This window comes from Narcine bancroftii, chromosome 5, assembly GCF_036971445.1.
Source record: "Narcine bancroftii isolate sNarBan1 chromosome 5, sNarBan1.hap1, whole genome shotgun sequence".
Lineage (NCBI taxonomy): Eukaryota > Metazoa > Chordata > Chondrichthyes > Torpediniformes > Narcinidae > Narcine > Narcine bancroftii.
Genome location: NC_091473.1, coordinates 142254273 through 142542630, shown reverse-complemented (window position 1 = coordinate 142542630; position 288358 = coordinate 142254273). Strand labels below are relative to the sequence as shown.

At 43.2% G+C, this 288358-nt stretch overlaps 2 protein-coding genes across 2 annotated transcripts; both read left to right on the top strand.

The window, feature by feature from the left end:
• Window positions 1–94026: 94026 nt before the first annotated feature.
• On the top strand, window positions 94027–151473 carry LOC138765344 (calcium-activated chloride channel regulator 1-like). The gene is made up of 15 exons (XM_069942386.1): window positions 94027–94155; window positions 96147–96272; window positions 110712–110852; window positions 111779–111929; window positions 116144–116249; window positions 117574–117739; window positions 122107–122328; window positions 124041–124265; window positions 124351–124528; window positions 129480–129586; window positions 129680–129901; window positions 130196–130466; window positions 140257–140424; window positions 142995–143228; window positions 147072–151473. Exons 1-15 carry the CDS (start codon window positions 94027–94029, stop codon window positions 147617–147619), a joined length of 2994 nt encoding a protein of 997 aa, XP_069798487.1. The 3' UTR covers window positions 147620–151473.
• Window positions 151474–167169: 15696 nt separating this feature from the next.
• LOC138765343 (calcium-activated chloride channel regulator 1-like) lies at window positions 167170–244690 on the top strand. Its single transcript, XM_069942385.1, has 17 exons — window positions 167170–167250; window positions 169646–169879; window positions 169964–170069; window positions 172795–172883; window positions 173071–173214; window positions 178668–178818; window positions 194370–194478; window positions 197449–197614; window positions 207233–207454; window positions 213097–213321; window positions 218075–218252; window positions 219486–219592; window positions 219686–219907; window positions 229593–229854; window positions 231523–231690; window positions 243256–243483; window positions 244278–244690. The coding sequence occupies exons 1-17, from the start codon at window positions 167170–167172 to the stop codon at window positions 244688–244690; spliced, it is 3105 nt and encodes a 1034-aa protein (XP_069798486.1).
• The last annotated feature ends 43668 nt before the right edge of the window (window positions 244691–288358 follow it).

Sequence of the window (288358 nt, the reverse complement as noted above, 5' to 3'; positions counted from 1 at the left end):
CAATTAACACCTTTTGTTGGTCTGGATTCCTTCCCCATTGTTTGAATTCTGAGACTTTCTGATATATCTGCCTTTTCTGAATTTTTCTTCTGAATTTTCCTTGAGGATGGGCTCAGACCTTAAACATCTGCAATATATCTTTATCTCCTTTTTAAAATATCTTCATTGAGTTTAATAAATAAAACATATGAACGTATTCATCCAATACAAGGGATGAAATATAAGAAAAGACAGATAATTGGTACTCAAATAATACCTTAACATACATGGTACAAATTATGTGTACCATCTTAATCAAACCCATTTTCAAAAGAAAAAAGAGAGAAAAAAAGAACCCCACCCCCATCCAATTAATCAAACTCTTCCCTCTAAACAAGGTTAACTTTCATATCTAAATATACAGAGGAAATGAAGGATGATATTTGGACAACATTTACAGGTAAATTGATGCAATTCTTTCTGTACATTTACTGCACCATTCCTTCAATATATCCCTGACAATACTAACTATCTGAATACAGCAACCCCCCCCCCCCCCCCCCCCCCCCAGTATCTGGCAGCAATGGGGATTGGTTCATGCCAGTTAAGTGAGTTTTCCAGTTGCTTGAGGTTGCATGTTGTGTGATTGGTGAGCTGCCCGCTGGGAGGTGGGGGGACACAATTTTAAACTTTTGTACTTTTTACCTATTTTTTGCCAGTTGCTTGAATCCCAGGTCACAGGGATTTAACTGCACAAAGTCATAACGAGATTGAGGTGGAGAATGGTGCATAGAACAAGATGGGGTAACAGATTTTTAAGTCAGATTACAGACTCCCCGACGCTTGTCATTTCTGCGGCCGGGAGGAGATGGGGCACCATGTATATACATGGAGTGTGAGAGGTTGAATATCTGATGGGGCCTGCTCCTCAAGATTTGGCTACACTTCAGTCCCACGCTCCTGATCTTCGATCACCAGGTGAGGAAGGTGGGAGGGAGGGGGTGGATCCCTCAGAGGATCTCCTGATCATTTTGCTCCAGAACCTGGTCAAGGAGGTCCATTCATGATCCAGGCAGTGGGCAGTCGAGGATTTAGCCTGGGAGACTGCGCCTAGAATATTGTGTTTCACCATATAGAGTGCTACAGTTAGCTAGCCATTAGTGCAATGCTGTAACAGCACCAGTGATGGGGACCTGGATTTGAATCCAGCACTTACCTGTATGGGGTTGGTACATTCTCCCAGTGACCGGGGGCTCCAGTTTCCTCCCACTGTTCAAAACATACCAGGGTTGTAAGTCAATTGGGTGTAATTGGGAATCACAAGCTCGTTGGCCGAAATGTTCTGTTACCATACTGTATGTCTAAATCTAAATTTAAAAATATAAAATATGATAGGAAAGTTATAATTAAGTGAGAGAAGGTGATGAAAAAATTCACAGGAATGTTTGCTAGCTCAGGGGACTGGAATTGTACGTTGTCTACCCTGGAGCAAAGGATGCTGAGGGGTGATCTTTTGAGGGTTTGTAAAATAATGAGGGACATAGTTCAAGTTTATTTATTTATAATTGTACAAGTACAATTGGATGAAAAATTGTCACAGTCTGTGTCACAGGATAGGGGTGTCCCATGAGTAAGGGCATGAGAGAGGAAAAGAGTTGAAGGGGACCTGGGGTACTTGATCTTCACACAGAGGGTGGCGGGTATATGGAACGAGCTTCCGGAGGAAGTGATAAAATTATAACACTGCTAAGGCATTTGAACAGGTTTGGAGAAGAAAGGGTATGGGCCAAATGGGACTCGCTTAGGAAGCATCAAAGTTGGCCTGGTTGTTGAGCCAAAAGGCCTGTTTCCATGTCTATGTAAAGGGGACAGATATCATGGATGATACAGAGTGAGGGAGATACAGTGAAACACCTGGTATCGATATTCAACCAACCTGCAACCTCAGGCAACCTGCAGCGACATGCCAGTCCATAATTCACAAAAGACTGAAGTTGTGAAACTGATTGGATTTTATTAACTATAGACTGGAACAGCCCTTAAGCTCATTGATTGACCAAGGCAGAGTGAAATGGGGAGCTTGCAAAGGGCTCTGGGTAGGATTGGGCTCGGGAGGTGTGTCCAGTCGGCAGCAGCCAATCAGAGCACTACAGTGGTTTTCTACATTCACCCCTCCTTTTTAAGAAGAGTCCTGCGGGGTGAGAAAAAAAAGATGAGACAAATATATACATTTTACAGATTAAGTCCCCCAGGGAGTGGGGGGGGGGGTTCCTCCTTTGCCACATGGTTGGGAGGCTGGCGTAGCATCCTGAGCAGGTCATGGCCTGTCATCACCAGTTACAGTTTGTCGAGGTGGGGGGGTGGGAATGGGGAACAAGTGAAGGGGTAAGGGAGCGTAGTGCTAATAATGCATCTTGGGTGAAAGAAGTAGGCAAAGGTGGAGAGAGTGGTCAGTCACAGGCTCACAGACCCATAATGTCGCAGCAGAGAGAGGGAGTGTGTTGGTGGTCACTGGTGACCGGGAAGGCCCCCAATGGTGCCAGATCCCGGATCGAGACTGTGTCCTTGCACTCATCAGGGAAAGCAATGTAGGGATACTGGGGGTTATCATGGAGGAGATGGACCCTCTCAACCAGTGGATCAGTCTTAGATTGTCTGATGTGGTTCTGAAGCAGAACCGGTCCTGGGGGGTAAGCCAGGCGGGCAGTGTAGTCCCTGATGCAGTCTTCCTAGGGAAAGCAAACATCTGTTCGTGAGGAGTGCACAATATTCATGACGATTGAATATTCTCCATATTTTATATTTTATATTCATAAAAGTGACTGGACAGATTGAAGTGCGTCTGGGAAGACTTCTTGCCATCGAGGGACGGTGATGCCCCATGAGGATGGTCTTCCATACTATGGCGTTCTCCCTTTCAACTTACCCATTACCCCTTGGATTGTAGCTGGTGGTCCTGCTCATGGCGATGCCCCTGGCCAGCAAGTACTGCAGCTCATCGCTCATGAATGCGGTCCCCAGTCACTGTGGACGAAGCCAGGGTACCCAAAGAGCATGAAGATATTGCGGAGGCTGGGGGATGGTGAAGGAGAAATGGGAGTATTCATCAATAATTATAAGGAAGTACACATTCCAGTTGGAGAAAGGGAGGGGCCCCTTGAAATCAATGCTTAGGTGCTCAAAGGGTTGGGTAGCATTGATCACATGCACCTTGTCGGGTCAGTAGAATTGCCGTTTGCATTTAGCGCAGACCTGACAGTTTTTAGTCATGGTCTGGACTTCCTCAGCAGAGTACAGTAGGTTCCAAGCTTTGATAAAATGGAAAAACCCAGTCACTCCAGGGTGACAAAGGTTAGTATGGAGGGTCTGCAGTCTGTCCATTTGGGGCTCGTTACATTTGTCAGGCCGGTAGAGGATGTCGTAGTTGTAAGTGAGCGGTTCGATTTTCCATCTGAGGATCTTATTGTTCTTGATTTTGACTCTCTGCCTATTATTAAACATGAATGCGACAGCTCACTGATCCGTGAGGAAAATGAATAGTTTTCTGGCGTGCTGCCTCCATGATGGCCTGGGCCTCCTTCTCAGTGGAGGAGTGGCAAATTTCAGGAGGGTTCATGAGAGAAAGTTGCTAGGTCTGCCTGCTTGGTTGAACGTGGCAGGCAGGGCAAAGTCGGACACATCGCTCTCCACTTGTCATGGTGTGGACTCCTCTGTGGCAAACATGGTTGTCTTGTTGATGTCGTCCCTGTATGGTCACTGCCGGCAGGGGAAACTTGATGGCTTTGACCAATGGGCAAATCTTGTTCGCGTAGTTGGAGACCCTTTGAGTGTAATATTAGAAGAACCTGAGGCATCTCTTCAGTGCTTTGAAGTTATGTGGGAGAGGTAGCTCCAGCAACGGATGCGCACAGTCATGGTCAGAGCCAGTGATGCTGTTCTCGATCACGCAGCCAAGGACAGCTGGTCATGCTGTTCACAACACATATTTGTCCTTGTTGTAAGTAAGATTCAGGCATTTTGCTGCCTGGAGGAATTTATGGAGATTTGCACTGTGATCTTGCAGGTCATGGCCTTAGATATCTAGATATGGGAAGGTGACCTTCAGATTCTATGCAGTCCATCTCCTGCTGGAAGACAGAGACCCTGTTGATGACGCTGTGAGGTGGAGGGAATGGGCGCATCAAATTTCATGGTAACTTTCTGAAGTTGGCATTGCAAGTCCAGTCCCAGTAGCAAGGGGGCACAGAGTTGTAGCATGACGAGTAGTCTGAAATGTTTGTAAACTCTGCCTCCAATGGTCAGGGTAACTATGCAGGAGCTATGGATAGCTACCATGTGTATTTGGGTGTGAAAGATATCTTGTGCTTGGCGGGCCATACTTTAAGGGATAGGTGCTTTGCAGTATTGAGGTGAATAAAACCCGCTTTCGAATAAACAGTTGGTGGACCTCCATCAAGAACCTGGCGAGTTCACGTGGTGCCTCATGGTTCAGGGTGATGGAGGCAAGTATAGATCGCTGTCCGAGTTCAGTGGTGCTGATGATCCCAAGATGGTTGCCCTCAACCCTCAACTGGCCACCCTTGCCGTTCCTCATGGTGTCGTATGCCTGAGAAGATGGCGTTGGCTGTGTGGTCCAAGATGGCATACCCCATGACTCGCACAAAGTGTGGCTGGTTCATAGAGGAGATGGCACCAATCATCCTACATGCGACGCAACTAGTTTTCACATATGGTCTGGACTGGCAAACCTTGGCATAATGTCCCTTTATCCTGCACCTAGCTCCTTGTCAGGACAGTGTTTCCTCGGGTGCTTACCCTGCCCACAGAAGTAGCAATTGGGGAGATCACCAGCACGGTGGTTGAGGTCAGGTCACCAGAGGAGTGGGACGGTGTGAGTGACCAGTCGTTCACAATGTGGAAGGATTCCCCCGTCCAGGACAGCGACCAAGAGTAATTATCTGGGTTTTAGAGGGCTACCTCCAGAGTTTCTGTCAGCGCAACCATCCACTGTAGATCAAGTACCTTTTGTTCCAGTAGTCTCTGTCTTATGTATCCGGAATAGATACCAGCCACGTAAGCGTCTGGGATGAGGTCCTCAGCATTCTGGGTGCCGACACAGCCTTACCGTCATCTGCTCTGCATAGGTTCTGGAGGCCTCGGTGCTTGAGTCAACAGGTCACTACTTTCTGCTGGCCAGGAGGTACCTGGCTTAGACCTCATTTACTTTCTTGCAATACTGGGCCTTCAGAATCTCCAAGGCTGCTGGGTATGAGCAGGTGTCGCCGATCATCGTGAATATTTGGGGTCCAACTCGTGAGAAGAATAATCTCAGTCAGTTAGCATCCATGGTGGTAATGTCTGCAGCGGCCACCAGGAAGTCTTCAAAACAGCATAGCCAGATTTTGAGCATGTTTGGGGCATCCAGCGATGAGGGTCAATGTTGAGCTTCTCAGGTTTCAGGTACTGTTACAAGCTTTATTGAAAAATTATATTTAATAAAATTGATGCACCATCAATAATCACAAAAAATTGAAGTTGTGAAACTGATAGGCTTTTATTAACTATTGACTGGAACATCCATCAACCTCATTAACTGATCAAGGTAGAGTGGAATGGGGAGCATGCAAAGGGTTATGGGTAGGATTGGTCTCGAGAGGTGTGTCCAGCTGGCAAAAGCCAATCATAGCATAACTGTAGTTTACCACATGTAGCCTCAAGTAACCGGCAAAAAAAAATCAAGGGAAAATAATTAAAAATATAAGAATAAAATAACAGGTAAGAAAATGCACACGTTAAAAATGATAAAAATTAAACATTCTCTGAAATAACACATAAACCCTTGGTGAAGCTGGGAGCAAATATTCAGACAAGAGAGGGTCTTGGTTGTGCTTTGCTCATAGAAACTGTTTGAATAAAGTTGTGTGAGATGGCAATGGTGTCACCCAAGATGAAGAGCTGGTTGATGCCGCTCGCTGTTCCATTAACTCTCTTAAAGTGTTTCCTTATCCCTGGATTGTAAGAGTTGCCCTGGTCAGAGGCACTTTTTTTTCTGTAAGGTTGGGGTGGATGTTGGAGGGGAGGGTTAATTATCTATAATATTATTGTTCATCTTTTTGGGGAGCTCTGTGGAGAAGGAGGAAGATACAAATGCAGCAACGGTTTAATGTTTTCAAAGAATGTGACAGAAAATAAAGTAAAATGCATTAAAATTCAGATATTCATACAAGTGAATTTGTTCAGTGTACATATAATATTGTAATTTTGTCTTTTAAATAGTTTATTCTTAATGCAGGTATATCAGTGTTAAGCAACCGGAAAATATATAGATAGGTGGGGGGTTTTACTGTGTTTCTGACTGTGAGGAGTAAGAAAAGGACCAGCAGAGGGGAGCAGATACAATGTGTCTGTCTGTCAGTGAACCAGACCAGCAGAGTGGGACGGATGCAATGTTTTTGACAGTCAGTGAAACAGACCAGCAGAGGGGTGCGGATACAATGTGTCAACTGTCAGTGAACCAGAGCAGCGGAGGTGGGCGGAAACTATGTGTCTGTCTGTCAGTGAAACAGACCAGCAGAGTGGGACGGATGCAATGTTTTTGACAGTCAGTGAAACAGACCAGCAGAGGGGTGCGGATACAATGTGTCTACTGTCAGTGAACCAGAGCAGCGGAGGTGGGCGGAAACTATGTGTCTGTCTGTCAGTGAAACAGACCAGCAGAGTGGGACGGATGCAATGTTTTTGACAGTCAGTGAAACAGACCAGCAGAGGGGTGCGGATACAATGTGTCTACTGTCAGTGAACCAGAGCAGCGGAGGTGGGCGGAAACTATGTGTCTGTCTGTCAGTGAAACAGACCAGCAGAGTGGGACGGATGCAATGTTTTTGACAGTCAGTGAAACAGACCAGCAGAGGGGTGCGGATACAATGTGTCTACTGTCAGTGAACCAGAGCAGCGGAGGTGGGCGGAAACTATGTGTCTGTCTGTCAGTGAAACAGACCAGCAGAGTGGGACGGATGCAATGTTTTTGACAGTCAGTGAAACAGACCAGCAGAGGGGTGCGGATACAATGTGTCTACTGTCAGTGAACCAGAGCAGCGGAGGTGGGCGGAAACTATGTGTCTGTCTGTCAGTGAAACAGACCAGCAGAGTGGGACGGATGCAATGTTTTTGACAGTCAGTGAAACAGACCAGCAGAGGGGTGCGGATACAATGTGTCTACTGTCAGTGAACCAGAGCAGCGGAGGTGGGCGGAAACTATGTGTCTGTCTGTCAGTGAAACAGACCAGCAGAGTGGGGCGGATACAATGTGTCTAACTATCAGTGAAACAGACCAACAGAGGGGTGCGGATACTATGTGTCTGTCTGTCAGTGAAACAGACCAACAGAGTGGGACAGATGCAATGTTTTTGACAGTCAGTGAAACAGACCAGCAGAGGGGTGCGGATACAATGTGTCTACTGTCAGTGAACCAGAGCAGCGGAGGTGGGCGGAAACAATGTGTCTAACTATCAATGAAACAGACCAACAGAGGGGTGCGGATAGTATGTGTCTGTCTGTCAGTGAAACAGACCAGCAGAGTGGGGCGGATACAATGTTTTTGACAGTCAGTGAAACAAACCAGCAGAGGGGTGCGGATACAATGTGTCTGACTCTGGGTCAAACAGACCAGCAAAGGGGTGCTGATACAATGTGTCTGACTATGTGTGTAACAGACTACCAGAGGGGGGCTGATACAATATAACCATATAACCACTTACAGCACAGAACAGGCCAGTTCGGCCCTACTAGTCCATGCCGTAACAAATCCCCACCCTCCTAGTCCCACTGACCAGCACCCGGTCCATACCCCTCCAGTCCTCTCCTCTCCATGTAACTATCCAGTCTTTCATTAAATGTAACCAATGATCCCGCCTCCACTACATCTGCCGGAAGCTCATTCCACATCCCTACCACCCTTTGCGTAAAGAAATTTCCCCTCATGTTCCCCTTATAATTTTCCCCCTTCAATCTTAAACCATGCCCTCTAGTTTGAATCTCCCCCTTTCTTAATTGAAAAAGCCTATCCACATTTACTCTGTCTGTCCCTTTTAAAATCTTAAACACCTCAATCAAGTCCCCCCTCAATCTTCTACGCTCCAGAGAAAAAAGCCCCAGTCTGCACAACCTTTCCCTGTAACTCAGACCCTGAAATCCTGTCAACATTCTCGTGAACCTTCTCTGTACTCTCTCTATTTTGTTTATATCTTTCCTATAATTTGGTGACCAAAACTGTACACATTACTCCAAATATGGCCTCACCAATGCCTTGTACAATTTCATCATAACCTCCCTACTCTTGAATTCAATACTCCGATTTATGAAGGCCAACATTCCAAATGCCTTCTTCACCACACCATCTACTTGAGTATCAGCCTTGAGGGTACTATTTAACATAACTCCTAAATCCCTTTGTTGCTCTGTACCTCTCAATAGCCTACCATTTAATGCATATGACCTATTTAGATTTGCCTTTCCAAAATGTTTCACCTCACACTTATCTGTATTAAATTCCATCAGCCATTTCTCAGCCCACACCTCCAGCCTTCCTAAATCACATTTTAATCTACGGTAATCTTCCTCACTGTCCACAACACCACCAATCTTTGTATCATCCGCAAACTTGCTTATCCAATTCTCCACCCCTACTTCCATATCGTTAATATATATAACAAACAATAGTAGACCCAGGACCGGACTCCAATTGGCAAACAATTTTCTACCACTACTCTCTGACACTTCCCATCCAACTATTGCTGAATCCATTTCACTACCTGCTTATTTATACCTAATGCCTCCACCTTTTTTCCTAACCTCCTGTGGGGAACTTTGTCAAAAGCTTTACTAAAGTCCAAATAGACCACATCCACAGCTTTCCCTTCATCAACCTTTTTTGTAACCCCCTCGAAAAACTCAATCAGGTTTGTCAAGCATGATCTACCCCTGACAAAACCATGCTGATTACTCCCTATCAATCCCCGTACCTCCAAATATTTGTAAATACCATCCATCAGAACACTTTCCATCAACTTATCCACCACAGATATCAGACTCATGGGCCCATAATCCCCAGGTTTACATTTGGACCCTTTCTTAAACAGCGGAACCACATGCGCCACCTTCCAATCCTTTGGCACTACCCCGGTGACCAGTGACATCCTAAATATCTCTGTTAATGGCCCCACTATCTGTCCACTAGCCTCCCTGAGTGTCCTTGGGAATATTTTGTCCAGTCCCGGAGATTTATCCACCTTTAATTTTTTTCAACACAGCCATCACTACCTCCTCGGTTATCCTTATATGCTTCATGAGCTCCCCGCTATTTTTCATTACTTCAACTGGTTCAATATTTTTTTCCCTAGTGAATACCGAGGCAAAGAAATCATTCAAAATTTCCCCCATTTCCTCTGACTTCTCACTCAGCCTACCCTCGCTATCTACAAGGGCTCCAATTTTATCCCTCACTAATCTTTTACTTTTAATGTACCTATAGCAACCCTTTGGATTTATTTTTACTCTGTCTGCCAAAGCCTCTTCGTGCCTTTTTTTGGCCTTTTTAATTTCTTTCTTAAGATTCCTTCTACACTCCTTGTAGTCCTCCTTCAAACTCTCAGCTCCCTGCTCTTTATACCTCTTGTACACCTCCCTTTTTCTCCTAACCAAATTTCCAATATTCTTCGAAAACCAAGCCTCGCTATGACTTCCAGCCTTTCTTTTGATCCTCACTGGGACATATCTACTCTATACCCTCAAAATTTATTTTTTGAATATCCTCCATTTTTCATTTACACCCTCACCTGAAAATATCCTGTCCCACTCAATACTCCCCAAATCCCCTCTTATTCCTTCGAAATTTGCTCTTCTCCAATCCAGAACCTCAACTTTAGGCCCCTCCTTGCTCCTCCCTAAAACTACCTTAAAACTAACAGAATTATGATCACTAGACCCAATTGGATCTCCAACATTAATGTCTGATACCTGACCTAGCTCATTCTCTAACAGGAGATCCAGTATTACACTGTCCCGAGTCGGTTCTTCTACTAATTGGTTACAATGTGTCTGATTGTCAGTGAAACAGACCAGCAGAGGGGTGCAGATACAATGTTTCTACTGTCAGTGAAACAGACCAGCAGATTGGGACGGATACAAAGTGTCTGACTGTCAGTGAAACAGACCAATAGAGTGGGGTGGATACAATGTGTCTTTCTGTCAGTGAAACAGACCAGCAGAGGGTAGTGGATACAATATGATTGACTGTCAGTGAAACAGACCAGTAGAGGGGTGCAGATACAATGTTTCTGACTGTCAGTCAAACAGACCACCAGCGTTGGGTGGATACAATGTGTCTGACTGTCAGTGAAACAGACCTGCAGAGTGGAGCGGTTACAATGTGTCTGTCTGTCAGTGAAACAGACCAGCAGAGGTGGGTGGAAACTATGTGTCTGACTGTCAGTGAAGGAGAACTGCAGAGTGCGGCCGATACAATATGTCTGACTGTCAGTGATACAGACCAGCAGAGGTGTGCGGCTACAATGAGTCTACTGTCAGTGAAACAGATCAGAGGAGGTGTGTGGAAACAATGTGTCTGACTGTCAGTGAAACAGACCAGACAAGGGGTGTGGATACAATGTGTCTTTCTGTCAGTGAAACAGACCAGCAGAGGAGGTCAGGTACAACGTGTCTGACTGTCAGAGAAACTGGCCAGCAGAGGGGAGCGGATACAAAATGATTGACTGTCAGTGAAACAGACCAGCAGAGTGGGGCAGATACAATGTGTCTGTCTGTCTCTCAGTGAAACAGACCAACAGAGGGGTGTGGATACAATGTATCTTTCTGTCAGTGAAACAGACCAGCAGAGGGGGTCGGATGCAATGTGTCTGACTGTCAGAGAAACCAACCAGCAGAGGGCAGCAGATTCAAAATGATTGACTGTCAGTGAAACAGACCAGCAGAGTTGAGCGGATACAATGTTTCTACTGTCAGTGAAACAGACCTACAGAGGGGTGCGGATACAATGTGTCTGCCTGTCAGTGAAACAGACCAGCAGAGGGGGTCTGATACAATGTGTCTGACTGTCAGTGAAACAGACCAGCAGAGTGGGGCGGATACAAGGTGTCTGACTTTAAGTGAAACAGACCAGCAGAGGGGTCTGAATACAATGTATCTGATTGTGAGTGAAACAGACCAGTCCGAGAGGTGTGGATACAATTTGTCTGACTGTCACTGAAACTGACCAGCAGAGGGGGGCAGATACAATGAGTCTGACTCTGGGTAAAACAGACCAGCAGCAGGGGACAGATAAAGTGTGTCTGACTGTGGGTCTAACAGACCAGCAAAGGGGTGCTGACACAATGTGTTTGAATGTCAGTGAAACAGACCAACGGAGGGATGCGGATACTATGTGTCTGACTGTCAGTGAAACAGAGCAGCAGAGGTGGGCGCAAACTATGTGTCTGGCTGTCAGTGAAACACACCAGCAGATTGGGATGGATACAATGTTCCTGACTGTCCATCAAACAGACCACCAGCTTTGGGTGGATATAATGTGTCAGACTGTCAGTGAAACAGACCAGCCAAGAGGTGTGGATACAATGTGTCAGACTATCAGTGAAACAGAGCAGCAGAGTAAGGTGGATACAATGTTTCTGACTGTCAGAGAAACAGAGCAGCAGAGGTGTGCGGATACAATGAGTCTACTGTCAGTGAAACAGATCAGAGGAGGTGTGTGGAAACAATGTGTCTGACTGTCAGTGAAACAGACCAGCAGATTGGGGCAGATACAATGTGTCAGACTGTCAGTGATACAGACCAGCAGAGGTGTGCGGATACTATGAGTCTACTGTCAGTGAAACAGATCAGAGGAGGTGTGTGGAAACAATGTGTCTGACTGTCAGTGAAGCAGTCCAGCAGAGCGGGGCAGATACAATGTGTCTGACTGTCAGTGAAACCGGCCAGCAGAGGACAGCGGATACAATATGATTGACTGTCAGTGAAACAGACCTGCAGAGTGGAGCAGTTACAATATGTCTGTCCGTCAGTGAAACAGACCAACAGATTGGGATGGATACAATGTTTTTGAATGTCAGTGAAACAGAGCAGCAGAGGTGGGTGGAAACTGTGTCTGACTGTCAGTGAAATCAACCAGCAGAAGGGAGTGTATACAATGTGTCTGACTGTCAGTGAAGGAGACCTGCAGAGCGTGGCCGATACAATGTGTCTGACTGTCAGTGAAACAGACCAGTAGAGGTGGGTGGAAACTATGTGTCTGACTGTCAGTGAAACAGACCAGCAGAAGGAGGTGTATACAATGTGTCTGACTGTCAGTGAAGGTGACCTGCAGAGCGTGGCCGATACAATGTGACTGACTGTCAGTGAAACAGACCAGCAGGGTGGGGCAGATACAATGTGTCTGACTGTCAGTGAAACAGACCAGCAGAGGGGGTCGGATACAACGTGTCTGACTGTCAGAGAAACCGGCCAGCAGAGGGCAGCGTATACAATACGATTGACTGTCAGTGAAACAGACCAGCAGAGATGGGCAGATACAATGTGTCTGTCTGTCAGTGAAACAGAGCAGCAGAGGTGGATGGAAACTATGTGTCTGGCTGTCAGTGAAACAGACCTCCAGAGTGGAGCAGTTACAATGTGTCTGTCCGTCAGTGAAACAGACCATCAGATTTGATTTAAACTAATTTGGCAGGGGGAAGGGAACAGGACTGATAGGGAAGCAGATAGGAGAGTGAATATAGGGGTGTTTCCGTTAGACGGCGAAACAATAAGGAAAAAGGGAACTAAAAAGAATCGGAGAGTAGGGGCAAGTGCATCGAGAACAAAGGTGGAGGGAGAAAGGAGATATGGTATCAAGGTATTGTGTATGAATGCATGGAGTATAAGGAATAAAATGGATGAGCTTGAGGCACAAATGGCAATGGGAGGTTATGATATTGTCGGAGTAACGGAGACATGGCTGCGGGAAGGGCAGGATTGGGAAATAAATGTTCCAGGGTATATGTCCTATAGAAAAGACAGAAAGTTAGGAAGAGGAGGTGGGATAGCTCTGTTGGTAAGAAATGAAATTCAGGCGTTTGAAAGGAAAGACATTGAAACAGGTGGGGTAGAGTCTGTTTGGATAGAATTAAGAAATTGTAAAGGCATGAGGACCATAATGGAGGTCATTTACAGGCCTCCGAAAAGTAGCTTAGATATCAGTAGAAGTACAAATCAGGAATTAAGAGTGGCATGGTCAAAGTGGTAGCAATACAGTAGTTATGGGGGACTTTAACATGAAGGTGGACTGGGATAATCAGACAGGGGCAGGAGCATAAGAGACTGAGTTTATTGAATGTCTACGAGATACTTTCTTGGAGCAGCTAGTGGAGGAACCTACCGGGGGAAGTCGATTCTGGACTTGATGCTGTGCAGTGACGCAGAGTTAATAAGTGACCTCGATGTAGGGGAGCCATTAGGGAATAGTGACCATGGTATGGTTGCTTTTGAGCTGCAATTAGAAAGGGAAAAAGAAAGGAAGTCAGAAGCATCTGTACTGCAGTTAAATAAAGGGGATTATGCAGCTATGAGGGAGGAGCTAGCCAAAATAAAATGGAAAGATACACTAGCTGGGAGGACAACTGGGGAAAAATGGCAGGTATTTTTGGACATTTTTCACAGGTTTCAGGACAAATTTATTCCAAAGTGGAGGAAAGTCTCTAGGAGATGCAAGTGGCAGCCGTGGCTAACTAATGAAATCAAGTGTAATATCAAATCCAAAGGGAGTAAGTATAGGATAGCGAAGCGGAGTGGGAAGTTAGAGGATTGGGAAACCTTCAAAGAGCATCAGAGGGTAACTAAGAAAGTCATAAGAGAGGGGAAAATGAAGTACGAGAGGAAATTAGCAAATAATATAATGGAGGATAGCAAAAGCTTTTTTAAATATGTGAAGAGGAAGAAATTGGTTTGGTCCAAAATTGGTCCATTAAGAATGGAAAAGGGTGAAATTATTACCGGAAACAAGGAGATGGCTGAGGAATTTAACAAATACTTTGCAACTGTCTTCACCAAGGAGGATATAGGTTATGGTCAGTTAGGGGGTAATGGTCATGCGGTGTCAAGAGACTTGGGGAACTTTCCTGGGGAAGTAGGGGATCTAATGGATATCCGGATCCAGAAACAGGAGGTTGTGAGTAAATTGTTGGGACTGAGGGCTGATAAATCCCCAGGGCCTGATGGGCTGCATCCCAGGGTGCTTAAAGAAGTTGCTATGGAAATTGTGGAAGCACTGGTTGACATTTTCCAAAGTTCCATAGATTCGGGGGATGTCCCTGAGGATTGGAGAGTGGCTGATACGGTGCCAATTTTTAAGAAGGGAGGGAGGGAGAAAACGGGAAATTATAGACCGGTCAGCCTGACGTCAGTGGTGGGGAAGATATTGGAATCTATCATAAAAGGAGTAATAGCGGAACACTTAGGCAGAAATAATAATATAAGGGCTAGTCAACATGGATTCCTTAAGGGTAAGTCATGCTTGGCTAACCTTCTGGAATTTTTCGAGGATGTGACAAAGAGGGTGGACTTGGGAGAGCCTGTGGATGTGGTGTATTTGGACTTCTAGAAGGCCTTTGATAAGGTACCGCACGGGAGACTAGTGGGCAAGATCAGGGAGCATGGTATTGGAGGTAAGGTGCTGACATGGATAGGAAATTGGTTAAGAAATAGGAAACAAAGGGTTGGGGTAAGCGGGTCTTTTTCAGGATGGCAGGATGTGATGAGTGGAGTGCCGCAGGGATCGGTATTGGGTCCTCAGTTGTTTGTAATTTATGTAAATGATTTGGATGAGGGGATTATTAATAACTTGAGCAAATTTGCAGATGACATGAAACTGGGTGGCGGTGTGGGGTGTGAGGAGGATGTCAGGAAAATGCAGAGGGACTTGGACAGGTTGGGGAAGTGGGCTGTTGAATGGAAGATGACGTTCAATGTGAGCAAATGTGTGGTTATCCATTTTGGGGCAATAATAGGAAAGCTGAGCATTTATTTAAATGGAGACAAGCTAGGGAGTAGGGAGGTGCAAATGGATCTGGGTGTACTTGTTCACCGGTCACTGAAGACTAGCATGCAGGTTCAGAAAGCTGTGAAGAAGGCTAATAGCATGTTGGCTTTCATAAAGAGGGGATTGGAGTATAGGAATAGAGACGTCCTTCTGCAGTTGTACAGGGCCCTGGTGAGACCCCACCTGGAGTATTGCATCCAGTTTTGGTGTCCAATTTTGAGGAAGGACATACTAGCTATAGAGGGTGTGCAGCGCAGATTTATAAGGTTAGTTCCAGGGATGGCGGGGTTGACTTATGCTGAAAGGCTAGACAAACTGGACTTGTATCCGATGGAGTTTAGAAGGATGAGGAGGGACATGATTGAGGTATACAAAATTATCAAGGGGATAGACAGGGTGAAGTCGGATTACTTGTTCCCAATGATGGGGGAGACGAGGACTAGAGGGCATAGTTTAAGAATACTGGGTAGGCCCTTTAGGACGGAGATGAGAAAACATTTTTTTACCCAGAGAAGTGTGAATCTGTGGAATGCTCTGCCACAGAGGGTAGTAGAGGCAGATTCGCTGATTATGTTCAAAAGAGAGTTAGATAAGACTCTAGTGGGCAAAGGAGTTAAGGGTTATGGGGATAAGGCTGGAAAGGGGTACTGATGGTAGTGATCAGCCATGATCTAAAATGGCGGTGCTGGCTCGACGGGCTGAAGGGCCTACTCCAGCTCCTATTGTCTATTGTCTATTGTCTATTGGGATGGATACAATATTTCTGACTGTCAGTCAAACAGACCAGCCGAGAGGTGTGGATACCATGTGTCAGACTATCAGTGAAACAGACAAGCAGGGGGGTGGCAGATGCAATGTGTCTGTCAGTGAAACAGACCAACAGAGGGTTGCAGATAGAATGTGTCTTCTTCTTTGGCTTGGCTTCGCGGACGAAGATTTATGGAGGGGGTAAATGTCCACGTCAGCTGCAGGCTCGTTTGTGGCTGACAAGTCCGATGCGGGACAGGCAGACATGGTTGCAATGGTTGGAGGGGAAAATTGGTTGGTTGGGGTTGGGTGTTGGGTTTTTCCTCCTTTGTCTTTTGTCAGTGACATGGGCTCTGCGGTCTTCTTCAAAGGAGGTTGCTGCCCGCCGAACTGTGAGGCGCCAAGATGCACGGTTTGAGGCGATATCAGCCCACTGGCGGTGGTCAATGTGGCAGGCACCAAGAGATTTCTTTAGGCAGTCCTTGTACCTCTTCTTTGGTGCACCTTTGTCACGGTGGCCAGTGGAGAGCATATAACACGATATTGGGAAGGCGATGGTCCTCCATTCTGGAGACGTGACCCACCCAGCGCAGCTGGATCTTCAGCAGCGTGGACTCGATGCTGTCGGCCTCTGCCATCTCGAGTACTTCGACGTTAGGGATGAAAGCGCTCCAATGAATATTGAGGATGGAGACAATGCTGGTGGAAGCGTTGTAGGAGCTGTAGGTGATGCCGGTAGAGGACCCATGATTCGGAGCTGAACAGGAGTGTGGATATGACAATGGCTCTATATACACTTATCTTTGTGAGGTTTTTCAGTTGGTTGTTTTTCCAGACTCTTTTGTGTAGTCTTCCAAAGGCGCTATTTGCCTTGGCGAGTCTGTTGTCTATCTCGTTGTCGATCCTTGCATCTGATGAAAAGGTGCAGCCGAGATAGGTAAACTGGTTGACCGTTTTGAGTTTTGTGTGCCCGATGGAGATGTGGGGGGGCTGGTAGTCATGGTGGGGAGCTGGCTGATGGAGGACCTCAGTTTTCTTCAGGCTGACTTCCAGTCCAAACATTTTGGCAGTTTCCGCAAAACAGGACGTCAAGCACTGAAGAGCTGGCTCTGAATGGGCAACTAAAGCAGCATCGTCTGCAAAGAGTAGTTCACAGACAAGTTTCTCTTGTGTCTTGGTGTGAGCTTGCAGGCGCCTCAGATTGAAGAGACTGCCATCCGTGCGGTACATGATGTAAACAGCGTCTTCATTGTTGAGGTCTTTCATGGCTTGGTTCAGCATCATGCTGAAGAAGATTGAAAAGAGGGTTGGTGCGAGAACATAGCCTTGCTTCACGCCATTGTTAATGGAGAAGGGTTCAGAGAGCTCATTGCTGTATCTGTCCCGACCTTGTTGGTTTTCATGCAGTTGGATAACCATGTTGAGGAACTTTGGGGGGCATCCGATGCGCTCTAGTATTTGCCAAAGCCCTTTCCTGCTCACGGTGTCGAAAGCTTTGGTGAGGTCAACAAAGGTGATGTAGAGTCCTTTGTTTTGTTCTCTACAATTTTCTTGGAGCTGTCTGAGGGCAAAGACCATGTCAGTAGTTCCTCTGTTTGCACGAAAGCCGCACTGTGATTCTGGGAGAATATTCTCGGCGACACTAGGTATTATTCTATTTAGGAGAATCCTAGCGAAGATTTTGCCTGCAATGGAGAGCAGCGTGATTCCCCTGTAGTTTGAGCAGTCTGATTTCTCGCCTTTGTTTTTGTACAGGGTGATGATGATGGCATCACGAAGGTCCTGAGGCAGTTTTCCTTGGTCCCAACAAAGCTTGAAAAACTCATGCAGTTTGACATGCAGAGTTTTGCCGCCAGCCTTCCAGACCTCTGGGGGGGATTCCATCCATACCTGCTGCTTTGCCACTTTTCAGTTGTTCAATTGCCTTATATGTCTCATCCTGGGTGAGGACCTCATCCAGCTCTAGCCTTAGGGGCTGTTGAGGGAGCTGGAGCAGGGCGGAATCTTGGACTGAGCGGTTGGCACTGAAAAGAGATTGGAAGTGTTCTGACCATCGGTTGAGGATGGAGATCTTGTCGCTGAGGAGGACTTTGCCGTCTGAGCTGTGCAGCGGGCTTTGGACGGGGTGAGGGGCCGTACACAGCCTTTAGAGCCTCGTAGAAACTCCTGAAGTCACCAATGTCCGCGCTGAGCTGGGTTCGCTTGGCGAGGCTAGTCCACCACTCATTTTGGATCTCCCGGAGATTGCGCTGAAGATGGCTGCATGCGCGACGGAAGGCTTGTTTCTTCTCTGGACAGGACGGCTTTGTAAGGTGAGCCTGATGGGCAGCTTGCTTCTTTGCCAGCAGCTCCTGGATTTCCTGGCTGTTATCGTCGAACCAGTCCTTGTTTTTCCTGGAGGAGAAGCCCAGTACCTCTTCGGGGGATTGCAGTATGGTAGTCTTCAGCTGATCCCAGAGGGTTTCAGGGGACGAGTCCGTGAGGCAGATTGCATCGTCGATCTTTGCTTTGAGGTTTGCCTGGAAGTTTCCTCTCACTTCGCCTGACTGCAGGTTTCCAACATTGAACCTCTTTCTGGGGGCTTTACTGTTCCTGGGCTTTGGCTTGAAGTGAAGATTGAGCTTGCAGCGAACCAGCCGGTGGTCAGTGTGACATTCCGCGCTGGGCATGACCCTGGTGTGGAGCACATCTCGTTTGTGTCTTTCTCGCACCAGGACGTAGTCCAGGAGGTGCCAGTGTTTGGATCGGGGATGCATCCAGGTGGTCTTAAGGCTGTCCCTCTGCTGAAAAAGGGTGTTTGTAATGACAAGCCGCTGTTCTGCACAGAGCTCCAACAGGAGGCGCCCGTTGTCGTTGCACTTGCCGACAACATGCTTGCCCAGGAGTCCTGGCCAGGTTTCTGAGTCTTTGCCGACGCGAGCGTTGATGTCGCCAAGGATGACAACCTTGTCAGCTGTAGGGGTACATTGAATGAGGTTGCACAGGTCAGTGTAGAACTTGTCCTTTTCTGCTGGTTCCGCCTGGAGGGTTGGAGCATAGACACTGATGAGGGTGATGTGACGCTTGTTTTGAAGGGGGAGTCGCATGGACATGATCCGGTCCGAGTGGCCTGTCGGAAGGTTTTCGAGTTTGGAGGCAATGGAGTTCTTGACCATGAAGCCTACACCAGATAGGCGTCGTTCATCCAAAGGCTTGCCAGACCAGTAGAGTGTGTAGCCCACGCCGCATCTTGGAGGCTGCCTACATCTGCCAGGTGGACTTCACTGAGAGCGGCTATGTCGATGTCAAGTCTGAGGAGTTCATGTGCAATGAGGGCAGACCGACGTTCAGGTTGGTGGCTGTCAGCCTTGTCTAGCATGGTTCTGATATTCCAGCATGCTAGCTTGAGTTTGTGAGCATCTTTTGAGGGGGAGGACGTGGAGGGGGAGAACGTGGAGGGGAGGATGTGGAGGGGGAGGATGTGGACCTGTCCTTGGGCCTGCGCAAAGGAGCTTTTAGGTGGAGTGCAGTGTGCGCAGTACTGGCCCCACCCTTTACACCCATGGTTCGTGTGCTGTGGCCAAGCAAGCTGGGACGTGGCAGCGAGGTCCGGGCAGAGGGTAGGCGGCGGCGGCCCCGATCCGGGCAGGAGCAAGGGGGAGGCGGTGGCCCCGGCCTCGGTCGAGTGAGGCAGGCGGAGGCCCCGGTCCGGGCAGAGAGGGGGAGGCTGCGGCCCCAGTCCGGGCACAGGGAGAGCAGCGGCGGCCCCGGCGCCAGTCCGGGCAGAGGGTAGGCGTCGGCGGCCCCGATTCAGGCAGGAGCAAGGGGGAGGCGGCTGCCCCGGCCTCGGTCGAACGAGGCAGGCGGAGGCCCCGGTCCGGGCAGAAAGGTGGAGGCGGCGGCCCCAGTCCTGGCACAGGGAGAGCAGCGCCGGCCCTGGCCCCGGTCTGGGCAGAGGGTAGGCGGCGGCGGCCCCGATCCGGGCAGGAGCAAGGGGGAGGCGGTGGCCCCGGCCTCGGTCGAGTGAGGCAGGCGGAGGCCCCGGTCCGGGCAGAAAGTTGGAGGCGGCGGCCCCAGTCCGGGCACAGGGAGAGCAGCGGCGGCCCCGGCCCCGGTCCGGGCAGTATTGACCGACCTAAGAGGTGAGGCAGGCCCCTCCAGCCCGGGTAAGAAACATGCATAGGAGAAGGCCACTCTGATATAAAATCTACGACCCAAGGACCTAGAATGTGTCTTACTGTCAGTGAAACTGACCAGCAGAGGGGGGCAGATAAAATGTGTCTGACTGTCAGTGATACAGACCAGCAGAGGTGTGCGGATACAATGTGTCTGTCTGTCAGTGAACCAGAGCAGCAGAGGTGGGCGGAAACTATGTGTCTGGCTGTCAGTGAAACAGACCTGCAGAGTGGAGCAGTTACAATATGTCTGTCCGTCCGTGAAACAGACCAGCTGATTGGGACCGATACAATGTTTCTAACTGTCAGTCAAACAGACCACCAGCGTTGGGTGGATATAATGTGTCAGACTTTCAGTGAAACAGACAAGCAGAGGGGGGCTGATACAATGTGTCTTACTGTCAGTGAAACCGACCAGCAGAGTGGGGAGGATACAATGTGTCTTACGGTCAGTGAAACAGACCAGCCAAGGGGGACAGATACAGTGTGTCTGTTGTCAGTGAAACAGACCAACAGAGGGTTGCGGATAGAATGTGTCTACTGTCAGTGAAACAGAGCAGCAAAGGTGGGCGAAAACTATGTGTCTGACTGTCAGTGAAACAGACCAGCAGAGGGGGACAGATAAAGTGTTTCTGTCTGTCAGTGAAACAGACCAGCAGAGGGTGGCAGATACAATGTGTTGGTCTGTCAGTGAAACAGACCAGCAGATTGGGGCGTATACAATGTGTCTAACTGTCAGTGAAACAGACCAGCAGAGTGGTGTGGATACAATGTGTCTGACTGTGAGTGAAACAGTCCAGCAGAGGGGGACAGATACAATGTGTCTGACTGTGGGTGAAACAGACCAGCAAAGGGGACCAGATACAATGTGTACAACTGTGGGTATAGCAGACCAGCAGAGGGTGTTGGATACAATGTGTCTGACTGTGTGTCAAACAGTCCACCAGAGGGGGGCAGATAAAATGTGTCTGACTGTGGGTCAAGCTGACCAGCAGAGGGTGTGGCGGATAAAATGTGGCTGACTGTGGGAGAATCATACCAGCATAGGGGGCAGATACAATCCATCTGACTGTTGGTCAAACAGACCAGCAGAGGGGAATAGATACAATGTGTCTGACTGTCAGTGAAACAGACCTGTAGAGTGGAGCGGTAACAATATGTCTGTCCGTCAGTGAAACAGACCAGCAGATTGGGATGGATACAATGTTTTTGAATGTCAGTGAAACTGAGCAGCAGAGGTGGGTGGAAACTATGTGTCTGACAGTCAGTGAAAAAGACCAGCAGAGTGGGGTGGATACAATATGTCTACTGTCAGTGAAGGAGACCTGCAGAGCATGGCAGATACAATGTGTCTGACTGTGGGTGAAACTGACCAGCAGAGGGGAGCGGATACAATGTGTCTGACTGTCAGTGAAACAGACCTATAGAGTGGAGCGGTTACAATATGTCTGTCCATCAGTGAAACAGACCAGCAGATTGGGATGGATTCAATGTTTTTGAATGTCAGTGAAACAGAGCAGCAGAGGTGGGTGGAAACTATGTGTCTGACAGTCAGTGAAAAAGACCAGCAGAGTGGGGTGGATACAATATGTCTACTGTCAGTGAAGGAGACCTGCAGAGCATGGCAGATACAATGTGTCTGACTGTGGGTGAAACAGACCAGCAGAGGGGGGCGGATACAATGTGTCTGACAGTGGGTGAAACAGACCGGCAGAGGGTGGGGTCGGGTGGGGGGGGGGGTGGGTGGTGGGGGATACAATGTGATTGAAACAAAGAAGAAATTCTGGAAGAACTCAGAATCAGATCCAGAATTTATTGTCACATGTCATGAAATTTGATGTTTTGAGGCCGTATCACATTTGTTCATTCATTTTACACCATCATACTACATCACCATCTATCTTTGAGGATAGAGGCTGCTTTCTTAACACATCTCCTTGTCTAGATGTCCTCGATGGAGTGAAGTCTGGTACCTGTGATGTTGCAGGCCAAGTTAACAACCCTCTGCAGTTTATTCTTGTCTTGTGAGTTGGCACCTCCATACCAGGCTCTAAACTCTGACAGATATGAGGCATCTGTGGAAAGTGGAACCGTTCATGTTCAGATTTAAGTCGGAGTAGACTTAACATACAACCCTGAGATCCTTTTCCCTGTGGCCCAGGCCAAATGTCTATTTATTGGTAGCAAAACAGAACTCAGGTAAAAGATATGTATGCAAAAGAGAGAAATGTAAACAAAGAATGAAATGTCAACAAACTGACTGTGGAAAAAAAATTCAGTAATAAAGTGCAAAGAATCCTTCAGTGAGCCTCTGCTTGAATGTGTTGTTTAGGATTCTGATGGTGGAGGTTGAGCAACTGTTTCTGAACCTGTCAGAATGTGTCTTGTGGCACCTCTACCTCTTTCCTTATGGCAGCAGTGAGAACAGAGCATATCCCAAGTGGTGTGGATCCTTGACGATTGCTGCTGCTCTTTGACGGCAGAGTTCCAAGTAGATTTTATCAGTGGTGTAGAGAAATTTGCTCGTAATGTCCTGGGCTTTGTCCACTACCATTATGCTCAGAGATATTAGTGTTCCCGTACCTGCCTGTGATGCAGCCGATCAGCACACTTTCCACCACACCCCTGTAGAAGCTTGCCAAACTTTACAATGTCATACCAAGCTTCCTCAAACTCCTGAGGAATTAGAGGTGCTGGCGTGCTCTCTTCACACTGACATTGGTGTGTTGGGTCCAGGAAAGGTCTTCCAAGATAGTGACTCCCAGGAGTTTAAATTTGCCTGCCCTCTCCATCACTGATCACTGGATCATACACATATGCTATTCCCTTCCTGAAGATGGGAGAGAAAAGGTTAAAAGGGACATGGGCTGCTTGATCTTACACTTAGAGGGTGGCAGTAATATGGAACGACCTTCTAGAGGAAATGGTAAAATTGCAACATCGCTGAGGGATTTGGATAAGTACGGAGAGGAAAGGTTATGGGCCAAAGGCAGGCAAATGGGACTCACTCAGGAAATATCACAGATGGTTCGGATGTTGGGGTGAAGGGCCTCTTTCCATGTGATACAACTCAGTGAGTATGTGAAGGAGACAGATGCCATGTGGGTGATACAGAGAAGAATCGCAGAGCAAGGCAGACACAGTGTGTCTGACTGTGAGTGTAGAGACCAGTAGAGGGAAGCAGATACAATGTGTCTAAATTCAAAACTGGTCATGTAATAAAATGTGATGTTACATGAAATTTCTTTTTGTCTACCAGAAGGCCAACAAAGATTTGCCATCAACAAGAAATTGCCCACCACCCCTTACATCACAGAAAGAAGCAAAAGAGAAGAGTCTCTTCAGAGTCACTCAGTGTCCGTGGATTCACCTCCAGCACCCTCTGCAGCCGCACGAATACCAGTCCAAACCAAGCCTGAGCTCCAGATCCAAATCTCTGACATGATTAGGAAGCCTTCAATGTCCTTGCCACTCCTTTACAACATGGTTCCGATACCTGGTACCTCTTCAGCCAGTCTTGAGCCAGTCTCCAGCAGTCTGCAGCCTGGTGTGAGCCCCTTGACTGCACTCGCCGGCAGCCTGTGTGGGTTCCTTGCCTCGAGCCATGAACAACCCTCTCTCTGCCTGTGTGTTCATTAGCCTCAAAGCTTCTCTTTGATCCACTGCCATGGTTACCATCCCGTGGGTTTTCTCACCTTCTGTTTCTAAAATGGCAGGGGGTGGGTGTAGTCTCCCTGTTTTATGGTGCCCTGCACCAGTCCTCTGCTTCCCTGTTGTCTGAAACCCTTCATGGCTGTGGCCGAACATGGAACCATAGAACATTACGGCACAGAAACAGGCCCTTCAGCCCTTCTAATCTGTGGCAAACTTTTCTTTGCCTTGTCCCACAGACCTGCACTCAGTCCATGGCCCTCTATACCTCTCCCATCCACATACCTGCCCAAATTCTTCTAAATTGTTAAAATTGAGCCTGCATTCACCACTTCAGCTGGCAGCTTGTTCCACACCCGCACCGTTCTCTGTGTGAAGTTCCCTGTAAACTTTTCCCCTTTCACCTTTAGCCCATGTTTTTACCTACCCTCAGTGGAAAAAGCCTACTGTAGCGGCTATTACATTTTCTCTGTCGATACCCCTCAAATCTATCAAATCTCCCACTCATTCTTCTACGCTCCAGGAAAAATTTCCTAACCTGTTTATACTTTCCCTGTAACTCGGTTCCTGATGGACACGGCCATCTTGGGCCCTGACCCCACGGTCACAGGATTTTAAAATAAACCCCCATCAGTTCATTCCAAAGGCCATTTAAAGCCCACAGGGAGCCGTTGGCAGTTGGGCTGAGTGGCAAAACCCTGCGGAGGAGCAGTGCATCTCTCCTCCCTGCTCTCCCCAGGTCCAGGCCAGTGGCAGTACTGTCATCACAGCACTGAGGGAGCAGATGCAAGGTGATTGAAACAAAAAAAAACAAATGCGGGAAGAACTCTGTCGGTCTCACAGCATCTGTGGAAAGAGAAACCAGTCAACATTTTGGGACAGGGAAGCTTCCTCAGAACCGGGGGAGCGGGTGGAGAGCTGACGTTTTCCTGTAAAACTCCCAAAATGTAAACCCTCCCCTCCTCCCCCAGGTCCGAGGAAGGGTTCTGTGCCTGGTTTCTGTTTCTTCAGATGTTGAATTCTTCCAGTATTTCTCTTTACTGTACAAATTTCGGCATCTGGGGTTTTATTTGTTTTCCATGGAAATAATGGAGCAGGCTGAGGCAGGTACCAATGTGCCAGTCGAAAAATAAGCACGATTGCTGCCAATAAGCAAATGCTGGAAACTCATCAAGACAGGGAACACCCGTGGAAAGGGAAACAGAGTCAATGTTTCAGGCTGGTAAATTTCCAACATCAGTTGTGTTGAAAGGCTAACTGTTTTCGTCCTCCACAGATGCTGCCCAACCTGTGACATTTTTCTGGCACTTTCAGGTTGACCAAGGAACACCAGCAGAAGGAGGTGGAGCTGGAGTGATTGATAGAGGTGGTTTAGGAGGAGACTTGTATTTGGTAAGTTTAACTTCAAGTTTATTTGTCACATTAGTGAGTGAGGAGGGGTTCTTTTTAAGCAGTTTAACAAGTTAAATCTAACATTCAAACAGCTGTAAAAAGTAGAACACAAATTACAGAGGATAGTTTAGCCACTAACGAGGGCAACAGTGTGATAGCAGTGTTGCAGGGTTCATTCAGGAGCCTGATAGCTGCAGGGAAGAAGCTGCCTCTAAGCCTGCTGGTGCACAGCCTTCTCGCCGATGGGAGGAGGGAGAAGAGTGTTTGTCCAGGGTGTGATGGTTGTCTTTCCTAGGCAGAGGGTGATGTAGATGGAGGGGTGTGAAGTTTACCTTATGCGCTCAGTTACATTCACCACTTGGTGCATCTTCTTCCGAGCTTGAGCAGCTCAGCTCCTGTCCCAAACTGTGGTGCAGCCATAGAAATTGTCGGGGGGGGGGGCATGTTTGACTTAGTCTTCTAACAAAGTAGAGGTGCTGGTGCGCCAATCGAGGGAAAGGTTGGGTCGAAGCACGGCAATGACATCTACCCTGGAGTCACTTCCATGATGGAGTTCAAAATAATGTGAGACCAAATGGCTTAAGCTGGCAGAGTCAACAACTTACAGGGCAAAGCAGCAGAGGGTGTCATGGTGGGGGGGGGGGGGAGCACCAGGTGGAAGAAGGCTGACCCAGGCAGTGCCTCACAACACAGGGCAGTAGAGAGTACCTGTGGCACGTGTTAGCAATAGGAACTAACTAATGGCACCTTGTGGCACTAGGTGGAACGAAGCACTGTCCAGTAGTACTAGGTGGCAGTGAGCACCGACCAGTGGCACTGAGTCATACTAACCACTGTTCAGCAGCCCTGAATGATACTGAGCACCATCCAGTCACACTGGGTGCCACTGAGCACTGTCCAGTCACATTGCATGGTACTGATCACTGTCAAGTGGCACTGGGTGGTATTTGGTAATATCTGATGGCGGTCGGTGGTACTGATCACCGTCCAATTGTAATGCGTCGTGATGGAAGATCAAATGCTGTTTTTAGAGCTTCACTGGGGTCAAGGCCAGAATGGGAATGGGGCAGATAATTAAAGGAGCAAGCAACTGGAGTCTCAGGATCGTCCTTGCAGACAGAATGTAGGAGTTCTACGAGGGAGTCAGCCTCAGCCAAGCCGCATTTGCTTTCTCCAGTTTGGAGTGTGAATGTTGTTCTGGAGAAGGGGAAGTGAGATGATGCTTTAGTTGGGGGGACTGTTTGGAGTACTGGGTGCTTGGAGGGAAGAGTGAAAAGTGTGAGTGCTGCAGTGCCCATTGTGGTGCAGGTCAGCACCATATGAGTTCATGGAGAACTGAAATGCACTGGAATGGTTACTTTGGTTGTTGGAACTCAGGTTTCAGATTTTATACATTCTGGTGACTGCCTGCGCCTGTCCATTCTCCTGCACTGGTTACTGCAGGGGGCAACCCATTGTACCTTCAGGGAGGTAACCTGGGAGACTGGCTCCTCCTACTCCCTGACAATCACCGGCCCACATAAAACCTCATGACGCCCCTTGGGCAGGAGTAAGAGCTCACGCAGCCAGACGGGATATAGAACCTTGTATGCAAGTTTTAAGCTAATTAAAGCCTGTGGTGCAGCCCTCATTGTTTGTGCTTGTTCGTTCGCACAGCAGCGCATCACATCCATGAGATCACATACAACCCTGAGATTCTTTTTTCTGCAGGCAAGGCTGAATGACCACTAATTGGTAATGCAAAAAAAGCTGTACACAGTGTATACATGCATACAAATAAACAGATAATGAATGTCCACAAACTGCAATACAGAGAGAATTTAAAAAATGAACAAAGTGCACAAGTAAGAGTCTGTAAATGAGTCTCTGATTAAGTTTGTTGTTGAGGGGTCTGATAGTGAATGGGTAGCGGCTGTTCCTGAACCTGGCGGTGTGAGTCTTGTGGCACCTAAACCAGCACCAAGAACAGAGCATGTAGTGGGTGGTGTGGATCCTTGATGATTGCTGCAGCTCTCCGATGGCACGCCCCCTGTTCTCAATAGTGAGGAGGGTTTTGCCTGTAACATCCTGGGCTGCGTCCACTAGATTCAGAATCAGAATTTAATGTCACGAACAAGTCACAAAATTTGTTTTGTGGCGGTATCATAATGCAAACCTTCGTATAAACCACCTTACAAAATATAAATAAAAATAGTGCAAAAAAGTCAAAGTGAGGCCGTGTCTTTGGTTCATTGGCCATTCAGGAATCTGATGGCAGCGGGGAAGAAGCTGTCCTTGTTTCATTCAGTCCTCATCTTTAGGCTCCTGTAGTAGAGTGGAGGGCATGGCCTGGGTGGTGGGGGTCCTTGAGGATGAAGGCTGCTTTCTAAAAGAGATGCCTCTTATAGATGTCCTGTGATGTCACAGGCAGAGTTAACAACCCTCAGAGGTTTTTTCTTGTCTTGAGCGTTGGCACCTCTGTACCAGACAGTGATGGAACCAGCCAAAATGCTCCCCAGGGTCCACCTGTAGAGGTCTTCAGTAACATACCAAATCTCCTCAAGCACCTCACATAACTCAACAGGTTGGGCATTTCCACAGACCCACAAAGACAGATGACATTTTGGGTCAATACCCTGCAATCGTTTAGTGCGATGCTATTACAATGTCTGCGGTCCAGGGAGAAATCTGAGTTTGTACGTTCTCTCCGTGTCCAGCATGGGTTTTTCCCGGGCGCTCCAATTTCCTCCCACCTTCCAAAACATACAGGGTTGGTGGGTTAATTGGGCAGCCACGGGTTTCAATGACACGAATCGGCTTCTACAGTGTTGTAAATAGATTTAAATTTAAAGCCCATTTTGAGTCCAAAGCCTTATAAATTTTTGATCCCTTACCCATCACTCAGTCTCAGGTCAGACCATGTTTTATTACGATTTGTAGAGGGGAAACTCACCAAAATTCCTGGCTACCCTGTCAGCTCAGTCCTCAATGTTGTAAAGCAGAATGCTGAGGGAGCAATGAACAAAGCATTAAAATAATCCTATCCTGGACCCCCAAATCCTCATCATTAGTATAAGAAGGTGCACCTACAATTCCGAAGGAGTTGGAGGAGGGCAAGGCTACCGGCCCCCAATTTGATAACATTTTGCAGGAGCGCAATTGAGAATGTCCTGACCAGCTGCGTCAAAGTGTGGGACGATATTGGACCGGAAGTCAATGCAGAGAATCATCAAAACAGCCCAGGAGAGGACTGGGTCTCCCTTTCCGGGAATGTTTCTTAAATAGGGATCAAAGAATAATTGACCCTTTCCTTCCAGCACATGGTATTTTTGACCCACTACCATCAAGAAGGAGGTAGAGGAGCATCAAAATCAGGTCTTCCGGGCTGGGCAGTAGCTTCTTTCTCCAGGCTGTGAGATTGATGAACAGATTCCGATTTATTTTAAATCTCTTTGTATCTTTGTGATTATTATGTACTGTGTATTTATTTGCACCAAAAGCTGGAGAAATGCTGTTTCATCTGCCTGTATATTTACAATGATGAACTTTGGAAAAAATGACGGGGCTGCCAGACCTGCTGTAGCGGCAGCACTGTCGATGGTGTGGATCCGTGGGGAGCGAGGGAGCAGAGATGCAGCACTCCATCAGGGTCCAGCCGCCCAGTCGACTGCCGTCGGCTTCGCACAGTCTTTGGACAGCCCGTTGAGGGAGCTTATGGTGATTTTAGTTGAAATCACCTAGCATGGGTCTGCACCCAAGATGGCAGCACCTATTAGTCGGCGGCAGCCATGAGGGGGAAATAGCGAACTGGAGCAGGGCACCAGAGGATGGGAAGATCACGCTCTGTCTGAGAAGGAGAAGCAGAGGGGACGACCCATGGGGACGGTGAACACAGTGGAGCACCAAAGAGGGGGCTCTGCAGCTGAGGGACCAATGCATGCAATAGGCTGCTGGCGACTCAAGGCGAGGAACCCACGGAAGCTGCTGGAGACTGGCTTGATCTGGCCAGAGGGGTACCAGGAATCGGAACCGGGAAGCGAGGTGGTGCCAAGGGTGCTGATGGGTTCCTGACCGTGTCGGAGGTTCGGATCTGGAGCGCGGGTTGCCAATGGTTAGGACTGGACTCTGGGTGCCCTGGCTCCCTACCACACCTCAAAGACACACGGGGTGAGTAGGCCAATTGTGGTTGATCATTACATGACAATAAAAGGAACCTTGACCTTGATCATCCAAGGTGACAGAGAAAACCTAAATTAATTAATTTTGAAGCCTGATGATCTTGCATCTTGTGCGGGTTGGGGAGGCAAATCTACGGACACTCAGCAACTCTGGGGTGGGGGGGAGGTGAGACTCTCTATTGCGTTTCTCTCTCTGACTGTGTCTGTCTTTAAGAGGCGTTTAGGCAATTCCTGCGGTGGTGAATCTGTCTGCCTTGCAGCAGGCAAAAAGAAATTTCATGTAATACGACACTGTTTTATTACTGTGATAATAAATTGAATCTTGAATTTGAACTTGCCTCTCTTCACTGATGTTTTCTATCTAATCTGCCTGGTCGATCAGCATCTTCTGCTTTTAGAACAGGAGGAACACCAGGCAGAGCCGCACGCTGGCAAACTCACTGAAATCTCTGTTAAATACATGACTGTGAGAGGAAAGAGGGTAGATGACAGAGATTATGGAGTTTGTTCAAAGGTTGTAGGACATCCTTGATACTACTTCAGATTCCAAGCAGAGACAATAAATGGATTCAGCCTGCAGCATTCTGTAAGCCAGTTTGAAAAGATTTATTTTTGCATGTGGATTTACTGATGAGTGCATTCTTTTTGCTATTCTGCAAATTATCAGCAGGTTTCCCATCATTCTTTTAACAATTATCATCCATCATTTGTTTTGGATGGGCAGAGAGAGCTGCAAAGCTAGAAGCATATGTCTGAGAAGTAAAATCTGGGAGGAAATTAAACCGCAGCCCATCTCAACCGGCAGAAATAATGTGACAGATGTAGAGGGAAGAGAATTACTTGCAAGGACATAAATCATCAAGTCGGGATGAAATCAGTTGTTCAGCCACAGTAGGGCAGGAAATAACATTGAGCTTGATTTGTATTTTCCAATCCTCCCTGACCATAAGAGCAGAAGCAATAGGAGTCTCCATCTACTTCTGCCTCAGAATGAGGGGACTGAGCCTCAAGTTTGAGGTGAGTAGATTTAGGATGGAACCACTACTCCCAGAGACTGGTGAATCTTGGAATTCTCTGCTCAATAAGGCTGCCTTATTTAAAAAGCAGATAGATGGATCACTGCAAAGTAGGGACATTTAGGATGTTGGGGAAAAGACAGGTAGGTAGAGTTGAGTCCATAGCCAGATCAGCCTTGATCTTATGTAATGGCGGAACAGGCTCGACGGGTGAGATGCCCGACCCCTACTCCAATTTCTTATGCCCTTGTCCCAAAGTTCATTTTTCAGTAGATATCCTAGCCTTATAAGAATGCCTCCCAAAATATATCACTGCACATTTCTTCAGGATTATCTTCTCCTTCCTATTTATCAGCCCTTCTTTTCAGTTGATCAATATTAGTTCATACGCTACTGGTTTCCAATGTCAGAAGTCTCATGTCATTTGTGAATTTACCAATCACGTGCTTTCTAATCGGATCTCCATCATTTTATAAAGATGCACACACACACATGGGCACATGTGTGTGCTCACACATACTGCACACATACGCAGTTCAACAAGTGCACACATTGCACACACGCACAATCACGTGCACACACGTGTGCGAGATCACACACACATGTACAAAAATGCACGCAGACCCACACACACACACACACACACACACACACACACACACACACACACACACACACACACACACACACACACACACACACACACACACACACACACACACAGTAAGGGTCCTGGCACCATCTCCCTATTTATTAAAGGTCAATTTCTGATGCAAGTTTATAATAAAACCTGATTCTAAATGCTAACTGAATGATACCCTCCAGAACTGCTGCTCCAACACTAACTACTTCCTGAAATATCCTGTGTGCAGGCATTAAAAGCTTTTTCCTGTTGACCTTGACCATGTGGCTTCTGAGCGAAGAGGTCGGGATTTATGAAGAGTTGCCAAGCCAAGTGTTTGGAAATCAATGAATCATTTATTCTTTCTGCCATGTCACCAAAGCTTCAACTTTAGTCAGCCACTTTTAGACAGATTCCCACCCTTCAACTGCCTGAAAAGATTAATCAATTTGAATTTATAATTTACTGCAAATGGATTGTAAATCCAAGATCATTCACTGTGAATTTCAGTTGCAGTTAGGGAAGTGGAGGAAGGAAAAGATGATATGAAAATTGCATAGATGGGTTGTACATGTTGGAAATGTTCTCGGGTGCATCTACTTCAATGCAAGTAGTATTGTAGAAAAGGCAGATGAGCTTAGAGCATGTGGAATTATGATATTGTGGCCATTAGTGAAACTTGGTTGCAGGAGGTCTGGCAGCTCAATGTTCTGGGCTTCCTTTGCTTTAGATGGGATAGAATGGGGGGAGGGGGATAAAGGAGGATGAGTGGCATTGCTCATCAGGGTAAATATCACAGCTGCGCTCAGGCAGGAAAGATGAGAGGGCTCGTCTACTGAGATTAAATGGGTGGAGCTGATGAATGGGAAATGTATGAACATGTAGCGTTAGCACTAAGCAAGCGTAGAGAAAAATGACACACACACCAAAACCTTGAAGTCAGGACTGGTTTATTGCACTGGCCATCCTGTTTATATGTGCTGACGTCAGGGCCCCACATCATCGGATCCCTGTCTTCCTGCAGTGCGGGAGGCCACCTGGGACAATGCCTGGTGTCACCTTCAGGTCTGCGCGGTGGCCGTATTCATTGGCCATTTTGTGGGCTGGTCCATTTCGCCGTGCGTGGGCCGCTACATGACCCCCACCCCCCCCACCCCTAGAACCGGCGATTGGGCAGTCTACCTTTGCATTGGAGGGGAGGAGTGGAGATCGGCTGGTCGCAGTCCAGGTATGCTGGTTTCAGGCGGTCGATGGTAAAGGTTTTCTCCTTACTGCCAAAGTTTAGGACAAAAGTGTTCCTGATGACCCTGTAGGACCCCTTGTAGGGTCATTGTAGAGGTGACCGTTGTTTACCCCTTTGCATGAACACATGCTGAGAAGTATTTAAGTCCCTGGGGATGTTGTGTTTGGGTTGGCCATGTGGTGAGGGTTGCAGCAGAACCAGCGACCCCAGTTTACGCCGTAAGTTCTCAAGGGCGGCAGTGAGGTCTCCAGGCATTTGTCGTGGGCTAGGAACTCCCTTGGAATGATTAAGGGTGCACCATAGACCATCTCCACCTCTGAGTCATTGAAATCTTATTTGGCGCGCTGCAAATCCCCAGCAGGACCTAAGGCAGTTCATACACCCAGTTGGGATACTTGAACCGGGCCATCAAGGCTGCCTTCGCCTTCCCTAAATAAAGTCAATTTGAAGATATAATAACAGATGCATTTGTTGTTAAGAAATTTATTACTAACATGTATATAAAATTACAAGAGTCTGTAAAGAAAAAAAATTATATAAATCAAAAATCCAATGGGAGAAAGATTTAAATATAAATATAAATTTAAATATACAAATTCAGGAGGAGATTTGGTCAAAATTATGTTATGAAAGTGTTACGAATACAGTAAATGTTAGATATCAAATGGTTCAATATAATTTTCTTCATCAATTATATTATACTCCTAATTATTCAAATAAGTGTTTTAGATAAGCACAAGAAATAAGGACTTTTATTGCATTCAATGTGCTCTTGTGAAAAAGTGGAAAGTTTTGGAATGAACTGAGTTTATTATTGGGGCAAATTATGAAGATAAAAATACCAAAGTATCCAAGGATATTTTTACTTGGAGATATTTATGAAAAGGATATAAAATTGAAATTGGACAAATACCAAGAAAAATTTTTAAGTTTTTCAGTTGCAACTGCAAAGAAATGTCTAGCGATAATTATGGAAAGATGATTGAGAAGTGTTATTAAGTAGATGGTATAATGAGATGCAAAATTGTAGACCTTTGGAAAAAATTACATATAGTTTAAGGAATCAAGTTGAAAATTTTAATAGTATTTGGAAACTATATATGGATTTTATGGCTAATTTTCCATCCACCTCTTCTATCTTATTCACTCCTCTTAATTAGTAATTTTTAATAACAATTAATGATTGTCTCTGGTAATATTATTGTAGATTAAATGGGAGGTGATTCTTTTCTTACTTTTGGGTGGGAGGGGGATGGGGAGAAACTATATACAACTATTTTTTGTTGTATCATTTTGGTTATGGATATTTGATTAATGTTTTATTCATTTTTCCCTGTAACGATACAAACAATTAAATATTTTTTTTATTAAAAGGCTGCCTGTGAAACCACTCCACTAACCCATTGGCCTGAGGGTGATACACTGTGGTGTGCTGGAGCTGTGTCCCCAGGAAGTTAGCTAGCACAGCCCAGAGCCCAAATGTAAATTGTGCACCCCCTGGGACCATGAATCTGGACACCCATGTGTCGCTGAGTGCCCTGGTGCATGATTCTGTGGTGGTATTAGCCAGTGGGACTGCTTCACACCACCTTGTGGAGTGGTCAACAATGGTCAATAGGAAGCTGGGAGCAGCCCCACTATGTCAATATATAGGTGGCTGAACCTATGCTATGCTGGTTCAAAGGTCTGTGTGAGCGCCCTTGTGTGAGTCTGCACTTTTGAGGACTGGCAGTTCATGCAGGTTTTGGCCCACTGGCTGACCTGTGTACGGAGGCCATGCCAGACAAACCTGCTAGCCACCATCTTGACCATGGCCCAGAATGCAGGATGCACCCGATGCACCAGGTTGCACATGGTGTCAAAAACCTGGTGCCTCCATGCGGCTGGGACGATGGGCCAAAGGCTGCCAGTAGAAACGTCAAACAGCAGTGTCAGGTTACCTGGACCGACAGGGACGCCCTCCACCCTAAGATCAGAGATGGCCCTCCTATACTTAGGGTCCTTCTGCTGCACTTTGGTCGACTCCCTGGGACTGGGTACATACTGACTCGATTGCGGGGCTTGACAGAGCGTCGCCTATCACATTGCTTTTCTCTGCGATGTGCTGTATATCCGTGGTATGTTCAGACACATAGGACAAGTGTCTCTGTTGTCAGGCCGTCCACAGGTCCAATACCTTATGGAAGGCGAAGCTCAGCGGCTTGTGGTCAGTGAAGACCTTGAATAGCTGACCTTCCAAAAAGTAACGGAAATGTCTTACCACCAGGTACAGCGCCGATAGCTCTCGGTCGAAAGCGCTGCATTTGAGCTCGGGGTTGGGGGGGCGGCGGAGGTGACTTTTGAAAAAGGACAGGTGTTGCCACTAGCCTTCAATAAGCTGCCCCAGTACACCCACTACCGCTGTACCGGAGGCATCGACTGTCAGGGTGGAAGGTACCTCTGAACTGGGGAGTACCAGGAGGGTGGCATTGGAGAAAGGCCAATTTTGAGGAAATGAGAAAGGATCTAGAATGCATGGATTTCGAGTTTTTTTCGGGCAAGGATGTGTGAGGTAAGTGGAGGAACTTCGAAGGTGAAATTTTGAGAGTACAAAGTTTGTATCTTCCTGTCAGGATTAAAGGCAAAGTTAGAAGACATAGACAACCTTAGTTTTCAAGGGATATTGAGAGTCTGGTTTGGAAGACGTGAAAGGTGTATAGCAGGAGTAGGCAACATGGAGCAAATGAGGAACTTGATGAGTATAAAAATGCAAGAAAATCCTCAAGAAATAAATCAGGAGGCTAATATAAGACATGGGGTTGCTTTGGCCGACAATGTGAAGGAAGAACCTAAGGGTTTCTTTGGGTATATTAAGAGGAAAGGGATAGTAAGGAACAAAATTGGTTCTCTTGAAGATCTGAGTGGTCGGCTTTGAATGGAGCTAAAAGAGATGGGTTTTTTTCATCAGTATTCACTCAGGAAATGGGCACAGAGACGTGGGAAGTAAGGAAAACAAGCAGTGAGGTCATGGAGCCGATACAGATTAAAGAGGAAGAAATGCTTGCTGTCTTAAAGCAAATAAGGGTGGATAAATCACCAAGGCCTGATAATATATTCCCTCAGACCTTGACAGAGGCTAGTGTGGAAATTGCACAGGTTCTGGCAGAAATATTTAAAATATTCTTAGCCACAGGTATGTTGCCAGAGGATTGTGCTCTTGTTTAAAAAAGACTCATAGGGTAACCCTGGAGATAAGAGGATGGTTTATCCTGATGTCAGTTGTAGGTAAATTATTGGAAAGTGTTCTAAGAGATCAGATATACAATTATTTGGATAGCCATGGACTAACTAGCAATAGTGTGACAGAGTATATAGATATATGTATAGATATGTTTTTGGGAGATAAATTGGGAAAGGTTTGTTAGAGTAGGTTACATACAAACACTTTAAAATAGATCTTATTTAAAATACTAGAGCTCTGCCCTGGTAAATGTATCAGCTCCAGAGCTTTTGCAAGAGCTTAGAAGAGTGCTAAAGAGATGTCACTAATGGGTTGTTGTTTACAAAAGGCAACAGATGAAAGAACTTGTCGGAGCCGCTGCTGTCTGGAAGAGAACTTGCTGTTTTGAGAGGATCATGTGGTTTTGAAAGCAGAGGAAGTCAAACAGGCTTTCTCTCAGAGAGAGTCAGAAAAAGAGAGAGAGACACACACACAGAGATCACTTGATAGTGTTATAGCCAGCAGAAGTAGCTGGGACTGGAACAGGAGAAGCTGGCAAGCTTATGGAAAGCCCAGTTGTAAGACGGCTTGGTCAAGCCCTTGTGGTTCATGCAAAAGGAGAGGACTGGCTGTCTAATGTTTCACTTGGAATAAGAGAAACAAAAAAGGAATTCTGTTGTGACCTGAAAGAAAGGTTATCATCTGGAGAACCCTGAAGGGGCAAGTTTCTCAGCAGGACCTGAAGTGGCTGATTAAAAAGGAACAACAAATCTCTCTGTGAAAACAGACAAGAACCTTCCTGAGCAGTAACCATTTACCTTTCAAGCACCAAAACCTGGTGAACTTTGTAAATGTTAAATTCTGTGCACAGTATAAGAATTGCCTGCAACCAGTGAAATTGGAGGAATGAGAAGTGAGATTGGACTGTGAACCAAAGAACTTTTCTGAATTTACACACACATTGCATACATGTGCGCTTAGAATTAGAAGGGGGTTAAGTCAGGTTGGTTAAGTTAATAGTGATAAATTAAAGTGTGATTCTGTTTTCATGTTTAAAGATAATTAAAAGCAACTTTTGTTTAAGTAACTATTTGTTTTGGTAAATATCTATTGCTGCTGGATTTTGGGGTCCTCCGGGCTCGTAACAATAGTTAACATGGATTTGTGGATGGTAGGTGATGTTAAACCTATCTTATAGTTTTTCAAGTAGATTACCAGGAAAGTTGGCAAAGGAGCAGCTGTCATGTTGTCTATGTGGACTTTAGTAAGGCGTTTGACAAAGTCCCACATGAGAGGTTACTCAGAAAGGTTCAAACGCTAGGTATTCATGGTAAAGTAGTGAACTGGTTTTGACAATGGCTGGATGGAAGAAGCCAGGGAGTACTGGTGGATGATTGCTTCTCAGACTGGAGGCCTGTGACTAGTGGTGTGCCTCAGAGATCGGCACTAGGTTCATTGTTGTTTGTCATCTGTATCAATGATCTGGATGATAATGTGGTAAATCGGATCAGCAAGTTTTCAGATGACACTAAGATTGGAGCCGTTGTGGACAGTGAAGAAGGTTTTCAAAGCTTCCAGAGGGATCTGGACCAGCTGGAAAAATGGGCTGAAAAATGGTGATGAAATTTAATGTGGACAAGTGTGTTGTGTTGCATTTTGGAAGGACAAACCAAGAAAGGAAAATACATGGTAACTGGTTGGGCACTGAGGAGTGCAGTAGGGCAGAAGGATCTGGGAATACAGATACATAATTCCTTGAAAGGGGTGTCACAGGGGGATAGGGTTATAAAGAGAGCTTTTGGCCTTTAAAAATCAAAGTATTGAGCACAGGAGTTGCGATGTTATGATAAAATTGTATAAGTCATGGGTGAGACCAAATTTGGAGCATTGCGAGCAGTTTTGGTCACCTAACTACAGGAATGATATCAATAAAATAGAAAGAGTGCAGAGAAAATTTACGAGGATGTTGCCCAGACTTCAGGAACCAAGTTACAGGGTTAGGACTTTATTTCCTGGAGCGTAGAAGAATGAGGGGGAGATTTGATAGAGGTATTTAAAATTATGAAGGGGATGGACAGAGTAAATGTAGGTAGGCTTTTTCCACTGAGGGTAGTTGAGATACAAACCAGAGGACATGGGTTAAGGGGTGAAAGGGGAAAAGTTTAGGGGGAACATGAGGGGAAACTTCTCATACAGAGTGGTGGGAGTGTGGAACAAGCTGCCAGGTGACATGGTGAATAAACATTCAAGAAAAATTTGACAGGTGGGAGAGGCATGGAGGGCTATGGACTGGGTGCAGGAGAATGGGAATGGGCAAAAAAAAATGTTTTGGCCTAAACGAGAAAGCCCAAAGGGACCTCTTTCTATGCTGTAATGTTCTATGGTTTTCTGGATGTTGGTTTAGCAGAATTTATGTAACTTTCCTCAAGTTAGTTTCATTAAGGCCCAAAGATCCCTTCCAATGCATTAAGTAATGCAAACACCCCTCTTGTCAGTATTTATAGCCTGAGTGCATAAGCCTAATAGCCTGAGGGCGTAAGCCTAATAGCCTGAGGGCGTAAGCCTAATAGTCTGAGGGCGTAAGTATAATAATCTGAATACACCTGAGATTGTCTGATCTTGGAAGCTAACCAGGCTCAGGCCTGGTCAGTACTTGGAGGGGAGACCGCCTTGGGAACACCAGGTGCTGTAGGTTTCTGGGAGGAGCACTGGACAAAGTGGAGACTCTCCAGCTGCCTTACTGTATATAAAAGTTAAAGAATTCCATGTATGTTACATTTTAAATGTAGTATTAAGTGACAATAATGGAACCTTTAACCTTTTAACCTTTAAACTTTAATTTGTGCATTCAGTAAGGACCTCCAAAGACATATGGGGTTAATAGGTTAATTGGCCATGCCCCCAAATACCATTTGGGGGCATGGCGCTATGAGTTGGAAAGGCCTGTTACCGTGCTGTATCTCTAAATTACATATCTTTAAAAATTAAATTAAATATTTGTTAACATTACAAACAAATTAAAACTCAATGTTCAGAGAATTTGTTTTGAAACAGTACCCTAACCCCACTGTGGTGAAACCATTTGTGTATGTAAACACCTTGACCTTATATGGTTGACCCTGCTCTCACTGGCCGGATCGTGACTCCTCCCCTTTATTCCCCCATAAATGCTGTCATGCCACAACCCTTCTCCCAGTTCGAGCCTGGGTCAGTGTCAGCCAGCAACTCATGAGATGCTGTCCATCTCTAGCTAATAAAAGCCTTACATTCCAGTCTTTTGGTTAATTGGCTAGATTTTTGCTTCCTTGGAACATGGACAAGCATCTGAAATTGGATCGCCCGGAAATCAACCGGAGAGAACACGAAGCCAGCGACAAATTTGCTCTCTGGCATCACTGCTTTGAAAGACTCCTCTCAGACTCTGCAGACATGATCCAGGATGACGAAGACAAGCTCCATCTACTGCTCTCATACATCGGGCACCTGGCCTACCAGATGGTCCAGGACTACCAAATGTATGGAGACCACACAGACATCCTAAAAGACCAGTACAAGGTACAGGTGAATGAAGTCTATGCGTGGCATGTGCTCCACTCGCGCAGGCAGCGACCCGGGGAAACATTCAATGACTTTGTCAGGGCCCTGCAGGAGCTTGTAAGGGATTGTAACTGCCAAGCTGTGAGTATAGGACAGCATGAACAGCTACTGATGAGAGACGCCTGTGTAGCGGGTGCCCGCTCCGACTAGGTGAGGCAAAGGCTTCTCAAACAGAAACAACTGAGCCTACCTCAAACCATCGAGTTGGCGAATACCCCAGAAGGGGACATTCACAACGCTGAATCATTCTCCAGTGAGCACGCAGCCACCTCTTGGGGAAAACGGGCACCACCATCTTGGGAGACAGGATCACAAACCCCCTCCCTTTCCGACCAGACTTCTGCTGCCATCAACGCCCTTCCGACGTGTTATTTCTGAGGAAACGCTGCCCTACACCAACTGCCAGAGAAAGGGACACTTTGCAAAGGTCTGTAAGTCATAGTAAAGCCCCAAGCCCAGCAGTGCTGCGTGTGAAAGGGGACTGCCACTTCAGGGGAACGGGGACGCATGCACAACCATGCTACAGAGACCACCAACTGTCTTGACATCACTTCTGCCTTCTCCCTCATCACTTCCAGTGATGACGTCGATGCCGTTTTCCCCTTCTTTTCCAACGAGCGACGACGGGGCCACGTGCAAGCCATCATGACTGCCATCTCATGACTGCCAGCTGACACTGGCATCAATAACGCTGGACCAACGCTGACCGCATCAACTCTCCAGGGCCATTATTAGAGTGCAGGTAAACTGCCACCCCAGCACATGCCTATTTGACAGTGGAAGCACTGAGAGCTTCATCCGTCCTAACACAGTACAGCAATACTCCTTGGAGGTGCAGCCCACAAAAATCTGTGTGTCCCTAGCCTCCCAAAGGTTCGTGGGAGCTGCACAGTAACCTTGATGGTCCAAGGCACAGTATACACTGACTTTACGCTCCTTGTACTGCCACAACTCTGTGCACTATCTTCTTGGGGTTGGACTTCCAATGTAATTTAAAGAGCATCACCACGGAGTATGATGCCCCCCCCCCTCCCTATGGACTGTAATGAGCAATTTGTGAACCACCCGCCATCCCTTTCCCACGTGGTCAATCAACAGCCCCAATCCAGATCACTGCCCCTGACTTGTGGCCTCTCCATGGATTTCCTCCTGCCACTGTTCGCTAATCTCACCCCTGACTCTAAGCCCGTCGCCACTAAAAGTATAGCACCGAGGACAGGGCGTTCATTAAGTCAGAGGTGAGATGCCTCCTCACTGAGGGGCTGAGAGATCAAAGCACAAGTCCCTGGAGAGTAAGGAGAAACTCCCAGACCATCAACAGGTTCATCCGGCTAGACGCCTACCCCTTACCTCGCATCACCGACATAATCAATCAGATCACACAATACAATATATTCTCGACCATTGACCTTAAGTTGGCATACCACCAGCTCCGCATTTGCCCTGAGGACTGCCAGTGCACTGCCTTCAAGGCGGATGGCCGACGGTACCATTTCCTTAGAGTCCCTTTTGCGGTCATGAATGGATTGTCTGTCTTTCATAGGAAGATGGATCGGATGGTGGAAGAACGCAGGTTGCAGGCCACTTTCCCATACCTTGACAACATTATTATCTGTGGCCATGACCAGCAGGACCATGACAGGAACCTCCAGAAATTTCTCCACACCACAAAACACCTTAACTTTGTGTCTTCAGCACACATCGCCTGACTATACTAGGCTGCTTTATGGAGATTGGAGAAACTCAGCAGGTCACGTAGCAGGGTAACCAACCTTTTGGCTTTGGAAAAGGAAAGGGAAGGGGGAGGAGCGCAGGCCAACAGGTATCGGGATACAGGTGGGAGGGTTGAAGAGGAAAAAGCTGAAGTGATAGGAGAGGGAGGGGCTCTGATAGAAGAAAAGAGATGGGGAGCTGCAGAGAGACTCGGGAGAGGAGTTTAATGGAAATTGGAGAATTCAATGTAGGTACTTGGGAGTCACCATCTCGGAGGATCTTTCCTGGACCCAACACACAAATGCCATCGTGAATAAACTTCCTTAGGAGTTTGCGAAGGTTTGGTCTGATACCAGAAACCCTGGAAAATTTCTTCAGAGGTCTGGTGGAAAGTGTACTGACCGGTTGCATCACAGCCTGGTGATACTGCCGGGCCCACAGGAGAAAGGAATCTCAGGGTTGTAATGTGATGTACTCTAACAATAAATCTGAAATCTGATGCTCCCTGTTTGGAGAGTGCCCAGATGGCATATAAGGTGTGGTTCCTCCAGTTTGCTGGTAGCCAATGCGTGAGGCCACGGACGGACATGTCGGTGTGGGAATGGTGTGTGGAATTAAAATGGTTGTTCACTGGGAGGCCACACCCACTGCTCAGTTTCTTCGACCCTGCAAAATCTTTCCTTTTTACATAGAGATCCAGCTGCTTCCTTCATACTTTTGGCCAGAAGGATAAGGTACGTTTCCTAGTTTAAAAGAAATTAAGGTTAAATTTTTACAGCAATTTTACTGATGGCCATATTCTGTTACAGTATGGATTCCTGAATTAGTTACAGAAATTTCATTCCTCTCCTAGTCTACCAGATTATCAAGGAAGACATAACAACCGACTTTGAATCTGAATACAGTAAAATTCCCATTATCTGAAATTCATGAAACCAGCAGCCTCAAACAACTGGCAAAAAAAATCACAGAAAGTAAATAAGTAAAGATACAAATGTTTAAAATTGGCATCAGTAACGGTCAATCACACAACATATAATCTCAAGACACAGGCAATTTTGTTTATCCGGTATCTATCAATCCCCATGGGGGCCAGATATCAGATATTAAAGAAACAAAATACACCTTTAAATGCTAAATGCAGCTTGAGGATTTACTTTTGGTTTTTGTCTATTGCCAAAGTTGCAAATGTTACACTCCAGCTTATCCAAGATCAGTCTTCAATTCGTCTGATGAAGTCGTAAAAACTGGTCCTGTCATGAGTGACAAATAAAAATTGTCCATTACTGTCAAACTGCATTTAATGTAACTGTTCCTGAAAGAAGAGTTCAGCTGTGTTTACTGGAATGGAGAACAAGTGAACATGGTTCATACCGAGTAATCTATGACTGAGATATTCATAAATAGAATTCTATGCTCCATTCATTAACTTTAAACCAAAAAAGCCTGAAGGCAGATTCTTCCTTTGGCACCCCTTAAAGCTGCAACACTTAATTAGTGTTCCTACTCAGTTCTATCTTGCAGTGTTTGGTTAAACAAGTACATCTACAGATGCTGGGGTCAAGTGCAAAGATTTCAGATTAATTGTCAGAGAACATACATGACATCACGTATAACTCTGAGATTCTTTTTTTCCTGTGGGCCAGGAAGAATTACCACTGTTTAGTAATGCAAAAAAAACCCCCACTGTACATAGTGTACACATGTAAATAAATAAATGTAAACATTCTGACTGTGCAATACAGAGAGGAGAAAAAACAAACAATAAAGTGCACAAGTCAAAGTCATTAAATGAGCCCCTGATTGAGTTTGTCATTGAGGAGTCTGTTGGTGGAGGGGGAGCAGCTGTTCCTGAACCTGGTGATGCGAGTCTTGTGGCATCTAGACTTCTTTCCTGATGGCAACAGTGAGAACAGAGCGTGTGCTGGGTGGTGTGGGTCTTTGATGATCGCTGCTGCCCTCCGACAGCAGCGTTCATTGTGGATGTTCTCAATGGTGGGACAGAGTAGACTGAGTAAAAATAAATCCAAAGGGTTTCAATAGGTACATTAAAAGTAAAAGATTAGTGAGGAATAAAATTGGACCCCTTGTAGATAGCGAGGGTAGGCTGAGTGAGAACATAACATAACATAACATAACATAACAATTACAGCACGGAAACAGGCCATTAGGCCCTTCTAGTCCGCACCGAACCAAACACCCCTTTCTAGTCCCACCTCCCTGCACAATGCCCATAACCCTCCATCTTCTTCTCATCCATATACCTGTCCAACCTTTTCTTAAATAATACAATTGACTCCGCCGCCACTATTTCTCCCGGAAGCTCATTCCACACGGCTACCACTCTCTGAGTAAAGAAGTTCCCCCTCATGTTACCTCTAAACCTCTGCCCCTTAATTCTTAACTCATGTCCTCTTGTTTTAATCTTTCCTCCTCTTAATGGAAATAGTCTATCCACATCCATTCTGTCTATCCCTTTCATAATCTTAAATACTTCTATCAAATCCCCTCTCAACCTTCTACGCTCCAAAGAATAAAGACCCAATCTGTCCAATCTCTCCCCATACTCCAGATGCTTAAACCCAGGCAACATTCTGGTAAACCTTCTCTGCACTCTCTCCACTCTGTTTATATCCTTCCTATAATTAGGCGACCAGAACCGCACACAGAACTCCAAATTAGGCCGCACCAACGTCTTATACAATCTCAACATATCCTCCCAACTCCTATATTCCATGCAATGATTGATAAAGGCCAGCATACTAAAAGCCTTCTTCACCACCCTATTCACGTGAGTTTCTACCTTCAGGGAACGATGTACCGTTACTCCTAAATCTTTCTGCTCTTCTGTATTCCTCAATGCTCTCCCATTTACCACATATGTCCTATTCTGATTCTTCTTACCAAAATGAAGCACCTCACACTTATCAGCATTAAATTCCATCTGCCATTTTTCAGCCCACTTTTCTAAGCAGCCCAAATCCCTCTGCAATCCTTGAAAGCCTTCTTCATTATCCACTATTCCACCTATCTTAGTATTGTCTGCATATTTACTAATCCAATTCACCACCCCAGCATCTAGATCATTAATGTATATAACGAACAACAATGGGCCCAATACAGATCCTTGAGGCACACCACTGGTCACCGGCCTCCAACCTGACAGACAATTATCCACTACCACTCTCTGGCCTCTCCCTTTCAGCCAATGTTCAATCCATTTGACTATCTTAAAATTTATACCTAAAGACTGCACCTTCCTAACTAACCTTCCATGTGGTACCTTATCGAAGGCCTTACTGAAGTCCATATAGACAACATCCACTGCGCTACCCTCATCCACATTCCTAGCCACCTCTTCAAAAAATTCAATCAGATTGGTCAAACATGACCTTCCTCCCACAAATCCATGTTGAGTGCTCCTGATCAGACCCTGTCTATCCAGATGTTTATAAGTACTATCTCTAAGAATTTTCTCCATTAATTTACCTACCACAGACGTCAAACTTACAGGCCGATAGTTGCCAGGCTTCCTCCTTGAACCCTTTTTAAATAACGGAACCACATGCGCAATGTGCCAATCCTCCGGCACTATCCCCATATCTAATGACATTTGGAAAATTACCGCCAGAGCCTCTGCTATTTCCTCCTTCACTTCTCTCATGTCCTGGGGAAGATCCCGTCTGGTCCCGGAGACTTATCCACCTTTATATTCTTCAAAAGCCTTAAAACTACACCTTTTGTAATCTCAATATTCCCCATATTTACCCAATTTGCTTTTTTTATCCCACATCTCCCAATATCCTTCTCCTTAGTGAATACCGAAGAAAAGAAACTGTTCAATATCTCCCCCATTTCTCTAGGCTCCACACACAGTTTTCCACTCTGATTTTCTAAGGGACCAATTTTGTCTCTAGCTTTCCTCTTACCATTAACATATTTGTAGAACTCTTTTGGATTAGTTTTCACCCTGCTTGCCATAGTTTTCTCGTACCTTTCTCGAAGACAGAGGAAATTTTGAATGATTTCTTTGCCTTGGTATTCACTAGGCGGAGGTAATGAAGCTTATAAAGATAACCGAGGAGGTAGTGATGGCTGTGTTGAAAAAGATAAAGGTGGATAAATCTCCGGGACCGGACAAAATATTCCCAAGGACACTCAGGGAGGCTTGTGGACAGATAGTGGGGCCATTAACAGAGATATTTAGGATGTCACTGGCCACGGGGGTAGTGCCAAAGGATTGGAGGGTGGCGCATGTGGTTCCTCTGTTTAAGAAAGGATCTAAATGTAAACCTGGGAATCATAGGTCCGTGAGTCTGACGTCTGTGGTGGGTAAGTTGATGGAAAGTGTTCTGAGGGATGGTATTTACAAATATTTGGAGGTACAGGGACTGATAGGGAGTAGTCAGCATGGTTTTTTCAGGGGTAGATCATGCTTGACAAACCTGATTGAGTTTTTCGAGGGGGTTACAAAAAAGGTTGATGAAGGGAAAACTGTGGATGTTGTCTATTTAGACTTGAGTAAAGCTTTTGACAAAGTTCCCCACAGGAGGTCAGGAAAAAAAGGTAGAGGCATTAGGTATAAATGAGGAGGTAGTGAAATGGATTCAGCAATGGTTGGCTGGGAGGTGTCAGAGAGTAGTGGTAGAAAATTGTTTGTCCAATTGGAGGCTGGTGACTAGTGGAGTTCCTCAGGGATCGGTCCTGGGTCCACTATTGTTTGTTATATATATTAACGATGTGGAAGTAGGGGTGAGAATTGGATAAGCAAGTTTGCGGATGATACAAAGATTGGTGGTGTTGTGGACAGTGAGGAAGATTACCGTAGATTAAAAGGTGATTTAGGAAGGCTGGAGGTGTGGGCTGAGAAATGACTGATGAAATTTAATACAGATAAATGTGAGGTGTTACATTTTGGAAAGGCAAATCTAGATAGGTCATATGCATTAAATGGTAGGCTATTGAGATGTGCAGAGCAACAAGGGGATTTAGGAGTTGTGGTAAATAGTACCCTCAGGCTGATACTCAGGTAGATGGTGTGGTGAAGAAGGCATTTGGAATGTTGACCTTCATAAATCGGAGTATTGAATTCAAGAGTAGGGAGGTTATGATGAAATTGTACAAGGCATTGGTGAGGCCAAATTTGGAGTACTGTGTACAGTTTTGGTCACCAAATTATAGGAAAGATATAAACAAAATAGAGAGAGTGCAGAGAAGGTTCACAAGAATGTTGACGGGATTTCAAGGTTTGAGTTACAGGGAAAGGTTGTGCAGACTAGGGCTTTTTTCTCTGGAGCATAGAAGATTGAGGGGGGACTTGATAGAGGTGTTTAAGATTTTAAAAGGGACAGACAGAGTAAACGTGGATAGGCTTTTTCAATTAAGAGTGGGGGAGATTCAAACTAGAGGGCATGGTTTAAGATTGAAGGGGGAAAATTATAAGGGGAACATGAGGGGAAATTTCTTTACGCAAAGGGTGGTAGGGATGTGGAATGAGCTTCCGGCAGACATGGTTGATGCGGGATCATTGGTTACATTTAAGGAAAGACTGGATAGTTACATGGATAGGAGAGGACTGGAGGGGTATGGACCTGGTGCTGGTCAGTGGGACTAAGAGGGTGGGGATTTGTTACGGCATGGGGCCGAACTGGCCTGTTCTGTGCTGTAAGTGGTTATATGGTTATAAGGGGTGTGCTTGTGATGTTCTGGGCTGTGCCCACTACCTTTTGGAGGGCTTTATACTCAGGGGTATTGGTGACCCCATACCAGACTGTGAAGTGGCCAGTCAGCACACTTTCCGCCACACCTCTGTAGAAATTTGCCAGGGTTTCTGATATCACGCCAAACCTCCGCAAACTCCTGTGGAAGTAGAGGCGCTGACGTGGTATCTTCACGACGCCTTTAGTGCGTTGGGTCCAGGAAAGATCCTCCCATGAACTTATGAGAGCTACAATATATGAACGTGCTGGAGAAACTCAGCATGTAACACAAGTTACCTTTCAAGGTATTGGCTGAATTTCTCACAGCGTTGTTTCTGGTTCAATTCATTAACAGGAGCAAAGCTTTTTTATATTAAAAAAAATGCAGAGATACCTTTTTATGACTGTATTGTTCAATGATAAAGAGATTTATTATGGTTTGACACGCAACCAGCATTAATATTCTTCTGTTCTAATTCACTTTTTATTTTTATCTGTCTATCTACGAGCTATTGGAATATACACTTGCATGCAGGCGCCTCCATTTACCAGCACATCATTCACAACAGCCGTCATAAAGCCTCAATAATGTGCTTTAAAAGAATGCTGTTTCTTAGAAGCACATTATTGAGACTTTATGAATAGAACTGCCATTCTTGATGCCTCCCTACTTGATCATGTGATCAAATCACAGGATATAGTTTTATACTTTCAATAAGCATCGACATTCAGTCTTTCCTCATGCACAGACAATACCCCCCCATCTTTCTGTTTGTTGAACGAGGAAGCTTCGAACTGCATGTCGGGCTGGCTTCTGAGGTTTAGATCGTTTCAAATCGACATGTAATTCCTTACATAGATCCAGGCAATGCCTTCCTAAATAGCCAGTTTTGGCTTAATATTTTTAATGATCTGAGTTTCATATTGCTTGACAAATTCATCCTATTGTTTAATTTTGGTTTTTGAGGTGTTGCAGTTCTACTGATGTTATCGCTGATCTCAGAATCAGAATTTATTGTCATAAATTTCATCGCTCAGCGGCGGCAGAGTGCAAACATTTATATAAACCACCTTTACAAAATAATTTAAGTTAGTGCTCGAAAAAGTCATAGTGAAGCAGTGTCTGTGTTCATTCTGGAATCTGATGGCCGCGGGGAAGAAGCCGTCCTTGTGCCGCTGAGGGCCCGTCTTTAGGCTCCTGTACCTTTAACCCGATGGTCGCGGAGTGAGGAGGGCGTGGCCTGGCTGCTGGGGGGTTTTGAGGATAGAGGCTGCTTTTTTGAGACACCACCTCATGTAGACGTCCTCAATGGAGTGGAGTCTGGTGCCTGTGATGCCGCAGGTCTAGTTAAGAACCCTCTGGATTTTATTCTTGTCCTGGGTGTTCACGGCTCCATATCAGCCAGAATGCTCTCCGTGGTCCACCTGTCGAAGTATTTGAGAGTCTTTAGTGACATAACGAATCTCCTCAGACTCCTCACAAAATATAGCAGCTATCAAGCCTTCTTCATGACAATCCCATCTAAAGCTGTTAATTAAATCTCTGAAGAACAACATCACAGCATTATTTTAGGTTTGTGGCTCCACATGGACTTTGCGACAGTTCCTCATTCACAGCAATCAGTTTTGGGACTTGTGTGTGCTCCAAGCCATTAGCTGAAGGAAAACCATGGACTGACTGATTTAAATTCCTGACCATCTTCCCATAATTTACCTACTTCTGATGCCAGGCTCACTGGCCTCTAATTTCTAGGGTTACTTTTGGAGCCATTTTTAAACAATGGAACAATGTGAGGCACCCTCCAATCCTTTGGCATCAAAGCCATGGCAAATAATATTTCTGCCAGAGCCCCTGAAATTTCCACTCTAGCCTCCCTCAAGGTTCGAGAGAATATCTTGTCAGGTCCTGGGGATTTATCCACCCTTATTTGGTTTAAGACAGCAAGCACTTCCTCCTCTTTAATCTGTATCGGTTCCATAACCTCACTGCTTGTTTCCTTACTTCCCATGACTCTGTTCCCATTTCTTTAGTGAATACTGGTGGAAAAATCCATTTAAGATCTCCCCCATCTCTTTTGGCTCCATACAAAGCCGACCACTCTGATCTTCGAGGGGACCAATTTTGTCCCTTACTATCCATTTCCTCTTAATATACCCGTAGAAACCCTTAGGATTTTCCTTTACATTGTCTGACAAAGCAACCTCATGTCTTCTTTTAGCTTCTTGATTTATTTCTTGAGGTTTTTCTTCTATTTTTTTAATACTCCTCAAGTACCTAATTTGCTCCATGTTGCTATACACTTTTCACGTCTTTCGAACCAGATCACCACTATCCCTTTGTTAGAAACAGAATTACCTTTAAAGAAATTGCTCGAGACAAAAATTGAGAACAAAGAACATTTATTTTACAACAATGCAAAGTTGGGTGCTTCCCCTTACCCTGGGAATACACACATACACTGGGGCTCACCCAACCTTTATACAGTTTATCTCAGTATAGGAATAACCCCCCCCCCCTTACATTCTTCTGCCTCCTGCTGGAGAGGTTTGGCATTAGGCAATCCTGCCTGCCTACGTGCTGTTTCTGTGCACTTGGAGGACCAGGGGGTATCCTGTCGGTGTCTTCTCATGTTATTATCCCCATTGTCCTTCTTCATAACCTTGCCCTTGTCCCCATTCACACCTTTCCAACTCTCAGAGCTACAGTCCCTTCATATAATTCTTCTCTTTGGCTTGGCTTCGCGGACGAAGATTTATGGAGGGGGTAAAAAGTCCACGTCAGCTGCAGGCTCGTTTGTGGCTGACAAGTCCGATGCGGGACAGGCAGACACGATTGCAGCGGTTGCAGGGGAAAATTGGTTGGTTGGGGTTGGGTGTTGGGTTTTTCCTCCTTTGCCTTTTGTCAGTGAGGTGGGCTCTGCGGTCTTCTTCAAAGGAGGTTGCTGCCCGCCAAACTGTGAGGCACCAAGATGCACGGTTTGAGGCGTTATCAGCCCACTGGCAGTGGTCAATGTGGCAGGCACCAAGAGATTTCTTTAGGCAGTCCTTCATATGCAGAGTTCGCTAATCCTGTCTAGGGTTTACTAATTAAATATGCATAACTTGATAAATCTGTGTATGGCTTACTAATTATATATGTAGAACTGGCTAATACTGTCTAAGGTTTTCTAATTATTTATGCAAGCCTTGCTAATTCTATCTGGGGCTTGGAGACCCTTATCTCGTTCAGACTAACTCTACTTCTATCATCAATTGTCTGTCCTTATCTCCTTCAGTTAGTGACTTGCTGATTCTCTAGGAGAATCTTGGCGCCTCACAGTTTGGCGGGCAGCAACCTCCTTTGAAGAAGACCGCAGAGCCCACCTCACTGACAAAAGGCAAAGGAGGAAAAACCCAACACCCAACCCCAACCCACTAATTTTCCCCTGCAACCACTGCAACCGTGTCTGCCTGTCCCGCATCGGACTTGTCAGCCACAAACGAGCCTGCAGCTGACGTGGACATTTACCCCCTCCTTAAATCTTCGTCCGCGAAGCCAAGCCAAAGAAAGAAAAGAAGAAGAAGGAAATTCTTATCTTACTCAGACAGTGTCATCTTCCTGCCTTCTAATATCCATGTCTCATGTTGTTTGCACTGGCTTCATTCATTTACTTATGTATCAATTTTATTTTCTTCATTTCTTCATGTTCATATTGCAATATCAGTTTTTCTCATCTCTCACACCTTGAAAGCTAAGATTCCCTATGCCTGTTAAACTTGCCTTTAATATGACAGGAACATACAAACTCTATACTCTCAAAATTTCACCTTTGAAAGTTCTCCACTTATCTCGCACATCCTTGCCCGAAAACAACATCCCAATCCATGCATTCTAGATCCTTTCTCATTTCCTCAAACTTTCCCTTTCTCCCATTTAGAATCTTAACCCGACGCCTAGACATATCCTTCTCCATAATTGACTTGAAACTAATGGCATTATGATCACTGGACCAAAAATGTTCCCTTACATATACTTGTCTCCTGTCCTTTCTTGTTCTCTAATAGGAGATCCAGTATTGCATCCTCTCTAGTTGGTACCTCTATATATTGATTTAGAAAACTTTCCTGGACACATTTGATAAACTCCAAGTCATCCAACCCTTTTACTGTTTGGGAGTCCCAGTCAATATTTGTGGAAAATTAAAATCAAAGCCTAATGTTTCCTGCAGATGTCTGCTACCTTGCTACAGATTTGCTCCTCCAATTCTCGTTGACGATTGGGCAGTCTACAATACAACCCATTGAGAGTGGACATACCTTTCCCGTTTCTCACTTTCACCCATATAGCCTCAGTAGATGAACCCTCTGGTCTGTCTTGCCTGAGCACAGCACAGCTGTGATATTTTCCCCATATGAGCAATGCCTGTCACCCCCTTTCGTTCCCCCCCTCCACATTCTATTGTGTCTAAAGCAATGGAAGTCCAGAACATTAAGCTGCCCCTACTGCCCATGTTTCACTAATGGCCACAATATCATAATTCTAACTGCTAATCCACACTCTCTAAGCTTATCTGCCTTTCCTACAATACTCCTTGCATTGTAATAGATGCATCTGAGAACATTTCCACCACATACAACCCGTTGCATGTCATTTTCACATCATCTTTTCCCTCCTCCACTCCTCAATCTGCTCTGGCCCTCTGGCCCTCCCCTGAAAATCTAATTTAAAACCACCAGAGCAGCACCTGCAAACCTTCCCTCTCCAATTCAGATGCAATCTTCCCTGGAAGAGAGCCCAATGATCCAGGAACCTGAAGCCCTGTCCCTCCTGCACCAGGTCTTTAGCCACATGTTCAGTTGCATTATCCTCCTACTTCTAATCTCACTCACATGAGGCAAGGGGAGCAATCCTGAGATCACAACCCTGGAGGTCCTTTCGTTAAACCTAGCGCCTCACTCCCTGAACTCTCCTTGCAGGATCTCCTCACCCTTCCTACCCACATCAGTGGTCCCTCTATGGACCACGACATCTGGCTGTTCACCCTCCCACCTGAGAATGCCATGAACCCGATCTGAGATATCTCAGACCCTGGTACTACGGAGGCAATGTGCCATCCAGGATAGTTGATTTCTTCCACAGAACTTCTTATCTGTCCATCAATTGTGGAACCCCCTATCACTACAGCTCGCCTCTTCTCCTCCCTTCCTTTCTTAGCCACATGAACAGACTCCGTGCCAGGGACCTAATCGCCATGGCTTATCCCTGATAGGTCATTCCACCCAAATAGTTGCCAAAATGGTATAGAGTTCCACGTGGGATATGTTCTAAGACCCCTAGTGGATACCTGAAACCACGGATAGTACGAGGGTATACACACTGCTTAAAGTCCACGATACGTTCTGTGAAATTGGGCGTTGTGTGAACAACCATATATAATTACCAAAGCCATATGGGATACTGTAGTGTACCTGTAAACCTTTTGTTTGTAAATAGGGATCAGGGCGGGGACCGACACAGGGCAGTGGGGAGAGAGCGGAGCAGTGGGATTAGAGTGGGGACTGACACAGGGTTGTGGGATCAGTGTGGGGACTGATGTGGGGCTGTGGGGAGAGAGAAAGGCAGTGGGGTCAGTGTGGGGACCGTCATAGGGCTGTGGGGAGAGCGCGGGGCAATGGTATTAGTTGGGACTGATACAGGATTATGGGGAGAGAGTAGTGCATTCGGATCAGTTTCAGACCATGGTTGATCTTGGCTAACTGAAACAGCAGAAATTGAAACTACATATGGGATGGGGGGGGGTATCCATTATACTTATTATTGAGGGGAACAGCCACAGGGGTGCCATACATTGCATGTCTCTTCCCTTTCCCTCTTCTGACTGTTATCACCTAGCCTCTTCCTACCTCCTAGGTGTCCCAGTAACTCCTGTCTATCACCCTTTCTGCCTCCCGAATGATCCGGAGTTCATCCAACTCCAGCTCCATTTCCTTAACTCAGTTTGTCAGGAGCTGCAGTTGGATGAATTTCTCACAGATTAAGTTGTCAGGGATACTGCCGGCTTCTCTGTGTGGAGGAAATTTTATGATTTGAAGCTTCACAATTTGCTTTTATTACTTAGTCTCTTACAACATTATAGCTGACACACAACTTTACAGTCTTCCCTGAACAAATGGCTAGTTGTTGTTTGCTCCTCCTTCGGTCCTCTGTGAATCTAGAAGATGGATGAGCTAAGCAGGAAGCACTGAATTTTTCTCACAAATTTCCCTTTGGTTCTTTCTGTTTTGATAAGCTTTAACAACCTTCAAGTTGATGGATTTCTGACACAATTTGTAAAGAGCTTTGTTTTTTCAGTTGCAAATGTTCCTGTTATCACATATATTCCGATTATAAATGTACAAGTTTCTTCAAGCTAGGCAGGGACTTGTATCTTTGCTTTTAGCAGATACTGGTCTCTCCCTGGTACCATGCTTTTAAAATAAAAGCATCCTAAGCAGTAATTCCTCTGTGCTTAAGTTTCTTTTCCACAACACTTGGCCTAGTCCAATATATGAGTTCCTTCACCCCACACATGTTAGACCCCACAGCCAACCTCAGAGAGTTGCTGAAAGAGGATGTGGAGTTTCAGTTGTCAGCATTGCATCAGCAAAATTTTGACAAGCTTAAGGAAGTGGTCTGCAGAGAAGTAAAACTGAGCTACTATGACAGAACAAAAACTGTCATATTACAAGTAGATGCTTCTATCAGAGGCCTTGGGGCAGCACTGGTGCAGGAAGAGCCTTTGGCTCAAAAGACCTGACAACAGCAGAGACCCAATATGTCAATATTGAAAGGGAGCCGTTGGCAGTCATATATGGATTCAAAAATTTCCACAAATTCCTCTATGGGAGACAGTTTGTGGTAGAGATGATCATCGGCTGCTGGAACACATCCAGAAAAAGAACCTAAGCAAGCCACCAGCCAGACTACAGAGGCTACTCCTCTGGCTCCAATGTTACGACTTTACCTTGAAGTACAGGCCAGGGAAGGAAATGGTGCTTGCTGATGCTTTGTCACGTCTTTCCCCAAATGAAAAATACGAAATTAAAGACCTCGTCACCTCGTCAGTGTGACCAGTAACAAACTAAACCAGATTAAAGAAGAAACCACAAAGAATGAGATGCTGCAGCTGCTTCTCCCAACAGGTGATACAGGGATGGCCAGAAAGGATAAAACAGGTACAGCCTATAATATGCCAGTATTGGTCTATCAGGGATGACATATCCCTGGAGAATGGGGTACTGCTGGCAGGGTCTTGGCTGATAATACCAGAGACAATGCAAAAAGAAATTCTCCAGAAAATACACCAAGGCAACATGGGAATGGAGAAATACAAACTTAGAGCAAAGTCAGCAATGTACTGGATAAGCACGTACAAGGACATCGAAAACATGGTGGCTACATGTCTGGCATGCCAGAAATACACAACAAAAAGAAGAGATGATACCCGCGGAAATATCCGCCAGGCCATGGCACACAGTGGGAGCAGACCTGTTCACAGAAAACCAAGAATGGTATCTGATTGTGTCCTGCTACTACTCCAAATTTCCCTTCATCAGGAAAGTGAAGGACCTGAAAGCATCAACCATCACTGTGGTCTTCACAGAACAGGGGAGACCTGAACAAGTGATTTGTGACAATGGGACCCAATTCACATCGCATGAATTCAGAGAAATAGCTGCAGAATATGGGTCACCATCATGACTTCATCACCACATTACCCCAAAGGCCATGGATTCACTGAGAGGCATGTACAGACAATGAAGCACACTCTCACAAAGTGTCAAGACACAAAGGAAGATCCCTATCTTGCCCTCTGTCACTGCGAGCCACGCCTTTGAGAGCCGACATGAAATTCATGGCAGAGCTTCTGAATGGCAGGAAGTACAAGACAACCCTGCCAAGCAAAATCCATCCACCAGACGACCAAGAGGAAACAAGAAGAAAGTTGACTAACGTATAAGAGGAAAGTCGTCAACATTATAATAAACATGCACAAACACATCCAGAACTCTTCCGAGGGCAGCATGTGCATGTTCAAGAGCCAGTGATAAAACCCTGGAGTCCAGCAAAGATTGTTAGAGAAGCTGAGATGCCAAGTTCAAACATCATTGAGACAGAATCTGGTAGGCAGCTGAGTTGAAACAGGACCCACATTTGCCCAACACCAGATCTGACACGGAAAGCACCAGAAGCACCAGCAGTTTCTAAAAATTCAACAACTTGTGAAGGAATGAGAGTAGAAACCTCAACCAACAACACCATAACAAATGAACAGCAGGCAACAAGAGAACCGAGGCAAACAACACCACCATCCACAACCGTATCAACACCATCAAAGCAAACAGACACAAGGTCTACGAGGTGGAGAAGCAACATCCTACCTCCAGTGTGATTCTGCTAAAAATAATATAGAATTGCAATTGGGTAATTAGAATAATTAATTCTTAATGGCAAGTGCAGGTAAAGAAGCAGTAACAATTTATTTGTAAGAAATTTAAAATCTCAATAAATCTTTTAATTTTTAATATTTTTTTTTAAAAAGGAGGGATACAGAGGAAACTTGGGACTATTTTATGTTGGAACATGAACACTGAAAGACTGTGAGAGCCTCATCACACTTGAGTGGTGAGCATGCTAGTCCGACAGTTACTGATGTGAGTAAAGATTTGTACTGTTTCACTTGCATGCCTTCTTCGTGTTTACTAAGGCTTCCAATGGTACAACGTATGTAATGGTATGGATTGTATATGCTAATTGGCTTGGGCTGGCCCACCCCCTGATGACACTGGTGGAGGAGCACAAGCTGAAGGCGACCTTCCCATATCTCGATAACGTCACCATCTGCGGCCACAACCAGCAGGACCACGACGCGAACCTCACGTACGGCCAAGTCTCTCAACTTGACTTACAATAAGGACAAGTGTGACCCTTCTCGGTTGTGTCATGGCACCTGGTGTCATTGCCCCAGACCCCGACCGCATGCGACTCCTTATGGAACTCCTAGTCCTAAACACCCTAAAAGCACTAAAAAAATGCCTGGGGCTGTTTTCCTACTATGCACAATGGGTGCCCAATTACCTTGATAAAGCCCACCCCCTGATTAAGTCCACAACTTTCCCGTTATCGGCGGAAGCCCAAGCTACATTCTTCCAGATCTGAGGAGATATTGAAAAGACCATGATGCATGTTGTGGACGAGTCCAACCCCTTCCAGGTGGAGAGCGATGCTTCTGATTTCACTCTCGCCGCCACTCTTAACCAAGCAGGCAGACCAGTAGCGTTGTTCTCCCTCACCCTGCACGGTCCTGAAGTACGTCACTCCTCGGCCGAGAACGAGGCCCATGCAATCGTTAAGGTGGTGCGCCACTGGTGACATTACCTGGCCGGTAAACGTTTTACCTTGCTGACAGACCAGAGAGCTGTGGCCTTCATGTTTAATGCTAAACAGCGAGGTAAAATCAAGAATGACAAGATTCTTAGGTGGAGGATCGAGCTCTCCGCCTATAATTACGGCATCTTGTACCAAACAGGTAAACTCAACGATCCCCCAGATGCCCTATCCCAGGGGATGTGCGCCAGTGCGCATCTTGACGGTCTCCAGAACCTGCCACCCCGGAGTCACAAGGTTGTACCACTTTGTCAAGACTTGGAACCTCCTGTACTCCGTTGAGGATGTCCGGTCCACGAACACGCACTGCCAGATCTGTGTTGAATGTAAGCCGCAGTTCTACCGGCCAAGAAGGCATACCTCATCAAGGCCACATGCCCCTTTGAATGGCTCAGTGTCGATTTCAAGGGCCCCCTACCCACTACAAATAGGAACACCTACCTCCTGACGGTGGTGGATGAGTTCTCCAGGTTCCCCTTTGCTATTCCCTGCCTGGATATGACCTCGGCAACAGTAATCAAGGTACTGTGCAGTATCTTCACCTTGTTCGGGTACCCCGACTACATCCATAGTGACCGAGGGACCTCGTTCATGAGTGAGGAGCTGCGGGGGGGCGTGACAAGATGGCGTAGAGTTTAGACGTGCAATCTCGACCACTCTGACCAGACTTTTACCCATTTTTTAACGCTTTGTTTTCAAATTTAAACTTTTAAAATTTTATTTTAAAGTATTAAATAATTATTATGGCCACTAATGGTAAAAAGAGTAAACCTCAAGTTCAGAAGAAGTTACATTTTCGAAGTGCTGAAAATTTGGGGCCTAGACGACCTGATACAGCCCCAGGCTCAATCTCTTCATTGTCTAAATCCCAAAGATTGCCTGTGGGAGCTGAAAAAAAATCTACTACTCACCAAATGAAGGATGGCACTGGAATTACCCGTTCTCCGGCAGAAGGTGCGTGTTCCCAAGAAGTGGACCCTGATTTAGAGACCAGCGGCGACCCCCTGAGGAAGTCGGGGTGCCGTCGCTGGGAGTCCAGACCCGCAGTAAAACTTTTAAAATGCCTTCTGTTGAGTTGCAGCAGGAGCTGCAGTTACCTGGTTCTGCCACTACGTCAGAGAGAGCAGAGCTGAGCCTTACTGAATCACAGTGTATGCAATTGAATGCAATTATTCAAGCTGTTATAAAACCTTTGTTGACAACTCAAATGAATGAAATGGCTCAAATGAATGCTGGTATAAATTCAGAATTAAATATGGTTAAGACACGTGTAGATGCATCTTATGAAAAATTTTTAAAAATTCAGACTGCTTTTTTGGACTGTAAACAACAAGTGACTTCTAACACAGAAAAAGTGTTGAAGGTGGCAAAATCAGTCATAGAATTAGGAGAACATGAGAAAGAGCTAGAGAGGAAAATAGATTATTTGGAAAATCAAAGCAGAAGGAATAATATTAAAATTGTTGGTTTGCCAGAAGGTATAGAAGGACAAGATCCTCTTCGTTTTTTTAAAGACTGGATTCCACAAATATTAGTGCAAGAATTTTTCTCTGGGGTATTGGTACTGGAAAGAGCCCATAGAGCTTTAAGAAGAACACCCTCAGCTGGTCAACCACTAAGACCGGTAATAATTCGATGTTTGAGTTATTTGGACATAGAAGCAATACTTCGACTTGCAGTACAAAATGCGAGACAATGACAAACCCCATTATTGATTCAGAATAGCAGAGTTTTTTTTATCCTGATTTGAGTCAAAATGTCATTCAACGTCAACGTCGATTCAATCCAGTTAAAGAAGTTTTGTGGCGTAAAGGTTATAAGTCTACTTTTCGTTACCCTGCAGTGTTGAAGGTGTTTTATGGAGACTATCAATTTCGGTTTTTTGAAACTGATCTTGAAGCAATGATTTTTGCTGATTCGTTGTCAGATATAAGAGGACAAAGACGTAGTCCACCATTATCTCCTAATGAAAAATCTGGTTGTTCTGGAAACAGAAGAAATGGCAGAAATGGGAAAAATGGGAATGGAAAGAGTCTACTTCCTTCTGAAATGGGATCTTCAAGATTGGAATCTTCTGGATGAAAAGAAGAATTTTCTTATTTTTTTCCTTTTGTTATTATGATATTTTGATGTTATTGACTGTTTGGCTGGGGATGGAGAGATTTGCACTAAGTTCTTTACTAGTCATCAACCACTGGTGGGTGACCCACACCCAATTTTTGTTTAGGGGATACTACCTTTTGGTAGTTTTTTTTGGGGGGGGTGGAATTTTCTTTTTTTTCTTTTTTATCTATCTATTTATTTATTAGTTTTTAATTTGTGATTTTTTTTAATTGGAGGGCCTATATACGTTGATTTGAGTTTTTATATAAAGATATTATTGGTATTTAGTAATAATAGTAGATATGTCAAAGTTGAGGTTTTCTACTTTTAATGTTCGAGGATTAAATAGTACGATTAAGCGTAAGCGAGTCTTGGCGTATATTAAGAAAATGAAAATTGATATTGCTTTTTTATAAGAAACACATTTGAATGTGAAGGAAAGTGAGAAATTAAAAAGGGATTGGGTTGGGCATGTGTATTCTTCTTCATTTAATTCTAGAGCTAAAAGTGTAGCAATTTTGGTACATAAAAATTTATCTTTTGAATTACAATAAATGGAGGAAAAGGCAGGATGTATTCATAAATTGAATTGTAAGATTTTTAGTGAATTTTGGACTTTACTTAACAGTTATGCTCCAAATGCAGATGATGAAGTATTTATTAACGTTTGGGTCAGGCTAATGATAATATTTTAGTTGGTGGTGATTTTAATTGTGTTTTGGAACCCTTATATAAATCTCCGAAGAAAGTTAAAAAATCCAAGATGGCAATTCAGGTTCAAATATTGATGAAAGATCTTAATTTTATAGATATTTGGAGACGTCTTAATCTGACAGAGAAAGATTTTTCCTTTTATTCATCTAGACATGAATTGTTTTTAAGGATTGACTTCTTTTTAGTATCAGCACATTTACAAGGGAAAATACAACAAGCGAATATAAAAGTAGGGTGATTTCAGATCATTCATATTTTACTTATGAAACTTCTGAGAAAATCCAAGGGGCCTATCGTTGGAGATTTAATACAATATTGTTAAAAAAATATGGAATTTATTGATTTTTTGAAAAAAACAAATTAATTTTTTTTGAAAGAAAATTATAATTCTGTTCAAAGTAAGTTTGTAGTATGGGACGCTATGAAACCTATTTGAGAGGACAAATAATTAGTTATACTTCTAAAATAAAAAAATCGATTAAATCAGAGTCTTGAATTAGAGAAACAGATCGATGAATTAGAAAAGGAATTTCAGAAAGATGCTACAGAAGATCAGAAAATAGAATTATCTAGGCTGAAATTGAAATATAATACTTTGCAATCTTATCAATTTGAATGTGTGATTATGAATGGGGAGAGAAAGCACATAAGGTATTGGTGTGGCAATTAAAGAAAGAACAGATATCGAGGACTATTAATGCTGTTAGATGGAATTCTCTTATTACATAAATCTTATGAGATTAATGATGAATTTTATAAAAAGTTATATACATCTGAAGGAAAACAGGAAACTGGATCGATTGATCTTTTTTTTATCACAGCTGAATTTATCGATATTAGAGGGTGAAGATATACAGGAGTTAGAAGAACCATTTACTGATTGGGAAATTAAAATGGCTATGTTGGAAATGCCGAATGATAAATCGCCTGGCAATGATGGATTCTCGGTTGAATTTTATAAAATTTTTTATGATGATTTCTCTACAGTGTTTGGGAATATATTATGTCAAGTTGGAGAACATTATGATTTACCGGAGTCTTGTTCTAGTGCTTTAATTACAGTAATTACTAAAAAAGATAGAGATCCTTTGAAAGTATCTTCATATAGACCAATTTCATTATGAAATGTAGATTATAAAATAATAGCTAAAATATTAGCGAATAGATTGGCTAAATTTCTACCAAAGTTGATTCATATTGATCAAACAGGTTTTATAAAGAATAGATATGCTTCAGATAACATTTTGCAAGTGATTAGTTTGATTAATAGATTTCGACAATCTTTAGATCATCTGATGATGATATCCTTAGATGCAGAAAAAACATTTGATAGAGTTGAATCGAATTTTTTCATTAAATTTATGGAGAAATTTAAGTTTGATCCTTCTTTTATTAGTTGGATTAGGGCTCTATATAGTAAACCAGTAGCTAGAGTACTGATGAATGTTTTGATTTTGGAATCTTTTAAGTTAACTCGATCAACTCGTCAGGTTGTCCTTTATCACCAGCTTTGTTTGCGTTAGTAATCGAACCTTTAGCACAGTTGATAAGACAAAATACACAGATACAAGGTATGAAAGTTTTAGATGAGGATTATAAATTTAATTTATTTGATGATGATGTATTGGTGTATTTAACAAATCCAGCTCAGTCACTTTTGAATTTGAAGGAATGTTTAATACAATATGGATGTCTTTCTGGATATAAAGTTAATTGGGAAAAAAGTGAAATATTACCGGTAAGTGAAGGAGATTATTCAGTTTATAAGAATATTATTAATTTGAAGTGGACTGACTGATTTAAATATCTGGGTATAATTTTGAATGTTAATTATCAATCTTTATATAAATTAAATTATGCTCCATTAATAAAAAAAAATCAAAACTGATTTGATTAAATGGAAAGATTTACCTATTAATTTAATGGAAAGGATAAATACAATTAAGATGAATATCTTTCCGCGTATACAATATCTGTTTCAATCTATTCCGTATTTACTTGATAAATTTTTTTTTCGAGATTTGAATAAAATGGTAAGGGAATTTTTATGGAGGGGTAAATTTTTGAGAGTAGCTTTGAATTAATTAACTTGGAAATATGAGTTAGGGGGATTACGTTTACCACATTTTCAAAATTATTATGAGGCAGCCCAACTTAAATTTATTAGCTCATTGATGGATTTGGTACGGCCTCCTAGTTGGGCTAAAATTGAGATGGCAAGTATTTCTGAATTTGAAATACATCAATTTTTGTTTAGGTGAAATATGAATTTGTTACAACAATATAATGTGCCTATATTAAAACATTTAATGAAGTTATGGATAATAAAAAATAAAATGATAGGCTCTAGGGATAAATTATTGTATAATAATCAACTTATTTATTTTTCAATACATAATCAAAGTTTATTGCATTGGAGATTTAAAGGTGTGAAAAATTTGGGAGATTGTTTTAAAGAGGGTGTTTTTTTATCTTTTAATCAGATGAGGGAAGATTTTGGTATTGATAAGAACCCTTTATTTCTATATTATCAAATTCGATCTTTGGTAAGATGTATGTTTAGTAGAGAAATGATTTTACCTAAAATGACTAAATTTGAGACTTTTCTTATGAAGTTACCAGAGAGGGGTTATATTTCATCTATGTAACAAATATTACAGGATAGTATGGATAAAAAGGGTTGGGATAGATCTAAAATTAAATGGGAAGAGGATATTGGTTTTATTTTTTCTGAGGATGATTGGTTAGATATCTGTTATGATAGTGAAACTAGTTTGATAAATGTACGTTATGCAATGATTAATTACAATTTCTTACATCAATTATATTTGATACCTGAAAAATTTTAAAAAAATATGGTTTTAATGAATCAGACTTGTGTTTTAGATGTGGTGATACGATTGGAACTTTTTTTCATGCCGTTTGGTCATGTATACATATACAATCTTTTTGGAAGAAAATTCAATCATTTTTAGAATACCTGTATAAGATTAAAATAGTTTTAGATCCAACAGTATTTTTATTGGGTAGTTTGCAACATCTGAAAGGTTTGGGATTAGATAAATTCCAGCTTGCTTTTGTCTATTTAGCTTTATCCGTAACGAAAAAATGTATTGCTAGTATGTGGAAAGATTCAAATATGATTTATATTAATAGATGGCATAATGAGATGAAATATTGTTTAATAATGAAAAAAATTACATATGTTTCGCATGATAATTATAATTTTTTTTATTAATAAGTGGCTGTTATACTCAGAATATTTACATTTCAATTTATATTGATTAGATTTTAATATGTATATTTAATTTTTTAAATATTCTTTCTTTTTTCTTTTTTTTATGGCTCTCCTTAGGAGAGTTGGCTGAAGGGGGGGGTTCTTTTCTTTTTTTTTCTATATATAAAAAAATGTTTTTTCCCAATCGGGAGACTATGACTGTTTTAAAGGATATATTATATTCAAAATTCCCTCCAAAAGGTGTGATATCTAAATTATATAATATAATTACAAAAATAAATTCTGGGACTTTTGAAAAGTTTAAAAATGATTGGGAAAGAGAACTCAACCTTCATATTTCTAATGAAAATTGGAATAAAATTCTGCGACTGGTAAACTCTTCTTCTCTATGTACAAAACATTCACTAATACAGTTTAAAGTTGTTCATAGAGCTCATATGTCTAAAGATAAACTCCATCGCTTTTATTCTCATATCGATCCTATATGTGATAAATGTCAATTGGAAATAGCTTCCCTTACACATATGTTTTGGTCCTGTTCCTCTTTACAGAATTATTGGAAGGAAATTTTTTCCATTATATCTACTGTTTTGAATATTGATTTACAACCACATCCCATTACTGCAATTTTTGGATTACCTATGATAGATTTGACTTATTTATCTCTTCCTGCGGATTGTATGATTGCTTTTCTTACACTAATGGCTAGAAGATCTATACTATTAAATTGGAAAGAGGTAAATCCTCCCACTGTTTTCCAATGGTTTACCCAAACTATACTATGTTTAAATTTAGAGAAAATTAGAAACTCTGTCTATGAATCCCCTTCTAAGTTTGAGTTAACCTGGCGACCATTTATTCAATATTTTCATTTGTGGTGAGTTGATCTGGCTCTGTTTTCTTTCTATGATTATGTATGATAATTGGGCTGTAAGATGAGATCGGAGTGATCGGCGTGGTTTAGCTATATCTGTAGGTTTTTTTTTTAAGTTTTTTTTAATTCAGATTTGTTTTTTCTTCTTTTTTGGGTTTTTTTTCTCTCTTTTTCATATATTGTTATTAATTATATCTTTTTTTTAGAGATAGTTCACACCCTAAACTGATTTAAAAAAATTTTTTATGATATATTTTTATTCTGTAATATTATTGTTTAATATCTCTGTATTAATTCATTACTTACTATGTATTTTTTTTATATCTCTTTGAACTAACTGTATGTATTTATAAATTATAATAATAATAAAAAGATTGAAAAAGAAAGACAAAGGGAGTTTTTCTGTACCTGCTCAACGAGTTATGGCCTTCTCTACATTGGTGGCTAGAAGAGCCATCTTATTCAAATGGAAAGACTCTAGATCTCCAACAGTATTTCAATGGTTCTCTCACATTTTGTCCTGCTTAAGTTTAGAAAAAATTAGATATCATGTATTTGATTCATCGGTGAAATTTGAAGATACATCTTATTTCATCTTATTTTCATTTGATGTAAATATTTTTAATGGGATTAGATGTACTCACTCTTCCAGATGAGATATAGTCTTAAGTTTGTTTTTTGATTCACGGTATGAATCAAAGGCTACAAAATATATGTAACCCTCAGGATAAGCTGCTCAGATGTTTCCTTTTTGGTTTTTTTTTAAATAGAATAGGTTAAATGGGGGGGATTTATCTGTGTGTGTATGTATGTGTGTGTGTATTTTTGATGTCTTTCCTGCCTTCCTGAAGTGCAGTGGAGGGGGGAACCGAGTTTATACTGTTGGCATTTTTATACATATGTGATATTGTATTTTCAGTTTTGTACCTTTATTCATTGTACTGTATTTATTATAAAAACTAATAAAAAAAGATTTTAAAAAAAATGTTCATGTTTAATTGCTGCATATGTCATATATTATTTGTTTATTGAACGAATAAATAAAGTTTAAAAAAAAATGAGTGAGCAGCTGTGAGAGTACTTCCTGGCCAGAGGCATAGCCACCAGCAGGATCACCAGCTATAACCCCAGGGGTTATATACCCAACACCCAACCCCCAACCAACCAATTTTCCCCTGCAACCGCTGCAACCGTGTCTGCCTGTCCCGCATCGGACTTGTCAGCCACAAACGAGCCTGCAGCTGACGTGGACATTTACCCCCTCCATAAATCTTCGTCCGCGAAGCCAAGCCAAAGAAGAATGGCCAGGTGGAAAGGGAGAATGCCACCATCTGGAAGATAGTGCTCCTGGCCCTTAGGTCCAAAAACATGCCGGTTTCCCGTTGGCAGGACATTTTGCCCGAAGCCCTTCACACTATCCGATCGCTCCTGTGCACCACAACTAACACCACCCCGCATGAACATTTGTTTGCTTTCCCTAGGAGCTTGGTGAATGGTGCCTTCATTCCTCCTTGGTTGGCAACCCCGGAGACACATGAGGGCCCATAAGACGAATCCACTAGTGGAAGCGGTACACCTCATACACGCCAATCCATAATATGCGTTTGTGAGGTATCCCGATGGCCACGAGGACACTGCCTATCCAAGATCTAGTGAGGGCTGGGGATCCTGATGTCCCACTGCCTGCCATAGCCCACCCCACGGAGCAGACCACCCCAATACTGGAGCCCGAGCCACCCGGCTCTCCTCCCCAGGAGTCGGTCCTCCAGGATGCATCAAATCACCTTTCCTCCCGGTAGCCCCCAAGCATCACCCCGACCCAGACTGCTCCCTCCCATGCCTTCCCCAGGACTGCTTCTCCTCCCAAACAGCAAAGCTCAGACACTCATGCCCTCCAGCAGTCCCGCAGAAGGAGGAAGTTGCCTGTGCGGCTAAACGTCTAGGAATTTTTCGTTTCATTTCTCTCTCTTCCCCTCTCGTTGTGTAAAAGAGGGGGGAGGTTTCTGTTTAAAAAGAGGGGGTGAATGTAATGGTATGGATTGTATATGCTAATTGGCTTGGGCTGGCCCGCCCCCTGATTACATTCTTATCTAAACTCCTCTCCTGGGACCCAGGCCATAAGAGTCAGGCCACCTTTCCTTTCCCTGCACTTCCTTAGTTTGGATCCGGGCCAGCTCAATAAAGCTCTTTTGTGCAATAAAGCCTATCATTTCCCTCAAGTCTTTGTCATTGCGATTATTGGGACAACTGATAGTGCCCAACAATGTGGATATAACACAAATATGGGAAGACGTTAAATGATACTTCATTACTCAACTACTTAACAACTACATAGATATTCACATCGGACCTAGGTTGGACTCCGATACCAGTGTCCACCTATCTTTACACAAAAACTACATTACAACTCCGATTATCTGAAATAGTTGGGACCAGGCCCCTTTCAGATAAACGTTTTTTTCGGAGAACTAGTCATTTTTTAAAAACAGCCCAGTAGCAACAGCGATTCACTTGTAACAGTGTTTAAACAACAAACAACAAGCATTAAAATAATGTTTAATTCTCACCAAAAAAATGCTGGCCACCGCCGATCACTGGCACGTCCCCACCAACGCCCCAGTCATGCCTAGAGCCCTGCCTGGGAGCTTGAGGTCCCCACTCCCGCCGGGATCCTGAGGTCCGCTGCTGTCACAGCCAGGAGCTGGAGGTCCACTGCAGCTGGAGCTGGGAGCCTGATGTCCCCAGTCAGTTCGGCTCTGAAAAAATTTCAGATAAATGAGGATTTTGGAGAATCCATACTGTATAATGGTGTAAGCAGGCATATTGGGTGCAAGGGTCCTCAATACCAATGACTTCTTACCCTACCACACTCTCCTTCATGTGAACCCACTCACAGACTGGGATTTCAGTAGGTATTCACAATCCCTGTACCTCAGAGTGTCTTCTTCTTCTTTGGCTTGGCTTCGCGGACGAAGATTTATGGAGGGGGTAAAAAGTCCACGTCAGCTGCAGGCTCGTTTGTGGCTGACAAGTCCGATGCGGGACAGGCAGACACGATTGCAGCGGTTGCAGGGGAAAATTGGTTGGTTGGGGTTGGGTGTTGGGTTTTTCCTCCTTTGCCTTTTGTCAGTGAGGTAGGCTCTGCGGTCTTCTTCAAAGGAGGTTGCTGCCCGCCAAACTGTGAGGCGCCAAGATGCACGGTTTGAGGCGATATCAGCCCACTGGCGGTGGTCAATGTGGCAGGCACCAAGAGATTTCTTTAGGCAGTCCTTGTACCTTTTCTTTGGTGCACCTCTGTCACGGTGGCCAGTGGAGAGCTCGCCATATAACATGATCTTGGGAAGGCGATGGTCCTCCATTCTGGAGACGTGACCCATCCAGCGCAGCTGGATCTTCAGCAGCGTGGACTCGATGCTGTCGACCTCTGCCATCTCGAGTACTTCGACGTTAGGGATGTAAGCGCTCCAATGGATGTTGAGGATGGAGCGGAGACAACGCTGGTGGAAGCGTTCTAGGAGCCGTAGGTGGTGCCGGTAGAGGACCCATGATTCGGAGCCGAACAGGAGTGTGGGTATGACAACGGCTCTGTATACGCTTATCTTTGTGAGGTTTTTCAGTTGGTTGTTTTTCCAGACTCTTTTGTGTAGTCTTCCAAAGGCGCTATTTGCCTTGGCGAGTCTGTTGTCTATCTCATTGTCGATCCTTGCATCTGATGAAATGGTGCAGCCGAGATAGGTAAACTGGTTGACCGTTTTGAGTTTTGTGTGCCCGATGGAGATGTGGGGGGGGCTGGTAATCATGGTGGGGAGCTGGCTGATGGAGGACCTCAGTTTTCTTCAGGCTGACTTCCAGGCCAAACATTTTGGCAGTTTCCGCAAAGCAGGACGTCAAGCGCTGAAGAGCTGGCTCTGAATGGGCAACTAAAGCGGCATCATCTGCAAAGAGTAGTTCACGGACAAGTTTCTCTTGTGTCTTGGTGTGAGCTTGCAGGCGCCTCAGATTGAAGAGACTGCCATCCGTGCGGTACCGGATGTAAACAGCGTCTTCATTGTTGGGGTCTTTCATGGCTTGGTTCAGCATCATGCTGAAGAAGATTGAAAAGAGGGTTGGTGCCAGAACACAGCCTTGCCTCACGCCATTGTTAATGGAGAAGCGTTCAGAGAGCTCATTGCTGTATCTGACCCGACCTTGTTGGTTTTCGTGCAGTTGGATAATCATGTTGAGGAACTTTGGGGGACATCCGATGCGCTCTAGTATTTGCCAAAGCCCTTTCCTGCTCACGGTGTCGAAGGCTTTGGTGAGGTCAACAAAGGTGATGTAGAGTCCTTTGTTTTGTTCTCTGCATTTTTCTTGGAGCTGTCTGAGGGCAAAGACCATGTCAGTAGTTCCTCTGTTTGCGCGAAAGCCGCACTGTGATTCTGGGAGAATATTCTCGGCGACACTAGGTATTATTCTATTTAGTAGAATCCTAGCTAAGATTTTGCCTGCAATGGAGAGCAACGTGATTCCCCTGTAGTTTGAGCAGTCTGATTTCTCGCCTTTGTTTTTGTACAGGGTGATGATGGTGGCATCATTTATTGCCAAACAATACTATGGTCCCACTCTAAGTGTAGTGTATACCTTACCAACAAGTCCTCCAGCGACGTCCACAGTTAAGTGATGTAGAGTAGCATTCGGAGGCAGGACCAAGTGGCAGAGAGAAAGAATTGTGGGAAGTATTGATGTTTATACTGTTCTGAGCTGGGAGTCTGAGCCAGCGGTCAGGTGTGCACTAACAAGGTCCATGTCTGTTGGGCACTATCAGTTGCCCAAATAATTGCAATGATAAAGACTGAGGGGAACAATAGGCTTTATTGCACAGAAGAAGAGCTGGCCCGGATCCAAAGTAAGGAAGTGCAGGGAAGGGAAAGGTGGCCCGACCTTTATGGCCTGGGTTCCAGGGGAGGAGTCAAGTTAAGAGTGTAATCAGTGGGTGAGCCAACCCGAGCCAATTAACATACACAATCCATGCCATTTCAATGTCTCTGAAGGTACTCTCTACTGCTTCTCAAACTTGTCCTAACAATGGCTCCAGACTACTTGGTGACTCTGTCTTTGGAATGCTTATCAATGTATTGTGTGTCCACGACAATAAATTGAATCTGATGTTTTGATTTGAAATGTGAACTCTGTTTATCTTTGCCAAGGCGCTGCCTGACCTGTTGAGTACTTCCAGGTTTTCTGTTCCTCTCTCAGTCTGTTGAAACAACCTCTCATTCAGCCTGACATTTAATCCAAAAAAGACAACATTACTTGGACATGCATGACTTATCATTACAGATGAACTTAATGTAAATAATTCTCTTTGGAGCAATGAAGGATGAGAGGTGACTTACTAGAGGTATATAGGATTATAGGGTGGACAGCAGGTTCCCTTTTCCTGGGGTAACAACAGCAAATAGCAGAGGACATCTGCTTAAGGCGAGTGGAGGAAAGTTTAGGGGAGATGTCAGAGGTATGTTTTTGACACAGGGTGTCCCCACCTCAGGGTGGTGGGTGTCTGGAATGCTTTGCCGAGCATGGTGGTGGAGGCCATTCAAAAAGACTCCTTCATAGGCACAAGAATGTAAGAAAAGTAGAAGATTATGAGTGTCAAATAGGGAAGGATTAGACTGTTGTGGAATAGGTTTACATAGGTCTGCACCACATCATGGCTGAAGGGCCTGTACTGTGTTGTAATATTCTGTGTTCTATGTACTATTGTAGTTTAGGTTACAACTGACCCTCTAACTCAATTTCAGGTTCATTATTGCACATAGTTATTTCTGCATTCCAAGTAATGAAGGATCATAATTCAAAATCATATGTTTTACGAACCATGCGCAAGGCGCAGCAATAGATAATGAAGTAGACAGTGTTTAATTTTAAAACACTAATTTTATTTCTAACTCTTAAACTATAGTCTATAGTCTGAACTCAGTCTATCCTTAACACTAAATCTATCCCCAACTATGCGCAGGTGTTTTGTGTGTGTGTGTGTGTGTGTGTGTGTGTGTGTGTGTGTGTGTGTGTGTGTGTGTGTGTGTGTGTGTGTGTGTGTGTGTGTGTGTGTGTGTGTGTGTGTGTGTGTGTGTGTGTGTGTGTGATATACACAGCCCATTAAAGTCCAGGTCAAAATCTAGAAAGATACTTCAAAGTTCAGTCTTTAAAATTCAGTGTTGAAGTGTAGGCATTTGAAATTTAATGCCCAGAATTAATGTTGAACCGATGGGAGACTGAAATTGTGGCTGCTACAGTCTACAAATACTTGCGTTGCCTTTGAAGCAATTTCAATCCACACCAGCTGTAGTCACAACACTCCAACTGGACGGTCTCCTCAAAGCTTCAAAGACCCTGGCTCCTTTCTCTCCAAGTAACTTCACTGTTAGTCACAATCAAAATGAAGCCACAGGTCAATCCACCGAAAAGGCCTAGTCACTCACAGGGCAGGCTTTGGTCTGAATTCCACAAAATGGCCGGCCTCAAGAGCGGCTTCAAAAAGCTGCTTTCTCTCCAGCGTCAGAATGGTTCTCCCCCTGCAAAATCACAAAATCTTTGCAAATGCATCAAATTCTGGAACAAACTGTGACAAACCTTCTCTCAGTTCTTCCAATATATTGAATTATCTCTGGGCTGTGACTTGTGCTGTGCTTCTGTGAAATGTTAAATGGTAACCGTGATCATTCAGTCCCTCCTGTCTATACTATCCCTTACACTGATAATTCCATTTTACTAAAATGAGAGCTCATAATATAACAACATCACCGAGCATTTGCAAGTTAAAACTAACACTTCATGATTTTGCCTGGATTTATTAGATCAAGGGGAATAATCTTAGTTCTATTGTTGTGTCATCATAACACCATACGACATAGGAGAAGAATGAGGCCATTTGGCCCATTGATGTTTGTAGAGCTCATCGAAAGAATCAAAGACTTGTTGATCCAAACCAAGGCTTTTATTAGCAAAAGACAGGAGCTCTTCACAGGTGGCCGACCAGTCCGGAATGATCCGACCTGGCTAGGGACACAACCCTTTAAGGCCCAGACAGTAGGCGTGGCTTAGCTCTCAGCCAATCGCTGTAAGCACAGTCTAGATACTGTAAATATATACACTATATACATTGGTGATAGATCTGTACTATCACATTCACCCCTTCTTGGAGAACTGACCCTGGGAAAAAAAAACAAAAAAAACGAGGGAGAGAATGAAAGGAAGGGGTAGGTTAAGGACTGTAGCGGTCTGGTAAGTTCAACGACCCGTCTGACGCACTCTCCAGGGGGACGTGCGCCAGCATACAGATGGACAGACTACAGAAACTCAATGAGGCGCTCTGTCATCCAGGGGTCACTAGGTTTGCCCACTTTGTGAAGGCGCGTAACCTACCGTACACAGTCGAGGAGATCCGCTCCATGACCCGAGCCTGTTCGGTGTGCGCTGAATGCAAGCCCCACTTCTTCCGTCCGGATAACTCCCACGTTATCAAAGCCACCCGCCCCTTCGAGCGTCTTAGCGTAGACTTTAAGGGGCCCCTACCATCGAGGCCATTTGGCCCATCGATGTTCTATGAGTCTGCCCCGCCATTCTTCTGCCTGTAATCCCAGATTCTAATCAAGAACTCATCTACTACTGTCTTAAATGTATCCAATGACTTGGCCTCCACAGCTGTCTATGGCAACGAATTCCACAGGTTATCCACTTCTGGATAAAGAAAATCCTTCTCACTTCTGTTCTAAAAGGACGTATTTGTGCCCACTCGTCCCAGATTCACTATTCACATTCAATCAGATTGCATCACTTTGCTTCAACTGATCTTCCCTTCTTTTAGACCACTGGTCCTCAACCTTTTTCTTTCCACTCAATTTAAGTATTCCCTCTGTGATTAGTAAGGGGTTGCTTAAGGTGGTCTATGGGTGGAAGAAGAAGTTTGAAAACCACTGTTTTAATCGACTCGTTATGTGCGTGGTTTCAGGTCTCCAAAGGAAATGGGCCAATGACAATTTTTCTCAAGCAAAATATTTCAGTAACAATTGGGTCTAGAGCAATGATTCTCAGCCTTCTCTTTCCACTCTCATCCCATCTTAAACAATCCCTTACTCATCACAAAGCACCGATGGCAGAGGAATTGCTTAAAGTGGGATGTGAGTGAAAAGAAAAAGGTGGAGAACCACCGTTTTAGATATTGTAAACAAAAAGAATGTTTTTCTCCTCAGAAAGAATGGTGACATCTCACAAAATGAATAACTGCCTGCAATGAGTCAGCACTTGCATGCTGTACATGCTGAGTCGCATGGACAACAGGAGGACACGTACTTCCGGGACAATGCTTTCCCTTGTTATCAAGGGTGGAGTTAAATTTCCCAATCAAATTATGAGCTGCACATCAAAGAAACCTGGACAAAGTTCAAGAAGAGATGAATCAATATCCAACTGATCTAAGGCATGATTTGGAGCGGGCAGTGGATTGAGAGAGTAGCAGACTGGCAGGGCTTTGGCACAATGGGCTTAGGCGGTAACAAGGTGAGGTAAGTTGACCTGTGTTAATTGAGAGCAGGACGTATGTATGTGAGGACAGTGGTCTGTGCTCGGTGTCAGATGTGGAATGTCCTGGAGTCTCCTAGCCTCCCAGACGGCAATATCTGCACCCAGTGTGACCATGTTAGGGAGCTGGAGTTTTAGCTTGATGACCTTCGTCTGGTCAGGGAGAGCAAGGAGGTGAGAAAAGGATTTTTTAAAAATTAAACTTTATTGATTTGAAGAAACATTAATAGCAATACAGAATACATTCCATAAAGAAAATTTTATTATGAATATATATATATATATATATATATATATATATAAATAACAAAAAGAAAGAAAAAAGTAAGCAGGTAAAAACAAAAATTAAATCAAATTCCCAATGCCCCCTCCCACCCCATCAGCCATCTCACTTAAGGAGAGCTAAAAAAATATATAAACAGAAACTAAAAGTATATAATAAATCAAAATATATCTAAATGCATATATTCCAAATATGGTAACCACTTATTAACAAAAAAAGCATAATTGTCATGCAGATTATATGTAATTTTTTTCCATAACAATATAAACTTTCAATTCTTTATGCCACCGCATTATATTAACCACTATATTATCTTTCCTTGTACTTGCTACACATTTTCGAGCTACAGACAATGCTAAATGTATAAATTCAATTTGAAATTTATCCAACCCTAATCCCTTTAAAGGAATCATAAAACCCATTAAAAAAAATAGATGGTTCTAATGGTAACTTAAAATTATGTAATTTTTCCAAAATTAACTTAATTTCATTGCAGAATGGTTGTACATGCACACAAGACCAAACAGCATGTAAAAAAGTTCTAGTACATACACCACATCTAAAACAAGAATCCGAATTACTAAAACCATATTTTTTCAATTTCTCTGGGGTTAAATACAACTGATGTAGAAAATTATAATTATCCATTCCATACCGCACATTCGTCAATTTGTAACACTACCATGACACGTATCTGCCCAATAATCAAAAGCTAAATAATTTTCCCATTTAAGCTTAGACTTCTCCCATTCCATCTTATCCATATTGTCTTGTAATACTTGGTACATAACAGAAATATAACCCCTTTTTGGTATAGAAGAAATCAAAGACTCGAATTCCAGGAATACAGGTAAAATCATCTCTCTACCATACATTTTTTGCACCAAAGCTCGAAGTTGATAATAAACAAATAAAGAATTTTCAGCAATATGAAAACGCTCTTTCAATTGATTAAAAGAAAGAAATTGTCCTCTACAAAACAATCCTGTGATGTTTTTAGACCCTTAGAATCCCAACTCTTTAAATGACTATTAAACATTGAAAAAGAAATATGCTGATTATTATATAATGGAGTTAAAATTGACAATTTACCTTTTGATCTTAAAATCTTATTTTTTTAATCCATAATTTTAATAGATGTTTTAATATCAGCATATTATATTCCCTCAACAAATTTACATTCCATTGAAATATAAATTGATACACCTCGACTTCAAAAATACAAGCCATCTCAACTTTAGCCCAACTCGGGGGATGGTCCAAATCCATCAGTCTACTAATAAATTTCAACTGGGCTGCTTCATAATAATTTTGAAAATGAGGTAATTGAAGCCCACCTAATGCATACTTCCAAGTAAGTTTATATAATGCGACCCAAGGTAGTTTACCTTTCCATAAAAATTCTCTCATAACTTTATTTAAATCCTGAAAGAAACTCTGAAAGAGAACATGGAATTGATTGAAATAAATATTGAATACAAGGAAAATTATTCATCTTAATACAGTTAACTCAACCAATTAAAGTTAAGGGAAGATCTTTCCACTTAATTTAATCTGCTTTAATCTTTTTTAATAATGGAACATAATTTAACTTGTATAAAGATTGATACTCAGTATTTACAATTATTCTTAAATATTTAATTTTATCAGAGCATTTCAGTTTTATAATATTTTTATACTCTGAATAATTTCCTTCTCTGAAAATTTCACTCTTGTTCAAGTTAACTTTATATCCAGATAATGTTCCATATTGTAATAAACATTCCCACAAATGTGGCAATGATTGTTTTGGGTTTGTTAAATATATCAAAACATCATCTGCAAATAAATTAATCTTATACTCTTCATCCAAAACTCTCATCCCTCTTATCTGTTCATTTTGTCTTATTGTTTGAGCTAACGGTTCAATGGCCAATGCAAACAGAGCTGGTGACAACGGACAACCTTGTTGAGTTGAATGTGTCAATTTAAACAATCATGAAACTTGACCATTTGTCACCACCCTAGCAGTCGGGTTTGTATATAAAGCTTTAACCCAACCAATAAAAAAGGGCCAAATTTAAACTTCTCCAATACTTTAAATTTAAAAAATCCCATTCAACCCTATCAAAGGCTTTTTCCGCATCAAGCACCACAAGGTTGGGCTGCTGTCGATATGCATTGACCAAACTAATCAATCGAAGAATATTATCTGAAGCATTTCTAGTATTAATAAAACCTGTTTGATCAACATGTATCAATTTAGGTAAATACTTAAGAAGTCGATTTGCTAACACTTTTGCTATAATTTTATAATAAACATTCAAAAAAGAAATAAGTCTATACGAAGACATTTTCAGTGGGTCTCTATCTTTTTTTGGAATTACAATAATTAAAGCTCTAGAGGAAGATTCTGGTAACTCATGCTATTCAGTTACTTGTTGTAATACCTCCTCAAACACCGAAGATAAATCTTCATAAAAAGTTTTATAAAATTCCACTGAAAACCCATCATCACCTGGTGACTTCCCATTGGACATTTCCAACATAGCTGCCTTAATCTCTAATTCTGTAAACAGAGCTTCCAGATTCATAACATCCTCCTTTTCTAATGCTGACAATGTTAACTTAGATAAATAAGAATCAATAGAACCTCTATCCTGTTTCCCCTCAGATGTATATAATTTTTTATAAAAATGAATAAAACTGGTCATTAATTTCCTGAGGTTTATAGGTAACTGTTGAATTCTTTTTTACACATTAATAACCCATGAAACCTGTTCCTTCTTTAACTGCCATGCAAGTATCTTATGTGCCCTCTCACCCAACTCATAATAATGCTGCTTAGATCGATTAATTAAACATTCAAATTGATAAGTCTGCAACGTATTATAACACAATTTCAATTTAGTCAAAGCCACTTTTTAAAATCTTCTGTCACTTCCTTCTTAAGTTTCTTCTCCAATTCATCAATTTGCTTTTCTAACACTAAACTTTCTGCCATATACTGCTTCTTAACTTTAGTGGTATAGCTAATAATTTTTCCTCTTGAATAAGCTTTTAATGCATCCCATAACACAAAACAACTTTTTACTGAATTAGCATTTTCAGACAAAAAAAGTAATCTGTTCTTTAACATAGGTAACAAACTCTGTTTTTTTCAACAATATTGTGTTAAATCTCCATCTATAAGATGAACACACCACTTCTGAACTTACATAAGAAAAAAATAATAAAGAATGATCTGATATAAATAACCCTGCTTTTATATTCTGCCTGTAATACCCTTTTTTGTAAATGTGCCAATACTAAAAAAAATCTATTCTAGAAAATGAATCACATCAAGACAAGTAAAAAGAAAAATCCTCCTCTGTAGGATTAACCCTTCTCCAAATATCCACCAAATTTAAATCCTTCATCAAGGCCCCAATTTGTATCGCCATCTTTGATTTCTTTATACTTTTTGGGGATCTATCCAACAAAGGATCCAAGACCCAATTAAAATCTCCCCAACTAAAATATTTTCATTAGCTTGATTTAATAACAAAAAAGCATCCAAAATAAAACACTCATCGTCCACGTTAGGTGCATAAACATTAAGCAAAGTCCAAGATTCAGTAAAAATTTTACAATTCACCTTTAAAACCCTTCCAGCATTCCCTTCCATAGTTTGCAACTCAAAAGACAAATTCTTATGAATTAAAAGTGCTACACCCCTTGCCTTAGAATTACATGAAGAAAAAAAACACATGCCCAACCCAATCTCTCCTCAATTTCAAATGTTCTTTTTCAGTCAAACGTGTTTCTTGTAAAAAGGCAATATCAATTTTCATTTTCTTGATATAAGCCAAAACTCATTTTCGCTTAATCAGATTATTTAACCCCTAGACATTAAAAGTTGCAAATTTCAAATTAGACATCCTTATAAACTAACGATATAATCACTTACTACAAAATATCACTCCCCTTCTAGTAAGTTAAAACCACTTTCCCTCCCCTAAATATTTAAAAAAAAATGTATATATTAAAAAAAATTAATTATCCCCCCCAAAAAAAACTACCCAAAGGTAGTAACACCCTAAAAACTGGGTGTGGTAAACCCCACTAGTGACAAATGACTAACAAAGATTTCACAGAAATCCACCCCCCAGCCAGAAATACATCATTCACACTAATCCAATCCAATACTTTAAATATATTCAACCCAATGACTCCATTCCCAATGTTCCGGATCTTCACTGTCAATAAGACTTTGTGTTAAAACCTCTTTCTTTCCATTTTTCCCATTCTGCCCATTTCCATTTCCACTCTTTTTAGGCGACGGTGGCGAAACTCTTCAATGTCCTCGTAAATCCGGTAATGAATGAGCAAAATTAATGCATCATGATCATTGTCAAAGAATTGAGATTGAAAGTTTCCATAAAAGACTTTTAACACAGCAGGATATCGAAAAGCAAATTTATAACCCTTTCGCCACAGTACTTCTTTAGCCAAATTAAATTCCCATCGTCACCTAATAATTTCTTGACTCAAATCTGCGTAAAAAAAACTGTTATTTTGAATGATCATTGGAGATTGACCTTGTCGTGCCTTCTGTACCACCAACCGTAATATCATTTCTCTGTCCTGATAGTTCAGGCACCGAACTAAGACCGGTCGTGGTGGTTGTCCCAGTAATGGTTTCTTTCGTAACGCTCTATGTGCCCTCTCCAATACTAAACCTTTTGAGAAAAGAAACTCTTTGCCCAACACCTCAAGAATCCAACTCTTGAAAAATTTTATTGGATCAGACCCTTCAATGTCTTCTGGAAGACCCATAATTTTCACATTGTTTCTCCGACTTTGATTTTCTAATGAATCAATTTTTTTCAGTAAGTCTTTCTTCTGGATTCCCCGATCCACAAACGAATCTTACACTGTCTCTATTTTTTCCTTATTATGTAAAACTTGAATTTTACATTCAGAAAAAGGTGTTTCAATTAAAAATAACATTTTCTTGCACTGTATACACTGATTTAATATTTACTGACATCCCTCTTAACTGTAGATATATCTTCAGACATATTAAGTATATCTCCAGACATATTAGATATTTTAGTTGTCACATCCAAAAATCCTTGAGTCATTTGTTTAGACATATTGTCCATTTGATAGGCAATCTCTTCCAAGACTATACAGACTCCAATCCAGGTTCCAGTTCCACATCTTGAGGCCTACCTTCTCTCGACTCCACCTCCAATTGTTCCTGTGAACTGCTTGTTAAAGGTAAGTCTTCCTCTTCTTCCAACGTTGGTGGGCCCTTCCCGGTGCAGCTGCGTGTCTGCACACCGCCGCTCGAGCCCCCCCCACAGCCCATACGCAGTCCAGTAACTCACGGACCCTTGAAGCGCTGGGCATGCATGGCAAGGCCAGGGACTGTGCAGCGGCAGCTTCCGACACCATTCTGTGCATCCCCGGCTCAAGGGCTCTTCTCTCAGCTGGGTCACCCACACATCCAACATTGCGAATGTGCGAATCAACTCCGGCCGAGCTCGTCATCATGCCAGCGCCATCTTGTGGCGACAAGGTCGGCGCCGGTGTAATACTCAGCCTGGCCAGAGTTCTCTGTGCCTTGGAGGTTCCAAACGACAATTCCTTGGCTTCAGCTGGACAGGTAGGCCTCAATTCTTCAGCACTGTTAAAAGGTTATTTCTTCTGTAATTGAGCTTTTGTTTTTTTAACATTATTTTTGTTCCCAAAAGTAAAGATACAACTTTTAATCACTTAGATAAACTTTAAAGAAGGGTGCTTAAAAAACTGACTGAGGAGGGGTGGGATCGCACGTCTGCCCTCTACGCCATCTTGCCATGCCCTCCAAAGAAAGGAGTTATAGGCAAGTGGTCACTCTGGGGCCACAGCAGACAGACAAGTGGGTCACAGTTAGGAGGGGGAAGGGGAAGAGTCAGGTACTAGAGAGTAGCCCTGTGGCTGTGCCCCTTTAAGTATTCCTGTTTGAGTACCACTTGGGGGGAGGGGACAGCCTATCTGGGGTAAGCAACAGTAGCTGTTCCTCTGGCACAGAGTCCAGCCCTGTGGCTCAGAAAGATAGGGGAAGGAAGAGGAAGGCAATAGTGATGGGGACTCTATAGTTAGGGGGCCAGAAAGGTGAGTTCTGTGGACGCAGAAAAGAAACTCAGTGCCAGGTCCAGGATGTTTCAGAACGCATGCAAGATATCCTGCAGTGGGAGGGAGAACAGCCAGAGGTCGTGGTACATATTGATACCAATGATATAGATAGGAAAAGAGAAGGGATCCTGTTAAAAGACTATAAGGAGTTAAGAAGGAAGTTGAGAAATAGGACTGCAAAGATAGTAATCTCGGGATTATTGCCTGTGCCAAGCGACAGTCAGTATAGGAATAGAATGAGGTGGAGGATAAATGCGTGGCTGAGGGATTGGAGCAGGGGCCAGGGATTCTGATTTCTGGACCATTGGGACTTCTTTTGGGGCAGGTGTGACCTGTGCAAAAAGGATGGGTTGCACTTGAATCCTGGGGGACCAATATCCTGGCAGGAAAGGTTGCTAAGGCTACTGCGGAGAGTTTAAACTAGAATTATTGAGGGATAGGAACCAAACTGAAATGACGGGGGGGGGGGGGGAGGCAGTTGGCTCACAAATAGAGAAAACTTGGAAACAGGGTGCGAGGGAGGATGGGCATGTGAGAGAGAAGGGAAGCACTCATACGGATGGTTTGAGATGTGTCTATTTTAATGCAAGGAGTATTGTGAATGAAGCGGATGAACTTAGAGTGTGGATCATTTCTTGGAGCTATGATGTGGTGGCCATTACGGCGACTTGGATGGCTCAGGGACAGGATTGGTTACTTCAAGTGCCGGGTTTTAGATGTTTCAGAAAGGACAGGGAGGGAAGTAAAAGAGGTGGGGGCCGTGGCACCATTAATCCCGGCTGCAGGAAAGGATGACGCCATGGAGGGATTGACTATGGTGTCTCTGAGGGTGGAGGTTAGGAACAGGGAGGGGTCAATAATTTTTTTTGAATACTTTATTTAATCTAAATCAAAACACAAAATAAAATACAAAATACAAAGATACAAAAAAAAGTTCCCCCATATACCCCCCACCCCCTCCCCTACCTCCCTCCCATCCAATATAACCCAAACTACAGAAAGAAAATGCATAAATCAGACCACCAGCTATGTTCGATGTCACCAAGCAATCATTTAAACCTATACATTTCATATATATGGTCTCCACATATTAACAAAGAAAATACACTGATTACATAAATGATGTTATCTTTTCCAATGGAATACATGATCGCAATTCAATATGCGATCTCTGAATATTCAATTCAATTTCATCCTTTTAATAATTTTACTGGGTGTTTTTTATAGGTCTCCCATTCAGAACAGGGGTATTGAGGAGCAGATAGGTAAACAGATCCTGGAAAGGTGTAGTAATAACAGAGTTGTCAATATGGGTAATTTTAATTTCCCAAATATTGATTGGCATCTCCTTAGAGCAGTTGTTTTCAAACTTTTTCTTTCCACTCACATACCACCTGAAGTAATCCCTGTGCCATCGGTGCTCTGTGATGAATAAGGGATTACTTCAAGTGCAATGTGAATGTGGGAAAAAAGTTAAGAATCTCTGCTCAATACCCAATTGTTACTGAAATATTTTGCTTGAGAAAAATTGTCATTGGGCCATTTCCTTTGGAGTTATGAAACCGTGCACATAATGAGTCAATGAGGTACGATTAAAACAGTGGTTTTCAAACTTTTTCTTCCACTCACATCCTACCTTAATCAATCCCTGACTAATCACCGAGCACCATTGACATAGGGATTACTTAAGGAGGTATGTAAGTAGAAAGAAAAAGTTTGTAAACCACTGCCCAAGAGCAAGGAATTTAGATTGTGTTTGTTAAGTGTGTTCAGGAAGGTTTCTTGACACAATATGTAGATAAGCCTATAAGAGGAGAGTCTGTACTTGATTTGCTGTTTGGAAATGAACCTGGTCGGGTGTCAGATCTCTCAGTGGGAGAGCATTTTGCAGATAGCGATCATAATTTTATCTTCTTTACGATAGCATTGCTGAGAGAGAGGAACAGTCAAGTTAGATAAGTGTTTAATTAGAGTAAGGTGAACTATGAGGCCATCACCAGGAAATTGGAAGCTTAAATTGGGAACAGATGCAAAACTTGTGTAGAGTTCTTTGTACAAGGGCTGTAATAAATCTAGTCAAGAAGAAAATAAAAGTTTACAAAAGGTTCAGAGAGCATGTTAGAAATCTTGAATATTATAAGGCTAACAGGAAGGAATTTTAAAACGAAATTCGGAGAGCCAGATAGGAACATAGGAACATAGGAAGTAGGAACAGGAGTAGGCCAAAAATGGACCATCGAGCCTGCTCCGCCATTCAATACGATCATGGCTGATCTAATTTATGACCTAACTCCACCTACCTGCCTTTTCCCCATATCCCCTAATTCCTCTAAAATGTAAAAATTTATCTAACCGAATTTTAAATATGTTTAATGAGGCAGCCTCAACCACTTCCCTGGTTAGAGAATTCCAAACATTCACTACTCTCTGGAAAAAACTATTTTTCCTCATCTCTGTCCTAAATCTACTCCCCCGAATCTTGAGACTGTGTCCTCTCGTTTTAGTTTCCCCAGCCAGCTCAAAAATCCCTCCCACATCTATCCTATCCATACCCTTCATAATCCTATATGTTTCTATAAGATCTCCTCTCATTCTTCTGAACTCGAGCAAATACAATCCTAGATGATTTAATCTTTCATCACAAATCAACCCCTTCATCCCAGGGATCAACCTCGTAAACCTCCTCTGGACCGTCTCCAAAGCCAGTATATCCTTCCTCAAAGATGGAGACCAGAACTGGACACAGTACTCCAGGTGTGGTCTCACCAGTACCTCATACAGTTGCAACATTACCTCCCTACTCCTGAATTCAATTCCTCTAGCGATGAAGGCCAACATTCCATTTGCCTTCTTAATAACCTGCTGCACCTGCAACCTAACTTTTTACGATTCATGCACAAACACTCCCAAGTCCCTCTGCACAACACCATGCTGTAGTTTTCACCCTTTAAATAATATTCAGCTCTTTTATTTTTCTTGCCAAAGTGGATAACCTCACACTTACTAACATTGTACTCCATCTGCCAGACCTTTGCCCACTCATCCAGCTTAACTCTATCCCTCTGCAGACTCTCCACATCCTCATTACAATTTGCTCTTCCACTCAATTTGGTGTCATCCGCAAACTTGGCTACACCACATTTTGTCCCCTCCTCCAAGTCATCAATGTAAATGATGAACAGTTGTGGGCCTAACACTGACCCCTGCGGCACCCCACTTACCACTATCTGCCAACCTGAAAAACTCCCTTTATCCCAACTCTCTGCCTCCTGTCAGACAACCAATTTTTAATCCAGGCCAATAGACTTCCCCGGACTCCACTTTCCTATAACTTACTGATAAGTCTCTTGTGCAGCATCTTATCAAACGCTTCCTGGAAATCCAAATATACCACATCAACCTGTTCTCCTCTATCCAGCGCACCCATTATATCCTCAAAGAATCCTAACAAGTTTGTCAAACAAGATCTTCCCTTTCTAAAACCATGCTGCGTCTGCCTGATTGAACCCTTACATTCCAAAAGTTTAACTATTTCATCTTTAACGACGGCTTCAAGCATTTTTCCAACTACAGACGTCAAGCTAATTGGCTGATAATTTCCAGTCTTCTGCCTACATCCCTTCTTAAAAAGTGGCGTGACATTTGCTGTCTTCCAGTCTGCCAGGAGCTGCCCAGAATCCAAGGAATTTTGGTCTATGACCACCAATGCATCAACTATAACTTCTGCCATTTCCTTCAGAACCCTTGGATGCATATCATCAGGACCAGGTGATTTGTCTGGCTTTAGTCCCATGAGCTTCTCCATCACTACTTCCTTTGTAACAACTATTTTATCAAGGCCCTCCCCAACATTTGCATCCTTAACTCTGCAATTGGGCATGCTAGACGTGTCTTTCACCGTGAAGACTGACACAAAATATTTGTTCAATGCCTCGGCCATTTCCTCATTTTTTGCTACCAGTTTTTCTTTCTCATCCTCCAAGGGTCCGATGTTAACTCTGGCCACCCTCTTCCGTTTTATATATTTATAAAATTTTTTGCTTTCTGTTTTTATATTTTGTGCCAATTTACTTTCATAATCCTTTTTCCCATTTCTTATTACCCGCTTTGTAACCCCTTGTTGTCTCTTAAAGTTTTCCCAATCTTCCAGTTTCCCACTGCTCTTTGCAGCTTTGTACACCTGCGTCTTCAATTTTATACTCTCCTTTCTTTTCTTCTTCTTTGGCTTGGCTTCGCGGACGAAGATGTATGGAGGGGGTAAAAAGTCCACGTCAGCTGCAGGCTCGTTTGTGGCTGACAAGTCCGATGCGGGACAGGCAGACACGGTTGCAGCGGTTGCAGGGGAAAATTGGTTGGTTGGGGTTGGGTGTTGGGTTTTTCCTCCTTTGCCTTTTGTCAGTGAGGTGGGCTCTGCGGTCTTCTTCAAAGGAGGTTGCTGCCCGCCAAACTGTGAGGCACCAAGATGCACGGTTTGAGGCGTTATCAGCCCACTGGCGGTGGTCAATGTGGCAGGCACCAAGAGATTTCTTTAGGCAGTCCTTGTACCTTTTCTTTGGTGCACCTCTGTCACGGTGGCCAGTGGAGAGCTCGCCATATAACACGATCTTGGGAAGGCAATGGTCCTCCATTCTGGAGACGTGACCCATCCAGCGCAGCTGGATCTTCAGCAGCGTGGACTCGATGCTGTCGACCTCTGCCATCTTGAGTACTTCGACGTTAGGGATGAAAGCGCTCCAATGGATGTTGAGGATGGAGCGGAGACAACGCTGGTGGAAGCGTTCTAGGAGCCGTAGGTGGTGCCGGTAGAGGACCCATGATTCGGAGCCGAACAAGAGTGTGGGTATGACAACGGCTCTGTATATGCTTATCTTTGTGAGGTTTTTCAGTTGGTTGTTTTTCCAGACTCTTTTGTGTAGTCTTCCAAAGGCGCTATTTGCCTTGGTGAGTCTGTTGTCTATCTCATTGTCGATCCTTGCATCTGATGAAATGGTGCAGCCGAGATAGGTAAACTGGTTGACCGTTTTGAGTTTTGTGTGCCCGATGGAGATGTGGGGGGGCTGGTAGTCATGGTGGGGAGCTGGCTGATGGAGGACCTCAGTTTTCTTCAGGCTGACTTCCAGGCCAAACATTTTGGCAGTTTCCGCAAAGCAGGACGTCAAGCGCTGAAGAGCTGGCTCTGAATGGGCAACTAAAGCGGCATCGTCTGCAAAGAGTAGTTCACGGACAAGTTTCTCTTGTGTCTTGGTGTGAGCTTGCAGGCGCCTCAGATTGAAGAGACTGCCATCCGTGCGGTACCGGATGTAAACAGCGTCTGAAAGACCCCAACAATGAAGAAGAGACTCTCCTTTATTTCCTTTGTTAACCACGGTTGATTTTTCCCTCCCTTGCTGCCCTTTTTCCTGACCGGAATATATTTTTGTTGATCATTACAAAATATTTCTTTGAAAATCTTCCACTGTTCCTCAACTGTTTCATCAATTAGCCTGTGCTCCCAGTCCACTCTGCCCAATTCCTCCCTCATCCTATGGTACTCACCCCTGTTTAAGCATAATATATTAGTTTTAGATCTAACTATTTCCCCTTCCATCTGAATGAGAAATTCAATCATACTATGATCGCTATTTCCCAGATGGTCTCTGACTATTACATCATTTACTCTACCTATCTCATTGCACAACACTAGATCCAGGAGAGCATTTTCTCTTGTGGGTTCCTTCACATGCTGCTCAAGAAAGCTATCGCGGATGCATTCTATGAAGTCCTCTTCCAGACTCCCACGACCAACTTGATTTTCCCAATCTATGTGGAAGTTAAAGTCCCCCATGACGACTGCCGTATCATTATTACATGCCTCACTTATCTCTCTATTTCCTGTGCCACTAAAGTATTGTTATTTGGTAGGCGATAGATAACACCCACCAATAATTTTTTCCCTTTGTTATTCTTTATCTCTACCCAAATGGACTCAACATTATGCTCTTTAGATCTTATATATTCCTCACTACTGCCTGGAGCTCATCTTTGCAATTCCACCTCCCTTACCATCCTGTCTATCTCTTTGCACCACCTGATACCCTTGAAAGTTTAATTCCCATTTAGGGTCACCTTGTAGCCATGTTTCCGTGATGGCGACCAAATCATAGGCATGGGTACCGATTTGCGCCTCAAGTTCACTAACCTTATTTCTAATACTGCGGGGCCACGAGAGGCGGATTTATGAAAACCCCAAGGCATTCTACAAGTAGGGGAAGAGCAAGAGGATAAGTTGTGAAAGAATAGGACCTATTCAAGTGTGACAAAGGGAAAGTGTGTCTGGATCAGGAGGAAATAGCAGAGGGACTTAATGAATACTTTACTTCACCATTCGCTGTGGAAAAGGATCCAGGTGTTTGTAGTGATGACGTGCAGCAACTGAAAAGTTTGAGCATGAAGTAAAAAAAAATACTATCCCCAAACAAACTACTAAAAAGTAGTAGCTCCCGAAAAATCTGGGTGTGGTAAAACCCACTAGTGGCAGGTGACTAAAGGTCTTAATTTCATCCCCCCCTCCCCCCCAGTCAGACTTTCACAAAGTACTTAATCAAATATAATCAACCCTGCGATTCCAGTCCCAATGATTGTTCTGGGTCCTCAATATCAAGAAGACTTTGCGTCAATTCAACTTTCTTTCCATTCTTTCTGTATTTCCCATTCTTCCCATTTCTGTTTCCATTTACCCTCCTTTTAGGTGGGTGGCGTGGCAAGATGGCGTAAGGAATAGACATGCCTTCCAGTCGTCTCCTGACTCTTTGTTATTGTATTGTCTATAAGTGCCCATTAAAACTTTTTTTTAAAGTTTATAAATAGTTAGAGGTTTTGAATTAGCTCCTAATGGTACAATTGTTAAAAAAAAGTTAAAAAAAAAACGGCAACAGATCGTTAAGAAGTTATCTGAGCCTACCTGTTTACAAGAAGCCAGGACTCAGCGTGGAATGCATCCAGGAGAAGAAGTGCAAGACTCGGCAATGGAGCTCCGCTCTTTACTGGTAGGGCTCTTTAAAGATGGCGCCCGGCAGCCTTTGGAACAAAAGGCTAGCCAGGCGCGTGTACTTCAATCAACGCCCACTATGAGCGCTGTCACTGAACCTTTGATAGTTGGAACAGCTGGGACGCCGCCAGCTGAAGACCCGACTTTAAAGAGACATCCACCGATTGATGTAGCGGTGGCGCTGCGAAATGCACCACCAGTTATGAAGGCTTCAATAGATTTTGATGTAACGAAGGCTCTTGATATAATATGGGTTAAGGACAACCCTGACTATCAGTCCTCTGATACTGCTGAGGAGATTGTGGCAGGGTTTTCTACACGTAGTCATACTGCAAGAAAAGCAGTTAAACTTAGGGAAGGAATGGAAGACCCTTTGGTTATTCAGAAACAGCAGGATCCTATTGTACCTGAATCTATTCCAGTTGATATGCTTATTAAGAATCTTGTATTTAAGTTACCCTCCTTTTAGTTGACCATCCATTTCCTTGCAAATCTGGCAACGAATTAGCAAAAGTTAATGAATTAGCAAAAGTTTATGGGAATTTTCAAACCCAATTTTTTGAAAATGATCATTTTCAAAAAATTGGGTTTGAAAATTCCCATAAAAAACTTTCAATACAGCTGGATAACGAAAAACAAATTTGTTTCCCTTTCGCCACAATACTTCTTTAGCTGAAATAAATTCTCGGCACCTTCTAATAATTTCTTGACTCAGATCAGCGTAGAAAAACACTCTGTTATTTTGAACATTATTGGAGTCTGATTTTGCCGAGCCTTCTGCACCGCAATTTGCTGTATCATTTCTCGATGCTGATATTTCAAACAACGAATCAAAACCGATCATGGAGGTTGAACTGGAAATGGTTTTTTCCTCAGTGCTCTATGAGCCTGAACTAAGTCCAAACCATCTGGAAAAAATTCCTTGCCCAGTATCTCAGGAATACATTTCTTAAAAAACTTTACCTGTTTCTGAACCTTCCATATCTTCTAGAAGACCTACTATTTTTACATTATTTCTTCGACCTTGATTCTCTAATGAATCAATCTTCTTCAATAATTCTTTCTTCTGGATCCCCCAATCCACGAAAGAGTCCTCACTTTTTCCATTTTTTCTCTATTACGCTCCATTTGGTTCTTACATTCAAAAAAGTCTTCTTCAATCTTTTTAAAATGATCCTGTACGGTATCTACTGTTTTTAAACATCTACTAACATCACTTTTAACTACAGTCATATTGTTCTTCATAGAGGTCATCTCTTCACACATACCGTTCATTTTAGATTTCACTTCCATAAATCCTTGGTTTATCTGAGTAGACATCTGCATTGACATGTTTTCCATTTGATGAGCAATCCCTTCCAATATTGTAAGCACAGAATCCAATCCAGATTCCATCACTGCCCCTTGAGGCCTACCTTCTCTGGTCTCAGTCCCCATATATTCTTCCTGTGTTAATGCTGTATTTTCTTCCTCTTTTGATACAATAATTCCTCTTCCCATGCGACTGCGGGTCTGGACACCCGTTGACAGCGTTCCGACCTCGTCAGCCCACTGTCTTTCGGGCTCCCCCACAGCCCACACCTTTTCTAATAGTTCTCGGACTCTCGATGCACCGTGCATGCCCGGAAGAGTCACCGACCGCGCAGGTCTGTCTTCCGATGCTACACTGCGCACCCCTAGACTACAAGGCATGACTACAGGGTCATGAGTCTGTCCCCGCTCGGCTGATCCCCCTGCACGCCCAGATTCACAGAGGTGCGAGTCAGGGCCGGCCGAGCTCATCACAGAACCAGTGCCATCTTGGGGATGCGCAATTGGCGCTAGTGTAATATTCATCCGAGCAGGGATCCTTTGAGGCTTGGGAACTCCAGTCAGCAACTCCGTGGCTTCACCTTGGTAGGTGGGCCTCAATTCTTTAGCCACTTTATAAGGTAGTTTTTTTAGTGCTGAGTTTTTGATTTCATCACATTTGTAGTCATATTAATCCTCCACTGTTCCAAAATCTCTCTCTCTCCCTCTCAGAGAAAACCACATGACCATCTTAGAATAGCCAACTGCCTTCAGACAGACTGCGGCACAGGACACAATCTTCTGAGTCTGTTCATCTGTTGCTTTCAATAACAATAATCCATTACTCCACAGCATGTCTAATTAACATCTGGTTTTCTCTTAGAGAGAGAGAGAGAGAGAGAGAGAGAGATGATTCAGTTCTACTGTTCAGCATTAACAGCTGGGATTGGAACATGACAAGCTGACAAGCTTGTGGAAAAACCCCATTTTGAAGACGGTTGTGAGTTCTTAGTTCAGCCAGTTCAAAGCCCTTGTGGTCCATACAAGTGGAGATGTCTGGCTGTATAATATTTCACTTGAAATAAGGGAAACAAAAAGGAAATCTGTGGTGACCTGGAAAAAGAGGTTATTATCTGGAAAACCTTGATGGGGCAAGTTTCTTCAGCAGGACACTGAAGTAGCTGATCGGAAGGAATCATTTTGTGTCCAACAAACAACAAATCTCTCTCTGAAAACTGACAAGAACCTTCCTGAGCGATAACCATTTACCTTTCAAGCACCAAAGCCAGGTGAACTTTATCAATGTTAAATTCTGTGCACAGTCTAAGAATTCCCTGCAACCAGTGAACTTGGAGGAGTGAGAAGTGAGACTGGACTGCGAATTAATGAACTTTTCTGAACTTATACACACATTACAGACACGTGCGCTTAGAATTAGAAGGGGATTCAGTTAAGTTAATTGTAATAAGTTAAAGTTTAATCCTGTTTTCATGTGTAAAGAAAATGAAAATTAACTTTTGTTTAAGTAACCATTTGTCTTGGTGAATTTCTATTGCTGCTGGGTTTTGGGGTCCTCTGGGCCCATATCAATAGTTTTTGCAAAGGCACTTGGAGCCTGGACAGTCTGGCTTGAGCCAAGCTCTGGCATTTTAAATGAGATCTGTTTTGAAGTGTTTGTGACCTACACTAAAAAAAACCCCACAATTTATCTCCTTTAAAACATATCTACATACAATATAAAATCTATCATAATCCGTCACACCAGGTAAAAATGATGGATATCCACCCTGATGAAGAGCAGAAGCTTTTAATCCAACAGTTGTCTTCCTTACAAATGATGAATGATATAATTATGCGTATAAACGAATGGAAGTTAAATTTCACAGCTGCCAAGGGTGGAATTTGGATTTGGGTTTCTGGATTCTTAGTCCTGGACTCTTTACTTCCAGTTCAGTGAATTAACAGGTGCACCCTCCACCATAGCCTTATAACTGCCCCTTGCAGTGGATGTTGTATATTTGGATTTTCAAAAGGCCTTTGACCAGGTGACAATGAGGCTGCTGAACAAGATGAAAAAGCCCAGGAATTATAGGAAAGATACTAGCATGGCTAGAGCATAGGCCAATTGGCAGGAATCAGAGACTGAGAGTGAAGAGATCCTATTAAGGCTGGCTACTGGTTACCAGTGGTGTTCTGCAGGGGTCAGTGTTGGGGCCACTTCTTTTTACGTCGAATTGCAGAATAAGTGGCTTTGTGGCTAAGTTGGGTATGAGAGCAAGATAAGTGAAAGGCAAGGTAATGAGGAAACGGAGAGAAAATAAGATAGATTAGGAGAATGAGCAAAGAAATGGTAAATGAAATGTAGTGTTGAAAAGAGTATGGTCATGCATTTTGTTAACAAAATTAGAAGGGCTCACTATTATTTGGATGGGGATAAAATTCAGAATTCAGAGGTGCAAATGGGACTCGGGAGTCCTCGAGCGGGATACCTAAAATGTAAACCGCAAGAGTGAGTCAGTGACGAAGGAGAATGCAATGTTGTCATTCATATCTAGAGGAATAGGATATAAGAGCAGGGATGTGATAAGACACTTGAGAGACCTCACATTTTTGGGCTCCTTATTTAAGAAAGGATGTGCTGGCATTAGAGAGAGTTCAGAGAAGATTCACAAAATGATTCTGAGAATGAATAGATTAGTGTATGAGGAATATTTCACAGCTCTTGGACTGTACTCCTTGGAGTTCAGAAGTATCAGGGGGACATTGAATGTTGAAAGGCGTGGACTGAGGAGCTGTGACAAAGTTGATTCCCATGGTAGAGAAATCCAGAACAAGAGGACAACAGAGCACAACTTCAGGATTGAAGGGCACCCATTTAAAACAGAGAGGAGAGGGAGAAGAAAGTGTAGGGAAGGGGGGTTGAAGGAGAGGAAGGGGAGGGAGACGTTGAGATGGGGAGGGGTAAAGGGGAGTGAGAAAGGGAGGGGAGGGAAAGGTAGGGGAAGGAGAGGGAAATGGAGAGGGTAGGGGGAGAGAGGAGGGTAGGAAGGGTACCTCTCCAACTCCTTTCTTAGTGATAGGGTAAGGGGTAGGGTACAGAGGAGATAAGAGAGAAGGAGAGGGAGACAGGTCAGACAAAGGGACACAAAAGCTATAATTATGCTGGCAGTTAGAGAGCGAGAACAGAAACGAAAGGAATGCAAAATCAAAAAGAAAATCTCAGATGATGGAAATCCAAAATAAAAGCATGGATGGTGTGGCGGTAGCCCAACGTTTGTAAAGTTACACAAGAAGTCAAGACCCTCAGCAAAACTGGAGCGCATAAATTCTTAAGTACATACAGTTTGAACTTACAGAATTCCCCTCCTGTAAAGATCAATGAACCATACAATGTTTTTGCATATTTACAGACTGCGTATGGGATGCTAAATAAATACGATAATTAATGGGATACAATTTAAGATTGAGGTATTGGACTGTCCCTCCGTCTATGAAGCTCTCAGTCGAGCCAGAGTCAATGAAGCATTTCAGTTAATGCCTGTTAACCCACAGCTTTGTCCTGGAATTGTTTAGTTGGTGTGATAGTGCCTGGTCCAACACCCTTTGGAAGCGGTAGAAGCGACCATCTGCTTCGAAAGCTGTGTACTGGCGATCCTCAGGGTGGATGGAGAGTTAGTGGTAGGCGGGTTTCGGGTCTGTTGTGGAGAATACTTGATACTGGGCAATTTGGTTGACCATATCCACGATGCGAGGGAAGGGGTACGCATCCAGCTGCATGCAGAGATTGATGGTTTTACTATAGTCAATCACTATTCTAGGTTTACCACCACCCTTGACCACCACTATCCGGGATCTCCAGGGGCTGGTGCTGTTCATTGTGAATAAAATTGACGCGCAGTAAATAACTCGAGAGGCTGAGACTGAGTCTCTGATCGACAGGCTTTTATTCACAGTGGACGGGGACCTCGCCCTGGGCCGTAACACAGGCTTTCTGGGGGAAGGATCAAGGTGTGTTATAGTTTAGTCTTGTCAAGATATAAGAAGTACAACCAAACCACAAAATACAACACACAGAGAATTTATTAGAGTCACGCTAGCGGGAATGAGCAGTGATTAGGGTTGGGTGGACAAAGTCACCTCCCTAATACTGTTGAATCTCATTCAAAGTACAAGGTTACAGAGGACAATATTTAAGGCATTTTGGTGATGATTTATATGATTAAGTAACCATTCATTTGAGGGGATTTTTTCAAGCTGAGGTGTTACAGTCAGTGTTTCCTTATTTCTCAAGACAGGAAAATGGTTATCATTGAATTGGCTTTCTATAATTAAAATATATGGAATCGTGGCAGACATGTTAAAAAAAAGGGTCTTTTAAGACAAGTGTTAGCCTGGCTCTTGGCACATGTAAATGTTGCTTCCCCAGTGATCTCCATATTCATTATATTGAACAGGGTTAGTTGAATTCCAGACACTCGGCGCCGTTGGTTGGTCTGCAGGCTTTTGACGTTTCCATATCCTGTTTGACAAGCTTGTAGTGCCATCAGCAGATTTTGGGTGGGAACCCGTTTTGTCTGACAGCTCGTTATGTGTACGGTAATAGCGTTATTTGGACCAAAAGCTGGCTTTATGGAAGAGGTGATAATGGATAGTTGTCTGGAATGTTGTTGGTTGCAGCTGACCTGTCTGTGAATGTCCCAATACCCATTTCTTAGTCATTCACAACAATCATTTTAAAATCTACTCTAACTTTCATAATACGGTTATAATAACATCTTAACTCTTTCATTTCATTACATTGTCAACCAATACCACAGGTGTTAGAGGGTTTATACAAGGTCAAAGAGGGAGAAGCCACAGGTACAGTCACGGAATGAGGCGGAACCAGGTAATCAGGAGTACAGAGTTCACCACAGCAACAAAGGAGTTTTTCAAAGCTAAAGTCTGGAAAATTCTTGAATCTCCAGAGAAGATACTCAGCACCTGATGATCTCGATGAATCACAGACTTCAACCACTCATTGCAGGCAAGGGGATATACAACAAAGTACTAAACATGACTACTTTTTATATATATAGATAATTTTTTTTATTTTTCACACTGTAAACCATATCAATCAAAATAAATACAAACATTTCCCTCTTAAATATACACAGTGGCATTTTCTCCCCATTTACCCCCCTACCTTCCCTCCCCCCCTTCCCACCCCCCTCCAAAATCAATAAATATTCAACATATACAATACAATAAAATCATAAAACAATGTCTTCACACAATGAAAATAAACAAGAAAAATGTGTCATCTACTTTTACACACTGGGTCAAGTCATTTTGTCTTCTTATCATTTTAGGGGGTTGTCTTGGGTAAACTTATACCTCTCATTTTGTTCATTTTAGATTGGTCACAGTGTTTGAGCTACCGAAAGAAAATAGACACACACACTGAGAGCAGTTCAGTTTATACAAATGTTTATTACAAATTCAAAAGCTGATTTCACACTACAATATGCAAGCCCTTCCCAACTATACTTATCAACGCTTGGACTGGTCCCAACTGCCGAAGCGAGGCAACGACTGCACACTTGTAGTAGGTTGTCAGGGCGCTGGTAGCAGCTTCTCCACCTCCCCCGACCGGGACGTTGCTCGGACTCTGGCTGTTCTTCCTTCTTGACAAGGGGTGTTCCCACCCCTCGGAGAATCTAAACTTCAGCAGCAGGACCACAGGCTTATATACCCCAAAAACAATTAATCATGCGCCTACTCCTTCTAATATTTGTCAGTCAAAATCAAAACTGAACATTACATTCTACAATTTAGAAGATTAATTATTATGGAACCAGGATGTTATAATTTCCTGGTTTATCTCGTAGATACAAAGACTTATTAAAACTTCTCGAGCAAGACAGGTTGTGACCAATTCATCAATTTCAGAGTGTTGCATTTGACAACTGCTTTCTCTGGGCCTCACAGTGGAATTCCATTTCAAAGTGTATCTTCAGATAAGTCCCCATGGCTGAGTTTAATTACATCTGCTAGTTCTGAAAGTAAGGTGACCTGCGTGTGGACCCAGTGTCGTCAGTTCCACATAAGCAAAAAGCATCTGGGTACATGGTTTTAATCCTCCATTACAGGGGTGAAGATCCGAGGCAAGACCTCTCTGTTGTGTTCCATGTACAGTTCCCAAATTTGTTCAAATAATGTGACTTTATTTTTTAAATTATATGTTATGTTTTCAATGGAATACATTTATTCATTTCCATGTACCATTGCTGTACTCTCAGGCTCTCTTCTGATTTCCAAGTTGACATTATACATTTTTTTGCTACAGCTAAGGCTATCATAATGAATCTTTTTTGTGTTTCATCCCATTTGAGGCCTAATTCTTTACTTCTTATATTACTTAGAAGGAAGATCTCTGGGTTTTTTGTGATGTTGCTTTTTGTGATTTTATTTAATATCTGATTTAGATCTTCTCAAAACTTTTTCACTTTCTCACATGCCCAAATTGCATGTACTGTTGTTCCCGTTTCCTTCTTGCAGCGAAAACATCGATCTGATAATGGTGGATCCCATTTTTTTAAACTTTTGGGGCGTGATATATAACCTGTGTAACCAATTATATTGTATCATTCGTAACCTCGTGTTTATTATATTCTTCATAGTTCCAGAGCATAACTTTTCCCATGCTTCATTTTTTATCTTTATGTTTAAAACATGACTCCTTTAATATACTTACCATTGCTATGTCCCAAATAGTAGGGTGCCATGAAATGAGGGAATTATGTATAAAAAATGCTGTAATTTCTACTTGGTCAAGCCAAAATGATGCTGAATCACTATATATGACAATTACAGCACAGAAACAGGCCATCTCGGCCTTTCTAGTCCGCACTGAACCAAGTACTCTTGAATATAATCTGTAATATGCACTTGTCTGTATATGTGTGCACCGTGGTCTGGAGAAATGTTGTTTCATCGGGTTCAAGATGTAGTCAGTTTATAATAAACTTGAGCTTGAGCTCGAAAGGGATTTTATTAAATGTAGACATGCAGCCATGTAATAGGGTCCTTATGGCTCACAAGCCCGTGCTGATGAAATAACCTACAACCCCCGTACGAAGGGTTGGGGGTGGGGGGGGAAACTGGAGCACCCAGAATAAAACCACGCAGACATGGTGAACGCACAGACATTCGAACACCAGATTGCTGACTGCCATGATAGCGTTGCACTAACCACTGCACTAAACGTGCCACCCCATATCAGTGAGTTTGGGGGCTGTCACCTGAGCATCCACTGTAGATGTACAAACGACTTCAGATGCTGTAATCTGGTGCTTGAAGACAGACTGCAGGAGGCATTCAGCAGGTCCACAAATATCCATGGAGGCAAAGGGAAGGAAAGTCTCTCAGGTAGACCTCTTAATGGAAATTAAAAAAACCATACTCTCAGTGTATTGAATGTCACTATTTTTGTTTATTAGTTTCCCTCTTAATAAAAAAAAAGCAAAGTAATGAAAAGGAAACGTGGTTTAATTCTAGTTTTATGGAGTTTCTCAGCTGAGGTGTGGAATCTAAGTTGTTTCTATTTACATCAGAAATACTGGCTTTTTCCTCATTCTTTATGCTACTTCATGATTACATGATGCAGAAGATAACTTCCCCTCAGAATTTGGGTTCCTATAGAAGTGTAGATACAGCAGTGGTTTGAGATCTGTTATCAGAAACATGTAACGAGTCACCTCTATTAGAAATATCTAATTCTGTACTTGGTTCTATTATTTATTGACTGTTTTGCTTAATTTCTCCATTGCTGCCAAACTGTATAATCATGGATGATGACCCCGTCATCAAATTTTATCTGCAGAATGTCATTTGGGATTGTTCATGTTGCACAATGGAAGTAGTGATGAATGTCTTCCAATGGAAAAGACAAACAAAGATTCTGTTGAAAGGTTAGGTGATAAAATGCATAGAAAAGTGAACAATGGTGCTGTACTTTGGACCAAGCTGCATCTTTGGCCATGCGAAGGGTTCGTGGGAATGTGGGAGAAACAGAATGAAGTGGTGTAGGGATGGTGTAAACTTGGTGTTGGCATGGGTTCAGTGAGCCACAGTAAAAGATGAGAAATGCTGGAGGATGTGTCAGCAAAGCCTTGAAGGAACAGTCAGGCCCGAAATTTCGATTACACCCCTGGGATCTGGAATTCAAGCAACCAGCAGTGTGACCAAGTATTTAGATAAGTTTTTGGGAGATAAATTGGGAAAGGTTTGTTCGACTAAGTCACATACAAACACTTTAAAACACTGGAGCTCTGCCCCATGTTAGACATGTCGGAGCCAAAAGTCCTTGCAAAAGCTTTGGAGAATGCCCAAGAGACTTCACTAATGGATTGTTGTTTACAAAAAGGAAACAGTTGAAAGATCTTGTTGGAGCCGCAGATTGTCTGGAGCTGTTCTAAGAGGGTCATATGGTTTGGCAAGCAGAGAGAGTCAAACAGGCTTTCTCTCAGAGAGAGAAAGAGAGAGAGACAGAGATCAGTTCTACAGTGTTACGGCCAACAACAGCAGCTGGAACTGGAACAGGACAAGCTGGCAAGCTTGTGGAAAACCCCATTTGGAAGATGGGTTGTAAGTGCTTGATTCAGCCTGGTCAAAGCCCTGTGGTTCAGGCAAGAGGAGAGGACTGGCTGTCTAATGTTTCACTTGGAATAAGAGAAACAAAAAGGCACTCTGTGGTGACCTGAAAGGAAAAGGTTATCATCTGGAGAACCCTGAAGGGGGCAAGTTTCACCAGCAAGACACTGAAGTGGCTGGATGTCCATCGTACAACAAACTCTGTCTGAAAACTGACAAGAACCTCCTGAGCAGTCACTATTTACCTTTCAAGCACCAAAGCCTGGTGAACTTTATAAATTTAAATTCTGTGCACGGTAGAAGAATTGGCTGCAACCAGTGAACTTGGAGGAATGAGAACCAAATAACTTTTCTGAACTTACACACACCTTACATAAATGTGCACTTAGAGTTAGAAGAGGGTTAAGTTAGTTAGTGATAAGTAAAATTTTGATTTTATTTTCATGTTTAGAGATAATTAAAAGCAATCTTTGTTTAAGTAACCATTTGTCTTGGTGAATATCTATTGCTGCTGGGTTTATGGGTCCTCTGGGCTCATAACAGCAGCCCTCAAACAACCGGCAAAAAAAATTGAGGAAAATAAATGTTAAAAAAATTAAATATATAAGAATAAGAGTTCAGAAGATTGAGAGGGGATCTCATATAAAATTCTGGCAGGACTGGACAGAATGGATACGGAAGGGATGATTCCAATGGTCGATGCCTCTCTCCGTTGGGGTGACTCTCTTAAAGTGTCTCCTTATCCCTGCTTATCAAGCTTTCCCCCAGTCAGAAGTTTTATCTGTAAACATTGGGGGGGGGGGGGGTGGTAATTATCTATAATGTTATTATTTATCTTTCAAGCAACTCCATGAGTGGGAGGAACCTGCAGATGCAGCGTCGGTTAAATTTTTTCAAAGACTGTGACTGAAAATAAAGTAAAATGCTTTAAGGTTTATATATTCATGCAAGTGAAGTTTGTTCAGTGTATGTTCAGTATGGTATTTTTTGTCTTATGTTTTTTAAACTGTTTATTCTTAATGCAGAAGTAAGTCTCAAGCAACCAGAAAATCACTTATTCGGCATCTATCAATCCTTATAGGTGTTGGATACCAAGGAATGAATTGTATAATCTTTGCCTCCTATGCAGGCTGTGAAACTTGCTGAGATCCTTCAGCATTTCTGTGTGCTTTCACTACAATAATTGTGTCTGCTTTTTTCACTGCTGTGACCCTTGGGGACTATTTCTGTGCTGTATCTCTCAATGCCCACATCTATGAATTTCAAAACTACTGTAGTGACTGGAAAAATTGATAATTAATAAGGAATAATTCATGCTGGAGTCTTGAAGTTTATTTTCCAGATATTAAATCTAATGCTTATACATAATAAGAAAAACACTGTGTTGCAACATCCTATCTCTCCATATCTTGATCTGGATTCCATCACGATTACACCTGTCGCATATGACCAATTGAATGCAATAATGGTTAAAGGTGATTTCCTTATTGTGCACCCAGCAACGTTTGGTGTGAAATAGGTTGATAAGGTTTGGTATAAATTGGGTCATTTCAAAAGTCTGATCATTTGGATACAGACGTTTCAAAGATGAAACTCACAAAAATATTCCTTCTCTCTCTGGAGTCCCTTTTCGTTGTTTGTATGGTGAGATGTTCTGCTATGAAACTAGAGAGGAACGGTTATGATAATGTTGTCATAGCCATTAATCCTGGCATTCAAGAAGATCCAAATCTCATCACAAAAATTCAGGTATGCGTTTCTTAATGTGACTCTTCAATGCTTTTTAGTATTTACATCAATCTTATTGCAAATTTTGGGGGGAAAGCAATAAAAGAACTTTTTTAACTATTCCACATTTTCTTTTGTGTTCCCCTTAAGCATTTGATCATTCAATGACATGGCTGGTAATAAAAAGAAAGATGCACCACATGGTGCCTCTTGCAAGCTCAAGCTTTCCCTGAGCCCTTGGCTGCCAAAGAGTTGCAGATCTAGAAATTGATTTATTGCATTTTTATGCTATTAAATCTGCGTTGTTTATCACCTTGACAGCTGCTTCAAAAGTTCCAGCAACTGTGATCCTCAGTTTGAAGTACCTGAATGACATTGTTAGGTTTCACTCTGCAATGTCAAGCTATCTCAGTTGAAACATTTGTTTTCACCTGTTGACCTTCTCACAACTGCCAGGGGTTTAGCCTCTGTCTTCTGACTGGGCCTCCGCAGCTTCATCAAAGGGCTGAAGTTCAGAGGTGAGGAGAACGAGACAGCCCTTGTTATCAAGGCCAGCATTGGTGTGCACTGTTAGGGTTGATAACTGTGCTACAGCACATGGATTGCATGCTTGATATCATTGTATTGCTACTTTGCGGGGGTTTTTTTTAAAGTAGCTCCATCCTTAAGCATTGCAAACTTCAGATATTTGTACAAATGAATGACTATTATTGTTTTAAAGGGATTATTGGATCAAAATGTTTGCTTAACTTTTTTAGATCCCTGAAGAAAAATGTTTGTATTAACTCTAGTAGGCTCTACCGTAGTAGCCGCTACTTTTTATTTCCACATGAGAATATCTATGAAATAAACCTTGGACTATATTTAAAAAAGGCAGTATTTGCTCCCACTGCCATACATTCCGCAAAGCTGATGGCTGTGATTGTTAAAGGACCATTGCAGGATTTCCTCTGGACACTGCCTTAGTTCAAGCCATTCCTTCCATCAGTAAGGACGAGCGAAACTCAAAGTCTTCAGATTCTGTGAGTGTACGTAAAAGCACAAAATTGCTGGAGGACCTTCCCTAATATTGACTGGCACCTCCTTACTGCAAAAAGGATAGATGGAGCTGAATTTCTCAGGTGTGTCCACGAAGGATTCCTGACATAATATGTGGAGCAGCCGATGAGAGAAGAGGCCATACCTGATCTAATCCTGGGTAATGAACCTAGTCAGGTGGCGGACCTCTCGGTGGGGGAGCATTTTGATGAGAGTGACCAAAACGCCCTGAGCTTTAGCAGAGCTATGGAAAAAGATAAAAGCAGACAAAATGGGAAAGTGCTTAATTGGGGAAGGTCTAATTATCAAGGGATGAGGCAGAAACTAGTGAGAATAAATTGGAAACATGTTTAAGGGAGAAAACACAGAAGTATGATGGTATGAGACAGGAGTTGAGTAAGATTGATTGGGTGGTGTTTATGGGGGAGTTGACTGTGGATAGACAATGGAAAGCATTCACAGATCTAATGGAGAAATTGCAAAAATCGTTTATACCGGTTTGGCATAAAAATAAACCAAAAAAGGTGACTCAACCGTGGATAACAAGGGAAATTAGAGACAGCATTAGGTCCAAAGAGAGAGCATATCAATTGGCCAAAAAAAGTACCACATCTGAAGACTGGGAGCAGTTCAAGATGCACCAAAGGGGGACAAAGGGATTAATCAAGAGAGCAAAAATAAATTACGAAACTAAGCTTGCGGCAAATATAAAAACTGACTGCAAAAGCTTTTATAAATATGTCAAGAGGAAAAGATTGGTGAAATCCAGAGTAGGTCCTTTGCAGTCGGAATCAGGGGAATATATAATGGGGAATAAGGAAATGGCTTTAGTTCTGTTTTTACAAGAGAGGATACAAATAACCTCCCAAGGATGTTGGGAAACATAGAGACTAATGCAAGGGAGAAACTGAAAGAAATCAGAATCTCTAAGGACATGGTCTTGGGGAAATTGATGGGATTGAAGGCAGATAAATCCCAAGGGCCTGATAATCTACATCCTAGGGTACTCAAGGAAGTGGCCATTCAGATAGCAGATGCTTTAAGAATTATTTTCCAGAACTCGATAGACTCAGGATCAGTACCCATGGATTGGAGGGTAGCTAATGTTACCCCACTATTTAAAAAGGGGGGTAGAGAAAAAGCGGGGAATTATCGGCCGGTGAGCCTGACATCAGTAGTGGGCAAAATGATGGAATCTATTATTAAGGATGTAATAGCGGAGCATTTGACTAGCAGAGAAGGGATCGGACAGAGTCAACATGGATTTACAAAAGGTAAATCGTGCTTGACAAATCTATTGGAATTCTTTGAGATGGTGACAGGTAAAATAGATGGGGGAGAGCCAGTGGATGTGGTGTACCTGGACTTCCAAAAGGCCTTCGATAAGGTCCCGCATAAACGACTGGCTTCACAGAGCCATCCCCTCACACAATCAATTCCCACCTTCCCTCCCGTGTCTGATGATCACCTTTTACCTGTTGGCCTGTGCTCCTCCCCATGCCCTTTCCTCTCTCCTCCCCCCGCCTTTTTATTCAGGCGCCTGCCTGCTTCTTGCTCATACCTTGAACAAGGGTGCGACAGAGTATATAGAGGTGTTTGGGAGATAAATTGGGAAAGGTTTGTTAGAGCAGGTCACACACAAATACTTTAAAACACAGAATGTATGCTGGAGCTTTTGCAAGAGAGCTCAGACTCATGATGGACTGTTATATGCAAAAGGCAACAAATGTAACAACAGGGCAGCAGCAGCTCTGTCTGGAAAACAAAAATTGCTGTCTGGAAGGAAAAAGAGCGGGCTTTGCTCTCAGAGAGAAGGGAGTGAGAGAGAGGGGAGACACAGTCATTGGTTCCAGAGGGACAAACTGGCAAGCTTTGGAAGACAGCCTGGTCGAAGGAGAGGACTGACTGTCTGGTGTTTCCCTTGGAATAGGAAGAACAGAAAGGAACTCTGGTAACCTGAAACAAGAAAGACTCTCTCTCTGAAAACCAACAGGAACCCTTCTGAGTGCTAACCATTTAGCTGTTAAGCCCTAAAGCCTGGTAAACTTTATTAATCTTAATTTCTGTGCACAGTACAAGAATTGCCTTCAACCAGTGAGATTGGACTGCGAACCAAAGAACTTTGCTGAATTTACACACACATGCGGATAGAAGTAAATGGGGGTTAAGTAGGTTAAGTGAGTCAATAGAGATAAGTTAAAGTTTGATTCTATTTTCATGTTCAAAGATAATTAAAAGCAACTTTTGTTTAAGTTATCCTTTGTCATGGTGAAAATCTACTGCTGCTGGGTTTTGAGGTCCTCTGTTCCCGGGATGGTGGGATTGACGTATGCCGAAAGATTGGATAAACTGGAGTTGTACACGTTGGAATTTAGAAGGATGAAGGGAGATATGATTGAGGTATATAAGATTATTAAGGGATTGGACATGATAGAAACTGATTACATGTTCCCGATGCTGGAGGAGACTAGGACTAGAGGCCATAGTTTAAGAATACAGAGAAGGCTCTTTAGGACAGAGATGAGAATTTATTTTACCCAGAGAGTTGTTGGTCTGTGGAATGCTTTGCCACAGAGAGTGGTAGAGCTAGGTTCTCTGGATAAGTTCAAGAGGGAGCTTGATAAGGTTCTTGTGGACAGGGGAATTAAGGGTTATGGGGAGAAGGCAAGTATAGGATACTGATAGTGGAAGATCAGCCATGATCTAAATGAATGGCAGTGCTGGCTTGATGGGCTGAATGGCCCACTCCAGCTCCTGTTGTCTATTGTCACTCAGGCATGGGCTGATAATTGACAAGAAATATTGGTACTATTGCCAAAAGAGTCTTTTCATCTATATTTGACATTTGATGGTATTACTGGCATCAAGATCCTGAAGGTCATAATTGACCAGATTCCCAACCAGACCACCGATATAAGTCCTGTTGCTCTGAGCACAGGTCAGAGACTACCAATCTTCCTGAAACCTCAAAGCCTTTCCACCGTCTATTCACAAGGCACAAGTCAGGTCTGTATTGGTATTGCACTCCATTTGTCTTGATGAGTGCAGCTTCAACAACTCTCAAGGAGACTGCTACAATCCAGGAAAAAATCTAGACACCATATACCATGTGAGACCTCACCAATATCCTGACCCATTGGGACTACCTGGATTCATTTGTACTTCACTCATTTCCAGTCTATATTTTTAAGATCTATTTAGGGCAGCATGCTTGGCTTAGCGGTTAGCGCAGCGCCTTTAGAGCGCCAGCGATCAGGACTGGGGTTCGAATCCCACGCTCTAGGTAGGGAGTTTGTACATTCTCTCCATCTCTGTGTGGGTATTCCCCAGGGTGGTCCAATTTCCTCCCACCTTTCAAAACATACTGGGGGTGTAGGTTAACTGGGTGTAAATTGGGCAGCACGGACTTGTGGGCCAAGATGGCCTGTTACCGTACTGTATGTCTAAATATCTATATCCTATTGCTGAATTACAAAATCCTTATCATCTGAAAATTGGAGGCCACCAAATATTCTGTCTTGGCAGTCTCCAACCAGACGACATTAACATCGACTTCTCCAATTTCTGCTCACTCTTCCCCTTTGACTCTCTCTTTTCCTGTCCCTCTGCCTCTTTCCCCCCAGCTCCCCAGCCCTTCCATTCCCTTCCATCTCCTATCCCACCTCAGTTTTTATTTCTTCTACCCTCCCACCTGTATTCACCTATTATTTCTTACCTGTTAAGCCTGTGTTCCACTCCCACCCTTTCCTCCCTCGTACCCTCACTTTTTATTCAGGCACCAGCCTGTTTTTTCCCTTATACCCAGACCTGAAACCTTGGTTACCCTTTACTTTGTGTGGATGCTTTGTGACCTGCTGAGTTTTTCCTCCATATGTACCTATTGTTCTTGTAACAACGTGCCTTTCCACCTATTTTTATATTATTGAGAAACCTGACATGCCATTACTTCTTCCAGGTCATTGATGTTAACAGTGAACAATTGTAGGCCAGGAACTGGTCCCTGACATAAGATATGTTATTTGAAATGAATCCATCTGATATCTTCGGATTCCAGATTTATTGTTAGAGTACATAAACGGCATCACATACAACCTTGAGATTCCTTTTTCCTGCGGGCGCAGCAGAATGACCACTAATTGGTAATGCAAAAAATAAGCTGTACCCAGCGTAGACATGTAAACAAATAAAGAACTGTAATCAGAAAACAAATGTAAACAAACTGACTGACCCGATCGCTGGTGCTGTAAAGGTGTTGTGCTAACTTCTCCGCCGCCCATGCTGCCCAAGTGCTAGCACAATGCTGTTACAGTGCCAGCCGTCGGGAATGGGGTTCAAATCCCACACTGTGTGTACGCTCTCCCCACATTTGCATGGGTTTCCTCTGAGGGCTCTGTTTTCCTCCCACCTTTCAAAATGTGCCGGGGGCTGTAGTTCAATTGGGCATGGGTTCGTGAGGAGAAATGGCCTGTTACTGTGCTGTACGTCTACGTAAAAATTCAAAACTCACCAACTCAGGGCAGCATCTGGAGAGGAAGAAATGAGAGTGAAAGTTACAGTTTTGTAGGGTGGGAGGAAACCGGAGCATCCGCAGGAAACCCACAAACTCCCCACAGACAGAGCTGGATTTGATCCAGGGTCACAAAGTCATCATCTCCCTGTGGGACATATGCCCATCCCAACATCTAACTGTAAGCCATTTTGGATTGCTAGTTCTAACCCACAATAGTTCTTTGTTAAAATTTGGCTCTTGGGACCATATAACCATATACAGCACAGAACAGGCCAGTTTGGCCCTACTAGTCCATGCCAGAACAAATCCCCACCCTCCTAGTCCCAATGACCAGCAGCATACCCCTCCAATCCTCTCCCCTCCATGTAATTATCCAGTCATTCCTTAAATGTAAATAATGTACCTGCTTCAACCACCTCCACCGGAAGCTTATTCCACATCCCAACCTCCCTTTGCATGAAGAAATTTCCCCTCATGTTCCCCTTATATTTTTCCCCTTTCAATCTCAAACCATGACCTCTGATTTGAATATCCCCCACTCTTGAAAAAGCCTATCCACGTTGACTCTCTCTGTCCCTTTTAAAATCTCCATCAAATCCCCCCTCAATCATCTACGCTCCAGAGAAAAAAGCCCCAGGCTGCTCAACCTTTCTCTGTAACTCAATCCCTGACATCCTGTCAACATTCTCGTGAACCTTCTCTGCACTCTCTCTATTTTGTTTATATCCTTCCTATAATTTGGTGACCAAAACTGTACACAGTACTCCAAATTTGGCCTCACTAATGCTTTGTACAATTTCATCATAACATCCCAACTCTTGAATTCAATATTCCAATTTATGAAGGCCAACATTCCAAATGCCTTCTTCACCACACCATCTACCTGAGTATCAGCCTTGAGGGTACTATTTATCATAACTCCTAAATCCCTTTGTTGCTCTGCACTCCTCAATTGTCTACCATTCAATGTATATGACCTATTTAGATTTGCCTTTCCAAAACGCAACACTTCACACTTATCCATATTAAATTTCATCAACTATTTCTCAGCGCACACCTCTAGCTTTCCTATATCTCTTTTTAAGCTATGGTAATCTTCCTCACTGTCCACAATACCACCAATCTTTGTATCATCTGCAAACTTACTTATCCAATTCACCACCCCTTCATCCAGATCGTTAATATATATAACAAACAATAGTGGACCCAGGACAGATCCCTGAGGAACTCCACTAGTCACCGGTCTCCAATTTGACAAACCATTTTCTACCACTACTCTCTGACACCTCTCATCCAACCATTGCTGAATCCATTTCACTACTTCCTTATTTATACCTAATGCCTTCACCTTCTTACCTAACCTCCTGTGGGGAACTTTGTCAAAGTGTAAATAGACAACATCCACAGCCTTCTCTTCATCAATCTTTTTCATAATCCCCTCAAAAAACTCTATAAAGTTTATTAAGCATGATCTACCCCTGAAAAAACCATGCTGACTACTACCTATCAATCCCCGTTCATCCAAATATTTGTAAATGCCATCCCTCAGAACACTTTCCATCAACTTACCCATCACAGACGTCAGACTCACAGGTCTATAATTTCCAGGCTTACATTTGGACCCTTTCTTAAACAGCAGAATAACATGAGCCACCCTCCAATCCTCTGGCACTACCCCCATGAACAGTGACATCCTAAATATCTCTGATAATGGCCCCACTATCTGTACACTACCCTCCCTGAGTGTCCTTGGGAATACTTTGTCCGGACCTGGAGATTTGTCCACCTTTATCTTTTTTAACACTGCCATCACTACCTCCTCGGTTATCCTCATATGATTCATGACCTCCCCACTATTTTTCTTTACTTCAATTGGTACAATATTTTCTTCCCTAGTGAATACCGAGGAAAATAAATCATTTAAAATTTCCCCCATCTCCTCTGACTTCTCACTCAGCCTACCCTCCCTATCTACAAGGGGTCCAATTCTATCCCTCACTAATCTTTTACTTTTAATGTACCTATAGAAACCCTTTGGATTTATTCTTACTCGGCCTGCCAAAGTCTCTTCGTGCCTCTTTTTGGCCTTTCTAATTTCATTCTTAAGATTTTTTCTACACTCCTTGTAGTCCTCTTTCAATTTCTCAGCACCCTGCTATTTATACTTCTTGTACACCTTCCTCTTTCTCCTAACCAAATTTCCAATATTCCTCGAAAAGCAAGCCTCCCTATGACTTCCAGCCTTTCCTTTGATCCTCACTGGGACATATCTACTCTGTACTCTCAAAATTTCTTTGAATATTCTCCATTTTTCATTTACATCCTTTCCTGAAAATATCCTGTCCCACTCAATACTCCCCAAATCCATTCTTATTCCTTCGAAATTTGCTCTTCTCCAATCCAGAACCTCAACTTTAGGCCCTTCTTTGCTCTTCCCTAAAACTAATAGAGTTGTGATCTCTAGACTCAATTTGTTCTCCAACATTAACCTCAGATACCTGACCTATCTCGTTCCCTAACAGGAGATCCAGTATTACACCATCCCGAGTCGGTTCCTCTATGTATTGATTAAGAAAACTATCTTGTACACTTTTGACAAACTCTAGCCCATCCAGCCCTCTTACTGTATGGGTATCCCAATCAATGTGAAGGAAGTTAAAATCTCCCATGATCACTACCTTATGTTTATTACACATATATGCTATCTCCTTACAAATTTGTTCTTCCAATTTTCTTGGCCCATTTGGTGGTCTATAATACACTCCTATTAGTACCCTCATGCCTCCTCCACCCCTCAATTCCACCCAAACAGCCTCACTGGATGATCCCTCCAAACCATTCTGCCACCTCACAGCAGTAATGTCCTCCTTAACAAGCAGAGCAACTCTTCCCCCTTTTTTTTTTACCCCCTGTTCTATCACATCTAAAACATTTGTATTCTGGAATATTTAGTTGCCAGTCCTGACCCTCCTGTAACCAGGTCTCACTAATTGCCACAACATCATGATTCCAAGTGCCAATCCATGCTCTAAGCTCATCTACCTTGTTCACTATGCTTCTTGCATTGAAGTACATGCATTTCAGAGAATGACCCTCACATATATTCCCTATTCTACCTTTTACCTTAACCTCCATCCTTCCTTTGTTATCTTTATCATTCTTAACTAGGTGGCCATGCACCCTAAACACTGCTCGCAAACTCTGCTCCGCACCCCCCTGCCAAACTAGTTTAAACCCTCCCCCACAGCTCTAGCAAATCTGCTTTCCAGGATATTGGTCCCCCTCCAGTTCAAGTGGAATCCGTCCCTTTTGTACAGGACCGACCTTCCCCAGAAGAGATCCCAATAATCCAAAAATCTTAACCCCTGCCCTCTGCACCAGCTCTTTAGCCACACATTCAACCTCCACATCCTCCTGTTATTACCCTCTCTAGCACGTGGCACTGGCAGGAATCCAGAGATTACTACCTTAGAGGTCCTGTTTTTTAACTTCCTGCCTAATGTGTTGGAATAGGGAAAGACATCAAAGGAATTGATTAAAAGGAGTTAACTTGCATTGATCACTTACAGCACAGTACAGGCCCTTCAGCCCATGATGTTGTGCAGACCTATATATACCTAAATAAAGTACCTCATAATACTCTATTTTTGTTTTATTAATGTGCCTGTCTAAGAGTCTCTTAAATGTCCTGATTATTCCATCCTGGCCATTGCATTCCAGCCACCCACAACTGTCTGCATAAAATATCTACCCCTGATGTCTCCCCTAAACCCTCCCTTCACTTTATACAGATGTTTGTTGGTCTTTGTTACTCCTGCCCTGGGGAAAAAATGTGCTGGCTGTCTACCTTATCTATGTCTCTCATATTCTTCTTGACCTCTAGTAAGTCACCTCTCATCCTTCTATGCTCCAAAGAGAAAAGTCCCAGCTCAGCCAACCTTGCCTCATAAAGCATATTTTCCAATCCAGGCAACATCCTGGTGAGTCTCCTCTGCACCCCCTCCATAGCTTCAACATCCCTCCTATGATGAGGTGACCAGAATGGAACACAATATTCCAAGTGTAGTCTTACCAGAGATTTATAAAGCTGCAACATCCTCTCAAGACTCCTGAACTCAATCCCATGACTAATGAAGCCCAGCATACCATAGGCCTTCTTAACCATCCTATTAATCTGTGCAGTGACCTTGAGACATCTATGCAGTTGGACCCCAAGGTTCCATACTGTTAAGTATCCTATCATTAACCCTGTACTCAGCCTTCAGCTTTGACCATCTAAAATGCATCATCTCACATTTATCTGGATTGAACACCATCTACCACTTTTCTACCCAATTCTGAATTCTGTCTATATCCTTTTGTAACCTGCGATCAATACTATCCACAGCTCTTCCAACCTTTGTGCCATCCGCAAACTTACTTACCCATCCCTCTACACCTTCATCGATGACATTAAAAAAAACCACAAAGAGCAGGGGTCCCTGCAGAACTCCACTAGTCACTGACTTCCAGATAAAATACTTTCCATCCACTACTATTCTCTACTTTCGACAGGCAAGCAAATCCGCACAGCCTGGATTGCATGGACCCACGCCTCATGAGATTCTGAACAAGTCTCTCATGAAGGATCTTGTCAAATGCCTTACTAAAATCCTTATAAACCGCATCTACTGCCCTACCTTCATCAGGTTCTTTCGTTACCTCCTCAAAAAATTCAATTAAGCTCATGAGGTATGACATTCCCCCTCACAAAGCCATGCTGACTAACCCTAAGAAGATTACTTACAGTATTCCACACAAGAATGAAGGCGAAAGGAAGTCATAAAATAGTGGAGAATTCAGACTACCTTTTGGATTAGTAAGGACTCTGGTTGCCATTATGAGATCCAATGGGCATGTAAATTGCATTGGCAGACCCTTGTGGTAGCGGATGATTTATTTCCACTCCAGTTCGATGAGTTCTCAGATGGCTGATGAGCCATAATGGACCCAGAGTTTCTGGTGCAGATGAGGCAGAAGGTGTCCGAAAGGGGTAGGTTTAGTGATTGATGAGATGTTCATTTTCTGCTGTTTATCCTGGGATTCTATTTGCTGCTGGAAGCCTGGATAACATCCAGAATGGGCCCTTTACTCTGAGTGGCCGTACACTAGGCTTCAAGATCACAGTTAAATAATTTCTTCCATCCATCTGGTATCTCTTCCCATGCTAGAGCTTGAGAAAGAGTCTATTTTAGAAGTCTAGTTTTGAGTACATCGACAACCTGCCTACCTATTAGAGCTTTCCTGGTACTCCTATTGTGGTCTCCTCTAAGTCAGGGAGACTGGGCACAGACTAGGACATTGTTCATTGAACATGCTTTGTCCAGAGATATCCCAGTGAGCACCCATTTCAATTCCCTGCCCCGTTCCCATGCCAGCATATCTGCCCATGCACTGCCAAACTGAAAATTGGAGGAATAACACCTCATACTCCATCTGGGTACCTTCCAACTAGATGGCATTAATATTGACTTCTCCAGTTTCTATTAGCAACCACCCCCATCTCTCTCTCTTTCTCTCTTTCCCTATTCCCATGGTTCATTTCCTCCAGATCCTCACCCCTTGTCTCTCTCCCTATCCCTCCGTTTCCTCTCCCCCCAGCTCTGAACTCACAGAACTACCCACCTCCCTTGATCAATTCTCAGCTCTTCTCTCCAGCTATCCATGTCCACCTATGGTTTCTTGTCTGATGGCCTGTAGACCTTCCACTCCCCCTTTTCATTCAGGCACCTCCCTGCTTTTTTCTCACACCTTGATGAAGGGCTCAGGCCCAAAACATTGGTTAGACATCTTTGCCTCCTCGATGTGATGGGACCTGCTGAGCTTCTCCAGCAATTTCATGCGTTACTTAATTAGAACTGCTTGAATGTATTTAGAATCTTGGTACTGGAAGAGGACACTGATTGGTAAACTTATCCCCACTTGTAATTTGGAAGATTTTTTGGTTTTAGTTGGGTGCTTTAAATGCTTGGTTTGGGCAGTTGAGAGCTCCCATGACTATAAGAGAGCAAGGATCTGTCTGGTCGACCATGGGCTTTTGGTTTGAGGTCTTGAAGTTCAAATACCCATCTTCAGATGCCCAAATTCTGTGCTAGTAGGTGATGGTGAATTTTATCTTCAATGTCTGTCTTGGGTGAGAGGTTGATCCAGAGATATTAGAACAGTCCATTTTTTCAGTTTTATTGTGTATCTTTGTCAGGATATTACTTGGATGTTAACCTAAACTGGGAAGATTTATTAGGATATTTCCCCAATTTCAGGGCCTGAGTCACAGGGAAAGATTAAACAGATTAAGAATTTATTCCCTGGAGCATGGAAAAATGAGGGGAGATTTGATAGAGGTATTTAAAATGATGAGGGTAGAGTAAATGTAGGTTGGCTTTTTCCACTGAGGGTAGGAGAGATACAAACTAGAGGACATAAGTAAGGGTGAAAGGGAATGTGGAATGAGCTGTCAGCTGAAGTGGTGAATGGGGCTCCATTTTAACATTTAAGAGGAATTTGGACAGGTACACAGGTGATGGGAGATGGAGGGCTAAGGACTGGGTGCAGGTCAATGGGAATAGGCAGAATAATAATTTGGCACAGACGATAAAAGCTGAATCTGTGTCTGTGTTCTATGGTTTTATGGTTCTATTATCAGAGATCAGTGATGACCTCATGTTTTATGATCTTACTTTGTTAAGTAAGGATAGGTTGGTGGTGGATATTTGTTTTACAGACATTAATCCTTTCATGTGCTTAAGTCAACAACTAGATGTTGACTTAAAGCTTGGCCTGCAAGCATGAGCATATCCAAACAGTTGGGGTGACCTGGGCATTGGGACTGGAGATGATTCAGGTTGACTGGTTTCTCATTTATCTTCATAAAATATCACTTCAACAGATAAGCTGCAGGATCACCAAAGAACAATGGGAAAAATGTTGGGGAGATGAAACAAGATGATTTATGTCTGTGGTGGACTTGGTTAATTTGTGTATGTTGTGGCTTGCTGGAGGCAGATGTAAGATTTATGTTCTGTAATGGAATATGATATTGGGAGGATTTTGGTAAGATTAGTGGGTTACATACATACACACATTTTAAAACAGATCTTATTTGAAAGACTGAAGAATTCATATTCAATAACATTGCAGAAAGAATGGAGAATGCTAAGCACATTTCACAAGTAGGTGTTAATTGAACTGATCTCATGAAATGAATGAACTCGAGACACTCTGGCTGTTGGAAGTTCTTTTCAAAGGTTTCGACAGAGTGCACAGAAAGGTCATTCCTGGGTTTTGTTTACCTAAAATAACATCTTGACCAAGGAGAAGAACTCCTGTTGTTTGCTGAAGAAGGTGGGGGTTTTGCAAGTGAGAGAGTCACATAGGCTTTCTGTCAGTTGGCAGTTGGAGAGAGAGAGAGAGAGAGAGAGAGAGAGAGAGAGAGAAAAGAAGCCCTCTCAGCTTGTGTGTGTGTGACACTGAAGAGCAGATAAACAGTACAAGCCAGGAAGAGCTGGTTGAAACTGATGAAAAATTCCAGAACGGCGGATGGCTGGAAGTACTATCTGTCTGATGTTTCTCTTGGAATAAGAGGAACAGAACAGAACTCTGATAGCCTGAAAGAAAGAGGTTACCATCTGGAAAACCCTGATGGGACAAGTTTAATCAGCAAGACCTTGAGGTGACTAATGGTGATACCTCAGTTGTTGAAATCCTGGAACAACATATCTCTCTCTCTGCAAACCCTACAAGAACCTTTCTGAGTGGTACACATTTACCTTTCGAGCACCAAAGCCTGGTGAACTTTATAGATGTTAAATTCTGTGCACAGCATAAGAATTGCCTGGATCCAGAAAACTTGGAAGAAGAAGTGAGATTGAACTGTGAACCAAAGAACTTTTCTTAAATTTACACACACACACACACACACACACACACACACACACACACACACACACACACACACACACACATTACATATATGTGTGCTTAGAATTAGAAGGGGGTTAATTTGGGTGAGTTAAGTGGAGATGAGATAAAGTTTGATTCTGTTTTCATGTTTAAAGTTGATTAAAAATAACTTTTGATTTAAAAACCACTTGTCTTGGTGAATATATTTTGCTGCTGGGTTTTGGGGTCCTTTGGGCTTGTAAAAGTACTCTAATTTATGTAGAAACATAGAAACATAGAAGATAGGAGCAGGAGTAGGTCATTCGGCCCTTAGAGCCTGCTCCGTCATTCAATGAGATCATGGCTGATCTTAAAGTTCAGTACTCCGTCCCCGCCTTCTCTCCGTAACCCCTAATTCCCTTATACTGAAGAAATAGATCTAATTCCCTCTTAAATATATTCAATGAACCTGCTCTACTGCTCTCTGTGGCATTGAATTCCACAGATTCACCACCCTCTGATAGGGACATGTGTAAATGATTCTCTACTGACTAAATTAATAGAATCAAAGGCTTTAGTAGGGTTAAAAATGGCTATGTCTATGGTTTGATGATTATCAATTAATCTCATTACAGGACATTACAGGTAACAAATAATTCAGCTTAGCTATCTTGGAATTCCATCCCTAAATCAGTTGTTCCATATAACTCATGGTTTTCCAGCCTAACCTTGGTCAACTGTTCTAATTTGGCTCATGGTTACATTTTATTTAATAATTCTTCCACAAGTGCTTCCAAACTTCAGATAAGACAAATTAAAGACTCTACAAGTGTAAATTTCTTTTTCTGGTCAAAAATCAATCTGATACATTCATAAATCACCAACATTCCAACTCTCCAAATCTTACCAATGACATTCAATTGACTTTGGAAAGTCTACCAATATTGCTCACGAATTGAAGTGTAAAATATTGCTTGCAATTATGTTCCCTCTAGGATATGGTGACATCTGCCTCATACTTCATGTACAATGCCACCAAGCAGAGAGCTTATTTTCGAGATGTAAAAATCCTGTTGCCTATCACTTGGATGCCAAAACCAAGTTACCAAAGGCCAAAGACACAGTTCTATGAGAAGGTAAAAGCTGAAGCAATTGTACTGTTGGGTTCAATCATTTTTAAAAAATTTTCGTGGGCAATCTATTCTTTATTCTTAAATGCAATGCTTGCATCTTCTGTGGCAGTCATTTTTCAGAATGAATATAATACAGTGAAACCTTGTAAGAACGCGATTTGTTAATTTGTGGAATCGCTTATAGCGTGGGTGTCTGTGGACCCCAAACATTGATTTTAGGATGCCAGGCTAACAGTGGCTAACCGCCTCAAACTCAAAAAATGGACTCTTGGGATTTGAATGTTTAACTCTAGATCACAGGTAGAAGCCTCTGGATTAGTAACCCAGCAAAATACTTAAATACCCCATCCTCGAGATGCCGCAGATGTGCCGCAGTCCTCTTGTCTCTGATTATTTATCCCTTCATGAGATGCAGTCATCCACGGCCAAGCCCATCTCAACTTGTCCCACTGCAGAATGGTTTGATGGGCCAACTTAGAGTCAACTGCAGCTGTGGATGGAGAGAGCAGATAAGACATACAAGTATCACATAATCGGCCAAGGAACATGGGCAGCATTCAGCGGCAGACAAAGAATGGTCAATATATCAGGCTCCAGCCCAGAACGTTTTTTTGTCACCCACTGACTCTGCTCAAGTCACGAGGCAGATTGTTGGTTATTTCAGCATTTGCACTCTGCTGTGCCTCCAGACAGCCAGCGGTGGCAGATTGGCTTTCTCAAGGAACATTAATGAACCAGGTGGGTCTCTTCTCTTCTTTGGGCACCCGGGAATAATTTTGATTCACTCTATTTTGAACCCTGATCAAAATTTGGATGTTGCCCATGCGGACGAGCTAAAAATGTTTTATTATCATGGCATGTCCAGAAAAGGACCTATCTCAGTTTTTCCTGTTGTAATACTTTCTCTCCCTCTGCCTTTGTTTCACTAGGCTGATGTGATCATTGCTGATTCGCACGTCAAATTTGGTGATGATCCCTACACCCTCCAGTACGGTAGATGTGGTGAACGGGGACGTTACATCCACTTTACTCCTAATTTCTTGCAAAATGACAGTCTGATCCCTATTTATGGCCCGCGAGGTAATATCTTTGTAAGAAAATTATTTTCAAAACATACAACCAGTTAGAATTTCTTCCTGAACTCCTAATCTTTTGGTATCATGTTTGTGGAGCCCAATTACATCCAATTGTCCTGCAATTTTGAACGGTGGGAGGAAACAGGATCCCCTGGGGAAAACCCACGGAGACACGGGGAGAACGCACAAACTCCTTATAGACAGCCTGAGATTCGAACTCTGGTTCCCACTGCTGCCGCTGCAACAGCATTGTGCCAACTCCCACGCTAACCATGCCGCCCAATCTAAGCAAAATGTTCTTGAACTGGTGTTCAGGGCCAGTCTTGGACATTCAGCATCAAAACTCGAGGAATGATGAGCGAGGGAGAGCTTTTTTCTTTGTAGTGACAGAGGTGAGATGCGCCACAATAGATGTGTATAAAATTATGAGCATCACAGATAAGGCAGACAGCCAGAAAAGTGTTTGGTAGCAGCACAAGGAGTTGCACACTCAAGAGAAGCAATGGTCTGGCTCAGGGCACCAGAAATAGGGAGAATGCCCTCTGTTCAGAAGCAGAGGTAGAGGAGAACCCAAAGGACAGTGACCATGGCAGTGGACCAGCGAGGGGCTCAGCAGCTTAGGACCTTGGGTGCTGAAGGCTTCCTGATCGTATTGGAGGTTTTAATCTGGAGCCTGGGTTGCTGACGCCTCTAAGCTTTTATAAGGGACTTTGGGAAATTGCTAGCAATAAATACAATAGTGGACAATTTTTAAATATGGTGGGAAAGTTGGAGGCGCTATAGCGCACAATTTATATAGCGTGGAAAAGTTGGTAGCGCTATCGTGTACTATTTATAAATACTGTGGGGAAAAAGTGATGGCAGGCCTGCCTTCCCAGAATGTCATGCGGCAGAGAAACGGCTGTATGCCCGGCTGCATACACAGAGCATTCATGGAAGGGTTTCTCTGCCGCATGGCATTCTGGGAAGTTTGGTCTGCCATTGCTTTTTCCCATGGTCTTTATAATTATGCACGATATAGTGGTGCCAACTTTCCCATGGTGTTTAAAAATTGTCCGCTATTGCTATTTATTTCCTCTCTCTCTCTGTCTCTCTCTCAATCTCTTTCTCTCTCTCTTTCTCTCTCTCTCCTGCTGCAACTTTCCTATAGAAAAGTTTAAACCTTCATTTTAATCTTTTCTTCCTTCACATTCCTGCACTCACATAAAAACTTGGGTCATTTCAATCCCACAATGCAATTACCCATTTCACACTTGTCTGATTGTAAAGCTGGCATCTGCAGATACTGGGGATTGTACTAGGGGCCGAGGCCATCAATCCCCAGCATGAGATGACATCATCTGATGCCAGCGTTGAGCTGATTTTGCTTTCATACTAGAGACTTTAAAGGCCGGTTGGCGGTTAATTCCTAGGATCACTTGCATGTGTGAAAGGGGCTTTAGATGCGCACATGGATGTAAGATAAATGGAGGTACGGTCTGTGAGGGAAGGATGGGTTAGATTGACATCAAGCGAATGTACATAGGTCGGCACAACATCTTGGGCTGAAGAGACCACGCTGTGCTGTGATGTTCTATTTTTTTTTATTGACATAGAGTTAGAACATGTTAAATAGAGTAAAGCTTTGATAATCTCTTATCCAAATATTCAGAGATCCTAATTATTTGGCATCAGGCTACCTCACGTGTGAGCAGATGGTCCTCAGTGGCCAGGGCCAAGTTCAGCAACCCCAAAAAATGAACAAGCTTGTGGCTAGAACTAAGGGGAAAAAACCCACCACTCCATGTGTAGAAACTACCTCTTTTATCCACCCTCCCCCCCCCCCGTACTTAGTCCCAAGCAGCTGGTGTTAGCCGTTTCAGCCCTGGATAAAAGCCTTTGGCCATCCACATCATCAATGCCTCTCATCATCTTGTACAACTCTATCAGATCACCCATCATCCTCCATCAGTCCAAGAACATTCACTCAACCTATCCTCAACCTAAGGCATGCTCTCCAATCCTCTCAAACTCTCAGCAGATCGGAACAGTTATGTCTTTGACCAGAATCAGTAACTTTGTTTCTCCCTCCTGTGACAGATTATATTATATTTTATATTGTATAACATGTTATATAGGAGATAAATTGTGGCAGTCACATACCAACACTTCAAAACAGATCTCAATTAAAATGCCAGAGCTTGGTATAAGCCAGACAGTCCAGGCTCCGAGTGCCTTTGCAAAAACTTTAAAGAGTGCCCATAAAGACTTCACAAATGGGTGTTAATTGGACATGCTGTGGAGTAATGGATTATTGTTTTGGAAAACAACAGAGGATCAGACTCAGAAGATGGGGTTCAGTGCCATAGTTTGCTGTTTTAAGAGAGTCATGTGGTTTGTGTGTGTATGTGTATGTGTGTGTGTGTGTGTGTGTGTGTGTGTGTGTGTGTGTGTGTGTGTGTGTGTCTGTGTCTGTGTGTGTGTGTGTGTCTGTGTCTGTGTGTCTGTGTGTGTGTGTGAGAGAGAGAGAGAGAGAGAGAGAGAGAGAGGAGAATTCATTTCTACAGTTCAGCAGTAGCAGCTGGGACTGGAACAGGACAAGCTGACAAGCTTGTGGAAAACCCCATTTTGAAGATGGGTTGTGAGTTCTTAGTTCAGCCTGTTCAAAGTCCTTGTGGCCCATACAAGAGGAGATGGCTGGCTGTATAATGTTTCACTTGAAATAAGGGAAACAAAAGAGGAATTGTATGGTGACCTGAAAGAAAAAGGTTATCATCTGGAAAACCCTGATGGGGCAAGTTTCTTTAGCAAGACACTGAAGTGGCTGATCGGAAGGAATCATTTTGTGTGCAACAAGCAATAAATCTCTTTCTGAAAACTGGCAAGAACCTTCCTGAGTGGAAACCATTTACCTTTCAAGCACCAAAGCCTGGTGAAATTCATAAATGTTAAATTCTGTGCACAGTTTAAGAATTGCCTGCAACCAGTGAACTTGAGGAGTGAGGTGAGATTGGACTGTGAATCAAATAACTTTTCTGAACTTACACACATATTATATACATGTGTGCTTAGAATTAGGAGGTGGTTAAGTTAGATTAAGTTAAGTTGATAGTAATAAGTTAGATTTGGTTCTCTGGTCCTCGTTCCTCAGTGCAAAACATGCAGACACACATCCAGACATAATACACATGCAGGACAAATATTAATTTTGACAAATCAATAAATAAATATTGTTTCATGACTACGAGAGTCTTGGAGGATCAGTGTGAGTAGTCTCTGTGGTTGTTCAGTGTTCTCACTGCCTGTGGGAAGAAGCTGTTTCTCAGCCTACTGGTGCTGACTTGGATACTCCTGGATCTCTTCCCCGTCTTCAAAATGGGGTTTTTCCACAAGCTTACCAGCTTGTCCTGTTCCAGTCCCAGCTGCTGCTGCTGAACTGTAGAATTGAATTCTCTCTCTCTCTCTCTCTCTCTCTCTCTCTCTCTCTCTCTCTCTCTCTCTCTCTCTCTCTCTCTCTCTCTGAGAAAACCACATGACCCTCTTAGAGCAGCCAACTGCATTCGGACAGACTGCGGCACCGGATCCAATCTTCCAAGTCCGTTCATCTGTTACTTTCCAAAACAATAATCCATTACTCCACAGCACATCCAATTAACACCTACTTGTGAAGTCCTTATAGGCATTCTTCAAAGTTTTTGCAAAGGCACTCGGAGCCTGGTCTGTCTGGCTTGAGCCGAGCTCTGGCATTTTAAATGAGATCTGTGTTGCAAAGTGTTTGTATATTTTTTGTGACCTACACTAAAAAAAACCCACAGTTTATCTCCTTTAAAACATATCTATATTCAATATAAAATATTACATAATCTGTCACAGTGGGTAAGGAATCCATAGGCAAGCAAGCTCTCGAAGATGCACCGTCATGTTGAACAGCATCCATCTAATGTTTTAGTATCACTTGGTAAATAAAAGGATTTTTGCATGTATGGCTTGCATAGAAACAGATCTGCTTCTGTATGCATGTAAGGGTTGGGGGGGGGGGGAACCCCTTTACCCATCTTCCCCAGGATTCTGCTTAAAATCTATGCCTTTGGCCAAGAGCTTTTCGTTATCTGAACTAATATTTCCTCATGTTGTTAAAGAAAACGTCATTAAAGCACCATATGATGACTTATTGTGTTAAAGGAAATGGTTGTTTTTTCTCCCCAAGTTCAGATGTTCAACCTACTTTTGTTTTTGCAGGTAAAGTGTTTGTACACGAATGGGCTCATTTGCAGTGGGGTGTATTTGATGAATATAATGACCTGGTGCCCTTTTATTTCTCTGGCAATCAAACCCAAGCAACAAGGTGAGTTCCCCTTCTATCCAAATCACATGATTTGTTGGTGTGAGATGGAATAAGAATTTTTTCTTTGTTTCCACACTTGGATTCAGCAGATGGGTTTGCACCCATTCTTGGCATTATGCAACTTAAATATTTACTGTTACTTAATTATTACATGATTGGCTGCATCCTCTGTGACAAGGAAGAGTGTGAGGTGAGGCTTGGTGGGGATGGGCTAGAAGTATCAATATTTAAAAGAGAATATCTCACCGAGAAGATCCAACCATTAGACTGCATGGTAAAGAGTCCATTAGCTGGCATGTGCAGAAGGGCTGGAGTGCCTTGTGCAGTATCTTTTTGACTGAGCCACACATGTACAAATATACTGTATATGTTGATGTATAAGACAGTATTTGAATCTTAAAAACACCACCACAAACCAAGGGGTTTTCTTATACGTCAAGTATAAAATCTGAACCTGAACAGTGGAGTCTCAGCACTCCCCTGCGCCAAGTATAAAATTTAAACCTGAAGAATGAAATCCCAGGGCTCCCCTGCGGGGGTCCATCTACCCAGTCTGACTGCCATCGGCTCTGTAGAAGCTGTAAACAGCATCACTTCAATGGACCGTGTCAGGTGCCAGACTTAGTCTTATATATCAAGTTTAGCTGAAAACCTACATTTTAAGTGGAAATTCTGGGATCATCTTATACAGTATTTTCATTAAGCAATGCTGAATTTTTGAATGCAATTTGAGATTATAGGTTGGGTGCCATCATGTGTAAGCACATCTTACACAAAGAGACCTTGAAACGAAACTGTCTACAAAGGTAAACATGACCTTTTCTGGATTAACATGAACTTACAGTGGCCACCTGTCACCTGTCTCTGAGAATTTGGAGAAAAGGCGCATGGTCACAGGGAGAACATGCAAACTCTACACAGGCCCTGGGACTGTGAGACGGAGCTACCCACTGCACCACTGTACCACATAGAGTTCTGCGTTCTAGGTGGGATGCGATTTTGGTTTTCCAAGGTCTTGTCGGGGATTTTTGCTGTCATAGAAAGGTGTGGAAGAGTTAGGGCAAGTTGGTATTTCAGTCAATGTTGAGATGATGGCTTCTAAATTGACACATATCAGGTCAATCCCATGGCCATACTCAAGACTCAACACCTCCTATGAACAGCACCAGAGCCATGTGACAAAACTAAAACCTTAAATGCCATGTCACTCTTGAATCAGAAGAACCTTAGGCTGAAAGAAAATCGACCTTGTTTTCTGTGTTGCAGAAAAGGTGCTTTGCAGGCAATAAATAAAAATAATCTAAGAGTTTGTTTTCCCTTTCAGTTGTTCGAAAGAGATAAAGGGAGTGACTGCTTCATGCTCAAGGGGTTCCTGTTCTTCCTGCAACATCGTTAGTAACACGGGACTCCCGGATGGCGATTGTATGTTTTACCCAAGTACATCTCAAACAACAGCAGCTTCAATAATGTATCTCCAAGGACTGGAAGATGTAAGTTGAACTGCAAAAAAATGATTTACTGTTACAATTATGGGAACACCAAAGGGAGATTTATAAATTGGTTAAGAGACAAAATCCCTGTTCATTTTAAGTACCCTATCAAATATCCACAATTCATGTGCAAAGAAGACGAGATCAGATTCCTTCATTCCAATAGAACAGTATGACTGATCCAGCTCACATATGTTCATGTATGTACAGGAAACTGTAATTCCTTCTGAATCAATCCTGTAATCCCGTTCTTGCTTTTTTGAAATATTTTTATTGAGTTTAACATATAAACTTACAAAGTTTTAAGGAAAGTCCATAACAAATCATGCAAATAGAAAAAAAGAAGAAAAAAAATGGATGCAACTACTTTACATGGTTCCTTGATCCAGATACGAAGCAAGTAATTGAATTAATCTATGTTAACCACGATAAACCCATATTTGCCAACTATAGAAAAAAATTAGAAAAAGGAAAAAAGTAAATAAAAAGAAACCTAAAAACTAAATCTACTTTACCCCCTCCTTCTAATCAAGGTTACCTTGTATATATAAAAAAATGGAAATTGTGGATCTGAAGGCGGCCTCCAGGAATTGGACAGAGAATCTCTGGAATATTTAAAATTCATAATTCTTTCAATCTGATACAAATGGGCCCCATATCTTTACAAATTGAAACTTTCTCTCTTTAATGTTGTATCTAATTTTCTCCAACTTTAAATAGGACATTGCATCATGTACCCATTGTGTATGGGTAGGTGAAGTGCCATCTTTCCATTTCAATAAAATTACTCGTCTGGCTATCAGCGTGGTAAAGGCTAAAACTTTCTTCTGAGATGCAGACAGAAGTTTATCTCACTCATGAAAAACCAAACAAAGCAATTAACAGATAAGGTTCTATATTAATCTTAAAAATTGTTTATAAAGTTTGGAAACTGTCTTTCCAAAATATCTCTAAATGTGGGCACTCCCAGAACCTATGCATCAGTGAAGCTTCAAAAATTTTACACTTCTCACATAATGGATCAATATCTGTATAAAAATGAGATAATTTAAGTTTGGATATATATGCTCTACCACCTTAAATTGTAATCAGCAATGCCTTGCACAAAATGAAGAATCATTAATCAAACTGAGAGTAGAGTACCAATCTTCATCTGAAAATATTATGTTCAAATCTTGTCCCCAATCATTTTTAATCCCCACCATTGAGGCTGATCTTAAATCCAATAAATCATTATAAATATATGATATTAATCAGTGTTAAAAATACATCAATATTAATATTTGAGATTCGAGGAAAATCAGAAAGCTTAGACTGATAAAATGTCCAACTTATAAATATCCAAAAATGTCTGTTAGAAAGATTAAATTTGGCTGATAATTGTTCAAAAGTGGTAAAATTATATTGAATAGAAAGATTGTTATAACTTTGGATGCCTATTCTATGCCATTTCTTGAAACCTACGACCAGCAGAGACGTCTGAAAAAGATGGTTATCTATAATGGGAATAGCCAGAGAAAAACTATTAAACCCAAGGAATTTTCTAAATTGAGCCAATATTCTCAACCAATTTCTCATTAATGGATTATGTGTAAATTCAGAAAACGGAATGGTAAAAAAATCCTAAGTTTGCAAACATGGAAGTTTTTTTTGAAAACTACAGTTCCATTCTACTCAAGAGGGGCGGTTCACTGACTTATCCAAATGTAATAATAAAAGTAAATGACGTATGTTAATCAGCCAATAATAAAATCTAAAATCTGGAAGTGATCATCCTCCATTTCTTGTAGTCTTTTGAAAATGGGCTTTATTTTATAAATCTTTCTCCAAACAGCTTGTACCCCACTTATGCTTGGTGTTGTCTGATTCATTTAAAGATGAGAAGCTTCCCTCATCATTTAATGAGGCTTGTATTTCACTTATATTAATAAAAAGTGAAAGAATCAACAAAATGCACATCTTATAGACCTATCTCATTACATAATGTTGTTATGTAGATTCTATCTCAGGTTTCAGCACATAGATTAGAAAATACTCTGCCAATAATTATAGACTCTGACCAAACTAATTTTATTAAAAATCGCTATTGTTATTATAACATACATCGATTATTGAATATTCTATATCTACCCTCAACCCCAGTGATAGAATCTTTCATTAGATGCTGAAAAAGCATTTGATCAGGTGGAATGGGAGTATCTATTTGCTATCTTAGGAAATTTAATTTTGGTACAGACTTTACTAAATGGATTAAATTATTGTATTCATTTCCTTTGGGTTCAATTCACTCTAATTTACAACAATTGAAAAAGTTTAGGCTTAATAGGGGAACAGGGCAAGGTTGCCCGTTAAATCTTTTGCTTTTTGATGTAGTACTGGAATCATTAACTGTTGTTCACTGACAAAGTAGAGAATTTAAAGGTATAACTGGATGTGGAATTGAACATAAAATATCTCTTTATGTAGATGATTTATTGCTTTATATTTCAAATCCTGAGGGTTCTATAGCAAATATATTAACTTTGACCAATTTGGCCAATTTTCACATTATAAATTAAATTTACATGAGTGAATTTTTACCCTTAAAAGGTTCTTTTGTAGGCTATTCTAATTTTCCATTTTAAATAGTGAGGAATTACAATTATGAAAAGTTACAAAAATTTAGTGAAAGAGAATTTTTTGGTATTATTGAATAAGATTTAACTAATCAGGTTGGTCACCCTTATTTATTACAATGATGGGTCATATTAATCTGATTAAAATGAAAATTGTACTTAAATTTCTGCATCTTTTTCAAGCTTTGCCAATTTGTATTCCTAAATCCTTCAGCTCATTAGAGATTCGGTTATTTCTACTTACTTATGGCAGGGAAAAACACCACGTATAAATAAAGTCCTATTAACCACATTAAAAAGCTAATTGATATATTCATTTAGCATAAAGTCCAACTTCTGCTTCTCCGTAATATTGCACTATCTTTATTACAGGACAATAAATTGAATATTGAGTCTGGAACCATGAACTTTGCTGTTAGTGTAAATAAAAATATAAATTCTACAAAGAGCTGCATGTTCTTGCTCGTTGCCTCCTGGTTCACATCCTATGATAACCCTGCAGAAGCAAAGTCTGCAAAGGGACTGCATAGCTTGGAGAGGGTCGCAGAGACAGGGAGAGACGAGGGAACAAAGTGACCCTTGAACTTCAAGGGGAGGTTTGGCTCTGGGAATACAATTCCACCAAGTTGAATTAATAGTGAGGCATGAAATTCAGATAACAAAACAGCAGATCCTAAGAAAGAGACAGACAGGAAAGTGTGCAGATGATGGGGTCGAGTATAATACACAAATGTGCTGGAGAAACTAAGCAGGTCACGCAGCATCCTCTGGAAGTAAAGGGTAGCCTTTGACTGATTGCATGACTGTCTGGTATGGAGGTGTCAATGCACAGGACAAGAGAAAAACTGCAGAGTTGTGAACTAGAGCAGCGCCAACATGGGCATCAGTCTCTACTCCATCAAGGATATCTACAAGAGGTGGTGTCTCAAGAAAGCAGTATCTATCCTCAAGGACCTCATCACTCAGGGCCATGTCTTCTTCACACTGCTACCATTGGGAAGGAGGTACAGGAGCCTCAAGATGATCACTTAGCAGCACAAGGATGACTTTTTCCTCTTCGCCATCAGATTTCTGAACGGAGAATGAACCACAGACACTACCTCACTTTCTCTTATTTTTTAGCACTAATTTATTTAATTTTAAATTTAATTTTATAACAATGTTTACACTGTGATGCTGCCACAAAACAATGTATTTCATGACTTATTCGTGACAATAAATTTGGATTCTGATTCTCAGATTTCAGATTTATTGCCATAGAACATACATGACATCACATACAACCCTGAGATTCTTTTTCCTCTGGGCCAGGCAGAATTACCATTAATTGGTAGTGCCAAAAAAAACTAACTCAATGTACAGATGTAAACAAATTAAAAAATGTAAACAAACTGACTCTGCAATATGAAGATAGAAAAAAAATCCATGAAGTGCAAAAGTGCGAGTCCTTAAATGAGTCCCTGATTGAGTTTGTCATTGAGGAATCTGACGGTGGACGGGTAGTAGCTTTTCCTGAACCTGGTGGTGCGAGTCTTGTGGCCCCTCTACCTCTTTCCCAATGGCAGCAGCGAGATTGTGTGCTGGGTGGTGTGGATCCTTGATGATTGCTGCTGCTTTCCGCCGGCAGCGTTTTGGGCCTGGGGTCTCCTCCAGGGTATCTCCAGCATATTTGTATCTTGTAAATGGCGAGGAAGGGCATAGCATCTCACTTCAGTGATGCTTCTTCTGTCTGCTCTTACCTTCATTTCCCAGGTGGTTGAATTCTGTGATAAAAAAACTCATAACGCTGAAGCTCCAAACATGCAGAACAAAATGTGCAATTACAGGAGCACTTGGGATGTGATCAGTCAATCAGAAGATTTCAAGAACAACCCTCCTGCTCATATCCCTTCCCTTCAGCCGACCTTTACTCTGCTGCATGCCAAGGATCGAGTCCTGTGCTTAGTTCTTGATGACTCTGGAAGCATGGGTCAGGTATGTTGTGGTACTATGTAGTAGAGTTAATTTAAGCGTGCAGACATTTGAGAGTACGGCCCTTTATTCAAGGAGCCTGTAATGCCTCGTCACTCAAGACATCATCCTAACTGTCCAGGCAAATGATTGAAGAGAGAGCCAAGAATCATAACACCGAACCACTTAAGAATTTGCCTTCTTACCCAGGCGTAATGCTGCAGAATGTCTATTTCCCATTAAATTGGCTGGCACGGTTAATGTAGCGGTTATTGCAATGCTATTACAGAGCCCGTCACCCGGCTTCGAATCTGGTGCTGTGTACATTCTCCCTATGTTGCTGTATTTGGGTGGCACAGGCTTGTGGTTCGGCCCACACCTTGCTGTGTGTCTACATTTTAAAACTTAAAATTTAAATTTAAAAAATGTAAAATCAAAAGAAATTCCAGACAACAACCTTGATATCCATGAGATTAAAATTGTGCACATTCCTTCTTATACGTTCTCAGAACTGTGCTTGGCACATTGAGAGGCCCAAATAAGATCACCATGATTTAACTGCAGCCGTAGGAGGGAGCTGGCTGGAAGGAAAAATCAAACTCTAACCTTGTAAGGAGTCCCAGGAAAAGAAGGGCACAGGAGTATTTGTTGAAGGCACCTTGCTCATCTCTGAATAGGAATCCTTTTAGGCCCTGTTTTGCTTCTCTTTCTCCTTTAGTTAGGGGGCTGGCAGGGCCACCACCAGAATGTATGTTGGGGGGCATTAGCAATTTTGAGGGGGGTCCATTCAGTTGGTGGGGGGAAGGTGGGTGCTGGCGAGGACCTGTCGATGGAGGGCGATGGGGTGCTGGCAGGGACCTGTTGACAGGAGAGGGGGGTGCTGGGAGGGACCTTTGATGGTGGGGGTGGGGGTATGTGTGGTGCTGGCAAGGACCTGTTGATGGGGGGGAGGGGTGTGCTGGCAGCGACCTGTCGGCAGGAGGGGTGCTGGCAGGGACCTGTCCACAAGAGGGGTGCTGGTAGGTAATCTGTTGATGGTGGGGGGGTGGGTGTTGTGGTGCTGACAGGGACCTGTTGATGGGGGGAGGGGTGTGCTGACAGGGACCTGTTGACGGGGGGAGGGGTGTGCTGGCAGGGACCTGTCCACAAGAGGGGTGCTGGTAGGTAATCTGTTGATGGTGGGGGGGGGGGGGGGTGGTGTGGTGCTGACAGGGACCTGTTGACATGGGGAGGGGTGTGCTGGCAGGGACCTGTCGGCAGAAGGGGTGATGGCAGGGACCTGTCCACGAGGGGTGCTGGTAGGTAATCTGTTGATGGTGGGGGGGGGGGGGTGTTGTGGTGCTGACAGGGACCTGTTGACGGGGGGAGGGGTGTGCTGGCAGGGACCTGTCAGCAGGAGGGGTGCTGGCAGGGACCTGTCCACAAGAGGGGTGCTGGTAGGTAATCTGTTGATGGTGGGGGGGGGGGGGGTGGTGTGGTGCTGACAGGGACCTGTTGACGGGGGGAGGGGTGTGCTGGCAGGGACCTGTTGGCAGGAGGGGTGCTGGCAGGGACCTGTCCACAAGAGGGGTGCTGGTAGGTAATCTGTTGATGGTGGAGGCGGGGGGGGGTGGTGTGGTGCTGACAGGGACCTGTTGACAGGGGAGGGGGTGCTGCCAGGGACCTGTGAAGCATGAAATTGGATTGCTTGTTAAGAAGTCTGAATTCTTAATTTGACGCCTTCTTTTTTAACGTAGGAAAACCGAATCAACAGACTCAGACAGGCAGCATCAATATTCTTGCTGCAGATCATTGAGATCGGATCCCAGGTTGGCATTGTTACTTTTGATTCCTCTGCAGTTATTAAAACCTATCTGAGACCCATTGAAAACGATGAACAAAGAAAGGAGCTTGTAAAGTTTCTACCTACATCAGCAGGGGGTGGAACAAATATCTGCAATGGGGTCCATGCTGGTTTTCAGGTACAGCCTATGAGAATTTCAATCATTATTTTCACATTGATAGTTACATATTTCCGCGTGGTGATGAGAGCTAATTGTTCTGTAGGTGCTTCTTCAAGACGACTCGGCGACAAATGGCGATGAGTTGGTTGTGCTGACCGATGGGGAAGATAACTCTATAAGCTATTGCTTTAATGAAGTGAAACGAAGTGGAGCTATTATCCATACCATCGCATTAGGACCACTTGCAGCCAACGAACTCGGAGAACTATCAATTTTGACAGGCAAGGAACACAGCGTTTGAACTGTTTGCACTGATTTTGCAGGGAATTGGGCTCGTGATAGATCGGACCAGATGCTATTTATTGTCATGTAATAAAACAGAAATGTAATATCACATGAAGTTGCCTTTTGCCTGCCATAAGGCAAACAAAGATTCACCACTAGCATTGCCCAATGCCCCTTACAGTCAGAGAAAGAGAAGCAAAAGAGAGTCCCTTCAGAGTCAATGAGTGTCCGTGGATTCACCTTCTGTGCTCCCACAGCCTCTGGAGCCGCACAAGTCACCAGTTCAGTTCAAACCATTGGCAATCCGAGCCCAGCTCCAAATCTCTGACATGTGACGAGGAGGCCTTCAGTGCCCATTGTTGTTTGGTGGTCCTTTTTGCTCACAAGCACCCTCTGAAATTCCAGAAACGGGCATGTTGACACCCACAGTTTGGCGCCAGACATTTTGGCGCTGGACATTTTGGTGTAAAATAATGATTTTTGTAGCTATTCGGACATTTTGGTGCCCACAGTTTGGTGCTGGCCCAGAAACCCCTGGCGTGGCACTGAGACCCAGTGTTTCAGAAATTCCCTCCTAAAGTGCCAGTTAATGAAATAGACAAAGGCAATGTGGCCAAACAATAATCATGGCTTTTATTAGCAGAAACTAATGGTACAATAATGAAAGAGAATGGGTGCATACACAGTTTTACCCAAGGGGAGTTTCTTTAATGGTAGAGATAATGCATGGCCAATGTCAGTAAAGCAAGGATAGGCAAGAGGAAGACTGAAAGCTCAGCAAAGATTCACCACAGTTCTCCCCCCCCAGCAGAAGAAGGGTTAAAATCAAAGAGACAGCAGCGAGGTAAAATCTTAGCAGGCAGGCAATTTACTACAAGCGCAATACATTGATACAATGAATTGTATTGAGAATTCACTGACAGCCAAAACAAGGCCAGTAGCTAGCAGAGGAATCGGAATATAATGAGATGTTTACGAATACTGGAGCCTCTCGGGTTCCTTACGAATACAAGTGGACTTGCTAATTGGAACAGGTGCAGGCTTTGCAACCTTGGGAGCTGGTGGCGTTGATTCAGTTCCCTGGTCTGTAGTGTGAGAAGGTCGGACTCTGGACCTGCTCTAGAATCACCAGCATGAGGCAGTGGGGCCTCAGCGTGGCCATCTGAATGCTTACTAGGGGTCACAGGCTGGGGGGGTGAGTCCAACCTCTCAGGATCACTCCGAGTGGGGGTGTGCGGAAGGGGTGAACCAGGCGGGGCCAGATCTCTTAGGGGTACAATGTCAGTATTCCCGTCTGGGAATTTAACATGGGCATAATTGGTGTTAGTGTGCAGTAGCTGAACTGGACTAGAGGGTCCGTTTTATGCATGTAAGCGTGTCTCTTCAGCAGCACGGTTCCAGGCTCAGATAAACAGGCTGGCCAGTCCATCACAGTTCCTGATTTCCTAGGAAAAGCAAACATATGTTCATGAGGTGTTTGATTTGTTGCAGTACACAATAAAGAATGTAGCGCCTCAGGCAGCACCTTCTGCCACCGGGTAACAGGGTAACCATGTGTCTTTAACGCGAGCTTAACAGTCTTCCAAACTATGGCGTTAGCCCTTTTGACCTGCCCATTGCCCTGTGGGTTATAGCTCATGGTGTGGCTGGTGGCAATCCCCTTGTGTAACAGAGCTTGGCACAGCTCAACGTTCATGAATGCTGAGCTTCTGTCTGTATGACTGTAACTGGAAAAACAAAAAATACTGAAAATTCTGTCAAGTGCCTTAATGACAGACGCCGTTGAGATGTCAGGGCAGTGTTTGCGAAGGGAAACCTTGAATATTCGTCGATTACAGTAAGGAAAAATACATTTTTGTTTTTGGATATGGTAACGGCCCTTTAAAATCTAAGCTGATCTTCTCATAAGGTCAGGTTGCCTTGAGGAGAGTGGCCTCCGGTGCTTTAAAGTACTGCGGTTTGCATTCTGCGCAAACAGGACAGCTTTTAGTCAGTTTTCTGACTTCTTCAAGGGAGTAAGGAAGGTTGTTAGCCCTTATGTAGTGGAAAAATCTTGTGACTCCTGGGTGGCACAGTCTGCTATGGATCTCTTTTAGCCCCTCCAGCTGAGCACCGGCAACAGATCGTGACAATGTGTAAGAGGGATCATTTAATCTGCCAGGTCTGTACAGGATCTCATAATTGTAAGTTGAGAGTTCTATTCGCCAGCGTGCCACCTTATCGTTCTTGATTTTATTTTTGTGTTTAGTTCTGAACATGTAAGCTACAGATTTCTGATCAATGACCAGGTTAAATTTTGTGCCGGCTGGAAAGTGTCTCCAGTAGTGAACAGCTTCAATAATAGCCTGGGCTTCTTTTTCAATGGTCGGATGTTTAAGTTCAGGTCCGCGTAATGTGCAGGAGAAGAATGCCACAGGTCTGCCTTTTTGATTAAGAGCTCCTGCCAAAGCACAATCTGAGGCATCAGTTTCCACTTGGAACGGGACATCCTCGTCGATGGACCAGAGTGCAGCTTTGGCAATATCAGCTTTAATTCTCTCGAAAGCTTTCAAAGCTGTTGGAGAGAAAGGGAAAGATTTTGTGTCAAACAGAGGGCATGTTTTCGTAGTGTAATCACGTACCCATTTGCAGTAGTAGGAAAAGAATCCCATACATCTTTTAAGGGCTTTTGCTGAGTCTGGGGGTGGTAACTTCTGAAGGGGAGCCATTTTTCCAGGATCAGGGCGGGTTTCACCTTTGCGAACAACATAGCCCAGAATGGGTAGCTCTGTTGTGTTGAAAACACATTTACCCTCGTTGAATGTAAGGTTGAGTTCTTTAGGTGTTGCTAGGAATTTTTTTAAGTTGCTATCATGTTCATTCTGGGTCTTCCCACAGATAGTGACATTATCCAGATAGGAAAACGTACCCTGTAACTCATACGTTCTAACGATCTTATCCATCTCCCTCTGAAACACTGACACACCATTAGTGACTCCAAAAGGTACCCTTTTAAACTGGTATAGTCCCCCCATCAGCCTCAAAGGCCATATAGGGTTGTTCCCTTTTTTTAATGGTGATTTGGTGGTAAGTTGTCTTCAGGTCAATAGTTGAGTACACCCTGTATTGCGCTTTTTGATTAATCATTTCATTGATGTGTGGCAGGGAGTAGGCATCCAAGTTAGCGTTAAGGTTGATTGTCTGGCTGTAGTCAGTAGCTAGTCGTTTCTTAGTGTGATTTTTCACAACTACCACGTGGGCTTGCCATGGACTCTTACTGGGTTTAATTAGATTGACGGCTCGGCAAAGATTCACCACACCTCCCCCCCCTCCAAGGAAACCGCTCCCCTGATGGCAATGGCAGCGCAGATCTAACGGCAGTCATCATTAATAATATATTGCAGGATATTAATTTTATGTATGTGCATGCAGGTTTCTTTCTAATAACGCCTATCTGTACCCTGTCCCGCGTACTGAGGGCTGTGATGAAAGACTGCTTTGTTTGGTTAACGGGGAGTTTTACTTTCGATAATTTTTATCACGATTTCTTGTCGAAAGTAGAGAGAGAATTGCAACAGTGGTTCTAGTCACAATGGTTGCAGTGAGTTGCACCAGATGTGTGGAACAAAGAATCTATTTTATGATAACGAGATCATTTTTTAACAAGTGTTTTAAATTTTTTAAGTAATGTTAAATTTAATTAATTATATATTCCATTATATGCAATAAAACTTACAATAAATATATTTTTATAATTTTCTAAAAGCCCTTGATTTTGATTGTTCCCCCCCCCCTCCACCCTGACTTTTTATTAATTTAAATATATCGTTATAAGCTACGACAAGTCCTTATTTGTCGGTGAAGCGGTTTCTTGAGGGAGGAGTGGTGAAGGGAGTTTCTTCAAGGCCAGGAATTTGGACAGTACTGTAATGCTGATGTTTCAGGCACTGCAGAGGGACGGAGTTGGCCAGCAGACAGTGGGTGGGGCGGTAGGCCAAAACGTCTGGCACCAAACTATGGCCACCAAAATGTCCCAGACCCCTCGAATTCCAGTTCTGATACCTGGTTCGCATGAGCCAGTTTCCAGCAGCCCACGTCCTGTGTGGGTTCCTCACCCACATGTCACCAACAGCTCACTGCCTGTGTTCCTGGATGTATCCTTCAGCCTCAGATCTCCCCCCACCACCCCCTCCCCCTCACCTTGGTCCTCCACCACATTCACTGTCCTTAGGGGGTCATCTCCTCCGCTTCTCTTTCCCAACTGGACTGTTGTCCCCATTACGGTGTCCTGCGCCGGTCCACTGCTCCCTGGAGTCTACACTCACTCACAATGAATGAAGTTTATTGTCATAAATATAAGTCCAATGTAGGGAGAGATACGATGAAAATCTTACAGATAAAAGCACAGTAACAACTGAAGTATAATTAACACATCGATGTCACAAAATAAATAGATAAAAGAATGCAGATTTTAAAAAATGAATTAAATATTCCCAGTTAGCAATGCAAATTTGTATTGTGTCAGTAGTGCTGGTCTTGACATCATTATTTGGTTTGACCTGGAAGTCGCAAGGCCAGAACAAATCCATCACTGACCGCAAGAAGTTTGTACATTTTCCCTGTGATTTTCCTCAGCTCTTCCGCATCCTTCCCACGCTCCAAAGATGTACAGGGTTGGTAGATTAATTGGGTGTATTTGGACGGAGTGAGATCAGGCTGTATCTATCAATTAAAAGTTAAAATTAAATGAAATCTATAATTATCATTGTACCAATTCCAAATAAAAACTTTGCCTGCCATTTCACGTCTAAGTTATTCTCACATTCCTCTCTTGCCAAAAACACATCCACAGATTTCACCTCATCAGTTGATCAATGAATAATGTAATTTAAATTTTAAGTTTTTTTTTCTTTTTAGTGCTTAATGATCTCTGTGTTAATTCTACAATTTTTACTATTCACTTACTAGATGGCTTGCAGTTTTCGGCCACAGATAACGTGGATGAAAACGGATTAATTGATGCATTTACTGGATTGGTTTCAGGAAATGGTAACATGAGCCAACAGTCAATCCAGGTTTGATTCAAAAAATAGTTTTCAAATTCATGCTTGCTGGAAATGACCACCTCGCTGGTTTAAAAATAAATATTGCTTCCATTTGGCTTACAGCTTGAAAGTTCTGGAAAGAACATCAACTCGAATAGTTGGTTCAATGGCACAGTTTTCATTGATAAAACGGTTGGGAATGACACCTTCTTTGTGATTACTTGGAAGAGTGTTACACCATCTATTCTACTAAAAGATCCCAGAGGAAATATTTACAATAATGCAAACTTCGACATCGATTATACCTTACTTACAGGCAGGCTTAATATTGCTGGCACAGCACAGGTATGACTCTTATTGAACTTGTCTTTTTCATTAAACATATTTTTCATTAAACATATTTAAAATTTGGTTAGATAAATTTTTACATGATAGAGGAATTAGGGGATATGGGGAGAAGGCAGGTAGGTGGAGTTAGGACATAAATTAGATCAGCCATGATCGTATTGAATGGCGGAGCAGGCTCGATGGACCATTTTTGGCCTACTCCTGTTCTGACTTCCTATGTTCCTATGTTCCTATTTTGGTCTCTTCTATTTCAAATTTTTAAAAAAATGTCTTGCTTTTGGTTTTAATCAGACAGGAGTCTGGACTTATGCGATACAGAATAAGGCTACTGCAGTTCAGACTATAACCATCACGGTGACTTCGCGTGCAGCAGATCAGAACGTTCCTCCGGTCACCGTCAATGGATACATCAATCAAGATAAATCAGCGTGGCCACAGCCTCTGGTAATTTTTGCAGAAGTCAGTCATGGCCTTCTGCCAGTCATTGATGCAAAAGTGACAGCCACAATGCAACGGCCAGATGGCAACTCTATCGACATTGATCTTCTCGACAATGGTGCAGGTAAATGTTTTCGAGAGGAGGGGTGTGCAATCTAAGGCATCATGTTCCTTTCGGAGGTAGAAGATGGAATCTTTCAAATGGTGATCAGTTGGTTGTGCTGACTGATGGGAAAGATGGTTCTCTAAGCCATTGCTTCAATGTATAGGCCATTCATGCAGACCATTCAGCCTAAGATGTTGTGTTGTCCTACTCCACGACAATCTAATCCTTCCCTGCCTCACACTTATAACCCTCCATATGCTTGTCTGAGAGAGCCACAGAACCCCACCGCCACTGAGCTACAGTTAAAGCATAGACTCAGATCAGTTTTGCAAATGAGGCAGTTGATCTGCATATGACTTCCTCCCAACTGGAACTGTTGTTTCTTAAGCTGTCCCTAGGATGAATCCTGTTTTCTGCTTCAGGAGTTAATGATAACCCTATTTAGGATTAAGACGCACCAAAATTCTTAGTTGGGCAGCAGCCGAATAGGGACTTCGTTACCTGCCCAAAACAAACAAAACCTTCCCTACTTCATAACCCTCTATTTTTCTTTCATCTATGTGGCTGTCTCTCCTAAATGCCCCTCATGTTCCAACCTCCACCACCACCCCTGGCAAGGCATTCAAGACATCCACAACTCTCTGTGTAAAAATATTACCCCTGATGTCTCCCCTAAACTTTTCTCCCTTAACTTTGTGTCCTCTGGTGTTTGCTACTCCTGCCCTGGGAAAAAGGTGATGGCCGTCTACTCTGTCTATGCCTCTCAGAATCTTGCAGACCTCTCATCCTTCTTCACTTCAAAGATAAAAGCCCTAGCTCTGCTAACCATGCCTAATAAGACTTATTTAACAATCCAGGCAACATACTGATAAGTCTCTCTGCACCCACTCCATAGCTTTCACATTCTTCCCATAATGAGGTGACCAGAACTGAACACAATATTCTAATTTATAGAGCTGCAACGTCACCTCATGACTCGTGAACTCAATCCCCCGACTAATGAAGCCCAACATACCATAAGCCCTCTTACTTATCCTATCAACCTGCATGCCAACCTTGAGAGATCTATAGATTTAGACCACAAGATCCCTCTGTTCTTTCACTCTGTTAAGTATTCTACCATTAACCTTGTACTCTGCCTTCGACCTTCCAAAATACATCACCCCATACTTATCCAGATTGAACTCGATCTACCACTTTTCCGCCCAAATGTGCATCCTGTCGATACCCTGTTGTAACCTACGACAATCTTCAACACTACCCACAAAATCTCCAACCTTTGTATGATCCACAAACCTACTGACCCATCCCTCTACTTCTTCATCCAGGTCATTTATAAAAATTACCAAGAGCTGGAATCCCAGAACAGATCCCTGCAGAATTCCATAGGTCACTGACCTCCAAGCAAAATACTTTCCATCCTCTACTACGCTCTGCTTTCTATAGACAAGCCAATTCTGAATCCACCCAGTCAACGTTCCATGGACCCCATGCCTCATGACTTCCTGAACAAGTCTCCCATTGGGGACCTTGTCAAAAGCTGTACTAAAATCCATTTACATCACATCTACCACTGTACCCTCATTAATTTCTTTTGTTACTTCCTCAAAAATCTCAATTAGGCTTGTGAGGCATGACCTTACCTTCACAAAGCCATGCTGACTATCCCTGAGAAGACTATATTCTAAATGCTCATACATCCTGTCCTTAAGAATCTTCTCCAATAGTTTTCCCATCACTGACGTGAAGACTCACTGGTCTATAATTCCCAAGATTCTTCCTATTACCTTTTTTAAACCAGTGGGCCTCATTTGAAATTCTCCAATCCTCTGACACATCTCCTGTGGCCAAGGAGGATGCAAAGATTATTGCCAACATCCCAGCAATCTCTACCTTCCCTTCCCATAGAATCAGTCCCAGTGACTTATCAATCCTAATACTTTTAAGAAGGTTCGGCATTTCCTCTTAATCTCAACATGGTCCTTCTCATAAACTTGCTCTATCCTGGCCTCTCCTTTTCTCTGATAAATACTGAAGCAAAATATTTATTTAGGACCTCCATCTCCAAGCAGATGTTGCCTCCTTTATTATTAAGCAGCCTGTATTATGAGCCCAGAGGACCCCAAAATCCAGCAGCAATAGATAGTCACCAAGACAAATAGTTACTTTTTTTTTTGAAACTTTATTTATTAATTTTAACATATAAAGAAAGTCAGTAATTCACATACAAAAAAAATACAAAACGAAGTAATACAAATACAAAGTAACATAATTAATACAATACCAATCTCAAAATCTCCCCCTGACAACTAAAAACTAAGACTAAAAGAAAAGAAAGTATGTTTTAACCCCTAAACCCCCCCTCCCCACCCCCACAATAAAGAGTGAAGAATTAATAGTTAGTATAATAAGAGAAAAAAAATTTAAAAAAAAATCTTAAAAAGAAAATCAATATATATATTAAAAAAATATTAATTAAGTATTAATTATTAGTCCACAAAATTTTTATTATATAAAACTATATATAAAAAAACAAAAACAAACAAAAAAAAACTTAAAACAAAAAGAAAGCCAACTAATAAAAAAAAACTAAAAAAAAGGAAAGAAAAACGATTCAACAGACATTCAAATCGATATGACTGTAACTTATTATACTTCAACTTTAAATTAGTTAATTGGATCTTTTGAAATTCAGTAGCTTTCTTTTGAAATTCTTTTTCACAGATTGTTATTTTCTTCTCCAAATCCTCAGTTTCTCTAACTCTCTCTTTCTTCAATTTAGATGCATAACTGATAATTTGACCTCGTAAAAAAGCTTTCATTGCATCCCACAAAACAAACTGATCAGAAACAGAATGAACATTATTAGCAATGAAATCCTCAATTTGTTTTTTCAAATAAACAATAAATTCTGGCTTTTGTAGTAACATAGTATTAAATCTCCACCTTAAAGTATGTTGTGTAACTTGAGAACTTTGATATTCCAATAATAACAATGAATGATCCGAGACTAACCTTGCCTTATAATCCACAGATATAACTTTATCCTGTAAATGTGCCGAAATTAAAAAATAATCAAGTCTTGAAAAAGAATTATGTCGAGAAGAATAAAAAGAAAAGTCTTTCTGTGTAGGATTAAATCTACGCCAAATATCAAATAAATTCAAATCTTTCATCATATTAGCCATATGTATCGCCATCTTTGATTTCTTAATTACCTTTGGATACTTATCCAATAACGGTTCTAATACCATATTTAAATCCCCCCCAATCATCACATTGGAATTAGCTTGTCCCAATAATAAAGATATTTCTGTAATAAAAGCAGAGTCTTCAACATTTGGGGCATAAACATCAATCAAAGTCCAAGCTTCATTAGAAATCATACAGTTCAACTTAAGTAGTCTTCCTCCATTTTTCTCCTCGTCTTGCAATTGAAACGGTAAATTCTTATGTACCAAAACCGCAACTCCTTTTGCCTTTGAATTAAATGAAGAATAGAAGACTTGTCCAACCCAATCCCGCTTAAGTTTCAAATGTTCTTTATCTGTCAAATGAGTTTCCTGTAAAAAGGCCACATCTACTTTAAATTTTTTTAAATAAGCAAGTACTTTCTTACGCTTTATAGGATTATTCAAACCCTGAACATTAAGAGAAGCAAACTTAAATTTCGACATATCTTTCAACAATTAGAAAAAACCCCTCAACTCTTACCCCTTTACCCTCTCTTAATACAATCAAAAAAAAGAAAAAAAGAGAAAAAAAAGGAAAAAAAAGAAAATTTTTTTTTTATTAAACAAAAAAAACCCCTTCACTCTTTAATCTGATAATACAAAAAAAAGAAAAGAAAACCGGGTAGGAGGTCAAAAATACCTCTTCCCGTCTAAACCACACAATGCGGTAACTCCCCCCCCAAAAAAATCGGTGTGAGATAACTCACACGTAGCTGATAGCTGCTGGAAAATACTGCCCATCCAGCCCCCTCTCCCAACCCCCATATTATATTAACATAATCATTATCTAAAACCATCTCCAGAATTTTCTTTTAATCAATTTAATGTCTACGGCCACCCTTATCTCCATCTCTTCTTGGGGATCATTTCCCTTCTTCCATCTCCAAATTTTTCTGAACAATTTTATCTCTCTTATCTCCCTTATCTCCATTTCTTCTTGAAAATCGACTCCCTTCTTCTGTCTCCACTCTCTTTGGAGACCGTGGTGGACTACGTCTTTCTTGAAATTGCGTAATTGACAAAGATTGAGCAAAATCCATAGCCTCCTTAGGATTATCAAAAAATTTGGGTTGATAACCATCTTGAAAAATCTTTAATACTGCTGGATATCTAAATGTTGCTTTATATCCTTTTCTCCATAACACTTCTTTCACAGGATTAAATTCATACCGTTGAAACATAACTTCTTGACTCAAATCCAGATAAAAGAAAACACGATTATTTTCGACCATCAAGGGGGATCTTCTTTGTTGTGCATTTCTTATAGCTGTGCGCAAAATTGTCTCTCTATCGCAATAATTTAAACAACGAACCAAAACCGATCTTGGATTTTGTCCTGAAAAAGACTTTCTTCTTAAAGCTCTATGGGCACGTTCCAAAATTAAACCGTCTGGGAACTTATCCCGTCCTAACACCTGCGGGATCCATTCAGTAAAAAATTTTCTTGGATCCGGTCCTTCCATACCTTCTGGTAAACCAACAATTTTTATATTATTCCATCGAGATTGATTTTCTAAATAATCAACCTTTTTCATCAGATTCTTATTCTGAATTTGTAAATCTTCAATTGTTTTATTTACTTCTTGAATTTGTTCCTGTACTATATCCATTTCATGATCAACATCTTCAAATTTTTCTTTCACTTCAAGCTTGAAAGCTCCATAATCAGCCATCTGTTTAGTGATAGTTTCCGTCAAAACCTTAAGCTCAGTATTAGTTTGAACTACAACTCTGGATAATTGCGTCATTGTAAGATATATCTTGGTTTCAAAATTCTGAAAATACATATCCATTTGAGTAGATTCAACTACAATAGGCTCCTGCCGTTTCTGTTTCACTGAAGGATCTTCTATTTCTTCCCTCATTTTAACTTTAGCAGTTTTTCTTATTGTTTAGCTGCGTGTAGAAACCCCTGCCACAGCCTCCTCAGCAGTATCTGGAGGTCTGTGGCTAGGGATATTCTTACCCCATATTTTATCAAATACTTCTTGTAAATCAGGTTTTAGTAAAGTCTCCTTTGTGAATAGTACATCTTGCAGCACTGGTGCTTTATCCAAGGTTAAATCTCCACTCCCTGTCAGATTTTCAGCAGACAGCGTCTCAGCTGGTTGTAGGAGTAAAGGTTCATTCATAATATTTACAGCTAGTGCTGATTCTCGCACATGCGCCCGGCTAGCCCTTTGTTCTAAGGGCTGCCGGGCGCCATCTTCAAAGAGTCCTACCGACAAAGAACTGGACTCCGCTGCCGAACCTCGGATCTCCTCCCCTGGGTCCATCTCGCACTGTAGTCTGGCTTCCCGTGTGCAGGTAGGCTTGGAATCTTTAAGTCCTGGAAAATGTAGTTTCTTGACAATCTGTTGCCGTTTTCTTTTACTTTTCTTCAACAACTGTACCATCAGGGATTAGCCTAACACCTCTAACTATTTTTAAACTTTTAAAAAGTTTTAACGGGCATTTCTAGACAAAACAATAACAAAGAGTCGGGAGAGGACTGGAAGGCACGTCTGATCCTTATGCCATCTTGCCACGCTCCCGACAAATAGTTACTTAAACAGAAGTTGCTTTTAATTATCTTTAAACATGAAAACAGAATCACACTTTAACTTATCACTATTGACTTAACTAACCCAACTTAACCCCCTTCTAATTCCAAGTGCAAGTGTATGTAATGTGCTTGGAAGTTCAGAAAAGTTCTTTGATTCACAGTCCAATCTCACTTCTCATTCCTCCAAGTTCATTGGTTGCAGGCAATTCTTGCACTGTGCACAGAATTTAACGTATAAAGTTCACCAGGCTTTGGTGCTTGAAAGGTAAATGGTTACCTCTCAGGAAGGTTCTTGTCAGTTTTCAGAGAGGGAGATGTGTTGTTCCAAGACATCCTTTTTAATCAGCTACTGCAGTGTCTTGCAGACGAAACTTTCCCCCTTCAGGGTTCTCCAGATGATAACCTCTTTCTTTCAGGTCACCACAGAGTTCCTTTTTGTTTCCCTTATTCCAAATTAAACATTAGGCAGTCAGTCCTCTCCTCTTGCATGACCTACAAGGGCTTTGACCAGGCTGAATTAAAAACTCACCACCTATCTTCCAAATGGGGTTTTACACAAGCTTGCCAGCTTGTCCTGTTCCATCCCAGCTGCTTTTGCTCACTGTAGCACTGTAGAAGTGATCTCTGTGTTTGTGTGTGTGTGTGTGTCTCTCTCTCTCATACACACACACACACACACACACACACACACACACACACACACACACACACACACACACACACACACACACAGAAAGCCTGTTTGACTCTGTCTGCTTGAAAAGCCACATAACTCTCTTAGAACAGCTCCAGACAAAAGGCAGCTCCGACAAGCTCTTTCATCTGTTGCCTTCTTGTAAACAACAGTCCATTAGTGAAGTCTCTTGGGCACTCGCAAAAGCTCTTGCAAAGACTGTGGGGCCAATATGTCTATCACTATTAGAGCTCCAGTATTTCAAATGAGATCTGTTTTAAAGTGTTTGTATGTGACCTACACGAATAAACCTTTCTTAATTTATCTCCCAAAAACAGATCCATATACTCTGTCACACCTGAGCTTCACTCTTGCCATCGTTCTGTTCCTCAGATGTTCATTGAACACCTTAATATTTTCCTGAACCTTACTTGGCAAGGCCGACTTATACCCCCTTCTAGCTCTCTCCTAAGTCCTTTCTTAAGTTCTTTTCTTCCTATATTGACAAAAATAGATTGATGATAATTGTCTTCCATAGGTGGGTTGGGATGCCTAACAGGGCAGGTGGGAGGGTAGTCTGTGAGGAAGTGTGCTCCATCAGCCATTTAGGCTGGGCTATTGTGTGGTCCGAATACATGGATTCGAGGTTACTATCTGACGTTGAGCAGCTTGTTATGTTTCACTGCAATTAAAGGAGGATTGCTCCAGAGTCACAGCAAACCCAAAAGCAGGGCCTCCAGCCCAACGTGTCCATGCTATCCACTTGTCTCGTTCGAGTTGCCTATGTTTGGATCACATCCCTGAAAACCTTTCCCATCCATGTACCTATAAAAATGTTTTCTAAACATTATAGTTGTACCTTCCTCTACTACTTCGTCTGGCAGCTTATTCCATATAACCTTTGAAAAAGTTACCCATCAGATTCCCTTTAAATCTCTCCCCTCTCACCTTAAATCTATGATCTCCAGTTTTGGACTTCCCTTCCCTGGGACAATGACTGTGACCATTACCCTTATATACACCCCTCATCATTTTATAAACCTCTGTAAGGTCACCTGTCAGCCTTCCAGTCTTCAAGAAAAAAAGCCCCAGCCTATCCAATCTCTCCTTATAATTCAATCCCTCCAATCCTGTCCTATGGATTATTCTTCACCCTTTTCCAGCTTAACATCTTCCTTATAACTAGGCAATCAGAACTGTGTATAATACTCCAAGCAAAGCACAAAAGTCTGCAGACACCGTGGTTGAAGTTAAAACAACGCTGGAGAAACTCAGCATATCAAACAGTGCCCTTTATATACAGTAGCAAAGATAAAGTTACATAACCAACATTTTGGGCTTGTTAAACAAGGAAGCCTGCAGAAGCTGGAGTCGAGTGCAAAACACATATGTGCTGGAGAAAATCAGTTGGTCATGCACCTTCTGTAGAAAGTAAAGGTCCATAAGTTCCTTTTATTGTCAAAAATATATGATAAACTACAACTTTTGCCTGCATTAATTCCATGAGCATTGGTTCGTGCCCCTGAGAATAGGAGAAAGAGAAGCAAATGAGAGTTCCTTCAGAGACACTGAGTGTCCGTGGATTTCCTTCCAGTGCTCATGAAGCCTCTGCAGCCGCCCAGACTCCTCTTCCAACCATCAGTCACCCAGGCTCCAGATCAAAACCTCCAATATGATCAGGAAGCCTTCAGTGCCCGAGATCCGTCGGGAGCTCTTCTTGCTCTTAACACCCTCTCGAATCCCAGTTCTGATACATGGTTGCCACATGATTCCTTCAATCTCTGGTCGCCAACTACCCGCAGCCTGTTTGGGTCCTAAGCTGCTGAGCCCCTTGCTGGTCCACTGCCATGGTCACTGTCCTTTAGATTCTCCTCTACCTCTGCTTTTATCCCCATTTCTGGTCCCCTGTGCCAGACCATTGCTTCTCTCGAGTGTGCAACCCCTTGTGCTGCTACCAAGCACAGGCACTGCCATCTTGGCCACAGACCCTGTGGTTGCAGGATTAAAAAAATATATATAATTGGCTTGTTTAACAAGCTGTTTAATGCCTGTAATGAGTTATCAGCATTAGGACCAGTTGGTAGGACCCTGCGGAGCAATGCTGTATCTCTGCTCCTTGCTCTTCTGGGTCCACACCACCAGCAGCCCATCAGCTCCAGCATCACCATCGTTTTAACCTACATTTTGGGCCTGGGTCCTTCATCAAGATATAAGTATAAACCATCTTCACAAGTACTCGTTTTACAAAAGTTTGCTTTTACGAAGAAACCTGCACTCACTAGCTGAAATAAATTTGAATGGGTTTTACGAAAATAGCCTTCGCTTTACGCCATTTCAGCTTTCATTGGAACACTCTACTTTCGTAAAGCGGGGTATACCTGTATAAGCAAAAACAGGCAGGCACCTGATAAAAAGGTGGGGTAGAGAAGAGGGAGGAAGGGGCAGGGAAAGGAGCACAGGCTAACAGATAAGAGGTCATAAGTGGAGAGAAGAGGTGATGGAGGGAGGGATAGCTCTTTGAATGGAGACAAAGGAAGAGGGAAAGGAGGAAAGGAGACAGGGTGATAGGGAAAGAGAGAGACTTGAAGATCCTTCTTCTAAAGTAATGGTCCTCAACCTTTTTATTTCCACACACATCCCAATTTAAGTATTGTCTATCCCATCGGTGCTATGTGTTTAGTGAGGGATTGTTTAAGGTGGTATGTGGGTGAAAAGAAAAAGTTTACAAACCAATATTTTAATCATCCCAAATTGACTCGTTATGTGCACGGTTTCACAACTCCAAAGGAAATGGGCAATGACAATTTTTCTCAAGCAAATTATTTCAGTAACAGTTAGGTCCAGAACAGTGATTCTCAACCTTCCCTTCCTACCCACATCCCACCTTAAGCCATCCCTTACTAATCACAGACCCCCGATGGCATAGGGATTGCTTAAAGTGGGATGTGAAAGTAAAGAAAAAGGTTGAGAACCATTGGTTTCCACTCTCATAGGAAGACATGGGGGCTGTCTGGTTAATACAGGATTACAGTACTTAAGGTGGCATATGTGTGGAAAGATAAACATTGACAATCACTTGATGCTCCAACAATGACTCCAGAAGACTGAAGTTGAACAGCTTTAGAACAAAGGCACGTCCCTGCTGCTCGACTGTTCTGCTCTGAGGAGGGGGCTGAGGAACAGTCTCCTTTATTCTGGAGGCTGTGGGAGGAGCTACAGGTACAGTCAGCCAATGGGGGTGCCCAAACAGATAAATATATCCATACAGTGGTTTACCACACACTGTTCTAAAGGAAATTAGCATTTCATATTTTCCTGCGCACACGTTTAGAATTTTATTTGTCTCTGCATCTTCAGAACCTGACGCTGTTAGAAACGATGGTGTTTATTCTCGATACTTTACTCATTTCGATGGAAATGGAAGATACAGCCTGAAAATATCTGTCGAAGGGGAAGATGGATTAACAAGACGAGTGACCAGGAGGCAAGGACGAGCCATGTATATCCCAGGATATGTGCAAAATGGTAATGAATCAATGGACAAATTCCACATTTTGGGTCGGATTGTATAACATTGCCTGCTTCTACCATTACTCAGCCTGTGCCATTGAAATCCTCATGTATATATTTGCCTTCACCAAACTTGGCAATTGCAATGGTCTCAAGAACAAAATTGTATCATTCATCTTCCTCACAAGCTGAGAGCAGTCTCAAACCCTCAACATTTTTTTTTAACTTTCTCATCCTTGAGGTTAATTCTTTTCTCATCTCACCCCTCCACAGCTCCATGAGCCTTGAAGGTAACTCTTCCAAATTTTCAATCCCTTTGTTTCTGGACTGGATGCAGCCCATCTCTCTCTATTCTGCTTTTAGAGGCTGTGACAAAATATTTGCGAGCTCTTCTTCCATTTGGTAGCCCCCCTTAGTACTCTTTCCCTGACTTGGAGGCACATTTATTTTTGGATCAAGCCCCTGAAAAGCGCTGTTCCTGCATGAACAGCCAATGTTCTTCCACGGAATTGCCAGTGGCCATGGCATGAAGTGAGACTTCCAGTCCAGTAGACATGGGGTAAAACAGGAAAGTCTACAGACACCGTGATTGAATAAAAAACACAAAGCTGGAGAAACTCAGCTGGTCAAAACAGTATTGTTTATATCGCAAAGATAACGATACATCTTCATCAAGGTGGGCTCAAGCCTGAAATATCAGTTATGTTCTTTTATCTTTATTGCATAAAGTACTCTGATCTGAGTTTCTCCACCATTGTGGTTTTACTTCATTCATGGTGTCTGCAGACTTTCGTGTTTTAGGTATGAACAAAATTTTGCTCATACCTTGATGAAGGGCTCAAGCCCAAATATTAGTTATGTATTTTTATCTTTGCTATTTAAAGCTGTTTCACCAGTTGTGTATGGGTTTCTCATCAGGAAAAGTTGTTAAATGCCATTGAGTAATTTGTTGTTTAATGTCTCAGACAATGGATAAAGAGAGCTTTATCTTTCAGAAATGTATCCCTGCCCAGCACCACTTACTGTGCCAAAGCTCGGTACCACGACGGTGTACCTTATGGTTCCATTCAAGTCAAAAGACTGAATTTTGGAGGCTACATGGAATGCAGTGCTGCTCACGGACTGGGTGTGAATTTAGAACAGGATTGGGCAGGTAGTAGATGAAAATGCTGAGAAGTGATGGGGGAGGGAGTAGCTCTCTGAATGGAGAAGGAAGGGAGGAAAGGAGAGAGGGAGAGGGAAAGAGGGAGACTTGGGGCAGGGGGTTACGGAAATTGGAGATGTTGATGTGAAATCCGTCTGGTTGGAGGGTGTCCAGAGAGAAGCAGCCTTGATCTCCAATGCTGCCAATGTGGCCACATGGTTTTCTGGGAGGACCTGATGGGCTGCAGACATCTTTCCTCATGAGATGAGAAAGTGCACACAGCTGAATGGTGGTTATAAATTGGACACCAGCTCTCCCTCCTTTGGAAGGCTGGTGGTGAGCTATTGTCTTCAAACACTGCAGTCCTTGTGGTGAAAGTCCTCACATTGTGTGCTGTTGGTCGTGAATTTCAGGATGATGGTGTCATGTTTACAATTTAGAACATAGGAATATAAGAAAGAGGAGCAGGGGTTGGCCATCCAGCCCGTTGAGCCTGCTCTGCCATTCACTGTGATCATGGCGGATCTGATTGGAAGCTTATCTCTACCCATCTGCCTTTTCCCCATATGCCTTAATTCCCCTACTATGTAGAAATCTATCCAACCTTGTCTTTAATATATTTACTGAGGTCGCCTCCACTGCTTCAATGGGCAGCAAATTCCACAGAATCACAAAACCCTCTGGGAAAAGCAGTTCCTCCTTATCTCTGTCCTTACTTTACTTACCCTGAATCTTGAGGCTATATCCCCTAGTTCTGATCTCTGCTACCAATGGAAACAACTTACCAACCTCATTCTTAGGAGAGTGTTGCCAATTCTCTGAACTAAGAGACAAATTTAGCATCTAACCATACACATGACAATGCACTAACTCGTCTGTTCTGAAGTTCAGTCCTTAGTTCTCAGTGTGAAAGGTTTGAATGTTTGAAATTATAAAGTGAAAGGAACTAGGGTGTAGCTTGTGACCCTTCAATCTGCATTGTAATTTTAGAATTGCTCTTGAAAATCATCTTTTAGATATTTTGATCCATTTACAAAATGCACCTTTTAATTTTAGACATACAGCACAGCAACAGGCCCTTCCATCCCATGAGCCTGTGCCGGCCAATTACACCCAATTGACCTACAACCCCCTGAATGGTGGGAGCAAACTGGAGCACCCGGAGGAAACCCACGCAGGCATGGGGAGGACGTACAACCTCCTTACAGACAGTGCCGGATTCGAACCCCAGTCAATGGCACTGTAGCAGTGTTGCGCTAACCGCCTCACTATCGATGCCAACTCCTGTGCAAACCGTGCCACCTCCTGCATGAACCATGCCACCTCCTGCATGAACCATGCCACCTCCTCCACGAACCGTGCCACCTCCTGCGCAAACCATGCCACCTCCGCGCCACCTCCTACATTAACTGTACTGCCCCTCTTTCCATTTCCCTTTTAGGAAATATTCAACAAAACTCACCAAGACCTCCTTCCACTGATGATGGTCAGTCCAATCTGGGAAGTTTCAAGAGAGTCAAATCAGGGGGAACATGCACTGTAAGTCAGGTTCCTTTGGGAACTATCCCTGATGTGTATCCCCCCAGTAAAATTATGGATCTCAAAGCAACAATACTCGAAAATAACATCCAACTGAACTGGACAGCACCAGGCGATGACCTTGATCAAGGAAATGGTAATTTAAATTCTATTTATATCTATAGATTGGGAGGGTCTCCTATCTCTAAGCCTCCTGATTAAATATTTTTCATATATATCATCTGATTGATTCCATGCATGGGGTGGAGTATCTGTGTTTGGAAATATTATTCCCTTGTCTGTGCATTTCTGGTCAAGAAGAATTGAGTTCACTTATCATTCCAAAACATTCTTAATTTTAAATCCACTAATCCTTGTAATATAATTGGTATACTTTCACTAATCCATTAGGAATAAGGAGCAAAGCAAGTAAACTTTCTAATTGTTCTCCAAAGTTAACCACAGTAATATTGGCCCAGTGTGAAATGTTGCAGTTTTGTTTCCATTGCTGACCTTTACCAGATTGCTTTGAAACTTTGCTCGGGCACTTTGGATCTTCTGTGTCTGGCCATTGCTCGTATCACTCGTGCATCGTGAGCTTTGATGGAGACACTTCATGTTCCCCAGGGGAGCAAAGACATCAACCAGAGAGGAAGGCAGACCTCTCCTTTCTGTCTATCTCTCTGTCTATCTAACTACCTACTGACCTACCTCTCTCTCTGTCTACCTACCTACCTACCTACCTGTCTGTCTGTCTATCTACCCACCTATCTATCTGTCTGTCTGTCTATCTAGCCACCTATCTACCTGTCTGTCAGTCTGTCTACCCACCTACCTACTTGTCTGTCTGTCTGTCTAACTACCTACTTATCTGTCTGTTTAGCTACAAGTAGTTAACTTGTCTGTCTACCTACCTACCTACCTACCTACCTACCTACCTACCTACCTACCTATCTGTCTGCCTGTCTACCTACCTACCTACCTCTCTCTCTCTTTATCTACCTACCTACCTACCTGTCTGTCCGTCTATCTACCTACCTGTCTATCTACCTACCTATCTACCTACCTGTCTGTCTGTCTACCTACTTGTCTGTCTGCCTACCTACCTACCTACCTCTCTCTCTATCTACTTACCTACCTGACTGTCTGTCTGTCTATCTACCCACCTACCTACCTTTCTATCTACCTACCTACCTGTCAGTCTGCCTGTCTATCTCTGCACATGGATGCTGCAAGACTAGTTGAATTCTTCTAGCATTTTGGTGTTTTTTTTATTGTCTGTCTGTCTGTCCATCTATCTATCTATCTATCTATCTATCTATCTATCTATCTATCTACCTATCTATCTATCTATCTATCTATCTACATATCCAGCTGTTTGTCTGTCTGATTGTCTGTCTGTCCACCTATCAAATATATAACAGAGTGAGAGGGGGTACTTGCTGGAACTGGGTATGATTGAATTGAACATTTAAGGAAAGGCTGAATAAGTGTTTGAGGAAGGGAAGAGAGGGTTGCACTAGGATTTAGATGAGGAACATCAGGAGGACACGAGTGCTAGAAGGGGTTCATTAGTCTTTTTCCTATGCTGTACATTCCACTATCTTGTAGTTTTACTAACACATAAAGATAAAAGTACAAAATAAGAGGAGGGGAATGGTCTTCATTATAAAGCACTTGGAAATCATTGATTTATCCATGGGGAAGGCTGTGTGACTGTACTTTCATCAAAAAGGATTGAAATATCCTTCTATTTCATTGTTGCTTCTCATGCCTTGTTTACCCTGTGATGATCTTCCATGGAATTCATTGTTCATTTCATAGTCAAGGAAATAAAGAGCATATTCCATCATCAGTTCATTGGTTTTATATAAAATAAAATGGGTTAACATATCTTCGCCTGGTCTTGCATCATCTTTCCCTTTCCCTATCCCTGTGTTTCCCTCCAGCTCTCCGCCCTTTCCAATCCCTCTCCATTCAGAGAGTAGCCCCCTCCCCTCATAACCTCATCTTTTTTCTCTTCTACCCTCCCACCTACATCCACCCCTCCTGCATTCCTTTCCTGCCCCTTCCTCCCTCCTCTCCTCTACAACCCCCACCTCCCCACCTTTTTATTCAAGCACCTGCCTATTTTTCGCTCATACCTCGATGAAGGACTCAGGCCCGAAACATTGGCCAAATTTTTCTTCCCATAGAAGCTGCTTGACATGCTGAGTTTCTCCAGGACGCTTGTGTCTTGCACTCGGCCCCATCATCTGCAGACTTCTTGTTTCACCTGACCTTGTGCTTTCAGCCTGCCCAACACAAATGGGGGCATGTGAATGAGTACGGGCCATAATGTAAGTTAATTTTTTGTAAGAATGCAGTGCCAAATTTAGGTATAAGCTAAACAAGCTGCAGTTTAGGGCCAATCCACAGGGGCCTCAAAAAATATATTAATGTATGGTATGTCTAAACTATTTTTAAAATTACATTTAAGTATTGATTTTAGGCTATAATTATACCAAATGATAAATATGCAATTAGTAAATATATTCATTGGAATATATTTAAATTTTAAATTTAGACACTCAGTATGGTAACAGGCCATTTTGGCCCACGAGTCCATGCCGACCAATTTCGAGTCCGAGCTGCCCAATTTACACCCCATTATCCTACACCCCCGGCACATTTTGAACAGTAGGAGGAAACCAGAGCCCCTGGGGAAAACCCACGCAGACACGGGGTCAACGTACAGATTCCTTACAGTCAGGGTGGGATTCGAAACCCGGTCCGGTTCCGATCAAACTTAATTTTTTAATGAGGTAATTTTTTTTAACAAGGGGCCTCCAAGCTTTATATAGCTTAGGGCCTCAACAAGTCTAAATCTGGCTCTGTAATGATGTCATCTGAAACAGGCAGGTTGTGAAAGAAACAGGGTGGGTACAGGAGCATTTAAACTGGAGCGAGAGGTGCATTCTGATCTGCCTGATTGCTAGTTTAAATTGCAGAAGGTGGAAGGATCTATGTAAGTTTACAGGTCAGGCTCTGATGTTAACATCAGGGAACCACGTTACAGGTCAGCAGAGGTTGGATGGCGTTGAAGTGGTGGCATCTTTTCTAGGGAAACATTACCAGGGACAGGATCCGAGGAGAAAGATGCCTTCAGGGAAACAAGAGAGAATGTGGATTCTGAAAAACTGGAGCAGCACACTAAGTGCTGGAGGGACTCGGCGGATCAGGCAGGCAATAAAGAATCGACTTTTTGGGCCAAAACTCTTCATCAGACCCAGGCAGCCATGTGTGGGCTGGTGTTTATCTTCTTCTGCTTCCTTTATCGCACATCCTTTCCTGGAACACTTGGCTTGATTGAATTCCTAGTCAATGGGGAGGAAAGAGTCCAATTCCCTGGAAGCAAATGACAGGGCAGAACTAAAATCTACCCAAACTTTTCCATTTGAGCTTCTTGTCCACAATGCACCCCTAAGGCTAAGGGAATTCAAGACATGGAAAGTGGCCCCTAAGGAATTCACAAATCACTACCAAAAAATCTGAGAGGAGAAATTTGCTCCTTGTGAAATGAATGTGAGAAGAAATAACTAAAGCACTCAGTGCAAAAGAAACAAAAAAATTTGTCATTGATTCATGTCACAGAAAATTGTGAACGGGATAGTCTTCAAGGAAATCAACCATTTTGTTATGCACGTGTGTTCTGCACCTTGCCCCTGCCATCTCCCGAAGGAGAGATGTCCCTGGTTATTGCCATAACTGTGTGCATTGTGGCAACCAGGGGTCGACGGCAGGTGTCACCCAGATAGGAAGCTAGCAGTCCTTATTTTCTTTTTAGTTTACTTACCCAGCACTCACCGAGGCTGCTGTGGCTTTTAATTAGGTTCAACAATTCTAGAATTACATATGGGGCATCTTTGGCATGTTCCTGTACATGGGACTGTCATTGTGAGTTTGATTGGATGATCTCTCCTCCGTGCATTAACTTGCATTGACATTTTTCTTCATCTAGCTTCCTTCTATGAAATAAGGATGAGTAAAAACTTTATACAGCTGAAAGATCATTTTGAATCTGCTGAGAAGGTCAACACCACCAGATTGAATCCAAAGACTGCAAACTCCGAGGAATCGTTTGTGATCTCTGAGAACATCGACCTGAAAAATGGAACAGTAATCTTCTTTGGAATCATTGCATTTGATAAAATGAACCTTTCTTCGTCTTTGTCAAATATAGCTCAGGCTTCCTTGATTATACCTGCCCTAATTGCAACAAGCCCACCCACGACGCCTGGCCCACCCACGACGCCTGGCCCACCCACAACATCTGGCCCACCTTCCACAACTGGTCATCCTATCACATCAAAGCAGTTTTTGCCACTGAGTACATCTTATTCACCTGGTACCACCATATCAAAGAGCCCAACTATTGAATACCCACCGACTAATGTCACAGTAATTTTACTGATAGCTGGCTGTGTTGCAGTTGTTCTGTCCCTGATTATTGCCATAACTGTGTGCATTGTGGCGACCAGGGGTCGACGGCAGGTGTCACCCAGATAGGAAGCTAGCAGTCCTTATTTTCTTTTTAGTTTACTTACCCAGATTTGTCATTACAGGTACCAAGATGCAGTGATAAAGTTTGTTTTGCGAGCACTCCAGTTTGCTATCTCATGTCTAGTACAGCAAGTGAACCATATGTCAAAGTTCAGAGATACAGGGAGAGGTATCAGGTGGTTCAGAGCAAAGGCAACATCAGTTTTACTGTTGTGAAGCTCATTCAGGGTCTAATAAATGGCTGGGGAGAAGCTGTCCTTGAACATGGTTCTGGTTGATAGAACTATAGAATCATAGAACATTACTGCACAGAAACAGGCACCTTCAGCCCTTCTAGTCTGTGCTGAACTTCTTTGCTGCCTAGTCCCACTGACCTGCACCCAGTCCATATCCCACCATTCATCTTCCATCCTTTTGTCTGTCCAAATTCTTCTTAAATGTTAAAATTGAGCCCGCATTCACCACTTCAGCTGACAGCTCGTTCCACACTCCCACCACTCTCTGTGTGAAGAAGCTCCCCCTAATGTTCTGCCTAAACTTTTGCCCTTTCACCCTTAACCTCTGTCCTTTGGATTGTACCTCAGCTACCCTCAATGGAAAAAGCCTATCTACATTTACTTTGTCTATATCCCTCATAATTTTAAACACCTCGATCAAATCTCCCCTCATTCTAACATAACATAACATAACAATTACAGCACGGAAACAGGCCATTAGGCCCTTCTAGTCCACACCGAACCAAGCACCCCTTTCTAGTCCCACCTCCCTGCACAATGCCCATAACCCTCTATCTTCTTCTCATCCATATACCATTCCAACCTTTTCTTAAATAATACAATTGACTCCGCCGCCACTATTTCTCCCGGAAGATCATTCCACACGGCTACCACTCTCTGAGTAAAGAAGTTCCCCCTGTTACCTCTAAACCTCTGCCCCTTAATTCTTAACTCATGTCCTCTTGTTTTAATCTTTCCTCCTCTTAACGGAAATAGTCTATCCACATCCACTCTGTCTATCCCTTTCATAATCTTAAATACTTCTATCAAATCCCCTCTCAACCTTCTACACTCCAAAGAATAAAGACCTAATCTGTCCAATCTCTCCCTATACTCTAGATGCTTAAACCCAGGTAACATTCTGGTAAACCTTCTCTGCACTCTCTCCACTCTGTTTATATCCTTCCTCTAATTAGGCGACCAGAACTGCACACAGAACTCCAAATTAGGCCGCACCAACGTCTTAGACAATCTCAACATCACCTCCCAACTCCTATATTCCATGCAATGATTGATAAAGGCCAGCATACTAAAAACCTTCTTCACCACCCTATTCACGTGAGTTTCTACCTTCAGGGAACAATGTACCGTTACTCCTAAATCTTTCTGCTCTTCTGTATTCCTCAATGCTCTCCCATTTACCACGTATGTCCTATTCTGATTCTTCTTACCAAAATGAAGCACCTCACACTTATCAGGATTAAATTCCATCTGCCATTTTTCAGCCCACTTTTCTAAGCAGCCCAAATCCCTCTGCAATCCTTGAAAACCTTCTTCATTATCCATTATTCCACCTATCTTAGTATCGTCTGCATATTTACTAATCCAATTCACCACCCCATCATCTAGATCATTAATGTATATAACGAACAACAATGGGCCCAATACAGATCCTTGAGGCACACCACTGGTCACCGGCCTCCAACCTGACAGATAATTATCCACTACCACTCTCTAGCCTCTCCCTTTCAGCCAATGTTCAATCCATTTGACTATCTTAAAATTTATACCTAAAGACTGCAATCATTGCATTTGATAAAATGAACCTTCCATGTGGTACCTTATCAAAGGCCTTACTGAAGTCCATATAGACAACATCCACTGCACTACCCTCATCCACATTCCTAGTCACCTCTTCAAAAAATTCAATCAGATTGGTCAAACATGACCTTCCTCCCACAAATCCATGTTGAGTGCTCCTGATCAGACCCTGTCTATCCAGATGTTTATAAGTACTATCTCTAAGAAATTTCTCCATTAATTTACCTACCACAGACGTCAAACTTACAGGCCGATAGTTGCCAGGCTTCCTCCTTGAACCCTTTTTAAATAACGGAACCACATGCGCAATGCGCCAATCCTCCGGGACTATCCCCATATCTAATGACATTTGGAAAATTACCGCCAGAGCCTCTGCTATTTCCTCCTTCACTTCTCTCAATGTCCTGGGGAAGATCCCGTCTGGTCCCGGAGACTTATCCACCTTTATATTCTTCAAAAGCCTTAAAACTACACCTTTTGTAATCTCTATATTCCCCATATTTACCCAATTTGCTTTTTTTATCTCACATCTCCCAATATCCTTCTCCTTATTGAATACCAAAGAAAAGAAACTGTTCAATATCTCCCCCATTTCTCTAGGCTCCACACACAGTTTTCCGCTCTGATTTTCTAAGGGACCAATTTTATCTCTAGCTTTCCTCTTACCATTAACATATTTGTAGAACTCTTTTGGATTAGTTTTCACCCTGCTTGCCATAGTTTTCTCGTACCTTCTTTTAGCTTTCCTCATTCCTCTCTTAAGATTCCTCTTACATTCAATGTATCTTTCAAACATCTCCTTAACTCCATGCTTCTTATATCTAATGTATGCCTCCCTTTTTCTTCGAACCAAGTTTCCAATATTCCTTGAAAACCACGGCTCTCTCAAACCTTTTGCCCCTCCTTTTAACCTAACAGGAACATAAAGCTTTTGCACTCTCAAAATCTGATCTTTAAAAGACTTCCATCTCTCTACTACATCCTGCCCATAAAACAAATTGTCCCATTGCACACCCTGCAAGTCCTTTCACATCTCCTCAAATCTAGCTTTTCCCCAATCTGCTATGGTCTAGGGAATAAAGTCCTAACCTGCTTAACTTTGTACTGTAAATCAGTTCCTGAAGTATGGGCAACATCCTGGTAAATCTTCTCTGCGCTCTTTCTATCTTATTGATATTTTTCCTGCTGTTAGATGACCTAAACTGTACACAATACTCCAAATTTATCCTCACCATTGTCTTACATAACTTCCCCATAACATCCCAATCCCTATACTCAACACTTTGATTTATGAAGGCCCATATACCAAAAGCTCTCTTTACAACCCTAATCACCTGTGATGCCTCTTTCAGGGAACTATGTATCTGCATTCCCAGATCCTTCTGTTCTTTCCAACAGGAGAGGGGGTGAAGAGAGTGTTGCTGGGATGAGATGAGTATTTTCCAAGGAGATGGAGGGTGTTGATGGAGTGGTCAAGTTTATTATCATCTGTTTGCACAAAACAACCTGACGAAACAGTGTTCTCCGGCCCTCATTTCAAGGCATGTGGACGATGAGTAGGTGGTTCATGTGAGCAGTTCCTTTGATCATTCAACATTCTCACTGTCTGTGGGAAGAAGTTACTGTGTGCTGGGTGGAAGGGGTTCTCAACGATTTTGCATTCCCTTTTCAGACAATGATCCCAGTAGATCACATCAGTGGTGGAGGGAAGAGAGATTCCAGTGATCCTCCCTGCCACTCTTATGGGATTGTGGATTGACCTCCAATCCACTTCTCTGCAGCAACCATCCCCACACTGTAATGCAGTCGGATAGGAAACTCTCGACAGATGGAATATGTTTGATAGCTTGAGCTTTGTTCACACCCTGAGCAATTTCCCATGTCTTTCCTCAGTTGGTTTCTCAGTATTTCAGCTACACTTCATATTAATATCCTCAAATCCATAAATAAGCATCTTAATAGTTTTGGAGAAGACAACATTTTACTCTGTATCTCAATACATGTGACAAATAAAAAAATTCAATTGAGTTCTTCTTTGGGTAAGTAAATGGTTGAATAAATTCTATTCTACACACTTGACTCTTATCTTTCCTGTTTGTCTTGGATCAATTGAACAAATACATTTTACAGCAATTGTTAACATATCTTGTTTAAATTGAGTAGAGGCTGAGTGTTTTACAATTCCTTTGTCAAAGAGACAGATTTAAGTCTTCCAAAAGAAAACAAAGATATATTGCTGACATTTTGGGCCTAGGTCCTTCTTCAAGGTAAAAGCAGAATAAGCCAGAAGCAGGGATCTCAGAAAGTCTCAGATTTCCAGTTCTTCCCCATCTACATCCAGGACACTTCACACGCCCTCCATCAATTCAACAACTTCCAGTTCCCAGAATCGATCACCTCATGTTGACCATGCACATCTGATCCCTATACATCTCCACCACCCCCCCCCCCCCCATACTGAAGACCTAAAAGCCCTTTGTTTGTTTCTGGACAACCGAGTCAACCAGTCCCCCTCCACCATCATCCTCCTCCACTTGGCAGAATATGTTCTCACCTTCAATAATTTCTCCTTTGACTCAACGCACTTCCTCCAGGTTAAAGGGGTAGCCATGGGTTCTATGTAGACCCCAGCTATACCCGCCATTTTGTTGGAAACGTGGAGCAATCCATGCTACAAGCGGACACAGGCAAGGTCCCTCAACTCTTCCTCCACTACATCGATGATGACTTTAGTGTTGACTTCATCCACTTTGCTTCCAACTTCCACCCTGACCTCATATTCACTTGGTCCTTTTCTAGCAACACTCTCCCTTTTCTTAATCTCTCTGTCTCCATCTTGGGAGACAAATTCTTTACAGACATTTTCTTCAAACCCACCAATTCCCACAACTACCTCGACTGCCCCTCATCCCACCCTGTCCCCTGTAAGGATTCCATTCCATTCTCTCAATTCCTCTGTCTCCGTCGCATTTGGACACAGGATGAGGTCTTGCATGTCAGATCATCAGAGATGTTCTCCTTCTTCAAACAATGTGGCTTCCCCTCTATCACCATCAACCTGGTGCTCACCCGCATATCCTCCATGACCCGCACATCTGCCTTGGCCCCCTCTGCCCCCTTTTGTTGGTCTGGATTCCTCCCCTTGCCAGTATTGTCTAAATTCGGAGATTTCCTGCTTCTGGCTCATTCTGCTTAGTCCTTGAAGAAAGGCTCAGGCCCGAAATGTTGGGAATATTTTATTCCGGGTCCAGAGGCCTCCAAATCCCAGCAGCAGTAGAAATTCACCAAGACAAATGGTTACTTAAACGAAAGTCCCTTTTAATTTTCTTTAAACAAAAACAGGATCAAACTTTAATTTATTACTATTAACTTAACCTTACTTAACCCCCTTCTAATTCTAAGCGCACATGGATGTAATGTGTGTGTAAGTTCAGCAAGGTTCTTTGATTCACAGTCCAATCTCACTTCTCACTCCTCCAAGTTCACTGGTTGCAGGCAATTCTTATACTGTGCACAAAATTTAATATTGATGAAGTTCACCAGGCTTTGGTGCTTGAAAGGTAAATGGTTACCGCTCAGGAAGGTTCTAGTGGTTTCTCTCTCTCAGGTAAATCTTTTCCTCTCTGCTTCTAAAAACCAGAACCACTTGAAAGATCCTTATCAGCACTTTGAGCCTGGACTGTTTATTTGCACCTGCTTTTTAAAATTTCTTCCAAAACAGTCCCATTGTCTTTTGCAAAGCCACTGGAATCTGAATGTCTGGCTTCAGTCAAGCTCTTGTATTTTAAATAAGATGTGAAGTGTTATTCTGTTTGTGGTGACCTACACTGAATCCCCACAATCTATCTCTTTTAAAAACATATTTATATATAATATAAAATATAATATTACCCATAATAATATTCTTGCTTTTTTGAATGCTATAAAGACCGACTGTGTTCTTCCAACATTTCAGTGTGTTTTTGCTGCAATCGCAATGTTTGCACCCGTTTTTCACTCTTAAGGCATTATCCGCAAATTTTTGTTTGGGGGGATTCTAATTGGAAAGGTGGAAACACAAAGGGGTACTGATGCTGTAACCTGGAGCAAAGAACAAACTGATGGAAAATCTCAACAGGTCAGGCAGGACCTCCAGAGGCAAAAGGACGGTCAGTTAACTGGGTCAAGATCCTGAATTAGAACTGAGAGTGACCAGTATAAAGCGATCAGAGGGAAGGGCGCAACTGATTGGTGGGACCAGGTGAGATGAGGGGGTATTGGGCAGATAGAAGCAGGCAAATCCCTGAACTCCAAGTACCTGAGGTTTTATAATGAGGTAATTAAATAATTTCAATAGATGAAATTACACTACTTATTTCAACATTTTGGGTGTGGACAATTAATTCTGTAACTACAATAGGAGCACACCTCAACTGACATCTCATCAAAATAATGAGGGTCATGAATCAGATCAAATTTCAGATTTAGTGTCAGAGTCCATACATGACATCACAAACAACCCTGACGTTCTTTTTCCTGTTGGCGAGGCAAAATTGCCATTTACTGGTTGGGCAAGCAAAAAACAGTACTCATGTATACATGTAAACAAATAATGAAATGTAAACAACCTGACTATGCCTTACAGAGAGAGAAAAAAATCAATAAAATTCAAAAGTGAGAGTCCTTAAATGAGCTGCTGATTCAATTTGTTGTTGCGAAGTCTGAGGAGTCTGGAGGGGTAACAGCTGTTCCTGAACCTGCTGGTGGTGCATGTCTTGTACCTTTTTCCTGATGGTTGCAGCGAGAACAGAGCGTGTGCTGGCTGGTGTGGATCCTTGATGATGGCTGCTGCTCTCTGACGGGAGCGTTCCTTGTCAATACTCTCAATGGGTTATATTATATTTTATATTATTTAGAAATATGTTTTTAAAAGAGATAGATTGTGGGGATTCCGTGTAGGTCACCACAAACAGAATAACACTTCACATCTTATTTAAAATACAAGAGCTTGACTGAAGCCAGACATTCAGACCCCAGTGGCTTTGCAAATGGTTTTTGCTTGTGAAGCCCTAGGCTATGTCAACTACTTTTTGCAGCCCCCCCCCCCCCATACCAGACTGTGATGTAGTCAGTCAGCACACTTTCTACCCCACATCTTTAGAAATTTGCAATGTCATACCAAACCTCCACAAACTCCTGAGAAAGTAGAGGCACTAAACGAAGTAAATCATCACATTCTTTTCCCTGGGATACACAAATCTAGAATTATAATGCAGTTTTAATTCTAGAATTTAATTTAGAGACAGGCCCTTCCAGCCACGAGCCTGTACCGTCCAAATATAGCCATGTGACCAATCAACTGCCAAGCTCGTATGTCTTTGGAACATGGGAGGAAGCCAGAGATCCTGGAGGTAATCCAAGGGGTCACAAGGAGGGCGTACAAACTCCTTATAGACAATGTCTGATTCGAACCCTGGCCACTGGTGATGTAATAGTGTTGTGCTGACCGTGGCAATGGGAAGGGGAACCCGAGGGGCAACTTCTTTGCTCAGAGGGTGGTCTGTATCTGGAACGAGCAGCCAAAGGATGTGATAGAAATGTGTACAATGACGGTGTTCAAAGACATTGGGGCGGATATGTGGATAGGCAAGGTTTAAAAGGATCAGTGTCAAATGGGACCCACCCAAAATGTCATCCTGGATGGCATGGACAAATTGAGCTGAATGTCCTTTTCTGTCCCGTAAGGACTCTATGATTTAGCTTCTCACAACATCATAATCTGCATTTCTGCCTTTTTCCAATAAATTGTCATCCCTGGCTTATCAGGGATGTAGAAATGATTCACGAGAATGATGCTGGAACTGCAGGACTTGAATCACCATGAAAGGCTTGGATAGGTTGAGAACATTTCTCCCTTCAGCATAGAAAGCTAAGGGGAAACCTTACAGATATATATCAATTCATAAGGGAAAAACTTGCATGACAAACCTATTGGAATTCTTTGAAGAAGTGACAAGCAGGCTGGATAAAGGAGATGAAGTAAATGTCTGTCTGGATTTTTCAGAAGGCCTTTGACAAGGTGCCATACATGAGGCTACTTAACAAGATAAGAGCCCACGGTATAACAGGAAACATAACATAACATAACATAACAATTACAGCACGGAAACAGGCCATTAGGCCCTTCTAGTCCGCACCGAACCAAATACCCCTTTCTAATCCCACCTCCCTGCACAATGCCCATAACCCTCCATCTTCCTCTCATCCATATACCTGTCCAACCTTTTCTTAAATAATACAATTGACTCCGCCGCCACTATTTCTCCCGGAAGATCATTCCACACGGCTACCACTCTCTGAGTAAAGAAGTTCCCCCTCATGTTACCTCTAAACCTCTGCCCCTTAATTCTTAACTCATGTCCTCTTGTTTTAATCTTTCCTCCTCTTAACGGAAATAGTCTATCCACATCCACTCTGTCTATCCCTTTCATAATCTTAAATACTTCTATCAAATCCCCTCTCAACCTTCTACACTCCAAAGAATAAAGACCTAATCTGTCCAATCTCTCCCTATACTCTAGATGCTTAAACCCAGGTAACATTCTGGTAAACCTTCTCTGCACTCTCTCCACTCTGTTTATATCCTTCCTCTAATTAGGCGACCAGAACTGCACACAGAACTCCAAATTAGGCCGCACCAACGTCTTAGACAATCTCAACATCACCTCCCAACTCCTATATTCCATGCAATGATTGATAAAGGCCAGCATACTAAAAACCTTCTTCACCACCCTATTCACGTGAGTTTCTACCTTCAGGGAACAATGTACCGTTACTCCTAAATCTTTCTGCTCTTCTGTATTCCTCAATGCTCTCCCATTTACCACGTATGTCCTATTCTGATTCTTCTTACCAAAATGAAGCACCTCACACTTATCAGGATTAAATTCCATCTGCCATTTTTCAGCCCACTTTTCTAAGCAGCCCAAATCCCTCTGCAATCCTTGAAAACCTTCTTCATTATCCATTATTCCACCTATCTTAGTATCGTCTGCATATTTACTAATCCAATTCACCACCCCATCATCTAGATCATTAATGTATATAACGAACAACAATGGGCCCAATACAGATCCTTGAGGCACACCACTGGTCACCGGCCTCCAACCTGACAGATAATTATACACTACCACTCTCTAGCCTCTCCCTTTCAGCCAATGTTCAATCCATTTGACTATCTTAAAATTTATACCTAAAGACTGCAATCATTGCATTTGATAAAATGAACCTTCCATGTGGTACCTTATCAAAGGCCTTACTGAAGTCCATATAGACAACATCCACTGCACTACCCTCATCCACATTCCTAGTCACCTCTTCAAAAAATTCAATCAGATTGGTCAAACATGACCTTCCTCCCACAAATCCATGTTGAGTGCTCCTGATCAGACCCTGTCTATCCAGATGTTTATAAGTACTATCTCTAAGAAATTTCTCCATTAATTTACCTACCACAGACGTCAAACTTACAGGCCGATAGTTGCCAGGCTTCCTCCTTGAACCCTTTTTAAATAACGGAACCACATGCGCAATGCGCCAATCCTCCGGCACTATCCCCATATCTAATGACATTCGAAAAATTACCGCCAGAGCCTCTGCTATTTCCTCCTTCACTTCTCTCAATGTCCTGGGGAAGATCCCGTCTGGTCCCGGAGACTTATCCACCTTTATATTCTTCAAAAGCCTTAAAACTACACCTTTTGTAATCTCTATATTCCCCATATTTACCCAATTTGCTTTTTTTATCCCACATCTCCCAATATCCTTCTCCTTAGTGAATACCGAAGAAAAGAAACTGTTCAATATCTCCCCCATTTCTCTAGGTTCCACACACAGTTTTCCACTCTGATTTTCTAAGGGACCAATTTTGTCTCTAGCTTTCCTCTTACCATTAACATATTTGTAGAACTCTTTTGGATTAGTTTTCACCCTGCTTGCCATAGTTTTCTCGTACCTTCTTTTAGCTTTCCTAATTCCTCTCTTAAGATTCCTCTTACATTCAATGTATCTTTCAAACATCTCCTTAACTCCATGCTTCTTATATCTAATGTACGCCTCCCTTTTTCTTCGAACCAAGTTTCCAATATTCCTTGAAAACCACGGCTCTCTCAAACCTTTTGCCCCTCCTTTTAACCTAACAGGAACATAAAGCTTTTGCACTCTCAAAATCTGATCTTTAAAAGACTTCCATCTCTCTACTACATCCTGCCCATAAAACAAATTGTCCCAATGCACACCCTGCAAGTCCTTTCGCATCTCCTCAAATCTAGCTTTTCCCCAATCAAAAACCTCAATCCTTGGCCCTGATTTCTCTCTTTCCATAATGACATTGAAGCTGATGGCATTATGATCACTGGACCCGAAGTGCTCGCCAACACTAACCTCCGTCACTTGACCCATCCCATTTGCCAACAGTAGATCTAACACTGCTCCTTCTCTGGTCGGCACCTCTACATATTGTTGTAAAAAACTATCTTGCACACATTTCACAAACTCTAACCCATCCATTCCTTTCACAGAATGTGTTTCCCAATCTATATGTGGAAAATTAAAATCTCCCATAATTACAACCCTGTGCTTATCACAAATATCTACTATCTCCCTACAGATTTGCTCCTCTAGGTCTCGGTCCCCTCCGGGTGGTCTATAATACACCCCTACAAGTGTAACCTCTCCTTTCCTACTCCTCAGTTCCACCCAAATAGCCTCCGTGGATGTGCCCTCTAATCTATCCTTCCAGTGTGGGTAAAGCATTGGTTGGTGGGCAGGAAGGAGGAAACAGGGATCATATTTTGGTTGGCTGCCAGCTGCTCATGGCATCAGTGTTGGGGCCGCTTCATTTTAGGTTGTATATTTAGATTATGGAATGAATGGCTTCATAGTTTGCAGATGATACAAAGGTAGTGATGAGGAAACGGAAAGTTTGCAGAAGGACTTATACCAATTAGTAGAATGGGCAGAGAAGTGGCAAATAAAATACAATGTTGGAAAGTGTACAGTCATGAGCTTTGGGAGAAAAAAAATAAATGGGCAGTTTAATTTCCTAAATGGAGAGAAAATGGAGAATACCCAGATGAAAAGGGACCTGGGAGTCCTCGAGCAGGGCAACCTGAAGGTAAACTTGCAGGTTGAGTTGGTGGTGAAGAAGCCAAATGCAATGCTGGCATTCGTTTCAAGAGGAATATAACCAGATAACCGTATAACAATTACAGTGTGGAAACAGGCCATATTGGCCCTTCTAGTCCACACCGATTTAAGTGAACTCCACTAGTTCCACCTTCCTGCTCCCTGCCCATAACCCTCCAACCCCCTCACATCCATGTACTCATCCAACCTCCGCTTTAATTACAGAATTGACCCTGCTGCAACCACCTCTTCCAGAAGGTCATTCCACTCAGCCACCACTCTCTGAGTGAAGAAGTTTCCTCTGACCCTTAACTTATGACCCCTTGTTCCAATCTCTCCTACCCTCAAGGGGAAGGAGCCTATTCACATCTACTCTATCTATTTCCTTCATAATTTTAAACACCTCTATCAAATCCACCCTCAACATTCTACGCTCCAATGAATAAAGACCCAGTCTACTCAGTCTTTCTCCATATTCTAGATATAGGATCCTTCCTATAATTTGGAGACCAGAACTGCACACAATATTCCAAACGGCCTCACCAATGCCTTGAACAGTCGCAGCATCACCTATTCTATGCTATGATTTATAAAGGCTAGTATACCAAAAGCCACCTTCACCACCTACATGAGAATCCACTTTCAAAGAATGCTGAACCATTATTCCAAGATCTCTCTGTTCCTCTCCATTCCTCAATATCCTCCCCTTCACTACATGTGTCCTATTTTGGTTATTCTTCCCAAAATGAAGCTCTTCACACTTATCGACATTAAACTCCATCGGCCACCTTTCAGCCCACTCTTCGAAGCCGTCCAAATCCTTCTGCAGTCCACAAGAACCCTCCTCACGATCCACAACTGCCCTTATTTTTGTATCATCTGCATATTTACTCACCCAATTTACCACCCCATCATCCAAATCATTAATGTAAATGACGAACAACAAAGGACCCAACACCGAGCCCTGGGGCACACCGCTCGTCACTGGCCTCCATCCTGACAGACAGTTGTCCTCTATGACTCTCTGGCGCCTATCATCTAGCCACCGTTGAACCCATCTGATTACCTCAACATTTATCCTTAGTGCCTGAACCTTCCTCACCAACCTTCCATGTAGAACCTTATCAAAAGCTTTACTGAAATCCAAATAGACCACATCTACTGCTCTACCTTCATCAACCTCTCTAGTCACTTCCTCAAAAAATTCAACAAGATTTGTCAAACATCACCTTCCCCTGACAAACCCATGTTGGGTGTCCCTGATCAATCCCTGCCCTTCTAGATACTTATACATACTATCCCTAAGAATATAAGAGCAGTGATGAGGCTTTATAAGGCACTGGTAAGACCTCACTTGAAGTATTGTGAGCAGTTTTGTGTTCTTAATTTAAGAAAGGACATTGGAAAGGGTTCAGAATAGGTTCATTAAGATGATTCCAGGAATGAAAGGGTTATCAGTTGAGAAGCATTTGACAGCTCTTGGCCTTCATTCATTGGAATTAGGAGAATGAGGGGGATCTCATTGAAACATATTGAATGTTGAAAGACGTGGTCAGAATAGAAAGTTATTTCCTATGGTGGGAAACTCTATGACATGAGGGCACAACTTCAGGACTGAAATACATTCACTAAGAACAGAGATTCAGAGGAATTTCTTCAGCCAGAGGGTGGTGAATCTGTGGAATTTGTTGCCACAGGAGGTTCTGGAGGCCAAGTCATTGGGTATATTTAAGGCAGAGACCGATAGGTTCCTGATTAACCAGAGCATCAAAGGTAATGGGGAGAATGCCGGCCAATGGGACTGAGTGGGGAAATGGATCAGTTCATGATTAAATGGTGGGGCAGACTTGATGGGCTGAGTGGCCTATTTTTGGCCCTATGTTTATGGTCTTGTAATAAGATGAAAACTCACAGCCATTTTCCCAGGAATGGGGAGAGTAAAACGAGAGAACAAATGTGAAAAAAACATGTAAAAAGTGCTGGAATTTTGAGTGAACAAAGAGGAGGGACTCAGCAGCACCCATGGAGACAAATGGACAGTCAACGTTTCGGGTCAAGGCCCTCTACTGAGACCAAAAGAGGAAAGGGAGATATCAAGTATGTAAAGAAGGGAGAAAAGGAGGAAGGGCTGGAGAAGGGTTAGGAGATTATAAAACATCGGTCAGAGGTGGAGAGAGTGGGGCACAGGGTTGGAGAGAAGAGTAAGATAAAGGAGAGATCGAAACAGTGGAACCAGAGAGAGGTGGGAGAGAACAAAGAACATAGAATATTACAGCACAATAGAGGCCCTTTGCCCCACAATGTTGTGCTAACCCATATATACCTTTAAAAAAAACCCTCCTTTCCACTTAGCCGTCTATTTTTCTTTCATCCATGGACCTAAGAAACTCTTAATTGCCCCTATTGTTCCAGCCTCCACCATCACCCTTGATAGGCATTCCAGGCTCCCACAGCTCTCTCTGTAAAAAAACATAGCCCTGATGTCTCACCTTCTACAGGGAGAGTTAAATAAAATTGGAAAATCTGGCTGCCCAGGAGGAATCTGATGTGTTATTCCTCACATTTATATTTGTCTTCACACTGGCAAAGGATGAGGTTGAGGACAGAGGTGTCTGTATGAGAATGGGTGGGAGGAAATAAAAGGGCTGGCAACTGGAGATTGAGTATTGATCTAGTGTCAGAGTGCACGAGCTCGACAAAGCAATCACCTGATTGTAATTACCCTCAGTGATACATCTGTCTACAATGAGGAAACAGATAGGCTTGGCGAACAAGTCTAGGTCCAGAAAATTAATGATAAGTCTTGTGAAAGATTTGATTATAGATCCAGGGAATGAAACCTATCAAGAAATTGTTCCATCACTTTGCCTGAAGTTAATTATTAATTAAGTTCCCAGACTGTCAGCGCTTTCTGCTTTCTTCAATGTTGAAGGCTATTATTACATGTTCCAAGGGTCAATGGAAAGGTGCAATAGCCACTCTGACATGTTTTTGCATGGCCTCATGTACTGCCAAACCGACCCTACCTGCAAATTGCAGGAACAGCGCTCTCCGTCACGACGCTCTCCAACCAGACAGCATTAACATTGACCTCCAATTTCCATTGACCTCCTCCCCCAAGACCCTCATTCCAATTCCCTCTGCCTTCTCTTCTCCAGTCCCCATCCCTTCCCTTCCCTTCCTTCTCTTGAGAACTACCCTCTCCTCCTATCAGCTTCTTTTTCGCCGACTCGTTATCCATCTTTGACCTCTTACCTGTTAGTCTGTGCTCCTCCCCTGGCCCTTCCTCCATCCTTCCCTTCCCCCACTGTTTTATTCAGGTGCTTGCCTGATTTTGCTTATATCTGATGAAGGCCTGAAACATTGGTGACCCTTTACTTCCTGATCCAGCACCTCTATGCATTGGACCTATGAAAGGTTTGTTTTTCATGCTCCCCAGCAAGCGGGTGCTGTGTGGGAAGGGAAACAAGTTTAATGGGTTCAAACAGCAATGAGTCTGGACACAGGAAGGATCTTTATTAAAACACACTCAAGGGGATTGCAACACTCATTTGTACACTCAATCACACAACACAGTATAATCTGTCCCTGTGTAGTGCACAGCTTACCAATGACTCCTCCAGCATTGTCCACAGTCTGTGACCTGGAGTGGAGCAGGGTTCGTCCCATGATCGAAGAGCAAAAGAAGAAGAGTTACTCCACATGGGGGACTTCATAGCTGGAGGAATGTTGAGATTATTCAAGGTGTTGGTAAGGCCAAATTTGGAATTCTATATGCAGTCTGGTCCCCAAATTATAGGAAGGATATCAATAAGATAGAGACGGTGCAGAGAAGATTTACTAAAATGTTACCTGGATTGCAGTATCTACAATACAAAGAAAGATAGATTAGACTGGGGATTTGACAGAGGTATTTAAAATTATGAGGGGGATAGATAGAGTAGATGTGAATAAACTCTTCCTTTGAGGGTAGGTGAGATTGGAACTAGGGGTCATGAGTTAAGGGTTAGGTGGTTTAGAAGTAACATAAGACGAAGCTTCTTCACACACAGAGTGGTGGCTCCGGAAGAGGTGGTTGCAGCAAGGTCAACTTTGTCATTTAGAACAAGTTGGATAAGTGCATGAATGTGAGGGAATTGGAGGGTTATGGGCAGGGTACAGGCAAGTGGGACTAGAGGAGATCACTTGACTCAGTATGGACTAGACGCATTGAGATGGCCTGGTTCCATTCTGTAATTGTTATATGGTTATATGGTCATTAAAAGGGTCAAAGGTCAGGTGTGCGCCATTGGGTGGGCAGAGTCCAACCTTGATTGGCAGGTGAAGTGACTTGCGACTAGGGTCAGATGGAGAGGTCATGTGGCCCCCCGCAATCCACATTCCAACCAGTTTCCAGAAGGAGAAGCCAAATGACCTTCCACAATCCACATCTCAGGGAAGCACAGCTAGCGGAGGGTGACACGGTTAGCACAAGAGAAGATTTTTTTTCAGATTCTTTGAGGATGTCATTGCACAGTAGGTATAGCAGTTAGCACAACACTTTCACAGCACCAGCGATCAGGTCCGGGGTTTGAAGCCTCCACTGTCTGTAAGGTGCTGTACATTCTTCCCGTGTCTGCATGGATTTTCCCCGGGGGCTCTGGTTTCATCCCACCATTCGAAACGTACCAGGGTGAGGGGGTGGGGGGGTTGTAGGTCAATTGGGAGGCACGGACTTGTGTCCAGAATGGCCTGTTACTGTGCTGTATGTCTAAATGTTTAAAAATTAAATTAAATTTTTCCATTTGGTGCTCTAGATTCTTTGGTTCTGAATGAGTTGAGAATAGAACATTTATTTAAACCCACCCAACAATAGGCATTTGATGACCTGCCTATCATAGCTGGTGTTTCAGAACTATGGCGGTATACAAGAAGAGCTGGAGAAGCTCAGCAGGACACGCAACATCTTAGTGAATAAAAAAGCAGACAACGATAAGGGGCCTGATCACCTTCCACAGGAAGACCAGAAATCAGAAGATGATCGGGTTGGGGTTGAGGGGGGGGTGGTTGATAAATGTCACAGGAATCTGAAGTAATTTGTTTCCCAAGGAGGTGCTGGGTGTATGGAATGAGCTGATGAAGGACGTGGTTGAGGCAGGTACTATTGCAATATTTAAGATTGGACGGATATGGGTTGATGAGATTGACCTAGAAACATGGTGCTGGAGAGACTCAGCAGGTCAAGAAGTGTCTTTATGTCGCAAAGGTAAAAATGCATCACCGATGTTTCAGGGTTGAGCCCTTCATCAAGGTATGGAAAAATGTCAGCAGGCATCCGAACAAAAGAGCAGGAGGGAAGGGGTGGTCGCAAAGACAGGAAGTGATAGGTGGAAAAGGGAGAGAGGAGACAGCAGTGATCAAGGGGAGGAGGGATGGCTGGGTGAAATAGAGGGGGAAAGGAGGGAGGAGAACTGGAAAGGAGAAGGAGAGGGGGACGGGGAAGAGGTGAGCTGGTTGGCAGAAACTGGAGAAGTCGATGCTAATGCCATCTGGCTGGAGAGTGTCCAGATGGAAAATCAGGTGTGGTTCCTCTAATTTGCAGGTGATCTTGGTGGGACAGTGCAGAAGGCCATGGACAGACGTGTGAGTATAGGAGTGTGACACAGAACTGAAATAGTTGGCTACTGGGACGTCTCTGTCATTGGTGCGCAGGTAGACCTTTCTCGGTACACTTGACAATAAACTTGAGCGGAATTGAACCTCTGAGAAAAAGTTCCAAGCAAGAATCAAGATACAAGATTCCTTTATTGTCACTGATGCACCATCAATAACGCCAAAAGACTGAAGTTGAACGAACTGATGGGCTTTTATTAGCTTTCCAACAAAAGCACATCCATGCTGCTCGACTGTTCTGGACTGGGCAGGGAGCTATGGAACATTCTGGAGCCTGTGGGGGGAGCCACAGGCACAGTTGGCCAATGGGTGTGCTCAAACAGACCAACATATACATACAGTGATTTACCACATTCACCCCTTGTTTTTTTCAAGGGTCCAGCAGGGTGAAGTGGTGATGCCTCAGTTACAAATTAAGTCTATCAGGTGGTCTGATTTTTTGCTGTGACCGTCATAATTCAGGCTGCTGTTATGCCGCAGAGATGGGGTCCTGGGCAATTGTCCTGTGGGCAACCATCAGCATTGGGTTGGTGGGTATAGGGCGAAAAGTCTGCTATGTGAGGTAATATGCTATGGGCCTGGTGCTTCGTGAGTGCGAAGGGATGGGGGTGGGTGGGTGTGGAGTGATCAGTGAAGGTCTCCAGGGCCCTTGAGTGTGCAAGATCCCTAATAGACGGTATCCTCAGGGTACGCCATGTAAGCATATTGGGGATGGCGTGGAGGAGGTGGACTCTTTCGACCAAAAGGTCAGACAAGGGTCCTCGCATGTTTATGCAGTAGGAATGGGCCTGGGGGAGTCATCCATGCTGGCAGCGAGATCCCAGTCTCAGATTTCCTTGGGGTGAAGTGGCTTTCCTAGCAGTACATAGAAGGGACCTGATGGAGTGGAGCTCCTCCGGGAGGACCACTTGCCAGAGGGAGCCTGGAAGGCCCCTAGACCGCAGGGCTAGGAGGACGGCCTTTCAGACCATGGGGGTCATTCCTTTCCACCTGCCCGTTCTCCTGGGGGTTATAGCTGGTGGTCCTGCTCGTGGCAATGCCTCTGGCCAGCAGGTACTGGCATAGCTCGTCGCTCATGAAGGAGCGGTTCATCCCCGGTTGCTATGAATATAGCTGGGCAAGCTGAATAGAGTGAAGAGATTGTGCAGTGCCTTGATGACTGGCAGCTGTCATGTCAGAGCAGGGGTTGGCAAACAGAAAACAGGAGTACTTGTCAATAACATTGAGGAAATACACATTGTGTTCTGTGGAGGGCAGGGGACCTTTGAATTTGATACTCAGGCATTCAAAGGGATGGGTGTCCTTAAACAACTGTGCCATGTCCAGCTGGTAGAAATGTGATTTGGACTCCGTGCAGACCTGGCAGCTTTTGGTCATTGACCTGATCTCTTCAATGGAGTACAGCAGGTTATGGGCTTTGATGAAGTAGAAGAACCTGGTAATTCCAAGGGGGCAGAGATCATTGTGAACGGCTTGTAAACAGTCAATCTGCACTTTTTTGGCACTGGTTCCATGAGATAGGGCATCAGAAAGCGCACTGAGTTTCCTGGGCTGGTACAAGGTATCGCAATTGAAGGTGGAGAGTTCGATTCTCCACCTCAATATCTTGTCATTCTTGCTTTTACCCCACTGTTGATTATTGAACGTGAACACAACAGCACATTGGTCAGTTAGCAGGATGAATCATTTAACGGGCAGGTAGTGTCTCCAGGGGCGCACTGCCTCGACAATGTCCTGGGTCTCCTTCTTAACAGAGGAGTGTCGAATTTCAGGGCCCTGGAGGGTACAGGAAAAGAAAGCATACCATACAGACCTTACCAGAAGGTAGGCGCTGACCTATTCAAATGTCAAGGGAAGGACTATCTTGTCGTCACAGACTATTACTCCCTATATCCAGAGGTGTGTAAACTGAAGACCACCACTGCAGATGCTGTAATAACAGGACTGAAAGCCATATTCTCCAGACATGGCGTGGCAAGCGAGGTCTTCACAGACAGTGGACCCCAGTTTTGCAATTTAAAGTTCTGACAGTTTGCCAAAGAGTGGGAGTTTATACAAACCACGTCAAGTCATTATTTTCCACAGTCCAATGGTCGAGTGGAAAAATAAGTACAGACAGTGAAAAGACAAGGCAAAAGACAGTGGAACAGACTTCTACCAGAGCATGCCAATATACCCCTCAATGTCGCTCGAGTGTGGTATGTAACGAGCACATCTCCTTCTGGGACGTAGGCTAAGATCAAACCTATCCATTTAGGAGAACCTCATAAAAACAAAAGAGAGGGAGAAAGTGAGGAATTTCAAAGAATAACAGAAAGAAAAGCAAAATTATTACTTTGACAGAGGAACAAAAAACCTACCGGAACTCTGCACTGGTAACCAAGTAAGGCTAAAAGACAAAACAAACTTATGGACTCAGAAGGGAACTGTCCTTAGTGAAGTCCAACCAAGATCATACACCTTTCAGTCAGATGAAGGTGCTGTTCTGCGAAGAAATCGTCGAGATCTTCAAATGGGACCAGCCACAGTGGATGAAAAGACAGATAGTGTTGAACAACCTGAATGCACATCTGAGAAGACAGCGTCTGAGGCAACAACTCAGATTCAAGGACAATCAATCAGGAGATCGTCAAGACACTTGAATCATCCTAAGAGACTCATTGTGCAAATTTAAAGGTTCCTGTTATAGAATGAAGTAGTGCTATCTTATTCGCTCTTCAAGTTTTACTGTATGTAAATGTGAACACTCAAAACAAGTTGTAAAATTGTTAACAATGGTGATAATAATGAAAATGTAAGTTCTTGGTGTCAAAGTTAAAATTGCAGAGTTATATAAAGAAAATATGTTAGTTAAAGTAAGTTACTTTTGTTTGAAGAAAGGGAGATGTAAAGAGAGTGATCGTGTTTGCAATGCAACTAGCAATGCCTTACTGTTTGATTAGACTTGGCTGCCAGCAGGAGGCTGACACGCAGATGCAGATCTGTAATGGAGGCTTTTTTTTTGTAATTCTTTATTTATCGCAAAATGAACCATATCAACCAATATATTTACAGATGCATCTCTTTAAATATTCACTGTGACATTTTTTCTCCCCTTTCCACCCCCCTCCAAAAACAGTAAATATTGGACATATAAAATACAATAAAACAATATCTTTGTACAAAAGGAATACAAATGAAAAAAAAGACGTATCATCTACTTATTCACATTAAATCTGATCGTGTTTATCTTCTTATCATTTTAGGTGGTGGTGGTCCTAGGCCTGCTCTTTCTGTTATGTTCCATATGTGAGAGATGAGTAACACTGATCTAAAAGAAAAATTAAGATTGTGAGAGATGAGTAAAACTGATATAAAAATCTGAAGATGAGGAAACTAGTATAGATATATGTGTAATGAATAAAGTCAGTATGAATAGGATAAGAATAGATATTAGAATGTAGGAAGTAAAGTTAGTCTGAATAAGGTAAGGGTCTTCGAGCCTTAGACAGAATTAGCCAGTTCTGCATATAAGAAGGTTGTAGCCCTGAGAGTCGGGAAGGTGTGAATTAGAACAAAGGCAGGTTTGTGAATAAGGACAAATAAGGACAATGACATGATGGGACACCGACAGGATACCCCCTGGTCCTCCAATCACAGAAACAGCACGTAGGCAGGCAGGATTGCCTAATGCCAAACTCATTCAGGAGGCAGAAGAATGTAAGGGGGAGGGTATTTCTATACTGAAATCAACTGTATAAAAGTTGGGTGAGCCCCAGTGTGTGTGTGTGTATTCCCAGGGTAAGGGGAAGCACCCAACTTTGCATTGTTGTATAATAAATGTTCTTTGTTCTCAATTTTTGTCTCGAGCAATTTCTGTGAAGGTACTTCTATTTCTAACATATATATAGTTCCCAGGTTTCCCCAATCATTCTAACTTTGTCTTTTAAATTATATGTGATTTTTTTCCCCAGTGGGATACACTTAAACTTGGTTGTATATTCCATTAATGTTTATAGTCATATAGTCCAACGTGGCCATCTTGTATCTTTATTTTCACTTCTTTTCCACCTCCATCCCTTTTTTCCATTACTGTTTTTTAAGTTTTCCTTTTTAATCTCAATATATGACAACGCATTTAAAACATGAAATACCCCAACAATCCCCACAAGCAATAACCCTTTAACCCCAAATGAACCTCCCCTGCTTGGATTGCCTCCTGTCCCTTGATGGCAACCACAACTCCCCTTTCCATTCGGTTTGCGAACTTTACTTGCAAGCATCAACCGATTTCGCAGTGACCCTTATTCTCCAGGCCCCCCCAGAGAACACTATTTTCCTATACATAACAAAGCTCTCTTTCTTCTTCCCCTTCTCTTATCCATCTTTATATATACATTATCTTAACTTTATATTTTTACATATTTTTGTTTATTTTCTTCGTGTCACTCCTCCTCCTCTCTTCTCCTGTCCTGCAAGTGTTCAGCAAATCCTTGGGCTTTCTTTGGGTCTGAAAACAGTCTATTCCGTTCCCCAGGAATGAATACTTTGAGTCCTGCTGGATGTCTTAATATAAAGTTATACCCTTTCTTCCATAAGATTGTTTTTGCTGTGTTGAATTCCTTCCTCTTCTTTAAAAGTTTGAAGCTTATGTCCGGGTAAAAAAATATTTTTTGTCCCTTATATTCCAACGGCTTTTGTCTTCTCTAACCTTCTTTCTTGCCTACTCCAGTATGTTTTCTCTTGTCGTATATCTTAGAAATTTTACCAATATGGATCCTGGTTTTTGATGTGGCAGTTTGGTACTAGCGCTCAATGCACCCTTTCTATTTCTTCATGTGAATCTGTCGTTCCCAGCACCTTCGGGATCCATCCTTTTATAAATTCCTTCATATCTGACCCTTCTTTGCCTTCTTTCAGGCCCACTATTTTTGTTGTTTCACCTATTGTAGTTTTCCAATACTTCAATTTTTTGTGACAATAAATCTTGTGTCTCTAATTTTTTTTTTCACTTTCTTACAACTTCCCTCTTAAATCATTTATCTCCATTTCTTCAGCAGCTTCTCGTTCCTCCACATTTTCTACTCTTCCCTATTTCAGTCATGACCAACTTGAAGCTTTGCATTCTATCTTCAGCTCTTTTAATTTTTCTTTTGATTGAACTAAATTCTAACGATAGCCATTCTTTTAATGACCTCATTTGTTCTTTGAAAAAGGCTTTATCTAAACTTCGTCCTATTTTACCTTCTACTTTCCTTTGAAATTCTTGGTCTTCCTCCTCCTCTTCTGTGTCTGTATCTCTGTCTGTGTCATCTTCTTCTCTTCTCTGTATCTTTGTATCTTCATCCTTCTCTGGTGAGCTGCTCCTGTATCCTTGTTGAGCCTCCAGCTGGTGGGTCTCCTGTTGTTGGGCCTCCAGCTGGTGTGTTTCCTGTTGTTGGGCTTCCAGCTGCTGTGTCTCCTGCTGTTGGGCCTCCTATCGCAGGTCATCCCCCTGCCAGTCACCCCGTTGCCGCTCATCCTCTTCCTGCCCTTCATTCTCTTTCTCACCACTCTTCTTTTCTTCTTTCTTGTTTGCTTCCCACAGCCGAACGCCCCAATACTAGGTGTCTCTCAGCTGGCCGCTCCTCAGCTGAGTCCCCCTCCCACCAGTGTTAACCTTTTCTTTTACTTGCGCACTGCACATGTGCAACTCTTCGCGCATGCGCAGTTGTGCACCTCTTCTTGGCTCTGATAGCCATTTTTGAAGTCCGCTGGTCGGGAGGACACTTCTCCTCTGGGGACTCACCAACATCGGAGATCGGTCGCTCCTCTCCATGGTGGCTCTCTGCTCCGATGTGCAAGTAAGCCCTTCTTCTTTCTTCTCCAGTGATTTTCCTTCTTTCCTTTTCTCTGTTATTCTTACTTTCTCTCTTTTGGGTGCCATCTTCTGTCTCTTCTCTGTAACTTTCTCTTTCTCTTCCTCTATTTTATGTTTATTGAGCTCTGTTTTTTCAAACTTTTTTTTGTTTTCTCTGGAGAGGGCTGGTTCCACCCGACCAGCCACTACCCCATCATGTGACTCCCCCTTTGTAATGGAGGCTTGAAGCCTCATGTGCTTTTTATATCAACTTTAAAGTAAAGAATGTTTTTCTTCATTCATGTGTTGTCTAAGAACTCATATGAAAACAAGATGAAACAACAAGGGATCTCTGAAGAAATCCCTTGGTGCCTGTCAATTTGACCATCACCAGTGGTCTGCTCTAGCCTTTGATCATGTAACCTGGCAACACTCCATTCACCCTTATGAGAAGGGTTTCATTTAAAAAAATACGTATCAATTTAATCCAGTTGGTACGATGTTGGAAAGTTAAGCAGTAAATTATTCAGAACATTTCTAAATTGGAAGAATCTAAAAAAATGTGATTTAGGTAATTATATTTATTGGATAATTGTTCAAAAGACATTAAGCTACCATCTATAAACAAATCTGAAAAAGAGAAGATTCCTTTAACTTTCCAAAAAGAGAAGGCTTGATCAATTATAGATGGTTGAAAAAAATAATTAAGAGAAATGGTGCTACATAAAATATATTTTTTAAAGAACTTGTGAAATTGAAACCAAATCTGTAATGGATGCTTAAGTAATGGGTTGAAGATATGTTGACTAATCTTAGAAAAAGAAAGACTTTCTCCCAATAAAGTGGCCACTGAATACCTCTGCACAGAATTCAATTCCAAATCTACCCAAAAAAGGGCATTCTAAAAAGATTAGAATCACTCAATACCGTACAAAGTTGGGGGTGGGAGGTTAAGTTTATTAATAAAGCATTTAACAAACTCAGTGGTGGAACCATTTGGACCTGGCACTCCACCAGACTGAAGGGAAGAAATTGCTTTAAAAATTTCAATCTCTGAAATTGGAGCTTCAAGTAAAAGTTGATCATTAGGAGAAATTTTTGGGACATTGAACTGCTGCAGGAATCTATCCATGGAGAGGAAATAGTCATTAAACTCAGATTTATATAAATCACCACCTACGGCTCCTAGAACGCTTCCACCAGCGTTGTCTCCGCTCCATCCTCAACATCCATTGGAGCGCTTACATCCCTAACGTCGAAGTACTCGAGATGGCAGAGGTCGACAGCATCGAGTCCACGCTGCTGAAGATCCAGCTGCGCTGGATGGGTCACGTCTCCAGAATGGAGGACCATCGCCTTCCCAAGATCGTGTTATATGGCGAGCTCTCCACTGGCCACCGTGACAGAGGTGCACCAAAGAAAAGGTACAAGGACTGCCTAAAGAAATCTCTTGGTGCCTGCCACATTGACCACCGCCAGTGGGCTGATAACGCCTCAAACCGTGCATCTTGGCGCCTCACAGTTTGGCGGGCAGCAACCTCCTTTGAAGAAGACCGCAGAGCCCACCTCACTGACAAAAGGCAAAGGAGGAAAAACCCAACACCCAACCCCAACCAACCAATTTTCCCCTGCAACCGCTGCAATCGTGTCTGCCTGTCCCGCATCGGACTTGTCAGCCACAAACGAGCCTGCAGCTGACGTGGACTTTTTACCCCCTCCATAAATCTTCGTCCGCGAAGCCAAGCCAAAGATATAAATCAGATTAGAATTCCTGAAATATCTTTATTAATTTCAACATGATCAACCACAGTGCTACCATCATTTTTTTTAATGAATTTTAATAACCTGTCTTTTGGCCATAGCTGCTTTTAATTGACCAGCTAACAACTTACCTGATTTATCCCCATGTACATAATACTGACTTTTATGTTCAAGAAGTTGGTTTTCATTAGGGTATGTCAAAAGTAAATCATTTGAATTTGAAGTTCTACCCTTTCCTTATAAAGATCAGCATTAGGCATCCTTGAATATACAGTTCCCTGACAATTTTTTCAATCCATAGCAATAATTCTTCCTTAATCATTAAACTTGTTTTTAACTTTTCAGATCAATATAACACAATAAACTTGAGTTGTGGGATCATGGAGTCACACCACATAGAACAGGCCCTATAGCCCAACTTGTCTGTGCTAACCAAGTTGGCATTCGGGCTAGTTTCATTTGTGGGCTTTTGGTCCATATATACAGTACCCATCAATCTATCCAAATGTCTTTTGAGCATTTGTATAGCTTCCTCTGGCTGCTCATTCCAGATGTGGACTGCCCTCAGGTTAAAAAAAAAAGCTAATTCTGGTTGGCAAAGAGCAGAATTTTTAATTTGAACTGCTTTCTCCCTTGCTCCTCCCTTAAATTTCCTTCCTTTTGAATTTTTGCTCCAGTATTTTACAGCTCATACCTTGCCTTGCACAAATCCTCGGTACACAGTGCAATAATGTTATCAGCAAACAGGCTGTCATAATACTTTCTACAAATACTCTTTGGACCCAGAAACCATCGTTTAAAATCTTTAACATTTAAGGCTATAGCAATTAATCAATGATAGATTGCAAGTGTTGTCTCCAATGCAGGAAGCTTTTAAGTACTACATTTCAGAACCAGGATGGTGTTTCTAAAAACTTTACATTTAGCGTTCAGCTGTCTGCTGTATACTTTTATTTCAAACTGTTCAGGAATAAAGTTGGTGAATAATGGATATAGAGACATTATTATCGCTATTAACCCTGGTGTTTTTGATGAAAATCTTATCGAGAGCATTAAGGTAAGGTGTTCACATCTGAAGTAACCTCACAACCACTGCTTAGTGGCATGGCATGCTCTTTTTGTGGAATTTAATAGCAGGATTTGGAGAGATGAGGTAGGGTAAAAGGATTGTGTTCTCTACCCCCTACACCATTCGGTTACGTTGCCGTGAGCTGTTGATTTTTAATCCTGTGTTTACTTTGCAGGAAATGGTGCGTGAAGCTTCCATCTATCTACACCAGGCCACCAAACAGCAATTTTATTTTTCAGAGGTAAAAATTCTGCTGCCTTTTACCTGGACGATTAACTCCAACTTGGTTCAAAGATTAAGGACTCAAACTTATGCAAAGGTAAGAATGGATGGGCGGCAGATGAAACACTTCTAATTTTAGGTAGCTTCACCTCGTCTGCCAGCTCTTCTTAACCTCCTACTCTTCTGACCTTTCTCCCCATCCCTCCCACGATCTCTTGCTCTCCATCTGACCTCTCCCACCTTCTGTCCAAAAATGTATCACCCTGTAGCCCCTCCCCACTTCTTTCCCCTTCACATATGTAATATCACCAACCCATTCCCCCCTCCACCCCCTCTTACTTTAGACTTGATGAAGGGTCCTGACTATTTTTATCTACAGATTGTACCTGAATACCTCCAGCATCTCATTGTTTGCTTTTGTCCCTTCTCCTGTAACCTATTCACAAGGAAATGGGTTTTGTACTGAAATTCTGTCACCACTAAATTGAAGAAGCTCAGAAGAAATTTCTAGTGACAGTTTTTCCTCCATGTAATTGATCATCTTCTGCCACAAATCAGGGTAATTCTCCTGGAGTAAATCAGGGTAGAACTCGTCAAAATAAGAGACACAAAAGTCTATATTGCCAGGTAAAGATTATGTGCTAAAAGCCTCCAAACACAACCAAGAATAATGGGATACCAAGGACAAAAATGGTGAATGGCAGTTCCTTGAGATCAAGAATGACTTTGTTGCACCCTGGATCTCTGGAAGGGTCCCAGCTGATGGCAGCTCTGACTTCTTTGAAATTCTGGGAAAGTTGTGAAATCCTAAAAAAAACTTGGACATACAGCACTGTAATGGTCCATTTTGGCCCTCGAGTCCGTGCTGCCCAATTTACACCCGATTAACCTACACCCCCGGTATGTTTTGAATGGTGGGAGGAAACCGGAGAAAACCCACGCAGACATGAGGAGAATGTACAAGCTCCTTACACTCAGTATGGGACTTGACACCACCCCCCCCCCCCACCAGTCCAGCTTCGATCGCTGGCACTGTAAAGGTGTTGGGCTAACCGTTACATCAACCATGCCACCCTGCCAGATGCTTGATTGCAGGTGGAAGGCAAATGTTCTCACAGTAAACAGGATTCTGAGGTACAACCATGCGAAGGTGGACAACCCTGGGAATGCGGAACAAGTTCTAACAGCAGAAAGAGAGTCAGGCATGAGGGTGGATCAAGAAAATGCTGGGGTCGAAGTCAGTGCTCAAAAAGTGCTGGAGAAGGTCAGCAGATTATGCAGCATCCATAGGAGTCAAAAGCCAGTCGATGTTTCAGCCCTGAGCCTTTGGTCAGGAATTTTATTTCTGTTAAAAGGCTCAACCCCAAAATAATGGTTACCTTTCACTTGCTATGTATGAAACATAGAAACAGAAAAGAGGTGTAGAAGTCGGCCATTTGGCCCTTAAAGCCAACACCGTCATTCATTTTGATAATGGTTGATCATCCATTCAGTACCCTGTTCCAGCTCTCTCTCCATACCCCCTGATCCCCCTAGTCACAAGTACTAAATCTAACTCTCTCTTAAATATAGCTATGGAACCGGCCTCAATCACTTCCTGTGGCAGAGAATTCCATAAGTTCACCACCTCTGAGTGAAAAAATTCTTCCTCATCTCAGTCCTAAAGGACTTTCCCTTTATCCTTAAACTGTGACCCCTGTTTCTTAGACTTGCTCAACATTGGGAACAATCTTCCTGCATCTAGCCTGTCAAATCCCTTAAGAATATTGAACGTTTCTATTAAATCTCCTCTTAATCGTCTAAACTCCAGTGAGTACAAGCCCAGTCGTTTTAGCCTTTCTTCATATGCAAGTCCCCCCATCCCTGGTATCAATCTGGTCAACCTTTTCTGCACTTTCTCCATGGCAATGATGTCCTTCCTCAGATAAGGAGACCAAAACTGAACACAATACTCCAAGTGAGGTCTCACCAAGGCCCTATACAACTGCATTAATACCTCTCTGCTCCTGTACTCGATTCCTCTTGATATGAACGCCAACATACCATTCGCCTTTTTTACTGCTTGCTGCACCTGCCTGCCCACTTTTAATGACTGATGCACAGCGACACCCAGGTCTCTCTGCATCTCCCCTTTTCCTAATTGGATACTATTAAGATAGTACTCAGCCCTCCCATTCTTTCCTCCAAAGTGGATAACCACACATATCCACATTATATTGCATCTGCCATGCATTTGCCCACTCACCCAAACTGTCTAAGTCACCCTGCACACTCTTAACAGCCTCTACACAGCTTACAATGCCACCCAGCTTCGTGTCATCTGCAAACTTGGAAATCATGTTTTCTATTTCCTCATCTAAATCATTAATATATATATTGTAAGTAACTGGGGTCCCAGCACTGAGCCTTGTGGTACCACACTAGTAACTGACTGGCATTCTGAAATGTACCTGTTTATTCCTACTCTTTGCTTCCTATCCATCAACCAATTCTCTATCCACCTCAATACCATATCCCCTATACCGTGTGCCTTAAGTTTGTATAGTAATCTCCTGTGTGGGACCTTATCAAAAGCCTTCTGAAAATCCAGGTAACCCACATCTACTAGTTCTCCCCTATCCACTCTACTAGTTACATCCTCAAAATTAGATTAGTCAGACACGATTTTCCCTTCATAAAACCACGCTGGCTCTGACCAATTAATTCACCACTTTCCAGATGTGCTGCAATCACATCTTTAATAACTGACTCTAACATTTTCCCCACTACCGATGTCAAGCTAACCGGTCTATACTTCCCTGATATCTCTTTCCCTCCCTTTTTAAAAAGTGGAGTTACATTAGCTACCCTCCAGTCCTCAGGAACTACTCCAGAATCTAAAGAGTTTTGAAAAATTATCAACAATGCATCCACTATTTCATGGGCTACTTCCTTTAGCACTCTGGGATGCAGACCATTTGGCCCTGGGGACTTATCTGCCTTTAATCCCTTCAATTTATCCAACACAACCTCATAACTTACACTTATTTTCCCCAGTCCTTCCGTCACATTAGCCCCATGGTCCCCTATTATTTCTTGAAGATTATTCATATTTTCCCTAGTGAAGACCGAACTAAAATAGTTATTTAATTGGTCTGCCATGTCCTTATTCCCTATGACCAATTCACCTGTTTCTGACTGCAAGGGACCCACATTTGTCTTTACTCATCTCTTTCTCTTTACATATCTATAAAACCTTTTGCAGACATTTTTTATGTTCCCTGCCAACTTTCTCTCATAATCTCTTTTGCCTTTCCTGATTAATCCATTTGTCTTCCTCTGTAGAACTCTGAATTTCTCCCAATCCTCTGGTATTCTGTCTTTCCTGGCTAGTCTATACGCTTCCTCTTTACACTTGATACTCTCCCTGATTTCCCTTGTTATCCAAGGATGTACTACCCTCCTTGAGTTATTCTTTTTCTAAACCGGGATGAACCAATGCTGTATTTCATCCAGGTGATCCTTAAATGCTTGCCATTGCCTTTCTACAGTTAATCCTTTAAGTAACATTTGCCAATCTAACTTAATCAATTCGCATTTCATACCCCCAAAGTCACCCTTCTTTAAGTTCAGAACCTGAGTTACAGAATTAACCCTGTCACTTTACATCCTAATGTAAAATTCCACCATATTGTGGTCACTTTTGCCCAAAGGGCTTCGCACAACAAGATTGTTAACTAACCCTTCCTCATTACTCAGAACCCAGTCTAGAATGGCCTGTTCCCTTGTTGGTTCTTCAACATACTGGGTTAGAAAATTATCTCGTATACCTTCTAAGAAATCGTCCTCATCAGTACCCTTACCAATTTGCTTCATCCAGTCTATATGGAGATTAAAGTCACCCATTATAATTGCCTTGCCTTTGTTGCATGCATTTCCAATTTCCTGTATAATGCCATCCCCAACCTCTCTACTACTGTTAGGTGGTCTATATACAACTCCCACTAATGTCTTCTGCCCCCTTGCATTTTGCAGCTCTACCCACATTGATTCCACATCATTCAAGCTAACATCCTTCCTTTCTATTGCTTTTAACTCCTCTCTAACCAACAATGCCACCCCACCTCCTTTTCCTTTCTATCTGTCCCTCCTGAATATTGAAAATCCATGAATGTTAAGCTCCCAGCCTTGGTCCCCTTGAAGCCACGTCTCTGTGATCCCAACTATATCATGGTCATTTACAGCTATCTGCACATTCAAATCATTCCGCGTGACCTGCTGAGTTCCCCAGCACCTTTGTGCACTGTACTGAAATCTAGCATCTTCAGGTGTGAGGGTCAGTCTATAGAGTGAACCTTGCAAGATTTTATGATTACAGCCTTTTGAAGGTGCACATTTGCTCCCATATGATTTGGGGGACAAATATGTGCATGTGTGTCCATCACTTTACACTTTATTTATAATTTTGGAAGTCCCAGGTACCTATTTGATCTCATAGAGATTGTGAGGCTCTGGATTAGCATGGACATCAAAGGATACTGAGAGAAGGCACAGTTAATGTAATGGTTAGTGCAATGCTGTTACAGCTCCACCGACCCGGGTTCGAATCCAGCACTGCCTGTGAGGAGCCTGTACTTTCTCTCCGTGACCAGCGTGGATTTTCTCCAGGTGCTCCGGTTTCCTCCCACCCTTCAAAATGTATGGGGGTTTGTAGATTAACAGGGTGTAATTGCACAGCATGGACTCATGGGATGGAAGGGTCTGTTTCCGAGCTGTATGTCAACATTTTTACATTTTAGAAAGGCAAGAGAATTCAAAATGCGGAAGTAGACTCAATGGGTCAAACTGCCTAAACCCACACCCATGTATCATGGTGGGACTAGTGTTGGTGGGACAATTTGGGTGGTGTGCGCAGGTTAGGCTGAAGGACCTGTTTTCACACTCTATCACTCATAACCTTAGGCAAAGTGAAGATCGAAGCTTTGGGTCAGGCCCCCTTGCCAAAAACATCAGCCATCCTTTCCCTGATAAGAATTGGGAAGAATTGGAGAACTGGATGGCTTTTATTATGAAACATTAAGGGGAACTCCTCTCCCCCTTCCTCCTTCCCCCCCCCCCAGGTGATTCAGGCACCTGCCTACATTTTGCTCAAGTCCCCTTCTCACCACCATTTTTTTTGGACGCAGGCCCACATTTTTCTCATATTTTGACCAAGGGCTCAAGATGGAACGTTGGTGATGTATCTTTATCTTTGCTGTAAAAGTACACTGTTTGACCTGCTGAGTTTCTCCAGCGTTGTGTGTTCACATCAAGGGGTTGATCAAGGCACAAAACATCATCTCAAGGGTACAACAAATGTAAGAATACATTTTGAAACAAAAACCAAAGTAATTAACGAGAGCACTTCCACTTACAAAGCCCCTCCAACCTCCCACCTCAGAGAGCATTCAGGAAAGGTCTAATTTAAATTGCTACTGTACATTTGTATGTCTGCACAAGAGAATATTCTACTTTGTAAGGGTATGGTCAGACAGAGACGTTCACATGGACGCATGCAATTTTCTTTCTTAGGCGGATGTGATTATTGCTGAGCCATCCCTTAAACATGGAGACACCCCGTACACCCGACAGTATGGAGGCTGTGGGGAGAAAGGCCGGTACATTCACTTCACCCCCAACTTCATCCTCAATGACAGTCTGGCTTCAGCTCATGGCACAAGAGGTAAACAATTTTAAGTTAAGAAGCTGAAGCGTATAGTTTGAGCATGAGATTACTTCGAAACTTGAACTGAGCGTTGTGAACCTATCTCACTATTCCATTATAGAGATTCAACCCTTAAAAATCTCACCAAAGAAAAATTTGCAATGTTCTTTTTGACTTTTATGCCCCAAATCAGAATTAAGATGGAGTTCCTTTCAGAGGTAGAAATATCTGAACTAAATTTTGAATTATATTCACAAAAGCACAAATCTGTGCAATTTCTTTTCTCATAATATATTGAAGTTCGAGGCTATTATTTGCTGCCCACTCTTCACTTATAAGCCTTGTGGGTCATTAATAAATAACATCTTTAATTGAACGAAGCTGCTAACAAGATCAATAATATCACAGATTTTAATTTTGATGAAGAGTCCCCAATATTGAATGCCTTAAGAAATCCATGTAAAATGCAATGCAGTTTTTAGTAAACTCCAAAATTGCAGTTTATTTTACAGAACCTACACTTTCCAATTCACGTCTAATTAACTAAATATTTTCGATGTGTGCTCTCAATCTGTTTGTACAGATTGTACTAATTTTCCCAACAGATATCAATGTGACAAGTCCCGAGATTCTTGATTCTTGCTCTCATTACATTACAAAATTGTAATCTATAGGGGTAAGTTCTGGTCCAAGAAAACTTGGGAAGATTATGCTTAATGTTCCTGTAATTGTTTTCACTCTATTTTCTGTAGGGAGCGGGAGTGGTGAGTTCTAGTGGGTTTTCTGTCTACTGCCTCTTTTTTTAATCTGATTTCCTTCCTTATATTCGAGCCATAGAACATTACAGTACAAAAACAGGCTCTTCGGCCTGTCTAGTCTGTGCTGAACTATTATTCTGCTTTGACCCATTGACCTGCACCCGGACCTTATCCCTCTCATCCATGTTCCTGTCCAAATTTTTCTTAAATGCCAAAATTAACCCTGCATTCACCACTTCACCTGGTAGCTCATTCCACACTCCCATCACTCTCTGCATGAAGAATTTCTCCTAATGTTCTCTATGAAGGTTTCACCTTTCACCCTTAACCCATGCCCTCCAGTTCTAGTCTCACCCAGTCTCAGTGGAAAAGCCTGCTGGCATTTCCTCTGTCTATATCCCTCATAATTATGTGTTGTAGGAACACTACGTTCCAGTGAATCGGCTGCCAAACAACATGACGTTATGACATGGTGACGACATTAGGACATGTAACATGGGGTCTTTTTAAAAGGCTGAACGCATTTGTAAAGTAAACAGTTTTGCTTGAACTTCCTCGCCACTGTGTTTCGTTAATCTGTCCTCTTGAATTACCCACTGGGATATTAGTGGCTACAATTAGTTACTTTGACGGGCCCAAAATGAAATTTAGGACCAGTGATGGATAACGCGGCAGTATCCCTAAAACCGCCTGTCTTCTGGACATCCCAACCCGATGTCTGGTTCGGGCAGGCAGAGGCACATTTCAACATCAGAAAAATAGAGGTGGACACCACCAAGTATTACCATGTGGTGAGCGCCTTGGACCAGGACACAGCTGGCCACATTGTGGATTTCCTTCGGGAACCACCACCACCACACAGCAATTATGAGGTACTCTTCCTATGTATTTACGGGCTCTCCCAGAGTGAGTGAGCTGTGCAGCTCTTCCACATCGACGGCCTGGGAGATCGCGCCCCTTCAGAGCTTATGGGTGACTTGTTGGCACTGGCAGACGGCCACAAGCCGTGTTTGCTCTTTGAATAGCTACTTCTGTAATAATAGAGATCACGGTTGCAATGCAACTAGCAATGCCTTACTGTTTGATTAGACTTAGCTGCCAGCAGAGGGCTGAAACACACACACAAGATGCAGATCTGTAATGGAGACTTGCAGCCTCATGGCCTGCCTCATGGTGCTGTTTACAACAACTTTAAAGTAAAGGATCTCTTCCTTCATCCATATGTTGTCTAAGAACTCACACGTACAAACACAAGATGAAACATGGTGTCGGAAGTGGGATGAAGGAAATTAGAAGGAAATACTTTAAAAGGTAAAATCTAAAGTCAGCAACTGGTCACTGAAGAGAGGATAATGAAGTGAAAAATAGAAGGATTACATCCACCAGCAAAACTTCAACTGTCAGGTAATGTGGCTAAAAATTGGAACAGATTTAAACAGCATTTTGGATTGTATTTAGTGGTGGTCAGAGCTGATGAGAAAATTGATAATGTGAAAACGTCAGTTTTCTTACATGTCGTGGGTAATGAAGCCCTGGAGGTGTACAAAAACTTCACATTTGCTGCTGAAGGAGACAAAATGAAACTGGAAAATATAATGGAACAGTTTGAGGCATACTGCATACCTAAATGTAATGTGATGTTTGAGAGGCACAGATTTTTCACATGTGTACAAAAAACAGAAGAAAATATTGATCAGTATGTGACTGAATTGAGAAACAGAAGCAAAACTTGTGAATTTGGTGGACTGACCGACTCGCTGATAAAAGACAGACTTGTGTCAGTATTCTAGATAATAGTCTAAGGGAAAGACTGCTAAGAGAGCAAAATTCAGACCTGGAAAAAGCCATAGCACTCTGTAGGGCTACAGAAACTGTAAAACTGCAGGCAAAAGAGCTGTTCAGTGAAACTAGCTGCAACATAAATGCAGTGAGCAAGAACTGAGACCTCGTTGGGAAAAGTGAAGGAGAGACAGTCTATGATGAACTCATGAAGGAGTACAATTACCTATTTCAGGATCTAGGCTGCCTTCCAGGAGAACACATGATCAGAGTGGATAAACATGGCCACCGATAATACATCTATGTAGAAAAGTTCTATTTGCACTTCAAAAGCAGCTAAAAGCAGAGTTGGACAGGATGGAAAGCCTGAACATGATTCAGAAGATAGATGAGCCAATGGAGTGGGTGAGCTCACTTGTCATGGTGGACAAAAAGAATGGAAAGCTTAGAATTTGCCTGGATTCAAGAGCAATAAAGAGAGAACACTTTAAGTTTCCGGCGCATGAAGAAATCATGCTACAGTTTGCAAATGCAAAGTTTTTCAGCATGTTAGATGCATATCCAACCTCTCAGAAAAGATGGCTATCAGAAAAAAACATTGAATGGGAGTGAAATCATGAACATGAAAAGTCATGGAGCGAACTAAAGAAACTGCTCACAGAGGAACCAGTTCTGAGGTTTTACGACCCAGCGAGACCCATCAAGATATCATCAGATGCATCACATAGTGGGATTGGTGAAGTCCTTCTGAAAAAATATGATGACTGGCAACCCATTGCATCTGCATCACGCTCAATGACAGACGTGGAGATGCGATCGGCTCAAATTGAAAAGGAGCTGCTCAGCATCACATACGTCTGTGAAAGATTTCATCAGCTTGTGTAAGGACAAGCAAACAGTGTAGAGACTGACCATAAGCTATTGATTGCATTGTTCCAAAAGCCATTTAATGAATGTCCACCTAGAATACAAAGAATGATAATTAGGCTGCAATGCTATACACTGAATGTGACATACACTCCAGATAAGCTAAAGTACACAGCAGACATGTTGTCTAGAGCTATTGACAAGAGAGAGCCTGCAGACACCAAAATGGATGAAGATGTGACTACCTTCATGGACATGATCACTGCCCATAGCAGATGCAAAAATGAAGCTCATAAAGTCAGAGAAAACAAAGATGAAACACTGAGACAACTGAGAAAAAACATCTTGGATAGATGGCTCAACATGAAGCAGGACTGCTCATGCAACGTTTCAGAGTAGTGGAACTGCAGGGCGGAACTATCAGTGGTTGAAGACATCATCTATAAAGGAACCAAAATCCTATCCCAAAGAGTCTGAGAAAAGAGATGCTAAAAAAGATCCTTGGAGGACATCTCGGAATTGAAAAGTGTAAGATAAGAGCACGAGAGGTGATGAACTGGCCAAGAATCTACAATTATAGAGCAAATGAGGTCAAACTGTACAATATGCCAGCAATATCAAGCAAGCAATTGTGCAGAACCACCAAAGCCACACCCAACATCATACAGACCTTACCAGCAGGTAGGCGCTGACTTATTCGAATGTCAAGGGAAGGACTACCTTGTAGTCACAGACTATTACTCCCTGTATCCAGAGGTGTGTAAACTGAAGACCACCACTGCAGATGCTCTAATAACAGGTATGAAAGCATATTCTCCAGACATGGTGTGGCAAGCGAGGTCTTCACAGAAAGACCCCAGTTTTGCAATTTAAAGTTCCAACCATTTTCCAAAGAGTGGGACGTTGTATACACCACGTCAAGTCTTCATTTTCCAATGGTCTAGTGGAAAAATCAGTACAGACAGTGAAAAGACTGATGAACAAGGCAAAAGACAGTGGAACGAATGTCTACCAGAGCATGCTAGTATACCACTCAACACCGCTCAGCACAACTCCTTATGGGACGTAGGCTAAGATCAAGACCAAATTCAGGAGAACCTCCAAAAAACAAAAGAGGGGAAGAAAATGAAGAAGTTCAAAGAATGGAAAGAAAAGCAAAAGTATTACTTTGACAGAGGAACAAAAAGCCCACCGGACTCCACACTGGTGGCCAAGTAAGGCTAAAAGGCAAAACAAACTTATGGACTCAGAAGGGAACTGTCCTTAGTGAAGTCCAACCAAGATCATACACCATTCAGACAGATAAATGAAGAACTCATCAAGATCTTCAAATGGGACCTGCCACAGTAGAGGGAAAGACGGATACTGTTGAACAACCTGAATGTACATCTGAGAAGACATCATCTGAGGCAACAACTTAGATTCAAGGAAAATCAATCAGGAGATCGTCAAGACATCTGAATCCTTCTAAGAGACTCATTGAGCAAGTATAAAGACTCTTGTTATAGAATGAAGTAGTGCTATCTTATTCTCTCTTTAAGTTTTAATGTATGCAAACGTGAAGACACAAAACAAGTTTAAAAAATGTTAACAATGTTGATAATGATGAAAATGTAATAAGTTCTTGGTGTTAAAGGTAAAATTGCAGAGTTATATAAAAGAAAACGTTAATTAAAAGTAAGCTACTTTTGTTTTAAGAAAGGGAGATGTAATGAGAGTGATCATGGTTGCAAAGCCACTAGCAATGCCTTGATTAGACTTGGCTGCCAGCAGGAGGCTGACACACACATACACAGGGTGCAGACTTGCAGCCTCATGGCTTGCCTCATGGTGCTGTTTACAACAACTTTAAAGTAAAGAACCTTTTCCTTCATCCACATACAAATACAAGATGAAACAACTTATAGATCATTTGCCAGTAGGTATCTGCCTCATGTTATCCAACAAGGATTTCAGCGACTCTTGAGCAGTGGCTGTATGAGTGGACATCCTACGGCGCGTGAAGCAGCAGAGTGTGAAGCCCATCAAAATAAATGCTGCATCACCCCCCCCCAATGCTGAGTCACACCCACCCCCAAGACAAGACATGAACCTTCATGTCGCAATGATGAGAACATGGTCTCTACCGCTCAGTCGTACTCAGAGACTAGCAGCTGGAGCTTCTATTACCAACATTGGGGTGCCCACAAATCCCGTGCTCCTTGTGGTTTCTTGGGAAATGCCTAGGCCAATAGTTGATAATGACTATGGCAGCTGGCCCTCCAAACAGCCTGCTTTATGTCTGGGATGATCTCTCAGTTGAATATGTTGTTTTATAAATAAACAAAAATCCGGTCTTTTCAATAATAAAGAATTCAATCTCTATAAACTACATGTTGTTTTTCTACAATTTCCAACTCAATTAAAAGAGGAAAATGCTCAGATAATAATCTAGGCTTATATCCACAGCAGTGAGCAAGAAAAAAATCAATTCTAGAGAACGTATCATATCTACTAGAATAAAAAGAATAATTCCTTCCTTAGGCATCATATTCATCATATTCCTTATTCATCTCCATATATCAATTATCAATATTTTAGCTGCTTTTGATTTCACTATATGTCTTGAAGACTTCTCTAATATAGGATCTAAACAAAAATTAAAATCACCAACCGCTAAAACATTTTCATGTACATTCACTAAATTTATAAAAGTATTTTGTATAAATTTCTGATCATCCAAATTTGGTGCATAAATATTTAATATTCTTCAGGAAACATTTGACAATTTACTATAAGATACCTTCCTGCTAGATCTTGGATTTTAACTGGTAAATTTTTCTTAAGTAAAAATTGCCACTCCCTTAGCATTAGAATTAAATGTAGAAAAAGCTACTTGACCTACCCAATCTCTTTCCAATTTTAAATGTTCACTTTCAGTTAAATGATTCTCCTTTAAATGGGCAATATCCACCCCTAATTTCTTAATATACGCTAATGCCCTCTTTCTTTTTATGTGTCTATTAATCCAATTAATATTAATCTCTTTGGCTTGGCTTCGCGGACGAAGATTTATGGAGGGGGTAAAAAGTCCACGTCAGCTGCAGGCTCGTTTGTGGCTGACAAGTCCGATGCGGGACAGGCAGACACGATTGCAGCGGTTGCAGGGGAAAATTGGTTGGTTGGGGTTGGGTGTTGGGTTTTTCCTCCTTTGCCTTTTGTCAGTGAGGTGGGCTCTGCGGTCTTCTTCAAAGGAGGTTGCTGCCCGCCAAACTGTGAGGCGCCAAGATGCACGGTTTGAGGCGTTATCAGCCCACTGGCGGTGGTCAATGTGGCAGGCACCAAGAGATTTCTTTAGGCAGTCCTTGTACCTTTTCTTTGGTGCACCTCTGTCACGGTGGCCAGTGGAGAGCTCGCCATATAACACGATCTTGGGAAGGCGATGGTCCTCCATTCTGGAGACGTGACCCATCCAGCGCAGCTGGATCTTCAGCAGCGTGGACTCGATGCTGTCGACCTCTGCCATCTCGAGTACTTCGACGTTAGGGATGTAAGCGCTCCAATGGATGTTGAGGATGGAGCGGAGACAACGCTGGTGGAAGCGTTCTAGGAGCCGTAGGTGGTGCCGGTGGAGGACCCATGATTCGGAGCTGAACAGGAGTGTGGGTATGACAACGGCTCTGTATACGCTTATCTTTGTGAGGTTTTTCAGTTGGTTGTTTTTCCAGACTCTTTTGTGTAGTCTTCCAAAGGCGCTATTTGCCTTGGCGAGTCTGTTGTCTATCTCATTGTCGATCCTTGCATCTGATGAAATGGTGCAGCCGAGATAGGTAAACTGGTTGACCGTTTTGAGTTTTGTGTGCCCGATGGAGATGTGGGGGGGCTGGTAATCATGGTGGGGAGCTGGCTGATGGAGGACCTCAGTTTTCTTCACGCTGACTTCCAGGCCAAAATAACCATGTAACAGTTTCAGTACAGAAACCATCCATCTCGGCCCCTCTAGTCCTCACCAATTTTAGAAAACTCCACTAGTTCCACCTACCCGCTCCCTGTCCATAACCCTCCAATCCCCTCACATCCATGCACTCATCCAACCTTATCTTAAATGACAAAATTGACCCTGATGCAACCTCCTTTTCCGGAAGGTCATTCCACTCAGACACCACTCTCTGAGTGAAGAGGTTTCCCTTCATGTTACTTCTAAACTTTTTCCCCCTAACCCTTAACTTATGACCCTTGTACCAATCTCCCCTACCCTCAAGGGGAAGAGCCTATTCACATCTACTCTACCTATTCTCCTCATAATTTAAAATACCACTATCATATCCCCCCTCAACTCTCTACGCTCCAATGAATAAAGCCCAGTCTACTCAATCTTTCTTTATATTCTATATACTGCAATCCAGGCAACATTTTAGTAAATCTTCCCTGCACCCTCTCCATCTTATTGATATCCTTCCTATAATTTGGAGACCAGAATTGCACACAATATTCCAAATGGCCTCACCAATGCCTTGAACAGTCTCAACATCACCTCCCGGCTCCTATATTCTATGCTATGAGTTATAAAGGCTAGCCGCCTTCACCACCCTATCTACATGAAAATCCACTTTCAAAGAATGCTGAATCATTATTCCAAGATCTCTCTGTTCCTCTGCATTTCTCAGTACCCTCCCCTTCACTGCATATGTCCTATTTTGGTTATTCTTCCCAAAATGAATCTCTTCACACTTATCGACATTAAACTCCATCGGCCACTGTCACATTTGTGGCCCGAAATGTGAAGTTAATAAAACATTAAACACAAGTTTTATCAGGTAAACTTCTTACTGGCTTTATTCTCCCGTTTCCTTTGTTCTCTTGCTTGTGTTCTTATCTCTCTCTCATACCACGTGACTTCCGGTACATCTCATACATATTCATTATCATGACATCCCTCCTTTAATCAGAAATAAACTTTACCTTCACTTACCAATATCCCTCGGAAACATACAAACATCGTAACTAATGGTAATACTATAACTCAACTACATAAAATTTACTTCCTACAGCACTCATACATGCACTTTATGATATAAGATTAAAATACTGTCCCAAAGTTCTTATTAAAACTATGGCACAAAGTCTTCGTATCGTTTGGGCACTTTCCGGTTTCGTTTCGGCCTGCCTGCGATATTGTCGTCGCTTCTCGGTTGTTCACTCTCGGCGTCAGAAATACTGCTCGCCACGGCTTCGGGTGTTTCTGGCGCTCTAGTCACTTCATCAGGAGTGCTGGTAACTGCCTCTGGAACATCAGGTCTCTCAGTTTCAACATCTCGTATTGGCCTTTCAACCTCTTCGCTCGATGTATCTCTGGACTGGTACCTTTTTACACCTGATACTTTTCTCTTATACAGGACTCCAGTCGGAGACTTGACTGTCACCATACTGCCACTTCTGGGTACGACAGTATAGGGTTGATGGTAATAAGGTGTGTCTAGCTTACCACCAGTTTCATGCCTCACTAGAACATTATCTCCTGGCATGATGTCTGAGTACTTGGCTCCACGTTTCGAATCTGTGTACAGCTTTGCTGCACCTTTCTTTTCAGCATCGTGGTCCCTCATCTCCTGGTCGTCTCGGATTTCCTTTATTTCTGGCATTTTTGTGCGGATTTTTCTCCCAAAAAATGCTTCTGCAGGACTTTTTCCAGTGGTTGCATGAGGCGTTGCTCGATAGACAGCCACATAAGATAGCAATGCTTCTCGCCAATTTTGTCCTTCTGCGTGTGCAATCCTCAATCGTTTTTCAATGGACTGATTTTGTCTCTCTACTTCTCCGTTGGCTTGCGGCCATTTCGGAGTTACTTTATGATGGTGGATACCTGTGGTCCTCATGTATTCCGCAAATGTCTCTGAAATGAATTGTGGACCATTGTCAGAGTATAATGTAACAGGTAATCCATATCTTGCGAATATCTCTGCTAACGCTTGTATTGTTTTTTCAGTGGTTGTGGACTTCAACACCACGTACTCATAGTATCTGCTGTAGTAATCTATCATTACCATAATTGATTCACCCGTCGGTAAAGGTCCAAGAAAATCAACAGCTATGTCGATCCATGGTCCTGTCGGAAGTTGCGTACTCCGGATCGGTTCTGGCGGATTACTCCTACTTGTGATTTGACATCCGTGACAAGTTTTAACAAATTTCTCTGCGTCTTTATCACAACCTGGCCACCATACCTTGGTTCTGAGGTTTTGCTTGGTACCAACAATGCCTAGGTGTCCTTCATGCGCTAAGGATACAATCTTCGGTCTCAATCTTTGCGGAATCACCAATCTGCAACCTCTCAATACACACTGTCCGATGCAACAAAGTTCGTCTCTAATGTGAATGTAAGCCTTGTGAGTACACTTGTCCCATTGTCCACTCTGTATGCATTCTCTTACTTCCATGAGTTCTGGATCACGTTCGGATTCTCTCTCGACTTCCTTCGTAGTCACAGCTTTCGGTGTCGACTGAATAGCTACGAAGCGTACAAAGCTCTCTGTTTCTGTTCCCAATTCTGACTTGGATTGTGGACCTCCATCCTTCACCAATCTGGACAGCGGATCAGCAATGTTTGCTTTCCCTGTAATGTGGATTACTTTATATTTGTAGGGTTGTAGTCTGAGTACCCATCTCTTTATTCTGGCACATGGTTTGGATCTAGGTGCATAGATCACCTCTAATGGCTTATGATCTGTGATGAGTTCAAATTCAATGCCGTATAAATATGCATGGAACCTCTCACAGGCCCATACAAGTCCGAGTGCTTCTTTCTCTGTCTGAGAGTATCTTCTTTCCACATCTGATAACGATCTGCTGGCATAGGCAATGATTCTTGGTCCTCCATCATGCATCTGGACCAACACAGCTCCTAAACCAACTGGGCTGGCATCCGCTATGACTTTGGTTGATGCCGCCAGATCGTAATATCCAAGAGTTTTTGCATCTGTCAGGCTTTTCTTCAGCGCTGTGAACGCTTTCTTCTGCTCAGATCCAAAATGAAATGGTACACCTTTCCTGGTTAGTTTCCTTAGTGGTTCTGCCACTGTAGCGAAATTAGGAATGAACTTTGCACAAAAATTGACCAATCCCAGGAAACTCCTCACCTCTGTTGCGTTCTGAGGTGCACGTGCCTCTGCAATAGCTTTCACCTTGGCCTCTGCAGGGTTTAGTCCTTCCCGTGTAAGTTTGTGTCCCATGAAGTCCATTTCTGACACACCGAACTGGCACTTGTTTCCATTCACGGTAAGGCCTGCTTCCTGTAGTCTAGATAGTACACGCCTCAACCGTTTGTCATGCTCTTCCTTCGTTGGTGCATGGACTATGATGTCGTCAGAAATGTTGGCAACTCCAGGAATGCCTTGAATCACTCGATGGATTTCATACTGGTAGATCTCCAAAGCTGCATTAATTCCAAATGATAGTCTCTTGTAATGATACAATCCACAGTGAGTCACAAATGTTGTTACATCTCGGGAACCTGGATCCAGCTCTAATTGATGATAGCCCCATTTCAGATCAATTTTTGAGAATACCTTGCTGGTAGTTAGTTCTTGAAGTATTTCCTCCACCGTTGGTATAGGATGTCATTCTCTAATTATAGCTTCATTGGCCATTCTCATATCAACACATAGTCTTATGTCACCCTTTGGTTTGGGCACAATTACTACGGGACTGACTCATTGTGTCGAATGTTCCACCGGTTCAATAATGTCTTGTTCGATCAATTCTTTAATTTTGGCTTTGACTTTCCCACGAAGTCCAAACGGAGTTCTGCGCACTGGTTGCGCCTTGGGTTTGACCGTTTCATCTACCGCTAGCTTTAATTGTTGACCTTTCAGCTTTCCTACTCCTTGGAAGACTGCGGGGAATTCTTGCTTCATATCCTCATATGACTGAATTGAATTGACACAAGCTCCAATATGAAGTATTGCCAGGTCTTGCACTGTGCTTCTACTCAGCAATGGTTCTCCCCTCTCTTCTATGACCATAAACTCTGCTTCGGTGTACTTATCTCCAGCTTCAACAGTTGCAGTAAAACATCCAATGGTCTGCAATGGCTTGGTTGCTGTGTATGGATACAGTTTCTTGGAACACTTCTTTGAGGTACAGATGATCTTTTTCCTTTTCAACTTCTCCCATAAATGTCGATCAATCACATTACTGTCACTGCCTGAGTCTACAATGACCTGCACTGTCACTCCACCAATGATCACTGGGACCTTCTCATGACGTACTTCATTCAACGTAAATTGGTAACAACTCTGTTCCTCCTGGGTATCATCATCGTCACCGTCTATCTGGCGAATGGTATCTTTCTTTCCAGGATACTTTCTTTTCCCCCAGGCTTTGCCTTTGGAAGATGTATTCTTCCTCTTCTGGTCTGCATTGGACTTGCTTTTGCACTTCTTTGCAAAGTGGTCCTTACCTCCACACTTTCTGCAAACTTTGCCTTTGGCCGGGCAATATGGGTCTTTTCCAAAGTGACCTCAGTTTCCACATCGATAACACTCCACGTCATGTGTCGGCGTATATCTTGGCTGATTATGGCGATGTGAGAGCCTCTTAATTTGCTGGCTTGAGTTGTCTTTCAGGGTCATGGTATGAAATTGCCCTTCAACAGCCTCTAATGCAGCAGCAATGGTTAAAGCATCGGTGAGTTCCAACTCACTCCCTCTTTCCAGTAGACGTCTTCTGAGTTTATCTGATCTGCAGTGCTGTACGACTTGATCCAATAATTGGTTGTCCAAATCAGCTGGCATGTAATTGCATCCAACAGCTAGCTGGCGTAGTCTCGTCACGTACTGAGCAATTGTCTGGCCATCTTCTTGTCTCGTTCTCCGAAACAAATGGCGTTGAAATGTAGCATTTGGTGTCACTACATAGTGTGCATTTAATGCATCTACCGCTTTCTGGCACTCATCCTTTCTTCCAGTATTCAAAAGTGTCTTAAATGTTTCCCGAACTGAGGGTCCTGCAGTGAAAAGAAGTAACGCCCTCCTCTGCGCTTTTTGTTCAACCGTACCGGTATCTAGAAATAGGCCACGACTGTCGGCGTAGGATTCAAATTCTTCCAGCCATGCCTTCCACTTCACACTTACAGTGCTTGCATCACCCGTTGGGTCAAAATGAGCAATTCCACTATGTGTTAGAAAGTCACCGTCTGCCCCAGCCATGAGGAAATATTCCAGCCCAAAAAGTACTGAGACAAGAGAAAATTCTTATCACCTTGAAGTTGTCTGTAATCCTCTGTAATCTTGTTTAGTCTTTAATTTTCTTCAAGCTTCTTTCATCCTCGTCGCCAATGTCACATTTGTGGCCCGAAATGTGAAGTTAATAAAACATTAAACACAAGTTTTATCAAGTAAACTTCTCACTGGCTTTATTCTCCCGTTTTCTTTGTTCTCTTGCTTGTGTTCTTATCTCTCTCTCATACCATGTGACTTCCGGTACATCTCATACATATTCATTATCATGACAGCCACCTTTCAGCCCACTCTTCTAAGCCGTCCAAATCCTTCTGCAGTCCACAAAAACCCTCCTCATGATCCACAACTCCCCTTATTTTTGTATTATCCGCATATTTACTCACCCAATTTACCACTCCATCATTCAAATCATTAATGTAAATGACGAGCAACAAAGGACCCAACACCGACACCCAAACCTGAGGCACACCACTCGTCACTGGCCTCTATCCTGACAGAGAGTTATCCACTATGACTCTCTGGTGCCTATCTTCCAGCCACCATTTAACCCATCTGACTATCTCAACATTAATACCATGCACCTGATCCTTCCTTACCAATCTTCCAAGTGAACCTTATCGATGGCCTTACTGAAATCCAAATAGACCACATCTACTGTGCTACCATCATCAACCTCCCTAGTCACATCCTCAAAAAATTCAACAAGATTTGTCAAACATGACCTTCCCCTCACAAACCCATATCTTAACTGTTTTAGCCATTATTACCCAAATTATTAATGTACAGTCCATAAATTAGATTGGTCTGAGGTGTCATCACCTGCAATCCAAAAACACTGAACTCATTCAAAATGCTATATAAAATTCCTAAATTGAAAAAGAAAAAACTCTCTCTCCTCAAAATGCCAGAAAGACCGGCATTACCACCCTCCATTTTACAGGTTGCGGTCAAACCTCAAAAACATCAGAAACTAACAAACATAGCCTTCAACTTCCAGGGATAAAAAAGAAAAAAAATTATTTAAAAAAAAACACATGACCCATTTTAATAAATAATTTCACTAAGTCCTCCTGGGGAAGGTAAGCCATGGGTAGATCTTTAACAAAATCTTTGGCCTGAATATAATTGTTGAAGAAGAAATTCTGTTGATCTGGAATGAAAACTTTCAAAGTTGCTGGATATTCCCACACAAATAACCGGATTAAACTCTTTTCTCTTCCTCAAAATAGTTTAACTCAGATCTGGATTAAAAAAATCTTATCACCTTTGTAATTCAAAGGTCCATGTTCTTTAGCTCTTCTCATTGCCAATACAGTATCTTTCCTTTATCTTGATCATTTAAAAATGTACTGCCGATGTAAACTTGTTTTTTTTCCTGATTATTGACATTCAGTTCTAAGTTATAGACAATAGACAATAGACAATAGACAATAGGAGCTGGAGTAGACCCTTCAGCCCGTCGAGCCAGCACCGTCATTTTACAGATCATGGCTGATCACTACCATCAGTACCCCTTTCCAGCCTTATCCCCATAACCCTTAACTCCTTTGCCCACTAGAGTCTTATCTAACTCTCTTTTGAACATAATCAGCGAATCTGCCTCTACCACCCTCTGTGGCAGAGCATTCCACAGATTCACACTTCTCTGGGTTATTATGAAATAATAAAAGGAGCAAATGAGAAATTAGATTTTAGAGCAGTGGTTCTTATCTCTCTCTCATACCATGTGACTTCCGGTACATCTCATACATATTCATTATCATGACAGCCACCTTTCAGCCCACTCTTCTAAGCCGTCCAAATCCTTCTGCAGTCCACAGTGTTCTATGATTAGTAAGGGATTGCTTAAGGTGGGATGTGAGTGGGAAGGGAAGGTCGAGAATCACTGCTCTAGATCCAATTGTTACTGAAAGATTTTGCTTGAGAAAAATTCCTTTGGAGTTCTGAAACCGTGCACATAACGAGTCAATTAGGTACAATTAAAACCGTGGTTTTCAAACTTTTTCTTTTCACCCACAAGCAATCACTTACTAATCACAGAGCACCAATGGCATAGGGAATACTTAAAGTGGTATGTGAATGGAAAGCAAAAGATTGAGAATCACTGTTTTAGAATATATTAAAAATGTATATTTTAAATGGTGAATGGAAGGGAAAAGGGGGGCTGTACTTTTGGGCCACATTCTTTTCTTGTTATCCCTGGTATAAGAAGGTCCTTTTTTGGTAAGATGGTGAATTTTAAGGAATATGGAGCAGAAATTCGAATGTTCCGAAAACCTAGAGGTTAAAAGCTATAAATGAAGTGATTTGTAAACTCCAAGTGAGTCTCCTTTGTAGTTAGTTTGCTGCTCGTGGGCAGTGTTTTTTGCTGTAGCTGAGTTCTCACAGCTTTGCAAAGTGATTAAAAGTTTGTTTTTGCAGCTGTACCTGTGCTTGGTTTGGAGCAACCTCAAGTCCACTTTAAGAGGGTGAACGCTTGAAATGGAAAACATTCGGAATTCGAAAAGCGGGAAAATAAGTGTGTTTTAATTTGCAGAGAGGACCGTCGAGCGATGGATAGGAGCAGGGGAATATCTCATAGAGTGGGATCAGGGCTGCTGGGTGGGAAACTATTTATGAAGCCTCTCTGCAACATTAATCTACTTCTGCTGAGGACCTGAAGTCTTAATCCAATTTCTCTCTCACCTGATGTTGCCTGAACTGCTAAATAGATCCAGCATTTTCCTTTTACACTTTTTACCATCTTGGAGTGGAAATGTCTGTGTGTGCATTCACAGGCAGGAGCATATGCTGGTCTCATTTTAGTGCTACAAAACAACTTTATGTTGTTGAATTCATTTTGAGTTCAATTCATGAGAAAATTATGCCAGTAGACTGAAATGAGAATACCATTTATTTTTTCAACAGAAATGAAAGGTTTTGAGCAAAAGTATTTCTATTTCTACAGGTCAAATGTTTGTTCATGAATGGGCCCATCTTCAGTGGGGAGTATTTGATGAACATAATGACCTGGTGCCCTTTTATATAAATAGTGATGGGGTCGTTGAAGCAACGAGGTAAGAAGTTTCATATTTGTTCAAGAATTGTTTCTGCAGAAGGCCAAAAGTTGCCCAAAATTAAAGGAAAAATGCTGGTAAAACTTAATAGATAAGGCAGACTCTATGAATAGGAAACAGTCGATGTTTAAGGTCAAAGATGCTTCAACAGAATGATGAAAGTGAGAGAATAAATTAGTTCAAGTTACTTATGTGGTGATATGTAATTACACCACTAGGTCACCAGGGGTCATCCCGGTGACCTTGTCCATAAAGCAGTCCAGAGCTGCAGTCTAGCCTTCCAGGTTCGTCTTGCAGAGAGACAAAACCTCTTAGTGTACATATTAGTTTATTAAAGCTGTCTTATACTCACACTGCTGGTGTGGTTATTGTCAGTACAACTTAGACAGAAAACGGGCCATTTTTATGTTACGGATAGGCCAGGATTGCCTTGGTGAAAAGCTCCTTATGCAGCTACAGAGAGAGAGAGAGGGTGAAAATAGAGAGGAAGAGGGGGAAGGAGAGAGAGAGAAAGAGGAAGAGAGAAAGAAAGGGGGAAAGAAACAGATAGAGAGTAGAGAAAAAGAGTGAGAGAGGAGAGAAAAAGAGGAAGAGAGCAAAAGAAAGAGGGAGGGAGAGAGAGAGAGAGAGAGAAAGGTAGAGAGAAAAATGAGAGAGAGAGAATCATTTACATTAACCAATTAACCTTCAGGCACCTCTTTGGGAAAGTGGCAGAAAACATGGAAAGAACCTTGATTGACATGGGGAGAAGGTGTAAATGTCATGCAGATAGAATGGTCAATATCAAGCCTACCTCTCTGGGACACTTCCTGCTGCCTTTCCAGTCACAAAAGGAATCGAGACATTGGCATTGAAAAATGCATTATGTGGATGCTTCAATGTAACATGGTTTACAGGAGCTTTATGAAAAAAAAATAGCTGGTGGGTATTAAAAGCTAGAAGAACATGTGGAGAATACTCAGCTGGTCAGGGAGCTGCAGGGAGTGAGACAGGGTTAGGGTTTTAGCTCAGTCACCTTACATCAGAACTGGCAAATGTTCAAGCAGACAAAGAAATGTGGCAGGAATTCAATGGGTCAGGCAGCATCCAGGGATAGAAAAAGACCGGCAACTTTTCAATCCGAAAGCCCGTATCAAGATGTAATTTCCAAAAATAGAAAGATAACATCTGTGGTGGGGTGGACGGCAAGAGGCAAAAGAAATGTGAACCAAATAGGGGGGCCTCACTTGGATACAGGGTACAGTTCTGGGCTCCTTATTTAAGAAAGGATGTGCAGCTATTGGAGAGGGTTGAGAGAAGATTCACAAGAATGATTCCTGTAATGAAGGGATTCACACATTAGGGACATTTGACAGTTCTTGATCTGCACTCCTTGTAGTTCAGAAAAATAAAGGGGTGGCAATCTCATAAAAGCATTTTGAATGTTAAAAGGCCTAGTCAGAGTAGATGTGCCAAAGTTGTTGTTTTCCATGGTAGGGGAGTCAAGGACAAAAGGCCACAACCTCAGGGTTGAAGGGCACCCATTTAAAAACAGAGATGGCGGAGGGGAGGAATTTCTTTAGCCAGTGAGTGGTGAACCTCTGGAATTTGCTGTCACAGGCAGATGTGAAGGCCAGGTTGTTGGATGTATTTAAGGCAGCAATTGATAGGTAGCTGAATAAGAGGGTATCAAAGGTTTTGGTGAGAAGGCAAGGGAGTGGTGCTGGGTGGGATCATGGAGCTGACTCGTCAGGCTTAATGGTGGACTTCTGCCCCCATGATGTATGGTTTTATTGGAAGAGGAATTGAAATAAAAGATGTTCATAGCAGAGGTGCGATAGTGAATAGCAGAATTGAGCTCTAATCTGATATTAGATTAGATTCAACGTTATTGTAGTTGTGCCAAGTACAGATATAAAGCCACTAAAATGCAATTAGCATCTAACCAGAAGCACAAGTGCTATTTACAAATAACTGAATAAAAGCAAGCACTCCAGCAAACAAATAAATACAAAAGTACCTACAGTACAATATGGGTGCAATACTGCAGAAAGACTGTAAGGTGCCTGGTTGGAAGACAAATTCTGTTCTTCAGCTCACGTTGAGGCTAGGATAGAGAGATGGGAGCATGTTTCTGATGGACTCAAAATGTCACAGGTAAACAGAAAGACTTGCAGAGCTGAGTGCAGAACCCAGAAGTGTTGGAGAAGCTCATGAAAGCCTGCAGATGCTGTGATTGTAGCCACAACACAGTAAATGTTGGAGGAACTCAGCCGATCTCACAGAGTTCATAGGAGGTAAAGATATATTACCAATGTTTCGGGCCTGAGCCCTTCCTTAAGGTATGTGTGAAAAAAAGACTGGTGTCTGAATTAAAGGCTGGGGAGAAGAATGGGAGAGGGAGAAGTACAGATTAACAGACAAAAGGTTTAATTGGCTATGATAAGAGAAAAGATGAGAATTGATTTTGGCCCTATGAAAGGATGCAGAGGGAAAAAGAGAAGAGAGAGAGAAACAGAACTAGAGTAAAGTGGGGAATGTGGGCTCAGTGTTAGCATTTAAGAAAAATTTGGATAGGTACATGGATGGGAAGGATATGGAGGGCTGTGGACTGGCTGCAGGTCAGTGGGACTAGGTAGATTAATAATTTGACAGACTAGAAGGGCCGAAGGGCCTATTTTGTATCTTTAATGTTTTATGGTTCTAAACCCATTCATTTTGTTTTTGGAGGATGGGTGGAAACCAAAGGCACAAAGGAAACCCATGCAGACTCAGGGAGAATGTACAAACATCTTACAGATGGTGTCAGATTCGAACCTAGGTCACTGGTGCTGTAGTACCATTGTACTATACTCACCATCCCACCCTATTCCTCTCCTTTCCACCGATTCCTTTCCAGTGTACCTGAAATCTATGCAGCACTCCCTCTGTGCTGAATTGAAACATTAACACTGGTTTCCCTGTTGCTTTTTGAAAATCATTACCTTGCAGATGCTCGAAAAAAATGAAGGGAAAGACAGCTGATTGTACGGGCACTTCCTGTACACCTTGCAAGATAGATGCCAATACCGGATTACCTAATGGTAATTGTAAATTCTTCCCAGAGAAGGATCAGAGTTCGTCATCTTCGATAATGTACGTACAGGGACTCCCAAATGTAAGTAGATTTGGTGTTGCACTTTCTCAAATATTGTTGACACGTTTGTTCCACATGATGTCGTTCCCATGAAGAGGACCTTTGTAAACTTCCAGGCCAGTTGAATCATGGAGCTATGGAAAGATGCCTTTTCCCCCTCTGGATCAACAGTGACCTATATTTTATGTCTACTTATACTTTTTAAAGTCACATTTTATTCTCCCCACATTGCTGTTAAATGATTCTACCATTAATTTATGGTGGGATAGTTGCATTTTGGAAGAGACAAGCTCTAAGCTCAGCACTCGTTACTGCAGATTGGACATGATCAGCTTTTATCGACATTTCCCATCTTCCAGCCCCAAGTACATAGAGTCGTACTCTGGAAACTTTAGCAGCTTCCAGCATTCCAGACACAGCACAACAGCCCGTGGACTTCTCCCTCCATCGTGCCGAGCAGACACTGACATCAGGAAGAACCAGGGCAGCCAGCACTTATATCATCTTCGGATTTCAGATTTATTGTCAGAGTTCCAACCCTGAGATTCGTTTTCCTGCGTGCGAGGCAGAATTACCACTTATTCGTAGCACAAAAAACACCCATGTAAGCAAATGAAGAACTGTAAACAGATAAAAAATGTAAACAAACTTACTGCAAAAATCAATAGAGTGGACAAGTGCGAGTCCTTAAATGAGCCCCTGATTGAGTTTGTCGTTGAGGAATCTGATAGTGGAGGGGGAGCAGCTGTTCCTGAACCTAGTGGTGCGAGTCTTATGGCACTTCCCTGATGGCAGCAACAACAACTACAACAATGTGCCTCAGTTCGACCATAACACCATCTATAAATTTCCCAACGATACTGCTGTAGTGGGCGGTATAAAGGAAAGGAATGAGTCAGCATATAGGATGGAGCTGATTGTTGACTTCAGGAAAGTAAAGCCAGATGTTTACAATTCAGTGATCATTGGGAGATCAGAGGGGAAAAGGTGGAGCAAATTTATGTTCTTGGGAGTCACTATCTCGGAGGATCTTTCCTGGACCCAACACACCAATGGTGACGTGAGGAAAAAACGTCAGCACCTCTACATCCCAAGGAGTTAATAAGGGTCCTTGAGTTAGGGGAGCCATTAGGTAATAGTGACCATAGTATGATTTCTTTTAATCTGCAAATGCAAAGGGAGAAGAGAAGGAAGTCATAAACATTAATGCTACAGCTAAGGGTGACTATACTGCAATGAGAGCGGAGCTATAAAATGGAAGGTCTCCCTAGCTGGGAGGACAACTGGGCAAAAATGGCAGATATTTCTAGACATATTTCACAGGATTCAGAATAACCATATAACCATATAACCACTTACAGCACAGAACAGGCCAGTTTGGCGCTACTAGTCCATGCCAGAACAAATCCCCACCCTCCAAGTCTCACTGACCAGCGCCCGGTCCATACCCCTCCAGTCCTCTCCTCTCCATGTAACTATCTAGTCTTTCCTTAAATGTAACCAATGATCCCGCCTCGACCACGTCTGTCGGAAGCTCATTCCACATCCCCACCACCCTTTGCGTAAAGAAATTTCCCCTCATGTTCCCCTTATAATTTTCCCCCTTCAATCTTAAACCATGCCCTCTAGTTTGAATCTCCCCCACTCTTAATTGAAAAAGCCTATCCACGTTTACTCTGTCTGTCCCTTTTAAAATCTTAAACACCTCTATCAAGTCCCCCCTCAATCTTCTACGCTCCAGAGAAAAAAGCCCCAGTCTGCACAACCATTCCCGGTAACTCAAACCTTGCAATCCTGTCAACATTCTCGTGAACCTTCTCTGTACTCTCTCTATTTTGTTTATATCTTTCCTATAATTTGGTGACCAAAACTGTACACAGTACTCCAAATTTGGCCTCACCAATGCCTTGTACAATTTCATCATAACCTCCCTACTCTTGAATTCAATACTCCGATTTATGAAGGCCAATATTCCAAATGCCTTCTTCACCACACCATCTACCTGAGTATCAGCCTTGAAGGTACTATTTACCACAACTCCTAAATCCCTTTGTTGCTCTGCACATCTCAATAGCTTACCATTTAATGCATATGACCTATTTAGATTTGCCTTTCCAAAATGTAACACCTCACACTTATCTGTATTAAATTCCATCAGCCATTTCTCAGCCCACACTTCCAGCCTTCCTAAATCACATTTTAATCTACGGTAATCTTCCTCACTGCCCACAACACCACCAATCTTTGTATCATCCGCAAACTTGCTTATCCAATTCTCCACCCCTACTTCCAGATCGTTAATATATATAACAAACAATAGTGGACCCAGGACCGATCCCTGAGGAACTCCACTAGTCACCGGCCTCCAATTGGACAAACAATTTTCCACCATTACTCTCTGACACCTCCCATCCAACCATTGCTCAATCCATTGCATTACCTCCTTATTTATACCTAATGCCTCCACCTTTTTTCCTAACTTCATGTGGGGAACTTTGTCAAAAGCTTCACTCAAGTCTAAAAAGACAACATCCACAGCTTTCCCTTCATCAACCTTTTTTGTAACCCCCTCGAAAAACTCAATCAGGTTTGTCAAGCATGATCTACCCCTGACAAAACCATGCTGATTACTCCCTAGCAATCCCTGTACCTCCAAATAATTGTAAATACCATCCCTCAGAACACTTTCCATCAACTTACCCACCACAGACGTCAGACTCATGGGCCTATAATTCCCAGGTTTACACTTAGACCCTTTCTTAATCAGCGGAACCACATGCGCCACCCTCCAATCCTTTGGCACTACCCCTGTGGCCAGTGACATCCTAAATATCTCTGTTAATAGCCCCACTATCTGTCCACTAGCCTCCCTGAGTGTCCTTGGGAATATTTTGTCCGGTCCCGGAGATTTATCCACCTTTATCTTTTTCAACACAGCCATCACTACCTCCTCGGTTATCCTTATATGCTTCATGACCTCCCCACTATTTTTCTTTACCTCAACTGGTTCAATATTTTTTTCCCTAGTGAATACCGAGGCAAAGAAATTATTCAAAATTTCCCCCATTTCCTCTGACTTCTCACTCAGCCTATCCTCGCTATCTACAAGGGGTCCAATTTTATCCCTCACTAATCTTTTACTTTTAATGTACCTATAGAAACCCTTCGAATTTATTTTTACTCTGACTGCCAAAGCCTCTTCGTGCCTTTTTTTGGCCTTTCTAATTTCTTTCTTAAGATTCCTTCTACACTCCTTGTAGTCCTCCTTCAACTTCTCAGCTCTTTATACCTCTTGTACACCTCCCTTTGTCTCCTAACCAAATTTCCAATATTCCTCGAAAACCAAGCCTCCCTATTGACTTCCAGCCTTTCCTTTGATCCTCACTGGGACATATCTACTCTGTACCCTCAAAATTTCTTTTTTGAATATCCTCCATTTCTCATTTACACCCTCACCTGAAAATATCCTGTCCCACTCAATACTCCCCAAATCCCTTCTTATTCCTTCGAAATTTGCTCTTCTCCAATGCAGAACCTCAACTTTAGGCCCCTCCTTGCTCCTCCCTAAAACTACCTTAAAACTAACAGAATTATGATCACTAGACCCAATTGGATTTCCAACATTAATGGATTAATACATTCATCCCAAAGAGGAGGAAGGGCACCCGTGGCTGACAAAGGAGATCAAGTGCAGCATCAGGTCTAAAAGAAATAAGAATAAGATGCCAAAGCAGAGTGGGAAGTTAGAGGATTGAGAGGCCTTTAAAACCCAACATAGAGAAACTAAGAAAGTCATTCAGGAGGGGAAAATGAAGTACGAGAGCAAATTGGCAAGTAATATAAAATGGGATAGCAAAAACTTCTTCAGAAATGTTAAAAGGAAGAAATTGGTTAGGGCCAAATTTGGGCCCTTGAAAACAGAGAAAGGTGAAATTATTAATGGGGACATGGAGATGGCTGAGGAATTTAACAATTACTTTGCATCTGTTTTCACCAAGGAGGATATAGGTTGTGATCAGAATAGGGGGAGGGGTCAAGAGGAATCTAGAGACTTGGTGAAATTACCAAAGGAAACAGAGAATCTGATGGATATTCAGATCCAGAAGCAGGTGGTTGTGAGCAAATTGTTAGAACTGAGGCCTGATCAGTCCCCTGGGCCTGATGGGCTGCATTCCAGGATGGTTAGAGAGGTTGCTCTGGAAACTGTGGAAGCACTAGTTGACATTTTCCAAAGTTCTTTAGATTCCGGGGAATTGCCTGCAGAGTGGAGAGTGGCTGATGTTGTACCACTTTTTAAGAAGGGAGGGAGAGAGAAAACGGGACGTCGGTGGTGGGGAAGGTATTGGAATCCATCGTTAAAGGAGAAATAGCAGAACATTTAGGAAGGAATAATAATATCGAGGCTGGTTAGCATGGGTTCCTTAAAGGAAAATCCTGCTTGACTAATCTCCTGGAATTTTTCGAGGACATAACAAGGAGGGTGGACTTGGGAGGGCCAGTGGATGTGGTGTACTTGGACTTTTAGAAACCTTTTCATGAGGTCCCACACAGGAGACTAGTTTGCAAAATCAAGGAGCATGGTATCGGGGATAGGGTGCTGTCATGGATAGATAATTGGTTGAGAAATAGGAAATAAAGGGTTGGGATAAACGGGTCATTTTCTGGATGGCAGGATATGATGAGTGGGGTCCCGCAGGGGTCGGTGTTGGGCCCTCAGTTGTTTATCATTTATGTAAATGATTTGGATGAGGGGATAAATAACTACATATGCAAATTCGCAGTTGACACTAAACTGGGTGGTAGTGTAAAAAGCGAGCAGGATGTCAGGATAGTTTAGGGGAGTGGGTGGAAAGATGGCAGATGAAGTTTAAAGTCAGTAAATGTGAGGTTGTCCATTTTGGAGGCAAAAACAAGAGCACAGTATTATTTAAATGGAGTTAAGCCAGTGAGTGGGGTAATGCAAAGGGATCTGGGCCTACTTGTTCAACAGTCATTGAAAACTAGTGTGCGGGTTCAGCAAGCGGTGAAGAAGGTGAACAGTATGTTGGCTTTCATAAAGAAGGGATTGGAGTATAGGAGTAGAGAAGCCCTCCTGAAGTTGTACAGGGCCCTGGTGAGACCTCATCTGGAGTATTGCATCCAGTTCTGGTCATATTTAAGAAAGGACATACTTGCTATAAAGGGATGCAGCACAGATTTACAAGGTTAGTACCCGGGATGACAGGTTGTCATATAGGTTAGAAAGACTTGGATTATATGCGATGGAGTTTAGAAGGATGAGGGGAGACATGATTGAGATATTTAGGATTATCAAAGGCTTGACAGGGTGAAATCAGAGCACATGTTCCCAATGATGGCAAAGACTAAGACTAGAGGGCATAGTTTAAGAATACAGGGAAGGGCATTTAAGACAGAAATGAGGAGAAATCTTTTTACCCAGAGAGTTGTGGGTCTGTGAAATACATTGCAATTGCAACAGAGAGTAGTGGGGGTGGATTTGTTGGATAGATTTAGGAGAGAGTTAGATAAGGCTCTTGTGGGCAGGGGAGTTAAGGGTTATGGGGATAAGGCTGGGATTGGTTATTGAAAGGGAAAGATCAGCCATGATCCGATAAATGGAGGTGCTGGCTCGAAGGACCAATTGGCCTACTGCAGAACCTATTGTTTATTGTCTATTGAGTCTGCGGAGGTTGAAAATGTCTGTGAACACTCTGGCTGGTTGATTGGCTGTCAGGTATTGACGCCTTATGAGGGTTCACCTTCTTGGATGATGTTCTGATGTTGGCCTCAGAGACAGATATCACAAGATCTTCAGCCTTTGCAGGGATTCTCATAGGCACTGATGTGTTCTTCTCAAAGTGGTCAGAGCAGATGTTCAGCTAATCGGGTACTGAGGCACCACAGCCATCTATGGAGTTCACCCTTGCTTTATAGTCAACCTTTTTCTCTCCACTCACATCCCACTTTAAGTAATCCCTATGCCATCTGTGCTCTGTGATTAGTAAGGGATGGCTTAAGGTGGGATGTGAGTGGGAAGGGAAGATTGAGAATCACTGTTCTAGACCCCATTGTTACTGAAATATTTTGCTTGAGAAAAAATGGTCATTGGCCCATTTTCCTTGGAGCTCTGAAATGACTGAACTCCGCAACCTCTACCGAACCTGGGTGAATGAAGTTTACTCACGATACCTCCAGGCTTTGAGGAAACAGTTGCCCGGTGAGTCCATGGACGAGTTCTTTCGAGCCCTGTCTGACCTGGGGAGAAACTGCAGGGCCAATATTTCGACCCCTGTCTTTGCAGACCAGTGTGTGTAGGAGTTGATTCGGGATGCCTGCGTGTCTGGGGAGAGGTCCGACTACATCTGTCAGTGACTGCTTGAAGAGGACAGGCTTCCTCTGAAGAGAGTCCTCCAGCTTGCTAAGACACTCAATGCTGAGTCGATCGCTGCGGTAAAAGCAGGTCCTCCACATGAGTCACAGACTGCCTCTGTGCAAGAAGACCCAGACCCCACTGCCGCCGCTGCCATGATTGAGCACCCAAAGTGCTGAAGCACCCCCAACGACTTTGCTGACATGACTTTGCGGAAAGAGAGGACACAATCAGCAAGTTTTTAAGTCCAAAGCTGCCTGATCGACAGCGCCGCATGCACCCCTGCGGACGGGCCATCAACGCCAACATCACTGCCTTTCCCGAATGGCTCAATTGCGTGCACAACCCGGGAGTCACCATCTTACCGGGCGTCACTTCCGCCTTCCTGGACAACTTCACTTTCACTTTCTTCCTCCTCCTCGCCAGTCGGGTCCCCCCTCCGACAGCGATGGCAATCTAGTCCTGGCCTCCATGATACTCAACCAAGGCAGCGCTCACCCGATCACCACTCGAGGTCAAGGGGAAAAAAAACTAACTGCCTGTTTGACAGTGGAAGCACAGAGAGCTTCATCCATCTGGACACGGCCCAGAAACTCTCTCTCTCTCTGTTAGTCCAACAAGCAGCAAGATCTCATTGGCTGCAAAGGACCAATCCACTGAGATCCACGGGTATTGTATTGCATCATTAACGGTGGGGTGGGAACGTTATGATAACTTTCATTTACTGGCAATGCCATGGCTCTGTGCGCCGATCCTCCTGAGCCTTGACTTCCAAAGCCAGTTCAGGAGTGAGGAAGTGAGGATGGCGTTTGGAGAACCACAACCGCCCATAACTACAACTCCCAGCTTACGGACTCCCCCACCTGCTGCCTCTCCACCCTCCACATACCCTCTCCTTGAGAACCTGATCCTGGTCTGCAAGCAACAAAGAGCAGGTGCTATAGCGCTGAGGACAGGGCATTCATAACGTCCAAGTCTGCAGCAAATCCTGGTGGGGTGGGGGGGTCATAGCCCACAGTTCCAGCCCATGGAGAACCCAAGTTATGGAGGTCAGGGGCAGGAGTAAACTCCCGATGGTGATGGACTACAGCCAGATGATCAACCGCTTCACACAGGTGGGTGCTGACATGGTAAATAAGATTGCCAGATTAGGGTGTTCTCCACCATTGACCTGAAGTTAGCATACCACCAACTCCCCCTTCGCCCAGGAAATTACCAGTGCACCGCATTCAAAGTGGATGGCAGACTCTTCCACTTCCTCTTGGTACCCTTCGAAGTCACTAACAGCATCTCCATGTTCCAAAGGGAAATGGACCAGATGGTAGACAAACACAAACTGATGGCCACATTCCCCTACCTAGACAATGTCACCATCTGTGGCCATGACCAATAGGACCATGAAGCAAACTTTTCAAAACTCCACAAGGCAAGGCCCCTCGATCTGACTTACAACAAGGTGGCGGAGATGTGCCCTCCTTGGATGTGTCGTGCCACATGGTGTCATTGCCCAACCACATCCGTCCTCTCATGGAGCTCCTGATCCCACACAACCTCAAGGCGCTAAAAAGGTGCCTAGGGTTCTTTTCTTACTCTGATCAATGGGTGCCAACTCTGCCGATAAAGCCTATCCCCAGAAAGATCCACAACCTTCCCTTTATAGGAAGAAGCCCACACTGCATTCAACAAGATCAAAGGAGACATGGTCAGAGCCACGAATCCACCCTATTCCAGGTGGAGAGCAATGCCTCCGACTTCATGCTGGCTGCCACTCTCAACCAGGTGGGCAGGCCAGTGGCATTTCTTTCCTGCACCCTTCACAGCCCTGAGACACGGTAGTCCTCTGTCGAGGAGGCACACATGATCGTTGAGGTAGCACACCATTGGTGTCATTACCTGGCTGGGAAAAGATTTACCCTGCTAACGGATCAATGAGCCATGGCCTTTGTCGTCAACAACAAATTGCGGTGTAAAATCGAGAAAGACAAAATCCTGAGGTGGAGAATTGAGATCTCTACCTATAACTACGATATCCTGTACCAGCCAGGCAAGCTCAACCCCCCCTCCCCCTGCAAGATGCCTTATTCTGGGAAATGTGCGCCCCAGAGCACATCGCCACCACCTCCAGTCCCTCCACGATGACCTCTGCCACCCCGGAGTTACAAGACAGTTCTACTTCATAAAAGCTCAGAACCTCCTGTACATCCAATGGGGATGTCAGATCTCTGTTGGGTCTGCACGGAATGTAAACCACAGTTTTTCAGGCCCAACAAGTTGCACCTCATCAAAGCCACATGCCCCTTTGAATGACTCAGTATTGATTTCAAGGGGCACCTGACCTCATCCAACAGGAATGTCTATTTCCTCAACGTCATCGACGAGTTCTCTAGATTCCCTTTTGCCATCCCCCTGTCCCGATATGAACTCTGCCACAGTTATCAGGGCACTCTGCGGCATATTCCCCCTCTTCAGGTACCCGAACTATATCCACAATGATCGGGGACCTCTGCCATGAGTGACTAGTTGCGGCAATACCTGTAGGATAGAGGCATAGCCACTAGTAGAACCACAAGCTACAACCCCAGAGGGAATGGCCAGGTAGAGAGAGAAAATGTCACCGTGTGGAAGCTGGTCCTCCTGGCCCTTAAGTCAAAAGGAAGTCCTGCCAGAAGCACTCCATGCCACCCAATCCCTCCTATGCACCACTACCAACATGACCCTCCATGAACGCATGTTTTCCTTCCCCAGGAAGTTGGCGACCAGAATCACACTACCTCCTTGACTCTCATCTCCGGGACCCATCCTGCTGCGGAAACCACCGTGTCTTTCATGTTTTACTCTGCATGCGTGTCTGCATGTTTTGCACAGGGGACAGGAGAACATTGCTTCGTCGGGTTGTACTTGTGTAGATGATAATAAACTTGACTTGAGATCTCACAACATCAACAGGAAGTAAAAGGCAGTCAGCATTTTTGGCATGAGCTCATTAAACGCAATTTTCGCTTTATTCGTGACTTTACGGATTACTAACTTATGGGCAAAAGGTCATAAGCCCGATCAAGGGATATGGGGAAAAGGCCAGAAACTGGAACTGGTGTAGAGTAGCTTGGTGTAGATTTACGGAACAGACTCGTTGGGCCTAGTGGCCTGGTTCTGTTCCTTTGTCTTGTGAATCTTGTGATCTATGTAGATTTTGTCTCCAAAGCATTAGGAACAAATTTTCCGCCATGTGTTTGACACTTCAATCCATGAAGTTTTTTTCAAATTTCCAGGTGGTTGAATTCTGTGATAATGAGACCCACAATGTTGAAGCACCCAACATGCAGAACAGAGTATGTAATCACAGGAGCACATGGGACGTGATCAGCAAGTCGGACGATTTCAGAAATGTTTCCTCGCCCCACACTGGGTCAGTCAAGCCAACCTTCACACTCCTCCAGGCCAAGCACCGTGTCGTTTGCTTAGTCCTTGACGTCTCAGGAAGCATGGGGGTGGTAAGTTCATTTTCGATATTCATTCCAGAGAATAGATTTGAACACCAAAGTGAAAACAGCTGTGTAATAACTAAGATCAAATTCCCAAACAAAATACATCAGATTGAGCATAGATTGAGTGGAATATAATCAAGCATATTTTTTCTTAAATTAAGGGAGGAATGTGAGTCAACAAATTAACTGGGCAGATTCACATCCTACTTGTTGTTTAGTGAGAGGACTACACGTAGGTAGATACCTGAGAGTGGGAATTCAGATTGACAGGCGATGAAGAAGGTGTTTGATGCACTTGCCCTTATTAGCTGAGTACAAGAGGAGGGATAAATGATGGTGAGGCTACACTTGTATGAAGTTCTGATCACCAGACTGCAGGAAAACAAGAGAGAATGCAGAGAAGATTTCCAACAAAGTTGTCTTGATTGGAAACCTTTAATTATAAAAGTAGCCGGGTCTTTTTTTCCCCAGAGTAATGAAGTGACATGATAGTTTTGGTCGTCCAGCTATATGAAGGGTGCCAATAAGTTGCAAAGGGTACAGAGAAAGGATATCACAGTTAGCACAATGCTCTTACAGCACCGGCAACCGGGGTTGGAATCCGATGCTGTCTGTAAACAGTTTATGCGTTCTCCCCATATTGGCATGGGTTTCCTCCAGGTTCTCCAGTGTCCTCCCACCATTCAAAATGCACCCGGGTTGTAGGTCAATTGAGCAGCATGGGCTCATGGGCCAGAAAGGCCTGTTACCATGCTGTATGTCCATAAACATTTAAAAAAAGAGATCCATCAGGATGCTCGAGGAACTTGAGGGCTTGAGTTATAGGGAGAGGCTGGATGGGCTGGAGTGTAAAAGATTGAGGGGTGAACTTACAGAGGGATATAAAATCATGAGGACCTGTGGCTATTGAGGGGAAAAGGTTGGAACGTCAGGACACCGCCATACAAGTCACGAGCGAGACCTCGTGCGGTTTTGTAGGAGGAAGGATGTCGTGAAGCTGGAAAGGGTGAAGAGGTTCACCCAAATTCTGCCTGGAATCGAGGGCTGCACATAAAAAGAGCTTGGATAAGCTGCATTTATTCTCACCAGAGCATTTGAGGCTGAAGAGAAACCTAATGGTGTTTTATAAGATTATGAGGAGTGCGGAGAGTTCCAGGCTAGGGTAGACGATAAGGAGAGGGTACAGGATTAAGGGCGAGGGAAGACATTTAAAGAACGTCTGATGAGAATGTTTTTCACACATAGTTGGGACAAGCTGCCAGAGCACCAGGTGGAAGCAGATACAAGGGCAAAGGATTGGATAGGAAAATCAGAGAGGAATGCAAACCTAATGCAGGCAAATGGAAGGAGAGCAGATAGGCATGACAGCAGGCGCGGATGAGGTGGGGAAAAGGATGTGCTGTGTGGTTCACTGATTGTAGTATTTGTTGATCTGCAACAGACTAGTAAATTCTGTGGCACAAGAGGTTGCCCCAATTGGTGCAGAAGGAACTGGAATGCAAAGGTGAAGATGTGCTGCTACATATTGACACATAGCCACCTATCCATAGAACAGCACAGTACAGGCTATTCGATATGGTGTTGACACTTCCTCAAAAGAAGTACTAAAGCCCTCCCTACTTCATAACCCTCTATTTTTCTTTTATCCATGTGTCTGTATAGGAGTCACTTAAATGTTCCCAAAGTTTCAGCTTCCACTACCATCCCTGACAAGACATTCCAGACACCCACAGCTCTCTGTGTGAAAAAAAAACTTACTCCTATTGTCTCCCCTAAACTTCCCTCCCTTCACTTTGTACAATGTCCTCTGGTGCTTCCTATTCCTCCCTGGAAAACAAGTGCCCATCTTATCTATGCTTCTCATAAACCTCTATCACATCTCCTCATCCTTCGACGCTCCAAAGAGAAAAGTCCCAGCTCTGCCAACCTTGCCTCATAAAATTTGTTTCTCAGTCCAGGCAACGTCCTGGTAAATCTCCTCTGCACCCTCTCTTTGCTTCCACAGCCTTCCTATAATGAGGTGACCAGAACTGAACACAATACTCTAAGTGTGGTCTTACCAAAGATTTGTAAAATTGTAGCATTACTCCCCAACACTTGAATTCAATCCCCCTCTTAATGAATCCCAGTATCCCATAGACCATCTTAACTATCCTCTCAACCTCTGTGGTGAGCTTGAAAGACATGTGGATTTGCACTCTGTTCATCCACACTCTTAAGTAACCCTGTACTCAACCTTCTGGTTGGTCCTTCCAAGATGCATCACGTCACACTTATCCAGATTGAAATCCATCTGCCACTTTGCTGCTCAACTCTGCGTCCTGTCTATATCATCTTGTATCCTTTGACAACCTTCAGCTCCATCCACAACTCCTCCAACTTTCATGTCATCCGTGAACTTACTGACCCATCCTTCTGCCTCTTCATCCAGGTCATTTATAAAAATCACAAAGAGCAGGGGTCCCAGAACAGATCCCTGTGACACTCCACTACTCACCGAATTCTGGGCAGAATACTTTCCTTCCACTACTACTCTCTGCTTACTTCCTACAAGCCAATTTTTTAATCCATACACCCAATTTTCCATTGATGCCGTGACTTTCTGGATGAGTCTCTCGTGGGAGACCTTGTCAAACGCCTTGCTAAAATCTATGGAGACCACATCTACTACCCCACCCTCATCAATTTCTTTTGTTACCTCCTCAGAAAACTCAATTAGACTCATGAGGCTTGACCTTTCCTTCACAAAGTCATGTTGACTATCCTTGAGTAGACTGTATTTCTCCAAATGCTCATAGATCCTCTCCTTAAGAACCCTCTCCATTAATTTACACCCCACTGATGTAAGACTCACTGTTCTATAATTCCCAGGATTCTCCTTTTTTAACCATGGGGACTACATTTGCCATTCTCCAATCCTCCGGCACCTCCCCTGCTGCCAAAGAGATTCAAAGATCATAGTTACTGCCCCAGCTATCTCTTCTCTCACTTCCCACAGCAGCCTGGGGTATAAAGCATCTGTTCCTGTGGACTTATTAATCTTGATGTATTTAAGAAGATCCAACTCTTCCGCTCCTTAATTTTTACATTGTCCAGCTCACAGCCCCATTCAACTTCGACTTCACCATGATCAAGGTTCTTTTCTCTTGTGAATACTGATGTAAAGTATTCATTTAGGACCTCTCCAACCTCCTCTGACTTCAGGCACATGTTGCCTCCCTGAATCTTTAGCGGCCCCACCTTCATTCTCGTCATCCTTCTCTTCTCCATATACGCATAGAATTCCTTGGGGTTCTCCTGAATTCTACAGGCCAAAGCCTTCTCCTGCCCCCTTTGAAGTCCTTTCTTAAGCTCCTTCCTGGTTAGCATATACTTCTCATGATCCCCTTCCTGTTTCCTCCCTCTTCTCGACTAGATGCCTGACCTGTTTCATCAGCCTTGGTTCCCTTTTCCTCCCATCTTTTCCTTGTCCCAGTGGGACAAACCTATCTTGAACCCTGTACAAGTGGATCCTAAACTTTCTCTACATTAATTCTGTGCTTTCACCCTTAAACATAAGTTTCCAATTTATCCTTGCTAGTTCCTGCCTCATCCTTTCATAATTAGCCTTTCCCCAGTTGGGCACTTTCCCAGTTTGACTGTTTATATCCTTTTCCATAACTATGTTGAAGCTCAGGGAGTTGTGGTCACTCTCACCAAAATGCTCCTCCACCAAGAGATCCATCACCTGACCAAGTTCATTCCCCAGAACCAGATTCAGTGTGGCCTCTCCTCTAGTCAGCTGGTCCACCTACTGTGTCAGGAATCCTTCTTGTACGCACCTGACAAATTCAGCCCCAACTATCCCTCTTGCAGTCAGTAGGTCCCAGTCAATATTAGGGAAGTTGAAATCACCCATAACTATAATCCTATATTTCCCGCACCATTCCATAATCCGCCTGCTTACCTGCTCCTCGGTGTCCCGAGGGCTATTTGGGGGCCTATAGACAACTTCCAGCACAGTGATAGCTCCCTTCCTATTTCTGACTCACCCACACCATCTCAGTGGACACTTCCTATGCAGCGCCCTCCCTTTCTATAGCCATGATACTATCCCTGACCAGTAATGCTACTCCCCACATCTATTTTCTACCTCCCTATTTTATTCTAAAACATCTATATCCAGGCCTTCAGCCAATCTTGCCCATCCTCCAGCCAAGTTCCACATCCTGATCCATGCTCTAAGTTCATCCCCTTTATTTCCAATACTCCTAGTGTTGAAATAGACACATTTCAAACCCTCTAACTGGCTACATTTATGCTCTGTCCCCTGTCTGTCCTTCTTCACCAATTCAGAGCACATAGTTATCAGGCTTTTGTCTTTCTACCCTAATATCTACCCTCACCACCCCCTCCAAACTAGTTTAAACCCTCTCCAACAGCTCTAGCAAACTCGCCCGCCAGGATATTGTTCCCTCTCCAGTTCAGGTGCAGCCTCTCCTTTTTGTCCAGGTCAGACCTTCCCAGAAGAGATCCCAATGGTCCACAAATATGAACCCCTGCACCAACTCTTCAGCCACACATTCATCTGCCACAATTTCCTGTTCCTACCCTCTCTGGTGCGTGGCAAAGGCAGTAATCCCGAGATTACCATTGCTGAGGTCCTGCTTTTTAATTTATTTCCTAATTCCCTATATTCCCTCTTCAGGACCTCATCCCTACTCCTATCTATGTCATTGGTCCCTTCGTGGACGACATCAGGCTGGTCACCCTCCCCCTCCAGAATGCTATGAACTCATTCAGAGACATCCCTGACCCTGGCACCTGAGAGGCACCATACCATCCAAGAGTTTTGATCTTGTCCACAAAACCTCCTATCCACTTGTCTAACCAACAAATCCCCAATCACCAAAGCTCTCCTCTTCTCCCCCCCCCCCCCCCACCTTTTCCTTCTGAGCCAAGAAGCCAACATCTGAGCCGGCGATGTGATCACCTCATCTTGTCCCTGGTAGGTCGTTTCCCCCCCCCCAACGGTATCTAAAAGAGTATATTTGTTGAGGGGAACGGCCACAGGGATGCTCTGCACTGCCTGTCTCTTCCCCTTCCCTCTCCTGACAGTCACTTTGAAAACTTTCAGTTTTCAATAATCCATTGCCTCTATCCATCTATCTAGCTACTGTATACCTATGTGAGAGAGAGAGAGAGAGAGAGAGTGTGTGTGTGTGTGTGTGTGTGTGTGTGTGTGTGTGTGTGTGTGTGTGTGTGTGTGTGTGTGGAGAGACAGAGACACAGTCAGACAGACATTATACCTGGAGCTCTGTAAGTATATTTCGAAAAGCAAAAAGAATGCTCTGAACTAAAACGGATAACAGATACTGTTTGAAATACTGAGAATCACAGGCTGAATCTGTGCCGTGAGAGAGTTCCCATTTCATAGCAGTGACCTTTCATCAGAATGCTCCAGGGATGTGCTTTATAATAACAGCCTTTTATGTATAAATCCTTGGTTACGCTGTTCAGCTGAAGGGAAACAAAATAAAATAAAATGGGACTCACAGAACATTGTTCTATTAAAATTCACTTTAAAGTTTTTTTTTCTATCACTGAAGGAACAAAGTAATGGTTTTGTGACAACTGAACTGAACCTCGAGGTTTGTGCTTGTATTTAGGAGAATCGCATTAATAAGCTCCGACAAGCAGCGAAGATTTTCTTACTGCAGATTATTGAAGAAGGCTCACATGTTGGAATTGTTACCTTTCATTCTACTGCATCCACTGCCTCACAACTGAAACTGATTGATGGAGAAAATGCAAGGAATGAACTTGCCCAACTTCTGCCCACATCCGCTCGTGGGGACATAAATGTCTGCGCAGGGATTTTGTCTGGTTTTGAGGTAAGACTTTGAAAAGTTTTAGAGTTTTCAGCAATTACATTGAGGCATTGCAACTCACTGTGTTGCTGGTGACAGATGATCATCACAAGCTTAACACTGTTATCCAAGGAGGGAGACGAACACAGGAACACCAAGTCATCCAACGTTCAAGGTTAAACGCAGAGCGCTGGAATAAATCAGTGGGTCAAGCAGCCTTTTTGCAGAGGAAGAAACAGAATTAATGTTTCAGATTGATGATGAATGGCCAACTCCGCTTCCCTTCCTGCACCTCATGCGTGACATGCAGAGGGTCACTTTAGCATTTCTTGATTTTACCTCAGAATGTTGGCATCTGCAGCTCTTTGCTTTTGCACAGTTGTGGAGATGACCACGGGACTAATAAAACAATTAGAGGGAGGCAAGGTTGGCGTAATGGTCAGCACAATGCCTTTCCAGCTCCGGGGTTTGAATCCCGCGCTGTCTGCGTGGAGTTTGTATTTTCTCCTCGTGTCTGCGTAGGTTTTCCCCGGGGACTACAGTTCCCTCCCACCATCTGGAATGTACCGGGGGGGGGGGGGGGGCGGGAGACACGGACTCGTGGGCCAAAATGGCCTGTTATTGTGCTACATTCTGTAAATTAAGCAAATTCGGTCGGCCTTATGAATGATGTTAGAAACAGAAAATATCAGAGTGATTTGCAGTTCGATAGAGAGAGAAAATGAGAGAAAACTATAGCCGATTCCCGACTGATGGTTTTTCCTTTCATATTTTGTCTAGTGTTTTACAAGGATATAACTAGCAAGTCGATAACAGGTGACATCTAGATGTAGTGATACTTCTGGGATTGCAGCAAAGCGAAAAGTAAAGGCTCACAGGATTGAATATAATATTTGATTGTGGTTCCTAAATTGGTTAAAGAGCCAGTAAACAGAATCAACAAAGCACAATCTTTTTAAATGCTGAGCAAAAGGTCAGGTAGGATCTGGGTGCAAGTCAGCAACATGCTGGAGATTCACAGCAGGTCCATGGGAAGTAAAGGGTGACCGACATTTTAGTCCTGAGCCCTTCGTCGGGAATCTGGAATGACGTGGACGGGTTCACAACAAAGTTGACATTCAGACCATTATGGGGGAAATTGCATGCTGGTATTGCAAAGGTACATCAAACTATGGGATCTCATAGCACCTTAAGACTTTTCAGGGGTCATCTACTGTATCCAATGCTCCCATTGATGTTGCCTCTACATCGCAGAGTTTGGACACAGACTTGGAAATTGCTTCATTGAGCACCTCAACTCTGTCACTGCAGTAGCGTGGATCTCCAGTGACTATCCATCTCAATTCTACGCCCCACTTCCTTGTTCGACTCGTCTACACATAGTCTTATGCACTGCTGGACTGAGACCACCCCCACAATGGAGGTACAACACCTCATATTTCATCTAGACAACCTTCAACTGGATGGCATTGACATCGACTTCTCTGGTTTCCATTAGAACTGCCCCTCCCCAATCCTTCCCCATGTCTCCCACCATCTCTCTCTCTCTCCCTTTTTCCCTCTGTCTCCTGTCACAGAGCCAAAATCAATTTTCACCTTTCCTCATCATATCCAATTAACACTCCCCCTCCTATTCTTCCCTTCTCCCAGCATTCTGTACAGATGCTTTTTGCTCTTCTTTTCACTCATACCTTGAAGAGGGGCTCAGGCTCGAAACATCAGTTATATATCTTTACCTCCCATGGACGTTGTGAGACCAGCTGAGTTCCTCCAGGATTTCTGTGTTCTTGCTTCAATCTGCAGACTCTTGTGTTTCACTCCAGACTTTCTTTGGAGATCTCGATGTGAGCACAGCTGCTCAAACTGAAGAAGGGTGTACTCTTCCTGAAGGTGTAGCATGGAGTCAGTAGGTTTGTGGCAGGGACGTGAGGATTCTTCATGAGGAGAAATAAGAGTTGAATCAGGATTGGAGAGGAAATTGAGTTGAATAAATCTTACTGGAACACAGGAAAATGAGAAGGAATCTTATTGAAATATATATGTTTGGAGAGTCTTCCACCCTAATGGTTCTGACTGGAAAGCTGAGACCTAGGATCCCAGTCTCATGATTAAAGTTGTTACAAGACCAGCAGCAATAGAAATTCACCAAGGCAATCATTTTTATGTATAACTATTAATAATATAACACTTCTTGCTTAACTCAAAACATAATTCTAACTTAACCCCACTATGCACAAATGTGTGCGCGTGCCTGTTTGTGTGTGTGTGTGTGTGTGTGTGTGTGTGTGTGTGTGTGTGTGTGTGTGTGTGTGTGTCTGTGGGTGTGTCTGTGGGTGTTTGTGTGGGTGTGTGTGTGTGTCTGGGTGTGTCTGGGTGTGTGTGTCTGTGTGTGTGTGTCTGGGTGGGTGTGTGTGTGGGTGTGTGTCTGTGTCTGGGTGTGTGTGTGGTGTGTGTGTGTGTGTGGTGTGTGTGTGGATGTGGATGTGTGTGTGTGTGGTGTGTGTGGATGTGTGTGTGTGTGTGTGTGTGTGTGTGTGTGTGTGTGTGTGTGTGTGTGTGTGTGTGTGTGTGTGCACCCACGTATGTGTGTGTGTTCCAAAACCATTACAGTTTGGGCATGATTGTAAAAAGAATCACTTTTTAAAGTTCAGTCAGTTTTGTGTGGTGACTCGGAGTCTTTAAAATTGTTGCTCCAAAGTAATTATGGAGTAGGTGTGAAGCATCAGATTTCTCAAAACACACAAAGTTCTTGTAGAGTTGTTGTTTTCAGACAATTGTTTCTATCATATGAATGATACGCCTCTCTTGCGTGGAGGTTTCAGAACTTAGGTTTTTCTCCCACAATGACTTCACAAACCCCGGCAAGGGTTACATGAAGTGGCCATGTAAAAATGGACACGGTGAAACTGTCCTCTTTTCAAAGAGACGGCTGAAGTGGCTTTTCCTTACCACTGATTTTGTGTATTTCCCATGATTAAGAGAAAACAACAGGAACGGTACCTCTCTGACCGGAGGCTACTGCATTTCTGACCTCAGATGAAAACTAGTGTAATATTAAAGATGTCTCCTTGAAGTGTCTTTAATCACATGACATGACTTCACTACAATTTTGTTTGAAGTTCTTCAATCCAAAAGTTAATGAGCAAATGCTTCCTAGTTGCCTGCCCAGGTCACAAGCAGATGGTTTTGTGTGTACACAGATCATTGAAGCAAAAACCTGCTTTGTGTTCACAGGTGCTTCTCTGAATAAACAGCATTGTCTTCAACATTTCAATGGACAGTCACTTCAGGTTTTATGGCTGTGTACACAGCTTCAGCCAACAATGGTTTAGCAGACATTTTGATTTTCAAAATGGTTTCTGTGTATAAGAGTCTATGGTGTCTGTGTCCCTGTCCACCCATAACGCCTTTACTAAGATATATATAGATGAATAACACAATTCCATCACAAAGATATACTCATTCAGTCAAAACTGTAAACAAATCTATTTAAAGTTATCCAAACCTTTAGGAATTCTCTACGGCAGTAAATGTTCATCTGTTGTGTAGAAAGCTGAAATTAGAGTATGTGGAGGTGAATCAGTGACTCTGATGGGGCACTTTCTTGCTACTTTTTCTTACTGTGAGGCGTGCCAGATAACACTAATGGTAACTCTTTGCCTTACGCCAGGCAGAAGACAATTTGGTGTAATATTACATTCTGTACTATTACATGACAATAAAAGAATCTTGAATCTTGAATATGGACATCAAGTGATATTGGCACTAGGTGGGGAAGATTGAAAGAAAGGATGAGCCATGATCTTATTGAATGACAGATTTTAGTTGGAACACTGAACATAGAACATTACAGCACAGTACAGGCCCTTTGACCCTCGATGAGCCATCCTACATCTTCTTACCAAAAAGAAAAGAAACCCTTCCTACCTTGTAACCCTCTTTTTTCTTTCATCCATGTGCCTGTTGAAGAATCTCTTAAGTGCTCCTAATATTTTAGCCTCCACCACCATCCTTGGCAAGGCATTCCATGTGCCCACAACCCTCTGCATAAAAAGTCTACCCCTGATGTTTCCCCTAAACCTCTCTCCCTGTACTTTATACAGATGTCCTCTGATGTTTTCTACTCCTGCCCTGGGAAAAAGGCACTGGCCGTCCACCCTCCGAATCTTGTAGACTTCTATTAAGTCTCCGCTCATCCTTCTTTGTTCAAAAGAGAAAAGTCCCAGCTCTGCTAACCTTGCCTCGTGTTTTCCAATCCAGGAAGTACGCTGGTTAATCTCCTTTAGACAACTATAGTTTCCGAATCCTCCCCGTAATGAGGTAAACGCAGTACTCTAAGTGTGGTCTCACCAGAGATCTGTAGAGTTACAACATTACCCCTTGACTCTTGAACTCATTTCCCTTATTAATAAAGCCCAGCATTCCATGAGTCTTTTAACTATCCTATCAACCTGCCCTGTTAACCTGAGAGATGTATGGATTTGGACCCCAAGGACCCTCTGTTTCTCCACACTGTTAAGTATCTGACCATGAACCCGGTACTCAGCCTTAGAATTTTGACCTTCTAAAATGCATCACCTCACACTTATCCGATTGAACTCCATCTGCCACTTTTCTGCCCAACTCTGCATCCTTGTCTGTATCCTTTTGCAACCTATGACAACCTTCAGCTCCATCCACAACTCGTCCAACCTCTGTATCGTCCGCAGAAGATGCTTCTGTGTCTTACATTCCGATTTTTTTCTATTTGTTATGTCATTAATTGATTACTTTGAAGGTGCTTCGTGGAGACGATGGTGCTACCAATGGTGATGAAATCATATTACTGGTTCTTGGTAAAGACAGTGGAATGAGAAGTTGCTTTGCAGAGGTGGAGCAAAGTGGAGCCATAATTCACACCATTGCCATAGGACCAAATGTAACCGAAGAATTGGAGCAGCTCTCCGTTACGACAGGTAATTGGGTTTGATAGTCTCTGCAATTCTTGTTCCCACATTAGTAGTAGAATGCAATTACAATGCGAAAATGGCGTTGACCATGTCAGACTTGGCATTGACCTTTTCATGCCTCCTTATTGTTGGTCACCAAGGTTTGAAACCACTAGGCTGGCTTCTCCTCGCTGTCATTGGCTGACTACTAGGGAGTGTTGGGAATGGGGATAGAATGGATAGAATGGATCAGTAAGTACGTCCATCCCAAGAATTGCAGGCTGGCTAGGTTAACTGCTCGCTGTAAATCCCCACGGATGAACAAGGGCGATATGCGAATTGGGATGGAGCTGATGAGCATGTGAGAAAAAAAGATTACTGGAAATAATTGGGAGAATGGGGTTGATCTTGAGCGCTGGCATGGACTTGCTGGGAAGAATGGCCTCATTCTGCGTCAGTTGTAATTCATTTCCACCTTGACCAATGCACCTAAGTGATTCTTGTGCAGTGATTCCTCGATCCTTCTGGACACCCATTTGTCCCCACTTTTCATCATTAGGTGTTTAGTTCATATCTGACCACTTTGGAGCAAAGTGGACAACCTCACAGGTATTTATGCTGCCACTGACTGGCTCATTCACTGAATTTATAAATATCTTTATCTCTTTTATGCCTTCCGTCTCAGTAATTACTATCTCAAGACAGCAGTAAATTGAATATTAGGTGGTTCAAAGTGATAATTCTATCAGTAATAATGAACAGATGAGGCCCCAACACAAATGCTATGGGGTGCCTCCAGTCTACTTTTACCTCAGCTAATTATCTCTGCTAAAATAGTGGATGGAAGTATTTTAGGTATTAAACCATCATGTTTCATAGCCCACATGTGATAGATTTGCCAGAGGAAATGAGATTCTGTCCAGATTGTTTCTGCTGAACAGTAGAGTTCAAACCTGGACTAACATAAGACATTGGAGCAGAAATAGGATATTCAGCCAGTGCAGGCGACCGTGCCATTTAATCATGAGCTGCTCCATTTTCCCACTCATCCCCACTTCCCGGCTTTCTTCCCATAACTTTGATGCCTGGCAAATCAGAAACTGATCAATCACTCCTTAAATACAACAATTTTTAAGATCCAGGCACATTTTTCAATGGTCAGAGTTCTGTCGTAACCCACAGTGTTTGCTTCTGAATTGAGTTTCAGTTGTCAGTGACCATTGGTTTTGAGTTGATTGTAAAGTTTTGTACATTCTGCAGGAGGCTTACAGTTTGCAGTTGCTGGTAATTTGGAGACGAGTGAATTCATTGATGCATTGAGTGGACTATCATCTGCTAATGGTGACATTAACCAGCATTCAGTCCAGGTTTGACTACTTTCAGATAATAGCTTTCTGAGTATTCTTCTTGCTCACTGACTGCGCATGTGTAAAATAACTATTCCTTTTGTTCCTTCTCAGCTTGAAAGTTTAGGATCCAGGATCGGCAATGACAAGTGGTTGAACGGCACAGTTCTTCTCGATAAGTCTGTTGGGAACAACACGTTTTTTACAGTCACTTGGGAGGCACAAACACCCAATGTGTTTGTACGTGACCCCAGTGGGAAAATGTACAACAACCGGGACTTTGTGATAGATCGCATGGAACACACAGCCCATCTCAAGATTCAAGGCACTGCACAGGTATGCAACAAAATCCATTTGGAATGTTCAATCTGAATGTGTGTCCCAGGATTTCCTGGCAAAAGACAGCAAGTCAGGGGCACGGAGGTCCTGAACCTGTTTGACATCAATTGGCTCAATATGTTTGAAAGTTGTTTGAACATATAACATAAGAATCTACAGCATGTTACAGACCCTTGTGCCCACAAAGTTGTGCCGATCTAATAACTGACTCTAACAATTGCCTATAATTCCCTACTGCATGACCCTCCATTTTACTCAGTTCCAAGAACCTATCTATTAGTCCAATGGTTTGAAAGCATTTTATTCCACTCACATACTGTAATGCCTCTTTTATTGTAATAAAGAAACTTGGATTCTTTTAAAACAACTATATTTATTAGCTAAAGCACACACGGACAAGACCCTGTGGAGTCACATATTTTGAATCTACCCAAGCTGCAACAAAACAGTCACTGACTCTCTGTAATGGTCAGGAGGATCACTAGCGCTCTATCACTACATCCCCTATCTTTGAGATGTTTAATCTAACAACATGACACACTAATACAGTATTGCTTTTAATTTAAAGTTCAACACAAACATAAACACAACATCAGCAGCATAAATCTTTAAGTGTGCAGTTCTTTATCTTTTAGAGATTCAATCTGTCAGGTGCCTAGATAATACCTGCGGATCTTCTTAACACAGGTGCTTTGTCAGCTCTGCTGGTCCATTAACTACTGTCTAGCACTGGTGGTGTGTCCTCTATTACTGCGCAGGCTTCTTCTGCATTTGTCTGTTTCTGTGGGGTCTCTTGCATTTTCAGCAGGCTCTTTCATTTCCCTCTCAGTATTTGACCATCTTCTGTTCTGAAAGTGTAGCATCTTGGATTTACTTCTTCCAGAACAGTAGATTTTTTGCCCAAGTGTTGGAATCTCTGAGTCTCACTGTGTCAAGTTGGACAAGTGGCCCTAAGCTTCTTGCTGACTTGTCATAGTTTGCTTTTTGTCTCCATTGCAGACGCTTTCATTTCCATTCGACATCTTCAACATCTCTGTCATTCTTTGGGTCTGCAGAGTAGGGAAATGTGGTGTGTAGTCTACATCCCATCAGAAGCTCAGCGGGTGACGTGCCATGTTCAAGTGGTGAAGCTCTGTAACTCAACAGAGCTGGGTAAGGATCTGAGCCATTGTCTAGTGATTTCTTTAACAACTATTTAACTATGTGAACTCCATTCTCTGCTTTATTGTTTGACTGTGGGTACAGAGGACTTTAAGTCACATGTTGAAAATCATACTCATCTGCAAAGTTCTGGAATTCTCTACATTTGTAGCATGGTCTATTGTCACTGTAGATAATTTGAGGAATTCCATATCTTGCAAAAATTGATTTCATATATTTGATCACAAGCAGCAGACATATTTCCGGATAGTTTGATAGATGGTCAATAATCAGCGAGTAAATCTTTCCATCCACGTCAAACAGATCAGTCCCAATTTTCTGCCACGGTCCTGCTGGTAAGTCAGTTATGATCATGGGTTCCTTTGTCTGCTTTATGTAATGTTCCAAACCGGTCTCACAGCTTGAAACTATCCTGTCAATGTCACCATTTATCCTGGGCCAATAAACAGCAGTTCTGGCCCTCCTCTTGCATTTTTCCATTCCAAGGTGCCCCTCATGCACCCTTTTCAGCATCTCTTGTCACAGTGATTGAGGAATGATAATTCTGCTCTGTCCGAGTAGAGGCCCATTGACAACACTCAGTTCATCTCAGCTCTGTAGTACGGCTGGCATTCACCTCTAGGACATCCTTCATTCAGGTTCTTGATGACCTTCTCTGTTCCTTTCTGTTTTGGCTGTGATTTGCTGGGATTTCATGTCAGATATGGGAAGAGATTCACATAGAGTTTACATCTGTCTCTGTGGAATTAGAAGTCATTTGGTCAAGGTCCGGCTTGACCTTTTCTTTTAGTGGTGCTGGAACCCATCCTGGGGCATGTACAACTGGTTCTGTGTCATCCTTTAACTGTTTCTAATCAGTGAATGGTAGAACTCTAAACCGCTTGAAGATGTCTGGAAATTGATCCAGTATTTCCTCTATGCTCTTCCATACATTGATGCTGTTAATGCGATAGACCCTCTTGACTCAGCTTAATTTTTCAAATGCTTTGTCACCAAGTAGTGAATCATGTCCATCTGGGATGACTGCGAACCTGAGGACGTGCTCTTTATCTTTAACTTTCTCCTTAAGTTTTAATGTACCTTTCATGTTGATGCTCTGTCCATTGTAGACTTTGAGTTGCACAGGATTTAAATGGACGTATGACTTTATCTTCATTGCCCTGGTGTTACACTCACAGATGAAATTGACTTTTGCTCCTGTGCCCAGCTTGAAAGGAATATTTGTTCCATTTGTATGTAATGACACAGTCCACTTATCCTTCTCGACTCTGTTCATGCTTGGTTGTTCAGTGTCTGTTGGTTTATAGTCTTTCTCTACTTCTATGCCAATGAAGAGTGCATCACTGAGAGCAGTTTCTTCTATAGTGTGTACGGTGTGCACACTTTCACTTCTGTTTTGTTTCCCTTTTGAACAACATTGGCTTCCAGAGTGATTCTGCCCTTTGCACTTCTCACAGACTTTTCCATTGGCTGGGCATTGTTTTGGAGCCTGTTGAGTGCCATGTTGTTTACAAATTAATGTCTCTCCGTCTTTTTGTTGTTTCCTATGTCTCAATCTTTTGTTTATGAGCGAGGATCCATACTGTGGCTATGGCTATGCCTTCGATTTCACTGGCTTTGCCCTCAAACCATTATTTTTGTGTGTGGTGCAGAGCTAATTCACTGGCATGGCATATTTATACAGCTCTGCCTCTTGCAGCAACCTCCCTCTCACTTTCTTATCAATAAATCACAAACAGAATTTATCATGGATCATTGAATCCAAAATTGCATGTCCTTGCTTTTAATTTCAAGTCTGTTAAAAGGGTAACAATGCTTCCCCCCTGCAGCTGTGTGTGTGAGTGAAGCACATACTTCTGGAATGTTTCATTTTCCCCCATCAAGTGTTCATCAAATATCTCAACCTTGTTGAACTTGCCCTGGTCTTCTCCCTTGGAAAAAAAAATGAGTTGAAAACCTTTGGTGTGAGGTCCAGCCACGGTAAATAGCAGTGCAATCTTCCATGCATCAGGTTTGATATCAACTCCAATGGCTTATAGGAACAGTATGAATCTTTGTTTGAACAGCCTCCACTCATGGTCAACATTTCCATTCCAATTTATAGCATTAGTATGTTGGCTTTCATAAATCAGAATATTGAACACAGGAATTGGGATGTTATGTTGAAATTATATAAAGCATTATTGAGGCCAAATTTGGAATATTGTGTGCAGTTTTGGTCACTGAATTACAGGAAGGATATAAACTATAGAGAGAGTGGAGAGGAGGTTTATGAGAGTGTTGCCAAGGTTTCATGGTTTTAGTTACAGGGAACGGTTGAGCAGGCTGGGACTTATTCCCTGGAGCATAGAAGGTGGTGAGATGATTTGATAGAGGTATTCAAAATTATAGGTAGCACGGATAGAGTCAGCGTGGATAGACTTTTTCCACTGAGAGTGGGGGAGATTCAAACAAGAGGGCATGGATTGAGAGTAAAAGGGGAATGTTTACGGGAAACATAAGAGGAAATCATTTCTTGCAGAGGGTGTGTGGGTATGGAATGAACTTCCAGCAATGGTGGTAGGAGTGAGATCAATGTTAATATTCAAGGATAGATGGATAGGTATATGGATGGGAGAGGTGTTGAAGGTTATGGGCCAAATGTGGGTCAGTGGGACTAGGTGGGAGATAATGTTCAGCATGGACTAGTAGGGCCAAATTGTTCTGTGCTGTAAATGGTTATATGGTTTATATGGTTAAGTGATTGTAGATAGTGATTAAGGGCTGTAAAACTCCATTCATTGTTCCCCTACTGATTACATGAATATTTTATAGTTTTAGATTATGCTTTGCGGTCCATTTCCCTGTGAATAAACCTTTTGTTCTCACAGATCTGTTGAAGTATCACTAACGTCAACCCTGACTCTGAATCTGTTTTTAAATAGGCAAGGGCACATTTCACCAGGAGCAATGCAAACATTTTCTTTTCCTGCCTATTCCCCTGCTGTGTACATTATCTGTCTGTAGAGCACAGCTTTCAGTCTATATGTGTGAAACTTGGGTACAAGAAAAACGTTTAATTTACAGTAAAATTCCCATTGTCCAGAATTCAAACCAACAGCAAAGAAAATCCAGGAAATAAATAAAAATGTCAATAAAAGTTTCAAAGTGTTGGTGAAGACGGCAGCAAATATATTCAGCCAGTAGAGTGGCCTGGCCATGCCCTGCTCTCAGCAGCTGTTTCAATAAAGTTGAGTTTAAATAAAATGGTGCCTCAAGAGATGAGGAGCCAACCGATGCTGCTCGCCTCTGGAGTGACTATCCCAAAGAGTTTCCCTATCCCTGCCTGGTAAGAGTCTTTATGGTCAGGTCACTGGTCTGAGTGCTGCCGGTACCATGTAACCCAGCACTACCTGTCACATGGTCAGGTGATTGACAACTAAACCAGCTCCCCCACCAGGCTTGGCTGGGGCGGAGGGTGGGCTAGACACCTTGCAGGATGAAAAACAAGACCTGTCACAGGGCGGATGAACCCTCTCAGAGGATCAATAGCCGTCTAGCAAACATGTGCCATGAAGCACAGAAAGGGCACGCCTTGCATCTAAGCTTGGTCTGGCCATTCACTGCAACAGAACTTCCCCCAGCCATCTCAGACCTCAACATGTTGCTGGATCCAAAAGGGGATGTCGAGAGGGTGGGTCTGGACCTGTGCAATGTCCTACTCACCTAAAATCCATTCACGCACACACTGTTCCTTCCTGAGGAGTGGAGTATCCTCAGATCCAGGGCCAGTTTTAAGCCTATTTGACCAATTTGATCAAATTGGGTCCCGTGCCTTAAGGGGGCCTCGCACACATATTTGAGCCAAGGCCTTGAGCAGAGAACACGGTGACGGATTTCGCTTAAACTGGTAAGAAAATAATAATACTATAGGCCTTATAAACTGAGGGATTTGTCAGTGAACTCGTGAAGTTATTGCCCTTAATTGATCATATTATCTCAGTGAAATATTTTTAGGAAATATGTCTTCGATTAAACTACTGGCTATAGGCCTCCTTTGTCTCTCTAGCCAAAAATTTCATGTTTTGTATTCATTTGACCCAGTAAGATAGATGTATTACGGAGCTGATGAAACATCTCTTATTATAACATATAACATAACAATTACAGCACGGAAACAGGCCATTAGGCCCTTCTAGTCCGCACCGAACCAAACACCCCTTTCTAGTCCCACCTCCCTGCACAATGCCCATAACCCTTCATCTTCTTCTCATCCATATACCTGTCCAACCTTTTCTTAAATAATACAATTGACTCCGCCGCCACTATTTCTCCCGGAAGCTCATTCCACACGGCTACCACTCTCTGAGTAAAGAAGTTCCCCCTCATGTTACCTCTAAACCTCTGCCCCTTAACTCTTAACTCATGTCCTCTTGTTTTAATCTCTCCTACTCTTAACGGAAATAGTCTATCCACATCCATTCTGTCTATCCCTTTCATAATCTTAAATACTTCTATCAAATCCCCTTTCAACCTTCTACGCTCCAAAGAATAAAGACCCAATCTGTCCAATCTCTCCCTATACTCTAGATGCTTAAACCCAGGTAACATTCGGGTAAACCTTCTCTGCACTCTCTCCACTCTGTTTATATCCTTCCTATAATTAGGCGACCAGAACTGCACACAGAACTCCAAATTAGGCCGCACCAACGTCTTAGACAATCTCAACATCACCTCCCAACTCCTATATTCCATGCAATGATTGATAAAGGCCAGCATACTAAAAGCCTTCTTCACCACCCTATTCACGTGAGTTTCTACCTTCAGGGAACGATGTACCGTTACTCCTAAATCTTTCTGCTCTTCTGTATTCATCAATGCTCTCCCATTTACCACGATCAAAATCAAAATGTAAGAGATTATTTAACAATGAAAAGTCCTCCTATTCCAGTGAACAACTTTCCACGAAATGAAAAGGGATTGTGTTTTGCCAAGTTTCACTGTAAGAGGAAACTTCCAAATGGGGAGTGTGTTGAAAGTCCTTGGATTATAAACTCTCAGTCTGCTGATAGAATTTATTGCTTTTATTGTAAACAACCAGTACATTATCAACAAGTGGATTCAACAACTGGTCTAATCTTCATACAAGGTTGTGTGAGCATGAAAATTCTAAAAACCATTTGGAAGCCACATGGAGTTTCTGGGAGTTATACCAAAGACTTTGTAGTGGACAGACAATTGACAAAGAACTTGAAATCATCGTCAATGAAGATGCAAAACACTGGCAGAAAGTATTCAAAAGGCTAGTAGCAATAGCCCAGTTACTTGCTGAGAGAAATCTAGCATTTAGAGGAACAGAGGAAAAAATTGGTAATGAGAGTGTACACACTGGAAACTCTTTAGTTCTTATGAGGTGTTTGGAAAGTTTGACCCTGTTCTTGAAGAACATTTGTGAAAAGTCAAAAACCATGAACTTCATAATCACTATTTAGGAAAAGATCCTCAGAATGAACTACTAGACATTATGGCTGTTTTGAATGAGATACTGAAACGCATAAAAGCAGCTAAGTCCTGTGCCATAATTTTCGACTGCACACCTGCTATGAGTCACCAAGAGCAAATGTCTCTAACAGGTATGTGTCTGATGGTAACTTGGCTCCTTCAGGTGTCTATGAACATTTCATAAAGTTTATGCAGGTTGAAAGTAGCACAGGAGAAGATTTATATAAAACATTATTAAACACACTGAAGGAATTAAATTTAGAGGTGAAAAACATTCGAGGCCAAGGCTATGACAACGGTAGCAACATGAAAGATCACTCATCTGGAGTACAAGCACGACTGTTGAAGGATAATTCAAGAGCTTTCTTTGTACTCTGCGCATGTCACAACTATAACCTTTTACTCGGAGATGTAGCCAAGTGTTGCCCAGATGCTATAACATTTTTTGGGATCTTGCAAAAGATCTACATATTGTTCTCTGCATCAACTAAGAGGTGGGCAGTTTTTAACAACATGTACCCTGGTTATCAGTGAAACCCTTGAGCAACACAAGGATGGAGTGTCGGATTGATAGTGTTAAAGCTATTCGTTATCAGTTTGGAGAAGTACATGATGCACTTGTGGAAATATCAGAGATAACAGGTAAAAGCAGAAGCAGAATCTTTAGCAAACCAGCTAAAAGTTTCTTTGATATTTTGCCATGAAGTACTTTTTAAAGTTAACTATATAAGCAAGGAACTACAAGGTGAAACAAAGGACATTGATGAAGGCATTGAGTCATTTGAAAAACTATTATCATGACTAAGAATTTATAGAGAGGGCAGTTTTAATGATGTCCTAATAGGCGCAAGTGAATTGGCTGAAGGTGTTGAATTACCATTGGAGTTTAGACAATTTCAAGAAAAAAAAATGTAGAAGGAAAAGAATGTTTTCATGTGAGGCAAAAGATCAAGCTTTAGATGATCCAAAAGAAGCACAGTGCTTCAGCTTAGTGCTAGACAAAGCTATTCAATCTTTACAGCCTAGATTTAAGCAGCTTAAAAGCCATGTAAAATTATTTGGATTTTTAAATAACTTTCAGAACTTACAAAAGGCAGAAATAAGGAAACATACAGCAGACCTTGAAGCAGCTTTAACTGACACCAAACTAGAAGAGAGCACTGATGTAGGGGTAGTTATTGAAACAACTAAAGACGTGGATGGTTATCTGCTGGCCGAAGAACTTAAAGCTCTGAAAACTTTTCTTCCCTTCAGTGTGGTTAAGCTTCAAGCTCTGTTTGAATACCTGGTAGTAAACAATGGATTCACAGCATTTCCTCATGTTTTTATTGCTTTGAGGATTTACTTAACAATCCCCGTAACAGTCGCATCGGGCGAAATAAGTTTTTCAAAACTAAAACTGATTAAAACATACTTACGGTCAACAATTTCACAAGAGAGACTAAACAATTTGGCGATGCTATCTATAGAAAAGGACATTACTAAAACCATTGACTTTGAAATTATTTTGAAAGGTTTTACAAATAAAAAAGCCAGAAAACTCTGTTTGTAAAAGACCTGCATAAACAGTAGGTCTTTAACTGTCTTAACTTGTATTAAAAAATTAAAACTTTCATATTGTCTTTCAATATTTAGTATATCAACCATTTAATGCTTTTTGGCTAAGGCTGGCACACTACATGAAATATAAAACATCAATTTTGACTTTTGTAGAGAGGGGCCCCGCTATCAATCTTCTAATTGGGCCCCTCAATTAGCACTGGCCCTGCTCAGATCAAACCCCACAAACTGACTGAAAGAACCATCATCCATCCTATGGGATGGATCGCCAGAAGTAGGGTCTTTATCTGTAAGTAACGCTTTATCTGTAAACTTGGGGGAGAGGGGTTAATTATGACAGCGACATGGTTAGTGTGACGGATAGTGCAATGATGTTTCAGCGCCAGCGGAGTTTGAATTTAAATTTAAATTTTAAGTTCCAGGAATTTCCTGATTCAAGTGATCTTTACAGAATTACAATATTGATTTTTTTTTTCAAATTACTTTACATTTTGCACCATTTTTTTATCTTTTAAACTGTTTATTTTTTATGCATATGTATTGGTTAGACATTGTAACAGGTGTGTCTCAGGCAACTGGAAAATTCACATATCTGGCTTCTGGAGGATACCAGGGATTTTTACAATATAGTGGATTCAACCAAGAAAGGCTACCTAATTCAATCACCTGAGGTTGCTTTATTTCATTTAGAAACATTTCTCATGACATTGCCTGAACAGCAATCAGGATTAAGCATCCCAGACTTTTATTCCCGTTCCAAAATTTGAGTAAAAAGACAAACTGTGGATGGAGAGGTGACGACTTGTTCTTGCAATAGAGGGAGTGGAGAGGAGATTCGCCAGGCTGAGACCTGGAATGGCAGGAATGACTTATGAGGAGAGATTGCGCAAATTGGGATTGTACTCGCTGGAGTTTAGAAGATTGAGAGGGGATCTCATAGAGACCTATAAAATTCTGGCAGGACTGGACAGAATGGATGCAGATGGGATGTTTCCAAGGATGGGAAAATCCAGAACCTGGGGCCATGGTTTGAGGATAATAGGCAAACCATTTAGGACCGAGATGAGGAGGAATTTCTTGACCCAGAGGGTGGTGAATCTGTGGAATTCATTGCCACAGAGGGCAGTAGAGGCAGGTTCATTAAATCTATTTAAGAGGGAATTAGATCTATTTCTTCAGTATAAGGGTATTAAAGGTTACGGAGAGAAGGCAGGGACGGGGTACTGAACTTTAAGATCAGCCATGATCTCGTTGAATGGCGGAGCAGGCTCGAAGGGTCGAATGACCTACTCCTGCTCCTATCTTCTATGTTTCTATGTTTCCATGACTCCCATGAATTTCTGTGTTCCAGCTCTCTGTGTGCAACATGGCTCCAAGTTCCGGTCAACAGAGGCAAGGAACTGAATCTGGGACTTGGCTGGACCGTACAGAAAGGATTTTGGGAGGGCTTCTTAAAAATAACGAATGTTTGTTTTCGCAGACAGGAACTTGGATCTATTGCATCCTGAATCCTGGAATCCAACAGGTTGTAACCATCACGGTAACATCAAAAGCAGCAGATGCAAAGGATCCGCCAATCACTGTCAATGCACACATCAGCAGAAAGGGTTCTGCCAGCCCAGTGATTATCTACATGGAAGTTACTCGTGGATTTCTACCAGTCCTGGATGCTAAAGTGACAGCTATTATTGAATGTCCCAGTGGTCCTCCAATTGAACAGGAGCTTCATGATGATGGTTTAGGTGGGATACACAAAATACTCCTGTGAAATAAGAAGTGTATAGTTATTGTAACAATCAATAAAACAGTAGAAGTCTGAATATCTAGACAGCTCGGGGATTGTGCCGGTCCAGATTTTTGGATTCTTGGGCAGTACTTTTAAAGTTCAAATTTAAGGAGGAATGAAGAAGAGATGAACAGGTAAACAAATACAGCATGCTTTATTTATCAAAACGAGCAGATTTAAAGAAAAATAAAGTGGCTGCTTGCTGCTGTTGGGCATCTGTGATGCTTGTGTGTGCATGAATGCACACAAAAGCCCGCCAAACTTTAAAAGTTTGAGAGTTTTCAAAAAATCCAGATTCTTGGGAGGTCTGGATTTCTGGCACCCCTGGATTTTTTTGGACCTCTACTGCACATCTAATACGGGCCACTTTTCCATGCAAATATATCAAAGATTTTAGAGGGTCTAAGTGGCACAAGCTGGGATCAGAAATCCTTTGCATTTTTCAGTGCCAAGATAATTAGGCAGCTTTGTATGAGCACAACCTTCCCTTGAACTTTTCCAACGATCAATAAAAAGTGCAATGGGACTCCTTAAGAATTCCTGTATTCTCACCCTCTGTTGGGACTGGGGGACGAATGTCTCCTCTCTTTTTAGGAAGTTGGGCCCACAAAAAAGGCCTGATTAAAATTGAACACGAGGAACACAAAAAGTTGAAGCATGCTCCCCAGTAGAGTCATTAGGGGTCAGCATCTTGATCCTTGAGGGGTTAGAGACGAAGTGAGGAATCACTCTGGATTTACTCCACAATCCCTGCCACTAGCAGGTAACATCTCTATATTTTAGAGGGACAGAATGGTAACAGGCCCTTCTAGTCCAAGAGCCAGTGCCGCCATGTGACCAATTAACCTTCTAACCGCGTACATCATTGGAATTTGGGAGGAATGCCCAGAAGAAGACCCCCAGAGACATGGAGTGAACACACAAACTCATTTCAATCAGTGCCGGATTCAAACCCGTGATGTTGGTAACCGTTACACTAAAGAATAACGGCCTAGCTTTTAGAAATAACATGGAATTATGGAATGAATGGCTTTGTGGCCAAGTCTGCAAATGATACAAAGGTGGGTGGAGGAGCAGGTGGTGTTGAGGAACAGGGAGTTGGCAGAAGGATTTAGGCAGATTAGGAGAATGGGCAGAGAAGAGGCAAATGATACACAACGTCAGAAAGTCGTGCAGTCTGCAAGGAAGCAGAGGAGGTTCCTGGCCTCCAGTCTCACTCCTGCCTCCATGTCTAGCCGAATGCTTCTGGACTGGTTTATTGAGTCGAGCTGCAGCCTACAGGAATCATGAGATTGGCATGACGATTTCAAAGCAAGGCCTTGCTTTTTTTTTTAAACAAGCTCTTCCAATACTAACCCTTTCATGAACAAGCAGCAGGTTACCTTTTCTTTTTGAATATTTTATTTAAAAATTTAAATAAGAACCACAATACATTCAATTAATATAAAACAATACATGTGGTATATGCATTCCTCCCTCCCTACCACCCCCTCTCCTACCCACCACCCATCTCCCCAACCCCGAAACACCCCAAAGAAAGAAAGAAAGAAGGAAAGAGATTATCAATCAGATTCAACGAGTGATCTTGATAGCCATGCTCCCCCTCATCTTTTCTTTCTTCTAGGTGCTGATGTAAACAGGAACGATGGTGTGTACTCCAAGTATTTCCTCAACTTTAATGGAGCTGGAAGATGCAGTGTTCAAGTGCGTGTCCAGGGAAAGGAAGGGAGCACACGAGTGGAGGGCAAAAGAAGAAGACATGCCCTTTCCAGGGCAAAATACAGAGAAAATGGTAATAAATACTTGGCAATGTCATTGAGGTGGTGCAAGGTTTAAAAGCAGATGTTAGACCATAAGACGCAAGAGCAGAAATAGGCTATTCATCCCATTGAGACTGCCATGCCATTCAATTATGGGTTGAACTGTTTTACCCCTCAGAACTACTGCCTGGTCTTCTCCCCATAACCTTTGATGCCCTGGCTAATCAAGAACCTATCAATTTCTGTCTTAAATACACCCATTGACTTGACCTCCACAACTGCCTGTGACAAGAAATTTCACAGATTCACGACCCTCTGGCCAATTAAATTCCTTGGTATCTCTGTTCTAAGTCGGTGCCCCTCAATCCTGAAGTTGTGCCCTCTTGTCCTGGGCTCTCCCACCATGTAGAAACAACCTTTCTACATCTACTCTGTCCATGCCTTTCAACATTCAAAATGTTTCAATGAGGGACCCCCCCCCCACCACACCCAATTCTCCTAAATTCTGAGAACAGGTCAAGGGTCGTCAAACATTCCTCATATGAAAACCTTTTCATTTCCCAGAATCATCCTTGTGAACCTACTCTGATCCCTCTCCAACGTCAGCACATCTCTCTTAAATGAAGAGCCCAAAACTGTTCACAAGTGAGGACTCACCAGGGCCTTTTTAAGCCTCAACATCACATCCTGCTCTGAAATTTGGTTCCTTTTCAAATAAATGCCATCATTGCATTTGCCTTCATCAAGCAAGTTTACCTTCAGGCTGTCCTGCATGAGGACTCACAGATCCATTTGCTTCTGGGAATTTTCAGTTTTCTCCCCATTTGGCATATAGTCTGCTGTTTATTTCCTCTTCCAAAGTACATCACCATTCACTTCCTGACATTGTGTTTCATTGGACACTTCCCTGCCCATTCTCCTAATCTGCCCACGTCTTTCCACAGATTCCTTGTTTCCTCAAAACTCCTTCTCCTCCAGCTTCATATCATCTGCAAACTTGGCCACAGACCCATTAATTCCATAATTTAAATCATTAATATACAATATAAAAAGAAGCGGCCCCAACACTGACCTCACTGGAACACCACTAGTGACGGGCAGCCAACCTGAACATGATCCCTGTATTCCAACTCTCTGCTTCCTGCCCATCAACCAATGCTTTACCCACGCTCGTAGGTTTCCTGTTAAACCATCTTATCTTGTTAAGTCACCTCATGTGTGACTCCTTGTCAGATCCCCTCTGAAAATCCAAATACACAACATCCGCTGCATCTCCCTTATCCCTTATTCTTCAAAGAATTCCAATAGGTTTGTCAAGCAAGATTTTTCCTGAAGGAAGCCATGCTGGGTTTGGCCTATCTTGTCATGTGTCTTCAAGCCCTCCATAACCTCATCCTTGACAATCGACTCCAACATCTTCCCAACCACTGATGACAGGCTAACTGGTCTATAATTTTTGCTGCCTCCCTCCCTTCTTGAATAGTGCGGTGACATTTACGATTTTCCAATCCTCCTCGACCGTGCCAGAATCTAGATTCTTGAAAGATCATTACCAATGTCTCCACAATCTCTACCACAACATATTTCAGAACCCAAAGGTTCTGGTCCGGGTGACTTATCCACCCTTCGACCATTCAGCTTTCTGAGCACCTTCGCCCTTGAAATAGTAACTGCACTCACTTCAGTTCCCTGATACCCTTTGATACCTGGCACACTGCTGGTGTCTTCCACAGTGCCATCTCCGGGTCTCCCATTATTATTTCTCCAGCATTGTTTTCTAGTGGTCTTATTTTCACTCTCACCTCTCTCTTACTCTTTATATACTTGAAGAAGCGTTTTGTATCCTCTGATATTATTTGCTACCCTATTTTCAAAGTTCATCTTTTCCTTCCTTATGAGACTTTTTAGTTGCTTTCTGCAAGTTTTTAAAAAAACCCAATCCTCCATCGTCCCACAAATATTTGCTTCCTTATATGCCCTTTCTCTTGGTTTTATGTTGGCTATGAATTCCCTTGTCGGTCACAGATGGCTATTTTTCCATTTAAATATTTATCCTTCACCTTCTTCATTTCTTGTGGGAACTCCATCCAATGCTGCTCCGCCGTCTTCCCTACGGGGTTCCCCCTTCTGATCAACTTTGGCCAGTTGTTCTCTCGTGCCGCTCCACTTTTGACTTAGTTTCTCCTTGTTAAATCTCAAATTGAACCCATTCGTATTATGATCACTCCCCTCTAATGGTTCCTTTACTCTAAGGTCTCTAACCGCCTCTGGTACATCACACAACATCCAATCCAGTACACCCGATCCCCGAGTGGGCTCATCAATAAGATGCACTAATAAGGCATCCAGTAGGCTTTCCACAAATCTCCTCTCTTCAGATCTAATCCCAATCTAGTTTTTCCAATCTACTTGCGTGTAAAAATCCCCCATGACCACCATAACTTGCACTTCTGACATGTCTTTTCTATCTGCTGTTTTAATTAGTCCTCCAAAACTTGGCTACTGTTTGGAGGTGTGTATATAACTGCCAACAGTGCCCTTTTACCCTTGTCATTTCTTAACCAAACCCACAATGATTCAAATCTTCTGATCGCATATCGCCTCTTTCTAATGAGTTGTTATTCCTTACCAACAGAACCCCTCTGCTGACCTGGCCTATACACTCTGTATCCTTGGAAATTCTGCTCGCAATGATATCCATTCTTTAGCCATGATTTTGTAATGGCCAAAACTTAATACCTGCCAATCTGTGGCTCTACTGCAAGGTCATCCTTGCCTTTGTTACTTGTTTTGGATCTATCTCTGTTGTATTGCAACTTATTCCAATGCCCTTTCTGCCTGGACTTCCACACAAACTCCCTTCCAGATGTCTCCACTTGTGCACCAACAGCCCCTTCTTCTGCCTCTTTACTTTGGTTCCCAACTCTAGTTTAACTCCCACAACCACACCCCCATCCCCCTCCCCCTGCACTTCCCCAACAGCATTAGCAAACCTTTCTGCCAGGATATTGGTTCAGGTGCAACCTGTCCCATCTTCACAGGTTGCACCTTCCGCAGAAAAGGCTCCAATGACCTGAAACCCTGCCTCCTGCACCATCTCGTCAGCCACACATTTGTCTGCGCTATTTTCCTGTTCTGATTGCCCCTCGCTCGTGGCAATGAGAGTAACCTAGAGATTATCACCATGGAGCTCCTGCTCTTCACCCTCTTTCCTCTCTCTCCAAACTGACCTTGCAGGTCCTCTACCCCACTCCAGATTCTGCAACTGCTACCTTGTCCTCTGGCTGTTCACCAACCCCTTTAACAATATTCTGCAACCTCTCAGAGACATCCCTGACCCGAGCACCCAGGAGGTAACACAATATCCTGGAGTCTTTTTTGAGACCACAGAATCTCCTATTTGTTCCCCTGACTATAGAGTCCCCCATGACTATTCCCTCCTAACACACAGAGCCAAGCACAGTGCTACTGGTATGAGTGCTGCCTTGCCCAGCAGTATCCAAAGAGGTCATCTTGTTACTGAGGGGGATGGCCACAGGATGACCCTGCTCTGCCTTCTTCCTCCCCTTAGCTCTCTTGGCGTCCACCACACTACTTACTGGATCCTGCGCTCTGGGTGCAGTCTTATTAAAAGTCTTATCTATGGAGTTTCATCTAGTTCCTTAACACCAGCTCTAGTTACTTCAGTTAGGTGTATGAACTAAGTCATAGTGTCCCACAGTGCAGAAATAGGCCCAGAGACCCAGCTTGTCCATACCCTCCTGTTTAGTCCACATTAGGCCCAATCCCCTCCCATCCTTATCCAAGTGCTTTTCAAAGGAAGCTTAAATACCTGCCTCCACCGCCTTGTCAGGGAGCTCGGTCCAATGCCCACTCCCTCTGAGGGAAGAACTGTCCCCTCATGTTCCTGCCAAATCCCACTCCTCTCACCTCATAGTTATGACCTCTCAGCTTAGAGTCTCCCACTCGAGGAATCAGACAGTCACTATTCACCTGATCTATGACCCTCATGAATTCATACACCTCAATAAGATCCTCCCTCAACTTCCTCTACTCTAAGAAAAGCAGACCCATTGTTTCCAGTTTCTCAAATAATTCAACTTCTCTGATCCCGGCAACCACTCTTGAAACCTCTTCTGTACCCTTTCCAATTTTATAAGATCTTTCCTATAGCTCGGTGGCCAAAATTGCATGCAATATTTCAAGAGTGGCCTCACTAATAGTCTTGTACAACTTCCACAGGAGCTGCCCAGGGAACTAGTATAGACATGAACATATAGTGGAGGAGTTCATATCTCTCCTTACAATCTTGCCAAGTTCAAAGGCAAAGGGATCTGTCTTGTGTGGGAGTGAATGAAGGGAGAACATTGCTCTCTTCTGTGCTCTCCCTCTTCGGTTAGAAACATTTGGAAGTCATCCAATGCACTCCTTCCCTGGACAAAGGTGCAATTGTTGAGGCTACGTCAGGAATACATTCAATGTCCCAAAACAACAGAGAGAAGGGGAATTAAAATAAATTAGATGGTTGAGCCTCCTGCATGATCTCTGAACAACTGCAAGAGGTTATGGGATGAATCAAGGTGCAAGGAAGTTATCTATTTCTGTCCATTCCAACAGATCCACCACGCACATTTTCCAAGGCCAACTAAAAGTTATTGATAATTATTGCAGGCTAAGACTTTTACTGAAAGGTTCTTTGGAACAAAAACTGAAAGGTTCTTTGGAACAAAAAACAAGAAGACCATTCAGCCTCTTGACCTGCTCGGCCAGTGATAACATGCTCCACTCAGTAACCTCATCTGGGGAAAATGTAGTTCACATAGCATCTCAAAACTAAATGAGATCATGCCTATTTTATGTCATTGTAACTATTCACCCTCTTGCTTTTCAATATACATCCACTTCTTCCTTAAAAAAGTATTCAGACTCTGCTTCTGGGGTGGACAATCCAAAGATTTACAACTTGCATCTTTCCTCTTCTCAGTCTTGTGACCGGCCTTTTATCCCTGAATCTGCGCCCTCCAATCCAAGGCCTTCTAGCAGGGAAACAGTCTCAAAGCAGGGGCTCTGCCAAACACTTCCAGATTCATGTTCCTTTCTGCAAGATCTCTCATTTTTCTCCTTCTGGACAACATAGACTCATTCCGCTCTATTTATTTATTTATTTTTTTCCCTGGGACAAACCAGTCTGTTATGGTTGTTCTTTCAAGAAGAATGACTTTACATGGGTTTAACACTTCCCGACTTTATTTTCCTCGAGCTGCTTCAACCAATCTTCCAACAATGATGCTTGCGACTCCTGTCACATACCACCCAACCCAACCACGGGCATTGCACGACACATCTTTTCCCTTTAAAAGAAACACAAACATAATACTATGTCTACATAAAAAAAAGTATCTACATTTTGTGGCCAGTCTATTTCCACTCAGCAGCATTCAATCAGTCTCTGAGAGTGGTATAATAGTCCTTTTTAGTCTATAGGTAAGGCATATTTTGCAGGTTGTGCATTTTGGTCGAGGAAATAAATGGTCTGATTATTATTTGGATGGGGAGAAAATTCAAACCTCAGAAGTACAGAGGGACTTGGGGTCCTCGTGCAGGATAACCTGAGAGTTGACCGCCAGGAGGGATCGCTTAAAAGGGGATTGTGTATAAGAATAAAGAGAGGTTGATGAGACTCTATGGGGCACTAGTGAGTTCTCATTTGGAATAACTGTGTGCAATTTTGGGCCTCATATCTTAGAAAGGATATAGCAAGGTTGCTGAGGGTATAGAGGAGGTTTACCAGAATGATTCCAGGAATGAGAATGATAACCTATGAGGAACACTTAGCGGTTCTTGAACTCGATTCATTAGAATATAGAAGAATGAGAGGGGATCTCATAGAAATATTTTGAATAATGAGTGGATGTAATTAAGATGGTTCCCCTATTGGGTGAATCCAGGACAAGAGGGCACAGTCTTAAAATTAAAAAGGACCGATTTACAACAGAGGTGAGGAGAAATTTCTTTAGCCAGAGGGTCGTGGATTTGTGGAATTTGTGGCCACATCCAGCTGTGGAGGCCCAATCATTGTGGAATATTAAGAGGTAACTGAAAGGTGTCTAATGAGTCAGGGGATCATGGGATATGGGACAAGACCGGAACTTGGAACTAGGTGCAAGAAGAGTTTAGCTCAGGGAGGTTTCACGGAGCAGAGTCGATGGGCCAAATGGCCTGCTTCTGTTCCTTTTTCTTGTCATCTTCTGATCTTGTCTTGGTTCATTCTTGGCTGGTACATCGCCTCTCAAGCTCTACGTTTGCATTTTTCCTCACCAAGATGTCCTTCATGTATCTTCTGGAACATCTCCTTGCGTAACAACTCTGGAATCATAAACCTGTTCCCTTTGAAGACTGTATCTTTCACAACTGACAGTTCATCTCTGCATGCCCAGTAATCCCGAATAACCATTGGATGGTCATTCTTAGCTCCCGGCCATCCTTTCCGTATTTTACCTTTGAGCTCTTTCATTCTTTCTGTCTCTGTTGCTTTCCTGATCTGCTCTGACTATCCTGGGATACTGGAAGTGAGGTGATTATCATGCCAACATAGGCATTAACCTCTTGGTCTCTCTTTTCTTTCTTGTCAACTGCACGAGACAGTGAATTTTTCTGGCGTGTAGATCGTTTTCACATTGGATTTCTGCAGCCTTATCAGCATGCAGCTTTACTCTCATGGGACAGTCTTTTAGTGGTTTGGACATAATTGAGACCAATGGTTTATGATCTGTCTCCACTTCAAAAGCTTATCCATAAATACCTTTCACATGTATAAGTGCTGGCAGGAAGCTCTTCCTCTACCTGTGCATAGTTGGTTTCTGCTCTTGATAAAGCCCTTGATCCACAGGCCACAGGTTGCCACGTGCCCTCATGTTGCTGCTATGGAATTGCTCCAAGGCCATGTCAGGGTGCATCAGCGGAGATCCTAGTGCATCTATCCAGATCAAAAAACTTTAGTACAGGTTCTTCTGTTAGGAATTTTTTTGAGAGCCAGGAAGCCCTCTTCTTTCTCATGCGACCATATCTGCTCATTTTTATGCTCAAGGAGTGATCTAAATAGTGTTGACACAGTCAACAGATTAGGGATGAATTTAGCCAGGTAAGTCACCATCCACAATAAACCTCACCTCCTCTTTGTTTTGGGGCCTCGCAAAATTCTCAGTGGCTGACGTCCTTCTTGGTTCACGCTTCACTCCCTCTTCAGATATCTCCTATGAAGGTCAGTGTCTTTATGCCAAACTCTTGTTTAGTTTCAAATTGACGTTCTGTATTCTATATCCTTAGTCACGTATCATGTTCATTCTTGGTGGACCCACCTCCCCATATAATGATGTCATCCATCATGGCCTCAACTCCAAGTATATTTTCAAAGATCCTGTGCATGGAATATAGGAGTTGGGAGGTGATATTGAGATTGTATAAGACGTTGGTGCGGCCTAATTTGGAGTTCTGTGTGCAGTTCTGGTCACCTAATTAGAGGAAGGATATAAACAGAGTGGAGAGAGTGCAGAAAAGGTTTACCAGAATGTTACCTGGGTTTAAGCATCTAGAGTATAGGGAGAGATTGGACAGATTAGGTCTTTATTCTTTGTAGCGTAGAAGGTTGAGAGGGGATTTGATAGAAGTATTTAAGATTATGAAAGGGATAGACAGAGTGGATGTGGATAGACTATTTCCGTAAAGAGGAGGAAAGATTAAAACAAGAGGACATGAGTTAAGAATTAAGGGGCAGAGGTTTAGAGGTAACATGAGGGGGAACTTCTTTACTCAGAGAGTGGTAGCCGTGTGGAATGAGCTTCCGGGAGAAATAGTGGCGGCGGAGTCAATTGTATTATTTAAGAAAAGGTTGGACAGGTATATGGATGAGAAGAAGATGGAGGGTTATGGGCATTGTGCAGGGAGGTGGGACTAGAAAGGGATGTTTGGTTTGGTGCAGACTAGAAGGGCCTAATGGCCTGTTTCCGTGCTGTAATTGTTATGTTATGGATGGTTTTGTGGTAGACTTCTGGTGTAGACAAGATCCCATATGATAGCTGAAGAAAGTGATATCTTCCTTGTGGAGTATTGAAAATGCATAGACTCGAACTTGCCTCATTGAGCTTCATTTGCCAAAACCCTGATGATGCATCCAATTTGCTAATCCACTTGGCACCTGCAAACCAGGACATGATTTCCTCCTGTGTTGGCAGTTTAAAATGTTATCTCCTGATGGCTTTATTGAGATCTCAGGGGTCCAGACATATACTTTTCTTTTGCATGGTGACCAGTGAGCTGACACATTCTTCAGGTTCTTCAATTTTCTGGATGACTTTCATCTGTCCCACATGTGCTAGTTCTTGTTTAAGTTTGTCACAAAGTGGAAAGGGAGCTTTCCTGCACACATGGACAACAGGAGCCATTGTCTCATCTACGTGGATCTTGTGTGCATCAGGTAAACATCCAAGCCCCTCAATGACATCTGCGTACTCTTCCATGAGTGTTGTGTGCTTATCTTTGGTCTGTGAAGCCACGATGAAAACTCTTTTCCATGCACTCAGACCTAATATTGGCTGTACTCTCCTTCCTACAATCAACAGCTGTGCTTTTAGATGCTGCCCTTTGTGTTTGAAGGTCACCAAACAGCCCCCTTTTACTGGAATGTTCTCTCCAGTGTAGCCTCTATTACTTTTAATTTCACTGGATAAATATTACTCTTTACAGTGAGGATCTTGTAATCGTCCATAGATATCAGTGTCGAGCTTAATTGGAATGAGTGTCTCATTCACTGGAACAATCCATTCTGTTTTGACAACAGCAGTCTGTAGTGAATCCACGAAGAATTCCTCCATTTCTTCGTCCACTGTGCACACCTTTCTCTTGGTATCTCCTGCTTTGCATAATTCTTCATCTTCCCACATTTATATCAGGACTTTCCACAGGCAGGACACATCTTTGGAATATGCCTACCTTAGCATCTGTTGTATTTGCTGTTTGAGCTGACCACTTAGTTGTAGATCTGGGAAACTCTTGGTGCTCCTGCTTATCTATTTTCATTGCATTCACTGTTGTGTCTATCTTGTGCAGCACCTTAACTTGTGCTTCTGTGCTCTCTGCTGCCCTACACATAATCGCAGCCTTTTCGAAAGTCAAATCTTTTTCACACAACAGTCTTTCTCTAAGTCCATTACCTGAGATTCTGCGAACTATTCTGTCTTTACTGAGTGAATTTTTCAAATCTCCAAATTCACAGGACTTTCTCAGTGTGTGAACCTCGGCTAAGTATTGGTCAAAGCTCATACCTTGTTTCTGGTCACAGGAGAAAAACCTGAATCTCTCAAATGTGACATTTTTACTGGGAACAAAATATCGTGTATTTTGGCGAATAAATCGAGCCTTGAAACCCTCAAAAATCACTCAAAAAGTCAGGTGTTGACTTTTACACCAGATAGAAAAATTAGACCTTAAATTCAACTCAAAAAAACTGCTTGACATAGATTTGGTGTATAAGATGATCCTGGAAGAAGCACCTCCCCACCGCCACCATAACACACCCAGACATTTTACGATTGTAGAGCCTGAGGTCACGATTCCTGCCGATACATAGCTGTGGTTGCTGTATCGAGCACACTTGGGCAGCGGGATGACTTCCTTGATGTGGATGGCATCCCACCCGATGTTGAGAATGGAGTCACCGTCATCGACTTTGGCTGTAGCCAATGCTAAAGACTTGAACTCGGCAGCATTTTGGCATCTTCCCGGCCAGAAGCAAAAGCTTATTTTTCTTTTTTTTTTTAACTTGCTTGCTTAATTTACAGATTTGTTACTTGACAATTGGGGTGTTGCAACAAAGTTTGGGTTGTTGCTAGGAGGCCCAGACACCAGTTTCAGGCATGTTCCGTGCAGAAAATTGGGGGATCGACTTACAGGCCTGTTAGATGATAAAACCATGATCATGAGGCAGCAAATAGGGAACTGTCTTATTGAAAGGCTGACTTGTACACCAAAATATATGGCACTCCTCAAATTTTGTCATCAGTGTCCAATGTGAAAGTAGTCTCATCAATTTGAAAACTGTTGCAAATGTCCAAGGCATCTTCACCCATCAAGTGCAGAAACATAGATGCTTTCCTTTTTCCATCAGTCTCTCCCATTCCACCAGCTTCTTTTTCTTTCTTTCTTTGGCTTGGCTTCGCGGACGAAGATTTATGGAGGGGGTAAAAAGTCCACGTCAGCTGCAGGCTCGTTTGTGGCTGACAAGTCCGATGCGGGACAGGCAGACACGGTTGCAGCGGTTGCAGGGGAAAATTGGTTGGTTGGGGTTGGGTGTTGGGTGACAAAAGGCAAAGGAGGAAAAACCCAACACCCAACACCAGCTTCTAAATAAATGTTGAATCACTATTTGAAGTGTTTCCAATTATCGGCTAGATTGCTCGTAAACTGCATCAGTGTGGAAGGACTGAACTTACCCATGCTTACAAACTATTGTTTTCTCTTACTCACTCAGACACTTCGAACACCGTGTTATGCTTGTTCTTTCAAGAAGAATGAGTTTCTGTGGTTTTAACACTTAACTGACTTTATTTTCTTTGAGCTGCTTCAACCGACAATGCCCATGGCTCCTGTCATGGTTTCCGCCCAACCGTGCACATTGCATGCTGGGAAATGAGTTCTTATTCACATGCATAATAACATACAGCCAACCTAGTGAACTTTTGTAGCAAAACTTCAAATGCATCAATATCCTTAAATAAAGAGCTCAGAATGGATGCTGCAGAAAGGTCTTAACAAGGCCCTGAACGTGTCCAGCATGAGTCCTTTACTCTTATATTTCCATCGACCTTCCCACTTGGACGAACATTCCATTTGCCTTCTTAACTAATTTGCTGTTTATTTAATGTGGATTTTCTACAAATTGTTGGATCTCAATTTTTCTTTCTCCTCCGATTACACATTCTCAGGCTCAAGCCCGAATCGTTGGTTCTATATCTTTCTCTTTGCTATTTAAAGGACACTGTTTGACCGGCTGAGTTTCTCCAGCGTTGTGTTTTTACTGCAGCTTTTCGTGTTTTACTTTCTTCCAACACTGCGCATATTCAAATTCTCTGCATCCTCCTTTCAGCTCATTTTCTTACCTCTCTTTATATTGTTCACAAACTTTGGTCACAGTGCCCCTCATCAAAGATTGCCGATAACATTTTTCAATAGTTGAGGGCCCTATACTGATGTCTGAGGCATCCCATTTGTTTTGGGTTTCCAAGATGAAAATGACACATTTAGTTTTGATTCGTACAAAGTGAAGGTAGGAAAGTTTAGGGGAGAGATCAGGGGTAAGTTTTTTTTTACACAGAGAAATGTGGGTGCCTGGAATGTATTGCCATGGGTGGTGTTGGGGGATGAAACATTAGGGGTGTTTAAGACCCAGTCAGATGGATGAAAGAAAAATTGAGGTCTACGCTGTAGGAAGGGTTTCGTTTTTTTAAAATTCCGGTAGGAATATATAGGTCGGCAAAACGTTGAGGGCCAAAGTGCCTTTACTCTGGTGTAGTTTTCTGTTTTATGTTCTACTTTTCATCCAGGAGGTATTCAAAATCTTCCAGAAAAGCTTCTATTCAAGGAGGAAGATCTTGTGGTTCAATTAGGAGGATTCAGCAGGGTGAAATCAGGAGGAGTAATTTTGTTTCCCTCAGAAACACACTCTGATCACTTCCCACCGTGTAAAATCACAGACCTTCAAGCCACAGCATCCGAGAATAAAGTAGAGCTGGAATGGACAGCACCAGGCGGAGACTACGATCAAGGAAAAGGTAAGAATATCAAAGTTCAAAGTTCAGACTTATTGTCAGAGTACATACACAACATCACATACAATCTTGAGATTCTTTTTCCTTCAGTATTTCTATTTGTCAGTAGTTCCAAAAAAAATGTACTCAAGAAAATATATGAATACAAAAGTGGTCAGTGCAACACCTTTAGAGCACCAGCAATCAGGATTGCTGCATGGTGTATAAGGAGTTTGTACGTTCTCCCTGTGTCTCCAAGGACTCTGTTTTCGTCCCACCGTTAAAAACATACCAGGGTGAAGGTCAATTGAGTGTAAATTGGGTGAGCTGAAATGGCTTGTTACTGTGATATATGTCCAAATAAAGAAAAATGAACAAAAAAACCAAACAGTGCAATATAGAAAATAAATATTCAATAATAAATAATGTGAAAATTAAGAGTCCTTTCATGAGTCCCTGATTGAGTTTGTTGTTGAGGAGTCGAATGGTGGAGGGGGAGCAGTTGTTCCTGGTACAAGGTTATTGTAAAGTGTACCAAGGTACAGTGAGAAAGTTTGTTTTGCAAGCAGTCCAGCTCGTCAATCCGTACAAGGTGCAGCAGTACAAACACTGTGCAGTGACAAGTTCAAAGTTACTGAGATGGAACTCAGTTAGAACACATCAGTATAGTTAGAACAGAGCTTTGTTGCATTAGAGCAGTGGGGACTTTATTGTACTGGAGTCAAATAGACCATATTATTGTGGCCAGTTTGGATAATATTCTGCAGATGCCTTTTAAACATACATTGTTTTTCAAAGTCCCTTATTTCTCTTTTTAGCATCTCGCTATGAAGTGAGGATGAGTGAAAATCTACCACAGCTCCTCGATCATTTCTCCAGTGCTACGCTGGTTGACGTGGTCAGTTTGAAGCCGCAGCCGTTCGGCTCCAGAGAAGCAGTTACAATTGCTCTGGAAAATACAGGCCTGCGAAAGGGGAGAACCCTCTACTTTGCTGTCCACACCCATGATGAAAATCATCTCATTTCTGAAATATCGAACATTGCCAAGGCTTCCGGCTTTGGATTGCCCATTGAGCATTCCATTGATATCAACATATCAGTGATAGTTTCAGTGGTGGCCATTGTTGTTTTTATCATATGCTTCATTACCCTAATCACCAATTGTGTTCTGAACCATGTGCACCGAAAGAGAATTTTTGCAGATGAAGATTCGTGGACAGAGAGGAAATGAACAGGCAGTGCCGATTAAAGAGGCTTAATACCCTAATTAAAATCAAATTAATCAGCCGTGATGAAGGTCCTCAGGGATTTTTCACTCTGCTGCAACCACTGTGAGACACATGAATACTCCAGAATAATAGTGTAAGAAGTACTTAAATACCTTTCAGGGTTTCAACGACTCTACACCGGAAAGGTCTGCCAGTGATTTGATGATTTTCTTGTGGAAGGTACGAGAAGGAAATAAATGACTAGTTATCCACCATGAATTGACTATGTTCCAAATTGCCTTATCTTTTGTTCAACATATCACTTGCCTTGTGTGTACAAGAAGGAAACCACTGTTAATTAATTTTGATGTAACTTCTGTTGCTATGTCTAATTAAAATGTTATTCAATTACAGCCATATTTTCTTTCGATGACTGACAGCATTAACATGGAACATTTCGGCATAGTGCAGACCCTTCAGCCCACAATGTTGCGTCGACCGATATAAACCCACTCCACGATCAATCCAACCCTTCCCTCCTTCATGGTCCACAATGCCCTATTTTTCTTACATCTATGTGCCCGTCTGCAATACAGAAGGTCACTTCACTGCTCGGACAGGAACTACATTGAAGGTCACTTCTCCCGTGAATATCAGATCCGTCTTCCAACACCATGTTCCTGAAGTCACATGACTCAATACCTGAGCTGGCCCTTTGCCCCAGCGGTATAAAAAGGGGTACAAGATTCCCGCACCTGACAGCAATTTGCAGGCAGCAACTGGAGGATCATTTGTAAGCTGGGGGCTCAGATTTGGAGTGCACCTGGGTGAATCGTCATGTACATCCATAGGATAGCGAAATGACTTCTTTAATCTGTGTGCAGTGCCTGTACACCAGGAGTCTTGTGCAATTTCCACCCTGGGTAGTTCCAAATACCTTCTGTAGCTACCTGTGGCTCAGGTAACCTGCATGCCAGCAAGCTCGGTTTGTGTGCAAGCATGCGGTCTCGTATTTGTTTCCCATTTGAAAATGAATTCCATGTTTTCACTACAAACTCCTACCCAGGTTTATCGTCGTTTTACACAATGAATCTGTTACTTGTACTCTCATCACAACACTCTCTCATAGCCAGCAGATATACTTTAAAAACATTTTTTTGGACTCTTTACAGATTCAAAAATCAATACAATCTTTATCAGCATTTCATAGAGAATGTACAGTCTGTGTTTTGTTCCCCACCCCTTGACCCCAAACATATAACCATACAAGTAAATACAAGTGGGGTTCAGAGCCACCACTTAGTGAGTTGCAATCAGATAAAAAGTTTGAGAGACATATGGGAGAGTTGAAATCAAGTTGCTGTTAATTGTTAAAGCTGTGTAAGATTGTTAGAATGAAGAGGTTATATCAATGTATTTTGTATCTGTCTTGGGTAAACTGGTACCTCTCACTTTGTTCGTTTTAGATTGGTCACAGTGTTTGAGCTACCGAAAGAAAATAGACACACACGCCGAGAGCAGTTCAGATTATACAAATGTTTATTACTAATTCAAAAGCTGATTTCACACTACAATATGCAAGCCCTTCCCAACTATACTTATCAACGCTTGGACTGGTCCCAACTGCCGAAGCGAGGCGACGACTGCACACTTGTAGTAGGTTGTCAGGGCGCCGGTAGCAGCTTCACCTCCCCTGACCGGGACGTTGGCTGGACTCTCTTCTTGCTGAGAGATGTGGCCACCTCTCGGAGAGTCTCAAACTTCAGCAGCGGGACCATGCCTTATATTACCCAAAAACTGCTTACCCAAGCACCTATTCCCAGCACAGCAAGAAAGAGAAGCGAGCTAGCATGCTAGGCTATTAACAAATAACATAATTTTCAGCTTATCATTTTGAATATAATGGTTTATTCTACATCAAGGCTAGGCCTCTGACAGTCTGTGATCAAAACAAGCAGGAAGATTAAATGTTCTCGGTACACAGATGTCCTTTCTTTAGATAACAGCATCTCTGGCCCCTCGATGGAATTTTGCTTATGTCTGTTGATTCTAAAAACAATTAGGTTCTCAGCCTTGCAGAACCCAAAGCTGCAAGTTTTAAAAAAAAGGTTCTCAGCTCTTGTAGAGCTCGTTGAAAGAATCAAAGACTTGTTGATCCAAACTAAGGCTTTTATTAGCAAAAGACAGGAGCTCTTAACAGGTGGCCGACCAGTCCGGAATGATCCGACCTGGCTAGGGACACAACCCTTTAAGGCCCAGACAATAGGTGTGGCTTAGCTCTCAGCCAATCGCTGTAAGCACAGTCTAGATACTGTAACTATATACACTATGTACATTGGTGATAGATCTGTACTATCACATTCACCCCTTCTTGGAGAACTGACCCTGGGAAAAAAAACAAAAAAACGAGGGAGAGAATGAAAGGAAGGGGTAGGTTAAAGACTGTAGCAGTCAGGGGGTCAGACCATCCGGCGTGACCACCGTGGTGCCGGGTTTGGGGTCGCTGGAGTGGTGTCGCCAGCGGGCTCGTCGGGTGCGACCGCTCCTTCGCTCAATTCCCCAATCGTGTTATCGGCAGGGTGGCCCGGGTTGTTGGGGTGCTGTTGGTCCTTCTGTTGCGGCATGGGGCCTGGGGAATAACGAGTTGGGGAAGGTTGGGTTGCGGGGTTTGCTGGGTCTACTGCGTCCTGAGCTAGGCCCCGCACTGAAACAGTGTCCTCCCGCCTGTCTGAGAACTCAACGTAGGCGTAATGTGGGTTCGCGTGGAGTAGAGTCACTCGGTCGACCAAGGGGTCGTTCTTCGAGTGCTGGATGTGGCGTCGCAAAAGGACGGGGCCAGGGACGGTGAGCCATGCCGGTACAGTGGTTCCTGATTTGGATTTCCTCGGGAAAAGGAACATCCTTTCGTGGGGGGTGGCATTTGTTGCGGTACATAGGAGGGAGCGGATGGAGTGTAAGGCACTAGTGAGAACCTCCTGCCAGTGAGAGGTGGGGAGACCTTTAGACCGGAGAGCCAGTGTAACCGCTCTCCATATGGTGGCATTCTCCCTCTCGACCTGGCTGTTACCGTGTGGGTTATAGCTCGTGGTCCTGCTTGAAGCGATACCTCACTCCAGAAGGTACTGTTGCAGCTCTGCGCTCATGAATGGGGAACCCCATCACTGTGGATGGAATTGGGGTACCCGAAGATGGCGAAAATACTGTGAAGTGCCTGTATCACTGAGGTGGCAGTGGTGTCTGGGCAGGGCACAGCAAATGGGAAGCGGGAGTACTCGTCGATGGCCGTAAGGATGTAGTTATTACGGTTGGTCGACGGTTGGGGCCCCTTAAAGTCTACGCTAAGACACTCGAAGGGGCGGGTGGGTTTGATAACGTGGGAGTTATCTGGACGGAAAAAGTGGGGCTTGCATTCAACACACACCGAACAGGCTCGGGTCATGGAACGGATCTCCTCGACTGTGTAGGGTAGGTTGCGCGCCTTCACAAAGTGGGCAAAGCTAGTGACCCCTGGATGACAGAGCGCCTCATGGAGTTTCTGTAGTCTGTCCATCTGTATGCTGGCGCACGTCCTCCTGGAGAGCGCGTCAGGCGGGTCATTGAGCTTACCAGGCCGGTACAGGATGTCATAGTTAAAGGTGGAGAGTTCGATTCTCCATCTGGCGATTTTGTCGTTTTTTTATCTTACCTCGCTGGGTGTTGCTGAACATGAAGGAGACCGCGCGTTGATCAGTCAACAGTGTAAAGCGCCTCCCAGCGAGGTAATGTCTCCAACGAAGCACCGCTTCAACTATGGCCTGGGCCTCCTTCTTGATCGAGGAGTGTCTACTCTCTGGACTTTGGAGGGTTCTGGAGAAGAAGGCTACAGGCCGACCGGCCTGGTTCAAGGTGGCTGCCAGGGCGAAGTCGGATGCATCGCTCTCGACTTGAAACAGGACAGATTCATCGATCGCGTGCAGCGTCGCAGCAGCGATGTCGGATTTGATTCGATCGAAAGTCGCTCTGGCTTCGGTCGAGAGGGGAAAGGAGGTGGTCTTGATAAGAGGACGCGCCTTGTCGGCGTAGTGTGGAACCCATTGGGCGTAATACGAGAAAAGGCCCAGGCAGCGTTTGAGCGCTTTCTGGGTATGGGGGGGGGGGGGGGGGGGGTAAGTCCATTAGGGGACGCATGCGGTCAGGATCTGGCATGACTATCTTGTTCTCCACCACGCAACCTAGAATAGTGAGTCGTGTGGTCTGGAAGACACACTTGTCCAAATTGTAAGTCAGGTTCAGCCGACGGGCAGTTTGAAAAATTTCTCTAGGTTGGCGTCGTGGTCCTGCGTGTCGTGGCCGCAGATGGTGATATTGTCCAGATATGGGAAGGTAGCGGTTAGCCCGTTGTGGTCCACCATCCGGTCCATTTCCTGCTGGAAGACCACGACACCATTCGTGACCCCGAATGGTACCCTGAGAAATTTATATAGCCGCCCATTCGCTTCAAAGGCCGTGAATGGTCGGTCCTCACAGCGGATCGGGAGCTGGTGGTAGGCCGAACATAGGTCAATGGTGGAGAATATGCGGTATTGGGCGATTTGGTTCACCACACCCGTGATGCATGGCAGGGGGTACGCATCCAGGAGCGTGAAGCGGTTAATGGTCTGGCTATAGTCGACCACCATTCGTAGTTTTTCCCCGTTCTTGACAACCACCACCTGGGCTTTCCAGGGGCTTGAACTGGGTTCGATGATGCCCTCATCCAGCAATCTACGCACCTCACTCCTAATGAATTGCATGTTTTCGTAACTATATTGCCGACCTTTGGTGGCCACAGGCTTCCAGCCAGGGGTGAGGTTTGCGAAGAGTGCTGGCAGGGCAATCCGGAGTGTGGAAAGGCCGCAGGATTGGCCCCGGGGCACGGGGGCGGGTTGCTCGGGTGCTTCGGGGGTGGGGTGATAGCAGACCGAGAGGGGGGCGTGGGGTCCCCCAAAGTGTAGGGACACCGTTCGGAACTGACACTGAAAGTCTAATCCCAGCAACACTGGGGCGCACAATTAGGAAAGGACAAATAATTTGAAGTGGGTGACCGTTACGCCCTGTATTTCCAGCGTGGCAATGTAATACCCCTTTATCCCAGTCGAGTGCGACCTCATCGCTAATGAGATCCTCTGGGTAGTGGGGATAATGTTGTCCCCAACGGAGGGCCATATCTGGCTGGATAAACCTGTCAGTTGACCCAGAGTCAAATAAGCAATTGGTGTAGTGTCCATGCACTTTAATCAGTTCCATTGCTCTGGTGAGGGGATGAGAGCATTGCTGGTTTAGTGTTATTGAAGCAGTTGACAGGGGAGTTTCTCGTGATGACGTCACGCAACGGGATGACGTAGTCAACGCTGGAAGAGCAGGTTGGAGGAACTCCCGGAAGTGCTGTTGTGGCGTCATCGGCGGATGAAAGGTAAGTAGTGGAGTTTGTAGTTGCTCGCGGTTGGCGGTGGGTAGGTCGTCGGTCGCGGCGGTCGGGCCCCGGCGGTCGTCAATGATGGACGCTAGGGTGAGTACCTGGTTGGCCACGGGGGTGGCTGTGGTGGCGGCAGCAGCAGCGGTTGCCAAAGTCGGGACCGAGGCCGGGTCGAGTGTTCTGCACGGGGGCGAGAGCGGGACAACACCATGGTTGCGAGGGTGGGCTGCCCCTTCTGGGTTCAGCGTTTCCGTGATGTCAGGCGTTGCTGTGCAGGGGAGCCCTCGCTCTCATTGGACGAGAGCTCTGGGGAAGAAGAGTTTGAATGGGATAGTGGCGATTGGATTTCACACGAGGCACTGTGTTTGCCGGCGGCCATTTTAGACCTACAGACTGCAGCAAAGTGGCCGTTTTTAAGGCACTTCTGGCACCTGACTTTTCTTGCTGGGCACTGGGACCTGCTGTGCTTGTCCCTCCTGCAGAAATAACATTTTGGGTTCGCACGGGGCAGTGTAGCAGCAGCCGACAGGCCGTCAGCATCTCGGGGGGTGGTAGGGTAGAAGGGCACTCTACTCACATCAGAACGAGGGGTCCAGTCCCTAGAGAACTCGGTGGACTTTAAGGCTGCATCCTCCATTGTGATTGCAATCCGGGCCACGTCCTCTAGTTTTTCTACCCCTTGCTCGAGCAAGCGCAGCCTCACTTCGTTCGATCGAAGCCCAGCCACATAGGCATCCCAGACGAGATCATTTGTGATCTCGGCAGCAGTTTTGTCCACACAGTTACAGTCCTTGCCCAACGCCTTTAATACTTGTAAATATGCCCTGCTGGACTCGCCGGGCTGTTGCTTCCTCGACGCAAGCACGAGCCGGGCATGAACTCTGTTCACCGGTTGATCATACAGTTCTTTCAGTACCTTTATGGCTGCGGTGTAAGTGGTCTCATCCTGGATGTTCTCGTAGACTCTCAAGGACACCACAGACGGCAATGCTGTTAGACGCCAGTTATCCTCCTCCACCTCAATGAATCTCAGGAAGTTTTCAAAGTTCAGCAGCCAGAAGTTAAAGGCTTTGAAGGCTGTAGCTGACTGTGGGTCGATATCAAGTTTTCTGGCCGAGTTAAATGCTCCATCCCTTTCAAAAAAAAATCTTTTTGCTAATAAAATTGTAGAGCTCGTCGAAAGAATCAAAGACTTGTTGATCCAAACCAAGGCTTTTATTAGCAAAAGACAGGAGCTCTTCACTGGTGGCTGACCAGTCTGGAATGATCCAACCTGGCTAGGGACACAACCCTTTAAGGCCCAGACAGTAGGCGTGGCTAAGCTCTCAGCCGATCGCTGTAAGCACAGTCTAGATACAGTAACTATATACACTATGTACATTGGTGATAGATCTGTACTATCACAGCTCTGCAGAACCAAGAGTTGGAAATTAAGGTTAAAAAATAGGTTAGAATCTTCCATTACATTCCACCGCTTGGTCACAGGCTGTCAGACACGAGACTTGACAAGCATTTGAGAACAAAAAGAGCGTAAAAGAGAAATCAAAACTACAATAATCACAAAAACAAGCAATAAGGCGAGCAACCGACGGAGAATATGGTGGCCCAACCCCCCCGAATGTACCAGCTAACCATGAAAAAGGATTCCAACCAAGGCTCACATTATCCTTGTTGGCCACAATACCCAGACGCTGGAGCTCAAGAACAGACTTCGAGACATGCTGAATAATAACAGAAATATTAGTGGTTACATTAGGAACATACGAGCAACATTCAAAACCAACAACGGCACACGAGCCACCCTGTTTTGCTAACAGGAAATCCAAGGCCATACGATTCTGTAAAGCCACTGTCCTAACAGCAGAGAGTTCATCATTAAGGTCACTAAGGCCCTGATATCAGTAGACAATGCTCCTAATCCCAACAATTCCTCAGGGGTTAAAAATACATTATCCCCTCCTTGTTCCCAGACGCGCAGGAGCCAGGCTGCCAGAGTTTCTCCTGCCTTTTGCCTAAATCGATCTCCAATGGCAGCCAGCTCTTTTACAGAGAAGTCACGTATCAGTGACTGCTTCTGACCCCTGCTCCCACTTTGGCCCACAGGGACCTCCATCCAGTCTCGGGCAGGAGGTCGAGGCCATCCCGTAGAGGGAGTAGGCCATAGAGCATCAGCAGGGGTTTGGGTATTTTCCCCTGGATCCACTTAGGAGACTGGGGTATCTATCCCTTCAATCTCTACCCTTACATCATCCCCCCTTCTGTCTGTTTGGGAAGTCTGCTGCCTTATGGGGCGGGCGTGAACAGCAGGTGGAGAGGGTAGCATGTTAGACACATGCTGAAGATTATCTGCATTATTACCATTGTCATTCCAGATATTCCCATCCCAATCCTCAATTACATCAGGATCGTCACCGTTCCTTATCATGGCACGAATACGATATGGATCGGGTTCTACTCCTTGCCTTTCCTTATCTGCACAGAGCTGCTGCCAGAGTTTAATATTATGGCAGATCGTTTGGACATGCTTATCTTCCCATTCTTTGGCTCCGTCCTGACTGGTGCAAACAATCTCGTTCATCATGGAACAGCGTTGTCGCGTGGCTTCTAGCTCCTCCTCTAATTGCTTTCTCTTGCTCTGAGATTCTACTTCTCTTTGAACTGATTCTGCTTCACGCTGAACGGAGTGGCGTAAGGCTGTGGCCAGCAACCAAAAACCATCCGTCAGCGTCCCCTTTTTATCAGGAAATTTTCTTTCTCGAAGGAGAGTGGCAACCCGCTCTCCCAGAAGCGCACTTGATGGATCTAACTTCTCATCCCAACTAATGGGTGGTCCCAACAAAGACAGGGTATTGGCCAACATGCCAAACCCATCGTCTTTGGAAGTCCATCCTGGAATCAAGAACGGCTCAGGGCTCACCTCTTTCTTTCGGCGAAACATCTTGAAACCAACCCTGCTCGCAGCGCTAATTGTCTTGGGTAAACTTGTACCTCTCACTTTGTTCGTTTTAGATTGGTCACAGTGTTTGAACTACCGAAAGAAAATAGACACACACACCATGAGCAGTTCAGATTATACAAATGTTTATTACAAATTCAAAAGCTGATTTCACACTACAATATGCAAGCCCTTCCCAACTATACTTATCAACGCATGAACTGGTCCCAACTGCCGAAGCGAGGCAACGACTGCACACTTGTAGTAGGTTGTCAGGGCGCCGGTAGCAGCTTCACCTCCCCCGACCGGGATGTTGGCTGGACTCTAGAAGTTCTTCTTCTTGCTGAGAGATGTTGCCACCTCTTTCTCCAACTTCAGCAGCAGGACCATGCCTTATATTACCCAAAAACTGCTTACCCAAGCACCTATTCCCAGCACAGCAAGAAAGATAAGCGAGCAAGCTAGCATGCTAGGTTAATTAACGAATAACATAATTTTCAGCTTATCATTTTTAATACAATGGTTTATTCTACATCAAGGCTAGGCTCTGACAGTCTGTGACCAAAACAAGCAGGAAGATTAAATGTTCTCGGTACACAGATGTCCTTTCTTCAGATAACAGCATCTCTGGCCCCTCGATGGAATTTTGCTTATGTCTGCTGAGTCTAAAAACAATTAGGTTCTCAGCCTTGCAGAACCCAAAGCTGCAAGTTTTAAAAAAAAGGTTCTCAGCTCTGCAGAACCAAGAGCTGGAAATTAAGAAAAAACAGGTTAAAAAAATAGGTTAGAATCTTCCATTACAGTATCCTCTAAATTATGTTATCAGTTAAATGCAAACTTGCAGATTCTGTTAAAATGTAAATTTAGATGTACAGCACGATAACAGGCCCTTTTAGCCTTTAAGCCCACGGCACCCAATTACACCGTCCAGTATGTTTTTGAACGGTGTGATATTTAATTATCCAAAAGGCATAGCATGTCCAGACAGAAGATGAGATACCATTCCTTAGGTTCATGTTGGATTTAATTGAGCAGTGAAGAACCTCATGGATATTTAAGTTAGAATGGGAGTGGGCTGGAGAATTAAACTCACAGGAAAGTGGAAGCTCTGGGTTCCCTCTGTGGATTGAATACAGATGTTTTGAAAAACAGTCACTCAATTTGTATTTGGATTCTACATTGGGGAGGAGGCCACATTGTGAGCTTTGGGTACAATGTTCTAGTTTTGGAAGAAGTGAATCACTGTTTTACCTGAAGGGAGTGTTTGGGTCCCTGCCTGGTGAGAAGTGGAAGAGCAGGTGCATGGGAGAGTGCGACGAGGAGGCAAGAGGCTTCTGTGGAAGGTTTCAGAGAAGGATGAATGATCTCTGGATAATGAAGGGACTGGTTTGCTTTGATTATTTGATAATGTTCAGGCAGAAGATTATGAACATGAAAGCTCCAACATACACGGCATCCCCTACCTTCCATTATCATCGTCATCTAGAACTCCAGGTGCCTTGGAAAGCAGCCAACATATTAAAATACACATCCCACTCCAGCACTCCCTCCTATCAAGAAGATTCATGAGTAGGAGATCAAGCTTCACCTGATCCAGGGATAGTTTCTTTCCTGATGCGATGAGATGCAGCTTCTTTCCCCTTTCTTTCATGAAGCCAAGGAAAGTGTATGTTTTTTTATTCTGAACTGGAATCAGGTTTATTGCCATGAATGTGTCCTGAAATGTGTTGTTTTGCAGCAGCAAGAACAAGGTGCAAAATGACTATAGATGAGAATTCCGTAAATATGAGATTAACAAAAAAGAGGAAAAGCGCCATAAAGTCCATATATTAAAAATACAAGCCAATCTTTTCTTAATTCCTTTTTTAGCATCTAATGATGAAATAAGAATGAGTGACAAACTGCTGCAACTACGAGATGATTTCACCAATGCTCCATTAATTAATAGGGAGTCTATGATCCGGCAACCTTATGACTCCAGGGAAACAGAGACCATTCATTTTGAGCATCCAAACTTGCAAAATGGGGCATCGATCTACTTTGCTCGACGTGCATATGACAAAATCAAGCAGTCTTCTGAACTGTCAAACAAAATCAAGATATCCTCCTTTGTGCTTTTGGCTCAGGACTATTGGTACACGTGGTTGAAACCGAATGTTTGGTTACAAATAGTGATTGCAGTTGTTGGGAGTTTCATTGTTTTGTTGATTATTTGGATCACGGGTCATAAAATGAAAAAGAAAGTTTCACAGCAGGAATTAATGAACAGCTTATAATTAAAATGGACACATTTCAAGCATTTAATTGGGCTGCAGTTTTTACAGAATGGGTTGGAAAGTGAGGTTTAAAGATAAAATTCCAATATTTGCAGCATTTTCCAGCATTTACATATCCCTTCTCCCCGGATTGCAACTGAGCAAATTCCTGTGCTAATTTACACCGTGGCTATTTGCTTATCATCTGAGCTTTTAACTGACTTGAACTGGTTACACACTAGGACATTCCTGCATTTGAACAAATTCAGATCTTTTAACAGGAATTGACTGTGTAAAGTTTACTCATTTTGTTGTGCTCTTTGTTTTGCAAATAAAAATATTTCCCGCAGTGAGAGCATCGTTTCCTTTGTGTGGAAGAAATTTTAGGAAGGTAGGATTGACACTGTCACGAACATAATAAGCAGACAGACCATTTAATGCAGCACCTATCCTGTGGAAGGATCTCTCTGCACAGAGCTTTGACATAGAATATAGAACAGTACAGTCCCTTCGGCCCACAATGTTCTGCTGACCTTTAGACCCTGCCTCCCATATAACCCTCCACTTTAAATTCCTCCAAATGCTTGTCTAGTCGTCTCTTGAATTTGAATGTAGATTTACGGAACAGACTCAATGGGCCTAGTGGCCTGCTTCTGTTTCTTTATCTTGTGAATCTTACTAATGTACCTGCCTTCACCACTGACCCTGGTCATGCATTCCACGCACCAACCACTCTCTGGATAAAAAAAAACCTTCCTCCATTATCTCCCTTGAAATTCCCACCCATTACCTTAAAACCATGCCCTCTTGTATTGAGCAGTGGTGCCCTGGGAAGGAGGTGCAGCCTGTCCACTCTATCTATTCCTCTTGGTATCTTGTATACCTCTATCATGTCTCCTCTCATCCTCCTTCTCTCCAAAGAGTAAAGCCCCAGCTCCCTTAATCTCTGCTCATAATGCATTCCCTCTAAACCAGGTATCATCCTGGTGAATCTCCTCTGCACCCTTTCCAATATTTCCATGTCTTTCCAAGAATGATGTGACCAGAACTGGACACAGTTCTCCAAGTGTGGTCAACCCAGAGTTTTGTGGAGCTGCATCATTACCTTAAACTCGGTTGCTCGATTTATGAATTCTAACATTCCACAAGCTTTCGCAACTACCCTGTCTACCTGTGAGGCAAATTTCAGGGAACTGTGTGTGGTGATATGTAATTACACCACTAGGTCACCAGGGGTCATCCCGGTGACCTTGTCTATAAAGCAGTCCAGAGCTACAGTCTAGCCTTCCAGGTTTGTCTGCAGAGAGACAAGACCTCTTAGTGTATATATTAGTTTATTAAAGCTGTCTTCTACTCGGTTATTGACAGTACTGTGGTGATATGTAATTACACCACTAGGTCACCACGGGTCATCCTGGTGACCTTGTCTATAAAGCAGTCCAGAGCTGCAGTCTAGCCTTCCAGGTTTGTCTTGCAGAGAGACAAGACCTCTTAGTGTATATATTAGTTTATTAAAGCTGTCTTCTACTCGGTTATTGACAGTACTGTGGTGATATGTAATTACACCACTAGGTCACCACGGGTCATCCCGGTGACCTTGTCTATAAAGCAGACCAGAACTACAGTCTAGCTTTCCAGGTTTGTCTGCAGAGAGACAAGACCTCTTAGTGTTTATATTAGTTTATTAAAGCTGTCTTCTACTCGGTTATTGTCAGTACTGTGGTGATATGTAATTACACCACTAGGTCACCACGGGTCATCCCGGTGACCTTGTCTATAAAGCAGACCAGAACTACAGTCTAGCCTTCCAGGTTTGTCTGCAGAGAGACAAGACCTCTTAGTGTTTATATTAGTTTATTAAAGCTGTCTTCTACTCGGTTATTGTCAGTACTGTGGTGATATGTAATTACACCACTAGGTCACCACGGGTCATCCTGGTGACCTTGTCTATAAAGCAGTCCAGAGCTGCAGTCTAGCCTTCCAGGTTTGTCTTGCAGAGAGACAAGACCTCTTAGTGTATATATTAGTTTATTAAAGCTGTCTTCTACTCGGTTATTGACAGTACTGTGGTGATATGTAATTACACCACTAGGTCACCACGGGTCATCCCGGTGACCTTGTCTATAAAGCAGACCAGAACTACAGTTTAGCTTTCCAGGTTTGTCTGCAGAAAGACAAGACCTCTTAGTGTTTATATTAGTTTATTAAAGCTGTCTTCTACTCGGTTATTGTCAGTACTGTGGTGATATGTAATTACACCACTAGGTCACCACGGGTCATCCCGGTGACCTTGTCTATAAAGCAGACCAGAACTACAGTCTAGCCTTCCAGGTTTGTCTTGCAGAGAGACAAGACCTCTTAGTGTACATATTAGTTTATTAAAGCTGTCTGATACTCGCACTGCTGGTGTGGTTATTGTCAGTACACTTTGGACATGGACACCCCACCCCCCTCCTCCTCCCCCCCCCCCCCACCTCCCGATCCCTCTACTCTTCCACACTATCGAGAATCTTACCATTTACTTTGTCCTCTGCCTTGGAGTTTGTTCTTCAATGTGCACAATAACATATTTGGCAAATGGCCTATTTTAATACATCACCTGTTTAGAGAAACATATTATTTAGAAGCAAAGTTGCAGCCTTAACCCAAAAGGGTGTAACAAGAGAATCCAACGAGGATCACCTTGATGAATGGTCCCAACCCGAAATGTTGACTGACCAGATCTCTCCAGAGATGCTGTCTGACCCATTTAGTCCCTCCAGCCCTTTTTTGTTCACTCAAGATTCCAGCATCTGCCGTTTATGTGTTTCTTTAAAGGATCATTTTTTGGCCCTCATTTACTCTCTATTTTAAATGAACGAGAACTGGGAAATAGCTGGGAGGGACCTGCTGCAATATTTTGACTTCAAGATTCAAAATTCCTTGATTGTCATGGAATTTACTGGTGTACTTTTACACAAAGTTTGCTTTAGTGGGCCATAAGGCAGATAGATTCACCATCAGCAGAAATTGTCGGGTGCATCTTGCAGTCAGAGGCAGAGAAGCAATAGAGAGTCCCCTCGGAGCACTGAGTGTGCATGGATAAGCCTCCACAGCCACACAGACCATCATCCAAACCATCGGGAACCCGAGCGCCAGATCCAAACCTCAGACACAATCGGGAGGCCTTCAGCGCCCTTGGCACCCTCTCACATCCCGGGTTCCGTACCTGGAACCCCCTTCAGTCAGTCTCCAGCAGTCCGTAGCCTGGTGTGAGTCCTGTGATCACAGAAAAACCCTGCATTTGGAGTTGAATGTGGGAAAATGTGAAAGTCCTTGTACTTCAGTAGGGGCAACAAAAAAGCAAATTATTCCCTAAATGGAGAAAAACTCCAAAGAAGGAAAGTACTGGAGTTCTAAATGTCTCCTGTATGAAGCAAGAAGAAACTTTAGCAGGCAAAGCAGGCACTGGGTGGCGAGGATCTCTATACAACTGCTCTCATTGAAAGGGTAGTACTGGGGAAAATGGTGGGCCAAAAGAGGGCTATGTCCCTGGTTCTAATGAAATGCATCACAGGGGACTGAAAGAAATAGTGGAACTTACACCAGACACGTTTGTGGTCAATTATCGCAGAGTCTCTGGACTCTGGGAGGATTCCGGCAGATTGGAAGACAGCAAATGTAACACCATGCTTAAAAACTGAGGACGTAAGGCACATAATTATGGGTCAGTTCATTTAACATCGATACTTGGGAAAATGCTTGAAACTATCATTAAAGTGAAAATAGTGAAACATCTGGATAGACGTTGTTCCATCATATAGACATAGCACATGGATTTAGGAAGAGCAAGTCATGCTTTACAAATTTACAGGAACTTTTTTTTGAGAATCTAATGAGCAAAGAAGATAGTGGGGAACAAGTGGATGCTATCAATTTGGATTTCCCGAAGGCATTTAATAAGGTGCGACAAGAAAAGTATCTGCATTAGATTGGACAGAGTTGTGAGTAATGTATTGGCTTGGATGGAAGATTAGTTGGCCAATAGAAAGCAGAGTGTCGAGATAAATGGGTGTTTCTCTGGTTGGCAATCAGTGGTTAGTGGAATGCCGCAGTGATTTGGAGAAGAGGTCCAAGTGGAGCAGATCCAAGTTTGTTGATGACACTAAATTGAGTGGAAATGTAAATTGTTGAGAGTCTTCAGAGAGGTTCAGTGAAGGGGACAAGTATCTGGAAGCTAGAGAGCCATGTTGGTAAAAGTGAGGTCACCCACTTTGGAAAGAAAAATAGTTGATTGAACTGTAATTCAAAGAGTTAAAATTTGCAACATGCTGTCGTACAGAGAGACCTGCTTGTGAACATGTTCAACATGACATTTGAGTATTCCAAGTGAAAGGTGGAATTTCTCTTGAATTTTCTCTTTAAATTCAGCATTCGCTGTTCTGAAATTATTTTATTACCTGGCATTCAAATTTCTCTTTCCTTCAAAGGTAATGCCATACAGTAATGACCATCAACATGTTTAACAGAATTTGAATCTAAATCCAAAAGCTCCTTTCCTCCTTTGAAGGTTCTTGAATATCTCTAACACATTCCAGAAAATCAGTTTTAAACTGTTGTTCCCACAGATCATTAAGTTTGACATCTGAAATTCTGTTAGAATTCATGGTGAATTTCTCCAGACCATTATTCATTTTTCCATCAAATGGTCTGCTAATTGGCCATCTAAGCAACATTCTCACAGAATAAGGTCCGTCATTTTGACTCCTTTTACTTCCCAAGATTGCAGAGCGTCTAACCGTGGTATCAATCTTAGGTAAGCAAACCTATTTTAGATGAGCTCACTGTTACATATCATCCTGATATGGAATATTCTCCTTATTCACAGGCATAGATACCTGAGTCTTGGAAGATATACACTTGGAAGATCGCAAAATTCATCGCTATTCAATCCAGCAATCTCTATTATTATTAACTATATTATTCTCAACGGTCTTTTCATCATTCATTGTTTTTAATAGGATCTGTGACCTTTTTCCAAGAAGATTATTAATTCAACAGTACAAAATGATGTGGTACTTCCTGAATCAAGAAATGCATTGGTCTTCAGTATGAAGCTCCCCTTTTTAGCTTCAACCTGTACAGGAACTATTGAGAGAGCTTTGTTACCAGCCCCACGAAAACGCTTTGACTGAACCGAAGCTGAAGCATCTTCTCTGACTGTCTTTAGTCTTGGATTCAGGTTGTTTGACATCCTTCTCAACTTTACTTCATTGAGTATGCAGTAACTTGGGATGTTTTAAACTGCTTGAGTCGCTTATTACAAGTTTTGCTGATGTGTCCTTTACACAAGCAGCCAAAACATATTCCATTCTTCTTTAAAGGGTTAATTTAACCATATATAACCATATAACCACTTACAGCACAGAACAGGCCAGTTCGGCCCTACTAGTCCATGCCGTAACAAATCCCCATGCTCCTAGTCCCACTGATCAACACCCGGTCCATACCCCTCCAGTCCTCTCCTATCCATGTAACGATCTAGTCTTTCCTTAAATGTAACCAATGATCCCGCTTCGACCACGTCTGCCAGAAGCTCATTCCACATCCCTACCACCCTTTGCATAAAGAAATTTCCCCTCATGTTCCCCTTATAATTTTCCCCTTCAATCTTAAACCATGCCCTCTAGTTTGAATCTCCCCCACTCTTAACTGAAAAAGCCTATCCATGTTTACTCTGTCTGTCCCTTTTAAAATCTTAAACACCTCTATCAAGTCCCCCCTCAATCTTCTACGCTCCAGAGAAAAAAGCCCCAGTCTGCACAACCTTTCTCTGTAACTCAAACTTTGAAATCCTGTCAACATTCTCGTGAACCTTCTCTGCACTCTCTCTATTTTGTTTCTATCTTTCCTATAATTTGATGACCAAAACTGTACACAGTACTCCAAATTTGGCCTCACCAATGCCTTGTACAATTTCATCATAACCTCCCTACTCTTGAATTCAATACTCCGATTTATGAAGGCCAACTTTCCAAATGCCTTCTTCACCACACCATCTACCTGAGTATCAGCCTTGAGGGTACAATTTACCATAACTCCTAAATCCCTTTGTTGTTCTGCCCATCTCAATAGCCTACAATTTAATTCATATGACCTATTTAGATTTGCCTTTCCAAATTGTAACACCTCACACTTATCTGTATTAAATTCCATCAGCCATTTCTCAGCCCACACCTCCAGCCTTCCTAAATCACCTTTTAATCTACGGTAATCTTCCTCACTGTCCACAACACCACCAATCTTTGTATCATCCGCAAACTTGCTTATCCAATTCTCCACCCTTACTTCCAGATCGTTAATATATATAACAAACAATAGTGGACCCAGGACTGATCCCTGAGGAACTCCACTAGTCACCAGCCTCCAATTGGACAAACAATTTTCTACCACTACTCTCTGACACCTCCCATCCAACCATTGTTGAATCCATTTCACTACCTCCTTATTTATACCTAATACCTCCTCGTTTTTTCCTAACCTCCTGTCGGGAACTTTGTCAAAAGCTTTACTATAGTCTAAATTGACAACATCCACAGCATTCACTTCATCGACCTTTTTTGTAACCCCCTCGAAAAACTCAATCTGGTTTGTCAAGCATGATCTACCCCTGACAAAACCATGCTGACTACTCCCTATGAAATATTTGTAAATACCATCCCTCAGAACATTTTCCATCAACTTGCCCACCACAGACGTCAGACTCACGGGCCTATAATTCCCAGGTTTACATTTAGACCCTTTCTTAAACAGCGGAACCACATGCGTCACCCTCCAATCCTCTGCACTACCCCCATGGCCAGTGACATCCTAAATATCTCTGTTAATGGCCCCACTATCTGTCCACTAGCCTCCCTGAGTGTCCTTGGGAATATTTTGTCCGGTCCCGGAGATTTATCCACCTTTATCTTTTTCAACACAGCCATCACTACCTCCTCGGTTATCCTTATATGCTTCATGACCTCCCCACTATTTTTCTTTACTTCAACTGGTTCAATATTTTTTTCCCTAGTGAATACTGAGGCAAAAAAATCATTCAAAATTTTCCCCATTTCCTCTGACTTCTCACTCAGCCTACCCTCGCTATCTACAAGGGCTCCAATTTTATCCCTCACTAATCTTTTACTTTTAATGTACCTATAGAAAACCTTTGGATCTATTTTTACTCTGTCTGCCAAAGCCTCTTCATGCCTTTTTTTGGCCTTTCTAATTCTTTCTTAAGATTCCTTCTACACTCCTTGTAGTCCTCCTTTAAATTCTCAGCTCCCTGCTCTTCATACCTCTTGTACACCTCCCTTTTTCTCTTAACCAAATTTCCAATATTCCTCGAAAACCAAGCCTCCCTATGACTTCCAGCCTTTCCTTTGATCCTCACTGGGACATATCTACACTGTACCCTCAAAATTTCTTTTTTGAATATCCTCCATTTTTCATTTACATCCTTACCTGAAAATATCCTGTCCCACTCAATACTCCCCAAATCCCTTCTTATTCCTTTGAAATTTGCTCTTCTCCAATCCAGAACCTCAACTTTAGGCCCTTCTTTGCTCTTCCCTAAAACTACCCTAAAACTAACAGAGTTATGATCACTAGACCCAATTTGTTCTCCAACATTAATGTCCGATACCTGACCTAGCTCGTTCCCTAACAGGAGATCCAGTATTACACCGTCCCGAGTAGGTTCTTCTACTAATTGATTTAGAAAACAATCTTGAACACATTTAACGAACTCTAGCCCATCCAGTCCTCTAACTGTATGGGTATCCCAATCAATGTGAGGGAAGTTAAAATCTCCCATGATCACTACCTTATGATTCTCACACATATACGTTAGCACCCTACAAATTTGTTCCTCTAATTTTCTTGGCCCATTTGGTAGTCTGTAATACATCCCTATTAGCACCCTTATGCCTCCTTCACCCCTCAATTCCACCCAAACATCTGCATTTCTCGTCATGCACCTTTTTCTACAATCATGAACATTTTTCTAAAGCATGTTTATCTTTGAAATACAAACAGTTTTCCTGAACAGTCTGGTCTTCCTTCTCCTTTCTTTACTTGTTCTTTCCTGTGCTTGTATCTGACACAGCAGTAACAAAGTTACTTCCCTTTGGTTTCTGTTGAGACAATGGCTTAGACTTCTTTACATCTTTAGGAACTGTTGAAGTATCCTTAATATTTCCAAATGCTGGTCCGCTGTTAACATGCAAATGCCATTCCAAAAATTGTACAACATTCTCAAAAATGGGTCCCTTCTGGGATAATCAACAAATTAGCAAGTAAGTTCAGCTCTTGCAAATATACACTACTTCCCATTGCATTACAACATCCTCTCAGAAAGTGGGCATATGCTTGTAAAGCCTCTAATTTTATTGTTGGCCAAGAAAGATTCTTGTCTACGTGGGCCCCTGAGATTTGATGTTCATCCCCATAATGAGGACGCAATAATTCGTTTGCCTTTTTAAAATCTTGTTCTGGATTCATATATTAGCAACTTCTGACTAACTCCTTCGGCTGTTCGCCAGTAAACTGTTCCAGGTAATTCAGACGTTCTTCGGCATTTTTGGTATTAATTTCAAAATGATGTTCAAAAGACTGACTGAAGGGGTGCCAGGTATCAGAACCAGGATGCGAGAGGGTGTTGGAAAATTCCTGATCGTGTCAGAGGTGTGCATCTGGAGCTTGGGATTCTGATTGATTGGACTGAAGGCCGTGTGGGCTGATGGCTTCAGGGAATTACCTACAGAGGGACGTCTTCGTTCACTGTGTGCAGGTTGCCAAACTTCCAATGGAAGTCGTTTCAAATCAAAGCCATTGGTTGAAGGGAGGATCAATGGTTCCTATGTCTTCCCAGCAGATTTAACTCATGTCCTGTCCTCACTGGTCCCTCCAAGATAACAAAATTTCACATTCTTGCATAGAAGTTAGTTTCCATAGAACATAGAGCACTGAAGCACAGCACAGGCACTTTGGCCCATGGTGTTGTGCCGACCCCAATAAAAAACTAAACCCTTCCTACCTCGTAACCCTCGATTATTCTTTCATCCATCTCCTTGTCAAAGGGTCTCTGAAATGCCCCAAATGTTTCAGTCTCCTCCATCACCCCTGATAAGACATTCCAGGCACCCACAACTCTCTGTGCAAAAAAACACTTACCCCTGACGTTTCCCCTAAACTTTTCTCCCTTCACTTTGTACAGATGTTAAAGTTTTTAAAGAGAAGTTGTACAGTGTGGAAACAGACCCTTCAGCCCAACTTGCCCACACCGACCAAACACTAGTCCCAAATACCTACGTATCCCTTCAAACTCATTCTATCTATGTATCCATCCAAATGCTGCTTCAATGAACCTGTCTAAACTACCTCCTTAGGTAGCCCATTCCATACGCCCACCACCTCTGTATAAAAATCTTACCCCATAGGTTCATATTAAATCTCTCCCCCAGACCCCTCACCTTAAACCTGGTTACCAATTCCCCTACTCTGGACAAAATGCTCTCTGGATTTACCCTCATGATTTTCTCCACCTCTGTGAGATCAACCCTCATCCTTCTGCACTCCAAGGAATAAAGCCCCAGCCTGTTTAACCTCTCCCTGTAGCTCAGGGACATCCTCAGGAATCTTCTCTGCATGTCTCCAGCTTGACAACATTTTTCCTGTAGCACCATGACCACAACTGAACCAAATGTGGTCTCACCTACATCTTCTCCAATTGAAACATGACTCATGAACCACAATCAGATCCTGCAGTACAAATTTCAAAGTTCAGACTTGCTGTCAAACTACCTGCATGACCTCACATAAAACCCTAAGGTTCTTTCTTATCAGTAAAACAAAACTCTGTACTCAAGAAAAGATGCACATTTCTCGGGGGTGGGGAGAGTAGTGCCTGTGATGTACTGGGCTGTGTCCATTACCCTTTGCAGGGATTTCCGCTCCCCATACTAGGTGCAATACAACCAGTCGGCTCACTTTTCGCTATACTTCTGTATAAGTTTGCCAAGGTCTTTGAAGTCATACCAAACCTCTGCAAACTCATGAGGAAGTTGAGGCGTTGACGTGCTTTCTTCACGATGACCTTAGTATGTTGGGTCCAGGAAAGGATCTCCAAGATAGTGACTCCAAGGAATTTAAATTTGCTCACTCTCTCTACCTCTGATCGCACAATGAACCCTGAATTGCACACCTCTGGTTTTCCCTTCCTAAAGTCTGCAATCAGTTCCTTGGTTCACATTGAGGGCAAGGTCATCGTTAGTGCACATTCCGCCAAGTTTTCAGTCTCCCTCCTGTATGCTGACCCATTGTCCCTTTTTATTTCAACCCACTACTGTGGGATTGTCAGCAAATTTGTTGATGCTATATTCTGACCAAGTCACATAGTCATAGGTGTAAAGTGATTAGAGCAGGGGGCTAAGAAGGCAGCCCTGTGGTGCTCGGAACTCATGGAGATTGGGGAGGTGATGTTCTTATCAATCCTCATTGATTGTACAGTATTAACAGTGCCATAAAACGGTGAACCCAGCTTTAACTATCCCAGCAGATCTAAAGACCCAAATGCTTGATGAAGAGCAATTTCCAGTGTCCTCACCCATATTCATGCCGCCATCTGCATGACAAAAATATCGTCCCAGGTGGTTAGAAGACTCACCAAACTGTGAAATTGACAGGAACTGCAGATTTTAGAAGATGCATCATTTAATCAGGGATCCCCAAAGTTGCTTCAGTCCCTCAGTGAATCCCCAGAGGCTCCCATTGATCACAGCTTGATCATGCATAAGCAAGGAAAATGGATTCAATTCTCAAAAACATCATGTACTCACAAACTTCACTTTGAAATATTTTGCCCAATTCCAAACAAATTTAATATCGAAGTAAGCTGTAAGTAGAAGTGCTCTCCCCCTCCCCACCCATTCCCCCCACCCCCCAAACAAATGTTAACTTCATGAATTCTCAGCTTTATATTTGAAGAAGGCAGCCAACATCATGAAGGACCCAATCTCCCTGGTCACAACCTCTTCTCACTGCTCCCTTCATGCAGGAGGTCGAGACATCTGATGGCCAGCCAGCACCTCGAGGTCAAAGAACAGTTTTCTTCCAACAGGGATCAGACTCTTGAACCTCTCCTTGTGACACTCATTTCTAGGCCCTTTCATGCCAGGCCTCCACCTGGAGACCGGCTACAAGAGTGGAGGGAAAACATAGAAGGCAGCTCCAGCATCACATTCATGTAGATCAGCACCTCATAGAGTCTCCTCCGGAGACGATGTAGATGGTGCGACTGGTGCCGTAGCACCACCCGTCATAAATACATGGCAAAGCAATGGCCATCTTCCCTACCCATAATCCCCCACGCAGCTAGAGCCACACTGTTTCCCAGGACAGTTCCAGCTGCGTGGGGGATTATGGGTAGGGAAGATGGCCATTGCTTTGCCTCCGTGCTGACGGCCCCCACTGGCTGCCCCTGTGCTGACGGCCCCCACCGGCTCCCCCCTGCTGATGGCTCCCACCAGCCACCCCTGCCCTGAGGGGTTCATGGAGGGAGAGGGGTGTGGGTGGGAGAGGGGTGATTGAGTGAGTGCCAGCGTCATGGTGACGTCATCAGCCCGCCCCTAACCAGCTGCTTGCAGCGGCTGTACATTCATATGAGGCAACAGCGCGCAGCGCTCTGCCAATTATCCTTCCCTAAGAGGGATTCCCCAAGTCTGTGCCTTAGAGCCAGCCACAGCACATTCGTATGGGTAAGTCTCCCGACCTAAGGGTGGATAATGTCTGCCTTTACAGTCAGGCTTGTTCACTGCATGAAAGGGCTCCGGCACAACAAAAGGACAGCCTGCCCTCTTGAAACACCATTTTTTCTTTCTTGTACAATAGTAACTGTTGTAGTGGCCTATCTGACGAGACTACCTTACGCAAGTGGCAATAAATTACAATGGAGTCAGTAGAGTCAGTTCACAGCTTTTATAGTTCCCTCTGCGCGTTTCACGCTGAGCCTTCTGGGATGCAGTAGTGATGTCACTTTCCAGCCTCAGGTGTCGGGCGCCGTAAAAAGCACGGGCTCTTATTCCTGCACTTTTCCTAATTGCTGGTGCTTGGCCTGTGGCTGGAGGACTGGGACGTCGTTGGAGGCGATGTGCTCTGGAAATGCCCTTGCTTAACTGTTGTGGCTGTGCGCGATTCTGTTGGACGTGTGGGGCTCCCGTGACACCGTGAATATTTATTTCTATCTATCTTTAGTATTTACTATCTTTTTCATTTTAATTTAACGGGTAATATGGTTTTTTGGTGAAGTACCTGTCCAACTGTAGCAGGTAAGAATAGTGATACATTTATACATTATTCAATGTGTATGACAATAAACTTATTTTTATTATTATCCATATATCTCAAAGATAGAATGAATTTTATTCTGCTTTAGTTTGTAGAAATCTATTTATCATTCTTCAGGTGCGACCTTAATCCAATTGAATATTTGCGGTGTGAAAAATGTTAATTAAATATTTTGCTTTTCTTTCCTTTTAACAATTATTTGATGTTATTATTGGCTCATCTTGTACCAAAGCAGCCGTTCTTTCAATTTATATTTCTCATATTTCCATACGATAGAGTGGAGGGCCATTCTGCCACCTCTCAGAGCATAACCATCAAAGAGCCATTTTACGACTTACTTTCTTTCAACCGATTTTTCTCTCTCTCTCTGGGATAATCCCGAACTCCCCTCCCTGATTCTCTAACCACCTACCTGTACTAGCAGCAAATTTGCAGTCACCAATTAACCCAGCAATTAACTAAGATGGGAGTGGTCAATGCCAGAAAAGAAAAGAATCAATGGTGAGAGGCCACTGGATCTCTGAAGGCAGATTACTTGACAGCTTGTAGACAGTTAATCCAAACCAACGTCTGACCATTGCATTGCTGTTTCTGTGAGTACACTGCATTCAATTTGTCTGTCTCCCCTCTGCAGCAAGAACTCTATTGACTCGACTCCAAATTATTTGTGCAGTACATGCCTATATAAACACTGGTTCTTTCTAATTTTGTAAAAACAAATCTTGCTTAAATGCACCGTGAGTGAGAACACTCCGCAGAATAGTAGCCGGAACAGTTAACACAGCAAAGAATGGGGAAATACTGGCATCTACTGCCAGCATGGCCACATGGCAGCCCTATCTGGAGACCGAGAGTGCCCTCTGTGGGTAGTACAGAGATGGATACCCAGGCACAAAGTTTAACCTTACAAAACTGGAGAAGATGCGTCTGGACATTAAAACCCCCTGCTGCTCAATTCCACCCATTTAACCCACCAACCCTGTACATACAGTTAGGCAGGTTAAGGAGGGAAAATGAAGCAAAACAGGATCCAAACTGCAAAGGGTGGCTGAACTAAGATAGATGTTGGGAAGAGGATGTTGGGTCCACAGAGTAACCAGTATTGGAATAAAGCAGATTCACTAGAAGCAAAGGTAATTGTGGATTGGATATTAGAGCACATTTGGTATTCTGGTTTATTTTCACAACTGCATGGTGAGATAACGACAATGGGCGCCTCCTGTTGGAGCTCTGCGCAGAACAGCGGCTTGTCATTACAAACACCCTTTTTCAGCAGAGGGACAGCCTGAAGACTACCTGGATGCATCCCCGATCCAAACACTGGCACCTCCTGGACTACATCCTGGTGCGAGAAAGTGACAAACGAGATGTGCTCCACACCAGGGTCATGCCCAGCGTGGAATGCCACACTGACCACCGGCTGGTTCACTGCAAGCTCAACCTTCACTTCAAGCCAAAGCCCAGGAACAGTAAATCCCCCAGAAAGAGGTTCAATGTTGGAAATCTGCAGTCAGACGAAGTGAGAGGAAACTTCCAGGCAAACCTCAAAGCAAAGCTCGAGGAGGCAATCCACCTCACGAACTCGTCCCCTGAAACCCTCTGGGATCAGCTGAAGACTACCATACTGCAATCCACTGAAGAGGTACTGGGCTTCTCCTCCAGGAAAAACAAGGACTGGTTCGACGAAAAGAGCCAGGAAATCCAGGAGCTGCTGGCAAAGAAGCAAGCTGCCCACCAGGCTCACCTTACAAAGCCGTCCTGTCCAGAGAAGAAACAATCCTTCCGTTGCGCATGCAGCCATCTTCAGCGCAAACTCCGGGAGATCCAAAATGAGTGGTGGACTAGCCTCGCCAAGCGAACCCAGCTCAGCGCGGACATTGGCGACTTCAGGGGTTTCTACGCGGCCCTAAAGGCTGTGTACGGCCCCTCACCCCATCCAAAGCCCGCTGCGCAGCTCAGATGGCAAAGTCCTCCTCAGCGACAAGATCTCCATCCTCAACCGATGGTCAGAACACTTCCAATCTCTTTTCAGTGCCAACCGCTCAGTCCAAGATTCTGCCCTGCTCCAGCTCCCTCAACAGCCCCTAAAGCTAGAGCTGGATGAGGTCCTCACCCAGGATGAGACATATAAGGCAATTGAACAACTGGAAAGTAGTAAAGCAGCAGGTATGGATGGAATCTCCCCAGAGGTGTGGAAGGCTGGCGGCAAAACTCTGCATGTCAAACTGCATGAGTTTTTCAAGCTTTGTTGGGACCAAGGAAAACTGCCTCAGGACCTTCATGATGCCATCATCATCACCCTGTACAAAAACAAAGGCGAGAAATCAGACTGCTCAAACTACAGGGGAATCACGCTGCTCTCCATTGCAGGCAAAATCTTCGCTAGGATTCTCCTAAATAGAATAATACCTAGTGTCGCCGAGAATATTCTCCCAGAATCACAGTGCGGCTTTCGCGCAAACAGAGGAACTACTGACATGGTCTTTGCCCTCAGACAGCTTCAAGAAAAGTGCAGAGAAAAAAACAAAGGACTCTACATCACCTTTGTTGACCTCACCAAAGCCTTCGACACCGTGAGCAGGAAAGGGCTTTGGCAAATACTAGAGCACATCGGATGCCCCCCCAAGTTCCTCAACATGGTTATCCAACTGCACGAAAACCAACAAGATCGGGTCAGATACAGCAATGAGCTCTCTGAACCCTTCTCCATTAACAATGGCGTGAAGCAAGGCTGTGTTCTCGCACCAACCCTCTTTTCAATCTTTTTCAGCATGATGCTGAACCAAGCCATGAAAGACCTCACCAATGAAGACGCTGGTTACATCCGGTACCGCACGGATGGCAGTCTCTTCAATCTGAGGCGCCTGCAAGCTCACACCAAGACACAAGAGAAACTTGTCCGTGAACTACTCTTTGCAGACGATGCCGCTTTAGTTGCCCATTCAGAGCCAGCTCTTCAGCGCTTGACGTCCTGTTTTGCGGAAACTGCCAAAATGTTTGGCCTGGAAGTCAGCCTGAAGAAAACTGAGGTCCTCCATCAGCCAGCTCCCCACCATGACTACCAGCACCCCCACATCTCCATCGGGCACACAAAACTCAAAACGGTCAACCAGTTTACCTATCTCGGCTGCACCATTTCATCAGATGCAAGGATCGACAACGAGATAGACAACAGACTCGCCAAGACAAATAGCACCTTTGGAAGACTACACAAAAGAGTCTGGAAAAACAACCAACTGAAAAACCTCACAAAGATAAGCGTATACAGAGCCGTTGTCATACCCACACTCCTGTTCGGCTCCGAATCATGGGTCCTCTACCGGCATCACCTACAGCTCCTAGAACGCTTCCACCAGCGTTGTCTGCGCTCCATTCTCAACATTCATTGGAGCGCCTTCATCCCTAACATCGAAGTACTCGAGATGGCAGAGGCCGACAGCATCGAGTCCACACTGCTGAAGATCCAGCTGCGCTGGGTGGGTCACGTCTCCAGAATGGAGAACCATCGCCTTCCCAAGATCGTGTTATATGGCAAGCTCTCCACTGGCCACCATGACAGAGGTGCACCAAAGAAGAGGTATAAGGACTGCCAAAAAAATCTCTTGGTGCCTGCCACATTGACCAGCACCAGTGGGCTGATATCGCCTCAAACCGTGCATCTTGGCGCCTCACAGTTCGGCGGGCAGCAACCTCCTTTGAAGAAGACCGCAGAGCCCACCTCACTGACAAAAGACAAAGGAGGAAAAACCCAACACCCAACCCCAACCAACCAATTTTCCCCTGCAAACTCTGCAATCGTGTCTGCCTGTCCCGCATCGGACTTGTCAGCCACAATCGAGCCTGCAGTTGACGTGGACATTTACCCCCTCCATAAATCTTCGTCTGTGAAGCCAAGCCAAAGAAAGATGGTGAGATATTTTATTATTTTAATATAGTTCTAGGATCTTGGTGTTCTCACGTGGACTCTCCTCAAGCTAGCTATCAACCAATACCCGGACAATGTCCTCTCACTCCCCCTCCCCCATCCTTGAAAGGCTCTCGTGACCTTGGATAACTAAAAGGAACAGTTATGAGCAGAAAGGGAACAGAAAGGAGGGGAAAGAGAAGAAATTTGATTAAGCAAAATGTACCCTGAGGTTAGATAAGTCTCCAAGTAGCAGAGCAGAGGAACTCCCCTTGTTCCCTTCTGAAGAAGAGTAAATCCAAAACTTGGAGATGGCTACAGAGCCAAGGAGGGCAGAAACACACAATAAATCACTGTGGTTCCCGCAGGAGGAGGAGGAGATGAAGATTAGAAAGGCCACTAGGCTAGGACTTCTTCTACTAACTGCATTTAGAACCATACACCAAAGAAACAGGCCCTTCAGCCCTTCTAGTCCATGTCAAACTATAATTGTCCCTAGTCCCACTGGCCTGCACCCCAACCCTAGCCCTCCATACCCTTCCAATCCATGTACCTGTCCAAATTCTTCTTAAAAATATAAAGTAGAACCATAGGAAAATGCAGCACAAATTTTAGACATACAGCACGGTAACAGGCCCTTTCAGCCCATGAGCCCATGCTACACCCCCAGAACATTTTGAGTGGTGGGAGGAAACCCACACAGACACAGGGAGAAGGAACAAACACCTGACAAACAGCGTGGGATTTGAACCCCGGTTCCAGTCGCTGGCGCTACAACAGCTTTGCACTAACCGCTGCACTGACTGTGTGTGTTCCTCCCCCCCCCACCCACCCACCCACACACACACACACACACACACACACACACACACACACACACACACACACACACACACACACACACACACACACAATGTGTAAGGATTGAAACTGGGTCTAAAACTTGAACATTCCTTTGATCAAAAAGGTACCAAAATTATTCAAATATTATAAAAATAGAAATATCACAAGTTGATATTGATTAATAGGGTGATTATTACGACTCAACAAGATTATTTTTGTAATAAATATACTTTCAAATATTTCTCATTTGGCAGAGTTTATCCCTCTTTAAATATTTGGAGATTTGTTTTGCTTTGATATGTTAAACTTTGCTTTCAAAAGCTGCCTGGTTGTATTGACTCTGATCAGATTACAATCAATGAGGGAGGTGGAGGGGAATTTAAGAGAGGAATTAATTCCCACATTGAGTATGTTTTTAATGGCGGTGCTGCCAAAGCTGCTGTTGTGGACCCGGGAGAGGGGAGACACAGCGCTGCTCCGAAGGGTTCAGCTGCACCGTCCTTGTGTCACTGGCTCCCCACAGTCATTAAAACGCCAATGGTGTTTTTAAACGAAAATCCTGCAAATTCCGGGAGAGCAGCGGACTGGCACAGGCACCAGAAATGGGGAGAACGCCCACACATTGGAAAGGAGAGGAGTCGACAAGACGGTGAGCATGGCAACAGACCAGTGAGGAACTCAGTGACTGTGGTGATCCAGGTTGGGAGTGTAGTTCCCGATTTCGACCTTCGAAATTGAATAGGAACTCGTGAAGAGTAGCATTGGTCGCGGTACATAGTAGTGACCAGATGGAATGGAGCGCCATAGGGAGGACTGCCTGCTAACATGAGTTTGGAAGGCCTTTTGACTTCAGGGCCAGTTTGACAACCTTCCAGACTGTGGCATTCTCCTTTTTAATCTGCCCATTCCCCCGTGGGTTGAAGCTAGTAGTCCTGCTGGATGTGAGGCCCCTCACCAGCAGGTACTGATGTAGCACATTACCAATAAAGGATGAACCCTGGTCGCTAAGAATATAGCTGGGATACCCGAACAGGGCAAAAAAGGAATGACGAAGTGGATGTGTCTGGACATGGAATTGCGAACAGGAAGCAGGAGTACTCATCAATGTGTTTTTGTTCATGGATGGGAGAGGTCACTCAAAATCAACATGAGCCATTCAAAGGGCCTGGATGACTTGATCAGGTGCGCCTTTATGGAGCAATAGAAAGGCGGCTTGCACTCGCGCAGTCCTGGCAAGACCTGATTATTTCCCTGACGTCTTCCATGGAGTAGGGCGGATTATGGTTCTTGACAAAATGAGCCATGGGGGTGATGCCTGGATGGGAGAGCACATTATGCAGTCTGCAGTTGGCCAGTGTTACGAGCCCAGAGGACCCATAAACCCAGCAGCAATAGATATTCACCAAGACAAATAGTTACTTAAACAAAAGTTGCTTTTTAATCAGCCACTTCAGTGTCTTGCTGACAAAACGTGCCCCATTAAGGTTCTCCAGATGATAACCTCTTTCTTTCGGCTCACCACAGCATTCCTTTTTGTTTCGCTTATTCCATACGGGGGTTTCCACAAGCTTGTCAGCTTGTCCTATTCCAGTCCCAGCTGCTGAAGCTGGCTATAACATTGTAGAAGTGATCTCTCTCTCTCTCTCTCTCTCTCTCTCTCTCTCTCTCTCTCTCTCTCTCTCTCTCTCTCTTTCTCTTTCTCTCTCTCTCTCTCTCCCTCTCTCTTTCTCTCTCTCTCTCTCTCTGAAGTGCCAGTTAATGAAGAAGATGAAGGCTGTGTAGTTAACCAGGAAGCATGGCTTTTATTAGCTGAAACTAGTGGTACAATAATGAATGATAATGAGTGCATACACAGTTATACCCAAGGGTAGAGATAATACACGTCCAATGTAAGTAAAGCAGACTAAGCACAGCGAAAGACTGACAGCACGACACAGATTCACCACACTCACTCACAGAGAAAAAGCCTGTTTGACTCTCTCTGCTTGCAAAACCACTATTTATCTCACCAAACCATATCTATATACTCTGTCACAGCTGGTGTGTGCAGAGGCACAGCTTCCTCTGGATAAGGCATCTGGAGGGTCATTAAGAGCTCCTGGCTGATAGGCCATGTCATAATTGTAGGTGAAGAGCTCAATCCTCCACCTAGTCATCTTGTCATTTTTGATTATTCCCCTCTTGACATTATTAAACGTGAATGCTGCTGAGCACTGGTCAGTGAAGAGTGTAAATTTCCTACCAGCCAGGAAATACCTCCAGTGTCTCATGGCTTCTACAATGGCTTGAGCCTCCTTTTCCACAGAGGTGTTTCGGAGCTCGCCAGCCCACTTGATTTAGGATAATGGTCAGGCTACATCCAAAGTGTCGCTTTCCACTTGGAAAGGTACATTCTCGTCCACCGCGTACATGGTGGCTTTCGCAATGTGATTCTGGAGTTAGTTAAAAGCCATTTGGACCAGCTGAGAGGTGGAAATTAGTGGCTTTTAAGAAAGGGTGAACCTTATCAGCGTATTGAGGGATCCACTGGGTATAATATGAGGAAAACCCCAGGCATCTCCTGAAAGCATCTGTGGAACTGGGGATGGGGAGCTCTAACTGGGGGAGCATCCTATCGGGATCGGGCCAATGATGTCACTCTCCACCACGTAGCCAAGGCTTCCCAGATATTTAGTCCTGAACACGCACTTGGCAGAGTTAAAAGTGAGGGTCAGGGTTTTCGCAGCACGGAGAAAACTCTGGAGGTTGCCATCATGGTCTTCTGAGGTGAGGCCACAGAAGGTAGCATTATCGAGGTATGGGAAGGTAGTCTTCAACCCATACTCATCCACAATTCTGTCCATCCGCCTCTAGAAGATAGAAACCCCATTAGTGATACCGAATGGGACCCTCCAGAATTGATAGAAACGACCGTTAGCCTCAAATGCCGTATATGGATGGTCCTCTGAACAGATTGGCAGCTGGTGATAAGCAGCTTTCAGGTCGATGGTTAAATAGACCTGAAACTGTGCAATATCATTCACCACGTCTCAAATTCAAGGGTGGTGGGGGGGGGGGTTGCGTCCAGGAGTGTGTATAGGTTAATAGTTTGGCTATACTCAATTACTAGCCTGGACTTGTTTTCCCCTTTTGCCACTACCACTTGCACTCTCCACAGGCTGGTGCTAGGTTCGATGATACCTTCGTTGAGGAAACGTTGTGTCTCAGACTTTATGAAATGTCAGTCTGCTGTGCTGTACCTCCTGTTCTTGGTAGCAATAGGTTTGCAGTCTGAAGACAGATTTGGAAAGAGAGGTGGGGGTTGATATACAGTGTGGAGAGGCTGCATGTGGGTTCTGATTTTAGAGGCCCTCCGTTCCGAATCGATACGGGGGGAGGGGGGGAGGGGATCACAATACTCCAAGATCATAGCACCAGAGCCCACAAATATATACAAGTAAAATTGACTACCCCTTTAAATGACAGGTATACTATACAGTGTTGTTGAACACGCATAGAATGTGAATGAGATGCAAGAAATATGTGGTAATTGGAAGGATACATCTTTAGGTTGTATTCTTGCACAGTTCATGAGTCTATGAAGCGTCCAGTAGAGCCTGTGTCGATCAGGTATTTAGTGGAATGTCCATTTACCTTCACAGACACTATGGAGTTGCTGAGTTGGTGTCCTGATCTAGGACCATCGAGGCCAAGACCCCAGAGACTCCATAGTCCTCACTTGAGTTCCCCCACCATCATGGGTTGCCCTGCATGGATAAAATGTTGTCAACCTCGTGGTGCAGCAAGATGGCTGCTTTCCTTTCCTTCTCCAACGATGATGGCACTGAGTTTGAAATTGAGTTGTGGCAAGATGGCCTCCAAGCCTTTTCATGCTGTTTCCTCACTGTCACCCTCTGTCACTGTGTAGCGCAGGAAGTGGGTTCGGATGAATTCAGGGCTGATGGCTTTGGTCTGAAATCGGATCTGGGAGCAGTGAAGGTGCGGACTTCCCCGGGCTTCCCCTCGTGTGGCAAACCCTTACCCCATGCCCTTTCTTTTCACAGCAGGAACACACTGAATCTTTAATCGGGTAACGCGATCAGGGATGCTGGCTATGGTCACAATAAAATCACTCCCTAGCACGGGAAGAGGCAGCCATTAGAGCTGGGGTAGCGGAGTATCCGGTCCTTGGAAGGGATCACCTGGGTGAGCGAGCTCTCTAACTTCGAGGTGTCATTCTTCAGCTTGCCCTTTTCCAATGATTTGGCAAGTTCAACATGGCTAGCCAGGTCCTTCTTATTTCCTCACGACTGGGGGGAGAAAAAATGCTCTTATTAGCTTAAAATTATGGGTAGGGTTTCACAGTCGTCTTCAGAAGGGTTCTGGGTTTAGACAGGAAAACAGGGTTCGAGGTAAGCAGATGGGGGCGGAGCCGTGAGACGGAGCCAACCATCATCAAAACAAGCCACCAATGAATCCCTGTTCACTATATAGGGGAAGATCCAAACTGCGGGGTGGCAAGCCCAAAACAATCCAGTGTCAAGTCCAGACACTCAACAACCAGCAGTGAGAGCTGTGACGACAGCGAGGAGGATGAAGATTGTGAGGGATTGTGACAGAGGCAGAAATGGCAGATGCCAAGAGGCCAGGGGACCCAGTAATGAGGACTCAGAGCCCTCCCTGAGGGCAAATTATTTTGGGCTGTAGAAAGGAGAGCCCAGGACATGGCCCAGAAATTAAATGTGATGCAACCCTCACAGGTTTAATAGGGAAAAACACAGAGGTGGAAGACAGAGGGGGGGGTGGGGTGGGAACCAGTGAAGGCAGATGATGCAGGGTGGAGGGTGAACTAAATGCCTTCATAAGGGAAAGAGAGCAGGTCTGGGGGAAGCTAGATGCCCCAGAGAATTACAGTCGTCAGAACAATATTAAAGTTGTGGGATGTGGGAAGATGCTGAGGGGAGAAACCCAGCAGATTTCTTCCAGAAATGAATCTCCAAAATACTGGAGAAGGATATACTGGGGGCAATGTTAGAGATGGGGTGGGCGAGTAGGACACCCCTTGCAAAGCCTGGCCCCGGACAGAAACCCCGTTTGGTTCTAATAAAACTCCAGGATAGGGAGAAATTTTAGGGGCAGCGGCAGTCGGAGCGAGGAAAAGAGAGGGCCGATTAAATAGAGGGGCGCAAGATATTATTCTACCATGATATTAGTGTAATGCTTTCACAGTGAGAAAAGGGTTTGAGCCAGTTAAAAGACTCGTAAAGCAAAAAGGGTACAAGTGTGTCTTGAGAATCCCTGCCACCCTGAAAGTTGTATTACCGGGGTGGGGGTGTGGGGGGGGGGGGGGGGTGTGGGGAAGAAAATATTTATCAGAGCAGAATAAGGCTCAACAGTTGCTTGAGGGAGATAAGAAAAAGTAAAGCAGGAGCAAACATGGGGACAAACCCAAGATATTGTAGTTTTGAAAACTGTTCAATATTTGAATATGAATGTAGGCTTAAAAAATTATATATGTGAAATGGGAATGGGAGAAGGGACCTGGGAGAACTCTGGGGTGGGGGTAGGGAAGGAAGATGGAAGAGAGAGTGGAAGATCACGGGGACTGAGCAATGGAGGGATAAGGGAGTAGGAGGGATAGGATAAGGGAATGCGGTGAGGGGCTGGGGATTGGGATGTTTTAGGTTAATTATGTTGTTTTTTTCCCCTTTTTCTTTTCTTGTTGGATATATCTCTTTCTCCCCTGTCTTTGTTGGTTGGGTTGTATTTGTGTTTGTTTAACTTTCCCAGGGTTTGTCACGGGCTCAGTGAGCGGGAGCCGTGGGCTGAAGAACGAAGACTGGACGGATGGCGAACTTGGAGTGATGGTGGAGACACTTGTCTGGGAGTACCGGGGGCAATGGCTAAGAGTATAAAATACGTTAGCTTTAATGTTAAAGGGTTGAACGGAGGAGTTAAGAGGAAAAGGGCCTTGGCACATATTAGAAAAATGGGGGTGGATCTGGCCTTTCTCCAAGAAACACATCTGATAGAGCAGGAGTACTAAAACCTAATGGCCTCCTCATTTGGCTCAAAGGTGGGGGGGGGGGGGGGGCAGGGGTGGAAATTCTGATAGGCAGAAATGTTCCAGTAGAGTGCAGCATGTACAGATAAAGCAGGAAGTTTCATGATGTTACACTGTCAGAAATATTCAGAACTCTAGACCATAGTGAATGTTTATGCCCCCAAATTTGATGACAAAAAACTAGCAGAGAGAAAATATTTTGGTTGGGGAGGGACTTGAACTTTTGTCTGGACCCTGTCTTAGATAAATCAACTAAGAAAATAACTAAAACCTAAGTGGCAAGCACAACCATTGGCTGTATGAAGGAGCTGAATCTGAAAGATGTATCTTTGGCTTGGCTTCGCGGACGAAGATTTATGGAGGGGGTAAAAAGTCCACGTCAGCTGCAGGCTCGTTTGTGGCTGACAAGTCCGATGCGGGACAGGCAGACACGGTTGCAGCGGTTGCAGGGGAAAATTGGTTGGTTGGGGTTGGGTGTTGGGTTTTTCCTCCTTTGCCTTTTGTCAGTGAGGTGGGCTCTGCGGTCTTCTTCAAAGGAGGTTGCTGCCCGCCAAACTGTGAGGCGCCAAGATGTATGGAGGTAGAAACATCCCAGGACGAGGGACTATTCTTTCTCTACAAAAAAAAATGTTTGTTACTCAAGAATAGATTTTTTTCTGTCTTCAGCCCAAAAGAGATGGGGGAGGACTTGAACAATTTCTTTTCCTCAGTATTTACTGAGGAGAAGGATATTGAACTGTGCAAGGTGAAGGAAGCAAAGGGGGTAAATATGGAGACTATAGTGATTAAGAAAGAGGTAGTTCTGGAGCTTTTGAAACATATAAAGGTAGATAAGTCTCCAGGTCCTGAAAGGATTTTCCACAGGACCTTGAGAGAATTTAGTGAGGAAATAGCGGAGGCTCTGGCAGTTATTTTTCAAATGTCATTAGAGACGGGTATCGTGCCGGAGGATTGGCGTGTTGCGCATGTGGTTCCTTTGTTTAAAAAGGGTTCGAGGAGCAAGCCTAGCAATTATCGGCCTGTAAGTTTGACGTCTGTGATAGGTAAATTGATGGAAAGCGTTCTTAGAGATAGTATATATAAGTATATGGAAGAACAGGGTCTGATCAGGGACACTCAACACATATTTGTGCATGGAAGATCAAATTTGACCAATCTTGTTGAATTTATTGAAGAGGTGCCATATAACCATATAACCATATACAGCACAGAACAGGCCAGTTTGGCCTTACTAGTCCATGCCGGAACAAATCCCCACCCACCTAGTCCCACTGACCAGCACCTGGTCCATACCCCTCCAATCCTCTCCCCTCCATGTAATTATCAAGTCTTTCCTTAAATGTAAAAAACGTCCTTGCTTCAACCACCTCTGCCGGAAGCTTATTCCACATCCCAACCACCCTTTGCGTGAAGAAATTTCTCCTCATGTTCCCCTTATAATTTTCCCCCTGCAATCTCAAACCATGGCCTCTGGTTTGAATAACCCCCACTCTTAATTGAAAAAGCCTATCCACGTTGACTCTCTCTGTCCCTTTTAAAATCTTGAACACCTCTATCAAGTCCCCCCTCAATCTTCTATGCTCCAGAGAAAAAAGCACCAGGCTGCTCAACCTTTCTCTGTCACTCAAACCCTGACATCCTGTCAACATTCTCGTGAACCTTCTCTGCACTCTCTCTATTTTGTTTATATCCTTCCTATAATTTGATGGCCAAAACTGTACACAGTACTCCAAATTTGGCCTCACCAATGCCTTGTACAATTTCATCATAACCTCCCTACTCTTGAATTCAATACTCCGATTTATGAAGGCCAACATTCCAAATGCCTTCTTCACCACTCTATCTACTTGAGTATCAATTTTGAGGGTACTATTTACCATAACTCCTAAATCCCTTTGTTGCTCTACACTCCTCAAGTGTCTACCATTCAATGTATATGACCTATTTCCAAAATGCAACACTTCACACTTATCCGTATTAAATTCCATCAGCCATTTCTCAGTCCACTCCTCTAGCTTTCCGATATCTCTTTTTAAGCTACGGTAATCTTCCTCACTGTCCACAATACCACCAATCTTTGTATCATCTGCAAACTTACTTATCCAATTCACCACCCCTTCTTCCAGATCGTTAATATATATAACAAACAATAATGGACCCAGGACCGATCCCTGAGGAACTCCACTAGTCACCGGCCTCCAATTGGACAAACAATTTTCTACCACTACTCTCTGACACCTCCCATCCAACCATTGCTGAATCCATTTCACTACCTCCTTATTTATACCTAATGCCTCCACCTTTTTTCCTAACCTCCTGTGGGGAATTTTGTCAAAGGTTTTACTAAAGTCTAAATAGACAACATCCACAGCCTTCCCTTCATCAATCTTTTTTGTAACCCCCTCGAAAAACTCTATAAAGTTTGTTAAGCTTGATCTACCCCTGACAAAACCATGCTGACTACTTCCTATCAATCCCTGTTCTTCCAAATATTTGGAAATGCCATCCCTCAGAACAAGTTCCATCAACTTATCCACCACAGACGTCAGACTCACAGGTCTATAATTTCCAGGCTTACATTTGGACCCTTTCTTAAACAGCGGAACAACCCTCCCTGAGTGTCCTTGGGAATACTTTGTCTGGATCCAGAGATTTGTCCACCTTTATCTTTTTTAACACTGCCATCACTACCTCCTAGGTTATCCTTATATGATTCATGACCTCCCCACTATTTTTCTTTACTTCAACTGGTACAATATTTTTTTCCCTAGTGAATACCGAGGAAAAGAAATCATTCAAAATTTCCCCCATTTCCTCTGACTTCTCACTCAGCCTACCCTCTCTATCTACAAGGGGTCCAATTCTATCCCTCACTAATCTTTTACTTTTAATGTACCTCTAGAAACCCTTTGGATTTATTCTTACTCTGTCTGCCAAAGCTTCTTCGTGCCTCTTTTTGGCCTTTCTAATTTCTTTCTTAAGATTCCTTCTACACTCCTTGTAGTCTTCCTTCAAACTCTCAGCTCCCTGTTCTTTATACCTCTTGTACACCTCCCTTTTTCTCCTAACCAAATTTATAATATTCCTCGAAAACCAAGGCTCCCTATGACTTCCAGCCTTTCCTTTGATCTTCACTGGGACATATCTACTCCGTACCCGCAAAATTTCTTCTTTGAATATTCTCCATTATTCATTTACATCTTGTCCCACTCAATACTCCCCAAATCCATTCTTATTCCTTCAAAATTTGCTTTTCTCCAATCCAGAACCTCAACTATAGGCCCTTCTTTGCTCTTCCCTAAAACTAATACAGTTATGATCACTAGACCCAATTTGTTCTCCAACATTATCCTCAGACACTTGACCGATCTCGTTCCCTAACAGGAGATCCAGTATTACACCGTCCCGAGTCGGTTCCTCTACGTATTGATTAAGAAAACTATCTTGTACACATTTGACAAACTCTAGCCCATCCAGCCCTCTTACTGTATGGGTATCCCAATCAATGTGAGGGAAGTTAAAATCTCCCATGATCACTACCTTATGTTTATTACACATATATGCTCTCTCCTTACAAATTTGTTCTTCCAATTTTCTTGGCCCATTTGGTGGTCTATAATACACTCGTATTAGTGCCCTCATGCTTCCTCCACCCCTCAATTCCACCTAAACAGCCTCACTGGACGATTCCTCCAAACCATCCTGCCACCTCACGGCAGTAATGTCCTCCTTAACAAGCAGAGCAACTCCTCCCCCTTTTTAACCCCCCCCCCCCCTGTTCTATAACATCTAAAACCTCCTTCCTTCTTTCCTTCCTTCCTTTGTTATCTTTATCATTCTCAACTAGGTGGCCATGCACCCTAGACACCGCTCACAAACTCTGCTCCCCACCTCCCTGCCAAACAAGTTTAAACCCTCCCCCACAGCTCTAGCAAATCTGCTTTCCAGGATATTGGTCCCCCTCCAGTTCAAGTGGAGTCCGTCCCTTTTGTACAGGTCCGATATACCCCAGAAGAGATCCCAATGATCCAAAAATCTTATCTCCTGCCCCCTGACCCAGCTCTTTAGCCACGCATTCATCCTCCACATCCTCCTATTACTACCCTCTCTAGCACATGGCACCAGAGGCAATCCAGAGATTACTACCTTAAATGTCCTGTTTTTTTTAACTTCCTGCCTAATTCTATGTATTCCTGTTTCAGTGATTTGGAATGTTGATGATGGTAGAGCAGTGGATGTTGTCTATATGGACTTCTGTAAGGCCTTCGATAAGGTTCCGCATGGGACGTTAGTTAGGAAGGCTAAGTCCTTGAGTATTAATTTGGAGATAGTCAATAGGATTCAACAGTGGCTGGAAGGAATGTGCCAGAGAGTAGTAGAAGATAATTGTTTGTCAGGATGGAGGCCAGTGACAAGTGGTGTACCTCAGGGTTCAGTATTGGGACCATTGCTGTTTGTCATATATATTAATGATCTGGAGGATGGGGCCATAAACTGTATTAGTAAATATACAGATGATACTAAAATAGGGGGAATTGTGAATGATGAAGAGGGTTTTCAAAGATTGCAGAGGGATTTAAACTGCTTAGAGGAGTGGGCAGAAAAATGGCAGATGGAATTTAATGCTGATAAGTGTGAGGTGCTTCATTTTGGAAAGAATAATCAAAACAAGACCTATGTGGTAAATGGGAGGGTTTTGAAGAATGCAGTGGAGCAGAAAGAACTAGGAATAATGGTGCATTGTTCCCTGAAGGTAGGAGCACATGTGGATAGGGTGGTGAAGAAGGCCTTTAGTATGTTTTCCTATATAAATCAGTGCATAGAATATCGGAGTTGGCTAGTAATGAGGAAACTATACAAGGCATTGGTGAGGCCAAATTTAGAGTACTGTGTGCTGTTCTGGTCACCGATTTATAGGAAGGATATTAACAAGACAGAGAGAGTGCAGAGAAGATTTACAAAAATGTTGCCTGCGTTTCAGCATCTGGAATACAAGGAAAGATTGAACAAATTAGTTCTTTATTCCTTGGAATGTAGAAGGCTGAAAGGGGATTTGATAGAGTTGTTTAAGATAATGAGAGGAATAGATAGAGTAGAGTGGAAAGGCTTTTCTCATTGAGAGGAGGAGAGAAGGATACAAGAGGTCATGGGTTGAGAGTTGACGGGCAAAAGTTTAGGCGTAACATGAGGGGGAACTTCTTTACTCAGCCAGTGGTTACTGTGTGGAATGGGCTTCCGGAAAGGTGGTGGAGTCAGGGTCAATTTTGTCATTTATGAAAGAGTTGGATAAGTATATGGATGGGAGGGAGATGGAGGGATATGGGCAGAGTGCTGGTAAGTGGGATTAGAGGAGGGGACTTGGATCAGTGCAGACGAGAAGGGCCAAATTGGCCTGTTTCCGTGCTGAAATTGTTATATGGTTATACGTGTTGGTTCCCACTGTGGGTTATGAACAAGCTAAAACAATATTTACTAAAGAGGAAGAGGAGGAATTCTGTGTAATTGGGGCGGTAAACACTGAAGAAAAGTGGATTCTCCCAGATGGAAGAGAGTTAATAAATAAACCCATCATGAGAAACTACCCGTGATGAAGAAACAGCAGGATAAATAATATTTCAGTAATAATTAGGTCTAGAGCAGTGGTTCTCAACCTTCCCACTCACATCCCACTTTAAGCAATTCCTTACTAATCACAGAGCATTTATGACATAGGAATTGCTTAAGGTGGAATGTGAGTTTAGGGGGCAGTTTGAAAACCAATGACTTAAAGCCTCTGCTAACAGCAGAGAAAGGAGGGCCATTGTGAATGTGATATTTATATGAGACTGAATGACATTAAGTTTATGTCAGCTGATTTTAGTGGGACAAAAATAATGAGGTGAGATTACTTAATTAATTAAAATAATGTGTATATTATAATCAAAACTTGTCCATTATCGAAATCAAAACAACGTAACAGGTTGACATATCATATTTGCATCCTACAAATTGAACTGTTTGTATCATCATCTGAGAACTTGTACCTCAAGATCCCACCTTTTGGAAATGGAAAATGGAATGAGTCCTCTTAAGTTTTAAGAGGGTGCCCACACAAGGCAGGCTCTGTTTATTCTCTTATAAATGCTTTCAAGACTGCTCTCTTCTAGTGAACCGGTGAAGACTCGAAAGGCCGACATGGCCTGTTTCTGCTCCGTATATGGTTATATTGTGGAAAGTAGCTAAAGGCCTGTTTCTGCAGAATGTGATGGGCAGAATTAATAAGGGCTGCCCAGAGAAAGCCGATGCGTACCTTGTGGGGAGGGCGGGGTATCTGCTGGAATACAAAGGAAGGTCACCTCCTGCAAGAGATTGCAGACAAAGCCAACATGATACCAGAAAAATTGTGAAAGAACGGGACATCATACCAGATAAGGATGAAAATAAGGGAGTCACTGGGGAGGACAAGCGACGTGTGATATAGTATTGAGGAATTTGGGATGCAAGGGAGTATACGCCATGGCAAAACAGATATGTGCAGGGAGACTAACTTGTCAAAAAGATACTAAGGGAATCCCAGAGTGGAGGAAAGGGACTTGGCACAAGGCCCTTCCAGAGTATACAGTGTGAAACCCTATACTCCATCCAATGATGTGAAAGTAGTAAAGATAGTCGAGGTAGAGGAACTTAGACAGACGATTGAGATGAGTAATGGGGATACAAATGTCTGGGTAGAATAGGTAAAATATACAGTGAAGAGTTTTAAAAAGAGCATGCGCTTCTGGATGTCTGATAGCACAGGTGGTTCCATTTCCATTGGGTTGGGATAAAGACGGACAAAGAATAATGTGAACGATGGCCTTGTATCAGGATAAAATGGCCTGGGGTAACCAGTCTTGTAAATCTCTGTCCCTGATGTTCTCACCTCCTCTGAAGAAGGATGTCGGATTCCGGTGGCATTCTTGGCTGTGTCAGGAAATCACATAGCTTGCATTTCGAGACAAGGAAGACAGTTCACAAGGAATGTAGGAAATCTACAATATGTACTAAGGTACGAGACATGATGGAGGAGAGGGGAGGGGAACTACTCAGCCTTAAATGGACCTCGAATGGATCTATGGTGGTTCTCCGGAGGCAGGATCCTTAGACTGATTCTTCCTCCCAACTAGAAGGGCACCTGTGCAATCATTCAATTGGCCATACCCTTCACCTTGGAATTAGAATGCGAGAAGGTAATAGGGATAAAGAGAAGTAAAAGGGAGTTCCTGGGAACGTCTTTAAATAATCAAATTGATATTGATTCAATTGAGGTGCCAAGGGGAGTACCTAATGAATTTAAGGCACGCAATCAGATAGCAGGAGGGTTTGAGTTAACTATATTTTGGTGGGAAACTATTAATAAAAATGTGGTTTGGATAAACTATATTTACTACAATCAAAAATGGTTTATAAATTATACCTGGGATGCTGTAAAGGGGATCACTGATCAATTGGATGCCACCAGTCGCGTGGCTTGGGAGAACAGAATAGCGCTAGATATGGTGTTAGCAGACAAAGGAGGAGACTGTGTAATGCCAAGTGGAAATTGCTGTACTTTTACCCCAAATGATCAAGCCCAGATGGAACTATTACAAAAGCGTAGCAGGGCCTCTCCACCCTGGCTGAGGAGTTGGCCGAAAAATTCAGGAGTGGACACCTCACTAACTGGGTGGTCGGACTTGTACTTTGGAAAATAGAAGGGAGTAATAGTCTCCATACTGACCTCCTTAATAGTGGTGGTAGGAGTACTAACTGGTGTGGGATGACGTATTCTATATACCCTGTGTGCGTGGGCTTACACAGCGGCTTATTGAAACTGCAATAATGAAACAAATGCCCTTAAGGGACGTAGAAGATGGATCAACACGGGATAATCTGTATCTACTTGACAGTGAAAGCTTTAGAAAGTGGAAGAGACTCGTGGGATGATGTTATCCAAATTGGAGGCATTTTATGGTTCTATCTCCAGTGATGAAGTAACAGCAGGATAAATAGAAAAGGGGGGGATTGTGGAAAGTAGCCAAAGGCCTGTTTCTGCAGAATGTGATGAGCAGAGTTAATAAGGGCTGCACAGATAAAGCCGATGCGTACCTTGTGGGGAGGGCGGGGGGTCTGCTGGAATACAAAGGAAGGTCACTTCCTGCAAAAAATTGCAGACAAAGCCAACATGATACCAAAAGAATTGCGAAAGAACGGGCCATCATACCAGATAAGGATGAGAATAAATAAAGGTAGGGGGTAGTGAAATAAGGGGAGTGGGAGATGTAAACAAGGGCGGGCTTTAATACGAGGAGAGGAACAGCTTTTGATAGGTTAAACTAACTTATCAATTACTCAGTGAACTAACCAATTAAACTAACGGAGGAGTGGTTATTAACACAAAGAAATGTAGAAAAAAAGGTTGTTGAATTGCAGTGTGTGTGCCTTTCTGAAGGACACCCACTCTTGCAAGAACGTTGAATAAAAAGGTTATATCACTTCACCTATTGACTTCAAAATGATTTAATCAGTGAGCTGTGTTTCTCACACAAGTTAGAGTGGGACATTTATTTAAGTGCTGGGAAAATTGGGGCTGGGGCCAACTTTTATACATTGGATAAGGGTGTTTCACTGTGCACCCAAGGCTAAAATTGTGACCAATGGACAAATTATCTGAGCCTTCCACTGATAAGCTCATGTAGGCAGGGTTCCTGTTATCTCCAGTTCAGTTTGTTTGAGCCATGGGTCATGAGCCGTGGCCATTTGCAGGATCCAGTCATTAAAATTTTCAGAACAGGCCAGGAAGAGCATAAAATTAATTTATTTGTTGAGATGTTCTGGTAGATCTGCCAGACCTGACACACTCGTTGCCCAAGCTGCGCTCCACTCTGCAGGACAATGGGGAGATCTTTGGGTATAAGATCAATTGGGATAAATACAAAATCATGTCACTTATGAAGGAGATTACGGTCAATGTCAATGTCAAGAAAATAATCAACTAAAGTGGCCGCAAAATGGAGTCAAATATCAAGGAGTTAGAAGAGATAGCAACTCAAGTAACTTATACAAGTTGAACTACCCCCCCCCCCCCCACCGATCCCTTTGCTTGGGAAAATGAGGAGGATTTAAATAGCTGGATGTCCCTGGCCATTACACTAGTGGTGTCACAAAGAGGAGAGGTGACACAGATGGGGAGATGATGTCACAGAGTGGGGCAACTGCTGCTGTGTTGCCATAGCTGAATGAGCTGCACCAGGGCAGAGCAGCACAAGTAGGATGCCTCTCCTGGAAGGGCAATGAGGCCCGCATGTGGGAACATCCCAGGGACACTCTCTGATCAACGGCGTTGTGTTTGGAAGCGCCCAGGTCCCAAGAGTGAGATAAAGATCCTGTCACCGGCTCCCCTACTGGGACAGAGCCACCTCCAGCACCATCCTTCACCAGTGTGGCCGGAGAGAATGGAGGCCACATTGAACACCCTTTCCCCATCCTGAATGCAAGGCGCTTTCCAGGCAGGTGCGAGAGAGAAGTGGCTTGGGCAGGGATACAGGGATGGGGTCTGTAGCAGTGAGGTTAAGTGGAGGGGAGAACGAAAATACGGGGTTGCACCACAGGCAGAGGGAGATTGGATTTGGAGATAGGTTTGAGCTAGAGGGCAGGGTGGGAGGGGATGGAAGGCACTGGGGGAACCGGGAGTGTGGTATTGGGTGAGAGATGAGAAAGGGGTAGTCGAATCGGAGTGGGTGAAGTATCTTGGGGAGAGCAGATGTAGGAAATGGGAAGGAAGGTAGCCCTTCCAACAGGAATGGTAAAGAGCTCTCCCCTCCTCCAGAATGTGATCTCTCCCACTGAGAGACAGAACCACCCTTCCACACCCCACAACACTGGATTATAGAACTTGTTGATCTTCCCCCACC

What these genes read in the sequence shown, in the direction of transcription:
- LOC138765343 (XM_069942385.1), top strand. Translation starts at nt 167,170, where the DNA reads ATGCCTTACTGTTTGATTAGACTTGGCTGCCAGCAGGAGGCTGACACG. An exon ending in ACGTACAGGGACTCCCAAAT is followed by an intron (nt 197,615 to 207,232) that starts GTAAGTAGATTT and finishes TCAAATTTCCAG; the next exon opens with GTGGTTGAATTCTGTGATAA. An exon ending in GCTTCATGATGATGGTTTAG is followed by an intron (nt 229,855 to 231,522) that starts GTGGGATACACA and finishes TCTTTCTTCTAG; the next exon opens with GTGCTGATGTAAACAGGAAC.
- LOC138765344 (XM_069942386.1), top strand. Translation starts at nt 94,027, where the DNA reads ATGTGTCAGCAAAGCCTTGAAGGAACAGTCAGGCCCGAAATTTCGATT. An exon ending in GGGTCCATGCTGGTTTTCAG is followed by an intron (nt 124,266 to 124,350) that starts GTACAGCCTATG and finishes ATTGTTCTGTAG; the next exon opens with GTGCTTCTTCAAGACGACTC. An exon ending in TCTTCTCGACAATGGTGCAG is followed by an intron (nt 130,467 to 140,256) that starts GTAAATGTTTTC and finishes CTGCATCTTCAG; the next exon opens with AACCTGACGCTGTTAGAAAC.